At 40.6% G+C, this 288358-nt stretch overlaps 3 protein-coding genes and 2 pseudogenes across 6 annotated transcripts; 1 reads left to right on the plus strand and 4 right to left on the minus strand.

Moving 5' to 3' along the window:
• Positions 1-717: 717 nt before the first annotated feature.
• On the plus strand, positions 718-1223 carry LOC104678075 (annotated as a pseudogene).
• A 16073-nt stretch (positions 1224-17296) lies between these two features.
• LOC104678078 lies at positions 17297-18079 on the minus strand (annotated as a pseudogene).
• A 1572-nt stretch (positions 18080-19651) lies between these two features.
• Positions 19652-53853, minus strand: PRPS2 (phosphoribosyl pyrophosphate synthetase 2). Of its 2 annotated transcripts, none has more exons than XM_010383284.2 (7): positions 53595-53853; positions 45444-45627; positions 35144-35242; positions 34322-34446; positions 24466-24639; positions 23345-23504; positions 19652-21161 (listed from the first exon to the last, which is right to left on the minus strand). In XM_010383284.2, exons 1-7 carry the CDS (start codon positions 53714-53716, stop codon positions 21069-21071), a joined length of 957 nt encoding a protein of 318 aa, XP_010381586.1. In that variant the 5' UTR covers positions 53717-53853; the 3' UTR covers positions 19652-21068. The 2 variants fall into 2 exon arrangements, with proteins under 2 accessions (XP_010381586.1, XP_010381585.1); XM_010383283.2 differs by having other exon boundaries at positions 45435-45627.
• Positions 53854-73701: 19848 nt separating this feature from the next.
• LOC115898761 (cytochrome c oxidase subunit 7C, mitochondrial-like) lies at positions 73702-74093 on the minus strand. Its single transcript, XM_030934635.1, has one exon. It carries the CDS (start codon positions 74016-74018, stop codon positions 73716-73718), a length of 303 nt encoding a protein of 100 aa, XP_030790495.1. The 5' UTR covers positions 74019-74093; the 3' UTR covers positions 73702-73715.
• A 47152-nt stretch (positions 74094-121245) lies between these two features.
• On the minus strand, positions 121246-242032 carry LOC104678079 (FERM and PDZ domain-containing protein 4). 3 transcript variants are annotated; one of them, XM_030934116.1, is made up of 15 exons: positions 241875-242032; positions 236858-236960; positions 170860-170905; positions 162276-162380; positions 159732-159839; positions 155610-155741; positions 151527-151646; positions 143958-144094; positions 141470-141596; positions 139036-139125; positions 138298-138480; positions 135157-135295; positions 128548-129612; positions 126883-128172; positions 121246-125239 (listed from the first exon to the last, which is right to left on the minus strand). In XM_030934116.1, exons 1-15 carry the CDS (start codon positions 242029-242031, stop codon positions 123915-123917), a joined length of 5127 nt encoding a protein of 1708 aa, XP_030789976.1. In that variant the 5' UTR covers position 242032; the 3' UTR covers positions 121246-123914. The 3 variants fall into 3 exon arrangements, with proteins under 3 accessions (XP_030789976.1, XP_030789978.1, XP_030789977.1); XM_030934118.1 differs by having other exon boundaries at positions 121246-125244; XM_030934117.1 differs by having other exon boundaries at positions 121249-125239; positions 170854-170905; positions 241875-242029.
• Positions 242033-288358: the final 46326 nt, after the last annotated feature.

Here is a 288358-nt window from a genome sequence, read left to right on the forward strand (position 1 = left end):
CTGAAATTCAAATTTAATTGGGTGTTCTGTATTTTATCTGGCCACCTAGTTTAGTGCCATATTTTATTCTATTTTATTTATATATTTTTAGAAACAGGGTCTCACTATGTTTTCCACGTTGGCCTTGATCTCCTGGTCTCAAGCAATCCTCCCACTTCAGCCTCCCAATATTTTTAGAACTACCATATTTTAATCTAGAGATTTAAACATTGAAGGACTCCTGGGGTGAATGCTCTGAAATGAAAAGGAAGATCAGACTTGATCAGCATCCAGAGTGGTGATTAAACAAAGATATGGTCATAGACAGAAGCCCTAGGTTTGAGTCCCAGCTCTGCCATTTGACTCAGACATAGACATCAAAGTGGTTCAATAGAAACTTGGCATTGACCGGGCGTGGTGGCTCATGCCTGTAATCCCAGCACTTTGGGAGGTCAAGGCAGGTGGATCACCTAAGGTCAGGAGTTTGAGACCATCCTGGCTAACACGGTGAAACCCCATCTCTACTAAAAATACAAAAATTAGCTGGGCATGGTGGCGGGCACCTGTAATCACAGCTACTCGGGAGGCTGAGGCAGGAGAATCGCTTGAACCCGGGAGGCGGAGGTTGCGGTGAGCCGAGATTGTGCCATTGCACTCCAGCCTGGGGACAAGAGCGAGACTTCATCTCAAAGAAAAAAAAAAAAAGAGAGAAACTTGGCAACATAGCAGGATGGCAAGATGGCTGCCTCTGCTTTTGCTGGTGCGATGAGAGCAGCTTCAGGAATCTATGGCTCCTGAATATTTTTGCATCTCCAGCCCACCGAAACTGTGCCAGGAATGCCTCTCTCATTTCTGCATTGTCTACTGGACGTTTTAGTCATATTCAGACACTATTCATTTCCTCCACTCCCAGGCTTATCACATCTGTCAGAAACTTGACATGTGGGCATACTTCAGTAATCCCCAACAGAGTGGCCCCCTTGCTTCCAAGTGTCCTGAAGCTGCCAGTCAGAACTGTAATATACATCAGTACACAAAAAGACAAGAGAAAGACTGTGAAAACTGTCATCTATAGGTTTCTTCTACTTCATTCTGGCCTTTGGGTGAGGAGAAAAGCTGGTTATAAGAAAAAATTCTGGAAAAAGACACCTGCAAGAAAAAAGCGATTGAGGGAATTTGTGTTCTGCAATAAAACCCAGAGTAAACTCATAGAAAAAATGACAACGTCCTTCTGGAAGAGGTGAAACTGGAATGCTGAGGATCCTTATCAGAAATATCATTATGAAACAAACCTGAAAGTATAGATCAGAAGTTTCACTTGCTTCTCAGTTATTGAATATGTATCTTTGTGTACATGACATCTTTGCAAACATAGGTAAATATAAAACCTATGTAAACTGTACCAGTTACTATGTAAACATCCAACGCCAACATTAAACTTATAAAAGTTTTTAAACTAAAAAAAAAAAAAAAAAAACAAAAAAACTTGGCATCATACATCTTCTCCCAAAGCTGGAAAAACACCTCTTTACTGATAGGAACTTAAATAAACCCCTTAAACAAGTTGCCCGAGTCCAGTTAATGCTGTGTTGCCAGCATGTGGAAGTACAAAGTCTCAGGTTTCTTTATGCAAGTTGCTTGGTTTGGATGAGCGTGTGAGTGAGAGGTAGGTATGAATCCCATTTCCTTACAGTTCATGCTAGTTTTTTCCACTCTGAGATGTTGTAAGTCAGGGTCTGCTTGATGCAAAGGAGGGAGGACTTTCATGACAAATATCGTGGTATTTGTATAACAAGTCTAAAAGTTTTAACCCCTTCAGTTAGATACAACCATGGACATTTTTCAAGTAATAATATTTTTATTAGAAATTTGCAGATACCTTGAGCCTGTTCTTTGTAATGACATGGAAAAAGAACACAGCCTACATATCCCTTTGTATATAGGATATTTTTAGCATTGTAAAGCACCGGTGTCATAATTAACCTTGTCTTTTGTTTCTTATTCCCCTTTTAAACTAAAGTATGAAGCACTTCACTGCTTAGTTCTTCTGTAAGTTTCATTTTACTATGAAATGAAAGTGTTCTGAAGATATCCTTGACAGGATAGCAAACGAATGTAACAAAAACCTTCCTTTGTGTTGAAGGCTGGTCCTAAGCACATACTAGATTTCACCAGATGAGTCCAAAAGGTCAGATGCCTTGAAAAAAGGCCCCGATGCAAATAATCGAGTAGTTGACCTGGTGAAAAAGAGGAAAGACTATTTATGCATGCATTGGTCTTTGAACGGTTCCGCCTGCTGTCTTGTAAACTCAGAAGCAGTTTTCCTGAGGTGGGTGTTACTGACAATCTAGCTCACCATCTGAGACCCATAAGTAGATTCGTGAGTGGTGAGGTATAGTGAAGACCTTCACTTGTTTGGGATTCAACGTACATGGCCAGCCAATGAAAATGTTAATTCACACCTGCATATGCCTTCATCTTGTTCTGGAACTCGAGGCGCCATCATTCATAATGCTTAAAAATAAAACACCTGCAAGGCAGCTATTGTTAAAACCTAACTTGCCCACAAGAAAGCTGATGCTCAACGAAGTCAAATCTCTAGTAATAAAACTGTGTTACTATTCATATCTTGACTCTACTGCCCAAGTTCTTTCCGTAAGTCATCTAAACAGCCAGGACCTCAGCAATCTGACTAGATAAAAACAAAAAATTCTTCTTGAGTTTATGATCCTAAGGGTTTCTTTTTCATATTTAAAGCAGGTATTCCTATTAGATGCTGTCACATTTTGCTTATCTCTTGCTGTGTAACAAACCATCCCAAAACGTACCTGCTTAAAACAGCAACCATTTTATTTGTTCATGATTCTGTGGTTGACTGGGGCTCTGCTGGGCTGTTCTTTGGTTAGTTTCAGTTGGGGTCTCCTGTGAGGTTGCAATCAGATGGCTTTGTTCACATGTCTAGTTCCCCAGTGGGGAAGGTTGAGAGGGCATGATCTTTTCCTCTTTTCTTCCCCATGTGGCTAGCTTGGGTTTCTTTTCATGGTGGTTTGATCCTGAGAGTAAGCATTTCAAGAGAGACAAGCTCCAATGTGCCAGCACTTATCAAGTGTTTGCTTACATCATTCTTGCTAATGTCCTATTTATTGGCCGAGCCCGAACTTCATATGGAAGGATACTCCACAGGAGTGTGAATACCAGGAGTTATGGTTCATCGGGAACCACCAAAGTAACAATCCACCACTTGTAGTATATACAACAGAAATGTTAAAAATTTCATATTTAAGCCAAGATCTGTTGTTTCAGATTTTTTTGAAGAATATTGGATTTAAAATATATTACTTTAGAATACTATGCAGCCTCCAAAAGTCACATATTAGAATATTACATGACATGGAAAAAGGTACTATGCTAAGAGTAAACCAAAAAAAGTTTTGAAACAAGTATTTGTTTGTATGTATACTCCACTTTTAGCCATTGTTATTGCTGATTATTTTCATTACTTGTCTTTGCATTTATCAAAATTTTGTCAGTGCATATATACTATTTTTAATCAGTAATAAAGTATTTTTGCAATTGAAGAAAAAATCTAAAAATAATATTGCAATAATAGGTGATAGGTTAACGAAGTTTGAGTATGTTTATACAATATTATTTATATTGCTATATTGCTTTATAGATCCTGGAAAGTAAAATATTTGAAGTCAATAAAATAAAGTTCTTACAGAAATGCAAATAAAACAATACCCCAGTACTGTTAAATTATCAGATTGGAAAAAAGGAAAAAGATGATCAATTCACAGTGTTTGCCAGGATTTAGGGACTTTGGGTGAGAGTGTAAATGGATACAACCTTTCTAGCAAGCAATTGAAATAGATCAGGATTTTAAATGGGCATTACTTTGTAGGAATTCTTACTAAAGAGGAAAATGTTTTAAATTCTCCAAACTGTAGCTACTGACTTATACGGATTTGTGGAATTAATGGTGGTGCTTTGTTCCTTTATATACTTTCCGCCATTCTTCATACCATCTACACATAGTTTCCCAAAGCTGATACACATAAATGTTGAGAGCAGGCGGCAGAACTTGAAAGCTTCATGGTCCATGACCTTACACTGGAGCTTCTCAATCTCGGCTGCACATTGGAATGGAATCATTACAAAGTTCCTGACTACTGTATTGACACCAAAGGTTCTGATTTAACTACTCTTGGGTGTTGCCTGAGTATTTGGAATTTTCAAGGATGCCCATGTGATTCCAATTGATAACCAACTTTGAGACCAACAGGCATAGTCCAAACTCTCTTGACTGAACTGACCTGAAATTCTGACTGGTTAACCTGCATTCTCCTTACCTTCTGTTGAAAAAAAAAAAGTTGGTCGATTTCTTATTAATGTCTCAAGTTGATAGGCTATCAGTACCTATGTCTTATTGCTCTCAACAGTTGAGTTGTTTTCCTAGAGCCGGCTGTGTCTGTTTCTAAACTTTTTATTCTCTATTTGTTTTGTTTGTTTGTTTGAGACAAGGTCTCACTCTGTCACCCAGGCTGAAGTGCAGTGGTGTGATCATGGCTCACTGCAGCCTTGATCTTCCAGGCTCAAGCAATCCTCCAATCTCAGCCTCCCGAGGAGCTGGGACCACAGGCACGCACCACCATGCCCAGCTAATTTTTAAATTTTTTGTAGAGACAGGGTCTCGCCACGTTGCCTAGGCAGGTCTTGAACTCTTAGACTCAAGCGATCCTCCTGCCTCTGACTCCCAAAGTGCTGGAATTACAGGCGTGAGTCACTGCACTTGGCCCTAAAACATTACTTTTTAAAGGCAATTCTCATATTACTGAAATCATTGGAAATTGTTTAGATATTGGGTGTTTGTTGAATCCCTTATTACAAATGACTTAAGTACTTTCAATTTCAATGTTTTTTGATAATAACCGCATTTTTGCCAATGGAATATGAATAATATAGGAATATTACCTTATGCTTTGTGCTGCTAGAAGACCAGCATTGTCTTTGTCTTTCCATAAAACCAAAGCGTTAGTAACAACTGAAATATCCCAAGCAACCACAACAGTGCCCGGCAATTATAGTTGTTGGTTAAGTGAGTACAAATATCAGAAACTTTTGTTCTAGGTACATTCAAACCTTGAGGTAAGTCAGAAGCTTGTATTCTCTGCCAATGTCCACCAAGTTGGCATAACTTTTCAGCTGATTTACAAGATTTGCCATGAAATATAATTAAATTCGAGTATAACTTACCAGAACCAGAGCCATTTTTATCAGAGAAGAAAGTGATCTTTCCTTACGCAACAGACAGGGACCATTACATTAGCACCTAGCGTGGACTTACCTATTAGGGTGGTTTTCAACTTTCTCCTAAGGCTTTTGGTGATGCAGATGCTGCTAGTTCAGGGCCTCACTTTGAGAACCACTGCCTTACAGATCACCATTATTTAAAAAATCTCCAGTATACAGTGTTGTTATTTTGGTTCTCATGTTAGCGTAATGACCTGAAAAAGGACTAGGCAAATACAGTGAGTGAAATGAAGACCTTGTTTTTGGAGAAAGGCAAAGGACAACCAAATCAGTAGAAGCAAGTATTCAGGTTCTGATAGAAGTTACCATACCGTATTTTTGGCTTTTCCACACTACCCTGAGGTTTAATGATAAGCTCCTTCACTGTTATGCACTAGTGGTTAGAATCATTGAAGTTGCCTGGGTTAATGCAAACATCTCTGCTTAAAGAACAGAAAAGCTCCATTTTCTTTTTGTTGTTGTTGTTGTTGATTTGTTTGTTTGTTTTGAGGCAGGGTCTCTCTCTCTCTCTCTCTCTCTCACCCAGGCTAGAGTGCAGTGGCTCTATCTCAGCACACTGCAATCTCTACCTCTCCGGTTCAAGTGATTCTCCTGCCTCAGCCTCCTGAGTAGCTGGAATTACAGGTGTTTGCCACTGTGCCCAGCTAATTTCTGTATTTTTAGTAGAGACAGGGTTTTACCATGTTGACCAGGCTGGTCTCGAACTCCTGACCTCAAGTGATCTACCCACCTCAACTTCCCAAAGTGCCGGGATTACAGTCGGGAGCCACCACGCCTGGCTGAAAAGCCCCATTTTCTAACCCCAGCTTTTCCTCTAGGGAACTGTGTAACCTTACTAAGCCAGTTACTTAGTCTCTTTGAGCCTTAGTTTCCTCATCTGTAAAATAAGATGGGAATCATTCAGTCATGAATGTTCCATCTAACTCCAAAGTCTTATCAATTCCATGACCTTTGACAGATGTAATGGGCTCTGTGATTTGACCACAGATGACTTTTGCCGTTTTGGCCCATAAGAGTTAAATTACCAGGTGGCTGGGAAGATGGCCAAATAGGAACAGCTCTGGTCTGCAGCTCCCAGAAAGATCAACACAGAAGGTGGGGGATTTCTGCATTTCCAACTGAGGTACCCGTCTCATCTCACTGGGACTGGTTAGATAGTAGGTGCAGCCCACGTAGGGTGAGCAGAAGCAGGGTGGGGTGTCATCTCACCTGGGAAGATCAAGGGGTCGGAGAACCCCCTCCCCTAGCCAAGGGAGGCCTTGAGGGACTGTGCTGTGAGGAATGGTGCATTCCAGCCCAGATACTATGCTTTTCCCACAGTCTTTGCAACCCACAGACCAGGAGATTCCCTTGGGTGCCTACATGACCAGGGCCCTGGGTTTCAAGCACAAAACTGGTCGGCCATTTGGGCAGACACTGAGCTAACTGCAGTTTTTTTTTTTTTTTTTTCATACCCCAGTGGCACCTGGAACACCAGCGAGACGGAACCATTCACTCCTCTGGAAAGGGGGCTGAAGCCAGGGAGTCAAGTGGTCTAGCTCAGTAGATCCCAACCCCACAGAGCCCAGCAAGCTAAGATCCACTGGCTTGAAATTCTTGCTGCCAACATAGCAGTCTGAAGTCAACCTGGGATGCTCGGGCTTGGTAGGGGGAGAGGTGTCTGTCATTACTGAGGCTCGAGTAGGTGGTTTTCCCCTCACAGTGTAAACAAAGCTGCCAGGAGGTTTGAACTGGGCAGAGCCCACTGCAGCTTGGCAAAGCCACTGTAGCCAGAATGCCTCTCCAGATTCCTCTTCTCTGGAGGAGGAAGGGCACATCTAAAAGAAAAGCAGCAGCCCCAGTCAGGGGCTTATAGATCAAACTCCCATCTCCCTGGGATAGAGCACCTGGGGGAAGCGGTGGCTGTGGGCACAGCTTCAGCGGACTTTAATGTTCCTGCCTGCCAACTCGGAAGAGAGCAGTGTATCGTATCCCCCAGCACAGTGCTTGAGCTTTGCTAAGGGACAGACTGCCAACTCAACTGGGTCCCTGACCCTCGTGCCTCCTGACTAGGAGACACCTCCCAGCAGGGGTCAACAGACACCTCATATAGAAGAGCTCCAACTGGCATCTAGTGGGTGCCCCTCTGGGATGAAGCTTCCAGAAGAAGGAAAAGACAGTAATCTTTGCTATTCTGCAGCCTTCGCTGGTAATACCCAGGCAAACAGGGTCTAGAGTGGACCTCTAGCAAACTCCAGCAACCTGCTCCTGAATGACTAGTGGATAAATAATGAAATTAAGGCAGAAATAAGTAAGTTATTTGAAACCAATGAGAACAAAGACAGCATACCAGAATCTCTGGGATACAGCTAAAGTAGTGTTTAGAGGGAAAGTTATAGCACTAAATGTCTTTGTTCTCAAAAGAAAGTGGGGAAATACCTGAAATCGACACCCTAACATCACAATTAAAAGAACTAGAGAAGCAAGAGCAAACAAATTCAAAAGCTAGCAGAAGACAAGAAATAACTAAAAACAGAGCCGAACTAAAAAAGATAGAGGCACAAAAAACCCTTCAAAAATCGGTGAATCCAGGAGGTGGTTTTTTGAAAAGATTAACAAAATAGATAGACCACTAGCCAGATTAACAAAGAAGAAAAGAGAGAAGAATCAAATAGACACAATACAAAATGATAAAGGGGATATTACCACTGATCCCACAGAAATACAAACTACTATCAGAGAATACTAAAAACAGCTCTGTGCAAATAAACTAGAAAATCTACAAGAAATGGATAAATTCCTGGACACATACACCCTCCCAAGACTAAACCAGGAAGAAGTCAAATCCTTGAGTAGATCAATAGCAAGTTCTGAAATTGAGGCAGTAATTAATAGCCTACCAACCAAAAAAAGCACAGGACCAGACGTATTCACAGCTGAATTCTACCAGAGGTACAAAGAGGAACTGGTACCATTCCTTCTGAAAGTATTCCAAACAATAAAAAAAGAGGAACTTCTTCCTAACTCATTTTATGAGACCAGCATCGTCCTGATACAAAAACCTGGCAGAAACACAACAAAGAAAGAAAATTTCGGGCCAATATCCCTGATGAACATCAATGAGAAAATCCTTAATAAAATATTGGCAAACCAAATCCAGCAGCACATCAAAAAGCTTATCCACCACAATCAAGTCAGCTTCATCTCTGGGCTGCAAGGCTGGTTCAACAAGTGCAAATCAATAAACGTAATCTATCACATAAACAGAACCAATGACAAAAACCACATGATTATCTCAATACATGCAGAAAAGGCCTTCAGTAAAATTCAACACCCCTCATACTAAAAACTCTCAATAAACTAGGTACTGATGGAACGTATCTCAAAATAATAAGAGCTATTTATGACAAACCCATAGCCAATATCATACTGAATGGGCAAAAGCTGGAAGCACTCCCTTTGAAAACCAGCATAAGACAAGGATGCCCTCTCTCACCACTCCTGTTCAACATAGTATTGGATGTTCTGGCCAGGGCAATCAGGTAAGAGAAAGAAATAGAGTGTATTCAAATAGGAAGAGAGGAAGTCAAATTGTCTGTTTGCAGATGACGTGATTGTATTTTTAGAAAACCACATTGTCTCAGCCCACAATCTCCTTAAGCTGATAAGCAACTTCAGCAAAATCTCAGGATGCAAAATCAATGTGCAAAAATCACAAGCATTCCTATACACCAATAATAGACAAACAGAGAGCCAAATCATGAGTGAACTCCCATTCACAATTGCTACAAAGAGAATAAAATACCTAGGAATCCAACTTAAAGGGATGTGAAGAACCTTTTCAAGGAGAACTACGAACCACTGCTTAAGGAAATAGGACACAAACAAATGGAAAAAGATTCCATGCTCATGGATGGGAAAAAATAATATCCTGAAAATGGTCATATTTCCCAAAGTAATTTATAGATTCAATACATCCCCATCAAGCTACCATTTACTTTCTTCTCAGAATTAGAAAAAAAAACTACTTCAAATTTCATATGGAACCAAAAAATACACCATATAGCCAAGTAAATCCTAAGCAAAAAGAACAAAGCTGGAGGCATCACGCTACCTGACTTCAAACTATATTACAAGGCTATAGTAACCAAAACAGCATGGTACTGGTACCAAAACAGATATACAGACCAATGGAACAGAACAGAGGTCTCAGAAATAATGCCACACATCTACAACCATCTGATCTTTGATGAACCTGACAAAAACAAGCAATGCGGAAAGGATTCTCTATGTAATAAATGGTGTTGGGAACACTGGCTAGCTGCATGCAGAAAACTGAAACTGTAACCCTTCCTTACAACTTATACAAAAATGAACTCGAGATGGATGAAAGACTTAACTGTAAGACCTAAAACCACAAAAATCCTAGAAGAAAACCTAGGCAATACCATTCAGTGCCAAGACCAGCTTGGTCGGGGAGACCCTAACCCAGCGGCGCTAGAGGAATTAAAGACACACACACAGAAATACAGAGGTGTGAAGTGGGGAATCAGGGGTCTCACAGCCTTCAGAGCTTAGAGCCCCAAACAGAGATTTAACCACATATTTACTAACAGCAAACCAGTCATTAACATTGTTTCTATAGATATTAAATTAACTAAAAGTATCCCTTATGGGCAACGAAGAGATGGGCCAAATTAATTGCAGCAAGAACACGCCCTTAAGACACAGATCGCTCATGCTTTTGTTTGTGGCTTAAGAATGCCTTTAAGCAGTTTTCCGCCCTGAGCAGGCCAGATGTTCCTTGCCCTCATTCCCGTAAACCCACAACCTTGCAGCTTGGGCATTAGGGCCATTATGGACATGTTACAGTGCTGCAGAGATTTTATTTATGGCAAGTTTTGGGGCCAGTATATGGCCAGATTTTGGGGGGCTTGCTCCCAACAATTCAGGACACAGGCATGGGCAAAGACTTCATGACTACAACACCAAAAGCAATGGCAACAAAAGCCAAAATTGACAAATACCATTCGGGACATAGGCTTGGGCAAAGACTTCATGACTAAAACACCAAACAACAAAAGCCAAAATTGACAAATGATCTAATTAAACTAAAGAGCTTCTGCACAACAAAAGAAACTATCATCAGAGTGAACAGGCAACCTACAGAACGGGAGAAAATTTTTGCAATCTATCCATCTGACAAAGGGCTATTATCCAGAATCTACAACAAACTTAAACAAATTTACAAGAAAAAAAAAAAATCAAAAAGTGGGCAAAGAATATGAACAGAGACTTCTCAAAAGAAGACATTTATGCGGCCAACAAACATATGAAAAAAAGCTCATCATCACTGGTCATTAGAGAAATGCAAATTAAACCACAATGAGATACCATTTCACACCAGTTACAATGGCAATCATTAAAAAATCAGGAAACAACCGATGCTGGAGAGGATGCAGAGAAATAGGAATGCTTTTACACTGTTGGTGGGAGTGTAAATTAGTTCAACCATTGAGGAAGACAGCGTGGCGATTCCTCGAGGATCTAGAACCAGAAATACCATTTGACCCAGCAATCCCATTACTGGGTATATACCCAAAGGATTATAAATCAGTCTACTATAAAGACACACACACACATATGTTTATTGCAGCACTATTCACAATAGCAAAGACTTGGAACCAACCCAAATGACCATCAATGATAGACTGGATAAAGAAAATGTGGCATATATATACCATAGAATACTATGCAGCCATAAAAAAGGATGAGTTCATGTCCTTTGCAGGGACATGGATGAAGCTGAAAACCATCATTCTCAGCAAACTAACACAGGAACAGAAAGCCGAACACCGCATGTTCTCACTCATAAGTGGGAGCTGAGCAATGAGAACACATGGACACAGGGAGAGGAACATCACACACTGGGGCCTGTTGGGGTGTGAGGGGCTAGGGGAGGGATAGCATTAGGAGAAATACCTAATGTAGGTGACAGGGTGATGGGTGCAGCAAACCACCATGGCAGGTGTATACCTATGTAACAAACTTGCACGTTCTGCACATGTGTCCCAGAACTTAAAGTATATATATATATATGAGTTAAATGTTAAATTACCTTGGATATATTGATTCTTCTTCATTCTGGCTTCTCACAGCAGGATGAAAAATAATCGAAGGGCCAGGTAACCCAAAAACCTGCATGGCTCATCAAAAGATCTGCTCTCTTGACTGGGCAAGGTAGCTCACATCTGTAATCCCAGCACTTTGGGAGGCCAAGACAGCAGATTATCTGTGGTCAGGAGTTCGACACCAACCTCGACAATATGGTAAAACCCCATCTCTACAAAAGTACAAAAAAAAAATTAGCTGGGCATGGTGGTGGGCACCTGTAATCCCAGCTACTCTGGAGGCTGAGACAGGAGAATCACTTGAACCCGGGAAACAGAGGTTGCAGTGAGCCAGATTGTGCTACTGCACTCCAGCCTGGGTGACAAGAGCGAGACTGCATCTCAAAAAAAAAAAAAAAAAAAAAAAAAGTGCTCTCTTGAGGTCACTGTTAAAATTAGGCTACACTTCAATCACCTCCTTTAAGGTTACTGTTAGTATATTAATTTCTTCCTTTTTTTTTTTAATTGGAGACAGGGTCTCACTCTGTCATCCAGGCTGGAGCGCAGTGGCACGATCCTGGCTCACTGCAACATCCACCTCCTGGGCTCAAGCAATGCTACCCCCAAAAACCCCCAAGTAGCTGGGACCAGAGGCCTGCGCCACCATGCCTGGCTAATTTTTGTATTTTTTGTAGAGACAGGTTTCACCATGTTAGTCAGGCTGGTCTCAAACTTCTGAGCTCAAGCAATCCTCCTGTCTCGGCCTCCCAAAGTGCTGGGATTACAGGTATGAGCCATCATACCAGGCCTAGTATATTAATTTCTTGATTTAAAAAACCTAAAATCCTTGTGACTTATTCTAAGGCTGAATTGTTCTTAGAGGAAATTGAGGGAATAATTTAGTGAAGGATTCAAAACCTTGTGCCCAGGTCATGGCAGAAGTAGGAATCAGTGCTTGTAGCCCTGCATCAAAAGGATAATGTGGCTGGGTGCCATGCCTCACACCTGTAATCCCAAGTGCTTTGGGAGACTAAGGCAGGAGGATCACTTGAGGCCAGGAGTTCAAGACCAACCTAGTCAACATAGCGAGACTCTGTCTCTACAAAAATATTTAAAAATTAGCGAAGCATGGTGCTGCACACACCACTGCACTCAAGCCTGGGCAACAGAGCAAGACCTTGTCTCTGAAAAAAAAAAAAAAAAGAAAGAAATGAAACAAAACAAACAACAACAACAACAAAAACCCAAAAAAACAAAAAAGCAAGGATAATGGGATTATTTTGGTGTAAACCTCATTTTGTACCAAAATGCTAGCATTGAATTTTTTAAAGTGAGGTATGATTGCCGTTGTCTTATCCACTTTGTGCTAAAATGCTTTTTTAGTTGTGATTGGGCCAGGGGCCAGGATAAATCTCCTCTGTAACTCTGACCTGAGTCTTCAGGAAAGAAGATGGAGGAAGAAAGTCTTGGTTAAAATAAATCAGGTTGTCAAGCAGGGGTGATTCTGCCCCCAAGGAACATTGGCAAGGTCTGGACACATCTTTTGGTTGTCACAAATGTGGGATGGGGGCTGCTATTGGCATTTAGTGGGTGGAGGTCAGAGATGCTGCTCAGCATCCTACGATGCACAGGACAGCTTCCCCAGGAAAGAATGAGCCAGCCCCAAATGGCAAGAGGGCTGAGGCTGAACAACCTTGAAACATGCTGGGAGATGAAAGCAGGTAATCTGTCCCTGGGGAGTGTCTGGCCCCTGGGAAAGGCTGGTGCTTGGGCTAGTTTGTCCAACCTCCCTCCCATCTCTCCACCCCCAACACCCTCCTCCAGTTCTTCACATCTGTCTCACCTTCCCCCTCCCCTGTCCCCATTCTGAAATGCCTCCATCAAGGACTTTGGGAAGTTTATTGTGGATAAAATTGGCCCTCAGGAAAATACAAGAGAAACATGAGAAACTAATAAATGTAGGAAAAAAATCCTCAACAATAGAAGTATACCAGAATTGGCTTTGCAGACAATGGCGTATCTTGCAGGAAGTTTTTAATCTGGAAGAGATGGGGTCACATACTTTTTAAACAAGTGCACCTTTGTTCTTTTTGCATTTTAATGCTGAATATAGCTGTCTTTGTAGGCTCAAAATATAAATGATTCCGATTTCCAATTTTTTTAAATACCGAAAGAGTAGGAACACACCAACACAAATACTAAAAGAACAAAGCCTGATATACCAGAAAATCTGGGGAGGGGGAAAAAGTGTTGGAATCACTGCTGAGAATTGAACCCAGCAGGCCACATTCCTAGCCTTTTCCTGGTCACCCCACTGTTTCACACACTCCAAATAAATTATCCTGCCTACAGCATGGTGCCATCATACTTCTGTGTTGCTGACATCAAATGATTGTGCATAAAACTACCGGTGTCACCTGGCGTGGTGGCTCATGCCTGTAACCCCAGCACTTTGGGAGGCTGAGGCATGTGGATCACCTGAGGCTGGGAGTTCCAGACCAGCCTGACCAACATGGAGAAACCCCATTTCTACTAAAAATACAAAATTAGCCTCGCGTGGTGGCACATGCCTGTAATCCCAGCTACTCGGGAGGCTGAGGCAGGAGACTTGCTTGAACCTGGGAGGCAGAGGTTGCCGTGAGCCAAGATTGTGCCATTGCACTCCAGCCTGGGCAACAAGAGCGAAACTCCGTCTCAAAAAAAAAAAAAAAAAAAAAAAAGACCTGTGTCAACTCTGAAGGCTAGATTCACATAAGCCTTATTCATGTCTTTTATTTATCTTGTACTTATATGACAGCCACATCCGAACACTATGGTATACTAATAGAGGCTTCATAAGGAACTGTTGAGTGAATGAATGAATGAAAGAAACAAGATCAACTCCTTCATTTTGTTTGTGGAAGGACTAAAAATATGAATTTTCCGTTTGACATATGTCTAAGCCAGGATGTTCACATGAGTCAAAATACAGAGAAGCAAGTGGTATTTCTCCGATGTATTAAAGTTCCTAATTTATGTACATGTAATGAAACTTCTCCAAAATGCAAGGGTTGAAAGTGTGTTTATGGCTGCACCAATGCACATCAGTGTAGGATTATTGACTGTTCCAAAATCACTCTTGTGCCAACTGGTTTTCCCCAGAGTGCTTTTTAATTCAAGGACTTTTTCTATGAATTTTGTATTGTTAAAAAAGAAAGTTATTCATCACATTCATTGAAGACACTAAGGAAGACTTCATTCAAGGGGGTCTTTGTGATAGGTTTAGGGACCACGGACTGCAATGGGGTCTTACAGTGGGGGAGAGAGATTAATCTCAGCTCTGACTCCTACAAGGACAAGTGGGGATTTGTAAGCAACGAACAGGGTTGGGGGCAGTGGATGGAAAACCACTAAGGAAATGTCAGGGGTAGGAGGGATTCTTGCTAGATCAACTCAAACAGAATTCTTGCTAAAGGCAAGACTGGGTGATAAGATATCGAGGGTGGTCAGATACAAAGGGCAGGAGTTTGTTCGATAAACTGACTTCACAGGATTCTTGCTCAAACTAAATTCCACAATGACAGAGAGGGAAGCCCAAGATAGGCCTGGTCAAGGAGAGGATTCAGAGGAACCTGACTATTGTAGGACAAGGAATGAGCCTTGGTCAGTGCTCAAGAAAGAATTGCCCTTTGAATGCTATGAATGCATTCAGGTGCAGAAATTAATGCAAGGTCAGACCACCATTGCTGTGGAGAGGGATCTCTGCCTATCTTTCTTTTAAATCTTGAGAAGACTGTTCCATAGCCTTGGTCCTGAATACAGAGTTTTCTGAGGCTTAAAGGAATTTAGGGTTGCACCGAACATGGTGGTGCACACCTGTAGTTCCAGCTATTTGGAGGCTGAGGCAGGAGGATTGCTTGATGCTATGAGTTCAAGACCAGCCTGAGCAATATAGTGAGACCCTCTGTCTCAAAAAAAAAAAAAACAGAAAGAGAGAGAAAAAGAGAGAGAGAGAGGAAGGAAGGAAGGAAGGAAGGAAGGAAGGAAGGAAGGAAGGAAGGAAGGAAGGAAGGAAGGAAGGAAGGAAGGAAAGGAAAGAAGGGAAGAAAGGAAGAAAAAGAAAAGAAATTTAGGGTCACTCCTTGGTTCCTTTGGTGAGTAAACATCAATGGCACATACTGAGCTCATCCTATGGTAAATGTACATTAAAATCTGCCCAGAAATAATCATTAGGATGACTTTAAAGAGTGACATGTTCAGTTTTAGTTCTTAAAATGTGTCCGTAATTCATGGTCAGTCTTAGTTTCCATGCAAGAAAATACTAGATTTAGCACTCCTTGTGTAGGGAAAATCAGAGAATCATACGTCCTCAGACACAGATGGCCATGCCCTCACAAATGTTAGGAATCTCTTAATGTGTGGAAGGGCAACGTACATCAGGTACCCTTCAGAGCACTCTGCCTTCTGTCTGGACTGTTCTGTGGGGTGTCTGAAGACCACTTATGGTGTTAAAGGTAGCTGTGACAAAGGACTGGTGATCAAGCCAGGCTTGAAGGTATTTTCTAAAGGTGCCCCTGCTTTTTCTCTCTGATTTTGTGACTACAGCTCTTGAGCTTCTATAGTTAATTGAACAGATTTTAAAAGACCTGTGATGCCACAGGTCCCCTGTACATTGTTGGGCTCATCATATAGCCTGCTTTTTTGTTTTTGCAACCAGCACAAGATCAAAGCCATGCTCGTGGGATTCCTTACCAAGGTGGTGCTGGGGATGCAGAACTATCCACCTTAAAAGGGGGAACAGGAGACCAAATGTCCTGGTTTGCCCAGGACTGAGGGGTTTCCTAAGATATAGGTCTTTCAGGGCTAAATTGAGAAAAGTCCCAGGCAAACCAAAACAAGTTGGTTACCCGATGGAGAGCAACCATCTGTGCCTTCAGTTAGCACTATTCCAACTACATCTAGAATAAATGGCATCACCTATTAAAACTGCTGGGGACTTCTGCAATCATCTTTCCTCTAATTTTTGCAGAAAGATGCTCATACTCAGAGTGGCATACACATTTTTCCCAAGGTCACCCAGCTTGCTGGCAGCATATCAGGAACCAGAATCTAGATCGCCACACTCCCAATTTAGGGCATTTTCTACTGCATTATGTTTTTCACTTTCTTATTCTCTTTTTTTATCACTCTCTTAAAATGTAAAACTCATTTAGCCGGCTTTTCTTTTGGCCACAGAACTCATCTGTTAGGATACTGCAGACTGTTCTTCCCATTTATACTGGGCACCACTTTTGGTTGTATTTATGATGGGATGGATGGTGAATGAGGGCTACAATGAAATCAGATTGTTGTAAATGACCTCAATTGATTACTATCTCTATAACCACATGGTATTCATTCCTATCTGTTGTTGCTACTGCCCACTGGAAGTACTGCTGTTGTTTTTAAGAGATGGGGTTTCTCTATGTTGCCCAGGCCAGTCTCAAATTCCTGGGCTCAAGCAATTCTACTGCCTCAGCCTTCTGGGTAGCTGGGATTACAAGAATGCGCCACAGCACCCAGCTGAAAGTTGTTGTTGTTTGAGACAGTCTCGCTCTGTTGCCCAGGCTGGAGTGCAGTGGCATAATCATGGCTCACTGCAACCTCTGCCTCCCGAGTTGAAGTGATTCTCGTGCCTTAGCCTCCCAAGTGGCTGGGATTACAGGCATGCGCCACTATGCCTGGCTAATTTTTGGATTTTTAATAGACTGGGGTTTCACTATGTTGGCCAGGCTGGTCTCGAACTCCTGACCTCAGGTAATGCACCTGCCTTGGCCTCCCAAAATGCTGGGATTCCAAAAGCATTGTTTTTATTTATAGAGTCTTAACCACTTCAGTGGTAGGAGGAGTGGGAGAAGCTCCTTTTTCAGTCCAGGGACCTCCATAATGGTTTGATGTTACCAAACACACAGGTAAGTGGCATCATGGATTTGGTAAACTAACAACAATGTGAGCGCATCAATCTCTGCTTCTGTATGAATCGCGAATTTAGGATTTTCAACCGTCACTACTCCAACTTCTATTTCTGAAGGTTTGAAATCAATTGATAAAACAGTAGACAGGCATGTAATTGCAGTTTCCACTGCCTGTTCAAATATCAAATCAAATTTCTTTTTCACTTTTTTTTTCAAGGAAGCTGGTTGACTCAGTTTGTTTAACTCCTGCTGCAGTGGCTTTAAATCACAGCCGTAACCTGGAGGATCACACTTTCACACCTGAGGGCCTTGCTCTTCATCTATACCAATGAAAATCATACAACAACCAGGGGACCTCATTGTAGCATTCTGAGCAGTATCAGCAATTCTTCTCCACAGAATGTCCACAGGAATCTCAGCCATACTTGTATTTCCAGTTAGCTGCCCCATAGCGTGCCCTCTGTACCTGGGATCTGCTATTAGTTGTCATTCCGGTCATCACAGTGACAGCCAGTGTTTTCAGTTATTTTGAATAAGTGAGTCACTGGGCTGGAATCCGATAATTTGTCAGGTATTTCTTCTGTATGATAATTACAGCAGTCTTTTCCTCTGGCAGTTACTGATGTAAGGCCACCCTGGTTAACAGCCTTAAAAGCATATGCATATTCTACTTGGTAGTGCCGGCCCTGGGGCAAAAAAAATTTTAATGTGGTGGGCAAAACCAGCTGCCACGGGACATGCTGGTAGAACCACTACTTTAAGCATAATCAAGTTTTTTTGTTTTTAACATGCAACTATTTGTCATCTAAATGCTACCCTTCACTGAAGCAGTCACATGCCAAGACAATGTAGCCCTTCTAAAATGGCAGGAGGGCATTGTGTTCCCCTCTAGGCTTAACACCTAGAAAACGCGTGAAAATCTTGCCTCTTCATACCTTACATTCTTTCTAGGGGTGGTTCAGGAGACTCTCTAAAAACTGAAGTTAATGTACAAACCGAGCAATTCTAAACTTCACACTCATTTATTATCCCCATCTCACATGTAAGGACACTGAGGCATAGGGGTTAAGTAACCAACCCAAGGTCGTTGTTGCTGTTGGTTTTAAAACCCTGGTAAGTGGTGAAGTCTGTGTTCCTGGGCATTATGCTTTCAGAATAGGAAATAGAGCTCAAAGATTGCAATAAAGGAAACCACCCAGGATGTGATCTTGGAAATCAGGGTCAGAAAAAAGGTGGAGGGATGTGTTCCTGGGGCACAGGGAGATAAATCAGGAAGATAAATATTGGTAGTGAGAAGGAGGAACCTTGTTGATTTCACGCAATTTAGATACAGGATAGCTGAGTGTGTTTCAGCCTCTAACTCTCTTCTTCCCTGGGACATCTTTGCTCAAACACATCATGTACCAAACACCCTCTGCTGTCCTGCGTCAGTCCACATTGGAACACACCATAGGGTTCTGGAAAATTCTGACATAAACCATCTAATGGTGATCACCGAGCCCTTCCTGGTCTCCCCAGCGTGATTCCAACCTCTGCATGCCTTAGTACTCCATCTTTCCCTTTACCACTTCCCTGTCCCCTGTAGTTCAGCCAGCGGATTAGACAGGACTTGCCATAGGAAATGAAACATCTCTGAAGAGGTGTGACATCATTATTAAGTGCAATTGTAAAGCTGATGAAGTGTCTTTGGCTTTCACTTCTTCACTTCCTTCCTCCTTTCTAGTACATTCTATCATGTTCTCTCATACACACTGTGATCACCTTTTTTCTCAGATGGACCTGGCTGTAATTCTTCATATTTCACTGTGACTTTAAGACAACATGTTGCCATTCTTAGTGTTACACATACTTTACAGCTGAGCTTCACCAGGAGCACGTAATTATGGCTTTACTTTGCACTCACGAGAGTAGTTTGAACTATCACTGAACAGGCTGTTCTATGGGGACAGGAATCCTTCTCGGTGCTTCTAAATCAATGAATAAGAACAAGTTTTATGCAGCCTACATTTAAGCTTGGTTTGCTCCAATAGATGGATATTGAACATCACTACTCTGATGTGTGAACACACTGTACCATCTTTAATTTTATAGGAAACATGTGGAATTAACAACTTGGACACCTTATGTGGCACAGCTGTTATGCTTTGGGGGAAAGGAGATTGCTAGTAAGTTCTTCAGGAAGAAATACCTTCAAAATGGAAAACAGGTGACATCAATTAACTTCTGGCTTTTCTGTAATTTTGTATGCTGGACTATAATCGTAAAGTAGCAAACATTTTCAGGTACTGCAACACATCACTCCGTCAAAAAATATTACTCCACAATGATAATACAAACTATGAAAGCAGTCAGAATGATTTTATTGAAATTTTTTAGTACAATGTTAGAGGATCTTAAAATCTTATATTTTAAACCAATACAAGCACTGCAAATGACATATTCCTGAATCTAGTTGATGTAGTATCTAAAAAGAAAAGCGATCATATGAATATCTATAAGTTGACTAACGTAATTTAAGTTGGAGGCTAAACAACTTTGGTATATTCACATTTCTCTGGCTCCTGTTTTTGGCCAGGTAAGTGCCAAGTCCACCCCCATTCAACAGAATTGGACAGGGCCAATGTATTTGGTGGTCTCACTTAAGTTTCCACGCCAGGAGCAGCAAGAAATGTACAACTTCTGGGATTAAGTTGCTCCAAGACAGTCTTCATCACCTTTGTGAACTGGAAACACCAAATAGTCAAGGTCTGAATTTCCATTGTGTGTGGCTAAGTCCAGTCTCATTGGTTCATAAAAGTATTCGGAAGGACTTTAAAATACAAAGGTGGGGCTAAATAACGATAGAAACCATCAGTTCTTAATTCAGAGAATGACAATGCAGTTTCCTATATCCTTTTTAAAAATCTGAGATCATTATTTTAAAACTAGCTCTATACATTCTTAGGCTTTAAATTTAATGTTAGCTGAAATGATTACTTTTAAAGGTCAATTGGCTTTAGGCCTTGGTGATTGCTCAATATAATTTTGGAATTTTAGGATGCAGCATTTCAGGTAAGTGACAGTTATGTTTTAGAAGAGGTAATTTAAAAAATGATCCAGAACTACACTGCTCTGATATGTCTGATGTATACCCCCCAAAATGTGTCAGTGTCCATATTAAGCTAAATAAAATTTGGTCCAAATTAAGCACAATAACCAAGATGGTTTATATGAAACTGAGTTATCAAAAAAAAAAAGAAAAATTCAAAATCCATGGTATGATAATTATAAATTTTCCAAGGTTCACTCCAAAGTAAAAGGCTAATTAATTCTATACAGGGTTTTACCCAAATGTCCATAGGCATTATCATATATATTTACACAGAAGATTTTAGTCTGAAGTCACCTTTGGCAACCTCTAAATATATAAACTATGACTTCCACAATGAAATTATATACTTGAAAGTTGTCGCCTCAAAGTATTGAAAGAACAAAGGAAGAGATCACCTGTACCCGTTAAAAGTCAAAATGACAAAAACGTTTCTTATTTAAGACAGTTCACTTAAAGACGAAATAACCACCACCATTTCCCCAAAAACTGGAAAGAAATGATCTTGAGCTTTAGAAGGGGAAACAATAAATCTTAGCATATACAAAGATCTGATGCTTTTGCCAGTGATTAACTATCATTGCTGAGTACCTACAGCTAAACATCCAGAAAACAAAAACAAGTCAGAAGTCAGAGTAGGCTTGCTGGGCACTTCCCATTCTGGATTTATAGCGGGACATGGCTGAACAGGTAGGACACGGATTCCCCATTGTGTGTCCTTCGGATTGCTTCGGCCAAGATCATGGAAATGTCAATGACCTACATGCCAACGAGAAAAACAAAGGGAGAAGGGAAGCAGGACATCTTAGTTAGAGTTCTTTAAAAACTGAAAAGCTGGAAAGCTGAGAAACAATTTCTGTAGCATACATGATGTGTTGCTATCAAAACCTCCCACACTTTTGAGAGGACAGACAGCTTTGGGGTATATCTTCAAATTACAACCCATTGAACCAGACCCGTATGGGATCTTGGAAGGGAGATTTTCAGTGCAGAGACAGAAGGCTTTTCAGGGATACTGTTAACCAGAGACACCCTTTTCCAGGGGCATTTGTTATTTTAAATTAACTTTCATCATTATATGGAAGGTTTTTCTTTCTGTTTCTGAAAAGGCGCTGACTGCGTCATTTAAAATCACAACTGTGATCTTCTAACTCAGGGATCAGCAAACTATAGAGGACCAAATAGTTAACATTTTTGGCTTTGGAAGCTGGAGGGTCTCTGTCACAAATACTCAACTTCCCCATTGTAGTGTGAAAGCAGCCACGGGCAATACATATATGAATGGGCATGGTTGTGCTCTGATAAAAATTTGCAGAAACAGATGACAGGCTGGATTTCACTTGTGAGCCATAGTGTGCCAACTCCCATCCTAAACTACTGCTAATCAGGCATGAAAATATATGACATCGCTATTCTGACCATTTTCAGACTTACTGCTTTGTGTCAAGGAAACTGCTTTTCTCTCTGAGGACTCAGAAATCATGAAGCAGATCACTGTGATGCACCTTCATGCTCTGCTGATGGGAGATGAGGCTTTGGAGCAATGAAATGACTTGCCATGGCCGGGCGTGGTGGCTCAAGCCTGTAATCCCAGCACTTTGGGAGGCTGAGATGGGCGGATCACGAGGTCAGGAGATCGAGACCATCCTGGCTGACAAGGTGAAACCCCGTCTCTACTAAAAAATACAAAAAAATGCCGGGCGAGGTGGCGGGCGCCTGTAGTCCCAGCTACTCGGGAGGCTGAGGCAGAAGAATGGCGTAAACCCAGGAGGTGGAGCTTGCAGTGAGCTGAGATTCGGCCACTGCACTCCAGCCTGGGTGACAGAGCGAGACTCCCTCTCAAAAAAAAAAAAAAAATGACTTGCCAAGGTTCATAGAGGCAAAATGGGGCTCAAACCCTTTGACTTATTTCAGGCCAAATGCTATCTATATGATTATCAGCTCTCTGTTGGCCCATGGGCATCCAATCGGCAGGGAAAGGAAGGGGCAAAGCTCTGAAGATCCTCTGCTCAGCCTGCTGCTCCCACCCCCATTGTTTTTATTGTGTGAATGTGTACCTATCTATGTATCTATGTATCTATCTATCTAAGATCAAGTATAGTGTCTGTTCTTATCAGTTTAAAATTTACATATATAACATCAAATTTGCCATTTTAACCATTTTTAAGTATACAATTTATTGGCATTAATTACATTCCTAATGTGTGTAACTATCACCATTATTCATTTCCAAACTGTTTATATCGTTCCAAACAAAAACTATATAGTCATTAAACGATAGATAACTCCCCACCGCCCCCCTTACCCCCAGACCCTGGTAGCCACCATTCTACTTTGTCTCTATGAATTTTCCCATCTCAGGTACCTCCTAGAAGCAGAAATACAATATTCCTCCTTTTGCATCTGGCTTTTTTTCACTTAGCATGATGTTTTCAAGGTTCATCCATGCTGTAGCATGCGTCAGGATTTCTTTCCCTTTAAAGGCTGAATAATATTCCATGGTAGCGATAGACCACACTTTGGCCGTCTGTTTGTCTGTTGCTGGCCATTGGGTGGTTCTACCTTTTGGTTATTGTGAATAGTGCTGCTATGAACATGTCTGTACAAGTTTCTGTTTGAATATGTTTCCAAATTTGGGGGGCATATATCTAGGGGTGGAATTATTGGTCATATGTAAGTTTAGCTTTAGCACAGCCCATTTCTGACCGTTTTTCTATTGTGATTTTATTCACTCTCTATTTCTAAATAGTGAACGTTGACCTCTGCTGGTCCCGGTCTTTTTCAGGGATCTAATATGATTTATATTCTGCCATCATGAGAAGCTGCCGCCTTTGCCAAGCATGTGCCTTAGCAAGGAGCCACACACACAGAAGACATGATGCTATTTTTAGGGATCTAAAGTAGGTGCCTGGCTGCTTGGCTGCCTGCGGTGTAGACACTACCTGAATCTTGGTGCAGTGTTTCATTTTGTCCTCTTGCGGAATTGTGTTTGTGACGACAACAGCCTCAAAGGCGGCATTATTTATTCTGGAAATAGCTGGTCCAGAGAAGATCCCATGGGTAAGGATAGCATACACTTTGGTGGCTCCAGCTGACAGCAGCCTGTAGAACAGCAGAAGATAAAAATTAAGGGTATGCAAATATTCTTGGAATACTCTCCCCTAGTACGAATGGTAAAAGCAAAAAGTGTGCTCCGTAAAAGAAAAATGCAACAAATTTTACTCACATTTATTAACCTAAGATAGGATCATTCAAGCATGAGCAAAACACTTTGTATTCCATTAAATCGGGGACTATCAACCTTGGCACTTGAGCCAGGATAATTCTTTGTCATGGGGGCTGTCCTATGCATTATGAGAAAATTCAACAGCATCCCTGGCCTCTACCCACTAACAACACCCTACCCCTCAGCCGTGACAACAAAAAATGTCTCTAGACCTTGCCACATGTCTCCCAGGGGGCAAAATCACTCCTGCTTGAGAGCCACCAGTTTAAACCAACATAGCCAAAACATCATTGTTTTGATGTGTAATCAATATAAAAACATATATGTAAATGAGATATTTATACTCATTGATTCATATTAAGTCTCCAAACCTTGTGGCCTTTTTACACTCTCAGCACATCTCAAGTCAGACTGGCCATATTCCAAGAGCTCCACGGCCATGTGTGGCTGGGGGTTTCCATACTGGACAGCAGGTCTACAAATCCTTCAGACACCCATGTGGCCGAGAAGGCTGGCACGAAAGCCAAATGGAAGGAAACAAGGGACTGAAGAAGCCCGAAAAACCATCTTTCCTTTTGTGCTCAGGGCAAAGGGAAGCACCTTCTTTGACCCTTTTTCAAGTACACTGCAAGGTCACCCTGGAAAACGAAAAGGCCCATGCTTTCTTTTCTACCAGAGAAAGAAGTATAAAGATAAAAGGGCCTAGAATCTCCTTTGGTCTAAAACTCCACTGCCAAGACCAGCAATAATCAGGAGAATAGAGCCCAATTTCTAAAAGCTGATGTGTTGCCCTTTCCTAGTGAGAAGTCCTAACGCTTTCCCCACCGCCCTGCGTACTTATCCGCGGCATGGCAGATGGTGCCGCATGTGTCAGCCATGTCATCCACGAGGATGGCCACGCGGTCCTTCACGTCGCCCACCAGGACCATCCGGTCCACTTCATTCGCCTTCTTCCTCTCTTTGTGGATCAAAGCGAATTCCACATTCAATCTGTCTGCAATTGACGTGACCCTGGCAAACGCACAAATGAACATGTTCATACAGTCAACTAGAGATCTCTTCTTTAAAGTAGTATTTTAGGAATGTAGCAGGCAACTACACTCAAGGTGATGCAAGAATCAGGCCTCTCTTGATCAGCCCAGGCATGGTCTGGGGCAGGCACTTAGCAATCCACAGGGAGAAATGTGCTAATGGCAGACCTTGCAATTGGGGTGGCTGGGAATGACTGTCAGGGCACCCTGGCAACTGGATAAAACTACTGGATAAGAATTTGATATTCTATTTGTTAGTATTTGTGGGTAGCATTTTAACCATGACAGGCACAACTTAAAGCAAGTTATTTAGGAACTATTTGCCCAGTTTGTGGCACAGATAGTGGGGACAAAAGTCCTGGTTAATGCAGCCATCTAATATGTAGGCTAGTCAGGATGGGCTTCATTGCATTCAAGGTTTAAGGAGACTCTACACTGTGAGTCCAGCTCCTCTGCTCATCTAAGGCAAATGCTCAGACATCAATGGTGCCAGGCATGGCATTGTGCCTGTAGGCCCAGCTACTCAGGAATCTCAGGTGGAAGGATGGCTTGAGCCTGAGTTCAAATCCAGCCTGGACAACATAGCAAGATCCCATCTCTTTAAAAAAAATCACTGGCTCAGGAGGAGTTGAGCTGCCAACAGGAAGAGAAAGTGGGCAGGCCTCGCTTGTTGGTGAGCCTGAGGCATTTCAGATTTTCCTGTGAATAGTGGACTTAAATGGTGAAACTGATTTTAAGACAATGCCACAGGCATAATATAACATTAAGATTTTTCCTATTCCAGTTTTTAAAATAACAGTCATTATGCAATTTAGCTGAAAAAATGCTCTGGGGACCAATACACACATAGCCCAACTTAAGACGCAGTACATGGAGGATAAAACCTCTATACACTAGTTTTAAAGTCCTACTCCTACTCATTGTGTCATTCTCAGATGGCGACCAGGAATGGAGCTCCTCGCGTGCTCTGATGAAGTACAGAAGGGCAGTCTCTGGGGCTGAGAGGGCAGTGGGAGGGAGGGTAGGTGCTCCAGGCTCCCCTCCCCATTTCTGAGGATTTTCACAACACAACCAGTGTTTCTTTTCTTTTTTCTTCTTCTTTTTTTTTTTTTTTGAGACGGAGTTTCGCTCTGGTTGCCCAGGCTGGAGTGCAATGGCACAATCTCAGGTCACCGCAACCTCTGCCTCCTGGGTTCAAGCAATTCTCCTGCCTCAGCCTCCCGAGTAGCTGGGATTACAGGCATACACCACCACACCCGGCTAATTTTGTATTTTTAGTAGAGATGGGATTTCTCCATCTTGGTCAGGCTGGTCTTGAACTCCCGACCTCAGGTGATCCGCCCGCCTCAGCTTCCCAAAGTGCTGGGATTACAGGCGTGAGCCACTGCACCCAGCCAGTGTTTCTTTTCAACTGTGGTAAAATATACATAACACGGAATTTATCCTTGGAACCATTTTAAAGTGTATTAATTCAATGGCATCAAGTACATTCACAATATTGCACAACTATTACCTCTATCTAGTTTCAGAACATTTCATGACACCAAAAGGAAACCCCACATCCCTTAAGCAGGCACTCCCTATCCTCCCCTCCCCTGAGGCCCTGCCAAGCATGAATCTATTTTTTGTCTCTATGGATTTACCTATTCTGAACTTTTTGTATAAACGGAATCATAAAATACGTGCACTTTTGTGTCTGGCCTCTTTCAATTAGCATAAACTGTTCATAGTTCATCCACATTGCTGCATAGATCAGTACTTCATTCCTCTTTAAGTCTGAATAACATTCCATTGGGTGGATACAACGCACTGTGTTCATCCATTCATCTGTTGGTGGCCACTCAGGTTGGTTCCACCTTTTGGCTATACTGAATACTGCCGCTATGAACACTGGTGTATAAATATCTGTTTGAGTCCCTGTCTTCAAGTCTTTGGGGAATATACCTCAGAGTGGAATTGCTGGGTCATATGGTAACTCTGTATAACTTATTCGGCTAATATTTCCTCTTTTTTTTTTTTTCTTTTTTGAGTCAGAGTCTCGCTTAGTCGCCCAGGCTGGAGTGCAGTGGCGCGATCTCGGCTCACTGCAAGTTCCGCCTCCCGGGTTCACGCCATTCTCCTGCCTCAGCCTCCCAAGTAGCTGGGACTATGGGCGCCCGCTGCCACACCCGGCTAATTTTTTGCATTTTTAGTAGAGACGGGGTTTCACCGTGTTAGCCAGGATGGTCTCGATCTCCTGACCTCGTGATCTGCCCGTCTCGGCCTCCCAAAGTGCTGGGATTACAGGCGTGAGCCACCGTGCCCGGCCTTCCTTTTCTTTGTTTTAATGAGAAACATCTTTCATTTCATCTAAAGAGGTGAAAATATGATGTTTTTATATTTCTCACTCAAAAGATTTTTAAACTCTTAAAAATGCAATATCCTCTTTTCAAAGCACATGCCATCTTAAAAAAAATCTTAGCAATGTACATTTGCACTCAAAGAAAAACATGCAGCACCACTGTCTTCTGACAAAATTCTGCATAAAAAAACCCTACGCAACTTTTTGCAAATATGTTCCTTCTTTATCATTCAGGGACTCCAAACCACAAACATTCAGTGCAATATTTATTGTTTCTTATTTCTATAGGAAACACAGGACTAATGATGTCTTCTGACAACTGTTTCCTGATGATTTGTTGGGTTTATAGGATCCTCAGATCCTATAAACCCAACAAATGAATTCCCAAACAATCTTAACAAAACTATAGAAGACCAAGAAAGCTTAAAAGAGACAAAGAATAAAGACGAGTCACCTAGAAAGGATGGCCAAGTCCTCAACTTCCCCAATGGAAGCCAGAAATTATGGAGTCATATCTTCAATGTGATATGAGAAAACAGCTGTCAGACTAGGACTCTATACTCAGCAAAACTGCCTTTCCAGAAGGAGGGCAAAATAAAGATAGTTCCAGCCAAACTATACAACCTGAGAATTTATTTCTAACATATAACCACCTAAAGAATGAAACTTAAGCAAAAGGAAAATGACCACAGACACATTGAGATGTGGTGGGGGGCAGGGGCGGAGAAAGGTGAACAAAGATATTGATCAATCTGTTGACAAATCTAAACAAACGTTGATTGTACAAAACCAAAATAATAATAATGTCTACTTTGTGGAGAAGGAAAAACTAAAGCATGTAATAGCTAAGCATGGTGGCTCACACCTATAATCCCAGCACTTTGGAGGCTGAGGCAGGCAGATCGCTTGAGCCCAGGAGTTGGAGACCAGTCTGGGCAACATAGTAAAACCCCGCCTCTACAAAAAATACAAAAATTAGCCAGGCATGGTGGCACGTGCCTCTAGTTCCAGCTGTTTGGGAGGCTAAGGTGGGAGGATTACTTGAGCCTGGGAGATTGGGGCTGCAGCGAGCTGTGATGGCGCCACTGCACTCCAGCCTGGGTGACAGAGCAAGACCCTGTCTCCAAAACAAAAAAAGCACATAGTAAGGTGGTGGCCATAAATCCAAATATGTCAGTTATCATAAAAGAAAAGGGACCAAACTTTCCAGTTAAACACAGAGACTGTGAGATAAGAGAATAAGACATCAACGTCCTTGAAGCAAAGGGAAGCATTACTACGTTGAGGTCCATGCTTCTCCTACCCTTAAAACACTCATCCTACCCTTAAAACACTCATCCTTCAGGATGCAACCAAAACCACAGTAGCCTTAGCAGATACCCTTTGTTTGTAAACTTGTCTAGCTGTCAACAGTTTCCTTACTTAAAGATTTAATTTTTAAAAAATTAATTTAAAGGCTAACAAAAATTTTGCTCCATAATCACCTTAAAACACATACAGTTCAGCCGGGCACGGTTGCTCACAGCTGTAATCCCAGCACTTTGGGAGGCCGAGGTGGGCAGATCATCTGAGGTTAGGAGTTCAAGATGAGCCTGGCCAACATGGTGAAACTCCACCTCTACAAAAATACAAAAAGTAGCCAGGCATGATGGTGGGTGCCTGTAACCCCAGCTACTCGGGAGGCTGAGGCGGGAGAATCGCTTGATCCCAGGAGGTAGAGGTTGCAGTGAGCCAAGATCGCGCCACTGCACTCCAGCTTGGGCAACTGAGCGAGACTCTATCTCAAAAAACAAACAAACAAACAAACAAACAAACAAAAAACGCACAGTTCTACTATCTACATGCCAATGTCATAAAAACCACTTAAACTTCAGGTAAGGAAAGCTACTTTCTGGGAACATGAGACAGGTTTTCCCAAGACACATGAACACCTTGCACAAAATGTCCACATATATTACCGCCTGCTTATTTGGTAAAGATTAGGCAGATTTGGGCATGACAGGATACCAATCCACAGCCCAGCACTGGGAAGCACTGCCCTTTGTGGCAGAAGTTCTATACTGGAGGAGTTGAAGCAGAACCTGTTTTCATCCCTCTGCCAGGTGGTGCCTGTTCTCATGAGCCTGCTTACAAGCAAACAGCAGGGTAGGCATGGAAGTCGGACTGGGAAGGAAGGTGAGCTCTGTGGTTCTTGGCAGTGGGGGACACAGACATCTCACTTGACTGGGGAGCCCTAGCCACTTAAAGGTATCCAATGGTAATGTCAGAAGAAGAAGATAAGGGAAAATACATACCCCTGCAAATAGCTTCCTGGGTTGTTAGAACACTATGATTTCCTGAAAAAGCTATAGATAACTCTTCTTTTCCTTGTATATCTTGGAGACCTAATACATACTCCTAACAAATGATGCTGACACAACATACCACACTGAAATCTTAGGCAGAAAAAGGCAGAATGAAAATTATATTCATACAGTTTTGGATTTCTTCTGGGCACATATTTACAATCTTTTCTCTGTGGGTGCGTGTGCCATATCAGCTCCCCCAGGAGAGACAGATACATAGTACACCAAATTATTCATAGTGGTACTACTAGTCGAGATATAAAGTTGTTAAGATTTTCTTCTTTCTACTTTCCAAATTTCCTATAGAGCATCTCCAAAGATTATATAATCAGAAAAAAAAGTTAAACCTGAGTTATCCAGTTTTACCCTCTTCCCATACCACTTTTAGGTTGACACTTGCTATCTCAGCAGTGGTAGGTAGGTTTCTTAGGTTTAATTTGTTTTCCGTGGGTAACCCAACCAAGCTACAAAGCCTACCCAAGAGTGACCTCCTGTGGCAACATTCAGTTTTATCTGTAATGAGTCAACCTTCAAAGCTTTTTCTAAAGCAACAAACTCCAATTGGTCAGACAGAAATGTACAGTATTTTCCTTTGCTAAATGTGACTTTTTGCATCAAGCAAAGAAGCCACAGATAATGTCAACTGCATGTGTCATGTATTACCTGCAAGGCTGTTCTGAGGAGACTGTCAGTTGGGGGCTAGAACATGAGGATGACAATGATGTGTTGCGGAAACACTTGGAAAAGAGAAAGGAGGTGACAAAAAATCTGAAATGTATGTCCCTAAAAGCTTGATTTTCCTGGCAGAGGGAGCAGGGGTGGTTGAGTGCAGATTGCTTGAAAGGAGGTCTGAACAAAACAAAACAGCATCTCAACCCCAGCCATTTACGCTGTTTACTTTATTCTGCATTTTTTAAAAGTAGGAGTTGGCAAATAGCTATCTATTTGAAATGGGGAAGTCTGTATATGATGAAAGATGCCATTTCAAATCAACAGAGGTGGATTATTTAATAAATAGTTTTGGAAAAACTAGACAGTAGGGTGGGGGGGGGTGCTGGATTCTTATTTCATTCTTTATTCCAAAATAAATTTCAGATGGAAGTAAACTTGGGACATTAAAAAAGAAAAAAATATACAAACTCATGGGAGAAGACAAATTTTAAGAGAAGGATGACTCCTACATAAATTCAGAAGCCATAATGCGAAGAAAAAATAAACATGACTACATAAGAAGGGTTTTAAAGTCCTGCAGAGAATAAAAATACAGAAAAGGAGAAGAAATGAAAAAACTTGGAGAAATATTTGCAACACACATGAGAAACAGCTGTGATCTGTTGTCTATGCCAAACTATAGACAAGCCACAAGAAAGGTCCCAGCCAAGAGAACAATAGGCAAAAGATCTGAATAGAGACCCCTCTCATGGCAAATCAACATGCCCTGGTAAGGGTATTACCCTCACCCACAGCAACCTGAGCTCACAGGAAGAGGATGCCATAGATCACCTATCTGATCTGGAAGTGAACTGCCTGATAACCCACTGTGTGAGCAAGGTTGTGTAGAAAGTTATCGGCATCCATACCTGATGGAATGTCAACTGGGATATCTTTTGGAAAAAACCATATTTTGGCACTGCCCATCAAACCTAAAATGGCTCATGCCTTTTGACTCGGCAGTTCCACTTCTCGGAATGTATCCTACTTGCACATGTGTACAAAATGTCAAAGCAACGATATTGCTTCAGAACTGCATTTAAGAGTGCAAACAACGGCACCTACAAATGGGTAAGAGGGGGCCTGACTCATAGGAGCTGTGGTACAAGCACACAAGGGAATATTGCACAGCTCTACAACACAGCTATGGAATCATTGTTAAGATACAGCAAGTGAGTTTTTTAGAAAAGCACAATGAAGAACTGTGTACATCACATTGCCATTTGTGTGAAATAAATAGGCAGATATATGCTTAAATAACACAATTCTGACACTGGAAATAACAGTGGCATTTAAAGAACGGGGACGGGACATTTTTGTACTGTCTGAATTTCTGCTAAGAGCATGTATTATATTCTTAGACTATGTATATAAAAACAAGGTTGGGGGACGAAAGAAAGATGGTCAAACAAATTTGTGGAATCTACTATTCTTTGGGCTGAGTAGCTGCCAAAATAATATTTTCTGGTTTACAAAGATATCTGCCAGACAGAAAGGCCATGTCCTATACTACCAATTGATATACAAAGCATCCAAAAGATAACCCCAGAAAGATAGAAAGTAGATTCCTGGCTGCCAGGAATAAGGTTGGGGGAAGTAAATGAAGAGTGACTGCTAATGGGTACAGGGTTTCTTTTTGGGGTGATAAAAATGTTCTGGAATTAGACAGTGACTGTTGCACAAATCTCTGAATATGCAAAACACTGCTGAACTGGACACTTTAAATGGGTAAATTGTACATATTTGGAGTTTTTTAGTTTTTTCTTTTTCTTTTTTGAAATGAACTCTCGCCCTGTCACCCAGGCTGGAGTGCAATGGCATGATCTCAGCTCACTGCAACCTCCACCTCCCAGGTTCAAGTGATTCTCCTGCCTCAGCCTCCTGAATAGCTGGAATTACAGGCGTGCACCACCAAGCCCAGCTAATTTTTGCATTTTCAGCAGAGACAGGGTTTCACCTTGTTGGCCAGGATGGTCTTGAACTCCTGACCTCAAGTGATCCACCTGCCTTGGCCTCCCAAAGTGCTGGGGTTACAGGTGTGAGTCACCACGCCCGGCCAATTGTACGTAATTGAATTACACTGTAACAAAGCTGTTATAACCCAGTTACATCTGACGCTCGCTCCTGTACCCCTTTGGCTGGCTTCTTTGCCTCTAACCTTCCATCGGGCCAGTGCATTTGCCTCATTGAACTCAGATTCCATGTGACTTGCAGAACTTTCCAAGTCAACTGCAAGCATTTCTAGTAGATATGACTCCAAAATGTTGCTCACAATCTTTTGCAGAGGACACTCAGCGTAATTCAACCTTGATTCTTGGCCAAGGGCAATTTTGTGAACATCACACACCGTACAGTAATAGGCTAAGTGACACAGCGCTGCTCTTCACCCCATGACTGCCCCATCTAGGGTCTTTGCAAGCTAACTTTCTGCTCCCGTTTTTTTATATATTTGTGTCTCCTCCCTGGCCACAGCCACTTCCTGCTGCTGACAGAGGCTGATCTCCAGCTGCATGGTCTGTTCCTTCTCTTCTGTGCTGGGAACCCAAGCAGCCGTTGGAAGGCAGCTTTGAGCAGAATGAACAAGGCTCTTCTAAGAATCAGGGCCTGTGTTTCCCTGCAAGAGTGTTAAGACAACTTTCTGGGCTACTTCTAAGCTTTTGCGTTTGATCCTAGGTCCTCAGCTGGGTTGCAGGCAGATGAGGGTGCCAAATGAGGGACAGGCTTTTGATGTCAGACATTCCGAAGGCTGATCACTTGTCACTTTCATCACACCTCTATTAGTGCACATTTAGAGCTTCCTTGCTTCCTCACTGGACTGGGGGGTGGGTAGAAGTCTCTCCTACCTCTCCCTTATAGAGGTCTCTACCTACACAATAAAACTCCCCTCCCAGGCTTTTTTCTTCCCTAACAGCATCTGCAAAGCTCTACAAGGTCATTGGGTCACCAAGCGTCAGTTTGCAGCATTCTCTTATTGTGCTCATCCTTGATTGTGAACACCCTGTACCCTGATTGCTTGTTAACACCCGGAGTATCTCTGCCAAGCCCTTGAGATGTGCTACTCAGTACCATGTTCTCACACCACTAGGTGCGTCATCACTGCCATACTGTTACTACCAGGTTGTTAACTCTCCTTCACCTCAGTTTCCTTTTAAACTTACTTATTTGATAGTCCAGTAATTGTTCTCTTATCCCCAAGGATTGACTGCCTGCTGCCCTGTTGTCTGCACGTGCTGGGTCTGCGTGGACTGTGTTCTCTTGGTTTTCTAACTTTGGATCAAGCATCGGGTCAGGTTGAGCAGGGAGCACTCACCGAGCAGCTAGGATTGTGAAATTCTCCCTCTGCAGAGGCTCTGCAGCCTGGAGCACATTTCCGTGTGTATTCCACTCCACATCTGAATGTGGCACAGGCTCACAGGCTCGTGGTTTGACTTCTCATATGTGACTATTTCCTCCCCTAATCCAAAGGCCGAGGTAAAGATGGGCTTTCCCCTGGCTTTTGGCTAGAAATCTGGCTTTCAGCCCTCTTCTCTTCTTCTTCTTCTTTTATTTTTTTTTTAGAGTCAGGGTCTCACTCTGTTACCCAGGCTGGAGTGCAGTGGTGTGATCATAGCTCACTGCAGCCTGGAGCACCTGGGCTCAAGTGATTCTCCCGCCTCGGCCTTCCAAGGTGCTAGGACTACAGGCATACATCACCGTGCCTGGCTTTAGCTCCCTTCTTTATGGGGGTTTCCACGTGAGCATTAAAACCCAAGCCACCAGACTCTTCCTGGATCTGATGCCCATCCCCCAAGCCACCTGGCCATGGCTTTCAGCCTCTGCTTTATTTCTTGGTCTCAGATATTTCCCTTTCTTGGTATTCTATGTACAGAGATTTCTTTTAAAAAAATTTGTTCTATTTTGGCTACCATTTCCCAGTGCTGTTAATTAAAAGGCTTATTTTCCAATTAGGCTCATTACTTTTATAATCAGAAAACAATAACTTAAAAAAACCTCAAACACATCTACCCTTTGCTGAAAACAAAGAAACCAATATATACCTATTGTGTATGTGTGTCTCTGTGTATATTTTCTTCTTTCCTGAATGATGAAATATTAACAAAGATGATGGGTTTCTGCTTTGGAAGTGAAGCCTGTGGTCTACTTACTTGCTGATTAGCAAAACAAAGTTTTAAGTTATTTACAGCATGCTTCCTTATCTAATACATGGCAAAAGGAAAAACCAATCAGCAGATGGAGAAATCTGCAAGGTGTAGCCTGCATGATACCTTTTGGCTCCCCCTGCGTCAGGTGAAACAATGATACAGTTCTTCCACTCGGCAATGTTTTCCCGAATCCACTGCAGGACTGCGGGCTCCGCATACAAATTATCCACAGGAATATCAAAGAATCCCTAAAGGGAGAAGTGAGTGTCATGTTGCAGGGTTTTGTTTTGTTTTGTTTTTTCCTTTATTTTTTAAACAATAATTGCTTTCATTAAATAACATTTGCATTTTTTGTTCAAAAGAAGCTTTTATAACAGACTCCCTATTGTTAATTTTAAACGGAACTAAATCAAAAGACAGATATGTTATAGGGGCGTATTTCAGTCCAATCTGTCTTTTGGGACATATTCTATTGTCTTATGATGGCCTATATTCTGAGGAATAGAATGGCTATGCAGGACAGTGAGGGAAAAGGTTTGTTGTCTCTTAGGTATTTATTATAAATCAAATACTTCACGTTCATTATATAACACAAAGTGGCATAGTATAATTTGGCCTGTTTTAGAGACAAAGAACATAAGTTATGAAGAAGTTAAAAAATGTATATTATGACTCCACCGTTCTAATTATTTTCCATAAGCTGAGATGGAACTATATAGAGCTTACTACCAAAAAGCCATCCCCACTCCTCCAAAAGTGATTGGGGGGCAAGGTGGTGATAGAGACTGGAAGTACTAATATCAAATTATATTTCCAAGTTTAGTAAAGACAAAAATCCAAGAGAGTAGCCATATATAAACTCAAACACAAGTAATGTTACCTCTTCTAAGATTATTTAATTTAACAGACTTGATTTAACCATTTGCAAAAGGAAAACACGGATACCTGTATCTGAGAGGCATGCAGGTCCATGGTGATGATGTGATCCGCCCCGGCCACCGACAGCATATTGGCCACAAGTTTTGCAGAAATTGGGGCACGACTCTAAAAATAAGAACATTAATTTTATAACAGGAAAAGATGGATACTGTTAGATTCCTCCCACTAGGACGTACATGAGAAAGATAAATCATAGATGCAATCAACGAAGTATCAAAAAGAAAATTATACATGTTGTAATAGCAAAAGATATATTCGTTCCATCTTATTCAGCAAACATTTACTATTTACGTATACCACTGCAAAACTAAGTGCTTGACACTGGGTATAGAGAACAAGTATAAAAGAAGCAAACAGTTAAACACATGTACGTGTAATGTCACAATATGTATAACTGAAATCATGGTAAGTGTGTAGAAATAAAAGGTACCGAGAGAGTGAGATGATAGTAGTAGGAAGGACATAAAGTTTAAACAAGATCATTATTAGCGGTCCCTCTGAGGAAATCGTTTTTAAGGCAAGTTTAGCAAAGGCGAGGAGAATAGTGTTCTAGAAGGACCGAGTGGCACATGTGAGATCACTGAGGCCAAGAGACCCTCACACAGCCAGAGGCTAAAAGAAGTCCAGCTATTAAAGAGGAATTCATGTGCCAACAGTTAGATGCTAACACTATTACAATGGAAAAAAACAAGGTCAAAGAATGAATACTGTAAGGGGATTGATAATAGTTACTATTTAATTTCATACTTAGTGTCATTTACTGACATTACATTCTTTGTAAAATTACCTAACTTCTCTATAGCTTTGGTTTCCATATCACAAATTATGGACAATACAACTGCCCACATTGAAGAAATTCAAGAGATTATACAGACACATGATTAGACCTAGGTGGCGTTCAGCATTTTGTTGTAAACAACAGTATTTCTATATATGAGCCACAAAAAAGAAAAGCTTAAAAAAAGATTTCATTCAAATGATCTTTGTTACACACACACACACACACACACACACACACACACACAGTATATTCATGTAAAAACATGCAGGAAGGAATTACATAAAAAATGTTAACAGATTATTTGTGTTTTCCCGAATATAGCACTTTTTAAAAAGAAATATGTATTCTATCATTAAAAATAGGTATATATGGGGTACGGTGGCTCACGCCTGTAATCCCAGCACTTTGGGAGGCTGAGGCAGGTGGGTCACAAGGTCAGAAGATCTAGACCATCCTGGCTAACACAGTGAAACCCCGTCTCCACTAAAAACACAAAAAATTAGCCAGGTGTGGTGACGCATGCCTGTAGTCCCAGCTACTCGGGAGGCTGAGGCAGGAGAATCGCTTGAACCCGGGAAGCGGAGGTTGCAGTGAGCCGAGATTGCGCCATTGCACTCCAGGCTGGGCGACAAAGTGAGACTCCGTCTCAAAAATATATATATATATTTTTTTCTTGTTTTTTTTTTTTTTAATTTTTTCAATCTTCTCCACTAATTAGAGATCATAACTCATGTTTTCATCATTTAACTCCCCTGTACTACATTCCACGTTGCTTTTGGGATATAATCGAATTTTCTCAGCTTTATTCTCTCAAGTTCTCCGGCTAGTCTGGCTGCAGCCTCCTAGGAACAGCTCCTTTCCTACACCTCTGCTTCAGGAAGCCTCCCTGAAGTCGGCCTTGGGGTTGTTCTTCCTCCTCTAGAAAACACTTGAAGTCTGGCCATTATACCCACATGCCTGCCTTGTCCCTATTCCACTGCCTCCGCCGAGCCAATGTGTTTGATCCTCCAGGTCTGGTTCAAATCTCCTAATTTTAAGGCAGAACTCCAGGAATCATCTCTCCTTTCTAAGGGGGCACAGAATTGGTAAGCATTTGGCCCTACCATTTGGGACTGCCTTGTGATACCTGCTGAAAGATAGATGTTCGGATATATTATATGTACAAATGTCATAGTTCACAATTAGAATACATCCCTCAAGGGCAAACAATTGGTTTTGGAGATTTTCACATCATCCGCAGAACACAGTTCCACACTCTGCATTTGATAGTTCTTCAATAAATATTTACTAACAGATTAACACTAAATGTCCAAGGCTTACTCATTAGCCTCACTAATTGTGAGAATTATTTAGTGTAACAAAGTTCCAGGATAATAAAAAAAGCAAATCAGTTGTTACAACTGCTTTGTAATAGAGCCTGATTTGCAACGCTAATCAATTTTGTGCTTCTCCTACAATTGTCGAATCAGTTACTACGGGTTGAATGGTCCCCTCCAAAATTCAGGTGTTGCCAATGTGATAGGATTAAGAGGTGGGGCCTTTAAAAGGTGATTCGGCCCTGAGGGCTGCTCCCTTGAGAGCGGGATTAAGGTCCTTCTAAGGGAGGCTTCAAGCAGCATTTTGCAAACTTGCCCTTCCGTCTTCTGTCATGTAAGGACACAGCATTCTTCCCTCTGGAGGACACAGCCCATAACAGACACCAAATGCCGGTGCTTGGTCTTGGTCTTCCAGTCTCCAGGACTATGAGAAAATACGTTTTTGTCCTTTTTCCCCCCCTCCCAGGACACACGTTCGAAGAGTATTTCTTTTTTTTTTTTTTTTTTTGAGACGGAGTTTCACTCTTGTTGCCCAGGCTGGAGTGCAATGGCATGATCTCAGCTCACCGCAACCTCCACCTCCCAGGTTCAAGCAATTCTCCTGCCTCAGCCTCCCGAGTCTCTGGGATTACAGGCATGCGCCACCACGCCTGGCTAATTTTGTACTTTTAGTACAGATGGGATTTCTCCACGTTGGTCAGGCTGGTCTCCAACTCCCGACCTCAGGTGATCCGCCCGCCTCGGCCTCCCAAAGTGCTGAGATTACAGGCGTGAGCCACCACGCCCGGCACCAAAGAATATTTCTGTTCTTTATAAATTACCCAGTGTGTGGTATTTTGTTACAGCAGCACAGACTAAGGCGCCAGCAAAAAGAATCCTCCCTTCTCATCTCTCCTCAGTGGCATCCAGTGTTTCTTAACTTCTGGGATCCAAACCACAGGGTAATTTCTAAATTCACACTTTCTGATTTTCTTCTTCACACCTTGTTTACAAGTTTGGTTTTTGTTCTGTGTCTCAGAGTTCGGCTCATACCCAACTGAATCTTGCAGGAAAAATGATTTACTAGTTAACTGACTTGCTAGCCTATACAAGGAAAAGTACAGCATTGAAACAAAGGTAGAGTCAAGGTACAGTAGCCAAAAGTAAAACATTCAGCTCCCCTAGTGAAAAATGCATAAAAGTCAAATGTTTTGCAAGTCAGCCCAATCATGACAGAGTCCCAGGCTATTCCAGATGTTATTCAATGCATCAAATATTGCCTTTCAAAAAGTGTAAATTTGACGGGTTTTTAAAAAAATTACAAGACTGTAGAAATTCACATCAGGAAAAACTGTTCTCAATTTCTCTGGTACAAAAAAGGAAACAAAAGAAAATTTTATTGAAAAGAGAACATGATCTTGAAAATGATTTTGAAAAAAGAAAAAAGAAATCCCCAAACTACAAGTCATTTACCCGCCTCAGAAGTCATTATTCCCAGCCTTGCCCACAATCTACTTTTTTTTTCTTTTTTCTTTTTTTTCCTTTTGAGATGGAGTCTTGCTCTGTCACGCAGGCTGGAGTGCAGTGGTGAGATCTCAGCTCACTGCACTACAATCTCTGCCTCCTGGGTTCAAGCAATTCTCCTGCCCCAGCCTCCTGAGTAGCTGGGATTACAGGTACGTGCCACCATACCTGGCTAATTTTTGCATTTTTAGTAGAAATGGGGTTTCACCATGTTGACCAGGCTGTTCTCGAACTCCTGACCTCAGGTGATCTGCCCACCTCGGCCTCCCAAAGTGCTGGGATTACATGTGTGAGCCACCGTGCCCAGCCCAACCTACTGTTTTTACCAGGGAAGGGAACCAGCAGTTATTGAGTGTGTTCTATAGCAGGGACCGGCAAATTAGAATCCACGGGCCAAACTTAGCCCACGGCCTGTTTTTGCGTAACCTGTGAGTTAAGAATGGTTTTTACGTCTTTAAATGGTTGAAAAACAATCAAAAGCAGAACAATATTTTGTGACATCTGAAGATTATATGAGGTTCAGATTTCAGTGCACATAAAGTTTTATTGGAACACAGCCATACCCATTCATGTACGCATTGACTATGGCTGCTTTCACACTAAAATGGCAGAGTGGAGCTGCTGCAATAGACCCAGTGGCCCACTGACATTGACATCCAAAATGGCATCCAAAATGACATTCAGCTCTTTTCAGAAAAAGCTTGCCCACTCATGTATTATGATATGGTAGGTACTTCATAAATAGTAGCTAGTGCTGTACTTAATTTACAGATAAGGAAACTAAAGATACAGATAGTTTAAGTAACTTTTACAAAGGACAAACTGAGTAAATAATGGTGCTGGAATTCAAATCTGAGCCTACTTGATTCTCAATGCCAGAGCTCAGACCACTTGGCACCATGTCTTTTACAATTAATATTACATCATCATCATTTTTCTATATTAATATTATATTGTATGGATGTGTCCTAATTTATGAAACCATTCCTTCGCTGTCACAATCTGTCCCTGGTGTCTTGTACATACAAAGAAAACCCCAAATAAAATGTTACATATGTGCAGGGCTTGCTTAAAAAGCAGCAACAAGGTTTACAGAAAAAAACAAAACCAGCTTTGAATCTGGTTAAAAGCTTCTAGATTTTTTTTTTTTTCTGGGCTTCTTTGCAAGGAATTCCAAGTAGAGCAATTACACAGAATTTCATTGTCATTAGACGTCATAGGTAATACAGTCCTAAGGGAAAGGAAAAACACAACAGAAAGTCTCGGAGGGCTGCCCAGAGCTCCTCCTGTGGCTGTGCAGGAGAATTTTCTTTCTGGGGTGAGAGATCAAGTGTAGGCCACAGCTTCTCATCACAATCTAACACCACATGGCTTTATGCCTTCCTAAATAAAGCAAAAAGGTAGAAGTGCATTTCCCCTACCCCTCACCCCCACCCCAATCATGCTTGGTCTCCTCATCATTAACCTGTACTGGTAAACAGTAGCACTTGTCTAAGAGATTCTAAGAGATGAAGTATGCTAACAGGCTCCGGCCATCTCTCTTAGGTGCTTACTAAATACCTGTTCCCCTCACCGAAGTACAGTTTCTCAGTACAAAGCCAAGCCATGTGATCCAAGGTAAGGAAGGAATAGTTGGGAAAAGTATTATCAGCCATTTAAAAAATGCAAAGGTGGGCCAGGCGTGGTGGCTCACACCTGTAATACCAGCACTTTGGGAGGCCGAGGTGAGCAGATCATTTGAAGTCAGGAGTTCAAGACCAGCCTGGCCAACATAGCGAAACCCCATTTCTACTAAAAATACTAAAATTAGCCAGGTGTGGTGGTGCACACCTATGATCCTAGTTACTTGGGAGGCTGAGGCAGGAGAATTGCTTTAACCCTGGAGGCAGAGGTTGCAGTGAGCCAAGACTGTGCCACTGTACTCCAGCATGGGTGACAGAGCGAGATTCCATCTCAAAAAAAATAAAGCAAAGGCACACCTCAAATAATAGATAAAATTAAGAATTAAGAATTCTTCTTTCAGAAGTTTGGGGAAAGAACAAAATTGTCTCCTCACTATAATATGAGTCGCACTGACTACACAGACACGTCAGAAATAACGGTGTCAGGACAGCTTATGTGTCTTGGCTACCTCCAAGGTCAGTCCAGAGGCTATAGAGAGGGTGGCCCTATGTCACTTGCCCAGGACAGTCTAGGCAGACACCTGTTTCCTAGCACAGTTATCCATAGAGCTCCCTTTCAATCTTGAAAGCATCCTGGCCTAGATGATAAATGATATGTGCTAGCTCAAAGCCCAAAGTGTCCTTAAACTATTTGTCTCTTAACATATCAGTGACTTCCTTTAAGGCCTCCTGGAGTGAGCTGAATGGTGGCCCCAAAAATATCAGAGCCCAATCCCTGGAACCTGTAAATGTTACCTTTATTTGGAAAGAAGGTTTTTGCAGATGTGATGACATTGAGGATCCTGAGATGGCGAGATTATCCTGGATTATTCAGGTGAGCCCTAGATGCTACCTCATGTATCCTTTAAAGAGAGATGCCAGGTGTGGTGGTCATGCTTTTAATCCTAACACTTTGGAAGGCCAAGGCAGGAGGATCTCTTGAGCTCAGGAATTCGAGACCAGCCTGGGCAACATAGTGAGACACACCTCTACAAAAAGCAAAAAATATTAGCCAGGTGTGGTGGTGTGCACCTGTAGTCCCAGTTACTTGGGAGGCTGCGGTGGGAGGATCACTTGAGCCCAGAAGTTTGAGGCTGCAGTGAGCTAAGATTGTGCCACTGCACTTCAGCTTGGGTGACAAAGTGAGGCTCTGTCTCTAAAAAGAAAATTGAAAATGTGAGAGTGAGCGAGAGATCTGATGGAGACAAAAGACAAGGCCATGCACAGATTCCAGCAGAGATTAGAGTGATGTGGCCTCAAGGCTGGCAGTCACCAGGAGCTGGAAGAGGCAAGGAAGGAGGAGCCTCCCCTGAAGCCTCCAAAAGGAATATTCCTCTGCCAACACCTTGATGTTGGACTTCTGGCCTCTAGCACTTAAGAGAACATATTTCTGTTGTTTTAAGTCACCCAGTTTGTGGTAATTTGTTATAACAGTGCTAGGAAACTAATACACCCCACTGTGATTACTTCTTTCCTAGCTGTGTTCTCTAACGAGAAACCACACGACTTCCTAAGCCACTACACACGCTGTCTCTCAAATGTTATCAGCGGCCCTGCTTATGTGTGGTTGATGATGAAAGACCTCTCTTCCATCCGCAGTTAAGCTCAGAAAGTCATGGAATTGTCTGACTGGGATAAAAAATTAAAAGCAGCTACAATGTTATTACCAAGAAACACACTTGCAGCAAAGTGATTAAAGAAAGGGTAGAAGAAAGAAAATAAACATGTTTTCACAACGGGCCAAAATGGAAGACACACTTAACTGTCTAACATCAGGAAAACTGCTACTAGCTAGTTAGACAACACAGTTCCACAAAACGGTTAAAGCCGGCTAGGTGCGGTGCCTCATGCCTGTAATCCCAGCACTTTGAGAGGCTGAGGTGGGCAGATCACTTGAGGCCAGGAGTTCGAGACCAGCCTGGCCCACATGGTGAAACCCGTCTCTACCAAAAATACAAAAAATTAGCCAGGCGTCATGGCGCATACTTCCCAGCTACTTGAGAGGCTGAGGCAGGAGAATCCTTAAACCCGGGAGGCAGAGGTTGAAGTGAGCCGAGATGGCGCCATTGCACTCCAGCCTGGGCAACAAGAGCGAAACTCCATCTCAAACAAAACAAAAAACAACGGTTACAGCCACTGCAGTTCCAGAAATCCATAGGACTCTTCTTGTTAGCGGTGGTTGGGAGCACTACGTGCAACTAGGGGATGGAGGCTGGACTGCATCACACCTCCTACAATAGAAGGAGTGGCGAAAAAACAGTGCTAGTTTTTCCAACTCAAATAAGAAAACATTTTGAAAATACAACTTTGTAAAAAGAGGTCACCACAAATCAGATATGTGCTAACAAAAATGTAGAGCTTCCAATATTTTATCACTTAAAGAGGAACATGGGGTTACAAATCACCTAACAGTGGAGGAGGGCATGTATAATGATAAAAGGAGTAATTTTCTAAAGAAGTTACAATATATTCAATATCTTAGGGCCAAATACAAAATATAAAATCTATTGAGAGTGAAAGAGCTTGATTAAAAATACAGCTACAGGCTGGGTGCGGTGGCTCACGCCTGTAATCCCAGCACTTTGGGAGGCCAAGGCGGGCAGATCACTTGAGGTCAGGAGTTCGAGACTAGCCTGGCCAGCATGGTGAAACCCTATCTCTACCAAAAATACAAAAATTAGCCAGGCGTGGTGGTGCACACCTGTAGTCCCAGTTACTCAGGAGGTTGAGGCAGGAGGATCACTTGAGCCTGGGAGGCGGAGGTTGCAGTGAGCTGAGATTGTGCTACTGCACTTCAGCCTGGGCAACAGAGTGAGACTCTGTCTCAAAAACAAACAAACAAACAACAAAAAACCAGCTACAATGTGAGAATTTACTAAACCACAAGGAAGGAAGAAATAATGGCAGAAAACTAGCTCTTCTATGACATGGACAAGGAGAAAGATGCTAAACAATCCTGTGGAAACATACAGATGGGAAGAATAGCTAGGACAACAGATTATACCAATGGGACAAAATTAGAAAATTGAAACTTAACAGCTAAAAATACACATAAAACTCTAGAATCAAGTTTAAAATAAAAGGAGCTATACAAATAGCTAGTGGGAGGATACAGCTTCATAGCAGTGTATGTGACCTAAGGTTTTGGCTGCCCAAGGTCAAGTTTAGATCATAAACACACACACACACACACACACACACACACACACACACACACACAAAATCTATCAGTGGTCTAATACAGTGGTTGGCAAACTGTGGACTGTAGGCCAAATCCAGCTACTACCAGCCACCAGTCACTTGTTTTGGTACTGCTTGTGAGCTAATAATGGCTTTCACATGTTTAAATGGTTGAAAAAAATTCAAAATAATATTTCAAGGCATGTGAAAATAATATGAAATTCACATTTCAGTATCCATAAATAAAGTTTTATTGGAACACAACCATACCCATTCATTTACATATTGTCTATTGCTCTTTTTGAAGTACAACCAGAGTTGAGTAGTTGCAACAGAGACCATATAGCCATTTACAGGTAAAGGATGTGGACCCTTCTAATTAGATTTTAGGTGAGAAATTAACTCACTGGCCATCTTCAAGACAGGGAATGGAAACCATGACTTGAGGAGGCTGGGATTAAAATTCAGGGGGACTTTGGTATATGAATTCAAATTTATAAAGGGATTTTTTTCAAATATGAGGGGATCTTGTGTGCTGCTTCAGAAATCTGTGTTGTTTCAGAAATGAATTATGGAGATAAAAAGCAGCATATTGGGGAAAACTTTTCTTGCACTGAGTTACCAAATCAGAGAACAGCAGTGTGTCTTGCAAACTGGCAGGATTCTCTGAGCTCGGCTGAACATCTATCTATCCATAAATTATGGAACGGACAACAGCTGGGAATTGACCACTGTAGTAGGTCAAACAATATCCCCCCAAAACTCATGTCCACCCACAACTTCAGCATGTGCCCTCATTTTGGAAATAGGGTCTCTGCAAATATAACCAATGTAAAGATTAAGTTGAGTTCATTCTGGATTAGGTTAGGCCTGAAATCCAATGACAGTGTCCTTATAAGAAACAGAGAAGAGACACAGGGAAGAGGCCAGGTGAAGAGAGAGGCAGAGACCAGAGTGATGTAGCCACAGCCAAGGAATGCAAGGAGACACCAGAAGTTAGAAGAAGTGAGGAAGCATCCTCCCTTACAGGCTTCAGAGGGAGCGTGCCCCTGTCCATTCCTTGATTTCACACTTCTGGGACTCTGAAACTGTGAGGGAAAAATTTCTGCTCTTTTAAGCCATGCAGTTTGTGTAATTTCTTATGACAGCCCTAGAAAACTAATACAATCTCCTTCAAAGTTCTTCTCAACCTCTGATTTCTCTGTTGCTCTCAAAGGCAAAGACTAATCACATTTTCTTCCATTTTTTTCTAAAGACTCACAGAGCCTCCTCTGATGCTAATGTTGTGAAAAACATTATTCAATGATACTATTTCTATTCTTTTTAAAAGCTTAAAAAGAGATCATGGGTTTTTTTTTTTAATTAAACTTTTTATTTTGGGGGAATTGTAGATTGACATGCAGTTGTATAAAACAACGCAGAGATCCTGTGAACCTTTTACCTAGTTCCCTGTGGTAACCTCTTGTAAAACTGTAACACAGTATCATAGCCAGGACCCTGAAATTGATACAATCCAGTGATCTGATTCAGATATTCTCCAGTTTGACTTGTACTTTTATGCATGTGTGTGTATGTATTTAGTTCTATCCACCACCACAAAGACATACAATAATTTCATTATAACAAGGACAATAATGGTATTTTAATACCTGCAAAAATATGCATTACCTATTTATTTGAATATTAACGTCAGGGTAGGTTCAAAGCCAAACCTTCAACAAACGAAATGAGGAAGCATATTTACTTGATCATCAAAGGAAAAAGCCAACATTTTCCAGATAATTCTAATCAAATGGATAAATGAGGAAAAACAACATTGACAGTGGCCCAGAACAGGCTTCTAGGGCAGGACACACCTCTCCTACCTTGTCCTTTTTATCTTGTCGGGCATATGGGAAACACGGGATCACAGCAGTCACCCTGGATGATGACGCGATCTTGCAGGCATTGATCATGATGAGGAGCTCCATCAGATTGTCGTTAATTTCCCCGCAGCCACTCTGGATGATGTAGACATCTTCCCCTCTCACACTTTCACCAATCTCCACGCTAGGAAAAGAAAACTGCCATCGGTTAATATTGAAGCATATTTGCATCTCGGGCATCCCTGAGACCACCCCCAGGTTTGATGATCACCAGGATGACTTATCGGACTCAGCCTAATAGTTACACTCATGGCTGTGATTTATTGCAGGGAAAGGACACAGAGCAAACTCAGCAAAGGGAAAGGGTGCATGGGGTGAAGATGGGGGAAACAGGGTGCAAGCTTCCAAGACTCCTCCCCAAGGGGAGTCAGAGGTAGAGCTTAATGCCCCAGTAGTGAGCTGTGACAACACGTGTGAAGGGCTCTCTACCAGGGAAGCTGCTTAGAGACGCAAGTCGCAGGGTTTGTATTGTGGGCTGGTCATATAAGCACCCTCTGCCTAGCACATACCAAAATGTCAGACTCACAGGCATTCAGCATGAACCACATTGTTTATCAATTGTTTAAGAGTTTATGCAGTGAGCCATTCTTACCGGGAAATGGTGGGTACCCTTGCAAAATCTAAGCTCCTAGAAGCCAGCCAAGGGCCAACCTTGCAAACAGGCCTAAGTCTCGGGCTTGCTATGTTAACTCTTTTCTGCAAAATACTATATTTAGTTTTAGTTTTTTATTAAAGTTATACAGTCATATTGCTTAAAAAATTCAAACCATTCTGTAAGACTTATAACAGAGAAAGTGCCCAGAGGCCACCAATTTCAACTCTTGATAGGGTTTTTAGATATTTTCCTTCAATTCTAGCTAATATGTGTGTATTGCTGTGTCTTGATTTTTCATTTTAGGCGAAGTGTATTGACTTTTCACTATGGAAGATGAGGATTGAACTATTTCCATTCAGTTCCATCACTTGCAATGCAAACTTCCCATCTCGCCATCATCCCAATATAGATCAATATGCACATTAAAGATTGACTCTACGTTTTCAACTGCACAAATGCTGCTCAGAGCTCTGCCATGCAATAAACTTAAACAAATGTTTATATTTTCTTTTCATGCACATCTTTTCTTTTCATTTTCCCTGGAGGTCATTCTCTTACCTTTTTATCTGCTAAGTTTTCTGAATCCTGAATCCAGATTCCACCCTAAACCCTTCACTAACAATCAAAATCTCCCAAGGTCAGAGGCCTCAAGTCCCGTCTGCATTTCATCATCTTGCAGGCATCCCTCCCAGGGGTGGCAGGCCTGGGTTATCTCTCTGCCTGTGCACAGCTGCCATCCGGGGATTCCCTGCCCCCTCTCCTGCACTCCATTTGCCATTTTCTGTATCCTCTTTCTTGGTATACTTCCTTGTTTTGCTGGTTGGCATCCTCACATAGCTTCTGGAGAAAGAGTAAATAGCAGCTAAGTTTTTGAAAATTGCATGTCTGGAAGTTTCTGTATTTCCAGGTACAGAATTCTGGATGTCCAACATGAGAGGGAGAGCCAGCTCATCCCTGGTATATTCCTTTGGTGAGAAGAAACAGAAAATAGTGCTGTGTGCTCAGGCATGTCCTTCGCAGAGCTCTTTGTCCAAACCAAGACGATGGTCAGCTCTGCTATGTTTTGAAAAGGGAAATTTCTTTCAGTGATTGATATTATTTGGAACAATTTGAGCACAGCATGAATTTCGTGTTTTCTTATGCACAACCTCTTATCCCGAGGCTGCAGAAAACTGCACTGTACCCAGCTGAATGAAGCCACTTAGAAATACACAAACATACCCATGTACACACCTCGAGGACAACGAGCGACACTCATTCACATTTGGTGTCACAACTTTTCACGTCATTTCAGAGAACCCTAAACCTCAGGCATTTTTCAATGGAAAATCCCATCTCTGTCGTAGTGTTTATGTAATTTTTTTTTTCTCACTTTGTTGCCCAGGCTGGAGTGCAGTGGTGACATCTCAGCTCACTGTAACCTCTGCCTCCCAGATTTAAGTGATTCTCCTGCCTCAGCCTCCCGAGTAGCTGGGATTACAGGCACACACCACCACACCTGGCTAATTTTTGTATTTTTAGTAGAGACAGGTTTTGCCATGTTGGCCAGACTGGTTTCGAACTCCTGACCTCAAGTAATCCGCCCACCTCAGCCTCCCAAAGTGCTGGGATTACAGACCTGAGCCAATGCACCCAACCAATATTTTCTGAACATGTAATACATGTCAGTGTTTTATCATTTTGATAGGATCCCTAATCCAAAATTCTGAAATCTGAAACTTTGAGTGTCGACATCATGCTCAAAGGAAATGGTCATTGGAGCATTTTGTATTTTGGATTTTTGGAGATTTGGAATGCCCAACCACTGAGTACAATAGAAATATTCCAAAATGCAAAAAAATAAAAATAAAAATTTAAAAATCTGAAATACTTGTTGTCCCAGGCATTTCTGATAAGGGATACTCAACCTGTATAACATTCCTATGATTTTTTAATGGGTCACTGAGGAAGTTTTTGAACGTTATGTCCCTAACCCCATTTTTCTCATAAGCCCTATGATTTTGGATTGCCTGATTTTGCATAGCGTGGTAATTTTTAGGAATACATATGTCACGTTACAGCAGAATTGTCTGTAAATGTATTCATCCCAAAATGAAATATTTTAAAATTACAAATGAGGAACATGAATAATTATCCTTCTCCCTTCTCCTGCTATCAGATACTCAATACAATTGTTTTCTTAAAAGAGTCAAATAAGGTTGGGCGCAGTGGTTCACACCTGTAATCCCAGCACTTTGAGAGGCTGAGGTGGGCGGATTACCTGAGGTCTGGAGTTCTAGACCAGCCTGACTAACATGGAGAAACCCCATCTCTACTAAAAAATACAAAATTAGCCAGTGTGGTGGTGCATGCCTGTAATCCCAGCTACTCAGGAGGCTGAGGCAGGAGAATCACTTGAACCCGGGAGGCGGAGGTTGCAGTGAGCCGGGATAGCACCATTGCACTCCAGCCTGGGCAACAAAAGTGAAACTCCGTGTGAAAAAAAAAAAAAAAAAAAAGAGCCAATTACACCTAATGAAAATTTAAAAACAGGCTGGGCATGGTGGCTCACGCCCATAGTCCCAGCTACTTGAGAGACTGAGGCAAGGGGATTGTTTGAGCCCAGGAGTTCTAGTCCAGCCTGGGCAACGTAAGCAAGACCCCGTCTCTAAAAAAAAATTTAAAGGAAAATAAAAATAAAGTTTTTCAAGCTGACATGTTGTGAAAATTGTTTTGATAACATTCACACATCTTCTTGCATGCCTTCTACTACGAATGAAAATATGCCAACCTCACAGGATGAGAGGGACGGAAAGAGTTCTATGTGCTCCCTCCTATTTCAAGATCTAAGGAGCTAAATCTAACTGCTTTGTGAATATTACATCAACTATGAGATGAACTTAATTTGGAAATTGCTGTGGTTTAAATGTGTTCCCTAAAGTTCATGTGTTGAAAGCTTAATCCCCAGTATAGGAGTATTGACAGGTGAGACCTTTAAGAGGTGATCAGGTCATGAGGGCTCTGTCCTCACAAATGGATTAACGTCATCATTGCTACAGTGTGCTCATTATCATGAGAATGGGTTTATTATATTAGCAAGTTTGGCCCTCTCTTGCTGTCTCTCAAGTGTGCTCTCTTGCCCTTCCACCCTTCTGCCATGGGATGATGCAGCAAGAACGCCTTTGCCAGACGCCAGCCCCTCAATATTGGACTTCCCAGCCTCCAGACCTGTGAGAAATAAATTTCTTTTGTTTATAAATTAGCCAGTCTCCGGTATTCTGTTACAGCAGCACAAAATGAACTACAGCAGAAATCAAGTACAGTATTATATAGCTGGGAGGTAGACAAAACACAGCACACAGGCCGTTTTTCTATGGCCTGTGAGTTAAGAATGGCGTGGTAGGCAGAATAATGGCCCCCTAAAGATGTCTACATCCTAATCCTTTGAATATGTGAGTTTATATGGCAAAGGGGAAATAAGTTTGCAGATGGCATTCAGGTTGCTCACCAGCTGACCTTAACATGGGGAAATTATCCTGGATTATTTAAATTGGCCCATTGTAATCACAGGGCCCTTAAAAATGCAAGAGGGAGACAGCAGAAGCAGCGTCAGAGCAACATTTTGTTGCTGACATTGAAGGTGGAAGAGGCCAATAGTGAAGGAATGTGGGCTGCCTCTAGAAACTGGAAAAGGCATGGGAACAGATTCTCCCCTAGAGCTTCAGAAGAGAATGCAGCCCTGCTAACCTGTGACAGACGTTACTGAGGCAAGGGGATTTACAGAACTGTAAGATACAGCAGCAACAGAGACTACGCGTGCTAGCACTGCCTAAAATATTTACGATTTGGCCCTTTACAGAAAAACTTTGCCAACTCCTGGTCTTATGACGTTTATCCCACAAGATTAGATTCTTTGGCCTGTTTTTCCTCAGGAACCTCAATTCTCATATGACTAGCAGTCCAGGGGAGGACAGAGAATATCATCACCATGGCAACTTTTCCCCTAAAGCTAGTCCTGCTTCTACTCAAAAAGATGATCATTGACTACCTTTATTCTAGGTCTTTAAAAAACCGTGGCCAGAGGCCGGGCGCGGTGGCTCAAGCCTGTAATCCCAGCACTTTGGGAGGCCGAGACGGGTGGATCACGGGGTCAGGAGATCGAGACCATCCTGGCTAACAGGTGAAACCCCGTCTCTACTAAAAAAATACAAAAAACTAGCCGGGCGAGGTGGCAGGCGCCTGTAGTCCCAGCTACTCGGGAGGCTGAGCCAGGAGAATGGCGTGAACCCGGGAGGCGGAGCTTGCAGTGAGCTGAGATCCGGCCACTGCACTCCAGCCTGGGCGACAGAGCGAGACTCTGACTCAAAAAAAAAAAAACAAAAAAAAAAAAACAAAACAAAAAAACAAAAAAACAAAAAACTGTGGCCAGAAGGCAGCATCTATTTGCCGTTCCGCCAGAGGATCTTTATTGACCCCCAAATAAAAAGGCTGAAAAGCAAATAAACTAGCATGGTAACTAAAAGATAGCCACAGACTCTTAACACTTTTCCCATCAAGGAGCAGGGTCTAGTCTCCTGCCCTTGAATCTGGGAGGGCTCTGTACTTGCCCAACAGCATATGACAGAAGTTATGATACACCAACTTTCAAGCCCTGTCCTTAATGGACTGGTGGCTTCAATGTCCTGTCTTTCGGAACATGTGCTCTTAGAACCCAGCTTCCATGCTGTAAGGAAGCTCAAGCAGCCCCATGGAGAGGTCTACAGGAAGAGGAGCTGAGGTTCCTAACCAAGCTCCTGGGCAAAAACTAGTAACAACTTTTGCTACCAGTTTTTACCAGTCATGTGAGCCATCTTCAAGAACCCTCCAGCCCCAGTTAGCCACCTCAGCTGTGACCATATGGGGCAAAAACAAGTTTTCTTCACTGAGCCCTTCCCAAATTGCAGATTTGTAAGCCAAATCAACAATTACTGTTTTAAGCCATTAAACTCTTTATTTATTACATGGTAACCGATAACCTCATATAACTTTGTATAACCTTGTCTCACAGTATAGCTTAAGATTCTGCCAGCAGGTTAACTGACCAGGGTAAAATGTTACAACAGAGACATCTAGACACCTGCTGTCCTAAGATGTCACCATGGAATATCCATGGTCTATAGTGAAGCTGGAGCAGACCTCTCCCTGCATATCTGAAATGATATAGGGATGAGAAGGTAAAATTAGAAGGCTCTATGTTCAGTTAAGTAGCGTATAAAAAATGCAAAATGGGAGGATTGATGGCCAGGAGACAGCAAACCAGATTTCTGATCCTAGTTCAGTGACAGATTCAAGAAAGGGCCCTTAAATGAACTGAAAGAATTTTGTCTTCCTTTTGCCCTTCAGTTTCTCCTCTCTACAATCACACAGTTAAAAGCTGGATTCCTAGCACAGTACCCAGTCCAGAGAGGGCTGTTTATAAAAATTTATTTATTTATTTTTTGAGATGCAGTCTCGCTCTGTCTCAAATTAAGCTCTGTATTTGTACAGTTCATGGAAAAGAGAAAAATCAGGCAGTGAACCTTTTATATCCTATATATTAAAAACATAAAATGTAGCTATATAGGCAATTCCCAAACTTCATGCTGAGTGGTTTTTGAGGCCCCACGATTTCTAATTATCAAGTGATGGTTATAAAACACCAAAAACGAAATAAAAGTGAGTCTGCTTTATATTTGAACCAAATGTATAAACAATCATACCTCAATGTCTGAGTGAGTTTTGCCCAACAGCACATGCGGTATTCTTAGGAGAAACTCAACACTGACTTAGCAGTGAACTGATCTAGATTAACCATGCTCCTTAGCAAAAGATCGTGCTGCACTGAGTACATGGAAGGGCAACATACTTGCTTTCAAAATTTACTTCATCAAGAAATTTCTCCTTTACTTATATGACGACACCTTCTGAACAAAAACTATTCTTCTTGTGTTCCTAAAGCGACTGAAACTTGAACAAGACTGGCAAAATACTGCAACACTCAAACCTAGCTCTATCCTTCTCCAGAGCCCTAGACCATCCTCTCAGACTTCTGCATTAAACACTGCAGAGTGGAATTCTTTAGCCAAAGTCCACCTGCCACTCATTCGCAATGTTTCTTCACTTATATTATCATCGGAGCCATACTGGAATTTGCCACCTGGAAGAAGTCACATAAGATTCACATATCCTAAAAAGCCGACTTGCCAAAAAATAGTAGCTTTCCCATCAGTATTAACATAACTCCTCATTAAGAAATTTTTGCCTGACCCTAAGTCATCAAGATTTTCTCCTAGAAATTTTATAGTTCTAGATTTTACATTTAGGTCTATGATCCACTTCAAAGTTAATTTTTACAAATGGTGAAAAGTATGGATGGAATTTCCTATTTTTTGGGCATATGGGTGTCCAACTGTTCCAGCACCATTTCTAGAAAATGCTGGTTAAATTGGATCTTTGCCAAAGATATAAAAATTATCAGTAACTGTGGACAGTTAACGGTACTAGATATTGGAGGAAGAAGGGGGAAAAATGAGACCAATTTGAAATGAGTCAAGGAGCTGTGTGGACTCAGGCAGGTGGACAAAGGAGCCCTCCAGGTCAGCTTCCGAGGATGGCCACCACCTGACCCACAGGCAGAGGCGACCACTTCTCCTGGGCTTGAGAAATGGGTGTAAGTTACAGTCGAATCACAGCATTGTCGCTGTACACAGCAGAGTCCCAGAACAAGAAGGAAGCTGAAAGTCCATCGTCTTTGAAGCAGCAAGAGTAGTGGGAGCAGAGGGGAGCCCAGCACGTGCGCCCTGGGGTTCTCACAGTCTTTCAAACCTTGGCACAACTCCACGCTCTGGATAACGCAGTGGTCTGCGCCCTGGCTGCTCAGGAGAGTCAACTGGGAAGCTGTAAAATCGCTGATCCTCCGCCCGTTGGATCAAACCCTTGGGGGCAGGTCGGGGGAAGCAGCGTTCAGACCGTCCCCAGGTAAACCCACTGTGCAACCGGAGTTGGGGACGGGAGAAACCTTTAGTCGCACGCACTGGTCTGAGGTTCAGCTTTGCAAGGACGCGGAAACTGGAACCAGCCAACCCAGGACGTCCCTCCACCGCGCGCTGACTCGATGCGGTTCCCGCCCGCTTCGCCCACTCTCTCCCCGACGGTCTGTGACCGCCCAGACGTCTCCCTTCCGGGATGGGGACGCCAGGCCGGGCGGCGCCCCTGGGAGGCCGGGAGCGGCTCGGGACCGCGGGATCGCCGCGGTCCCAGGACCCGAGGCCCTGCCGCCGGGGGTACAGCCGGGACGCGCACCGGGACGCGCGGCGCCCCGCCTCGGCTTCTTCGCAGGCGATGGCGCGGGGGCGCGGAGGCCGCATTGCCACCGTCCCGCCCCGGAAGGGGGAGCGCGGCAGCCGCGGAGGTGGCCCGGGCAGGCGCCGGCCCCCAACCCGGCCTCGCAGCCGCGTGCCCAGCGCTCTCCCTAGCCCGGCCGCCGGCGTGGCCCCCACCTGGTCTCCTGGTTGCTGAACTTCTTGGTGACCACCTTGCCCAGCTCCAGGCCCAGACGGTCGGCCACGCGCTGGGACAGGTCCTGATGCGAGCTGCCGCTGAACAGCACGATGTTGGGCATGGTGGGGCGCGGGACTCCGAGGGGCGCGCGGCGGCGGAGGTGGTGGCGGAGGCGACAGCGACAGCGACGCGGGGGGCTGCTGCTGCGGGAGCGGGAAAGCGCGGCGGCTAGATGTAGGGAAGGGGAGGAGCGGAGGGGGAGGAGCCAGAGGAGGAGCTGGAGGGGGCCGAGAGGGAGGAAGAGCGGCCGTGGAGGGGGAGCTGGAAAGTGCCAGGGGGCGGGGGCACAGCCCTGGCAGCAGTTTTGGACGCCCTGGGTGGTCCTGAAGCCCGAAGGTGTCCTTGCTCCGCGAGAGAGCTCCGAGCCTCATTCTTGACCTTCCAGACCTGCCTCGCGGGGAGAGCCAATGAACCGCGGATAGCTGGGCTCAGAGGGAGAGTTCGGGACGGGGCGGGGGGCTGGGGGGATCCCTCGAGGTGCTTCGCAGCCCGGAGCGACTTCCCACCACGGAACACCGCAAATCCAGTGTGGACGACTGGTGTTCAACTATGGCAAGGGTCTGCAAACTACAGCCTATGGGCCAGATCGCGAGAGCTCCCTGTGTTTGTACCAGAGAGCTAAGCATCGTTTTCATACATGAACATTTGCACTTTATGTGATGATAGCAGACACCGCCTTTGAACTCCAATGAAGAGAAATATCCCCCCGGCAAAAGAATTCCTTTTCTCTCATTAATAGATGTGAGTTGCAAATAATTGTACTCAAATATTATTGTATTTTGGATTATATCAATAAAAACATTGTGACTTTTTTTTTCTCTCTTGTTATGTAAGTTCCTACGTAATATCTTCCCTTTTGTTGCTTGGTCTGCAAAACGTAAATGTTGGCCATGTGGTCCTTCATAGTTCAAACTTGATGACCCCTGAACTACAGAGTTGCCCCCGCACCATGTGTCCTTAAAAAATCCAGCCACTATGTGAGTCCTCATCACAGGCTGAGGGGAAGTGTTGCTCTTGATGGCTCACTGGATCAAACCAAGTCCCCCAGATTCACCATTTTTCGGTAGATGTGATGGTCCTTGGGCCACTTCACAACCTTCCGCCTGTCGAATGCTCAAGGGCCTGATCCCAGGAACGCAGATCTCTCTAGACAGTCCAGCTCAGTCCCTCCACATCCCTGGAGTCAGGGCCTCCTTCCCCTCTTTCCTGCTAGAAACCAGCAGAAAGGTTTTCTCAAGATGCCAATGCAGTACCAGAGCCAACTTCAGGGCGCAAACCAAGTGTAGGAGAAAGGAAACCAGTCCCTGCCTATAGAGGGCTGGTTGGTGATGCTGGTCACAGTTTCACACTCCTCAACAAAGGCTGATTCAACTGGGTAGATAAATGGCTTAGTTTTACTAATGTTTGCCAAGAACTGGCTCTACATCAACAGCAAAGCCCACTTGTAATTGGGTTGTAGCCTACACTAATCAGACTTCATAATGGGATTTGGGAGATTGCTGGGGTGATTCGTATCATTGGGATTTTTCATCTGGGTCCTTGTACTTTGCAAGGAGATTACTTTGCACATCAAGTGTTTCTTGTAAACTTTTGCATCTGCCAACCTATCAAAAAGTTATTTAAACTAACAATTTTATCAACATTTCTGGCCCTTTTTCATTCCGCCTAGAGATGCGTATGTGCCCTATTATATGAGAAAACAAACAAAAACCCCTATCTGCAATGGTTTATTATCTATGTATTTCACAGTTAATTACCATAGCAATGAGATTTATACTTGACCACTATGTTTAAAATTTTTATTGAGTGAGTCTGCTAATGTAGTTATATTTAAACTCTTCTAATAAAATTTACTATCAGCAAATTACTATAAGTTTTATATTCTTAAAATTTCTCTCATAGATAAAATTGACTAATAATGGATTCCTCTAAATATATACATGCTCTTCTCAAAGGGAAAGTGGCATCCTCTTAGCATGATGGGGCTGTGGTTCTTTGGTAACACAGAACCAAAGCAGATGGACTATAAAACAGTAAAAGTTAAAGCCCCTGGCCTTTGGGTGAGTAAATGGCTGCAGATTTGGAAGCTTGGATTGAATTGTGACAAACCATGGCCTTGATAGCACCAAGGAGAAACAATATCTCAGTTGGGGCATCTAATACAATGATTGTTGGTTCAATAGTTTGAGGAGTTACTCTGCTTAAATGCTGAATGTAAACAAGGTGAAATGTGCCATTGGGGTTGATGAGAATACTAATGGGAATCATTGAAAAATCATCATGAGTCACAGACTGTTCAGAAAGCTGTCACTTGTAAATGAGTAGCTACAGATGATTTTATTTAAGTGTGAACACTTTCTCTCCCAAGTGCCTTTATACTTGATCCATAGGAGCCAGGTTGTGGGAAACGTTGGTCTAGAGCAGGTTTCTGAACCTCAGCACAACTGATATTTAGGCTGCGTAATTCTTTGTTGTGGGACTGTCCTGTGCATTGTAGGATGTTTAGCAACCTCCCTTGCCTCTACCCACTGGATGCCAGTAGCACCTATCCACCACTGTGACAACCGAAAGTATCCCCAGACATTGTCAAATGTCCTACAAGGGGCAAAATCACCACAGGTTGAGAATCACTAGTCTGAGTGAATCCCTGGCCCTTCTCTCCTCCATGTGGGCCTTTCCTCGTGGTTGCTTGGGCTTCCTTACAGCATGGCTGCAAGGTTCCAAGGAGTGTTCCAAGAAGGTAAGTCTCAATGAGCAAGTGCTTATCAAGCCTCTGCTTTTATCTTGCTTGCTAATGTCTCATTGACCAAAGCAAGTTACATGGCCAAGACCAGCCGTCAACATGGTATAGGACAGCAAAAGGGCAAGAGTACTGTCCACCAACTGTCTACCACAGTGCACTTCCTGAACAACATTTGAAGTTGGGGAACCTCTGGAAAAGAGGAACACTTGTTCAAAGACCCAAGATTTAGAAGAGAAAAAGAACATATACTCTGTGCATATGTGATCCAGGTCTCAGATGTTTATAAAATATACGTTATTTTAAGATGAAATGTTAGTTTAAAAAATAAAAATGATGAGATATTTTCCATTGTTGATTTCTATCTTCATTGACTCATGGATAGAGATTAATGGTAAAACAATGATTTGAATTTATGAACAGTTTCACGTCTTCTATTTCCTACATCATCTAGCCAAGTTCTTTGTATATAGTAAGAAGTCTAAGTATTTGCTGAATGAATTTATCCCTGACTATTTTAGGGCTGAGAAATGGAAGAAATGGCCCAAACTCACATGGCTAGTTGAAAGCAGCAAAGAAATTAGAATGTGGATCTTCTAGCCCAGTCCTTTTCTCTCTAGAATGGTACTGTCCAAAAGAAATGTAATGATTGTTTCCTATATGTTGCTATGAAAAAATTTTAAACTTTTTTTAAAGAAATATAATGCAAGCCACATATGTAATTTATACTTTAGTAGCTGTATTTTAAAAGAATATAAAAAACAAGTGAAGGTAATTTTAATAATACCTTTAACCCAATATCCAAAATATTATCATTCCAACATGTAATCAACATAAAACATACTAATGAGCTATTTTGCATTTTTTGTATCAAGTCTTCAAAATCCAATACAGATTTTACACTTAGAGCACATCTTAATTTGGACTTGCCATATCTGAAGTGCTCATCAGTCACATGTGGCTGATAGTTGCTGCATTAGAACAAGAAGTTCTAGAACACTAGTTCCTAAGAGCAACGCCAAGACACTCTGGCATAACCTTTCTCTTGTATGTTTTTATTAGGGGTGTGGCAAATAATTTATAACTTATTATGAAACGCTAACATTTACAAACAATTTACTTTAAAAATAAGTTAAAATAGATTCAACTTTAATTCTGTATTAATAACATTTTCACTCATAATCAAGTATTTTTTCTGATTTTTATTTCTAAAACTTTACCTTTTACTTCTATTGTTTAAAGAGAAATTCAAAAACAGAGATGAAAATATAATGAACACCCATATACCCACCACCTAGATTTTGTAGCTGTCAAAATTTTCCCATGTTTGCTTTATCTATTTTTATCTAAAGTATTTTAAAGTAAATTACAGATGTTATATATTCACATCTAAATTATTTAGCCTGCATATATCTGTAAAAAGATAAAGACATATCACCATATGCAAACATTAATTTAAAATTGATCAAAGACCTAAATGCAAGAGCTAAAACTATAAAACTCTTTTTCTTCTTTTTTTTTTTTTTTTAGCAGAATCTCACTATTGCCCAGGCTGGAGTGCAGTGGTGTGATCACGGCTCACTGCAGTCTCGACCTCCGGGGCTCAAGTGATCCTCTTGCCTCAGCCTCCCGAGTAGCTGGGACTACAGGTGCATGCCATCACACCAAGTTAATTTTTATATTTTTTGTAGAAATGGCATCTTTATAAAAAATACAAAAATGTTGCCCAGGCTGGTCTCAAACTCTCATGCTCAAGTAATCCACCCTCCTTTGCCTCCCAAAGTGCTGAGATTATAGGCGTGAGCCACCGCACCCAGCCTAAAACTACGGAATCCTTAAAAGAAAACATAGGTATGAATTTTCATGACTTTGGATTAGGCAAATATTTCTTTAATATGACATCAAAAGCACAAGCACCACCAACAAAAATATATAAACTGGACATCAAAATGAAAAGCTTATGCTTCAAAGGATACCATCAAGAAAGTGAAAGAAGTCCAGGCATGGTGGCTCACGCCTGTAATCCCAGCACTTTGGGAAGCTGAGGTGGGCAGATCACGAGATCAGGAGTTCGAGACCAGCCTGACCAACATGGTGAAACCCCGTCTCTATTAAAAATACAAAAGAAATTAGCCGGGCGTGGTAGCACGCACCTGTAATCCCAGCTACTTAGGAGGCTGAAGCAGGGGAATCGCTTGAACCAAGGAGGCGGAGGTTGCAATGAGCCGAGATTGCACCACTGCACTCCAGCCTGGGTGACAGAGCAAGACTCCTTCTCAAACAAAAAAAAAAGAAAGAAAGTGAAAGACAACCCAAAGAATGGGAGAAAATGTTTGCAAATCATGTATCTGATGAGGGTCTTGTATCTAGGATATATAAAAAATGACCACAACTCAATAATAAAAAGACAACCGAATTTTAAAATGATCAAAGGAGACTGCACATGAATGTTTATAGCAGCTTTATTCATAATTGTTAAAACTTCAGAGCAACCAAGATGTCCTTTAGTAGGTGAATAGATAAACTGTGACACATCCAGACAATGGAAAGCTATTCAGCATTATAAATAAATGAGCTATTATGTCATAAAAAGACACGGAGGAAACCTAAATGCATATTACTAAGTGAAATAAACCAATCTGAAAAGGCTACAGACTGTAGTATTCCACCTGTATGACATTCTAATAAAAGCAAAACTGCAGAGATGGTGAAAAGATCAGTGGTTGTCAGTGGCAAGAGGGGAAGGATGGATGAACTGGTGGGGCACAGAGAATTTTTAGGGCAGTGAAACTACTCTATGATACTACTATGGTGGATGCATGTCATTACATATCTGTCAAAACTCATAGAGTGTACAACACCAAGAGTGGACCTTGATGTAAACTATGGACTTTAGGTGATAATGACGTGTCAATGTACGTACTTTGATTTTAGTTAGTAGGAGAGGCTGTGCGTGTGTGTGGGCCGAGAGTATATGGGAGTTCTCTGTACTTTTCACTTAATTTACTGTGAACTTAAAACTGCTCTAAAAAATTTAATCTCTTAAAAAATGAAAAATATGTGGGCAAAAGATCCGGTAGACATTTCTCCAAAAAAGATATCCAGATGGCTAATAGACACTTGAAAAGAGGCCAGTGCCGTGGCTCACGCCTGTAAATCCCAACACTTTGGGAGGCCAAGGTGAGTGGATCACCCAAGGTCAGGAGTTTGAGACAAGCCTGGTCAACATGGAGAAACCTTGTCTCTACTAAAAATACAAAAATTAGCCGGGCGTGGTGGCAGGCATATGTAATCTAAGCTACTTGGGAGGCTGAGGCAGGACAATTTCTTGAATCCATGAGGCGGAGTTTGCAGTGAGCCAGGATTGCGCCACTGCACTCCAGCCTGGAAGACAGAGTGAGACTCTGCCGCCAAAAAAAGAAGGAAAAAAAAAAAGATGGTGACCATAATTAGCCATCAGAGAAATGCCAGTGAAAACCACGAGGAGATGCCACTTCATACCCACTATGTTGGCTATGATAAAAAAGACAGATAATGATGACAAACGTTGGTGAAAATGTGGAGAAATTGGAATCCTCAGACACTGTTGATGGGAATTCCAAATGTTGCAGCTGCTTTGGAAAAGTCTGGCAGTTCCTCAAATGGTCAGAGTGACCATATGAGCTGGGAATTCCACTCTTAGGTATATACTCAAGAGAGTTGAAAACAGGCATTCAAATGAATAGTTTACATGAATGTTATCAACAGCACTATTTGCAATAGCCGGAAGATGAAATCAACCCAGATGTCCATCAGCTGATGAGTGGATAAACAAAATGTGGTCATCTGTACAATGAAATATTATTCAGCTTTTAAAAAGAATGAAATTCTGATATGTGCTACAGAAGCTTTGAAAACATTATGCTAAGTGAGGAATACAGACACAAAAGACCACATAGTGCATGATTCCATTTACATGAAATGTTCAGAATAGGAAAATCTATATACAGAAAGTAAATCAGGGTTTACCTAGGGTTAGTTAGGGGGATGGGAAGATGGAGGGATGGCAGGGCTAAAAGCAAAAGGGTGTGGGATTTCTTTGGGGTGGTAATAAAAATGTTTTAAAATTGTTATGATGAATGCACAACTCTGTGAACATACTAAAAGTCATTGAATTTTACACTTTAAGTGGGTGAATTGTATGGTATATAAATTGAATCTCAATAAAGCTCTTAAAAAGAGAGATAAAGACATTTTTCTTTATGATTCCAAGACCATGATCACATCTAACATACTAACATGTCAGGTTGTCTTGATATAATATTGAGATAGATCACTGGTTTAAGGTGCTGACAGCCTTGTAAGCCTCCATCATAAGCCTGCATTTTAGCCTTGTAAAATGCAAACTTTCTAATTCTATTAATCTTTGCTGTGTATAATATTAGCCGGAATTCTTCAGTACAGAAGAGCTTCCCTTCGTCTTCTGGGCTGCTTGAGTACCCTAAAATAAGGTTTGTACTAGAGAAGCAAGAGAAAAGTTAAATTTTCTTCCCTTTCATTACCACTTTCCAGAATCAGAAGTTTGGTTTTTGAACACTGTTTTCCATGGAAAGGAACCAAGTATTCTTGTGATTTGACCAATTCAAGGTCTGGATCAGGAACGGACGCAGTGAACCAGAACATCTCGTCTCAGATATAGCAAAAATGATGGGGAATACGTCAGAAGGATAAAGGTGCCAGTTTAAAATGATTACTATTGCCAGACATGGTAGCATATCTATAAACCTGGTGACTCGGAGGCTAACACAGAAGGATCACTTGAGCCCAGGAGTTTGAGGTCAGCCTGGGCAACATAGTGAGACCCCCATCTCTCAAAAGGAAAATTAATTAATTAAAAAGTGGCTACTATTGATTAAAGGTAGGACAGTGTGAACATCAAAAATTAATGCAACTTTAGTTGCTTGAAATGTACCAAATATGTAAAAATCAGTGAGTCCATAGTGATACTCAACAAAATGAAAACCTGAACAAAAACAAAACTCGCTTGAATTCAGTGAAGATGAATATTAAACTAGCTTCTTTCTGTGAAAATTGGTCATTAAAGCTTTCTTCAGAGGCAAGGTGAAGATGTAATTCCACTGATTTCTCTTGGTAATTCCATGTAATCTGATGCTGCCAAGGGGAATGTCCTTTTCATACAGGTTGTATCAGTCACTTCTAGAAATAAGATCAAAGATCTGGTGCCTTCAGTCAGCTTAAGATAGCTGGATACTGCATAGGTAATTCAAGCAGAGGAGGGGTCAAGGCCAGATAAGGAGCACAGGAATCCACACCCAGGATGCAGATGGAAGAGGAAGGAAGTTTTGTAATAATGGACATGGAAGATTCTTAAAGGGGGTAAAGGATTTGCATTGCGGGGGAGGAGGCGGGATAATATTCTGATGTACATGAAGTAATTGAAATTAGGCTGAGCTTAACTTCGGTGTGAGTGTCTAAATTAAGCAACGGTCAATAAAAGCGAGTTGTCTCAAATCCTTTCTGGAATAAGGTAGCAATTAAGAGAAGAAACAACAATATTGTGCATGTATATAGCACTTACTATGGCAGGGCTTTGCAGCAACCCTATGAGTTCAGTCTTATTACTCTCATCCCCATTTCACAGGTAGAGAAACTGAGAAACAGAGAAGTTAGATAACTTGCCCAAGGCCACACAGCTACATAGTGTGGAGCCAAGCAGCTCTTTACCACTACTCTCTCCTGCTCCCCACTTCACTCTCCCATGTAAGTGTGAGCAGTTGAAGAAGGCTTTCAATTAGAGATAAACGTAGTGTATAAAGAGTCCTTCTCCTTCCTTGTGATAATGTTTTCTACTTCTAAATAATCCCGGTAACACAGTCTTGATAAGGATTATCCCACCTCGCCAAGAAATGTTGGGATGCCTCCAAGCATGACCCTGGGCTTTCTTGTCTTTATTCTTTCTACGAACTCTCCTTGATGTCATCCAGGCCCATGACTTAATCTTGATGACTTTCTTGTTTGTATCTTCAGCTCAGACCTCACACTTGAGGTCCAACTTGAACATACAACTCTACAACAGGGGTTGGCAAGTTATGGCCCATGGGCCAAATCCTGTCTATAACCCATTCTTGTAAATTGAGTTTTACATATTTACACATTCATTCATCTACATATTGTCTGTGGCTGCTCTTGTGCGACTAGGACAGAGTTGAGGGGTTGTGGTAGAGACTCCATGGCCTTCAAAGTCTAAATATTGACTATTTGAACCTTTAGAGAAAACACTGCTCTTCTCCAATGGGAAGTCTTCATGCTCTTGGTCTAGCCTGCTCTTCCCTGAGTACGTGGCACCTCCAACCACTCAGTTAATCAGAGGCAAAATGTGTGAATCACCCTTGATTCTGTCTTTCCCGCCACCCTCCTATCCTAAGACTGTTGATTCTGTTTGCCAAATCTGCCCTTCTCTCCATCGCCATGGCCACCAGACAGCCCCTGCATCAACCTCCTTGAACCCTCAAGGAGGGCTCTCTTCTAAAGATCTTTGTCTCTCTCCAATCCCTTTCTACACCACAATCAGAATGATTTTTAAAAATTTTTATTATTTTATTTTATTTATTTATTTTCTTGGAGATGGAGTCTCACTCTGTCACCCAGGCTGGAGTGCAGTGGTGCGATCTCGGCTCACTGCAACCTCCGCCTCCTGGAATGAAGCCATTCTCCTGCCTCAGCCTCCCAAGTAGCTGGAATTACAGGTGCCTGCCACCATGTCCAGCTAATTTTTGTATTTTTAGTAGAGACGGGGTTTCACCATGTTATCCAGGCTTGTCTCAAACTCCTGACCTCAGGTGATCCACCCGCCTCAGCCTCCCAAAGTGCTGGGTGCTGGGATTACACGTATGAGCCACCGCGCCCAGTATGACTTTTTTTTTTTTTTTAAATCAAAGCTAATGAATTACTCTTCTCCTTAAAACCTGTAGATGGCCTCCCATAATACTCGTTAATTGGCCCTGCTTAACCCTCCGAGTTCATATCACCTTCCCCCACTGACCTTCAGCTTCTCTCCTCTCCTTTCTAAGATGCACAGAACCTGTCTGGCCATGGGAACTTTGCACATGCAACTTGCTCTCTCAGAAAGCTCAAGATGGCTTCTCTATCACAGGCTTGGTTCATTTAATCTTTTAGTCTCAGTTTACAAAGGTCACTTCTTTAACCTCCCTCTACACAACAATTCTCTGTCCTCCCCCAACCCCCAGCTCAGTTTTCTTGATCTCATTACTCTGTCTGTTGATTGCCCTCATAGTATTTATCTTCATCTGTAATGATCAATTTGCTGCCTTTAATTAAATGTTGAATATCTTTGCCACTGGTGACTAGAACATAAATAACGTTAGGTCAGGGATTGGATCAGTCCTGGTCATAGCTTTATCCTCAGACTCTAGCACAGGGCTAGCCAGACAACAAATACACGCAGCTTTATGGGTCAGCTATAGGATCTTTGTTACAACTACACAAGTCTTCAATGGTAGCCCAAGTAAATGATCGGGTGTGGTGTGTTCCAATAAAACTTTGTTTATAGACATGAAATTTAAATTTCATTTAATCTTAATGTGCCATGAAATATTCTTTTGGTTTTTTCCCCCAGCCATTCAAAAATGTAAAAACCATTATTCGCTTGAAAGTTGTATAGAAACAAAGCTGCTGGGATTTGGCCTTAAGTAGTTTGTCAATCCCTCATCTAGCATATTGCTTGGCAGAGTCCCATAATTTTTTAAATAAAGAAGGCATGCAAGCAAGAACTTCAAAATTAGAAATATTCTCCAACTGATTCTCCTTATATTAGAAATCAACATGATCCATGCAGATAGCAACCAAGAGTTCATTAATATCTGGCAGCTTCCTAAACACCCACTTCTCTTTATGTTGTGCAGACAAAGTCACTCTCATAAATAACCCAGATATGGAAAGGAATTAGTATTCAGTGACTCTCAGAAACTTTTTAGAGTAATAAGGAATAACTCTAGCAAAGCATGCCTTTCTGTTCATTGTATAATAAGGTACACACACACACATGCACACACACACACACACACAGAGCTAACTTTTTCAATTCTACCATTGGTTTTTTTGTTCTCTGGATTCTGAATTATCTCAACCTTTTTCTTCTCTTCCCTGAGAATACTGAGGCACTTTTCCTTCGAGAAACTGGTAGTAAACCAGAGAATAGTGTTTCCATGTATGTGTTCTTAGTTTTCTTATTCTTGACTTAGATCTTTACCACCATTCTCTGTTCGCACCATCATCACGTCTTTAGGACTGTCATGGTAACATTGTTTCTCTTTATTCTCCCACCTTCAGTATCTTTTGCTCCCCAGGGATCAGAGGTGTCAGCTAAAAAAATACAAATTGCTTATTCTACCTAATTAATTTAGCCAAGGTAGTAGAGAAACGTTGAAATCAATATTTTCTTGGTGTTTATTTTTTTAAAAAACTGTTTATTTCAAAAGCTAGTGTTTTTTTTTTTTTTTAAAAAAAGAGAAAATGAATAATTTTTGAAAACATTTTTTTTTCTTTGAAAACAGACCTCTAAAGGAGGTGAAAGAGTTTGGCACGTACTTTCTGATGGCTTATCATATATAAGAATCTGATTGATGACCATAGATTTTTAACCAAAAAAAGTTTTTTTCCATGAATGCCAACTTACCATAACAACTATCTACACATCAGTTCTCAAAAACATGACGTAATTTTCTTGATCTTTTAAAAGAAGAATTATGTGACCTTATTCAGGCTTGAAAAAGCCTCAGCTCAAGTGTCTTTGGGGAAAAAGCCACACTTAGTAAATGATTAACTTCCCTGGCATTCCTTCAAGGTCACTCCGTCATAGATAAGAGGACTGTGCCAACCACCATCAGGAATTTAAGTTCAAGCACACTTCTCTCTACTATTTAGACCCTCATTTCCAGATACCTTAAAGGAAGCCAATGAGATACATTTAATAAACATTCATATTGTGTGAAATACAAATAAATATAAATTGTATCCGTTTAATATAGAAAAAGGTTGCTTGTTTATTCAACAATTGATGGGATCCCAAGAAGGGAACATGAGTCCCTACTGTGTGCCAAGCTCCTTGTCATAGATTCACCTTTCATTCCCACAATAACCCTGTTGGATAGTGTTCCACTAGTACAGATAAGGAAACTGAGGCTCCTAGACAGTGATGCATCCAAGGTTACCTAGCAAGTAAGAGGTGCGCAAGGATCCAAACTCTCTGTTTTCTGTTTATAAGTTTGATTTCTCATATTGAAACACAGAAGATAATTGCTCACTCTTCTCTATTGGATAGAGCGAACTGTCCCTAGGGAACCAGTGGGTTTCTAGACATCTGATGATAGACCACGGGTGACAATAAATATATTTACAACTGGAATGGGAGTAAAATTAACATAAAAATCAATACACATATAAAATTATAAACATCCTCCCTCTTATTCTCTAAGCTGAGCTATACCAATCCAAAACTGCTTACCAAGTAATCTAAGTTGTAACATATTGCTCATCAAATATTCTAGTAATTTCTAAATCGTTTCTTGATTTTTAGAAATTGTTGCTGCTCTGTTTTGTTTGACACAGCTATGACCAGATGAATGATGCCTCTGTCTGAGCCCTGATTTGATGCAAGGTGCCAAATCCAACTCATTCAATGATGTCCCCCTTAAATGGAGTGTCATTAGGGCCCCAATGCCAGCTCTTGGATTTGTTGCTGCTCAGGGGCCAACAGGATGAGTACCCAGGTCTCAGCTGGCTGAGCCTTTGGATATGAGAGCTTTCTACATGGCATGGACTCCAGAACTATGGCTCTGCAAACCATGGGGCCACCAATGTCCCCTGATCCAGCCTGCTCCGTTGCCCCCTTCTGAACACTAGCGCTAGGCTCCCTACATTGGCACCACCCCCATGTCCCATGACCCACCTTTGAAGCTGTTAGAGGGCCATATCCCATGACCTGTGTCATGTCCCACGGCCCGCCTTTGATGCAGTCAGAGGTAACATCTTATCTAATCAGCAGAGAATATATGTTAAGAGTAACAATACTATTTTCAGTGCTGAATTTACTTTCAGTTTCTGATGAACCAACAACAAATTAATAAAAAACATTTTCCTGCCAATTTTCCTAGCTGGTATGTTAATATATTTAATATTTTTATAATTTTCTGAGTCACACAGCTACCAGAAGATCATATATCATCATTGGTCATCATGACATTCGGTGACATGGCAATTACCTTAAACTAACAAGTTCATATTATAATGCAAATTATAAGTTGTTTTTACCACTAGTAACAATTGCTATTTTACTATTTACTGATTCATATAGAAATATATACATTTCAGGTTGAAACTTATAAAATCACTGATGTTCAACCATTTTCAACCTACAAAAACAGTAGTTTCATATGGTCCCACCAGATAGTTCTAACAACTTGAGTGGCAGTACTGGGTTGTACCTGTGGAATATACTCTGATTTAGACAATTATACTTTTCTCTTCTTGGCCAGTGGTTCCCAGCCAAGGGGCAATTTTGCCTGCCAAGGGACATGTGACAATGTCTGGAGACATTTCTGTTTGTCACAGCTTGGGAATGTTACTGGCATTTAGTGGGAAGAGGTCAGGGTGCTGCTAAGACATCCTACAATGGATAGAACAGTTCCCACAACAAAGGATGATTCAGCCCCAGATGCCAATAGCACCAAGGTTGGGAAGCTCTGCTATAGGCAAATTGTACAGACTAAATGGCCACATGTGTATATGTGTCATTGTGGTTTAGAGTTCTCTCCCTTTCATTTTCATCTAGACCTTTATTTGTGCTTAACTTTTGCTTGTAAATACCTTGTATTTTGTTAACTGTGATCCTCAGCTGAAGGGAGGCTAATTTAAAATTAGCAGCTGGGAAAATAGTACACCATAGATGAGTAAAGAAACCTTACTGTGATTGATTTTACAACAACATTTAAGTAAAGAGAAAATAAATGAGCAATGTCATTGTCTACTCTCTCTACATGAAATTCAGGTTTGTAACAGTTTGCTCTCCTTTTCTTTCAGATTTTCACCTAAATCCTCCCCTCCCATACCCTCTGACTTGCTCACATTGGCTTACCAATTGCCTTAAGGTGTCTTATTCTTTATGGCATTTTTACTCCCTGCTGTTCTGTCCCCAATTCCATGCCTGAACCTAGTTGTGCATTCTTCTTTAGTTACTGTAAACTTACTATACTTACTATGGTGATGTTCACAGAGAACTTGCTTAATGTGTATTTTTTTTTTTTTTTTTTTTTTTTTTTTTTTTTTTGAGACGGGGTCTCGCTCTGTCGCCCAGGCTGGAGTGCAGTGGTGCGATCTCGGCTCACGGCAACCTCTGCCTCCCAGGTTCAAGCAATTCTCCTGCCTCAGCCTCCTGAGTAGCTAGGATTACAGGCATACACCACCACACCCGAACAATTTTTTTTTTTTTTTTTTGTATTTTTAGTAGAGACAGGATTTTACCACGTTGGCCAGGCTGGTTTCAAACTCTTGACCTCAAGTGATCCGCCCATCTCGGCCTTCCAAAGTGCAAGGATTACAGGCATGAGCCACTGTGCCTGGCCAGGTTACTAACTTTTAAAATATAGAAAACTCCATATAAACACCAAATCTTTGACATCTCTTGAAAAACCAGAAGATCTGGCAACATAGATCCTGCCTGCACATGTAGCCATAGTTGTCTGCCTCTGGGTAGAGGCTGCCCCCTTTTCCTGGGGCAACATTCTCCTCTCTGCCATCTGCCCCAGTGGTCTCTATTTTCTGCCCATGGAAGCCAAATGCCGATTGCCCTATCCTCAAGACTGTGCTTGTGTTTGCTGTTAGACCATGCCCTAAGCACACCTTTCCATTTGTTCTATTGGCTCTTCTAGGTGTCTGATTTTGCTTATATGCCTCTCAGCCTTAGGACTCATTTAAATTAGAGGGCAAATAGCTGCCTGTCTCCAATTAACCTGGGCCTACAATGAAGATCAGGACATGCATGGGGCTGGAGAAATTTAATTATCCTCCTGGAGAGGGAATGTGCTTTTACTGTTGAAGAGAAAAAACCAAAGAGCATATCAAGTAGGTCTGTATAAATGTTGCCTTAAGATGGAGGCTATTCTGAAGCTCTTGATCCTGAACTAGGCTCAACAGAGCATGGCCAGCAGCGTTGAGATCAGGGATAGAGACCCACGTAATCAAAGGACTTGTACTCTTCCACATGGCAAAGTATCTGCTTCTTGCCTTGTATTTTAGAGAATTAAAGAAATTTACAATTTTAAAATGAATAATGCAACCCTAAGAAAACAAGTAACAGTAGAATTGTCTAACTCTAGATTTATGTTTCAGATGCTGTTGGTTGGAAATTTTCTTTTTCATATAAATTGTAACCACATGTGGCTTGAGATTTGCTGGTTTAGCTTAACCTCCCAAATGCTACTTATTTTAGAAATATGTTTATATTTCCATTTTCTTCTGGAGAAAGGTTTTTATTGTATCATCATTGTTTTGGTATTATTCTAATTTTTATTGTGCATTTTTAAAAAATAACATCTTATTTTATTTTTTGAGACAGGGTCTCACTCTGTTACCCAGGCTAGAGTATGGTGGTATGACCTCAGCTCACTGCAGCCTCTGTCTCCCAGGTTCAAGTGATTCTCCAGCCTTAGACTCCCGAGTAGCTGGAACCACAGGCACACATCACCACACCTGGCTAATTTTAGTATTTTTTTTGTAGAGATGGGATTTCACCATGTTGCCCAGGCTGGTCTCAAACTCATGAGCTCAAAGCCATTCACCCACCTTGGCCTTCCAAAGTGCTGGGATTACAGGTGTGTGCCACAGCATCCAACCTATTGTGCATTTTTCCTATATTTTGGAAAAATTAAAGTATGGGAAGTGTATCGGTCCCATGGCAAAGCATCTAGAATGGAAAGAACTAGAACTTACTATTTTAACCTTTTGAAAAAGAGCAACTTCCAGAGAACTTGTCTTTCTAAAAGTGAAGGAAATTTAAGAACATATTTCTTCTTGATCAGTTTATTGAGTGTGTACTGAGAATCTGTATTGGTAATTTTTATTTTTGGAAAAAAAACTTCCAAAACAATATTGCAGTTTTGAATGAAAGATGACTGTATGCAAATCAAATGTTCAACTATTAATAAGTTAGTGTTTGAGGGCAATTACATTTCAAAGATATAAAAATCAAAAGAAAAAAATTGGGAAAAAGTTTGAAGAGAGAAATAAGGTGTTTTCTACAAGATTTTCTTTCCATAACCCCAAACCTTTTAATAAAAGAGGGCAATTTGAATTGTGCCTGTTATTTAGAAAGATGATAAAATAGCCAGTCTCATATATATGTGTATATATGTATATATATTATTTTATTTTATTTTATGTTCCAAGATACATGTGCAGAATGTGCAGGTTTGTTACATAAGTAAACGTGTGCCAAGGTGGTTTGCTGCACCTATCAACCCATCACCTAGGTATTAAGCCCCCTGTGCATTAGCTATTAATCCTGATGCTCTCCCTCCCACTGGCCAGTCATATATTATGATCCAGCTTTCTTCTGGGAAAAAAATTATAAAACTATACTTATCATATTTGGCTCTAACATGTTTTGCACCCATATTGTTCATTCCCCAAGCACTGTGCTAAGTATTCACATTTATTAATTCAATTAATCCTTACAAAAGCTGAAAAAGTATGAATTACTATCCCCATGTTACAGATGAATAAACTGAAGGGCAGAGAGAATAAGCAAGTTGATCGATAGCTGCTAAGTGGCAGGGATTTGAACTTAGGAGTGTATGATCTTTCAAGCGTGTCCACTGAACTATTGCACACACTGCCCCTGCTGATTGCTATGGCGTTATGTCCTGTGATTCCTATGTGATAAGAAATAGGAGAGCAAAACTGTCTCTCTGGCTTCAGCCACCCCTGCTGTTGCTGTGAGCAGGAAGCAGGATTCAGGGGTTTCCCGGCCTCTGGTTTCTCTAGCACCCATGGCCTGACCAGATTTCAAAGGCTTGGAGTTGCAACTACATATTTTCCAATTTGTGTGTTTTTTATTTCCCTTCCTAAAGGGATTTGGGCCAGCTTGAAGATAAAAAACACAGAAACAAGCAAACTGGACATACTAACACAAGGTTAAAAAGACCAGGTGGCTTTAAAATAATTACATTAGAAAGTCAAGTTAGGGCCAGACACGGTGGCTCACGCCTGTGATCTCAGCACTTTAGGAGGCTGAGGCGGGTGGATCACTTGAGGTCAGGAGTTTGCGATCAGCCTGACCAACACGGAGAAGCCCCATCTCTACTAAAAATACAAAATTAGCCGGGTGTGGCGGTGCACACCTGTAATCCCAGCTACTTGGGAGGTTGAGGCAGGAGTATCGCTTGAACCCAGGAGGCGGACGTTGCAGTGAATCGAGATCACGCCATTGCACTCCAGCGTGGGTAACAAGAGCGAAACTCCGTCTCAAAAAAGAAACAAACGCCAAGTTAGAAGTGAACATTTGAAACCCCAAAGAGTGCCGATGTTCTAAGCAGCCAAGAGAAGCAGAGAAGGAAAAAGTTATCTCAGTGATACCCGGTGGTGGTGGTGGTGTAGGGGGATACAGACAGACTCGGGATTTTTTTTTTTAATTTTTTTATTATTATTATTATTTGGTATTTTTAGCAGAGACAGGGTTTCACCATGTTGGTCAGGTTGGTTTTGAACTGCCGGTCTCAGCCTCCCAAAGTGCTCGGGTTACAGGTATGAGCCACTGCACCTGGCCAGACCTGGGATTTTGAAAGATGGCTTTTAGCATTTGCTGAAGAGCTAGTTGCAGTAGGAAATGTAAGGACTACCGGCCATGATGAGTTTAGCACCTCTCTTCCTCACGTATCCATTTTTATGAGTTCTCTATTCTATATGAAGGCAAGCAATCCAATTGGACCAAGACCCCCTTCTCTCCCAAGGAGCTGCGTGTGATCCCCAGCTGAGGAGAGGCTTGCACTCGCAAGTAAATACACTTTGAAGGCGATTTGAAACACAATACTGATCAGATATTTCAGAAGAGGTCAAACATGAATGTGAATACAAGCAGAATCAGCATTTGCTCAGAAGAATAAAGGCAAGTATGATACTGAAGGTTCATAAAGGGTCATGGAGTAAACACAAACATTACGTTCTTTCTGTTAGCTGAGTTTTTCAAGTTTAGGGTACAAGACATGAAGTTCTCTTGAGTACGGATGAGTTTTTAAAAAACAAATCTTTTTAAAAAATGTTCTCAGAGAAAGTATTTTTAAAAACCAAAGAAAGATATGAATTTTATATGACTTGAAAAATGACCTAGAACCAGCACAAAGCTATCCCAGGAGAAACAGCACTGGCTTTGAAGTGATAACCGTTAGGTTTGCCTGTGGGGTGTTTCACGACAGAGCTGATGGGTCACCAGCACTCATGTTAGAAACACAAGTGAAGGTAGGCATCTCTATTTCTTCTGCCACACCTAGCACCAGAGCAGTCCCACCTTGTTGCATAAATGAAGGGCTATGATTCACGTTACCGTCTACATGGTGTGTGCCTCCTGAAGTTGTACAGTGTACAACCTGTGTACCTGTACACAGCAGCCCTGAGAGAGGGGCATCTCTTTGGGTTTTGAAAAGTTTCTCTTTCTGTTTTATTGTCTGCTGGATGGGCAAGTATAAAAATGTAAAACCAATGGGTTGGATAAGTATTTCAGTGTGCTTAGCTTCGACCCAAAAACGATTGCTGAAGAAGATAAATATAGAATTGAATTTTTAAATGGAATAATGTAAAATATAGAAAATGGGTTGGTTATCTTCAGAAATTCTGTGGTGATTCTTTTCTTAGAGAAAGGAAGCCTTGCTGGACGCAGTGGCTCACGCCTGTAATCCCCACACTTTGGGAGGCCAAGGCAAGTGGATCGCCTGAGCCCAGGAGCTCGAGACCAGCCTGGGTAACATGGGACCTACAAAAATAGTAGATATGGGGTCTCTACAAAAAATCAATAAATGAAGCGGGAGGATCTCTTGAGCCTAGGGATAGAGGCTGCAATGAGCCGTAATTGCGCCACTGCACTTTCACCTGCGTGACAGAGTGAGCCTTTGCCTCAAAAAAAAAAAAGGCTTCCAAGAAGTAAATAATCGTTTTATATAGAAATATATTAGAAAAATTAGGATATGTCTACATTCAATTTGCATGAAGGGCATTGCAGTGCATGGATCCCAGCTCTGTGAGTGGAAAGCACACGCGGAGGGCACTGCTGTTGCCACTGCATACCCAAGAGCCCACTCAGACCCTCCAGCAGAGGGCGCAGTGCGGCCTCTGCTGTGCACAGCTGTGCCGCTTTAAGGAAATGAGAGCCTCTGTCTCTGCCTTTAGAAAGCAGAGGTAATTAATCAGTGGGGGCACTGTGTGGGGAATGGGGCTTTAGTCCCCCATACTCTTGGTCAGCTTCCCCACCCCAGTCACCTCAAGCAACCATATAATATAGGGAAGAGGGCAGGCTTGCTGTGCCAATGTAGCTCCCAGATGACTTCCCAACCTTTCTGGAAATTAAGGAGCCACTAGGGAAATTATTTTATTTATCGCACAGGGTTTATTCTTACTTATAATCCTAATGCACAAGGATTAGATGAGTTAATCTAGGCCAAAATGCTCTTGTAAACTGCTCATGTAAGATACCATTGCACGGATGTAAACGCTAGATACTCATAGTCCCATGACCCCCATACATGACTGTGTATTTGAATCTGGGAGCTTCAAAAATACTGATGCCTGGGCCACTCCCAGGGATTGTGATTTAACTGGCATGCAATGTGGTCTGGGCTTTGGAATCTAAATGATCTCCAGGTGATTATAAATATGCAGACAAATTTGGGAAACTCTGCTGTAGTCCATTTCTCCCCTTCTCTCAAGGTAAGCCTATTGTTGGCCCCTTTTGTCTGTGTAATGATAATGATGATGACCACGATGATGAAGATCATGAGTGTACATAGAATAATCCACCATACTTGGCCCTTCTGAGATTTCTCTTTGGAGAGATCCCTACTGGATTATAACACACTGACAATAGAGCTTAGCTATAAATATCGTAGGATGTCTGCTTTCTTTCATTTCTTTGTATGTCATATACCATATCTTGAAACTGTTGGTTGAACTACATTTCACTTTTGCATTAAATATTTCTGAGTATTGGCTCTACATTAGGCATTGTTCACTTTTTAATTTTTTTCTTCATGTCATAAGTTTATTGACAAACATATCTAGTATGCCATATGAGTTCGAGTTTGATCCATTTCCAGAGGCTGCACCTCTTAAAATGCTCTTCATATCTGTTAAATGGATGAACTGAAACATCCTTATGTTTTAAGCAGTTGTGTCTGGCTATAAGGAAGGGTGTAGCAAATGCAGATCCAAAGTACAAACACATCTTAGCTAGTAACCACCACTTGTTTTCCACTGAAAATGGCAAATTCTTCCCAAGGCCCTCCTCATAGTGGCTCCTACGGACCACAGAGGTTGTGAACCTCCGGATGCTCTGGCTCAACATAGCGCTGCTGGAAGCTCTGCGAAAGGCGCAGAGACCGAGGACGGATGAAATGGTAGCACCTCATCAAGACTTTGTTTTCACCTACATTAGGCATTGTTAAAAAAAAACATTTCAAGGATTCGATATTTGAGTCCTGGGCAAATATTGGCGTGTTCAGAGATGTGTTATTAATTTGGCCACTAGATGGCAGGACTTTGTAAATCATAATGAATATAAACCAAAGCCCGTAATAAAATTCTTAATACAAAAACAAATAAATGGCTCCTAGGTGAAGATGGAGCAGGCTTAGGTAGAATTCTAAGGGAAGTGCAGTTTATCTTTGATGACCTCGAAAGTCCCCTTTCTCCCGTCTGTTTGGGTAGCTCCAGGGCTATCAGGACCACCTGCCCCCACATTGGTGCATGTGCTCTCTGCTTCACTCCTGAGCTCTCGGTCTCTCCTGGTGATCAGGAAGGGCTGGACAGCAAACCAAATGGTAGACCATATGGATTATGCTAATTCCAGGCCAACTGATGCAAGACTGGGGAGAGTGAATTTTTACTTTTCCCCATCCATAGTTTCTTCCAGGCAACAGTGCAAATAGAAGAACCAGGAAGGAAAGGTGGGTAGGCTGCTGCAGGATTTAGAACTCATGCTGACCCCATCAGGGGAGGAAGCCACAGGCCTGTGGGACTCTAGATGATCAGGTGCACTGGCTTGGGTGTACAAACCGCACCAGCTGGGATTCAGGTTGTCTTCAGATTTAAACTATTACAGGTATGTAAGATAAAGGTATTTAGAGTCATCCCAGACTATTACCTGTTAGTGCTTGCAGGTGACTATGTCTTTTTCTACAACTATTTGTTAAAAAATGTTTAGCTTCAGGTCAGGTAAGCCCTCTTCCTAAGCCTGAGTCCTTGGGTACACTATGCCCAGTTTATGGCCACAACTAAAATGTCCACAACCCTAATTTTTAGCCCACTGTTATAGATCAAAACTGCTCTTCAATAGTAATGACTGAAAGTGTTTTCGATACAGTTAGGTGGATAAAAGACCTCTGTAGGACACCTGTTTGTCTCATTCCCACTTTCCAATGGAGAAAAGATCTCAGTGATAACAATGGAATGTTGCTTTGCAAGCATTTTTGGCTATAAACCTCAGTCTTTAGCAATAAAGATGGTGAAGATCACGAACATTCATCTACCCCTTCCCCAGGCCCATGGCCACACATGTGAACATGTGTTTGGAAGCTGAAGAAAACATACTGAGCTTGTTACTTGAAGATGTACAGAAAATATTGTTTTAAAATAGTTCATCAAGCCAGGCATGGTGGTTCGTGCCTGTAATCCCAGCTACACGGGAGGCTGGGGCAGGAGGATCACTTGAGCCCCGGAGTTCAAATCTAGCCTGGCCAATATAGTGAGACTTCCATTTTTAAAAAATAAAAGTAAACAAATATAAAGTTCATTATATGTTTCCTGATTTTTCAAATTGCTGTAAATTTTCCAGTTGCCTTCACAGTTAGGTGCCAGTGTGTGGCTGAGTTCTAGCCAGTAGAATTTGAACAGATGTGACATTAAACCTCACATACTCCTCCATGACTTTCCCCTCTTCCTGGTGGCTGGTAGGATAATGACTAGGGTATTCTGGGAAGCCAAATTTTGAACATGGCAGAGCCACCATCAGCCTGGGCCTCTGAATGACCATGTGAAACAGAGCCCTTCTCTTCCCTCCTCCCTACTTTATACACCAACTCCCTTCCCCAACTCCTATCCCTTCAAAGTGTTATGTGAATCAGAAACTTCTCTGTGTGTGAGCCATTACATTTTTGGTTCTACTTGTCACAGTGCTTTAGGTTGTAACAAAGGATGTGCATGATTCACACTGGAACTCTCCATCTTAGGCACCTTAAACCCTGCTTTAGGAAGATGATAGACCCCCCCCAATTGGCAAATACATACTTGGTTTGATGAAATAACTGACAACAAGCTAGCGTAACACTTTACAATTGAAAGCAATTGAAAATCACATTCAAGGCGTACTCCAGTGTTCTTGAAAAGTTTAGGAATTTCAGCTGCATGCAAGTTTTATGGTTCACAGATTTCATCGTAGAATGCTGAATTAGAACTCTCGGTGAACCCTAGTCACATGCCCGTTTTAAGTCATGAATACCTTACTTTACTAAACTAAGTAATGTTTTATAACCTGCCTGGATGGAAAGCCATTTAAATACAGTGATAGATTAGTGAGAGATAACCGTGTGGCAATGGGGGAAATCAGTGACCTGGATCATACTCCTAGATTTCCCACTACCTTCAGGCCATGGACAAGTTATTAGATTGGTATAAAAGTAACTGCGGTTTTTGCCATTACTTTCAATTCATACTTCACCTCCCTGAACCTGAGTCTTCTCTCCTAAAACAATGCAGTTGGAGGTGATTTCTTTCAGCTCTAACATTTTATCATTCTATAGTCATTATTTTTTTCCTTTTTGCTCTTTTAGAATTTAGTTTTTATTTCTAACAGTTAAACACTGATGGTTTAAAACAGGGATTAGCAAACCTTTTCTGTAAAAGGCCAGATAGTAAATATTGTAGGCTTTGCCGGTCACACAGACTCTGTGGCAACTATCCAACTCTGCCATTCTCATGGGAAAGCAGTCATAGACAACACCTAAATAAATGGACGTGGCTGTGTTCCAATAAAAGTTTATTTGCAAAGATAGGCAGCTCACTCCCTGGCCATAGTTTGCTGACCCCTGTTATACAGGGCCAGGTGTCTTCCTGCTAGGACCTACTGCAGCCATTAGCAATAATTTCCTGCACTGTACCTCCCCACCCCCACCCCCACGCTCTGTGGCCAGTTTTTCCTCCCTGGATATAACCACTTTTTTTCTAATTAACCTCCATATCTCTCAATAACATGTATACAGAACAATTTCTGCCCAGAAAGCTTGCTCGGGTTTAGCAGGCCCTCCAAATGATTCACATTAAAATTTTAAAGACATGCTCCAGAGAATTTTTTCACATTATTGTAAATCTATATATATATATATATATATAGATTTAAGTTTGCTTTTTTCTTAAGCCCAGTACTTCTGTTACTAGCCCTACCTTTATCACCAGTTCCAAAGTTTGGCTGGCACCATATCTTCCTCTTTATTTTGAACTCCTTAATTTGGAGGCGGGGGTTGCGGGGATGCCTGTCATCCAGTAGCCTCCTGAGGAATGGTAGTTGGGAAGTCCATTTTTGAGGTTCTGCAAGTCTGAAAATGTCTCGAGCATACTTTCACACTTAACTCAAAACCTGGCTGACAGTAGAGTTCTTGATTGGAGACAGTTTTGCTTCACAATGTTAAAGTCTTTATTCTATATACTTGTAGTTTCCATTGTTTCTGTTGAGAGATTCAAAGCATTTCAAATCCTGTAACAAGATTGTTTCTTCCTCAGTTTTCCTCTCCGGAAGCTTCTCTGAGCTTCTCTTTGACCCTAGCATGTGTCTCAGTGTGGTTCGATTTTCATCCATTGTATTAGTCACTCAGGGGACCCTTCCAATTATGCCTTCAATTCTGGGATAGTTTCTTGATTTACTTCTGTGACATTTTCCTTCCCTGCATTTTTTCCTGCCTTCTTTTTCTGGGACTTCTCCCACTTAGTTGTTGGCCCGCCCGCCTGGAGTGATACTTTTTTTTCTATTTTTCATTTCTTTATCTTTGTGCTCTAGTCTCTGAGAGAATCCTCAACTTTTTGTTCTATTGAGTTTTTCATTTCTGTGTTCATTAATGTGAAACCGTATGAAATTGCCAATATTTGATGATTTTTAATCTTAGAAATGGCAATCTCATAATTTCCAAAAGCATGCTCTTATTTACTGATTTTTCTTTTACAAGATTTTGATAGTATCCAGTTCTCATTTCATGGATGTAATATCTTCTCTTATCTCTCTGAGAATAAATTAATGGTAGATTTTTTGAATGATTTCATCTTCCTGTGTAGCCTTTTTTCCCCAGTTCCTTTTTTCTGTCTAATTGTTTTGTTCTGTGCCTCTCGCATTAGAAATTTTTCTCAGATGATGATAATATCAAATGGTAAAAGCAAAAGTTTCAATAGCACCTACTACCTGGCAGAAACACTTTTAAATGTTTCATGCATGTGAACTCATTTCATCTTAGCAACAATCCCAAGTGGGCTTTTAGAGATGAGAAAACTGAGCCTCAGATGTTGAAGCTGTCTGCCAATATTTTAAGATGTGGCACCAAAGAGGACCGAAAGCTCTGTGCCAGTGAATGGAGCTTGTCAACTGTGGGTTTCACTGAGAGTGATGGAGCCCCCTGTGGTGGGCAGAATAATGGCTCCAAAAGTGTCCACACCCTAATCTCTGGAACTGGTGAATATGTTACCTTACATGGCAAAAGGGGACTTTGCACATGTGATGAAGCTAAGGACTTTGAGATAGGGAGCGTACCTGGATTACCCAGGTGGGCCTTAAGTAATCACAAGGGTCCTTATAAATGAAAGAGATGGGCAGAAGAGTTCGAATCAGAGAAGGGGATGTGAGGATGAAAGCAGAGGTTAGGATGGGCCAAGAAATGCAGGCCACTTCTGGAAACCAGAAAAAGTGAGAAAATGTATTCTTCCCTGGAGCCTCCAGAATGAATATAGCCCTACTGACATCTTGATTTTATCTTTTTAAAAATTCCATTTTTAAAATTAAAAAATATATATTATTATTATACTTTAAGTTCTGGGGTACATATGCAGAAGGTGCAGATTTGTTACATACGTATACACATGCCATGGTGGTTTGCTGCACCCGTCAACCCATCGCCTACATTAGGTATTCCTCCTAATGCTATCCCTCCCCTAGCCTGCCACCCCCTGACAGGCCCTGGTGTGTAATGTTCCCCTCCCTGTGTCCATGTGTTCTTATTGATCAACTCCCACTTATGAGTGAGAACATGTGGTGTTTGGTTTTCTGTTTCTGTGTTAGTTTGCTGAGAGTGATGGTTTCCAGCATCATCCATGTCCCTGCAAAGGACATTAACTTATCCTTTTTTATGGCTGCATAGTATTCCATGATGTATATGTGCCACATTTTCTTTACCCAGTCTATCATTGATGGGCATTTGAGTTGGTTCCAAGTCTTTGCTATTGTGAGCTGTGCCACAATAAACATATGTGTGCATGTGTCTTTATAGTAGAACGATTTATAATCTTCTGGGTATATACCCATAATGGGATTGCTGGGTCAAATGGTATTTCTAGTTCTAGATCCTTGAGGAATCACCACACTGTCTTCCACAATGGTTGAACTAATTTACACTCCCATCAACAGTGTAAAAGCATTCCTATTTCTCCTTCCTCTCCAGCATGTGTTGTTTCCTGACTTTTTAATGATCACCATTCTTTTTTTTTTTTTTTTTTTTTTTGAGAAGGAGTCTCACTCTGTCACCCAGGCTGGAGTGCAGTGGCCAGATCTCAGCTCACTGCAAACTCCGCCTCCCGGGTTTACGCCATTCTCCTGCCTCAGCCTCCCGAGTAGCTGGGACTACAGGCGCCCGCCACCTCGCCCGGCTAGTTTTTTGTATTTTTTTAGTAGAGACGGGGTTTCACCGTGTTAGCCAGGATAGTCTCGATCTCCTGACCTCGTGATCCGCCCGCCTCGGCCTCCCAAAGTGCTGGGATTACAGGCTTGAGCCACCGCGCCCGGCCGAATGATCACCATTCTAACTGGCATGAGATATACCATCTCATTCTAACTGGCATGAGATATACCATCTCATTGTGGTTTTGATTTGCATTTCTCTAATGACCAGTGATGATTAGCTTTTTTTCATATGTTTGTTGGCCACATAAATGTCTTCTTTTGAGAAGCATTTGTCCATATCCTTTGCCCACTTTTTGATGGGGTTGTTTTTGTCTTGTAAATTTGTTTAAGGTCTTTGTAGATTCTGGGTATTAGCCCTTTGTCAGATGGATAGATTGCAAAAATTTTCTCCCATTCTGTAGGCTGCCTGTTCACTCTGATGATAGTTTCTTTTGCTGTGCAGAAGCTCTTTAATTTAATCAGATCCCATTTATCAAATTTGGCTTTTGTTGCCATTGCTTTTGGTGTTTTAGTCATGAAGTCTTTGCCCATGCCTATGTCCTGAATGGTATTGCCTAGGTTTTCTTCTAGGGTTTTTATGGTTTTAGGTCTTACGTTGAAGTCTTTAATCCATCTTGAGTTCATTTTTGTATAAGGTGTAAGGAAGGGATCCAGTTTGAGCTTTCCACATATGGCTAGCCAGTTTTCCCAACACCATTTATTAAATAGGGAATCCTTTCCCTATTGCTTGTTTTCGTCAGGTTTGTCAAAGATCAGATGGTGGTAGATGTGTGGTGTTATTTCTGAGGCCTCTGTTCTGTTCCATTGGTCTATGTATCTGTTTTGGTAACAGTACCATGCTGTTTTTGTTACTGTAGCCTTTTAGTATAGTTTGAAGTCAGGTAGCGTGATGCCTCCAGCTTTGTTCTTTTTGCTTAGCATCGTCTTGGCTCTGCGGGCTCTTTTTTGGTTCCATATGAACTTTAAAGGAGTTTTTTCCAATCCTGTGAAGAAAGTCATTGGTAGCTTGATGGGGATAGCATTGAATATATAAATTACTTTGGGCAATATGGCCATTTTCACAATATTGATTCTTCCCACCCTTGAGCATGGAATGTTTTCCCATTTGTTTGTGTCTTCTGTTATTTCCTTGAGCAGTGGTTTGTAGTTCTCCTTGAGGAGGTCCTTCACATCCCTTATAAGTTGTATTCCTAGGTATTTTATTCTCTTTGTAGCAATTGTGAATGGGAGTTCATTCATGATTTGGCTCTCTGTTTGTCTGTTATTGGTGTATAGGACTGCTTGTGATTTTTGCACATTGATTTTGTATCCTGGGACTTTGCTGAAGTTGCTTATCAGCCTAAGGAGATTATGGATTGAAACGATGGGGTTTTCTAAATATACAGTCATGTCATCTGCAAACAGAGATAATTTGACTTCTTCTTTTCGTATTTGAATACCTTTATTTCTTTTTCTTGCCTGATTGCCCTGGCCAGAACTTCTAATACTATGTTGAACAGGAGTGGTGAGAGAGGGCATCCTTGTCTTGTGCCAGTTTTCAAAGGGAATGCTTCCAGCTTTTGCCCATTCAGTATGATATTGGCTGTGGGTTTGTCATAAATAGCTCTTATTATTTTGAGATATGATCCATCAGTGCCTGGTTTATTGAGAGTTTATAGCACAAATGGCTGTTGAATTTTGTCGAAGGCCTTTTCTGCATCTATTGAGATAGTCACGTGGTTTTTGTCACTGGTTCAGTTTATGTGATGGATTACGTTTATTGATTTGTGTATGTTGAACCAGCCTTGCATCCCAGAAATGAAGCAAATTTGATCGTGGTGGATAAGCTTTTTGATGTGCTGCTGGATTCGGTTTGCCAATATTTTATTGAGGATTTTCACATTGATGTTCATCAGGGATATTGGCCTGAAATTTTTGTTTTGTTTTTTCAGAGACAGGGTCTCCCTTGGTTACCTAGGCTGTAGTGCAGTGGTGCTATCATAGCTCACTACAGCCTTGAACTCCTGGGCACAAGTCATCCTCCCACCTCAAGTCTCTCGAGTAGCTGGACTACAGGCATGCATTGCCATGCCTGGCTAATCTTTTTCTTTTTTCTTTTGTAGAGATGGGATCTCACTATGTTGCCCAGAAGGCTGGTCTCAAACTCCTGACCTCAAGTAATCTTCCCGTCTTGGCCTCCAAAGTGTTGGGATTACAGGCATGAACCACTGCGCCTGGCCGACATCTTGATTTTATTCCAGTGAGACCTGTTTTGAACCTTTGACCTCCTAAGCTGTAAGACAATAAATGTTTGTCATTTTGAACCACTCAGGTTGTGGTAATTTGTTACAGAAACAATCGGAAATGAACACACCACTTACTCTGTTGCAAAAACTCCAATGTCATTTCACTCAGGCAGGTGGAATTTGCTAGGAATTTTCTTATCTCCTGCCTGGAGGGTATGTGTGCATGTACTTGTAGATTTAACCTAATTCTCCTGTTGTCATTACAGTACCTGCTATGGTTTGAATGTGTCCTCCAAAGTTTAGGTGTTGAAAAATCAATCCTCAGTGCAACACTGTTGAGAAGTGGGACCTTTAAGAGGTGATTAGGTCAAGAGGGCTCTGCGCTCATGAATGGATTAATGTCCTTATTGTGCGGCCGGGCAGGGTGGCTGACACCTGTAATCCTAACACTTTGGGAGGATGAGATGGGTGGATCACCTGAGGTCAGCAGTTCAAGACCAGCCTGGGCAACATGGTGAAACCCCATCTCTACTAAAAATACAAAAATTAGCTGGGCACAGTGGCGCGTGCCTGTAGTCCCTGCTACTCGGGAGGCTGAAGCAGTAGAATCACTTGAACCTGGGAGGCGGAGGTTGCAGTGAACCGAGATTGCACTACTGCACTCCAGCCTGGGCAACAGAGCGAGTCTCCATCTCTGGGTTCGTTGTAGAATGAAAGGGTTTTTTATAAAAGTGAGCTTGGCGCTCTCTCTCACTCACTTTACCTCTGTTTCACCATATGACTCCTTCCACCATGTTATGATGCAACGAGAAGGCCCTCATCAGATTCGCCCCCTGAGGGCTCAACTGCTTCAACCAATTCTCCTATTTTTAAATCCCATCTTGTATTAATTTGCTAGGGCTGCTGTAATAAAGTACTACAGACTTGGTGGCATACACAACATAAATTTATTGTGTCACAGTTCTGGAGGCTAGAAGTTTGAGTTCAAGGTGTTGGCAGAGTTGAATCCTTCTGAAGGCCAAGAGGGGAGGCTCTGTTCCAGGCTTCTCTCTGTTCAGCTTGTAGATGGATATTTTCTCTCTGTATCTTTACATCATCTTCCCTCTGTCCACATGTGTCCAAATTTTCTCTTTGTGTAAGGACACCAGTTATACAGAATTAGGGCCCACCCTAATGTCCTCATCTTAAGTCAATTATCTCTTGAAAGACCCTGTCTCTAAATATGGTCACATTTTGAGATACTGGGAATGAGGTCTTCAACATATGAATTTTTTTTGCTGGGAGGGGTTGCAATTCAGCTGCAACGCATTTTATCTCCACTTCTAGTGGTAAATGGGGCCACCCATTCCTGAGCCTTCTGGGGGACCTACAGGATAATTCCCATTGCTTCTTGGTTTCTTCCCCTACAGGGTTAGGCTTTGGCTGTCTCCAGCTACCAAGTCAGTTACCACATGTCTTTTTGTTTTCTCACTTCCAAAACTGTGTTATTACTCTATATTCTCTTCTCTTATTTCCTTTTGCTAAATTTATGCCTTAAAAATGCATCCCAATACTTTGCTTGAGGGTGGTTTTACATGGAACAGAAATAAGTGCTTAATTTTAATGGGCAATTTTAACTGGAAGTCCTGGTAAAGTAAATTGCATAGTTTGACAGAGACCAAAATAAATTGAACATTTGAAAATATGATTTTTCATAATTTACATGGAGTCAGTTGAATATGAGTCAAATTAGTTATAGTATTCTGTTTTTTAAAATGTTTTAATAAATATGCTAGAAGGCTTTTGAATTATCACCAAATCTCTGTATTTGACTGACTTTGGTTGAAATCTACACAGTAAATGATGAAAGAAATTACTGATAATTATCTAGGGAATATGTGGCAAGAAAGCATTGAGATGTTTTAACCTTCATTGAAACAACAATCATTTAGTCTATGAGAAGCATAGTTTGCACTTAATTCTTTTTTTTTTTTTTTTTTTTTTTTTTTTTTTTTTGAGACAGAGTCTTGCTCTGTCACCCAGGCTGGAGTGCAGTGGCATGATCTCAGCTCACTGCAGCCTTCATTGCAAGGGTTCAAGTGATTCTCCTGCCTCAGCCTTCCCAGTAGCTACGATTATAGGCACGCACCCAGCTAATTTTTTTGTATTTTTAGTAGAGATGGGGTTTTGCTATGTTGATCAGGCTGGTCTCAAACTCCTGACCTCAAGTGATCCACCCACCTCGGCCTCCGAAAGTGCTGAGATTACAGGCGTGAGCCACCGCACCTGGCCTTCTTTGTCACAAGTCCACCAAGATAATGATCTTCATAAAGCTGGAATATTCTTAGAGGTAACACTAGGGTTCTTTTATGGGTTAAGCTATGAGAAGAAAACAGGTGTTTCACAATTCTCAGCCAAAATATCATCTCTTCTATGCCGATTGGCAATAACCTTGGGCCTTATACATTCTTCAAAAAAATCCAAAGTTCTTGGCTGAGAAAAAAAAATACTACTCTTTCTATAATGGGCCCCATTACCCCATTATTTCTCACACTTTTCATGAAGTGAATTGGTATTCCCTCTAGCTGGAAATAGACCTTATTATTATTATTATTATTATTATTATTATTATTATTATTTTTGGTCTTGCTCTGATGTCCAGACTGGAATGCAGTGCCATGATCATAGCTTCCTGCAGCTTTGAACTCCTGGGCTCAAGTGATCCCCTCACCTCAGTCTCCTGAGTAGCTGGGACTACAAGCATGCACCACCATGCCTGGCTAATTAAAAAAAATTTTTTTTTTTAGAGATGGGATCTCACTGTGTTGCCCAGTCTGGTCATGAACTCCTGGGCTCAAGCAATCCTCCTGCCTCAGCCCCTGCAGGTGACTTTTAGAGCAGTGGTTCTCAAAGTGTAGTGCCTGGACCAGCAGCATCAGCATCACTTGAGAACGTGTTAGAAACACAAATTCTCAAACTCTACCTCTAGTGAATCAGAAACTCCAGGGATGGGGCCCAGAGTTTTAACAAGCCCTCCAGGGGTTTGTATTGCACACTCAAGTCTGAGAGGTACTGTCTTAGAGGACTCAGGGATAAATTGACTGCTATTTTAGCACCTGGCATAGTGTCTGACATATTGAAGATACTCAATAAATTTTTCACAGAAAGTACGTAAGAAAGACTCACTTAAGACACACAGTATTGGAAGAGACAGCCTAATGGGCATAGTATATCTTTCATCTTTATAAAAGATCAATAGAAGAATCCATCATGCAGACAGCTGATGACTCTTGCATAACTGTAGTTAAAGGTGTTGTGTAGACTTTGTGACCAAGTGTCCTTTATTCAGTGCCCTGTTGTAATAAATGAGCTTACTTTGAGAGAAAGTTTCCCTCTGAAGAGAAATGAAAAAAATGTAAAACCCAAGATTTGCCTTTTTGGCTTCACTCTCAGGAAATTTAGAGCTGCACAATAAATTCTCTGCTCCCTTTGTCCTCTTCACATGGGTCTCTTCATTCTCTAATTACCCCACTGCGCCTTTTGCTTGATCATGAGTAGTCTCGATGCCTTTGGAAATAGACAAGGTAAGGGTTTTAGATAACGAGGTGCGTGAAAGCCCACGGGCAGCCTGGATGCCATGGACAGCTAGCAGAAGCTATGGCTGGAAATGTGACCGTTGATCATTCAGGTTTGCTGCATACACAGAGGAAGATGCAGTGCGCAGGGGTTATCAGTGGCTTGCTCCTGAGAGCAGATCTGCTTGGGCAGGACTCCAGAATATTTGGTGAGATAGGGACACTCACTAGAGGGTAGAAAAAACCCTAAGGGCGTGGCAAACATGAGCTTCTGGAAAGATCTGATGGGTTACTGTCTTTGATCAGCTGGGCAACCTGGGGGGGGGCTATAAAGCTTAGTGAAGCTTGTCTCTCCAGTTGGGGGTGCGACTGGGTGCTTTCTGTGAGTAGATCACACATGGATCATTTATACCCGATAGCTACATTAAAGAAATGTCTGTCCTTAACCTGGGGCTGTTAGCACCTTTCTAGCAATTATATCCCTGTCCTGTTGTGACAACCAAGCAGTAGGTTAAAATGAAAATTACGAAGATGTAGTGGTTTCAAAAAATGTCTGGAAATTTTTTGTCTTGGCTCCCATCAAGAGCCATTGAATATAGATGGGCTTTCATCACTCACTTTTAATGAGAATGTGGCAGGAGGTGATGCTTGGGGGCTTCGAAGCTAGGTCATCAAAAGCAACACATCTGTCCTGGTTCTCTCCTTGGATCACACACCTTTGGAAAGATAAGAGGTGGCTATCCTGAAGCAGTCATGGGGAAGAGATCATGTAGACAGACCACAGAGAGATAGAGAGTGATGCTTAAGGATGCTCAGCTGATCCAGGCTCCAGCTGTTTGATGCTTCCCAGCCCAAGCACCAGATGTGGAAATGAGGAAGCCTTTGAGCAGCCATCATCTGACTGCAGTCACATGAGGAACCCTGAGCAAGAACCAGCCATCTGAGTCAGTCAGTCTTCCAAACCTTGAGAGCATAACAATCAATGAATGTTGTTTTAAGGCACAATGTTGGGATTGGTTTGTTACACAGCAATAGGTAACTGCCACAGGAACTGAACATTTTTTGTCCCTTGGCTTCTGCGATATCACTCCCTGGGCTTTTTTTCTGATTGGTGGCTCCTTTTCCAGGCTCCTTCATGGGCTAGTCCCTCCAATAGCTTATTTCCTCAAGTTCCCATCCTCTTCTCTTTCCATTCTTTTCTCTTTCCTTGGATCACATAATTCCCATTATTTCCATGATCTCAATCCGGGCAAAGGATGGTGGCATATACTGATGAAAGCCAACCCAAAAGCCATCACCACTGCTGACAGAACACTGACTTGTTCCAGTGGCAACCCTTGATGCCAAGGAGGGTGGGCTCTTGCCCTGGCTCCAGGAACTGAATTGTGATGAGTTGAAATCACAGTCAACCAACCCTTTGGCCATTCATTGGTTTGGGGGTGGGCATTTCCTCCAGTTCTGGCTAACAAGATAAAAGGGGAAATTTGCTTGGGAGCTTCCCTTCCCTATAAAGAGTTTTTAAGAATGTAAAAGTCTTGGCAGGTAAGACCTCTTGGCTGTGGCCCTTTTTCATTTGTTCCTTTTGAAACATGGATGTTCTTCCTGGAGGTTGAGCAGCATGTAAACCCCTAGGCAAAAAGCCAACATGCTAAGGATGGAGGAGCTGCATCCATCTTTCGTTTCTTGATAGCATTATCATCCCTCTGATCCAACTCTTCCAACTGTTTCCCTCTGGTTTTTGATATGGGAAAAAAGTGAACCCCATATGGACACCACAGTGTCCTGCCCAAATTTTCTCAAATGTGCTTTATGGATTGTAAGGGCTATTTCTCTAGCTTTGGTGCACATTGTTTCTAACTGTTTATAGTTGTGATGTCATCTTGTGGTCTGCTGAAAGGCTACTGGAGCCACAGCAGCCAGACAAGATACATCAAAGCATCCACCTTCCCTGGGTGGCTGCAGCTACTGACTAATGGGGCCAGGAGGAGGAAATCCCGGCTCTTTTCCCTCAAAGTGGACCACACTCTATGGTGAAGTTAACACCCCAGAACTCCCCAAGATTACACAGCTACAGAACAACTAGAATGAGAACTGGAACCCAGGCAGTCTATCTGCAAGTCAGAACTATTCTTTTTGAACCCTTGATAACAGACATTATCTTGAAATAACAAATCTGAGAATAAAATCTGAGAATAAAATTGCTTGCAAATTTACCAAGATGAAATCCATGTTTTTGTATGTCCTATCACTTTCGAGTTCTTCAATTTTTACATATTTTCAACGAAATACAGCATTTTATGTTTGATATGTACTACAGACATTACACCATGCATTTTCTTCCATCTGCTGGGCTTCTTCCCCCAGCTCTCCTCCCCCTGCCTCTGTAAACCATCCATTTCCTGACCTATCTTCACTTCTCACCAAGACAACTAATTTTAGGAATAGTAGAATGGTGTGAGAATGTGAACACCAGAATTTGAAGTTTGGCTCTGCCACTTCTGAGCCACGTAATTACTTAATTTGTTAAGCAACTTAATTTCTCTGTGTCTCACTTTCCTCATCTGTAATACTGGGATCATAATAAAAGTATTCACCTCATGGGATTGTTGTGAGACTGAAATGAATATTACTTATACTGCCTATGGCAGAGTATCTGAAACAAGTGAGTGCTCAATAGGCTTACCGTGGGGATTGTATTTTACCCTGAAAGGTCAATGCCATCTTGGCTGAATACTGGGTTCTTCATCTGTAATTCTTTTATCTCAGTGGTTTATAGATGTTATCTCACTTCCGTCTACCCTTTAGTACCCTCTAGTGTGGTTTATGAGATGTCTGATGCTTGTCTGATTCTTCTGCCTTTGTAATTTATGTATTATTTCGGTCTGCATAATGTTTGTAAGATGTTCTCTGTACTTCTGGAGTTCAGGAATATTATCAAGGTGCTACTAGGCAAGTGCCTTTGATTTTTGTTAGTCCCATCTGGACCCCAGTGAGCCCTTTGAATCTGTGGACTTGTGTTTCTTCAGACCAGGAAAATCAGCCTTCTATTATTTCTTTAATTGTTCACCTTCTTTTAATGCTTTTCCTCCTTCCTCTAGAACTCGTTTTACTGACATGTTAGGTCTTCACAATCTCTTGTCTTTGTGTATCTTATCTTGTTCCTCATAAATTCTGTTTCGGCATCTTTTCTCCAGAACTTTTTCATCTTCCCAAACTGAAACTCTGTGCCCCTTCCCTCAACCTCTGGAAACCACCATTCTACTTTCTGTTTCTGTGAATTTTACTGCTCTAGGTAGGACTTATACAATTTTTGTCTTTTTGTGTCTGGCTTATTTCACTTTGAATAATGTCTTCCATGTTCATTCAGATAGTAGACATGTCAAATATTTATCTGTTGATGGATATTGCTTCCACCTTTTGATTATTATTATTTAAAAAAAATGGTGCTGTGAACATTGGTATACATGTATCTGTTCAACTCCCTGCCTTCAATTCTTTTGGGGATATACATAGCAGTGGAATTGCTGGATCATATGGTAGTCTATGTTTAATTTTTATTTTTTTAATTTTTTGAGATGGGGTTTCGCTCTTGTTGCCCAGGCTGGAGTGCAATGGTGCGATCTTGGCTCACCGCAACTTCTGTCCCCCAGGTTCAAGCAATTCTCCTGCCTCAGTCTCCTGAGTAGCTGGGATTACAGGCACCCACCACCACGCCCAGCTAATTTTTGTATTTTTAGTAGAGACGGGGTTTCACCACGTTGAGGAGGCTGGTCTCGAACTCCTGACCTCAGGTGATACACCCACCTCTGCCTCCCAAAGTGCTGGGATTACAGGTGTGAGCCACCATGCCCAGTCTCTATATTTAACTTTTTGAGGAGCTGCCATTCTGTTTTCCACAGTGGTTGTACCATTTTACATTCCCACCAACAAAGCACAAGGATTACAATTTCTCCACATCCTCACCAACACTTGTTCTTTTCTGGGATTTTTGTTGTTGTTGCTGTTGTTGTCTCCTTTTTTTGGGGGGGATAACAGTTATCCTAGTGGGTGTGAGGCGGTATCTCATTGTGGTTTTGATATGCACTTCCTTAATTGTTTGGCATCTTTAGTCCACTTACTTTGAGGCCACTAATTCCGTTCTCATTGGTTCCTTTTGCCTCTTCTGTTTTGTCTACTAAATTTTATTAATTTAGTCATTCAGTATTTGTGTACTTCCTATGTTTTAATGAACAGATATACAGAGCAGTGAACAAAATCCACAGATCCCCTCTTAAAACATAGAAATCAGCTGGACACAGTGGCTCACGCCTGTAATCCCAGTACTTTGGGAGGCTGAGCCAGGTGGATCATGAGGTCAGGAGTTGAAGACCAGCCTGGCTAAGATGGCAAAACCCCATCTCTATTAAAAAGACAAAAATTAGCTGAGCGCGGTGGCAGATGCCTGTAATCCCAGCTACTTGGGAGGCTGAGGCAGGAGAATTGCTTGAACCTGGGAGGCGGAGGTTGCAGTGAGCCGAGATCATGTCACTGCGCTCCAACCTGGGCGACAGAGAGAAGTCTCAAAAATAAAATAAAATAAAATAAAATAGAAGGAGAAATCATTTGTTTTGTTTCTAGTCCCATAAAGTCTTGTAATGCTAAAATGGAATTTCTTTAAGTCTTCCCTTTCATTTTCTGTTCTGGCTGTTGGTGGTATGTCTCCTCTATTTATTACTGTTCTGTTTGATCTCCCTCTCCCAGGTTACTGGGCTTCATTTGCTGAGAGTTCACCTTCCACAGTCAGGTGAGCTATTGCTGTCCCTCTAGGGGTGGCAAAACTCAGTCTCCATTCCTACGGGATAAGGTTGACCCTCAGGTAGGATGTTGGGAGAGAAAGTCTTTCTGCTCCTAGCTCTTCCTAGTTGCAGCTTTTAAGGTATTTTTGCATATTGTTTCTTTAGTTCTTTCATCTCAGGAATAGGAATAACAAGGCTCACCTGAGCAGGTAGGACTCATGAGTTCTTTGGGAGAAGAAAGAGCCAGTGGCCTTTCTAGGTTAAGACACATAGCCGGGCATGGAGGCTCATGCCTGAAATCTCAGCACTTTGGGAATCGGAGGCGAGTGGATCACCAGAGGTCAGGAGTTTGAGACCAGCCTGGCCAACATGGCGAAACCCCGTCTCTACTAAAAATACAACAAATTAGCCAGGCTTGGTGGCAGGTGCCTGTAATCCCAGCTACTCAGGAGGCTGAGGCAGGAGAATTGCTGGAACCTGGGAGGCGGAGGTTGCAGTGAGCTGAGATCACGGCACTACATTCCAGCCTGGGCAACAAGAGCAAAACTCCATCTCAAAAAAAGACACACAGAGGTAGATAACACACTTCCCAGGGGCGATTCGTTTATCAGGAACTCTAGATTTAGTTCCTTTTATTACTTCTATGGGTCTCTATTAGAATGTATTGTGTGCACTCTGCCCCTGATAAAGAAAATTTATGTGAAATGTTTGCAAAGCTTGCTGTAAAATGGAAATCTTTGGTGATTTGAAAACTTAACCCATTGTTTATATATCGTTCTCCCTAGTCTCACTTTTCAAGGAAAGGGGTAGGACTTAAACCATGACCATGTGTGGGAAAATTTAGTCATTAAAAGGAGTAGAACTAACAAAGGCAGGAAAAGGAGTAAAACTAACAATGGCAGTGGAAGTGTTAATTTGGTGCCTGGAATGGATGTGGTGTCACCATAAATGGCGCAGTTGAAAGAGACTCCACTGGAAGGGTTCAGTCCATACCTGCAACACCCTAGGATAGTTCATTTTATGTGTCAACTTGACTGGGCCACACAGTGCCCAGATATTCGAACATTACTTTGGGTGTGTCTGTGAGGGGATTTTTGATGAGATTAACTTTTAAATTGGTAGACTAAGTAAAGCAGATTACCCTCCATAGGGCCTCAGCCAATCAATTGAAGGCCTGAAAAGAACAAAAAGGCTGACTCCCAATAGAGAATTCTATTGTCTGTCAGTCTTTAAACTGCAACATCAGTTCTTCCTTGTTCTGCAGCACCCTGCTGGCCTTCAGACTCAAACTGGCGTATCGATTCTGCCGATTTTTGACTTGCCAGCCTCCATAATCATGTAAGCCACTTCCTTATAATAAACCTCTCTCTGTCTCTCTCTATATATACACACACATATGTATATATGTATGTGTGTATATATGTATATCTTTCTACATATGTATGTATGTGTGTGTATATATATGCATGCATATATGATGTATGTATGTATACACACACATATACACACACACATCCTGTTGGTTCTGTTTTTCTGGAAAACTCTGACAAATACATACCCTCCCCAGAGATACCTAAAGTCTGGTCTTCAGCCAGGTGGCTCCATCTTTGGTCTCTTGGTTCACTGGAGAAGAAAGTCCTATGTTCATTATTTTCTCTAGGATATCAGACTCCACTTCCCTTTGTAAAAAAAAGGTTGAACATCACCCCGAAATAAATAGATAAATGCATTTACTTATAAATTGTATACATGTACCACTCCATTACTAAATCAAATGTACTACATATATTTACCTATAAATTAAATAGGTACCACTTCATTAATACAGCAAATGCATTATAAAAAGATGAAAAAAATATAACTACAGTTTTCTTCTCCACTCCAGTGAATCATCTTGTATGACCCCTTGGATGCTTGCACTCCACTTTGCTGACCACTAGCTTAGAGCTCCCTGCCCGCTCTGAAGCTTTGGATGCTCTCCAGGCTCTGTCAGCATGCCAGCTGGCTCAAGAGAGGAAGTTAAATAGGAATTGGGAGAGAAAGGAATTCAGGGTCTCTGGATGACACTGCCATCTTATCTCTTCGTATTTGATTGACTAGATTAAACCAGTGGGTCCCAAACCTAGCTGAAGTGGAAAGCTTAGGCCTATGGATTTCTTTTTTTTTTTTGGGTTTTGTTTTTAGACATAATTTTCCAGGTGTTTATGATTTTAGCCACTTTGGAAAACAGCTGGCTGTTTTCTAGACTAGGCTGTTTTCTGTTGACTTTTTTGAATGGTGCTGGCTTAAAAGGAATAAAAATTAAAATGTTTTTTTTTTTTTTTTTTTTTTTTTTTTTTTCCCAGGGAGATTAAAAATAAAGCCAGGAACAAATGCTAGTCTGTGTCCAAAACAGGTCTGAGAAGAAATACTTTTATGATAGGTACAGGGTATGTTTTTCTTTTATTGATTTTGTTTTTTTCTTTCTTCTGATTCAATGCTACAAATTACTTAAATTTCACTGAATTGCACTTTTTATACTTTCCCAGCTGTTCAGGGAAGAGATGAACAAGGATTAAATTTCACTGTCACACTTGAGCATAACAGTGTATGACTGTGTATATGTATCTTTCAACTTCAAATATCCAAGCATTACCACAAAAAAGTAAGCAACATTTCTATCTATGATTTACAAGGTAGATGGAATTAATTTGTATATTTATTATGATAATTACCTAGCAGACAATAATGAATCATCTTGGTCTAAAAAATAATTCAGTATACTTCACCAATTTTCCAACACATGAAGTAAAGTATCTTTAGGCAGAGGCACCTTTTTCTAATTTGCCCAAAGACGTCATCTATCTGGACTAATGGCAACCTTAGTGGTGACAGGGTTAATGAAGTGGTTGTGTTCTAGCTACTTCTGCTATCAACTTCCATGCTCTTGCCTCTGAAACATTCCCCAGATACAATATTTCCTCAAATGAGTGTGGCAAGTCCCATTCATTTATTTGACAGCTATTATATTCACGTTCTCCCATGGGGAAGGCCCACTATTCCATTGGGTTGGTCTTGTGGTGATCTGGAAGGCAAAGCTGCATAGCTCCTGCAGGGCGCTATAGAATAGAAAGTGCACTGAGACCCACCTAGGAACGAGCTGAGAATCCCACTGGATGTCATCCTTTTCTTTCTTCTCTGCAGTCATTTGATTTCAAGGAAATAACCATGAGGCCAAATAACGGTGACACCAGGCATGATGAATGGCCCTCACCTATGATTCCTGCATTTTTGTCATGAAGATCCAGTCACATAGTCATTTTAATTTCCATTTTAAACAGAAGGAAGTTGAGACTCAGAGTGGTTAAGTGGCTTCTTGAAGATGGTGTAACTAGGATTTGATCCCAGGTCTCTCTGGCTCCCAAGATCACAATTCCAAAGTTCACTGGTCTCTGACAAGGAATGACTCTCTCTCTCTAATGCCTCTGCCAACTGAGGTGTTTGGCTTCTTCTCAGAGCTGATTAAAGGGCAGAACTGGTTTTAGGCCACTGAAGGGTTGTTTTATCTGTTAATTACTATTCATACACAGCCTATGAAAACATTTCAGAACTGGGAGAAAATTACTGGCTCCTAAATGCAAAATAAAACTTCCAAGTCAAACTTAATGTGTTCAATTAAATGGCTGCCAGATGTAGCATTCTAGCTCTATGCATTGTTAAATTTGGTAAACATAAATTTAGTGTTCAAAAATTCATAAATGTTATAGACATTTCTGTATATTTGAATACAATTTATAAATTGGGTTTTGTTCTTCATGAAAATCCTGAGTGTCCATGAGAAGAACCAAGAAATTATAGCCAAAGGCTAATTGAATGATTACTCATAACTTAACAGTTTCAAAAGCAAATTATAAAAAAACATTTTATTTTAAAATATAAATGTATGTTTAACGTGGGATATGGGTGTTTTAAAAACATTTTTACTTTCCAATTTTTGCTATGGAAATTTTCAAACTTGTAGAACAGCTAAAAAATAGTGCAGTAATTATACCCATATACCCATCAACTAGATTCAACAATTGACAGCATTTTGCCATATTTGCTTTACCTATTTATCAAGCTACCTATATATATTTCTTGCTGAATCTCTTGAAAGTTGCAGACATTATGACATATCACCCCTATATCTCCTAAAAAGGACATATTTTTACATAATCACGGTAACATCACACTTAAGGAAATTAATTCTAGCTTGGTATAATATAATATTGAGTCTATATTTGAATTACCATCATTGATCCCTGAATCAGCTACTTATTGTGGTATAACAAACACTCAAAATGATAGTACCTTAATACAACAATCATTTACTTAGCTTGAGATTCTCTGGGTCTTCAATATAGGCTGAGCATGGCTGGGCAGGTCTGGTTCTCAGTGGCTTCCATCATGCAGCTATGGCCAGCTGCAGGTCAGCTGGGCCATTCTGTTTCTGGGGATTGTCTGGCTATGAGCTGGGATATCAGGAACAACTGGGCCATAAGTATCTCCTCACCTAACAGGCTTGTCTGAGATTTCCCATGTCCTAGGGCTGTTTTACCTGTGGGCCAGCCTTCTTGATGGTCATAGTTCCCTGCTGGGCCTCCACTGCTGTTTTTCCGTTAACTCCATTTTTTTTTCTCCATTGCCTCGATTACCCACATGGCAACCCCCTGAATCTAGACAACAGACCTGACTTGCTGGATAAAGCATCTTCAGGTAATCCGTGCTTCTAGCTGGTTTTTCTTCCTTTGTCTGCCTTTGTACTTTTTGGCAACTGCTCCTGGCTTTAAGCCATGCAAACAGAAAGAGGCTGTGTCCACACAATACAAGCCATGTATGCATACAAGTGCATAGATATGTAGATTTTCATCTATGCATACAAGTGTAGCCAAAGCCCCAACCTGCTGGCTATCAAGGATACTTGTTCCCCCTTAATTCGGGGGAGGCAGGGGGAGGGCTCAGATTGACTAGGAGGTAATGGAAATCACCCCTGTTAGTCCTTCATTCTTATCTGCCCAGATGCCAAACCAGGCCTATTCTGTCCCCATGCAGTGAGCCAATCAATGGGACAATGGGTTTTGCAAAAGAGGAAGGGATTTTTCACGATGTAGCCAAGTGATGAAGTGGGAGAATAGGTCTCAAATCAGCATCCCTGAAGACAGGGTTTAGGGATATTTATGGGGTAAAAAAGCAGGGTGATCTAAGGCATGGGGAAGGGTGATTGGTAAGTGGGGAAAAATGACGCATTGATGGTCTGAGCAAGTGTAGTCAGGGTTCATGGCTCTTCATAGGATGCATGCTCAGAAAATGGCAGTGTTAGCATGATCTGAGCAAGACGTTTTTGGCCATGTGACATCAGAAGGTCACCTCTTGAGCATTTGCACAGGCCCAGTTGAAGGGCCAGTGGTCTCAACTGGTTCAAACGGCATAAAAGCTGCCCCCTAGTTCCTGAAAAACAACTTCAAACAACCATTACCATAGTGCCATATGTATCAGAGGTGCTCTTTATAAGCAAGCTAGTGGAAGTTTAGTTGTATATTGTTTGGCTATATGACTTTTAGTTATTTAGAATCTTTTTTTTTTTTTTTTTAAACGGAGTCTTGCTCTATCATCCAGGATGGAGCACAGTGGCACAATCAGAGTTTACTGCAGCCTCAACCTACTTGGCTCAATTAATCCTCCTGCCTCAGCCTCCCTAGTAGCTGGGACTACAGGCGCACTACTATGCATGGTAATTTTATTTTTTCTAGAGATGAGGTCTTGCTATGTTGTCCAGGTTGGTCTTGAACTCCTGGACTCAAGTAATCCTCCTGCCTCATCTTCCCAAAGTCTTGGGATTACAGGCATGAGCCGTTGCCCCTGGCCTATATAGTGCTTAAAATCAATGGGAAGTAAGTGATTAAAAGCAAGCAAGTCAGGGTAAGTTTGGCAAGCTTAAACAGGTTAGCCCTCAGTTTCACCTTCCCTACTTTGGAGATAGTCCCTGTGGCTGGTGGCCTCTACTATGGAGTGAACAAAGAGGAACACAGGAATTTTTGGTGGATTCAAATAAGAGACATTAGTGAATAGTTGAGTTTTTCAGTTCCGTTCTTCTCACGTTCATCTGTTATGACTTGCAACATGATATGGGATGGTTTCAGGGTGACAGCCCTGGGCTTCTAGTCAAAGACCAGAGCCACATTTCTGCCTCCAACATTTCTTTTTCAGAGGCCCCTGAGCAGGTCTGCCAACCTCTTTGATGCTTTAGAGGTCATTTCCTCAGGTGTGAAGTGGGGATAGCCACAGAATTGTTTGGAGGATTTAAGGAGGATAATTGTGAATGCCTTTTGTAAGTGAAAACACTGTAGAAGCCTTATGAATCATTATTAAGACAGGTAGAGTTAGGAGAAAAAACAAGACCTGGAGAAGCATTTTGTCCTCTCTTAAGCCATGAACAAAATGAGTGACCCACCCCCTGAATTAGGCAGGGGGAGCCTGTCTTTGTATGTGCTGGTGAGAACTACCCAAAGGCGGCCCTTGCCTGTCTCAAGCTCTGCCTGGGTACAAACGTCGCCTCTGGTTGTGGTCAAAAAGCCTGTACCTTCCTACAAATGTATTCATTTATGCTCGAGCTAAAAATAATAATTTACTTTTGTTTGTTAGGGCTTATTAGATGTCAAACACCCTTCTGAAGACATCTATTAACTCATGTAGGTCATACAAAATCTGTAAGGGAGAAACTGTTCTATCCCTATCTTACAGATAAAGAAATTGAGGCATTTAAGCATTAGGCATCTCATCCGAAGTCACAGCTGGGATGTTGTAGAGCTGGGGAAAACAGAAATATGGATTTATTATTCTATTAACCAGTAAAATGATTCTAACTAAAAAAGAGCTCTTAAAATCTAAAAAACAAACACCTAAGTACAAAAAAGTTTCTTTTATTAATGAAAACTTTTACAGTAATAAAAAACCCCATTCATTTACGAAAGCAAAGCCCTATAGGATCTCTTTCCTTCATAAAGCTGTGATAAAGAGCAGCAGTAAAAATCCTTACTTGCAAACATAATTCCATGTATCATTAAATCTGAAAATTAAAAAAAAATCATCCATAGCTCAGCAGTCTAACCATGTATTCTTCTCTTGAGAGTCGTATTAAGCATTGAATTATGTATCCTTCATTCCCAGCACTACTTGGTGGGACGTTGTATTCTAATGATACTTCAAAGCAGCTAAAATTAGCAAATTAGCATAAAGCCAGGTCCTGGAGGGCTATCTGGAGTCCTGGGTTTATTACTTTTATTCATTCAACAGTAAACATTTAATGAGTACCTGCTATTTGCCAGGCATATCACTGCTTGTTTGAGAACCAATATAATTAAAACTCATCTCTGCCCTCAGGGAATGCAGCGCCTAGTTGCCAAGCTACATTGAGTTGCTCATGAGGTCCAGTGAGGTGGGAGGTGAGAATTGGGGGGTTGGAGACCTGCTCTGGTGGGTCAGCTGAGCAGGGTCTGCTTCAGCTAAGTCTTGAAGTATAGATATATTGTAGATGGAGAAATTGAGGCTTGGGGAGGTTCAGTGATTGCCCAAGGGATGTAAATCACAGGTTCAAGATCCAGGATTGGAAGCCGGCTCTGTGCTTTTGATTCAGTGCTCTTTTCTGTATACCAATATGGAGAGGCATCTCTCAATATAATGGGCCACCAACTCACTCTCATGAGGCAGATGGTTCCCAGGTGCACCAATCTGTTTGTCTAGTATCACCTGTGTACATTGTTGGAGTCTGACAATCATGGATAAATTGTTCATTGATTACAGTGGTTTCAGGGTGACTATCAGAGAATTGGTTCCCAAGGTGTGGTCCCTGGGCCAGCAGCATCAGTCAGCTTGGAACTTGCTAGAAATGCAGATTCCCTGGTCCCACCTCAGGAATGCGGAGTCAGGAACACCTGGCATGGATCCCATGAACTGTGCTTCCACAAGTCCTCCAGGCAATTCTGTTGGAGCTAAAGTTTGAGAACCACTGTCTTAGAGAAGTTCCGAAAAGCTCACTTTCACATTTGTTTGCTTGTTGACCAGTTGTCCAAATATTGTAACTAGAATTCATGTTTTTGATTGGCAGGGGGAACAAGGCTCTTGCTATTCCATGTATATGGTTAGTCAACCAAAAGCACCACATTACCTGGGAGCTTATTAGAAGTGCAGAATCTCAGGCTTGTCTCAGACTTCCTGGATCAGAACTTGCATTTTAACAAATGCCCACATGATTTATATGCACGCTAAAGTTGGAGAGACGATGGGCTAGATAGCATTCAATTCTAAAGTCCAGGTTGTGTAATTCTGTGAGTTTTAATGTGGTCACATGTCAGAGTTTTTTTTTTTTTTTTTTTTTTTTTTTTTTTTTTTTTTTTTTTTTTGAGAGAGACAGAGTCTCACTCTGTCACCCAGGCTGGAGTGCAGTGGCATGAGCTCAGCTCGCTGCAACCTCCGCCTCCTGGGTTCAAGCAATTCTCCTGCATCAGCCTCCTGAGTAGCTGGTATTACAGGTGCATGCCACCATGCCCAGCTAATTTTTTGAATTTTTAGTAGAGATAAGGTTTTGCCACGTTGGCCAGGCTAGTCTTGAACCCCTGGCCTCAAGTGTTCTGCCCACCTTGGCCTCCCAAAATACTGGGATTACAGGTGTGAGCCACTGCGCCCAACCTCAAGGTGTTTTAAGTTTTACAAAACATAACCCCACCCTCAATGGGTGTTTCATCACTATGTGAATACATAAAGAAAGCCCTCGGCATTTCAGTACAATTTTTTACAAGACATTATTATTATTATTATTATTATTATTATTATTATACTTTAAGTTCTAGGGTACATGTGCATAACGTGCAGGTTTGTTACATATGTATACTTGTGCCATGTTGGTGTGCTGCACCCATCAACTTGTCAGCACCCATCAACTCGTCATTTACATCAGGTATAACTCCCAATGCAATCCCTCCCCCCTCCCCCCTCCTCATGATAGGCCCCGGTGTGTGATGTTCCCCTTCCCGAGTCCAAGTGATCTCATTGTTCAGTTCCCACCTATGAGTGAGAACATGCGGTGTTTGGTTTTCTGTTCTTGTGATAGTTTGCTAAGAATGATGGTTTCCAGCTGCATCCATGTCCCTACAAAGGACACAAACTCATCCTTTTTTATGGCTGCATAGTATTCCATGGTGTATATGTGCCACATTTTCTTAATCCAGTCTGTCACAGATGGACATTTGGGTTGATTCCAAGTCTTTGCTATTGTGAATAGTGCCGCAATAAACATACGTGTGCATGTGTCTTTATAGCAGCATGATTTATGATCCTTTGGGTATATACCCAGTAATGGGATGGCTGGGTCATATGGTACATCTAGTTCTAGACCCTTGAGGAATCGCCATACTGTTTTCCATAATGGTTGAACTAGTTTACAATCCCACCAACAGTGTAAAAGTGTTCCTATTTCTCCACATCCTCTCCAGCACCTGTTGTTTCCTGACTTTTTTAATGATTGCCATTCTAACTGGTGTGAGATGGTATCTCATTGTGGTTTTGATTTGCATTTCTCTGATGGCCAGTGATGATGAGCATTTTTTCATGTGTCTGTTGGCTGTATGAATGTCTTCTTTTGAGAAATGTCTGTTCATATCCTTTGCCCACTTTTTGATGGGGTTATTTGTTTTTTTCTTGCAAATTTGTTTGAGTTCTTGGTAGGTTCTGGATATTAGCCCTTTGTCAGATGAGTAGATTGCAAAAATGTTCTCCCATTGTGTAGGTTGCCTATTCACTCTGATGGTAGTTTCTTTTGCTGTGCAGAAGCTCTTTAGTTTAATTAGATCCCATTTGACAAGACATTATTTTGGCATTTGCTCTGTACTGGGTACTGTTCGAAGCACCAAGAATATAAATGTGAATAAAATGCAGGTACTCTACTAAGTAGAACAGATTTGAAAAAGAAAAGAAAACAAACAAAAATTAATACCGTAACAGAAATATTCAGTCAGGGTAGGAGTAGATATTGCTCTTGAGTGGGGTTGGAGGGACAATCACAAAGGACTGCCTGGAGAAGTGACCTCTGAGATACGATTTGAAAAATGAACAGGACTTCATTAGCAGAAAATGAAAGAAAGACATTCCAGACAGAGGGAGTCTTTTGACCAAAGGTACAGAGACACGAAACAGTTTGGGGTGTTCAGGGAAGCTGGATATGAGTTTTAAGCAGGGGAAATTTGCATTTCTGAAAGATCACTTTGATGCAGTGGCATCACCAGCAAAATCTGGGGCCCCTTGCAAAGGATAATTGAGTCCTTGCTGCCAACAGAAGGGGCACCTATCTTTGCAGGTGGGAGTTTTAGGCCTGGCAGGAGGTGTGGACCCTGAATATCTGAGACGCTCTCAGTTAATTTAGAGAGTTTATTTTGCCAATGTTGAGGACGCATGCGCCTGTGACACAGCCTCAGGAGATCCTGACAACATGTGCCCAAGGTGGTCAGAGTACAGTTTGGTTTTACACATTTTAGGGAGACATGAGACATCAATCAATATAAGTAAGATGTACATTGGTATTTTCCTTTCACAGAAGGAAGAAGGAAGAGAGGAGGGGACTGTTTTTGTCTTTGTATATTTGAAAACTTATGTTTCCACAAAAACCTGTAAGTGGATGGTTTTTTGTTTTAAAAAAAAAACAACTTTATTGAGATATAATTCACATGCCATATAATTCACCTAATTAAAGTGTATAGTTCAATGGTATATTCGTAAGAGTTGTGCAGCCACCACCTCAATCCATTTAAAAATATTTCATTACTCCAGAAAGAAACCCCAAACTACTTAGCTCTCACTCACCACTTCCCCCATTACCCCCAGCCCCGGGCAACCACTAATCTATTAATACTTTCTGTCTCCATGGATTTCCCTGTTCTGAACATTTCATATAAATGGAATCACACAATATGTGGCCTTTTGTGTCTGGCTTCTTTCACTTAGTATATTTTCTAGGTTCGTCCATGTTGTAGCACGTATCAGAATTTCACCCTGTTTTATGGTTGAATAATTGTCCATTGGATGACTAGACCACATTTTGCTTATCCATTCATCAGATGATAGACATTTGGGTTGTTTTCTTCTTCTTCTTATTTTTTTGGCTACTGTGAATAATGCTTCTATGAACACTTGTGTACAAGTTTTTGTGTTGATGTATATTTTTATGTCATATGGTAACTGTATGTTTAATCATTTGAGGAACTGCTAATTGAATATGATCTCTGTGTTTAAAGGTACATGAAACTATTGAGCGGATAAAATGTCAAATTCATTCCTGGCTTTTATAGCTGGTTTAGCCAAAGCATTTTTCTACCACCTCTTTGTCTGTCCCTTCTGCCATTTTCAACACTGGTTTCAGCCTTCTTAAACATCTGAGTATTGCTGACTCTGCCTGAATTTCTTCTTTCTTGAGGTGTGAGGACCAAGAGAGAACTTCCTCTTCACCCTCTAAAGGTTCATTGAAAAAGTGATTGAGAAAAAGCAGATTAATAGGGGAAAAAAGCATGTAAATTTATTAACGTGCACAGAGTCTTACAAACTACAAGATCACAGAGAAAAAGAAGATGGTTGACACTGACACCATCTTGAGGTTACAGAAAGAATAGGGGCTTGGATCCTGGTAAAACAGGTTATGGTACGGAGAGAAGGGGCCTGGCTAGTAAAGGTGTTCTTGTTATGCAGATAAAACCTCACAGGTAACAGCCCTCAGAGAGACTAGATGGTGAGTATTTCTTTCAGACCTTTAGGTGCCAGACTCCCAGTTAATCTTTCCTAAATTTGGACAAGAGAAGGCTTTAGAGAAAGCTTGGCTGTGTCAATGCATATTTTCTCTATAGATGCAAATCTCCCCCACAGAAGACAGCTTTTCAGCTATTCTTGTATTTCCAGCCCTTCTGAATAGCCATCTTGAAATATGTCAAAGTATATTTTGGGGAGAAACATTTTGGTTTCCTTCAGAGGGGTGACAAAAAAGATCTGTCCATAAGCTATAGGCAAGGTCATTGGACACAGTAAGGCAACTGGTTTTATTATCTTGCCCAGGTAAAAAATGATCAGCAATGGATATCCAGCCATAACTGTTACCTCACTTATAGCACATTCATGGGGGAAGTCTCCATCGAATTCTGAATTGCAGTATTAAAACAGTATGCAAGTGCAATTTCTAGAGAAATTTCTCACAGAATATGTGATACTTGCAAAATATGTATGAATAAATTACAAAATATCTGTAATATATATACATCGTCTTCTAGAAAAGATGTCTACAGATCTTGGCATGACTTAAGTTCATTAGAGAGTTTCAGTTTGCTAATCTCATTTGTTTGCATAAAAAAAGGAAATTAATTATATGTTGAGTGTTAAGTGGGGGGGGGTTCAGGCCTGTAAAGAAATCTGGCTAAGGGGCTTCTCAACCTCAGCATTACTGACATTTTGGGCTAGATAATTTTTTGTTGCAGGGGATCGGGGGGGTGTCCTATACGTTGGAAGATTTTTAGCAGCATCCCTAGCCTCTACCCACTAGATGACTTTTTGTTTGTTTGTTTGAGATGGAGTTTCGCTCTTGTCACCCAGGGTGGAGTGCAATGGCACAGACTCGGCTCACTGCAGCCTCTACCTCCTGGGTTCAAGCAATTCTCCTGCCTCAGTCTCCCAAGTAGCTGAGATTACAGGCACCCACCACCATGCCAGGCTAATTTTTTTTTGTATTTTTAGTAGAGACGGGGTTTCGCCATGTCAGCCAGGCTGATCTCGAACTCCTGACCTCAGGTGATCTACCTGCCTCGGCCTCCCAAAGTGCTGGGATTACAGGCATGAGCCACCACGCCTGGCCTAGATGACATTTTTTATTGTCACTGGCCCACTAGATGCCACTGACAATAAAAAAATGTCTCCAGATATTGCCAATGTTTTGGAACTGTCTTCACAGAATTGACCAGAATTGCATGCCGGGTTCTGGGCAGAAACACAGTTAAAATTAACCATTAATCAGGCTGCACTTTGGCCCACTTATTGTTAAAAGTCATGTAGCACTAGATACTGGCCATTTGCATCCCCATTGTTCCTATAGGTAGGATTTCTGATATTAGGATCATAAGACTGTTTAAGAATTGATTCGTATCCCCATTATTCCTATAGATAGAATCTCTGACATGAGAATCATTAGGCATTTAAGGATCGCTTAATATGTTTTTCGGATCCCCAATTTTAGTGAAACAGCTGATGCCAACCAGTTTGAAGACCTCCACAGGAACGGAATTGGCATGAGAACACAGCTTCATCTCCCTGTTCCATGACTTTGCTCTGCACTATTTATTTTTATTTTTATTTTTATTTTTGAGACGGAGTCTTGCTCTGTTGCCCAGGCTGGAGTGTAGTGGTGCAATCTTGGCTCACTGCAACCTGTGCCCCCCGGGTTCAAGCGATTCTCTTGCCTCAGCCTCCCAAGTACCTGGGATTACAGGTGCCTGCCACCATGCCCAGCTAATTCTTGTATTTTTAGTAGAGACGGAATTTCGCCAAGTTGGCCAGGCTGGTACGCTCTTTGAGCAATCAACAGTCTCCATACTTTGGTCCACTACAAAACCCTAAAATTCTAAGCCCTGCAAACTCCTTGAGGAGATGGATTTGAGGTTTCCTCCTGTCTCCTTTATCAGTAGCCCTATGATTAAACCTCTTGCTCTGCTGCAACCTGGTGTCCGAGCATATTGACTTGCTGTGTGCATCAGGCAATGGACCTATTATGGTTATAGTTTCTCCTGGTGGGCAAAATGGTTTCCAGTTGAGAACCACTGGGCTAAGGGTTTCCTAATCTGAAGTGACAATTTTTACAGTGTCTTTCTACCTAAGCCAGAGGGGAAGACTGCCTCTGGGATGACCAGAGTCTGAACGGGAATAATCTACAGGAGTGGATTGATGACAAGGGGAGAGCAGTAGACAGGCCCAGTGGCTGTGATAGAACCAAGTGAATCAGGGAGCCAAGTCAGTTTTCCTATTTGTCTAACTCTCTCAGCTTAATGTCAAATATGAGTCATATGCCAGAGGATTCAAGGATGACATAGTAAATAACACTGACATGTCCCATCTTTATTCTCCTTTCTCTTGGCGGGTTAATCATGTGTGTCTAAATCCTAGCCTTTTGTGGCTGAATCCTTGAGCAGAGTTCTTGGGCAGAATCCCTTCCTTAAGGCTGAAGTGGCTGGCTGTGTGCACTGTCACATGTGAGAAAGTACATGTAAGAGTGGGCGTTCAGGTGTGGGTATGGAACGAAGCTTGTATGGAAGCCTCTGGGACCAGAGGAACTTTTAATTGACTCACTGAAGTGAGCTGCAGAGAGGTTATGTGACACCCAAAGTTGTGCAGCTGGCATGCCTCAGAAACAGGATGCTGTTTTTAGAATACAAGTTCTTCACTGCCAGACTGTACTGCTTACCTGGATGCTCCCTCGCTGGTCTTCATGGAAATATACTAATAGGGTTATCATTTTGTGAAACAATGCAACCCTCTTTTCCCAGACTGCACCACTGGCACATTCTGGCTGTCATTCCTAAGCGTGGCTCTATCAGGCTGGTGACCTCCCATTGTGTGATTTTACCACTCTTTTCTTATTGATATACTCAGGTTTCCCAAAAGGAACCCTTGGCAGCCATTTTGAAACATTTCAAAAGCTACTCTCTTTCATCTGTCAGCTGCAGAAGATTCTTTCAGGGATCGAGAGCAGGAAGGTTCAACTTGGGAACTGCCTCATTCCCAATCCAGTTCTCCTATTGGCTAGCTCTTTCCCAACATATGTATTTTTAACTTTCAGATTTTAAATTGTGACATATAACACACATACATGAAGGTCCCTAAAACATAAATGTACAATTTGATGACTCTTTAAAAAGCAACGCCCTGTGTAATCACCAATCAGGTTAAGAAATAAGATGTTGTCATAGCCACAGAACCCCTTCCATCTACTTTCCAATCACATGACCTCCTTTCCTTTTAAAAGTAACCACTCACCTGGCCTTTGTGGTTACCATGTCTTTGCTTTGCTTTATAGTTTTACCATGAATACATGCATCACTACCCAACATTGTTTAGTTTTACTTGTTTTTGAATTTTATTTTAAAAAGGACTTATTTTATGGTCTTTTTTTTTTTTTTTTTGAGATGGAGTTTCACTCTTGCTGTCCAGGCTGGAGTGCAATGGTGCAATCTTGGCTCACTGCAACCTCCACCTCTTGGGTTCAAGCGATTCTCCTGCCTCAGCCTCCTGAGTAGCTGGGATTGCAGGCATGCGCCACCACTCCCGGTTAATTTTGTATTTTTGGTAGAGACGCGGTTTCACCATGTTGATCAGGCTGGTCTCGAACTCCTGACCTCAGGTAACCTGCCTGCCTCGGCCTCCCAAAGTGCTGGGATTACAGGCATGAGCCACAGCGCCTGGCCTTATTGTATGGTCTTTTGTGTTTTGCTTCTTGTTTATTGGACAATCTACCCTTAAGATAATTGGCTTCAGGAAAATTAACTTTGCATATGTCAATCTATGATAACAATAGCAAACAAAATAGCACTCAAAATTCCATGATGCACAGAGGTGAAGTAGCTAGTTTAAGATCACCCCATGTAGTACACAGCTTCCAAGATGGACCCTGATGATCCTTGCCTCCTAAAATTCATGCATCTGTATAGGTCCCTTTCACACTCTATCAGAGTTGGTTCTTGTAACCAATAGAATTTGGTGGGTGTGATGGAGTGTGCTTCCAAGATTAGTTCATGGATGTCACTGACTTTTCCTCTGTGAAGCTAAGGAGGCTTAAGCTTCAGAGGCCCTCACTTGCATGGATCTCTTCCAAAGCCTGCAGTAATGCATTCAAATGGTCATCAATTTTGTAAGAAAATCGCAGCAGGAAGATATTTTAACTGGAGTTGGTTAACATGATGGCTATTTCTTTTCACTCTAACTTCCCCTCTGTTACTTTTCCTCTCATTTTAGGTAGTGTTGTGGCAACTGTGGGCATTTTCGGGAAATGGTTAAGTGGAAGTTAAATCATGAATACATTTAGCCTGGGCATAGTGGGGTATATTTATGTGATTTAGAGTCACTTTTGTGTGCAGCTAAGTTATTTCTTGTCATTCTGGTGTAGGACTAGCTTCTGAGAATATTCCTATCATCCACTGAGTCAACCTACCTGGTGGTGTGACAAGAAATTGTGGTGGTAAAAGTTCTATCTCAATACAAACTTGTGTACCGTACCTGAAATCAAAAGTATGTGAGTAGCAAAGAGAAAATAAAGCATGGAATGTATGAAGCCCAAAGCTAGTGTGTAGCAAAATCCTTCCAATTACTTAAATGTGTCAAACTGTAAGCAGGAGGTTTGCTTTACATTTTCAACTACTCAAAACGGAAGCTCTCTCCCATCAGAAACAAATTATACACTTTACAATTTTATTTCTCAGTGATTTCATACCAATTATTGAATAAGAAACCATAAAATTCATAATATGCTACTACAGTGAAGACATTGACAACTAACTGGTTAATGAGCGCTGTCAATTCAAGAGCATTTGTGATTAGTCATTGCACAAGAACCCTTGAAATGCCCCCAAATATTATAGCATACATATCAAGAAACTTGATAGAAGTCTTTCCAAATTTGAAAATTGTGAAAAGCTTATATGACCCTACTGGTAATGAGTTGCACAACTGAGATTTTTCTAAGTCGTGGAGAGCCAATTAAAGAGTATAAAGCCAAAGGACTGTGGACAAACAAAAAGGTGTTAGAGCAATTCGTCAGGCAGTTAATTCATAAAAGCCATCTGTTATTTTATAGAGTTTTGTGATGCTTACACTACATATGAACTTCTTAACTGAGTCTCATTGCCATTTATTTCCTGTTCTACATAAATATACATGTTGGCCAGGTGTGGTGGCTCATGCCTGTAATCCCAGCACTTTGGGAGGCTGAGGCGGGCAGGTCACTTGAGGTCAGGAGTTCGAGACCAGCCTGGCCAATATGGTGAAACCCTGTCTCTACTAAAAATATAAAAATTAACCAGGCATGGTGGCAGCCGCCTGTAGTCCCAGCTACTCGGGAGGCTGAGGCAGGAGAATCGCCTGAACCCAGGAGGCAGAGGTTGCAGTGAGCTGAGATAGCACCACTGTACTCCAGCCTGGGTGACCAAGCAAGACTCCATCTAAAAAAAATTAAATAAATAAACAAACAAACATGTTTGCACTTACTTTTGTATTTTCAATTTGTTATCATTGTTTTTCATGATGAGGATCAATCACTTGTATAAGCTTCAGACCCCGCCAAACTGGATCTGCCACTGACCAGACCCCTGCAGTTTTTGCCAGCCCTGTCACTGAGGAAGAATATCAGACAATGAGTTTCCTTAGCTCTAGCCTGGTGAAGAGCACAGACTCAAACCTTTTGCAGAGTTACTATAGATGGAAGTTGCAGCTCTTCCATCATCCCTTGCTGCCCTTACCCTACCTCCTCTCTCTCCCAGCTCATCTGACCTTCCTGTCCTGTCAACTTTCAAGAAAATGGCTGAAACAGTTTATCAGTCTGATGGGGATGCCCCACTGGAAGTAGCAAGAAAGATATCTAGAGAGGTCACTTGGGCCATGTGCTGGAAAACATTGCAGACTTTGGCCTGCATCCTGAAATTAATAAGGAGCCACTGCAAGGTTTCGAGTAGAAATGATCACACAGAGATATGAAATGTTTCAGAAGTGTTTTGATCATGCTGAATTGTTAATAGCATTTACTACCTAGGGTAGTGGGATTATACATTAATTTCTCCAATAGTATAACTTTTTGAACTTTCTGGATCATTTATCATATATCTGTATTTAGTTCTATAAGATTAAAAAAAATTAAAAGATGTTTACTCCCTGAATCTCCTGTAGATTTATAAGATTTTAAATTAAGTAATTTTGACCCAGGGTAGTAGGGGAAATAGTTTTATTAACTGCACTGCTGATCTCTAATAGTTTTCATATTCGGTTGATCAGGTTAATAAAATGACCCAAAGGATTGTGAAATCATCCGAAATGTACACCTACATCAAATTAAATCTGAAAAATTAAGTTTCGTGAGACTGAACTCTGATGTACTTTGAGGGAAATGTGTGCTACACACAATGAGTGATGTAAAAAACTGTCTAAGGAATTTAGCAGTCTTACTGGAAAATGGTCACTTAAAACTGTAATTAGACTTTCTAGAAGTATTAAACTTATTAGTATTTCCAGAAGTATTAAACAATTAGTATGATACCTTTCATCCTTACTGATTCCTATGTTGCCTCAGGCACTTGTGAACTCCACTGTACCTTCTGCTCTGTACTCTCAAAGACAGACTAAAAATATCCTCTGGGATTTAGTTATTTTTTCCACCATGGTATTTTATTTAAGATACTTTCGTGTGGTTTAGTCATATTTTTACATGATTAAATGTTATAATTATAATGTCTTATTTCACATCCATTTGCCTTTAGCAATATAAATACTATATAATAGAAAAATAATTCTAAAACATAGAGCAATCCTTTATAACAACATGAATGGGTGACATATTTCAAAAATAAAAATTTGTTGTTTTCAAACTGCGATTTAGTCATAGAAATGTAATTCTTATTTAATGAATCTGAAAATAAAATGGTAGTTTCACTCTGTCGCACATTACAGAATGCAATTGACATATATTGTCCTATTTCCCTTGATCCTATTGGCTTTGTGGTTATCAAAGGAATCAACTTAATGGTAATTAACTATAGCTTAGCTGCCCTTGTGCCCAGCTAGTAATGTAGGAGTTTTTTTTTCTTTTCTCATTAATGTTTCCCTTAGTTTTCCCTGGGAGTTCCTTTTTTATTTTTATTTTTTAAATGTTTTTATCAGGGCCTTGCTCTGTTTCCCAGGCTGGTCTTGAACTCCTGGCTTCAAGCAATCCTCTTGGCTTGGCCTTCCAGAGTGCTGAGATTACAGGCGTCAACCACTGCACCCAGCCCTTCTCTGCGAGTTCTTGTTAGTGTCTCACATGAGTTCGTCAACAGTTTTGTGCAGAACATGTGACATCCTCCATGTTCTGCCTCAGTTCATCCTTGTGGCCTGCTCCCTGTAATAAGCTGGTGGAGAGCACCTCAGCCTTTCCCCAATAGCATCTGTATCATGACCAAGAGCACTCCTTCCAGAGAGTTCCGAGTGGACCAGAGGCAAAATGTGTAGAACTTAGAAATCACCATCTCCAGTATGTGCCACCATTTGTCATTGAAACCTCAATGTGTGCTGCTTGTCCTGCAGGATCTGACCAGAGTTGTGATGTGAAGAATTGTCTACAACTATGAAGAAAAATAAAAGTGAATTCTTAACTAACTTCATATAAAAAAGTATATTTCAGATAGATTAAAGACCTAAATATGAATGGTCAAACTATAAAGTAAATAGAAAAGAATATGAGGGAATCCTTTTGTCATAAAGAACTGAGGAAGGATTTTTTTTTTTTTGAGACAGAGTCTTGCTCTGTCGCCAGGCTGGAGTGCAGTGGCGCAATCTTGGCTCACTGCAACCTCTGACTCCCTGGCTCAAGTGATTCTCCTGCCTCCTGAGTAGCTGGGATTACAGGCACGTGCCACTACGCCCAGCTAATTTTTGTATTTTTAGTAGAGACAGGGTTTCACTGTGTTGGCCAGGATGGTCTCCATCTCTTGACCTGGTGATCCACCCACTTTGGCCTCCCAAAAGGCTGGGATTACAGGCGTGAGCCACCGTGCCCGGCCTGAGGAAGGACTTTTAAATAAAACCTTAGTATGAAAATAATCAGGCCAGGCATGGTGGCACATGCCTATAATCTCAGCACTTTGGGAGGCTGAGGTAGGTGGATCACTTGAAGTCAGGAGTTCAAGACCAGCCTGACCAATATGGTGAAACCCCCATCTGTACTAAAAATACAAAAATTAGCCGGGTGTGGTGGTAAATGCCTGTAATCCCAGCTACTTGGGAGGCTGAGGCATGAGAATCACTTGAACCCAGGAGGTGGAGGTTGCAGTGAGTCAAGATCGTGCCACTGCACTCCAGCCTGGGAGACAGTAAGACTGTCTCAAAAAAAAAAAAAAAAAAAAAAAAAAAATTCAAACCTACCAATCATTAACCTCATGATTTATTATTGCTATTGTTTCCATACTAAGGCTTTCTGTTTTACAAGGGAAACTGTGGACAAAGTTTACCAATGATGCACTGGGACACTTAGATCATGAGCAGAGCACTTGCACGTATTCCACCGGCCCCATAATAAATCATAAAAATGTCAAACCAGTGCTCCCTGTGCACTAAAGAGGATTTTATGAAAACAATGTAGCTAATATCTCTGAACAAATACCTGTGAATACCTGTGAATATGTGACTAGTGGTTTGCTCCATTCAGTGCACACTAGACAATGGGTATAGAGAAAACGGAGAGGAAAAAACAATAGAAGGAAAACAATCTAGATTGAAGAAAGACACAAGCTCTCAGAAGAAAAAGATCCACTAAATTCCAAGCAGAATGAATGAAAGAAAATTCCAGAGTTAGATACAACCTTGTGAAATTGAGACTGCAAGTAAGTGAAAGAAATATGTCTCCTAGGTAAAAGAAATAGCCCTTTAAAGGAACAAGAAAAACAGCAAATCAGCTGGGCGAGGTTGCTCATGCCTGTAATCCCAGCACTTTGGGAGGCCAAGGCAGGTGGATCACTTGAGGTCAGGAGTTCGAGACCAGCCGGACCAACATGGTGAAACCCCCTCTCTACTAAAAAATAAAAAAAATTAGTCAGGCATGGTGGCAGGCGCCTGTAATCCCAGCTACTCAGGAGGCTGAGGCAGGAGAATTGCTTGAATCCAGGAGACAGAGGTTGCAGTGAGCCAAGAACACGCCATTGAACTCCAGCCTGGGTGACAGAGAGAGATTCTGTCTCAAACAAACAAACAAACAAACTTAGCAAATTAATGCAAAAAGGTAAGGGAGCAATGACATCTTGGTTTTCAAGGCATACAGTTTTGAACCTGGAATCCCATATACAGCCAAATTATCAATTAAGCATATGGGCAAAGTAAAGGTATTTTCAGACATGCAAGAGTTTAACAAAGTTACATTCTACATAATCTTTATGAGAAAATTCCCCTAGGCGATATTGGATACAGGAAACTATGGGGTCTGTCCTAAGAAAGCTGGAGAGGGAAGTCCTAGGATGGACTTCTTATGCAGATAGAAACAGGTTCATGATGAAAAAGGAAGTCAAAGGCTCTGGCAGGGAGGGACTCCTCTAAGAAGAGCCGATTTCGTGAAATAGATAATACAATTGAGATGCTGGATCAAGTTGAGGCTTTGGTGGAAGCACCTGTGACCAGTTAAAGATGGTTGCAGCTTTTTAAAATCAGTCTTCCAATCAGGAGGTGGAATTAAGTTCTCCTGTTCTTGAGTCTGGTCTGGTGACTCAGCTGACTAATAGAAAGTCACTGAGTGACTTTCTAGTCTAGGTCATAAGAAGCCTTGCAGCTTCTGCCTGATTTTCTTTCTGTCTTAGAAGCCGGTCACCATATAAGAAGTGCTGCTTTTTTGAGAACACGGTGCGATGGAAAAGCCCAGGCCTCATCTTTAGGGTAAGAGCATCCATTTTTTTTTTCCTTTTTTCTTTTCTTTTTCTTCTTCTTCTTTTTTTTTTTTTGAGACGGAGTTTTGCTCTTGTTGCTTAGGCTGGAGTGCAGTGGAGCTATCTCGGCTCACTGCAACCTCTGCCTCCCGGGTTCAAACAATTCTCCTGCCTCAGCCTCCCGAGTAGCTGAAACTACAAGCATACGCCACCACGCCCGGCTAATTTTTTTGTATTTTTTAGTAGAGACAGGGTTTTTCTGTGTTGGTCAGGCTGGTCTTGAACTTCTGACCTCAGGTGATCCACTCGCCTCGGCCTCCCAAAGTGCTGGGATTACAGGAGTGAGCCACTGCGCCCGGCCAGAGCATCAATTTTATTTTGCTTTTGTGAACACTCTTTTAAGTGACATGGCGGCCAAGATATAAGGTGTATAGAAAAGGAATAATCTTAGCACAATAATAATTATAATACAAACGATGATTATTGGATTGACAATTGTGGATCCAATTAGCCGGGCGCGGTGGAGGGCGCCCGTAGTCCCAGCTACTGGGGGAGGCTGAGGCAGGAGAATGGCGTGAACCCGGGAGGCGGAGCTTGCAGTGAACCGAAATCGCGCCACTGCACTCCAGCTTGGGCGACAAAGCGAGACTCCGTCTCAAATTTAAAAAAAAGTTGATTGTAGATCCAACCGAAATCAACTCCTAAAAGACTTTATTTTGGCTAGAGAAATGGAAATGTACCTAACTTGACAGGGAAGAAACAGTAAAACAAACCTGCCCTTTACGGAGGAATCAACATTAAAGGGTCTCTGTGAGGCAATCACATTGAACTTTTGTTAGGCAAATATGGGGTAGAAAATTGCCTTGCTTTGGCATATAAAGAACTTCTCCAGGTTAAATGCAGTTCAAATTGCGCTCAGTCTACTTTTTTTTGTCTTATGAAACCTCTTTCCTTTATGTTTCATGATACTGAAAGTTCAGTCTGGTGAGATCTCTCTTAAAAATGAAAGCAACCTATAGTCATCTCTTTTGGAAATATCAATCACCATCTCAGTGCAGATTTCAATTTTTACAAAGTTTTAAATGCATGTGCATGTTTTAAGTAGTTTCCTTTACAAGGTAAGATTTAGTGCAGCAAAGAGTCATTGTTAAATTGTACCTTACATTTGTTAACAATAATTAACAAACAGTTGTTAATTATTTAACACAGTGATTCTCAAACTTGAGCATGCATTAGAATCACCTGGAAGACTTGTTAAATCACAGGTTGCTGTACTGCACCCCAGAGTGTCTGATTCAGTAGGTCGGGTGGAGCCCAGGAATTTGCATTTCTAGTAAGTTTCTAGGTGACGCTGATGCTGTTGGTTCAGGAGCTACACTTTATGGACCACTGACTTAAGATAGAATGAATTCCCAGTAAACTCTATCTTTCTTCTTTCCTTCCATGCGTAGGGTTTTTTGTTTCATGCTCTAGAACAGCTCTGGATAACTTTATGGTTTTGAGAAACCAGTTCACCATGCTGTTTCTCCAGTCTGCAGTGCTTTACAGAGGTTTAATCCCTAAACACCATGGAGAACATTATTTTAAATAGCAATGTAAATTATGTAAATGCAAAGGTACTGAAGGCCTAAGATAGAAGGTGGAAATGAAGAAGCTGGGGGGGTGTAGAGAGGAATCAAGACTGGGGGCGCAAAGAGCTTCGTTTCACATAGTTGGGGAGTCAAGGAGACTGTCTAAAGATTATTGAACAAGAAGCAGAGATGTAATTATAACATTTAAAGCTAAATAAGTAACCATGAATAGAACTTAATAATACCCCTGTCAAACATAGGTTAGGGGAGGAGAAGGTAAGGTGAGGGTGACATAAGTAAGTCAATTCTCTATCTTTCAAGGGGATAGTCCATAATATCATCCAAATTTAGTAAGTCAAGAATTTAGATTATCTAGAACTAAGGAGAAAACCAGTAGAAAATCTAAACCCAGAAACTGATGAAACAGGTTGTCCCTCGGAACTGGAACTGAGGGTGGAAGTTTGGGATAGAAGATGGTTGCTTTTTGTTGTACGTTCTTTGGTGGAAATTAATTAAAAAAAAATATGCTAGCATTTCTCTGACTAGAAACAGTCATACTAGCTACGTGGCTAAGGACTATTGAATAAAATTGCAATTCACGTGTTTGAATCTTGATTCTGACTAGCATCCATGATTTTGGGCAAGTTCTTTGGAGTCTTTAACCTCGGTTTCCTTTCTTAAAAATTGGGAAGATAGTAGTAATTTCGCATCAGTTGTTCTAAGAAATAGATGCAATAATTGTGCATGAAGATGATTTAGCACAATACCTGGCACATTATGCCTAAATAAACATTAGCTATTATTATTATTAGTGTCATTATAATCATACTGACAACAAACTGGAGACTGGATTCGTAGGAGTTGGAGGCAAAGGTAGCCTGGAGGCAGGAAAGCCACATCTGGTCCCTGTACGTATTTCTGGGTGATGTGATATGCTACATTTATTTACATCATATGCACCTGTGTGTGTGTGTGTTTGCCTTGTTGCACCTTTCTCAGAAATCGAGGGAGCACTAAAGGAGTATTTCAGTAAGTCTGATTCAACAAAATAGCTTTTAAAAATGTTTTTATTTTTTAACTTCTATGGATACATAGTAGGTGTATATATTCATGGGGTACATGAGATGTTATGATACAGGTATGCAAGGCAGAATAATCACATCATGGAGAATGGGGTATCCAGCCCCTCAAGCATTTATCCTTTGAGTTACAAACAATCCAATTATCTCTTTTAGTTATTTTTAAAAGTACAATAAAATTGTTATTGACTATAGTTGTCCTGTTGTGCTATAAAATAGTAGGTCTTGTTCATTCTTTCTATTCTTCTGTACCCATTTACCACCCCCACATCCCTCTCAGACCCCCCCACTACCCTTCCCAGCCTCTGGTAATCATCCTTCTACTCTCTATTTCCATGAGTTAAATCGTTTTGATTTTTAGATTCCACAAAAAAGTGAGAATATGTGATGTTTGTCTTTCTGTGCCTGACTTATTTCACTTAACATAACGATCTTCAGTTCTGTTCATGTTGTTGCAAATGATAGGATCTCATTCTTTTTTATGGCTGAATAGTACTCCATTGTATATAAGCATCACATTTTTTTTATCCATTCATCTGTTGATGAACACTTGGGTTACTTCCAAATCTTGGCTAATGTGAACAGAGCTGCAACAAACATGAGAGTGCGGATCTCTTGGGTATATAACCAGCAATAGGATTGCTGGATTATATGGTAGCTCTATTTTTAGTTTTTTGGAGAACCTCCAAACTGTTCTCCATAGCGGTTGTACTGATTTACATTCCCACCAACAATGTACAAGGGTTTGCTTTTCTCCACATCTTTGCCAGCACTTGTTCAACAATATAGCTTTATATAGCTTTGGAAAATGAAGAGAATAAAGGGTCATGGAATCTAGAAAGAAATGAGTCCTGTTCCATACTTATCTTTGCTGGAGCCCACATGGAGGGAATAGCATCCTTTCAGGGTACTCTGGCGAGGAGTTCCAAATGGGGCATGCTGGGGAGTTGAACTTGAATACATGGGCTCTGCTTCCAGATGAATAACTTAGGAGCAAGTGACTTGAGCCGACCTCATTCTCCTGCCCCATCAATACTTGAGAAAGGTGTGGTTATGCTGGTTAAAGTTCAGCATATTTAATAATTCATCTGCTAGTTGAATTATTCTATATAACCTGATCCTGAAGTCATAACTTGACTAAAATGAGTGCAATGAAAAATGTCCCATTGTCACAAGAAGCTCGCCTATGGACATAGCACTAATAAAATCCTGACCTGCACAGGTCAGTACATCATAATTATTGGAGTTTCCATCACCAGAGCAACTTGGCATGTTAATACATAAATATATCTAGAGAAGGGACCTGGGCCAGGACAGGGAAGGCTGAAGATTTCCCATATGGCCTTTAATAACTCACATTAGGGCTGTGGGTCCTGAAAACCTTTCAAGTCGGTATTTCAAATTATACTGTTTCATCTATCCAGAGGAATATGTGATATGTGATCTGTTGGGTCTGTAGCTCAGGTGAGAGCCTTGGCGGGCATGGAGGACAGACCCTAAGGTGGCCCCCACGATTCCTGCCGCTTGGTGTTCATGCCCTGTACAATCCTCTCCCCTGGTGTGTGGGCAGGAAGCTATTGCTTCTAGCCAATAGCATATGGCAAAGATGAAGTAATTTTGGAAATGGCACTTAAGGTCCCAATAGGTTAATTTTTAGGTAATCAAGAGGGAGATTATTCTAAGGGGACCTGACTTGATCAGGTGAAAATCCTTAAAGGAGGTACTGGGCCCTCCCTGAGGACATGGATTCTCCTTATAGGCTTGATAAAATAAGCAGCCATGTTAAAGGTGCCCCTGTGGCAAGGAATTGTCAGCAGCTTCCATGACCTGAGGGTAGCCTCTAGTCTCCAGCTGGTAAAACACCAGGACTTCAGTCATACACCCTTAAGAAAATGGGTTACTTCAACAATCTGAATGAGCTTGGAAGCAGACTTGCACCCAGTGAAGCCTTCAGTTGAGAATGCAGGCCAGCTGAAACCTTGACTGCAACCTTTCTGAGCCAGTTAGGCTGTGCCCAGACTTCTGACCCATGGAAACTATGAGATAATAAATGCTTGTTGTTGTAAGTCACTACATTTGTGTTAATTTGTCATGAAGCATTAGGAAACTAATACAGAGAGGTGGCGTCGGGGGAGTGTCAGGGAAGACAAGGAGGGGAAAGAAGACAGAGGGAAGAAATAATGAATAGTGCATACTAAATTTAAATTGGCTTTCCTAAAACTGTGAGCCTCACCTCTTCTTTTATTCCTTTCTACCCTATACAGTATTTATATTTTAGGCTGCAGAACATGTTGGGCCACATCTGAAAGGACTTGGGAATAGCCTTGAAACCCAACCAAGAAGGAAATTGGGACCAGGAATAGGTAGAAAGATGGGAGAAAAAGCAGAGGAAAGCTTAGGCTCTGAGCTGAGGGCTGGTGTGAGCTCAGACTGTGTTGGAAAGGACATGTTTTAGGAAACAACCGCTATGTTGGCTGTTAGGTCAGTATTTGCCACCACACTTCACACTCTCCAATATCTTTGTCAACAATTCACAAGCTAATGTGTAGCCAACATTTTACAGCAGATTTTCAAATCTTGGGGAAGAAATAATTATCCATGCAAATCACATATCATCATGTAAGACATCCAAAGGCTAAGAACAAGTGAGTGTATTTGAGTCTATGTATGTGTGTGTATGTTTTAATTTTTAAGGAGGTGCTCAGTTGTCTTTCCACCTAGGACTTGGGGCCAAAAAAATGGATTTGGCTAAGTCAAGCTTATGGTCTAATGAAGGAAGGTCTTTATCTGCAACTCTCTCTATTGCACGTATCATTTAAATTTCTTCAGCAGCGTCTATATGAAATGAGTGTCGTGTACTAACTGATCAGAGTTGGTTCCTTTCTCCAAATTCTAGGCAAATGCCTGACTTATATGTGATTTCTTCCTCAGAAGCCTATAATGTTCCCTCCGAGAACTTACTGCAATCTGTCATTATTCTGTTTATTTTTCACTCTTTTTTGTCTGCTTGCCCACTAGAACTGCACTGTACAATGTAGTAGGCAATAGCCACATGTGAATGTTTAAATTCAATTAATTAAATTACATAAAGTTTAAAATTTGGTTCCTTAGTCATACTGGCCACATTGGGAATACTCAGCAGCCACATATAACTATTTGCTATCATATTGAGTATCACAGATTTAGACACTTTCCGTTATTGCAGAGAGTTCTATTGAACAGTGCTGAATGCTATACATTTAGTCCTCATTATTCATGGTACTGATATGGATACATTTCAGTTACTATGATTTTGCTAATCTACCAGGCCCCAACAACATTGTTTAAATTTCAGTTACCATGATATGTTAACTGAATTGCATAAAGCATAAATTTTGCCATTAACTGTTCAATCCAAAAATCACTACACAAATAAAAGGTGTGCATCATGGTCAGCAATCAATTGCCTTACTTCTTTCCAAGTCTGCCACTGATTGGTCTGTTATTCAGCTCATGCACACACAGCAAAGCAAGTAGCTGTGCTGCCTCCTTTTGCTTTCCCTCATGTGATAAGGCCATGTAATGTTTAATAAAATTGGAGCATTGATAGAGAGAACTGGTCAACAAGGATGAAAGTGCAGCAAAGAAACAAAAGTGATAACACTGGAAGTGAAATTAAAATAAGATATCAATGGAGTCATCAAAGAAGTAGCTGACAGCAGGAATGACGTTGCCCTCATTTGAGACTGTAGATGTGCCACCAGAGAGATGCAGTGAAGGTACATGTATCAACATAAATAAGGGGAGAAGTTTTGAGGAAAAGGATGAAGCTGTCTCAGAGAAAGTGACACTGGAAAAAAAAAAAACCACTTCGCATGAAAGGAACTCTCTTGGAGATATTTCACAATAATAAAAACACAAATGATAAAATATTGGAAGCTTTGACAATTTGCCAAAGGCATAGAAGAAGATGCTTACCTATATCATTGAGCTATACGATGAATAAAAGAAGGCAAGCACTGTTCAGACTCCTCTTGATGAATTTTTACAAAAAGGATTCAGTTTAATTCTCAAGGTTTCTAATAGTTTAAATTATTGTATACTAAATAAATATCAATTGTACTGCACTTTTTCATGTCCCTATACATTAATAACTGACAATAAGAGAGTATTTAAGTTTTGACAAAAATTGTTGTAGGTCATGGAGCAGGTATAATTTTTCTCATTGATTATTGATTGCTTTGCAGAGTTTCACCTTGCATGGTCACTTTCCCAGTCCTGCACTACCATGCAAAGGAAGGCTGCTTGTAATGCTAACTCACTCTGAACTTCTACTTTCTTGAGGAATGAAAAAGGTTTGCCAATTCTAAATGGGCGCTCCATCTTTGGCAGGGACAATGTCAGTCATATTCACCATCGTACCCACCTGTAGCACTTAGGACGATGTCTGCCTAGATTAGGAAGTTAATAATAGCTGGTGAATGATGAGTGAAAAAATAGATCCATCTTCCTTTAAGTGGCAGGTGGGAAGAAATTATAAATCATTAATGAAAAAGCAAGATAGGAAATGGGAACTAATCAAAATGAAAACAGCAGAAATATTACATGGCTGGAGGTTACCAAGAAAGCTAAATTCCACCAATCCCACATACATCCACTACCAAAGTGAATTCTGCCTATAGTGATGAATGATGACACCACAAATGGCACAGAATTTTGGTCCAGACTTTAGAGTAGAAAATGTGAATTAACACGAAGAATGAAAAAATTAAAAACCCCAAACAAACGACCCCAAAACCCAGTGCTCTGAAATTAATGTGTAACAGAAAATTAAGATGCAATGATAAATATAGACAGTTTCACGGAAGGTAGCTGGTTAATTTGAAGTTGAATGGTGCAGTAAGTTACTTTGGATATTATCTATCTCTTTCAGTGATGCAGGATTTAAGCCATTCCATTATTTTGTGTCGCAACAAATATTTGATAGAGATACAGATTGTTCTTCTGTGGATTTTCTATGTATAGGCTTTGGAATTAAAAAGTGAGATGGGTAGGCCAGGGTATAGGTGGAATAAATAAAAAATATCCAATTTAATGATATTCAAATTGTTATGAATAAAAATTCAGTTCAAAAGGCGAGATTCTTAATCTTTGATCTATCAAAGCTGAAAAGCTATTGCTGCAACCTGACTTTAAAAGAAGATTTGGGATGTTACATACAAATTTATTTTTCATAGTTTTTGCATTGGTAGAGGGAGAGCTAGTATGGAAATCTATAAAACCAAACTGATAGCTAGTTTTACAGACCCATAGTCGCACACATACACACACACACATACACACACACACACACACACCACTATCTACACAAATCAAAATTGACCACTTTCAAAGCAAAGACAAAATCAGGTTAGAGACAATGTAATATTGATGCAACTTTTTCCTTCTTTTTTTAGTCTTTTTTTTTTCCTTTTTTTTTTTTTGAAACGAGGTCTCTCTATGTTGCCTCACAAGTAGCTGGGATTACAGGCAAACACCACTGTGCCTGGCAATATTAATGTATTTTGATCCCCATGAAGGTTTCTAAAGGTTTGGAAGAGATAATGAATTACCTGAACGTAGGTGATTTGTTTTCCATTTCAAAAATCACACAATTTTGCAGGGTGATAACCAGTCAAAAGGAAAACACAGCCCGCCCCCCACTGCCAAATCAAGGATAATCCAGGCAGGATAAATTAGAGCACTGTCCTGGGTCACTCAGAAGTAACATTCAGAGAATTAATAACTGGCATTTAGAACTATACGAAAGCAGAACATAAACAAATGAGGATTGTCTTTCCTAAGAGAAATCATAACGAAAGATAAAATTTATAGCAAAAGGAATTGAGCCATTGTGGTATTGCTATAGCTAGTGATTTCAGGCTTTCTTTGCTGGAAAATAATTTCGTTTGCGATTAGACTAATTTCTGCTGAGTTTAAGGTTAGTGGGATCTGTGTTAATTTTAATGTCTGAGCAATTGCAATCATTTTTTGATTTTTTTTTCTTGAAGCTAATGCTGTGTAGTTGTTGATCTGAGCACTCTGTCTTTCCACATCTATCATATCCCTTCTGATGAACCCACTTATGTGAAATATGCTGGGATGGACACTCAGGTACAAGGGCAACTCTGGTCAGAACAACTCTCTGAGCCAAAAGCAAAGCTCATAAACAAATAAAATACAAATAACTTTACTATGTAATACAGTAAGAGATGGAACGAAGAGGCCCTAAATTGTGGGCAATGGTTATCTTTGGAGGTTGGGTTTATAGGGGACTTTTACTTTCTCCATCATTTATTTCTGTAATGTTTATTTGATAATATTAAGGAATTTCCAATTTTTAAAATGCAAAAATGTCATTGTGGTTATGTTTAAAAGTTCTCACAGGATATTCTTACTGAAATATTCATGGGCTAAGCACTATGATATCTGGGACTTGCTTCTAAATCATACAGTGGGAGAGGAGGTGGGTAGAAATACGGAAAATAAGATTAGACATGAATCGGTACATAATGAGTCCACATGAATTCATATGATTGTGTCTACTTTTGTTTGAAAGATTTGTGCTAAAAGATTAATAAAAATGGTAGGAGATAAACTTAGCAAAGTAGACTGGGGACTAAATGTAAAGAACCGTGAGTATAAGGAAGGTTTATCCTCTAGTTCAGTGCTCTCCAGATTTCAGTGAATGCAACCCTACCTGCGACAATATTGTTACATGCATGCACCAGGCATATGCTTATTTATTCATTCATTTATTTATTTATTTAAAATTATATACATGTACCATTGTACTATTATGCCATTATAAAACATACACAAACATAAAAAAGCTAGATAAAAATAAGCACAAGTATTGTTCTAATATGTTCTTCCTACACTCTATGGACCTGGACCCCGGTTAGGAGCCCCATGCTTTGTGAATGTGGGGGCCCCTTGAAGTTTTCTGAATAGCAAAGAGTTTATTTATAAGAAACAGAAACTTACTGGCGCAGTTATGGGAGGTTGATTAGAAGGACCCAGAGCTACTTCCCTGAGGCTTCTCAAAGAACTTGAATGGACTGGGAAGTTGTTCTAACTAGATATGTGACTTGAACAAGGATGGTCACTTCCTTGTACCCTTCTTTTACATATATGCAATACACATAATGTGTTCTGCACACAGTCAGGATACAATATGCATATAAAACAAACAAACATTCCCCCACATATTATCTTGGGCAGTATATTTAACACAACGATTATGATGATAATAATAGCTAACATTAATTGAATACTTACTCTCTGCCAGGTATTGTGGTAAGAACTTTACATACACATTTTTACTCAAAAATCATGACAACCCTATGGAAATCAATCTTATAATTGACTTTATTTTATTATGAGGAAATTGAGTCTAGAAAAAGTAGCTTTCCCAACACGAAAGGGCTAGAAAATGGCAGAGTCAAAATTTAAATAAGATGTTTCTGACCCCAAACCCCATATCCGTAACAACTCATCCATATTGCCTCCAGAGAGAATAGTGTCCAAACCAGCAGATTGTTGTGATGATTAAATGAGATAATATAGTTAATATGCTTAGCACACTGTCTGACATAGGGCACACATCCTATTAATAGGTTAGGATTTTAGTACACAGAATGATATTTACTAAGATTTTCCACAGTAAACACCACTAATATCTCTCAATATCAAAACATCAATATTTATAATTATAATTGTAATGAAATAATGTTTTATTATTTAGTTAAACATTATTTATAATAACACACGCCTAAACTCCTTTTCTTCGCTGCCATCCATAACCACGTGTGGCTTTTGTTGTTGAGTCCCTGTGGAATGGCTGACTAGAGAGAGATTGCAATTGTGGACTGTGTTATGCCTCCTTCTCAGTAGGCTACAAAAGTAGAAATATTTGCACCTGGTGTACTCCCGTCGTATTCTTAAGGAGCCACCTGTCTAAGTAGGAGTGCATGTAACTTGAGCACTGAATGACCCAGGAAATATATATATATACATATCGATTTTATTTTATGACTGCAGGGTACTTTTAGAGGCGTGACAGTCCTGGAAAGTTCTTTGCATTCCATTGGTTTCACTTGAACTGGTCAAATATACCACTTCCATTTCTTTCTTTTTTTTTTTTTCAGATTTCATATTTTTATCAGCCAATCCAGATTAAGTATTTATTTAATAAATACTTAACTATTTACTCATGGTTCCCATGGTTACAGTAGCCATTTCTCCCCGATTTTCTGGAACATCGAAGATTTGAGATTTTGTCCCAGTACTACGCTGTAATTCCAAATTTGATTGGCAGCCTTAGCCTCTGTAGAGGCGGTGATGCATGAAGCCCTATGCTGAGAGCTGTAATCTGAGATGAGACTCACAGGTGCTGGTGTGTGGTCTGGTCTACATTACTGAATCAATACTTAATTTTGATGATCATTAAATGTTCCTTTTTGTAAGTTTGCAAATACTTTACTAAATGTCCCATCATTCTAAAGGGAATTTTAAGTTTCATCGTTGAGTTGGGGTGGGGGGAAGATAATGTCTTTGGTTTGTAGAGTTTTGACATTTAGTCAAAGCAGATCTTTCCATCAAATAATTAATTTTGGCATTATTCCATACATTTTATGTAATGAGATATTCTATAACTCTAGGTATTACCTAGGAAACTGCCCATCATCCCCTCTGTTCTTCTCCCTGGGAAGTTCTTTAAATGCTAGAAACACTGTGAAGAGCATTTGTGCTGACACAGTAGAATCCACCCCCACCAATTTGTAGCCCAAATAGCAAAAACCCAAATTAAATATGTGGGATTCTTGGAAGAAAGCATCCAGTAACCAAATACTATGAGCAAAAAATTAATTTATTACAGATATAGTCTCTAGTAATTCATAATAGCTTCTTGAATTTTAAATGTCTTTTTGCTATTTCCAATGCTTAAAAATCATAATTTTAAAACATAAGTACTGTTTTATATACATTGTAATTTCTTTTCTTTTCTCTCTCTTTTTTTGTTTTGTGTTTTACTTCTAAATATGAATGATATGATCTCCAAGTATCTACTTGGAAAGAAAGGGGATAGGATTCATTGTTTTGCTCTAACATGGTAGAATTTAAAATTTCACATCATATACCTGGAGTTTTAACTATATGAAAAATAGCCAAATGTCATCACTTTCTTGGATATTTCTTTTACGTGTATATATATGTATAATATAAACAGAATACATCTGATTAGTACATTTCAACATTTCATCAATGTGACTTTTATCTCCTATTTTATATAAAATAACAAAATATACAGAGAGAAGAAAGGAGACATCTGTTCATCATACACACAAAGTAAATAAAAGTTCATGTATGGCTTTGTAAAGGTAGATTATGACGTGACTTCCATATTTATTTGTTTAAAAGCCTCTTGAGAGAACGTGTCAGTGTGCTTACGAGAGCGGCCATGGTGGTTGAGTGTCGCGCCGAGAATCCAATATTAGGGTCCCCAGGGTTCTTTCCAGTGGCTGCTTCGGCAGCTTTCAGTAGACAAATGTAATTTATGACCACTTCATCGATCTTCCCTACAATTTCCTGCCGCTGTGTTTCTGAGTTCACGACTTTAACTAATCGCATGCAAGCTTCTGTTAGGCAACAGAGTACTTGAAAGCTGGAAGTCATAGCTAGGAGCATCTCCTCCGGGCTTTTCTCAGCCATCGCCATTTTCCTACAGGCACTTCCCAACTGTCTGGACTCAATGGATAACAGTTGCTTGTACTGAGAAAGTGTAAGGTCGTATGCTTCAGGGCGTGATTCCTCTCTCTTCTCCTTTGTTGCCCTGACGAGACAGAGCAGCTCATTGGCATCATTTTGGGCTGCAAGGAACCCATCAGGCATTGCATATGTGCTCTCCTTTAGGGCATTTATTCTTGCAATCCGGGCATCAAAAGCCAGGTTGCTGAAGTCCAAGTCATCTGGGCCTCGCAGGTCTTCTGCCCAGACCTTCAGCACTGACCCTCTGGATAGCTCCCCTCCTTGCTTCTGAATCGCCACAGCCAGACATGGGCTGCTTGGTTCTGGCATGGCTTGAGTCATCTGTGGTCTATAGAGGCAAGCGACCTGGACAGTGGCCTCTCCCCTCTCCTCCTCTTCCTCACCATCTTCATCCTGCCCTCGGTTCAGGAAGCAATAGCTGAAGGGTCCCCGGCATCTCCAATTGCTGCCCTCCAGCTTCCGCAAGGGTAATGTCCTATACAGCTTTGAGTCTTTATGAGCCACTGGGGACCTTTTGTGAAACCTCCCCTCAGAGCTCAAGTGCATCGAGCTTTGGGAAAAACTTTTGGTGAGCTTCCTCCCCAGGGGGAGTTCTGCTCGCCTTTCAGAACTGGCCTCCTGTGCTTCTGTGATGCCTGGACACTTTAAGCTGACTGCACCCTTGGTTCTTTCTCGGAAGGTCTCCAAATCGACAGATCCGGAGAGGACACTGCTGCTATGTCTCAGAGCCTTCTGGCTGGGGGGTGTCCTGAGGCTTCCCCCTCTCAGATCCGGTGGCCGCCAGCTCACAGCCTCTCCGTATGCCTGATTTGCTTGGGAGAAATCATTAGGGTCTTGATTTGGAATTGGCACCTTTGATTCCGAGTGAATGTTTGATGGTAGCAGGATGGGATCAGCTTCAGGATGTTGAGACCAAGCTGAAGGCATGCCTCCTCGTCTCTCCTTCCCAGGCTCTGTCAAAGCTACACTAGGGGTAGTAGAAAAACAGAGAGAATCATTAAGCATCTCCTGGGAGGCCATTTTTACTACATCTCTACATGATGTCTGTCATTTCTCAGGGATGTAGTCTGGAAGGGCTGCCGTATGCTAAGGTCACCCTGCTTTCCAAAGGCTGCCTCTTGATATCTCATAACAAATTTCCATTTTAATGAATATCAAGAAAATACTGGAACCTGTTATTTCTGGTACTGCTGATTCATTTGAAATTGTCTGGAAATCCCAAACATTTTCAGGGATTTCATGAATTGCCTTGCTACCAATATCTACCCATCAAAGCTTAGACACAGAAAACAACTATGTATAGATTATTCAAATATATTGAAGATATTAAGTTTCCTTTCAAGGGAATTAAGTTAAACCTGGCATCAGTTTCTTTCTTTATTTTCTTTTCCTTTCTTTCTTTCCTTTCTTTCTTTTAAAGAAGTGGCCTAATTTAATTAATGCAAATTAAATAAGTGAATCTTTTTAAGAGGATAGCATGAGGTTTGCCTGGTACAAAGTCTGAAGTTGAGACCTTGGGCCAGTTGCTCAACATTTTTGTTTTTTTTTGGTTTAAGAAAAGCTGTCATGTGAAGCAAATAATCCCCATCTCACAGAATATTTGTGAGAAGCAAGAGGTAACTCAGGTGAAAGTTCTTTATAATCATGAAGGATTAAACAGTGTGACTTAGTTTAGAAGTAAATATGCAGTTGGGTGATGAGTTAGGTAATATTCACAGATAACTTTTCCAAGGCAGGTAAAGCCAGTGGTGGGTTTTGAGAAAGTAGAAAATCTTAAAAGAACAGGAATGGAAAATGACCAATATAAGATCTCACTAACTTCTATTGACCTGTATGAAAAAGACACTATTGATGACATAATTTGAAACATGAAAATATGACAGAGTATCTGCTTTTGCCATATAATGACCAGCCAAGTGGATCAGTGAGGGGAATGCATACCATTGAGTGGTGGAGTAGTGAAGGTGGGATACAGAAGGTGGATGTGTTCTTGTTTCTATGTGTGTTTACACTTTATTATTTTGGGGAAAATAAAGCAGCTCATCAGGCATAACCTCAAAATCTTCCTGACACTGGGGTATGCCAGACACTTCAGAACATCTCTACAGGGCAGTCTTACAGAGTAGGGAGGAATCAGTAAGATTGCTGAAAGGCAAATAATCTCTCCAAACCCTTCCAATCTCCCTGATACCCTGCTCTTATTCTTCCTTGTCCCTCAATAATGAAATGGCAGAATTAGAAATCGGATGTCTTGGGAAGAAAATCAAACTGTTATGTGACTCTAAGCAATACTATCATATAACTAAAAGTCATACTGGGCATTGCTAAACATCTGCATTTAGAATTTAGGAAAAACATATTGCCCCATCAAATTCTGAAAGCAAACACAGAGCAAGATTATAAAGAGCAAATGCCATTTTCACCTTTGTAATCTTTAGTATTTATTAAATACTAGGGGATCAATGATTGGTACTTTACTGTTCTGTGGCCTTTTAAATTCTACCTTTTACTTTTCTTCCAGACTTTACGTTTGTAAGTTTGTTGTAAATATGGTTTACATGCTCCTGGCATGTCATACAAAGTGCTAAATCCATCATTGCTGTACCTGTGGTTTCCTTAATCTTGGGGAGCCGATGGCATCCATCTCTCAATGTGCCAAACAGGGGTTCGGTGTTAATGGCTGTGTGCAGAGCAGGCACTGTCATTCGTGGACACATCCCTTCTGTCTGTGGGTGCAGTTCCTTAAAGGTGGGTCCGTGGTTGGGAAGCCCAGGGGCTCTCTCCTCTGAAGGAATGTAATTCACGCCTTTCCCAGAAGCGTCAGGAATCAAGTGCTTCCCTAGGGAGGGGCAGAGCGGCGACTCCACGGGTGTGGCGCAGGCACTGCCGCTGCTGCCCGTGCCACAGCCTGCATCCACTGAAGAGCCTTGGGAGCTCTGCAGAGAAAAATGGCCCTCGCTTTGCAGCGATGACATCCGCTTGGCCAAGTGGTAGTCACAAAGGCGGGCCACACTCTCATCAGCCTCAGGAAGCTTGGAAGGATGGTCGCAGGTGGACGAGTCAGCGTCCTCTGGGTTATCTAAGTCTTTGGCTGAAGATGCACAGGTCACGTCAGTTAAGAAGTGGTCCCCTTGACCAAGTCCTGAGCCATCACTGGTTTCTCCATCAGGAGCTCCTTCTTCCTTCCCTTCGGCCTCCCTTGCCCCAAGACCAGAAGCTCTTGGAAAGGTTTTCCCTGTTGCTGCTTCTAATCCACTTTTTTCAGCCATCCCGCCTTCAGTGGCCACATACCATCTTTGGCTGTCCTTGCGAAAGGCAGTTCTCTCCAGGTTAAAAGTGCTCAGGTGTTGACTGTCCCGTGAAGACACAGTACCAAATTTACCACTGGCATCCTCCTCCATCTCTGCCGTTTTGGTCCCCTGCTGTTTTTTTCCTATTGTGTTCCCATTAGGGGGTGCCTTCCCCTCACCATCGGCCAGCTTGCTTTTCCTTTTGCTAGTGCAGGAGTATGCCACCGACCCCATGTGCAGTTTGCTGAAATAGTCAGTGACCGACTTAGTCTCCATGGTTTCAGGCTCCATCTCCATGTGGTCTGAGTGAAGTAACTGCTTGGAAGGCACAACTTTGGGCGGGAGGTCAGTTGCTGGCCTAGCAGCCAGGGTGTGCGAGGACTTTGGAGGCAAGCCCCCAGTGGGGGTCTTGGAGGCTGGGAACTCAGTCTGCTCTTCTGCAAGGGGGTGGTAGCCTTCGTGAGTGGCCAAGAACATGCGGGAGAGGTTTTCTGACTGTTTTTGTGCTGTGGCCAGTTCAGAACTCTCAGTCATTTCAGAAGAGTTAGTTTCATTGCCTGAGTCTGATGAAGACTCAGGACTATAAGCCCGCAAGATGGCTACACCTGCATGCCGTAAAAAACAATAACTGATTAATGGATGCATCAGAGGCACTTGGAGACATGTAAGAAAATGGGACCCGTTATTACTAAAACAAAATACTAAGTTTTTCCCTTTTCAGTAAGGACTCTGAGTTTATTGTACAGTTTTTCCAGAAACGGGGGTGGGGGTGGGGGAGATGTGCCTTATGTTTTTAAAAAAATAACAACAAAGGAAATCACATACACACAAAAAAACCTATGATGGCAGTTTCAGCACATTTATGAAATGGGACATTTGTGAAATGGAGAACACCACGTAACAGGACTCCAAGGGCAAATGGCTTGGAAGGATGGAATGATATGGTTATCAGTGAATGAATGTAACAATTGTGAAAGAACCTGAATTGTCACTGGTCTGCTGTTCTTCTGACACGGATAGAGTCTCTAGAGCTCCCAGCGTGGAGACAACGGCATTATCCAGTCCCTTCTCACACTTGCCTTCGGCGCTGGTGGGCACAGCGTCAATGAGGGACACGGGGATCTCATCATTTTGCAGGCTGCTGCCTTTCTCCTTGTCCTCGGGGAAGGAAGCTGCCTGGCTCTGAGAGTCCTCTTCATCTGAACTGTCTCTAAAGCCAGGTGGGGGTGCAGCAATGGCCATGTTCAAGGAACGCAACAGGAAGTCATCCTCATTGTCATCACCTTCTGGAGGGGGCAGGGATGTGAGGTCAATGATGTCATCGCTTGACCCAGACAGGTTGAGGATGGCTGGCTGGTTCATCTCCCCCACCACGAGGTCCTCCTCGCAGCTCACCTCGTCCTCATCCTCTGCGTCATCAGTGTTTTCTGCATAACAGATGTCATGCAAGAGGGGCTCCTCAATCCCCTCCGCAGCCTGGAAGCTCTTCACATCGCCTATGTTTGCATAAACAGAATTTTCCACAAACTGGATGCCCTCTGCCTCTGGAGTGAGATCCAGGCCCTTCATGTCACTGGCACTGCCGATGTAGAGATTTCTCTGCTTCTCCAGCATTTCAGGACTCTCATCTAGTAGTGTTTCATAGCCGAGGGTTGGGGGACTAATACCATCATCCAAGGCGAAGTCTCCAAAAATAAAGGACACTTTAGCTCCTCTGGGAGATTCCTGTGCTTTCTTCAGAGTTTCTGGTCCTGAGAGGGTCAATAGGGACCGCTGAGCGAGACTTCTGTAGTCTGCCTCACAGGGGGCCTCCCCGGGCTGGCTCAGCTGCTGGTTAAGTCCATCTGAACTATAGGCGTTGTCTATGTACAAGTGCCGGTGCTCTTTTGGACATAGGGTGCTGTCTGTGATCTCCACCGTCTTCTGCTTTGAATCTATGTATGTTATCTGGGCTTCTTGCTCCCCTTCGCCAATAAAGGTGGTCATTTGGGGTATACAGTTCCAATCTGGGCCAAGGAGGTTATGCTTCCCCTTGTTTTCAGTTCCTAAAGAGAAAGAATCATGCAAAGACACATTACTGTACTGTCTGGTTTTGGGTGGGGCGGGGGTGGGGTGGGGGGGCTTGTCTCTGTTTTTTAACTTAATGGCTTGTAGCATCACTTGTGCAAATACAGTTTTTCAACTACCCAAATATAGTACTTGTTGATTTAGGCTTCAGGTGTAAGAATTCCTTGGATTAGGAGAACCAACCTTAACAAAATTGATACTGCATAAATTGTAATTGCTATTTGATAAAACGTAATACCATCCAGGGGTAGGGAAGTATAGCTTAATTCCATCTGACCCTTGGTTCTATTATTAAAAGGCTTCATTCATATCTACAAATGTAAATATACAACATGCCTTTTACCCTTAAAGGTAAGATTTCAATAGGCCGTTATTCCAGAACATTAATTGTTCTTTTCTTTGTAAGGTGAGATCTAATATTCCCTACTTCGTGGAGGAAGATATTGAATGTTTTCCTCATTGAGTTCAGAGATGGTCAAGGATTGTCAGAGTTTTACCACATGGGAAATTAAAATAAATATTGTAATGATAGTACAAAACTTATATCTTCAGTCTTTTGATATCCTAGTAGATGTTAAAATATTCATGTATAAATGTCAGCATGCATGCCTGTGTGTATGTGGGTGTGTGTATAAAATGCATAAGGTGGAGTGGTCACAGGTAAGGTACTTTTCTCTGTAATTTCTAAGCATAATTAATATTTAGATTAATTTCAATTTTTGTTTGTATAACGGGAACTCCTGAAAATTTGTTTCATGTTCCTCATGGATTAAAATTACAAAACCCCAATTTAAATACTATTATTTTGTTTGCTCTTCAAGCATCTTTCAATCTGGAATTTTGATGTGGAGATTTGTTCTGATATTTAACAAGACAGAGAACTGGGTCATTCTGTTGATATTGCCTTATAGATTCCAGAGGCAACATTTTGAGAAAATTTTAGGGCCATACTATTCTCCCATCTGCTCCCTCGAATTGTCCCCAGCACAAGTTTGGATAACTGACATCAGATGTGCAAGACATATGGGAAAAAAGTGCAGTTTTACCGAAGAGGTTTTTGTTCCCGGCAAATCATGCAATGGACTTAATGCTGAACAGTGTTCATGGTCATTTTTAATAAATTCATGTATTTTCATGAACAATAAGAGATATAATTTTGTACACTAGCCATATTTGCATCTTACCTTACAATAAATAAACCTCATGGAGGTTCAGCATTATTTTATTAACAACAACAATTTAGATTATGACTGGGTGTGCATGTCGGGGGAAGTGTGTGTGTGTGTGAGTGTGGATTGTTGCAGGAGGAAGAGTAGTTCAGCAAAGTTGCATTGTAATGCAGGTTTAGGGCTTGGCAAATATTTTCTGTAAAGGGAGGCCCAGACAGTAAATATTTTGGTTTTGTGGGCCAACCATTCAATTGAGCAACTACTCAACTTAGCTGTTTTAATATGAAAGTAGCCATAGATGCTACATAAACAAATGGGTATATGAGTTGAATGGTGGCCCCCAAAAGATATGTCCACTCTGTGAATGTGACCTGATTTGGAAAAAAGTGTCTTGCAATGTTAAGGATCTTGAGATGAGATTATCCTTAACTATCTGCATGGGCCCTAAATTCAATGGCAGAGAGAGATTTGGGCCACACAGAGAAGAGGGGAAGGCCACGTGAAGATAGCGGCAGAGACTGTAGTTAAGCAGCCACAAAGAATGCTGGCGGCCACCAGAAGCAGGAGGAGGTAATGAGAAATCCTCCCCTAAAGCCTTTGAAGAGAGCATGGCCCTGTCAACATCCTGGTTTTGAACTTGTGGCCTCCGAAACTGGGAGAATAAATTTATGTTGTTTAAAGCTCCCAAGTTTGTAAGAATTTGTTCCAGCAGCCTTAGGAAAGTAAAACAATGTGTGTGGTTGAGTTCCAATAAAACCTTATTTGCAAGAACATGATTTGGCCCATTGACCATAGTTTTGCCAACTCTGGTTTAGATGAACAAGAAAACTGAATAGGTCAGCAGGCTCAAAGCAAGTTGATGGATACTTACTGAGATTCTCCTAAAGCCCAGAGATGCATACATATCTGGGGCCAGGGATTTTGAAAGTGCTTGAAGCCTAATTTTCAAGATAGAGAAGAAGAAATGGGGGCTGTTTCTTCCTAGAGATCTTGACTAAGATCTGGGATCAATTTCAGGTGAGAATAAGATATGTGCTCAATCTAGCTTCCTTCCAGAAGGGTCTACTGATTTGGCTTCCTGGAATAGTTTTGGAGACATGGAAGAATGTGGGTTGGGAGCTGGGATCTATTCTGTGGCCCAGTCTCCTACAGTGGAAGGAGAGATTGGACTACAGAAGAACTGGCCTGATGGAACTTCCGCTCTATATTTCTTGGCTGTCAGATCTTTTGGGAGTTTCTGAAGAGAAGAGAGTACTTTCAGCACTCGCTGGTGCGCTCTCGCGCTCTCGCTCGCTCTCTCTCTTTCTAATTTATTTATTTATTTATTTATTTTTGAGACAGGGTTTTGCTCTGTTACCTAGGCCAGAGTGTAGTGGTGTAGTCATAGCTCACAGCAGCGTTGACCTCCTAGGCTCAAGGTATCCTCCCACCTCAGCCTCCCATGTAGCTAGGACTACAGGCGCATGCCACCACACCTGGCTAATTTTTATATTTTTTGTAGAGATGAGGTCTCCCTGTGTTGCCCAGTCTGGTCTCAAACTCCTGTGCTCAAGTGATCCTCCTGCCTCAGCCTCCCAAAGTACTGGGATTACAGGCGTGAACTACTGCACCTGGCCTCTATCTCTGTCATTCTCGGTTCTTTCTGCCTCTGTTTTTTTTTTTTTTTCCCACTGCAAGTTATTAATAGAAATGCTGAGCATCATTTTACATGATGTACCTAGATTATTTTTCTAACCCTTGCAAGCTAGTTTTTTTTTTTTTTTTTTTTTTTTTTTTGAGACGGAGTCTTGCTCTGTCGCCCAGGCTGGAGTGCAGTGGCTGGATCTCAGCTCACTGCAAGTTCCGCCTCCCGGGTTCATGCCATTCTCCTGCCTCAGCCTCCCGAGTAGCTGGGACTGCAGGCGCCCGCAACCTCGCCCGGCTAGTTTTTTGTATTTTTTAGTGGAGACGGGGTTTCACCGTGTTAGCCATGATGGTCTCGATCTCCTGACCTCGTGATTCACCCGTCTCGGCCTCCCAAAGTGCTGGGATTACAGGCTTGAGCCACCGCGCCCGGCTGCAAGCTAGTTTTTTAACCCCATTTTACAAATGAAGAAACTCAAGCTCAGAGAAATTAAAAAAAATCAGACACCTTAAGATGGGACTGGATTAAATTTCAGATTTATTTGACTTGAAAGTCCAAGCGTTGCCTTCTATCATACTTTATCCATCGCTTCCTGTTTCTAACTTCCCTTTTTCTATGACTGAGCTGCTTCCACTCACCTGGCCATCATAGTAAACTGTGTGTGAGTCTGTATGTGTGTGTAAATGTGTCCACATATTGCAATATATTTATGGAATAAAGTTTGATGTTTCTGCTCAATTTAACAGTGAGAGAACTTCCTTCCCTTTTTTTCTCCCCTCATTTTCTCTGAGAAATGCCGGGGACCGGGGCCGGGGGGAGGGAGAAGAAAAGAGAAACAATAGTAAAATTTGTTTGTAAGAATTCCCCTTTCTTTTTTTTTTTTTTTTTTTTAATTTTTTTTTTAATTTTTATTTTATTTTATTTTATTTTATTATACTTTAAGTTCTAGGGTACATGTGCATAACGTGCAGGTTTGTTACATATGTATACTTATGCCATGTTGGTGTGCTGCAACCATCAACTCGTCAGCACCCATCAATTCATCATTTATATCATGTATAACTCCCTAGTGCAATCCCTCCCCCCTCCCCCCTCCCCCCTCCCCATGATAGGGACATGGATGCAGCTGGAAACCATCATTCTTAGCAAACTATCACAAGAACAGAAAACCAAACACCGCATGTTCTCACTCATAGGTGGGAACTGAACAATGAGATCACTTGGACTCGGGAAGGGGAACATCACGCACTGGGGCCTATCATGGGGAAGAATTCCCCTTTCTAGGCCCGGCGCGGTGGCTCAAGCCTGTAATCCCAGCACTTTGGGAGGCCGAGATGGGCGGATCATGAGGTCAGGAGATCGAGACCATCCTGGCTAATACGGTGAAACCCCGTCTCTACTAAAAAATACAAAAAACTAGCTGGGCGACGAGGCGGGCGCCTGTAGTCCCAGCTACTCGGGAGGCTGAGACAGGAGAATGGCGTGAACCCGGGAGGCGGAGCTTGTAGTGAGCTGAGATCCGGCCACTGCACTCCAGCCTGGGCGGCAGAGCAAGACTCCGTCTCAAAAAAAAAAAAAAAAGAATTCCCCTTTCTTTTAAAAGAATCATGGAACCTCTGATTATAATTTTTTTTAATGGGTCAGTGACTGTGCCTAGAATGGTGGCGTCTGTCCATCAGTGACATTTACTAAGCATCCACTGTAGATGGAGTAAAATGCTTAAGTAACTGAAGAAAAAATGTCCTAAAACCAATGAAAACCACCTACTGTCAAAGGATAATCAATTTAACATTTGCAGCCTTCCCTGTCCTCACTGTGGGTATCTTTTTTGCTGTCAAGTAGGTGAACTGAATTATTTGATGTCTTTGCCATCTCCGTGCTATTATGGATCCAAGATGGCTGCCATGGTGGAAAAATTTTCTTCTAGTGTCCCCAGGTCCAAGTGCTAGGCAATAACCACGTCTTCCTGTTTGTAAAATTCCCAGAATCCTGGGCATAACTCTGACTACAGGGAGGAGGCTCCCAGACACGTGGGCCTACGACACCTTCAGGAGAGACCAGCCCTAAAGCAGGGGCTCACAACTCATGTTCGGGCATTCCATCATTAGTCCTCTGGCCCTGACCTCTGTAAGAGTAAGGCCATGAAAACCCAACCATAGAGACTTTCATGATAATAAAATCAAGGTTGGAGCAAGCACCCTGACACTTCTGAGTGATGTGTCAAATGTGGTGAGAAATCAGCATTTTTCTTTTTAACAATTAGCCCACATCAGAGGTATCTGAAGGCTTTTTGCATTGAATTTGGACATTAGATTTTTTTGTGGGTACAATTTTAACTTTAATTTTAATTTTTATTTATTTGTTTATTTTGAGACGGAGTCTGGCTCTGTTGCCCAGACTGGAGTGCAGTGGTGCAATCTCAGCTCACTGCAACCTCCGCCTCCTGGGTTCAACCGATTCTCCTGCCTCAACCTCCCGAGTAGCTGGAATTACAGGCACATGCCACTATGCCCAGCTAATTTTTGTATTTTTAGTAGAGACGGTGTTTCACCATGTTGGTCAGGCTGGTCTTGAAAGCCTGACCTCGTGATCTGCCTTGGCCTCCCAAAGTGCTGGGATTACAGGCGTGAGCCACCGCGCCCGGTCTTTTCAGAAAACATCCTTTTTACTGTTGTTAGGTGGGGTGTTTGCAGGGAGGTCAGTGCTTCATGAGTTCAGGAAGAGAATACCTGTTTCCTGGGTCGCTGTGTTTTTCTTGTTGGCCATGTTAAATATCGACCTCCTGGAATCAACAAGCAGTCGGTAGTATCCAGCCGTTAAGCAGGCCAGGTTCATGGCATCTGAGGATTCCATCAGAAGCGTGATGGGCTACACAAAAGAACACTCTGGTTAAAGCCATCCATTCTTAATAACATCCCTGGAGTGTCAATGGCTGCATTTATGCTTATGGAAAAAGGAGTTATTGAACAAACATTTCATGGGAGAAACCCAAGGCAGGAGAAAAAGCCAAGGATAACACAAAGCGCCTCACTGAAAAACATTCAGGACACACCCTCTTAAAAGCCTGGACATTTTGAATCTTTTCCAAGTCATATATATGTCTATGTATCTATCTATCTGCCTGCCTATCTATCTATCTATCTATCCATCCATCCATCCATCCATCCATCCATCCATCCATCCATCCATCTATCTATCTATCTATCTATCTATCTATCTATCTATCTATCTATCTATCATCCATCCATCCATCCATCCATCCATCCATCCATCCATCCATCCATCCATCCATCTATCTATCTATCTATCTATCTATCTATCTATCCATCCATCCATCCATCCATCTATCTATCTATCTATCTGTCATCTATATTTGAGACAGGGTCTCACTCTGTCACTGAGGCTGGAGTGCAGTGGCGCAAACTCGGCTCACTTCAACCTCCACTGCCTGGGTTTAAGCAATTCTTAATGCCTCAGCCTCCTGAATAGCTGGGATCACAGGCGTACGCCACCGGGCCAAGTTAGTTTTTGTATTTTTAGTAGAGATGGGGCTTTACCATGTTGGCCAGGCTGGTCTCCAACTCCTGATCTTAAATGATCCGCCCACCTCAACCTCCCAAACTGCTGGGATTGCTGGTGTGAGCCACCGCACCTGGCCCCCAAGTCATATTGAAATGAAAGAAAAATGAGATTGTTTTCTTCCCAAATAGTTAACATTTTTAACATTTAAAAACAATTAAACATGTTAAACTGGTAAATAACATTAACTAGTTAAGTTACCCATTACCTCAGTTACCAGCAGTGAACTCACAATCTGAAAATTACAGGAAGATTAAGTTTTGGGTTCACGGTGTAAATTAGTGTTAAAGGGAGGTAAAATTTAAGTGGAAATTACTGCTAAGACTGAATGAAAACTGCCAGAGACCCAGTAAAAAGTTGCTTCTAGAAGAAATAGTAGATTTACAGGACCGTAAAACAGATGGGAGTTGAGAAAAGGCCTTACTAAAACTCTCTTGAAACAATGAGGTTATTATACAATTGGACATGGATTTGGGGCTTATAGGGGGAAAAAAGTGTTGGATGAAGCAATTTTTCTCATTGAGTTAGGAAGGGTGTGTTCTTATTGAAAGAGAAAAGGTGAGAGAGAAAGAAATAATGAAGCAAGAAAAAGCAGATACGAAGAGAGGCACAAAAACCTCAAGACAGCAGGTCTCTTGCTTTCACTCCTAGGTATAGGACACTGGGAGGATTTAGTGCCCCCAGCTGGTAGAATTTAACTTCCCTGCCAAAGCCCCTGTACTAGTTGTTGAACTGCCTTTCCTTCCACTTCAGTTGAGGTCTCCCCTCGGCCTCCAAGCCACTGCATCATTATTTTATATAGGCAGGACACCATTGGCCAGACACAGCACTCATTTCTGTTTAGGACAGATTATCTCTGTCATCGAATCTGTAATAATTGCATCCAGTTCAACCTTTCATCCACCTTTCTCCGTGATGGGGCTATTTCTCTCAGCCTTTTTGCTCATGGAGTAGGATGGGCATTCTGAGTCTATCCTCCCTCTTTCAGCTAGCCATGAAGTCATCTGGAACCCTCTGGATGCAGCCCATGAAATCCCACAGGCCACAGCCAGCATGTCTGAGTTCTACATTCTGTCTTTCGTGATCATCTGTTCCCACTGCAGAGCTCTCTGGTGTATTCTGATGTGCTTTGTAGAAACACTTTGCCACATTCTCAATGGCTGTCAATCCACTCCTCCCACACCAGCACCCTAGTGGGGATGCAGGTAGGGCTGGGTCCTCCATGGCTCTTCTCGGAGCACCTTCCAGGCTGGTGTTGTCTCCTTTGTGGAGTCACTATCTCCCTTTGTTCCAGTGCCTTTTCTTCATAGAAACAGTAGAAATATTGCCATTGCCAAAATCCAATAACTCATCTCTACTGGAAAAAGAAGGTAGAGACCAGGAACCTGGACTATTTCCTATTCTCTTTTGGGAGTAGAGTTTTGCCCTTTGTGGACCATCTCAGATTTTTTTTTTTTTTTTTTTTTTTTTTTGAGATGGAGTCTCACTCTGTTACCCAGGTTGGAGTGCAATGGCACAATCTCGGCTCACTGGAACCTCCATCTCTGGGTTCAAGTGATTCTCCTGCCTCAGCCTCCTGAGTAGCTGGGATTACAGGTGCATGCCACCACGCCTGGCTAATTTTGTATTTTTAGTAGAGATGGGGTTTCACCATGTTGGTCAGCTTGGTCTCGAACTCTTGACCTTGTGATCCGCCCGCTTTGGCCTCCCAAAGTGCTGAGATTACAAGCATGAACCACTGCGCCTGGCCAGATTTTTGTTTTAAATGGAGTGGCCACGACATTCATAGGAGCCAGATGTTCAGTCAGTACCAATTGTTACCATATAAGAAGACAGATGAACTAAAATATCAAGCTTTTCCAAAAGAATACACACATATGGACCCAACCTAAGCAAAGAGAGTGAGAATTCTAAAGAAAGTTGGGGAAAATCTCCCTCTTGATTTGAGTCATATATTCTAGAAAGTTAGTTCAGAAAAGTTTCCCCTACTCTATAACTGGAAACCACATTTTCTAAAGTCAGAAGGGACCTAGAAATTATGTAGCTTGCTTTCTCATGTAGGAATAAAAAAATTGAGCCCAGAGAAGTATAGCGACGTGTTCCCAATCACACAGCAATTTAGTGAGGACTGGAGCCCTCAGGTCTGAGTCGGGTGGATTATTTTCTGCACCACATTGCATCTATGATGCTCTGCACACATTGACTTTTGCCTGCCTTGTAAACATCTGCAGTGTTATCAGAAATTAGCTGTTTACAGCAAGGTCATGTGTATCAACATCTGAAACACTTGCCTTCACGTCTAGCACGTGGAGTTCCACCCGCACCAAGCTCTCCTCCTCGGAAAACATTTCAATCCTGTTGACGTGGCTAAAGTCGGCTAAAAGAGCCACCAGGTTGGTTTTGGTGTTGATGACATGGCTTATGCCATACCGGGGCCCAACCAGGAGAGTCACTTCCGAGCGCTTTTCCGCCTGCTGAGAAAGAGAAGTTGACAACATAAAAATACTGAACCTCTGAAATGCCATGCCAACTTGAACCAACGATCCTATTTTTATAAGATTACATTTTCTTTAGAAAGTGTTTCTGGGTCATACTGTACTAAATCATCCAATTAGAAGAATCAGATACATGACTGATTTGAGGCTCTGATAAATTACGAGTAATTAGAAAGTAAATGTTAAAAGCACAGTATGTTCATAATCATAAGATGCTTTTAGAAATGAGGTTTGTTTTTTCCTTTTGGTTTTCCTTTTTTTACTGTGAAAGCAACTTCTGGCTCAATGATTTAAAAGAAGGCCATTGTTAGAATCCTTTGATTCTCTTGGTTCTTCACATTTCTTTTTCTAGGGCATTCTGCAGTGGTGTTATCTAGTTTAACAGTTCTTCTGATATTTTCAGACTATTGTGAAGTTGGTTAGAAATGAAGCCTGGAGAAGATTCACAGCTGATTTGCTTTTGTCATCAGAGGTGGAATGAGCTGCTGTGGCTTCCAAGAGAAAGCAAAAAAAAAAAAAAAAAAAAGAAATTACCACTAATGTTGCCTTGAACACACGGCCCCCATACAATCGCAGGTCACTGAGGAACTTGAGATAATGGACCTTGGCTTGTAGTGCAGAGAGCTGAGGAGAGAAAAGAAACCTCAGGTGTTAACTCTATTGGGTATGACTCCATTTCAGCTGGAGACCAGCAGAAAACAAGCCTAAGATAGAAGGATGATTTTACTGCTGAAAAGTTGAGATGTGACAAAGACTCTGCATTAGGAATAAAATTGCTACATATTTGGTTTCCTGATGAAGGACTGGAACATAAAATCAAGATTCACATCTTAATCATTAGAGGGTCAATATATGGGGCACTCATGGGTATAGATATGCTGGGCCGGGCACTCAACAAGTGAGAACAAGACCTAAAATGTTCCATTGAACATCTGCTCACTGGGAGATTTCAAGAAGTGAGAGGAGCCTTCTACTTGCAATTAGGGACAAAGGTGAGGTGTCTACATATATTCCCATTGCACAAGAGACTCACCTGAATGTAGACTTTGTGGGAATCATTTTGAATATGCACCTGCAATCTAGGCAAAGCCTTCTAAACAGGCCCTTTACACTTCCCAAGTTTCTTCCAGTCCTTGCAAGTTTTCAGGGGAAATGAACTTTCTGAGATCCAATCATTGTGGACATGTTTGAACTTGCTATATAAGGCTCTGTTTTATTAATTCAACCTAGAAAATCTGTTGAGTTTCATGAATGATTTATAAATGAAATTTTATCCAGATGAAAGTTATCTTTACAAAGACTTAAAAATGTAGGTTCCCATATCACTAAAGAGAGTATTTGATTTAAAGAAAAAAAAAAAGGTCAATGTTTCATACTGAATGTGCCAGGGATTTTTATTAATGTTGAAATTTTCCAACAAGGTGTAGATCACCATTAAGTGGCAATGACCATAAAATTCTATTTTCAATTGCAGATGACTTGCCAGCTTATTTGTTAACTATACCTAAAGGTACTGCTCTTTATATAATTGTTACTTAGCACCATTCATCCATCCTACTTCTTTAAAAAATGCAAAGCATTTGCAAATTGTTTTGAAAGCAAACTATTCACTCTTGGCTAGAAAAACAACCTTTAAAGGACAGTGATGGATAAATGGATAGGTTGATTGATCTTATAGCAGTTATCCAAATTATTATGAGTAGGCCAGGCTTGGAAGAAAAATCACAAGTCAATTATAGAAATTAGCTTCCAGCAAATCAGAACTGAAGTTAAGAACTTGAACCGCATCGTCTTGCTATACATCTCTGTAAGCTGAATGCTCAACTGTGATCAAAGACATCCTTCCCATGAAATTGGGAAGTGAGTTAAAGGTGGCTGATAGTGTGTTGAACCTGATTATACTTAAAAAAAAACCCCAAAAAACAAAAAACCGTCATGGGGTATGGAGGGGATAGAAATAAATGTGCCTTACTCAGTAAAAATGACTTAAAAAAATCAGACACTAAGACAAAATAATTCTCCACGTAAACAGTGATTTGTATTAGAGTCACACAAATTTCTCCAGCTAATATCAGTTGGAAAGTGTTCTTCGGTTAGAAGACTGCTTCCAATTTTACAGATCCAGTGTTTTAAGGCTCCTTCTCTTTCTGGTTCCTGGAATCTTTTGCTTTTTATTACCTATAAACTATACCTCTCTTTTCTGACCAACAGTATATTTTAAAATTTTCCTTTGTGTTTCTTTTACTTAATGAAAACAAAAGCATAAAAAGATTTTAACGCTAATGATGGTGAATTACAGCAATAATTTTATCTTCACTCTAAAGGTAGGTTTGCATCCAATGTTTGTCAATAGGGGTGATTTTGTTCCCTGGAGCACATTTGGCAATGTCTGGAGACATTTTTGTTTGTCACGATCATGGGAGGGTGCTACCAGCATCTTGTGGGTAGAGACCAGGGATGCTGCTAAACATCCCACAGTACACAGGATGTTCCCTGTAACTCCCTAACCAAGAATGATCTGTTCCCAAATGTCAATTATGCCACAGTTGAGGATCCCTGGTTTAATGAATGTGATCTCTGGCCTGCAGGGCCTCTTGCTGGCTATTGTGCATTTAAGCTGGTCTGAGCAGTAAGCAATTGCATGATTGAAACATAGAATTCTTTCACAATTCTATCTTCTATTCACAAATTCTCAGAGGCTATGCAAACTTCTCCTGGAAGGGCACATGAACACATACCTCCCCGCTACAGTACGGAGTCCATAACTTGTGAGAAATAAATAGGTTTCTATATGAATACTTATTTTTCATTAGTGTTAGAAATATGTTAATAGAAAAAAGTTACACAGTGTTACTGCTTCTGAAAATATGGCACTAAGTATTTTATTCATGAGCTAATTTTAAACATTTAAAAAAATGCATTCAAGCCTCTCTCTTTATAATTTTCTATTAAGATGCAAATGTGATACCTTTTTACCCGGTGGTACCAAGTTTTGATTTGCTTTGACAAGGTGTGAAAGTGCTTTCTTTATGTTCTTCTCTTTCATGCTTTGCAGCACAGCAGAGGGAAGAAAAGTCTCTAATCCCCATTCTTTTCTGCAATAAAGAGCATATCTTTAATTTCACATTCTTGTGATGATGAGTTATCTAAGACAAAATGGTGCTCTGATGTTTGTTGGAACAAATGAACCCTTGGTAAGGCAGAGAATGGAGACAAGTCCCCAACTAAGGAAGTAACTTTTAGTTTACACCCAGGACACACACTACTTGATCATTAATACATATGTTTGCATTTAAAAAGAAATCTATTCCTCACTCTATAGAGACAATGCTAAGGAGGCATTTGGAGCCAATGTAAAGTGAAGAGACATTTTGTCCAACCAACTTCTGAATCTCTTCAAAGTTACTCACATATCCGAGTTTGTATTTCCAACAGCAATTTCTCTCCATCCCTTTGTTGATTTCTATTCTCCAGTCTCCCTGTCTGCTCACATTCTTTCTCTCTTCTCTTAGAAGAATGGATGCAAGTCCTTCATGTCCCCAAACCATTCTTTCCTGTCCCTCCCCTCCTCCATGGCTATTTCTCTAGGCACACACAGTTCTTTTGTCCTAGCCAGTTCATGTCTAACTCCTTCCATCAACATTTCTTGCTGGTGGTGTGGAATTGGGTGTGATTCATGACTCTTAAGTGTGCCCGGTATTGATGTGGAGATGCTGGCATCATTCATGGGTATGGATGTACAACAAAATGACAACAAATGGGACCGAGTTAATACATTTTTACAAAGAGCCAATTTTCCCAGAAACGACTACAACTCCTTTCTTAGAAGGTCCCATATTTTGAATTCTAGGAAATCTATCCTGGAATAGAAATCCTACCCTAGGTTATGTGTCTAACCAGTGTCTTCTAAATTATGTGAAGACCTTCAAGAGGATGCCAGTTACTTCTGTTTCAGGTCCTCTCCAAAGAAGGGTAGGAAGACAACCTACTTCCACCACTTGACCATTCATATTCTTCACTAGTTAAGAATGGTATATTTCATGATTATGTTTTCTTCCTTCTCAACTTGTACTTATTGTCTTTAGCCATCATTTGGCAGTACTTATGGGCTATCTTGTAATCCTACTTGTATCATTATTTTAAATAATTACTTTTTTTGTCTTTATATCTTGTTTTTACAATCAGAGCACAAGTTCCTCAATGGCCAGGAATAGAATTCATACATATTAGTATTTTCTACTGTCCTAATGTGAGTGCTATATAAAATGCTCAATGAATATTTGTTGGTCAAAGGAATTTATGAATGAGAACATTATTATAGACTTTTCAGGATTTTTACTCAAGCCGGATATCTCTGAGACGTTTTTGACTGCACAATGTTCAACCTGGTAAAGTGTGGGTACAGAAAGTAGGAAAATAAATGCATTTTAATTGTCTGAAAATCGTCTCAGGTTGTGCAGGCCACCTTTTCAAATGGCAGCCAGTTTCACCTGTCCCCAAGAACTTTAGAAAGGAGAGTGGAAGAGGGTGTGAATGTGTCCAGCTGAGCACAAGATCTCTTTGTGAGCTGAGTCTTTCTCAGGATACAGTCACGCTTATGTGTGGGGGAGAGAGAGAAAGCATTTGGAAGGAGTGAACTGAAGGCCTGAGGTTCTCAAATTGCACATGAGGATTTTTCCCTACATGTCAACAGGTGACTGAGAGTTGTCAGAACAGTGGTGTTAAAGTCAGCAAGTTAGAGATTTAATCCTTCCCAACACAGGCTCATGAATTTATTGAGAAAAGCCATTTTGCCCCCTGGTGGGTCAACCTGGAATTGTGGAATTTCGAAAGGCTTTCTAGGCAGCCCATGAGAAGCTTCTTTGGAAAGTGGGATTTTAATTAGTTTGTATATCTTTTGGAGGTGAGATTGCAAGCAGGGTGTGGGGTGAGGTCCAAAGCTTTAGCATTACATGTGTTTCCAAACACAGGTGCCTCAACCCATCACACAATCTATAGCACAATGGGGAGTCCCACAGCCTGGGTTTGAATCCTGTATCCCCCCTGTCCCCCGTTAATAGCCATTTGACTTGGGCAAGTTATTCTGTGCCCCGGTTTGCTCGTTTGTAAAATGAAGCTAAAATCCTACTAATCTCATAGGGATGTTGTGAGAATTAAACACGTTAATGTGTGAAAAGTGCTGAGACCAAAGCTTGGCTTGGAATCAAGGCCCTTTAGGAATTCAAAAATTTATGCTTCCTTTTAAATATGTCCCTCGTCTTAACCACAATGCTCTAAAGGTGGATTAGAAATGGATCTCTTCTACCAGAAATGAGCATGATATTCATACATTTTGCCACTGGCGAATAAATGCTTTGCCACAAACAAGATCAATTTTGGACAAATAACAAAAATACACCGGGGCTAAGGGAGGCGGCATGTCTGTCTCCGAAATGGCGCTGAGAGTCAACACTTACTCGATGTATTTGAGGGAGATTTTCTGCGTTTGCTTGGTGGTAACGGTTGCAATGTACATTTGTAACGCGGCCAGCCGCAGGGCTATGTCATATTTCAGCTCCGGCCCAAATCGCTCCTGAACCACATCGTTGCAACTCTGCGAAGAGACCAGCAGGGGGCACAGTTTGTCAAAGAATGGGCCGCAGCGCGTGGACTTAGAGAACAGGTGACATACATTTCCCCAGAGTGTTTCAACCTTCACTTCCCAGGCAGGGAGGCTAAATGTGGAAACATCTCCATCGTGCTGCTTGGAAACGAGTCAGTATTTAATTGCACGCACAAACACAGAGACCACACAAAACATTTAGCATTCATCGACGAGCTGCTATTTAAATATTTAGCTTTTTGTAAAAACAATTAGGAATTTAGGTATGAAATTTCCAAACACAGGTGCCGCAGCTGAATGCATAAAGCATCGATAGCATAATGTGGCTTCTGGAGTTAGGCTGCCTGAATTGGAATCTTAGGCTTGAAACTTGTTTCTCCACTTCACTGGGGGCACAAACTTGGGCACCTTCTTAATTGTCTGTGCCTCGGTTTTCTCTTCTGTAAATTGGGGATAATACTGCTCCCTGTCCACTGGGTTGTGGTGATGATTAAATGAGTGAACCATGAAAAGTCCTTAGAATCCCAGCACTTTAGGAGGCTGAGGCGGGTGGATTACGTGAGCCCTGGAGTTCAAGACCAGCCTGGGCAACGTGGCGAAATTCTGTCTCTACAAAAAGTACAAAAATTAGCTGGGCATGGTGATGTGTGTCTGTAGTCTCAGCTACTTGGGAGGCTGAAGCAGGAGGATCGCTTGAGTCCAAGAGTTTGCGGCTGCAGTGAGCCTTGATCACACCACTGCATTCCAGCCTTGGTGAAAGAGCAAGACCTTGTCAAAAAAAAAAAAAAAAAAAAAAAAAAAAAATCCCAAACAAAACCTCTAAAGCTCTTAGAACTGTACTTGGTAGGGTGTAAGCCCTCTTACATGTTTACTACTGTCACCACCAACATCATTCTCCTCCTCATCAGCCACAGCAGCCGCAGGGAGGCAGAATTAGCAAGGCGATTGAGCACAGTGACTTGGGACTGATACCCACCTGCTCTGGCATTCTGGCTTTCCCAATGGCTACCTGTGTAGGTAGTTTTAGACCATTCACTTTAACTCTTGCAGCCTCAATTTACTCATCTGTGCAAAGGGGATTCATATTAACTATCTCACTGGAGTGGCTGGAGGATTAGATGAGATACACATCAAGTGCCTTATCACAGCACATTGGTACACTGGATAAGGGGAGCTATTGAACTCCTCCGTTCACTTCAGGGGCAACTGCCCTGCTTTTCCAAGTGCCTGGCTTTCTGGGAGTCATTCCTCCTGTTTCAGTCTTAGTTTGTTCATCTGTAGAATAAGACCACCTATCTCACAGTGTTTGTTGTGGGGATCAAGCTGAAGAGTGGCTGAGAGTGTGTCATCAAGTGTAAAGTGCCACTTGGGAACAGAGGTTGGCTTTGGAGTAGTATCCTCACTTACTGCTTAGACACAAGGCGGTGAGCTAAGTGCTGCTGGGAAGTGCTGCATTGCTTAGGCGTATTCTATACATGTGTTCCCTTACTTTTGTTATGGGAAACTGGGTTCCTGGGCTAGAAAATATGGTATTTAGCTCCTTTCTTATTTCCTTCTTTCTTTATTCTTTGGCTTGCCTCAAGAAGATTTTGTTGGAGCTCAAAAAACAATACCCCAAAATGAAGGCCTCAGAAACAAAAGTTTTTCTTTGACCTTCTCCTGCCCTCCTGTTTTTTATTTCTATTCTCCCTAGAGGCTAGCCATAGAAACTAGAATCCCTCTTCTCCAAGGTGGGTCATAGAAACTAGAACTCCCTTTCCCCAAAGCCAGCCATAAAACCTAAAAATATGACTCTAATTTTCCCTCTGCCTTATCTGTATAAAAACTGGCCGTAAAGAAATTATCTGACCAACATGGTTTGATTGTAGGTCATGACTCCCATTCCAGAAAGGGTCCTGCCCACCCAGAAGGAAGGAACGCTGCTCAGAGGCCAAGAAGAATCTAGGCCTTGCTAGGTTTCTTCATTCAGTCCATTAGCATTAGGTCAGGCCCTTTTTGTCCAATCCTATTTCTACACAGCTGTCCATACTTTGTGAAACATTGGCATAAAAATGGAACAATTTCCCTTGTATCTTTGGGACTTCATTCTGAAGGCTCCCTTTTCTCTAATTCATTTGTCTTTTTCAACTTGATTTTTTAGTGAAACTTCAGGGGGCCCTTGGCCTCAAATGAAAAATGATATCAAGATTTACTTGCCTCCTTTTCAAGAGAAGCACGTTTATAACTGCTTCCTATATTGATTTTACTAAAATAGGAACATGTACCCCCAGATGGCTTCTGCATACAATATTTACACTGTGCACACTCACCCATGCTGCACTGGTGCTATGCCGTGCGTGCATGCTCTGTATCCACATGGGTGCATGTCTCTCAACCCATCACTTCACTGCTAAGAGTGAAGTCACATTCTCTTCCCTGTTCATCCCTAATATGACCTTCCACCTTTGCTTCTCCTTAAAATCTTAAACCTATTTGGATTGCACAGCACCCCTTGTCAGAAGTGGGTCTGTCCAGACACAGGAGATAGGGTGGTCTGATTTAAGACAGCCTCTGAGAGCAATTACAGGCTGCCATTTTGTTTTGCTAGTCTTGGGTTTACCAGGTATTTCCAAGTGCTCAGGGGTGTCCACATGGGCTCCAAGGGGTTGAGAGTGCAGATAGGGTCATTTTATAGAGTCCCATAAAGGATGGGGTGAGAAAACCATTGGCACAGTGAGGAATCAATTTTTTGGGAAATCATTTTCTTCAATGACTGCTACACCATGATGGATTGAAAGAGGATTTGGGCATATAATTTAGAGACAAAAGCCCCAGGTTTGATTCTAGGTTCTGTCAGCTTCTAATAAAATGACCTTGAACATGGCATTTCATCTCTCTTGAGCCTCAGTTTCCTTATTGGAAAAGTGGGTTAAATCTCAAAAACAACTAACTTGAGAGTTAGCAATGAACTCGCAAGGTTGCCATGATACCTGTAAATATGTTTCATGAAATGGAAGATACTTGATAAAGATGAGCCATCACTATTACTTCTCCTAAGAGTCATAGCTGGGACCCTATTTCTCATCACTGCTTTACCCTGTATTTAACTAGACTTCTAGATGAATTTTTTGACAAGGTGATTTGATTAGTCACTTAATTATATTATATAATTAGTTCAGACTGATCCTGGAGAATGAGTGTGAAATTTGGAATATATATATGTATATATTTGGTACTAATCTTGCTTTTATTACTCTCAACTATATTACTTAAAATACAGTTATATAAGCAAATGGGTAGTATCTGTTTTGCTAAATAGAGGTCCCAAAAGGCTCCACTTGAGGCTTCCAAAATGTTCATTTATAACTAACATGTTAGATCTTAAAAAGGAAACCAATAATACTATAGTATTTGAAAACATTTTGGAGCCTCTTAGGTCTTACTCATTTGCTAATTGACGTAACAGTCTTTTTCTTAACAGATAGTGGACAGGTAAATGTCAGTATAGCCCATTGTAATGATAAATTTGAACAATCTGTACTATTAGCATTTATTGTTAATATATACGCTAAAATCTGTAAAATATGTCATGGACCGTTAAGAACTAGGAGATTAATAGATACTAGTATTGCAACTTCTGTTTTCATCGTCATGATTCATCTAGTCAATGGCTGCTGTCCTCATTAGGAGCCCACTAAGTTACATTGATTTTATCTTTGTAAAGTGATACATGTTGCTCCTGCTTACTCTTTTGTTCTCTAGGCTTGTTTTATTGCATCTTTTTAGTATCTTGAAATCAACATGGGCACCCAGACACCATTTGCAGATCTGTTGACTTATATTAGATGTTATTTTAGACTTTCGTTAGCATGCATTCTGTGATACAAGGCATTTCAAAGAAGAGGGTCTGAGGCAAAGACATTCTCATTTCCTGTTTCAGTGGAGGATATATGACAGTTGCTTTATTTTGGTCTTTATTGCCTACGATACCTGTTTTTCCATTTCTCCCCCTCTGGCTATACCTTGAAGAGGTGGCTAATTCACTGCCTATTCTACACCCAAGGCAAGAAAGCAGAAACATCCTCAGTCTTTTTCTTTTAGTTCCTGGGCAAGATTTCCAGACACATTTTCCTGTTCTGAGGACAGTCTCACATGTATAAAAAACGTGTCTGTTGAATAAGAAAGATCTCCGTAAACTGCATTAGATCTGTGCAAACACACCTTAAACAGAACTGGGTTTAGCTGTACTCCTTGTCTACTTAAGAGGTCTCCTCTCCCCAAGACAAATGCAACCATATTGTTTTTTTATAAATGCAATGGACTTGTGATGTTTAAATGGAAGCAGAGTAAAATAGTTTTAAAGCACCCTTTTGTGAATGGGGTGAGTATGTAATTATAGAGAACAACCACTGAATGCATTCACTGTCTACAGCGACTACTGACCAGCACCTGTAACTATTTATTTGCAACTAACAATGTAGCACATGATCTGAGCTGCATTGGCAAAGCCCTGGGTTGGTTCTCAGCAGGGACATGGGGAAGACACAGTAACAGATCAGCTGAGAACCAGGCTCTGTTTCATGCTGTCATGCCTGCTGGGGACAAGGAGATATTGTTGACAAGTGAGGGGTCCAGGTGATCAAAGCTTAACATTAAAAAAACCCAAAACATGGCAGTTTTGTTGTTCGGGGTGGTAAACATTTTAAAGCACACTACACATTTCTTTACTTGGTCAACAGGTTTCACTGAACAGGACTTGACTTTTCCCAATGATGTAGGATTATCTTCATGAACATTAATCGTCCCACTGAGCTGTAAATACCACAGTCTTCCAAAGGCCACTGAGGTGGGGAAGGTTTGACTGGCCTCACCCTGAGTGCCGCATCTGCTAGAACATTCTTGTATGTTCTGTGTCTTTCCTGTCTGACTTAACCTGTGATCTTCAGGGCTTATTGCCATTTTAATTTATGTCACCATTCTTAACCTCTGGTACCTACCTTGTCTAGTCTCTCTTCCATCTTCCACCCACATTTTTTTCTACCCATATTTTGAAGATTACAAATGTTTTGAAATATACAAGAAAGTACTGAAAATAGTAAAGCAAACATCAGTGTTATTAACTACCTAGAGTTAACAAATGTTTCTTTTTATTGTATTTTTCTTACTTTTTTGCTTTATATATTTTATATATGGCTCCAGCAGTCTTTGCCTTATACAGATATTCTCAAAGACAGAATGTCTTCTTCTTCTTCTTCTTTTTTTTGCTTCACTTTTGTTTTGTCTCTTTCTGGCAGTGAGGAGGGGGAGGTTATGTTTAGGTTTGCAACCTCTTCGAGTAGTTAGTTCTATTGCTAGATGTCTAAGCTGTCTAAGGATTAGGCAAGTTGGTTTCATGTGATTATATTGGAAATTTAATATAAGTGAGAGTAATAGGAAGCAGTTATAGTAAAATATAGGAACACCTCATAAATATCAACTTGGATACATTCCCTTTGGGACAAACTACACCAGATACTCATTCCTGGAAACTTTCATTTTTGGGGAATTATAGCCCAGAATCAGATATTAGTCTGGAAAAGACTGTTCTCTTCAAGTTTTACCACCTTGAAATTAACAGTTCAATAAAATGAATATCACAATTTTCAGAATAATCTAAGCATCAAATGAATGAATAAATAAGTAATAAAGGAGAAGGGAAAACTCTCATACCAATTAATAAATGCAGAAGCAATAATGAAATTAGAAAAATCATCATTTTCAACTACAATAATAATGGATTCAGATAAGAACAATCAATTAGGGCCAAGCGTGGTGGTTCATGCCTGTAATCCCAGCACTTTGGGAGACCATGGTGGGCAGATCACCTGAGGTTGGGAGTTCGAGACCAACCTGACCAACATGGAGAAACCCTGTATCTACTAAAAATACAAAATTAGCCTGGTGTAGTGACGCATGCTTGTAATCCCAGCTACTCGGGAGGCTAAGGCAGTAGAATCTCTTGAATCCAGAAGACAGAGGTTGCGGTGAGCCAAGATCGTGCCATTGCACTCCAGCCTGGGCAACAAGAGCAAAACTCTGTCTCAAAAAAAAAAAAAAAAAAAAAAAAAAAAAAAAAAAAAAAAAAAAAAAAATCATCAATTAGTACTAAAACTAGTGGGTGAGACTTTGATGAAGAAGATAATAAGAGTTACAGGCCAGGCACAGTGGCTCACGCCTGTAATCCCAGCACTTTGGGAGGCCAAGGTGAGCAGATCATGAAGTCAGGAGTTTGAGACCAGCCTGGCCAACATGGCGAAACCCCGTCTCTACTAAAAATACAAAAATTAGCTGGGCGTGGTGGCAGGCGCCTATAATCCCAACTACGTGGGAGGCTGAGGCAGGAGAATCACTTGAACCTGGGAGGCAGAGGTTGCAGTGAGCCAAGATTGTGCCATTGCACTCCAGCCTGGGTGACAAGAGCAAGATTCCATCTCAAAATGAATAAATAAATAAATAAATAAAAAGAGCTACAAAGTGACTCTCCACAAATTACTTTTTAATTACAAAAGGAATAGTAGTAGCTTTTGGGTGAATTCAGAGAATATCACCTTAACCAAGAGTCGAAGTTCATTTTGCCATTAAAGAGATAAACTGACATCATGTGCCTCTTGATGTGTTACACTGAGGACGCAGTCAATCGTGTTGTTCTTCCCAAAATGTATGACATCAATCTAATCATAAGAAAATATCAGAGAAACCCAAATTGAGAGATTTCTATAAAATAGCTGACTAGTACTCCTCAAAACTACCAAGCTCGTGCAAGGCAAAAAAGGGCTGAGGAATGTTCCAGATTTAAGGAGACTAAAGAGACATGACAACTAAATGCAAAATGGGATCCTGCAGTGCATCTTGTTCTAGAAAAAAATGTATATGTAAAAGACATTTTGAGGATAATAGGCGTAATATGGATATAAACTGTAGGTGAGATAATGGAAATGTATCAATGTTTACTTTCCTGATTTTGTTACTTGTATAATAATTGTATAACGAAATGTCTTTGTTATTAGAAAACACACACTGAAGCATTTGGGAGCAAACCAGAATTATTTTGGTAATTGACCTTCATATGGTTTAGAAAAAAATTATATACATTTGTATGTGTATTTGTGTGGGGAGAGAGAACACGTGCACATACTAAAGAGAAAGTAAATGTGGTAAAATGTTAACAACTGGTGAATCTGGGTGAAGGGTATAGATGACTACTCTTGCAACTTTTTTGGAAGTGTGAAATTATTTCAAAATCAAACGTAAAAATCAAAAGAGCATCATACAATTATTGTACGATTCACTGAGCTTGAGGTGGGGGACAAAAAAGAAACATTTCAAGTTAAAGAATTCTGGGCAAAGTCCCAAAGTTAGTTTATGTCACAACATTGATATAAAACATGCCAAAATTTTAACATACCTGAACATAGAGATACTCGAAAGCAACTGGATCTCTCCTTAAAAGGTCAATTGGATCTTTTGGGACGAAGCTAATTCGGAAAAGACATCTCATCTTATGGGAGCTGGGCCTCTGTGTCACCTGGAAGAGTAGAAAAATCACACAAGAACCCTTCAGTGCTGAGAAATGGCTGAGGGACACTGAAGCAGTCAACTTTTTTTTTGGACACTAAGGAAAGAATCAGCGGATATTCTTTTATTATTTATAGATACTCATTCTCTGAAAACTACACATAACCTTGCCACTTAGGTTGGGTTCCCCAGAAGCAGACCCTGAGATGAGGGGTTGTGTGCAAGGGACTTATTAAGAAAGTGCTCCCAGGAGAGGCTAGTAAGGGAGTGGGGGAAGCAGGTCAGGAAAGAAGAGGAAGCCAAGCAAGGGTGCCTCCTCAGGGAACCCCAGCAGAGAGTAGCTATAGCCTGATCCTGCAGGAGACTCTGGAGTGGTAGCTATACCACAGAGCTGCTGAGACCTCAGCCAAAGGAGCATTGATGAGTCATTCATTTAGAGCTGTCCCAGGGGATGTGAGTTTCCAGGTTTGGACATGATGGTCTCCGGTAGTCTGAGGGCAGTCCTTGAAAGAAGATCTGCAGATGCTGGCTGTTAGTGATAGCACCCCAAATCTATGTTGGGGAGTACAAAAAGGGGATCCAAAGGGACAGCAGAGAGATTGTCCAGTATGGTTTATTATTGCATAACATTGCTGTGTTTTGTTTTTCCAAATTAGACTCCAGACTGACTCTTGCAATGAAAACATGATAGTGTCAACCTTAGATGACATCACATTGGAGAGTAGGAAGACAGAGGTTTTGGCCCATGCAGTACATCAGATTCTACAAGTTTCCAAACTACTCCAAACTTCTGATATCATGATGATATTGTTCCACTTGCTCAACGGAGCTTAAAATATACCACAGGTTCTTCAGGGTTAAGGACCATGGCTCGTTTCAGTTTGTTTTCCTTTCATACAGTGTATGTGTCACATACTAGAAGTTCATTTCTTAATTCCTTTTGCAACAAAAGGAAATCAATTAATAAATAATAATAGGTGTTTAATAAACACTTGAATGAATGAAAGACATTGGACTCTAAGAAAGAAGGCAAGAGCTCATCGATTTCCCTTCAAGGAGTCAACAAAACAAAATGAAAACCATGCAGCATGAACCAACACAGTCGTGTGTAATACTCTTCTGCAGGGGACAAATCTGGCAATATAAAAATGTTGGTGAGCTGCAATTGAAAATTTTTAAATAAAATAGCTTTATTGAGTCCCGTGGTGTGTGTATGCATGCATGTGTATGTATTTACAGTTCACTAACTTTGTTGAACAGAAGAATTCCAAAGGAAAAAGACACCCTACTTGTATAGATGTGGGCATCCTGAGTAGTCACACCAGCTTTCTGGCTTTGCGCAGGCCTGCAAAGCTGAGTGGATTCATGAGACTTGAGGACTATCGGCTACTCATCACTGGCTGATGGTAAAGCAAACAAGGAATAAAGAAATTCGGGACCCTAAGAGGCCACTAGTGCTGATCAGCCTTGCTGTAGTGTTTCACAGTGACTTCATGGGCTATTTTGCCAGAAGGTTTGTTCTGGTGTGTTAGAAAGTCAGGAATCACCATATCTCTGACTTCTTTAATTACTGGTTCAACTTTTTTTTCTTGAATTTTCCATAAGTCATCTTATCTTGAGTTTACTTTTAGTATCAAAAGGTTACACTAGTTTTGGGAAATGAATTAATATAATGCAAAAAGGTTGCTTCAAGTCATTAGAAATGGCAGTTCGTAACACTTTCTAAAATAAACAAACAAACAATTTCTTGGAAACTTTAAGTAGTATATAAATAATATTTTCTAGCAGAAGTTTAGTATCAAACCACCAGAGATTCAGGCAGAGTTGCTTAAAAATTCCATTGGGAGGTTTTCATAGAAACTAAATGTTTTAAAATGATTTTGTTATTGGAAAAAATATAATTTCTTACTCTCCACTTTTATGCCTATAAATATTTTAGCAATCAATTTTTCCATATGCATTGATTTCAAAGGCATATAGCTGGTTTGTTTCAGGATATTTAAATCCGTTTTCCTTTCTAGAGATAGTACTTGATTTTTAGCACTTCACTTTTAGTTCTGATTCTATAATGAAAAATAAAGAAAGAATGATTATTAGGAGTTTGTTTCCTTCCAACATTTTAAAAGAAATGTAGTATTTGGAGCAAGAAGTTTTGTTTACCTAGCATCAGAAGAGACTTTTAGAGAATCTTTGTCCAACTAAATCAGCATGAAGCTTTCCTATAAAGGCTACGTAGTAGATAAAAGTTTAGAGAGAAAATATAACCAGAAAGATCAGAACGTTGTGGGGAGTTTCATTAGACTCATAGTAACTAGATGTCTGCCCATATCCCCTTGGCATTTATTGCTATAAGCTGAAGGGTATTTACGGCAAACACCTGTGACCATTCGACAGCACAAGGCAAACCCGAATAACAAGAGAGCAGCCCACTATCAATAACAGACAGCATGTCGGTAGGCACATGTCCCAGTTCCCTCGCCTCTCAGTGGGATACCTCTGAGGTGTGTCCTACACTGTCTTTCAATGCTCTCCAGTAGGACTGAGCTCCAGTTACCCATAGTGGAAACTGGTTTGATAATACATTCTTTATTGGCCTCTCAATATTTCTCATCTCTCCTCCCCATTCCTCTGTGGGTATTTCCAGATATCTCTTCCCAAATAAATGACATGCATTCAAATCCCTAAGTTCTGCTTCCAGGGGAACTCAGATCCAGACACTGACCTTTCACATGACAGATTCTGTATATCAGGGGTTGTGCCCCTGTAATGAAGCATAAAATAAGTCCTTTATTTCCAAGAGTGTTTGGCACAGGTTAAATAATAACCATTAGAAGTGATTTAAAATATCTATAGGTAGATTTAGACTCGATAGAGGCCAGGTATAGGGGCTCATTCCTGTAATCCCAGCACTTTGGGAGGCTAAGGTAGAAGGATTGTTTGAGCCCAGGAGTTCAAGCCTGCAATAAGCTATGATTGCACCACTGCACTCCACCCTGGGCAGCAGAGTGAGACTCTGTCTCAAAAAAAAAAAAAAAAAAAAAAAAAAACTTGATGGAAATAATAGGCCAAGTTTAGGTAGAGAAATATAAATCAACACAGATGGCAACTTTAGAACTAATCTATTACAAAAAGTTGGACTGAATCAAGAGAATCAGGGATATTTGCAGGACCCAATGTGTGGGACACCAGCTTTTATACACAACAACCAAAAAGCACTTTAGTGTGACAACAGTTTTTGCCACTCCATCCAGCTGGCAGCATCTGATGCTTCTCCTCCTGGTGTCCTCTCCTACCCCTCTTCATAAAGTTCTGTTATCATTGATCTCTCCTATGGAAGAGGAATTTGTTGAAATCTTTTATACATTCAACAAAGACTTTGCTTGTGTCACAAGAAAAGTCAGGGTGCTGCGCTGAATTCAGCAGCCAAGCAGCCTGCTTGTCTCCCCAGGGAACAGATGGGGGTGGCATCTTGGTAATCAGGAACTGGGACACATTGGTAGATCATATATTTATAGCGGGCAGGACTGGGGCAGAGATTTCAGGCTTCCAAAAATAGTCTTAAGTATGCACCCAGAATTTCAAACAATTAAATATGATTTTGGATTAATTTAAATAATCCCAGAAACCATTTCTTTTTAATGGTTTCAAGAGATTGTTGACCAAAACAGGTGAACAGGTCACTGTAATCACATAAAATATAATTTTACAGAGCTGTATTCTCAATGTGCTGCTGGTGAGACTTTGAATGACAAATCTAGTTGGGAGACTAACTGACAGTCTGCAAAAGATGGGCAGAAAGGGAAACATGACCTTGAGGTGCAAAATGCATTAAGAATGCCAGCACTTCCTTTACAGAGGATACCCAGGGATACAATTAATACATTTACAGGATTAGAGTGGGGGAGAAATCTTGGACTGGGCAACCTCTGCTCTAACCAGCAGCCTCATCACTTGAGGGTGAGATTTCACAGACCTGAGTTAGAGTCTCCTGTTCATGAAGCAAGAGCAGCTTCGTTCCGGCCCCTTCTGTCCTCTGCTCCAGCATGAGAGAGAAGTGTTCAATGCCTTTGATGGAGAGCTTCTCTTGAAGGGTTAAGATGACATCCTTACAGAGGAAACACGAACATGATGAGACCAAAATCAAGGCTGCCATCTTGTGGAGTCTACCATGACTGAAAAGTGTTACACTTGTAGGCTGCCAATCTTGAAATTTTATACCTTTGGTTGATTCTGAAATTTAATGCTCCAAAAAGATACAGAAATGAAGTCTTCTTTCTCTTGCCCTTTTCCTGGCCTCCTCTATCATTCAAAATCTTTATGGAGTTCAAAACAGAGACTTAACAAGGTAAATAGCTGGAGGAGGAGCTTAATATCATGTAAGCTCTTGATATAGAAAGGTTGTCAATAGATTGTGCAGTATAGCCAGTTCAATTCTCCTTTCTTCTAAATGGGGTAGCAATTAAACCAGTTCTGAAAGTGGTCTGCCTCAAGGGTTGGAAAACATGGCCTGCACGCCAAAACTAGCTCACCATCAGCTTTTGTAAATAAAGTTTTATTGGGACATGGTCATACCCATTTGTTTATCTAAAATCTATAGCTGCTCTTGTGTGCTGCATCAGCAGAGTTGAGTAGTTGCAACAGAGACTGTGAAGACTGAAATATCTGCTTGCTGACCCTGGCTTACCCTTCTGAAAGAGCAGTGTAGTCGTTGTAAGGAATGCAGGCTAAGAAAACAGTTAGGCTTCTAATCCCAGCTCTACTACTTATTAGCTGTGCAGCTTTGGGGAAGTTATTTAGTCGCTAAGTATCTTAGTTTCCCTGTGTGTAAACTGAGGATAATAATAATGCTTATCTCAGAACGGATATAAGGATTAAATGAGTTCACACATACAAAGCATTTATTATAACATTGTTTGGCACAGAGTGAGGGCACCATAGTAATATACATATATTTATTTTACATCTCTGGGGAAGGTGGAATGAGCAAGCTTTGTCAGCAATCTTTTATAGGATTAAGCATTTATGATCAGAAAGGTCTTCCACATACAAACACACACATTTACTACAATGTAAAACTAATCTCTTCAACCTATACTTTTTTCATGTACTTGAAAACTGGTAAATGATCCCTCAAAGATAATTTATACTCAGATGCTCAAAATTCTATAGGGAAGTTTTGCCCCACTGCAACATTTGGAAATTTCTGGAGACATTTTTGGTTGTCACAATAGGGTTGGGAATACTACTGCCGTGGAGTGTGTAGAGGCCAGAAATGCTGCTCAACATCTTGCAATGCAGAGACAGCCCCACAGTAAAGAATGATTTGGCCTAATATCTCAACAGTGCCAAGATCAAGAAACCTTAGAGTGAAAACTTAGAGTTTCTTTTACTGACTTTTCTGATGTTTTGATCCTTCTCTGTGGTCCTTTTTCAATTTCTTCAGGCCCCGTTAAATCAAAGATCCCCATATCCACCCACGCCTGAAAAAAATCATTCAAGAGAAATACCTTGACTATGTTGAATTTCAAAAAAAAAAAAAAAAAAAAAAAGATTTCCCTGCTTTATAATTTTCTCTTAAAGCCCAGGAAAGAGAAAACAAAACCAGCCTTTGTGTGACAACACATACTTTATAAAGCATTTTCCTGAACCACCAGGGAGGACACTGGAAAATCAATAGCAATAGTTTTTCCCTATTGTAATTCTGCAGCAAGAATTTTGGCAATTTTTGTCACACAATGTCATATTCCTTTCATAACTATACTATTTCTACTTTATACCTACCAGCCAGTGTCTATTGTAATAATGAGGCTGTTAGGTACAAGATAAGATAACTTGAATTTGATGTGAACTCTTTGCATTGCTTCCTGTCTTCTCATTGTCATCTGCAATCCTCAGGGAAATCAAACTTAGTCTTGTTTATGTTCCGTAATAAAGAGGCTGGAGGGAATGAACAACGGGCTTTCTTACATTTAGATTTATTTCTGTTAAGAAATGCATTCAAGTCTTTACCTAGGTCTTCAGGTGGGGTAGGGAGTCCAATGGCAGGGAGTTGACCAGTTGGCAACACAAAACAAGGCCATGGTGTCAGAGAGAGCTGTAATAATGTAGCTCTGTGGGTTATTTCAGAGGTCTGCCAACTGTGACCTGTGGGTTACATCTGGCCATGCCCATTTGTTCACATATTGACTGTGAAGTAACAGATTAACCTTGCCTTGCCTAAAGAAAAATTTGCTCTTTTGCTCCCACTCTTAGGAAGTAACCTGTAAGCCCTTGGACTGTCCTGTCTGATAGAAGTGTTTTTGTTTACTGGGTGGTCTTGGGCCATACCAGATAGTCTATGCTAACAGTTGATTTATAGTGAGAACATTGGGCCATATAATATCAGCTCTAACTCTGGAGAGACTGAATACTAAGGTCAACCATGCAGGTAGTTAGCTGTGTCTATGTGGCAAACCCCCAATAAAACTCTGGATGCCAAGGCTTGGGTGAACGTCTGTGGTTGGCAGTACTTCATGCATACTGTCACGTATCATTTCTGGGAGAATTAAGCATTATCTCTATGAATCCACTGGAAGAGGACCTCTGGAGCCTTTCCACTCTCTCTCTCCTGTGCCCTGACTATGAGCCTTTCCCATTGCTAATTGTGTTCTGTATTCTTTTGCTATAATATACTGTAATTGTGAGTATAACAAATTACTGAGTTCTGTGAGTCCTTTGAGTGAATTATCAAAACTGAGCATTGTCTTAAGGACTAACCAAACCCACCTGTTCATGGCTGCTTTTCTGATACAATGACAGAGTTCAGTAGTTGAAACAGAGATCAAATGGCCCACGAAGCCTAACATATTTACTATCTAGCCCTTTCCAGAAAAAGTTTGCCTACTCTTGGGTTAGTTGATCAATAATTACATTAATATCTCACCACAAATTGATAATGAATGAGGAAAAAGGGAAGAAGTCCTTTCCAGACATCACCATTTAAAATTAGAAGTCTTGTGTGAAGGAAGTTAATATTTCATCTGGAATGATTTAAGTATGATTTAATGCTCCAACATCAATCTAATATTTTCCACTGCATGACCTGTTAAGCCACTATATACTTAGAGCAATTCAAAACAAGCTGCTTGCTGGTATAATGACAATAAGAATACACAGTGAGTGGGTCTTTGCAGAAATGCTTCTACGTGTGAGGTCTATGCTGATTAATTAAAAAAACCAACAAGAATTAGAGGTCGGATATTGATAGACATTTTTTAACAGAGAGTTGATATTCTCTTGATAGATTATTGTACAGATCATCACAAGGTACTCTTTTACCTTCATAAAATCTTTTTTACTGTGCCATGTGAAGAAAGCCTATTTTAGGCTGATGAAGCATTAGGGAGCAATCAATTTCTGAATATACTTTTGTCCAATAAAAGGAAGAGGCGCTGTACTTTTCTTTTCCAGGAAGAAAGCATGTGGGGAAAAAAACCCATATGCTTTGCTATAATACCTATTATCTAAAACTCACCTGTGGCTCTGAAAGAATAGGATTGCTTTGTGAGTCTTCCTTTCCAGCCCTTCTTCTAAGAAGCAGGCCTCATTTCTGCCTCTTTATGCATCATTACCATGAAATTGGTTACAGAAATTAAAAGTAAATGTTACTTTTACATTATTCTACCCCTTGTTTTTTGCTGGACACCAAAGTAGCAGATATTCAATTAATAGCTAACATCTTAATCTTCTGAGCAGCTGATATTGCTGAGAAATCATGCTGGCCTTGGGCAGGGTGCCAAGCCGCCTTGGTGATAGTCACACTATTTTAATTAATCTGTAGTTGCATTAAAATGACTAGCTCTAGTGTTTCTTCACTGACAGTATATTATATTGTTTTGCAACACCAAGAGAAATAAAAGAGCAGAACCTTCTTAGTTTAAGCTTTTGGTTTTGGTTTGGTTTGAAGTATTCACAGAGTACATTATATGGAGGCGATCAACAAAATTGCAGAAATAAAGGGATAGTTCTGAAAGAAGATACTGCTACGAATGGCTCACAGTGTCCTGCATGTTGTACCTGAAAGAGTACAGGGACAGAGTTTACCAGGTCATCTTACCTTAATGGAAGTACTGCAGTCAAAGCGAAATGATTTGGTCTGCCCATTTTCCAGATAGACTTTCAAAACATTTGGCATAAAAAGAAGTGAGTTGTCCTTAACAGTTTCCTGTTAAAAAAAAAAAGTGGGGGGTATAAGTTGATCAAATTATGACTCTTCTCTTTGCAGTAGCAGCACATCTATAGTTTATTCTAAGCATGGCATTAAAAAACAATCAAACTCTCTAAGGCCAACCAAGGCGTTCCTTTGGTGATATGTGAGTTAAGTTGCTCATAGCAAAATACATTTGCTCATCAGAAAGTCAATCAGATGAGTTTTTTTTTTTTTTTTTTTTTTAACTCAAGATTCTCCACTGGCACACATGATTGCAGACACGATTCTTTTGTAATTAGGCTTTGACATTTGGAACTACAAGCCCAGACCTAAGCAGGGCAGGACGTCTTGAGCAGAACAAAGACCAGCAATGATGCTGTTTGATGAGGTACTGTGGGTGCCTGGCAGTGTCATGACGGTGAGTCACCAGCATAAATAAGCTTCAAGTATAAAGTTATTTTGTGAAACTATTTTCACCCAGTTAGGAATGGTTCTTAAACTCCAAGGGAAAAGATAAGGAATGGCTTAGTGTGTTAAGAGAGTAAAACATTGTCTATAATGAACAAGATCATAACCTAGAAATAACTCAGAAAAAGATGCCAGCTTGAAACATGACAAAAAGCAAACAATAGAAATGTTATTTCTTTGCATTTTTTCTTTCATTGGAAGTAGTGAGAGATGAGAAGAAAGAGGGAGGAAGAGGGCACACTTAATGAGTTCTATAAGTCCCAGGAGTGAGCTGAGTTATTCACATGTAGTTGGTCATAAAGTCCCAGGAGTTGAGGAGAACTCAGAGTCATGAGTGCACACATCCTTTGTTTTGCAAATGAGGGAACTGAAGGCAAGATGTTCAGGGATTTGCCGGTGTCAGGGAGAATTCAGTCCCTAAGTATTTCCATAATGGGCCTCCTGCCTTTCACTTCCTATTTCTTTTCCTGAATTTCTTCCCCCTCCTTTCTGCTTCTGTGGACTTCCCGCATAGTCTTGCTCCCAAGTCACTGAATAAATCTTGATCCCAGTCCAGAAGAAATGGCACTCAGTGACTCAGAAGAGCAAGAGTAAACTGGAAATGAAGACAGTCATGAAGTCTGAGGAGCATCCACATGACTGAACATCCCTGCCATCCACAAACCTGTGGCAGGGCAGTGGAGGCTTCAGGAGATGATTATCCTCAGAGGTGTCCTCACACATCAGCTGACTTGCAGGAGTCCTGTTATATCCAGGGATGAACTGACACTGCTGTAGCAGCTTCTAGAATCATATTCTTTCTAAAGATGCGTAAACTACCTGGTTGCGCAATTACATGCTCGAAAGCTCTGGGCAGAAAAGTTTCAGATGACTTTCTGCTATATATTGATTCCTCTGTACCTTCCACCCTTCAGCTGGGACACTCTTGTTGCAAATTAATAATGTACAGTGACCATGCATCCAGAGTGATGGGACGCATTGAGGAGCACAGAACAGACCATGCTCACAGGGCAGTACAGCCACAGCCTCCAGCCTTCCCCACAAGCATCACAATAGCTGGACCCCAAGTGGGGCAGCCCTGGATCAGTAAGTTTTGATTCGAAGACACTTGGAGCATGAATGCCTTGCCCAGGATGTACAGGCCTACATCTTCAGATTCAGATCCAGAACCAACCTCAGAGAAGAGTTTGTGACCAATAATGAATATATTGTAGGCGAGATTTTATCCTCATGGATTTATTTAAACAATACCAACAGAACAGCAATGCTCTGGCATTTCAAAGGTCCAAAAAATATTAATTCCTTGGATGTTAGTTTTCTAAAAACTGAAAACACTTCAGTAAATTTTTGGGAGAAAAAGTCAAAAAGAAAACATCCTGTTGATATTTGCATTATTCATTTTGAAGATCAATTAAGTGCCTGAGTAATAATGATTTCTATCAGGATCTATTTATGGAGATGTGGGCAGTATTTCTTCAGTTCTGGTTGCCTACAGAAAATTTTTCCATCATTTTAACTTCTTTGCCTGATTAGTTGAAAGATTAGGCTTTTCTGGGGAAGTAAAAAGGAGAAACACAATACCTTTCTCAAAAATACATAAAGTACTATCATATGGAAGAATGCTTAGTTAGCAGAATGGGAAGAAATAGGTGGAAGTTTCAAGGAGGCATATTTTACTGAGTATGAATGAGGCAGTGTCACTGATCCCAAATCATATGAACTCCTTTGCAAGGCAGTGAGGTCTGTGACACTGGAAGCATTCTAGGAAACCCTGGACTACCACATATTCTGACCATGTTAGAGGAGATTCAGGCCCAACCTGATGATCTCTCAAGCCCTTTACAACCTTGAGATTTGACACCTCTGTAAAAACCAACGACCAATTTCAGATCAGTCATTCCAGTGGGACTACTGACTTTGTTTGAGTACAAAGCTTCTGCCTCATTGACTTTCCCTGAGTCACAAAGCAGACAGTAAACTCACCGACACTTGGCCGTTGATGATGACTTCCTCAGAGAAGCGTACTTTGACTGGATTGGACTTTAATCTTGCCTTTTTTGCAGCACTAATAAATGCTGATTTGGGAGACTGGAAGAAAAGAAAACATTTTATCTGATTACTGGTAACATAATGCAAACCTTGTAACAGTTGTTTTCCATCTTTATCCTCCCAGTTATACAATAATTTTGCTAAAAAATAAAATGCTTGCTACATGTCCGATTCAAGGACAAAATGCAAATTATAGATGCAGTCAAAACTCTGTCATGTCTGTAAGTTCATGTAAAGTAAGTTTGATTTAGTCACCAGATCAGAACTACCACCACCATGTTCCAGTTTTAACTGAGCACATTTCCAGGGATATTTTAAAACAATGGCTGCAAAAGCACACAAACTCTGCTTTTAATAGAGAGCTTTCAGCACAGTGTTCAAGGTGAGGTGGTAGTCAGATCTAATGTTGGGTTTATAATGAATTGATCATTAATCATCTATTTTAATGAGGTAGAGAAGAGTCATTGATAGTCGTAAAATGATTCATAATCCCATTGTTATTCACATTAAGGGCATATGGGCATGTGAGCAGACAAGTACTCTCTCTCTCTCTCTTTCTCAAGCACTCATGCTTTATGTACCTGCAACCTGAGTTTTAGCCTCTTCTTGATAACTTGTGATCTTGTGATCTTACTGGGCAGGGTAGAAACGAGACCTTTCCTTACAACTGAACTTTGACTTCATATTCTTCCTCATCTTATGGGCTCTTTGTGCCTTATGATCCTCTCCTTTCTTTTATTGGGAAGAGGGACCACGTGGCACAATTCTTCCTCAGAAATTGGAAGTACAATGGGAGAACTTGCCTACAAGGGCACTGTGATACTGGGGCATCCCTTGCTGCATGATCTTGGTAAAGTCACTTTATCTGAGAATCACTATTGTTGCATAATTTTAAAGAAGCCTAAGGGGAAGGGAACTCACACCTAGTAGATATCTACTATGTTGAAGGCATTGTTTGTTTATTTTTAAAAAGAATGACATTCTCTATGAAACCTAATACAGAGGGAAATAGTTTGAATCATACAATTGTTATTTTATAAACGAAAATGGTCAAATATTGGCAATTGCCTATGGTTCAAACTAATGTTTTCCATGCTATATAGTCTTAACACGTTGAGGCTGTTGTGTAGAGAATTCTAGTAATTGACTCTAGAAACAACACAGAGGCTTAACCCTCTATTTATTGTACTAATCTAGAGGCATGAAAGCCAACTAGGGTGACCTATACTTTGGTTTTCAAAGTAAAATGAATTTAAAAAAGGACTCTCATTCTTGTCAAATACAAGTATACTTAAGATCAATTAAATTTAAAAAGCAATACGATGAAATAGATAAATCAAATGTGGTCCATCTGTACAATGAAATATTATTCAACCATAAAAAGGAATGAAGTTCTGACACATGCTACAACATGGATGAACCTGGTAAATATTATGCTAAGTGAAAGACATCAGGCACAAAAGGCCACATATTGTACGATTCTACTTACAGGAAATGTCCAGAATAGGCTAATCTATAGGGACAGAAAGTAGATTAGTAGTTGCCACAGGCTGGGAGTGGAGGAGAATGAGGGAATGAGGAGTGATACTTAATGAATATGGGGTTTCCTTTCAGGGTGATGAAAAAATTGTGGAACTACGTAGTGGCAATGGTTGTAAAACATTTTGAATGTACTTAATGCCACTAAATTGTCCACTTTAAAATGTTTAAGATAGTACATTTTATGTTATGTGTATTTTACTGTAATAATAAAGCTGTTGAAAAAAGTATGATAAAAAGTGTGTGTGGGGTGCCTGTGTGTGCATGCGTGTGTGCCTGTGTGTGTGTGTGTGTGTGTGTGTGTATTCCTGGATGGAGTTTTTGCTTTAATACCAGGAGAATCCTGTTATTTCTGAAGTTCCCCTCCACACCTATCCCATCCTTTGCTATGAATAGTGTCTTAGAAGACTGGATAAATGGATGATTTGTCTCCCAGAGCTTGAATTCATCCATTTATGCAAGATGTTTTAAGAGAATGGCTGCCCTCTTTAAAAAACAAACAAACAAACAAACAAACAATAGCAAGAAACCAAAAGAATAGCTTTAAACATGCTCAACGTGACTTTTAAAAGTCCTGCTGCAGAGCTGAAGTGATGTGACAGGGTGTTCTCATCAGTATCTTTGTAATTATAGGCCAACTTTAGTAATGATTAATGAGCAAATCATACAGTGGTGAGTTCATTTGCTTTTGATATGTCATTTTTTAGCTGAAGGGAAAACATTATTCTCCTGTAATGATTTTAAGCAGGCAGTATTTACATTGGCACAATGAGTTGAGCACAAGTGAAGCAGCTGTAATAAAGCTACCCAGAACAGACACTACTAATTAGATGAGATGTTTTAATGCAGTCACACCCCGCTTCTCCAGCATTGTTTGGGAGCGAAATATTTCACATGTGTTCAGTGTGCCAGATACTGAGGTTTATTCCTCTGTGCATCTCAATGTTTAAATGTTATATTTTGCCATATTTTTCTAAAGTATTCTACCCAATTCCTTGATTCAATAAAAAGTATAGAGTTTTCGGATGCATATCATTTGATATAACCTTAGAGTGCCATGGTGTTCCCAGGGATCATGAAAATTTACTAGCCATGCTGAAGCCAATAAATATGGGGCTATTTACTTGAGGGGCAAATAACCTTATGTACTATCTCCTCTCTCTAACTATATGTAGCATGCCCATCTTATGTAACTTCATTCTTGTATTTATTTACCATGCCATACAGAGAAACATGCTAATTTAGGAAGACCAGAAAGGAAACTAAATAGCCAAGGTTGTTAAGTAAATATTATTTTATACACAATTTAAAGTCAACAGACTCGGGATAAACTTCTAACTAAGAATTCATAACAAGTACTGTTTTTGTTCTGGGTTTGTGACTATTTCATAAAAATGACAAACGTTTTGAAAATTACTTTTTGATAACAACTACATAGGCTCTCCAAGTCTGAAGGCTACTTAATGAGAATCAACAAAGTACTGGCTTATACCACTGGCTAGAGTTACTTGGGGTATATTGGGTAATGTAAACCAGTCATGACTATAGTTTTAACACAGATTTATCTTTGTTTCTCAAAAAGTATACAATGTATACCACTTGAAAGCCTGCTGAATTAATTCTGAGCAACCTGTAGGTGTTGATCACAAGCACTTCATATCCTGTGGTGGAAATAACAAGTAATTACCATTTTGAATAATCAGATTCTCCTACTATTAATTTTAAGATTATCAGGCCCCTAATCAACCCCTGTACTTTTTCCAAATTTGCTGTTGCTAAGATGGCCACAATAGTGTGTGGAATGCTCCTGATGCTTTTGAATGCTCTTAGAAGTTACTAGAACATAGTTTGAAAAAATTACACAAATAAGATTAATTTCTGAAATTGAAGGGCAAAGTCTTGAACTTGCAATTCCTAGAGCTCTACAGTACTACTTATATAGCAGGTATTGAGTGAACATTTGGTGAGGACTAGCCTACATTACTGGTTGGCTTAGTTTGGAGTCTCCAAAATGCAGACCTAAGACAAGGATTCACAAGCAGGTAGCTGATTTGGGAGGTGCTCACAGGAATCCCAGGTAGGTGAGTGGGAAAGGCAGGCAGGAAGGGAGAATAAACCAGTAAAGCATTTGCTATTACTAAGGCACCGCTATAGGCAACTGGAGCTTACTCCTGCTGGGAACCTCTGGGAAACAAGGCAGACCACATGCCTCAGAGTTATACTGTCTGAGGAGAGAGGGAGCTGGGGTATTTATCCACCAGTTCCTGTCAATCATTGATGGAGCATCTCCTTGTAAGTTTTCAAAATTCATATTTTCCTGCTGCCTCAACATCCCCACAGACAGGTTGTGAGCACCCTGCCCAGGCAACCAGGTGCACCAGTGTGATAAAGTTGGCTCCTGCCACAAGTACCCTTTCCCACCCTCCCCTGACTGTGACTTAGTAACATTTAAACAGATCAAAGAAATTCCCTTGCACTTTTCTTGTGTGTTCCACCCTGACCCCCTGATAAAGGCACTTGCCCACAGGCTCTACCCCACCTGGTTGGTTGAGTTGGCTCCCTTAGTGCTCCCTCTCATGTGACCCCTCCTCTTGGCGTGCAGTTTCTCTAGGACCTGTGAGTATAAAAAAACTTCTTTTTCCTGCGCCTCTCCTGTGTCCCCTCTTGTGGCTACACCTGACTGACCACCATGTAAGAGAACACAAAAAACAGCCTTTCTGGGAGTGATAATTCCTCAGCACTTGTGGCCTGCTCCATGAGCATGTTCCTAGGCCCAGGAAGAGCCTGCAGGCAAAGACTCACAGGTGTTCTCCATTGGAAATTAGGCTGGCATGCTCAGCATGACATATGGTCTGGGCTCTGATAGAATGTGCTACACTGGGGTTTCCATGAGGAGGTGTGTAGCTTCTCTCAGCTGTGTGGAACACAATAAAATGTGGTTAGGAAGTCGGAGGCAGGAAAGCAGGTCCCTCGGCTCTTTGGAAACCTAAAGCAATGTGAATTATGCCAGCTCACGGTATACCAGAACTGAGAGAATGACTTAGCTCAAGTCCCATTGAGTTGGGGTTGCATGAAGGGAAGTTGTAGAAACTCTTTTTTGTTTTTTGAGACAGAGTTTCGCTCTTGTTGCCCAGGCTGGAGTACAATGGTGCAATCTTGGCTCACCACAACCTCTGCCTCCCAGGTTCAAGTGATTCTCCTGCCTCAGCCTCCCGAGTAGCTAAGATTACAGACATGCACCACCACGCCCAGCTGATTTTGTAGTTTTAGTAGAGACAGGGTTTCTCCATGTTGATCAGGCTGGTCTCGAACTCCTGATCTCAGGTGATCTGCCCGCTTCGGCCTCCCAAAGTGCTGGGATTACAGGCGTGAGCCACCGCGTCCAGTCATAGAAACTGTAAATACTCTCTGTCTCAGGTAAGATTGGCTTTGAAATTCTAGACTTGGAAACTGTAGAAAGCAGAGTCAAAGGAAAAAAGGAAGGAGCTGGCCAGTGAAAGATCTATAATAAAAAAGGATAGCAGTACAAGGAAAGAAGATGGCATATCAGAGCCAAACAAATAAAACCCATGAGTAACCCAGAAATTCCCCTTCTAAAATTCCATCCTGGGGAAATACTAACTACAGATTAAGACTTATACACAAAGACTTTCTTTTCAGAATTATTTATAATAGCAAAACATTAAAGACGATGTGAAAGGCCCAATGATGTGGGTTGGTTAAGGAAATCTTGGTTCAGCGTAATGTTTTGCAGCCATTTAAATGATGCTTACGAAGAGTTTTTGATGACATAGGAAATAAAATTACATGTACAATGTGATCTCAACTAAGGCATAGAAAAAAGACTGGAAGGAAATAGGTCAAAATATTTACACTGGTTGTCTCTGCAGGAAAAGTTTGCCAACACGTTTTTCTGCATCTGTATTTCTTTCTGTACTTCCACTTAGTACTTTTTTTTCCCCAAGAAAAACAGTAAAAATCGTGGTGGCGGGGAAAGCCTACCATAAAACTTTTTTTTAAAAATGCAGCAACCTATTAAGAATTACTTCTTATCAAAGAATTTCAGGGATCCTAAAACTCTCACCCCATTGCTCCTTGACCTGGGTCTCATTGGAGATCAATTTCTGTGGTTGGGTCATGTTGGGGTACCTTGGGCACATGTGGAATGTGACCGGAAGGTATAAACATTGGCTGTCTATCTTTACTGGACCTTATGCAGAAGAAATACAACATAAAAAACGCTGTCCAGCAAGTTGCAAAAGAAATTAAAATGCTAATTTTTATTGTCTGTAATAAAAGTAGAACTTATGGACTTTCTTTTGGTCTGCTGGCTCATCTGTTTCTGTTTGTCAATCCTGATTGCTGAGAAGATGTTTAACAAATATGTGAAACTCAATAAGTTTTTTTTTTTTTTTTTTCAAATAAAAGATTGCAGTCTTGTCTTTTCCCATCTGCTGTCCAATCCATGTCTGATATCTATTTAAGAAACTTTGGGGTTTTAATTCTTTTATTTCAACTTCTACAACTCGGAGGAGAGAAGAGCCACTTGGGATTTGAACAGTAAAGGGAAGACTTTAGGTGGGACAGTGGTTCTCAGCTGGGAGTAATTTTGCTCCCAAGGAACATTTGGCAATGTTTGGAGACATTTTGGTTTGTCGCAACTTGGGGAGAGGGTGCTACTGGCATCTACTAAGTACAGGCCAGGGATGCTGCTAAACATCCTACGATGCACAGGACAAGCCCCCATAACAGAGAACTCTCCAGTTCAAATATCAACAATACCAAGGTTGAAAAACCTTGAGGTAGTGTTTAGAATTTGGCCTGAGACTTGAAAGGTGAGAAGGATTTATTTAGCAAGGCCGAGGAGATGGTGGGACTGGAGTCATTTTTCGAAGGAGAGAGGTCAAAGGAAAGTCAAAGATGAGAATTTTTCTGCAGTGATTGGGCAAAGGGAAAGTGACTCTGGAGCAGAGGTACAGCTGTTGGCTATAAGAACACGAGACGCTTCCTCCTAAATATTGTGGCTAAGTGTTGCCTTTCAATGTAGCACAATGGCAAGAGCCACTGGAACTCCTAGAAAATTCCAGATTATCTTTTAAAAGGAAGTGCCATGATTCACTGCTAGTAATCAACATTCAAACGAATAACAAGTCACATGGACTCCAATGGCAAACAGCAAGTAAAGCCACAAGACACAACCATAAACTTACGTGTAAAACTCTTCTTTCTTTTTCTAAGTTTACTGCATGAGGTAAAACAGTATCCCACATTGCAAAACAAACAAACAAAAAACAAAAAACAAAGGTCCTGCCTGATCTTGCATTTCTAGTAGATTATAAAATATAGAAAGAGAATTCAGGAACGACAGTGCAAATGCGAAGTTCCATCAGGAATTTAAAGTTGTTCAATGTCAATTGATAGTTGTTCAATCTCAATTTATAGTTGTTTAATGCTTATTATAGACATTTACATTGACTTTACCCAAATTGAATTTGTCCACTGCAAACAAATCAAGAAGTGTGGACAGATTTGAAGTAAGTGAAAATGACAATTTGGTTAACCAAAGCAATCTAAAAACAGCCCAGCTGTATTTTATATAGAAGCACAGGGAAGGAATCTCAGAATCAGACAGCTGAGGAGACCAAGGTTCTGAGCAGTTAAAGTAGTCACTGCTGACTCTTTTGTTATACTGCTGGGAACTAGAAGCTAGATCTCAAGTCATGGTTCTCTAACATCCTGGGGCCTCCTTAGTTTTCAAATCCCAATATGTGTGTATGTGTATAAGTTCTGTCAAAGAGATGGAGTTAACAGTAACAGTCAATATTAAACTGAGCTTTTAATATAAATATGCATAGTTACATCCTAGATGGCATAATTTGTTGTTTTGGTTAGTTCTATTTGTGGTCTTATCAGAATCTTGATCCTTATTATTTCCTGTCTAAAATGCCTAGCCCACAGAGCTTAGGGGAAAATTTCTGGGACAGGGGAAATGAAGAGTTTGGTCAGAAGATGGAGATCAGCAAATACCAGAGCCCTTTAATTGATGTAGAAATTAAATGCTCCAACTCTATGGGGAAGAAAACAGGAACTTAAGCAGGCTGGAATCGCTGCCACTCCATATGAAGGTCAGACTGACAGGAATCATTTTGGGAAAAATCTGAAGGAATTTGCCTCGGTAAGTTTTAGTTCAACTGACAATGTATGAAATTCACAAGCAGTGGCAAGTCTATACAAATAGAAAGGAAATTAGTGGTTGCCTAGGACTGAGTGTGGGAACAGGGATTAATTGTAAATGGGAACAGGGATCTTATTGGGGGGATGGAAATGTTCTCAAACTGGATGGGGTGATCGTTGCATACCTCAGTAGATTTTATGAAGACCATAGAACTGTACACTGAAAATGGATGAATTTTATGGTACGCAGATTATACCATGATAAAGTTTTTTTTTTTTTTTTTAAATCACAAGAACTGTCCAGTTTGTAAATCACTTTCCACCCTCCAAACCATGATGGCTGAAACCAAATTCTGACAGCATATATCATATAATATCTACTCTTAAAGCAGACTTTGCTAAAATATCCAGTTCTCTACAGAATTATTTAGCTGGGGATAAGAATAACAATTGTGCATTGACCTCCTACAATTAGATAGTCTCATGAGATTTGTGTTTCTTAAGCTGGAAACCATAAGAAGGTCTTGAGTTTAGTGTCATTTACAAATGTGACCATTGCATAGGACTGGAACAGCTGGTTGTCTTTCAAGAACTTTAGAAAATATATTACTCCCTTTCCTCTTCAATGAATGACTTTGCTAACATGGAGTATAAAGTACAAAAATAGTCAAGATTTTTGAACCCATATTGTGAGTGCATGTTATTTTTCTCTGCTGTTATTCATCATCATGGTTTTACTGGAGTGGGCAGAAGAAACAAGAAGCCTGAGAACATTAAGTGGCACTTTTATTCACAGAACACTTACAGGGTAAGGCTGAATGACAGTGAGGAGTATCGATTCTTTGCAGCTTCTGTAAGAGAGAAAAACAAACATATTTATGATACGCACTGAGCCCGGACTCTAACCAATAAGAGTTTTCTTTCAAAACATTAGTGAACGTTCCCTGGACTCCCAGGGTAGAGTAAATCAAATAGCTCAGATGTAGGCTTTCAGACCACACAAAAAGCCAAAATGAAGTGTTTCCTGAGTTTAACAAACTGCCCAGTTGACAGCTTCCTAGCAAGTTTACACTGGGCAATATTATCTGTGCTGCCAAACAGCAGGACCTTAAAATAAAACCCAGGAAGGGAAGAACAGTTTTAGAAGCATCAACTAAGTCTCTATATTTTTTGCTGCTCTCAGAATTGATTCTCCCCTTCTGATTTTCCTTTAGCCTATTTTTTCTTTGCTGCTTAAAATTTTCTCTGTAGTTTTCTGCCAGGGGAAGAGATTTTTAAAAATTCTATCAATTCATGGAGCGTCATTACCTCTCAGGATCAGCATCCTGAAAGTGAAATGTTATTGTTGGTATCTTATGAAAAAAATAGCATCCCAGCAAACATCGGTTCCCATACTGTGTGGTTTAGTAAGTCCCTGGTCACAATGCTAGGACCCTGGGCTGATAAATATTTCAGACAGGCACCGGTTGGGAAATAATACTCACAATAGGCTGCACTTCATGGCTAAAAGCAGAACAATGTAATATAATGGTTTATCTAACTCCCTCCAAGTAATTCAAACCCTTGAGGAAAATTCATATTATGGATTATAATAGTTTTTCTTTCTTCCCTTCTTTGTTCCTTTTTAAATCATGACTAGGAGAAAGGTCAGTTGCCATTTTGTTGAAGAAGAGCTGACTTTTTCTACTTTAGGTTGTAATTAATTACCTGCTTTTCTGATTTATTGCCCACATGAGTAAGGGGAAGGACATCTTTTGCAAGGCTGTTCCCCGGAAGAAGTCACTGCAAATCGCACTTCTAGCACTAACTGATTTGTGGCTGGGCCCACTCACTCTGACTGGGCTGGACCATGTAGTAGGGAGTGGGGTAGGGGGACAGAGGAATCAGGAGGGCAGGGAAAGGAGTAATAGAACTAAAACTCCAGGAAGACTCAGAACACTTAGGATGATGGTGCTGGTGGGGGCAGGAAGGTAGCACAGTGCTGATGGTGGCCTGTCTGCTGCCACAAGTTCCCAATCACCAAGGCTGGCAGGGAGCCCAATGACTGCAGTAGACAGAGCAACAGTGCAATCAAATGAGAATTCAGTGGATAAGATGAAGGATCTGCATTGCTGGTGGGAATATACACACGTGTAGCAGTTTGCGGAGGCAATCTAGCTTCAATAGGTCAACTTCAGTGTCATAAACGCCAAGACCCAGCCAGTCCACTCTGGTTTTATATCCCCCCAAAAATTCTGCTGCTAGTCTTTAAGGGGAGGTGGATGAGGGTGTTCCTTGCAGCAGAATGCATGGGGGTGAAGTGTCAGAGGCAAACTGGGTGTCCATTTCCAGGATAATAGATATGAGACAAATATGTGGAAAGCAACACAAACAGAAGCAAAGCATTGTTTCTTAGTTTTTGTTCAAATTTTCCTCAATCACAGGCAACAAGAAACGTTTATCAGATAAGAAATGCTCTATAACCCCATTGACCAAAGAATGTGTGAGTGTGGCAGCCACGTTAGTGGAACAATCTGCCCTGCCTGGCTTGTCCTGTCTGAGTCTGCTCCCAGAGTCCTCAGGAGCAAGCAATGGGTCCTGGGAACTCATTCTCTGCACCCAGCTCATTGGACCTGAATGTTGGAATGAGCCAATCAGATTTCCTCTCTCCAGAATCAGAACTAAGAGACACAGAGACTAAGAGAGTTGGGAGCCAAGTCACATTTATGACTGAGCACCAGAGTAAAGATTACAGATGCCAGTAATCCCCTAAACAGTCCTGGTTTCCACCATTCCTGAGGGCTGGTTGTTCACCATTTTGCTAGAAATAAAACCATTCACATAAATGATCTCAGTAGGATAATGATCATCATTCTGAGAAAGAGCTTTTACTTTTGTTTTCTCTCATCTTAAGTACATAATCATCATCTGCCAGACAGGAAGAATTAACTCCATAGCACTACAGATCCCTTAGGACTCCTAATCCAAACCTAGGTAGAAAAAAAGACAGAAGCCATATGTGTTCATATGTTACAGGATGCTAAGATGAACTGAGACAGAGTCAGCTGAGGCCCCATGCCAATACATGCCAATCATTCCCACATGCCAAAGAAGGGTGCTGCAAGATTTTCAAAGGTGTTGAAAACCAGAGTTTGTAACCCTTACCCCTTACTCATCTTGGGATTTGACTCATGTCTTCATTACAAACTGAAAAGAAGGCAACAGGAAGAGGCTGTCAGAAGCAGCACATGCTCAAAGAGCAGAGGCTACATTTGTGCAGTTACCACCCTTACACTGAGGCAGGCCCAAAGTATGAGACTCTTGGAAGATGCAGTAGAAACATTGGCCTGGGATCTCCTGATCAACTGAGCTACTTTGAGGGATGAGAGGGCCTTCGCAGAAATATACAGAATGCAAGGAGCATTGAGCATAGTCAGCCCTTGGTTTCTGCCTGACACAAGGGGGCTGCAATTGGAGTAACTCAACAAAGAAATCTTCCAGGAATCCATGAAAGCAACCACAAGGAAAGAGTCCACCAACATCACCTTCCACAGATAGATGAAGGTAATGCTGGATTACATTGGTGCCAATCAAGTGAGAACTTTCTTGCCTTTTACCTCACCGTCTTGGCCTCATTTCATTCTGGAAGGAGCTGAATGCTGGGGCAGTAGAGAAAACATTGACAGTGCCCCTTAATCCACTGCAGGCTTCCTAGGCCTGAACTAGGCACAAGGGAGGAATTTTGTGGAGTTGAAAGTTTTGACTATTACATGACAATCAAATGTTGCAATTACAGATTACAAATGGTGATTACAAGTGTACAAGTGACTGGATCACTTTCTGAACCTGTTCAATATGTTTATGGGAACCACCTGAGATTTTGTTGAGGGCTTAGAGGAACCGGCCCTGGGGAGCTGTTATAAGTGGGCAATGGGGGAAAGAACATAGTTGCCTTATGATTGCACCCTCCAAGACCTGCGTGCTCTACTTATTCCCAGTGTCTCTTTATTTATTTATTTTTTGTATTATACTTGAAGTTCTGGGAAACATGTGCAGAACATGCATGTTTGTTACATAGGTATACATGTGCCATGGTGGTTTGCTGCACCCATCAACCCATCACCTACATTAGGTATTTCTCCTAATGCTCTCCCTCCCCTAGTCCCCCACCACCCAACAGGTCCTGGTGTGTGATGTTCCCCTCCCTGTGTCCATGTGTTCTCATTTTTCAATTCCTACTTATGAGTGATAACATGCAGTGTTTGGTTTTCTGATCTTGTGTTAATTTGCTGAGAATGATAGTTTCCAGCTTCATCCATGTCCCTGCAAAGGATACGAACTCATCCCTTTCTGTGGCTGCATAGTATTCCATAGTGTATATTTGCCACATTTTCTTTATCCAGTCTATCACTGATGGGCATTTGGGTTGGTCCCAAGTCTTTGGTATTGTGAATAGTGTCACAATAAACATACATGTTTATGTGTCTTTATAGTAGAATGATTTATAATCCTTTGGGTATACACCCAGTAATGGGATTGCTGGGTCAAATGGTATTTCTAGTTCTGATCCTTGAGGAATCACCACACTGTCTTCCACGATGGTTGAACTAATTTACGCTCCCACCAGCAGTGTAAAAGCATTCCTATTTCTCTACATCCTCTCCAGCATTTGTTGTTTACTGACTTTTTAATGATCACCATTCTAACTGGTGTGAGATGGTACCTCATTGTGGTTTTGATTTGCATTTCTCTAATGACCAGTGATGAGGAGCTTTTTTCAAGTTTGTTGGCTGCATAAATACCTTCTTTTGAGAAGTGTTTGTTCATATCCTTTGCCCACTTTTTGATGGGGTTGTTTGGTTTTTTCTTGTAAATCTGTTTAAGTTCCTTGTATATTCTGGATATTAGCCCTTTGTCAGATGGATAGAATACAAGAATTTTCTCCCATTCTGTACGTTGTCTGTTCACTCTGATGATAGTTTCTTTGGCCACACAGAAGCTCTTTAGTTTAATCAGATCCCATTTATCAAATGTGGCTTTTGTTGCCATTGCTTTTGGTGTTTTAGTCATGAAGTCTTTCCCCATGCCTATCTCCTGAATGGTATCACCTAGGTTTTCTTCTAGGGTTTTTATGGTTTTAGGTCTTTAATCCATCTTGAGTTAATTTTTGTATAAGGTGTAAGGAAGGGATCCAGTTTCAGTTTTCTGCATATGGCTAGCCAGTTTTCCCAACACTATTTATTAAATAGGAAATCCTTTCACCATTGCTTGTTTTTGTCAGGTTTGTTAAAGATCAGATGGTTGTAGATGTGTGGAGCTATTTCTGAGGCGTCTGTTCTGTTCCATTGGTCTATATATCTGTTTTGGTACCAGTACCAGGCTGTTTTTATTACTCTAGCCTTGTAGTATAGTTTGAAGTCAGTTAGCATGATGAACTGGTTTGATTAGATCATATTCTTTGAGTCCAAACACACTTTGACTAAGACAGGGAGGCTTAGAATCTTGAGACCAAACAATAAAACAGTAAACAAGAGAATAACGGATAATTGTCAGACAAAAAACCGTAAGGTGGTAGGTTGGGTGGGAGAATGAATAGGCCCATAAAGCTGTGGGACAAATGCTAATTTTCTCTACAGCAATGCTCAGTGGCACTGAATTTATTTGTTCACTTCTGGAAAGGGAAGCTGATATGCACAGCTTCAGTGCAGTAGCTGTTAGGAGCAGGCAAGGCCCTGGAGAAGGACTCTTGTTAGTCATCCTTGATGCTAATAAGCATAGACCCTGTATTAGCTTCCGATTGCTGCTATAACAAATTACCACAAACTTAGTGGCTTAAACATGATGCAAATGTACCATCTTACATTTCTGGAAGTCAGAAGTCTCTAATGAGTTTTGCTGGGCTAAAATCAAGGTGTCAGCTGGGTTGCACTCATTCTGGAGCCTTTTCAACTTCTAGAGGCTGCCTGTATTCCTTGGCTCATGGTCCCTTCCTTCATCTTCAAAATCAGCAGTAGCATCTTCAAATCTCTCCCTGAGTTTCACTTCCTCTTTTTTATTTATTTATTTATTTATTTATTTATTTATTTATTTATATTATACTTCAAGTTCTAGGGTACATGTGCATAACGTGCAGGTTTGTTACATATGTATACTTGTGCCATGTTGGTGTGCTGCACCCATCAACTCGTCAGCACTCATCAATTCATCATTTATATCATGTAAAAGGACCTAGTGATTATATTGGGTCCAACTGGATAGTCAAAGATAATCAACTCATCTCTGACTTAATTATATCTGCAAAGAAAGTCACAGACTCTGGAAATTAGGATGAGGACATCTTTCAGGGGATCATTATTCTGCCGACTATAGACATTAGCTTTATCAGTTACCTAGTGTTGCATAACAAATTCCCAAAAAGCTAGTTGCTTAAAACAATACCCACTTATTATCTCACAGTTCATGTGAGTTAGAAATATGAGCATGGCTTAGCTTGGTCATCTTTTTCATGTTCTCTCTTGAGGCTGCAATGTTTTGGCCAGGGCTGGGGTCCCATATGGGAGCTCGATTGGGAAGGATTCACTTCCAAGTTCACTTCAGTGGTTTTTGGCATGATGAAAATCCTCTTTAGGCTGTTGGACCAAGGGCCTCAGTTCCTTGTGGGTAGTTGGCTTGAGGCCACTCTCAGTTCCTTGCCATGTGGATCTCCCCATCTCACCAACGTGGCAACTTGCTTCATCAGAGCCAGCAAGGGAGGGAGTCTGCTGGCATGATGAAAGCTACAATCTCATGTAACATAATCATGGATGGGACATCCCATCACCTTTACCATACTTTATTGGTTAGAAGCAAGTCACAGGCCCCACCCAAACTAAAAGAGAGGGAAATACACAAATCTATGAATAGAAGTGGCAGAGATCACTGGGGTCCATCTTATATTTTGCCTACCACATGAATAAAGAGACTTCTAGCCTAGTAATCCCTATGTATCTTAAAAGTAGTTTCAGGCTGGGCGTGGTGGTTTATGCCTGTAATCCCAGCTCTTTGGGAGGCAGAGGTGGGTGGATCACCTGAGGTCAGCAGTTTGAGACCAGCCTGGCCAACATAGTGAAACCCCATCTCTACTAATAATACAAAAATTAGCTGAGTGTGGTGGTGCATGCTTGTAATCACAGCTACTCTGGAGGCTGAAGCAAGAGAATTGCTTGAACCCAGGAGGTGGAGGTTGCAGTGAGCCGAGATCGCACCATTGCATTCCAGTCCTGGAGATAAGAGTGAAACTCCAGCTAAAAAAAAAAAAAAAAAAAAAAAAAAAAAAGTAGTTTCCATTCATCACTTAACCTTATGCAGAATTTCTTCTTTCAAGAAATTCTGGAAGAAGGACTGCTCAGTACACTTTATTAATTTGAAAATGGAAACTATTTTTCAAAGTATGTTGATTATATTTAAAGTCTTTACAGCTATAGTAATGCTTTGTAAATTACCTGAAACATAATCTAGATTGACTTCAATTTTACTATTTAATGAATAAATGAAGTTGTCTGAATTGAAATAAAATATTCCAATATGTTATTTATCACCAGGACTAGGGACATGCTTTTCTTCTTTTTTTTTCTTGTCTATAATTATGTAATTATAACCTGCCAAACAAGAAAAATTAACTCTATAATGTTTTGGATCCCTTAAAATTCCTAACCCAAAGATCCTAGGAGGACAAAACAAAACAAAACAAAACAATGACCTACACCATTTAAAAATAGCCTCGGAGGGTGGAGCAAGATGGCCGAATAGGAACAGCTCCAGTCTCCAACTCCCAGCGCGAGAGACACAGAAGACCGGTGATTTCTGCATTTTCAACTGAGGTACTGGGGTCATCTCACTAGGGAGTGCCGGACAATCGGTGCTGGTCAGCTGCTGCAGCCTGACCAGCGAGAGCTGAAGCAGGGCGAGGCATCGCCTCACCTGGAAGCGCAAGGGGGAAGGGGATCCGTTTTCCTAGCCAGGGGAACTGAGACACACAACACCCGGAAAATCGGGTAACTCCCACCCCAATACTGCGCTGTAAGCATACAGGCACACCAGGAGAATATATCCCAATCCTGGCCGGGAGGGTCCCACGCCCACGAAGCCTCCCTCACTGCTAACACAGCAGTCTGCCGCGATCTATCCGCAAGGCAGCAGCGAGGCTGGGGGAGGGGCGCCCGCCATTACTGAGGCTTAAGTAGGTAAACAAAGCCGCTGGGAAGCTCGAACTGGGTGGAGCTCACAGCAGCTCAAGGAAGCCTGCCTGTCTCTGTAGTCTCCACCTCTGGGGACAGCGCACAGCTGAAGACCAACAGGGGAAGTAGCAGGAGCCGGTGCAGACGCGAACGACTCTGTCTGACAGCTTTGGGGAGAGCCGTGGATCTCCCAACGCGGAGGTTGAGATCTGAGAACGGACAGACTGCCTGCTCAGGTGTGTCTCTGACCCCTGAGTAGCCTAGCTGGGAGAAATCCCCCACTAGGGGCAGTCTGACACCCCACACCTCACAGGGTGGAGTACACCCCTGAGAGGAAACTTCCAAAGGAAGAATCAGACAGGTACACTCGCTGTTCAGCAATATTCTATCTTCGGCAACCTCTGCTGCTGATACCCAGGCAAACAGGGTCTGAAGTGGACCTCAAGCAATCTCCAACAGACCAACAGACAGTCCTTCTGACTGTCAGAAGGAAAACTATCAAACAGGAAGGACACCTATACCAAAACCCCATCAGTACGTCACCACCATCAAAGACCAGAGACAGATAAAACCACAAAGATGGGGAAAAAGCAGGGCAGAAAAGCTGGAAATTCAAAAAATAAGAGCGCATCTCCCCCTGCGAAGGAGCGCAGCCCATTGCCAGCAACGGATCAAAGCTGGTCAGAGAATGACTTGGACGAGAGGAGAGAAGAAGGCTTCAGTCCATCAAACTTATCAGAGCTAAAGGAGGAATTACGTACCCAGCGCAAAGAAACTAAAAATCTTGAAAAAAGAGTGGAAGAATTGACAGCTAGACTAATTAATGCAGAGAAGATCATAAACGAAATGACAGAGATGAAAACCATGACACGAGAAATACGTGACAAATGCACAAGCTTCAGTAACCGACTCGATCAACTGGAAGAAAGAGTATCAGCGATTGAAGATCAAATGAATGAAATGAAGCGAGAAGAGAAACCAAAAGAAAAAAGAAGAAAAAGAAATGAGCAAAGCCTGCAAGAAGTATGGGATTACGTAAAAAGACCAAATCTACGTCTGATTGGGGTGCCTGAAAGTGAGGGGGAAAATGGAACCAAGTTGGAAAACACTCTTCAGGATATCATCCAGGAGAACTTCCCCAACCTAGTAGGGCAGGACAACATTCAAATTCAGGAAATACAGAGAACGCCACAAAGATACTCCTCCAGAAGAGCAACTCCAAGACACATCATTGCCAGATTCACCAAAGTTGAAATGAAGGAAAAAATCTTAAGGGCAGCCAGAGAGAAAGGTCGGGTAACCCACAAAGGGAAGCCCATCAGACTAACAGCAGATCTCTCGGCAGAAACTCTACAAGCCAGAAGAGAGTGGGGGCCAATATTCAACGTTCTTAAAGAAAAGAATTTTAAACCCAGAATTTCATATCCAGCCAAACTAAGTTTCATCAGTGAAGGAGAAATAAAATCCTTTACAGATAAGCAAATGCTTAGAGATTTTGTCACCACCAGGCCTGCCTTACAAGAGACCCTGAAGGAAGCCCTAAACATGGAAAGGAACAACCGGTACCAGCCATCGCAAAAACATGCCAAAATGTAAAGACCATCGAGGCTAGGAAGAAACTGCATCAACTAACGAGCAAAATAACCAGTTAATATCATAATGGCAGGATCAAGTTCACACATAACAATATTAACCTTAAATGTTAATGGACTAAATGCTCCAATTAAAAGACACAGACTGGCAAACTGGATAAAGAGTCAAGACCCATCAGTCTGCTGTATTCAGGAGACCCATCTCACATGCAGAGACATACATAGGCTCAAAATAAAGGGATGGAGAAAGATCTACCAAGCAAATGGAGAACAAAAAAAAGCAGGGGTTGCAATCCTTGTCTCTGATAAAACAGACTTTAAACCATCAAAGATCAAAAGAGACAAAGAAGGCCATTACATAATGGTAAAGGGATCAATTCAACAGGAAGAGCTAACTCTCCTAAATATATATGCACCAAATACAGGAGCACCCAGATTCATAAAGCAAGTCCTTAGAGACTTACAAAGAGACTTAGACTCCCATACAATAATAATGGGAGACTTCAACACTCCGCTGTCAACATTAGACAGATCAACGAGACAGAAAGTTAACAAGGATATCCAGGAATTGAACTCATCTCTGCACCAAGCGGACCTAATAGACATCTATAGAACTCTCCACCCCAAATCAACAGAATATACATTCTTCTCAGCACCACATCGCACTTATTCCAACATTGACCACATAGTTGGAAGTAAAGCACTCCTCAGCAAATGTAAAAGAACAGAAATTATAACAAACTGTCTGTCAGACCACAGTGCAATCAAACTAGAACTCAGGACTAAGAAACTCAATCAAAACCGCTCAACTACATGGAAACTGAACAACCTGCTCCTGAATGACTACTGGGTACATAACGAAATGAAAGCGGAAATAAAGATGTTCTTTGAAACCAATGAGAACAAAGATACAACATACCAGAATCTCTGGGACACATTTAAAGCAGTGTGTAGAGGGAAATTTATAGCACTAAATGCCCACAAGAGAAAGCAGGAAAGATCTAAAATTGACACTCTAACATCACAATTAAAAGAACTAGAGAGGCAAGAGCAAACACATTCAAAAGCTAGCAGAAGGCAAGAAATAACTAAGATCAGAGCAGAACTGAAGGAGATAGAGACACAAAAAACCCTCCAAAAAATCAATGAATCCAGGAGTTGGTTTTTTGAAAAGATCAACAAAATTGACAGACCGCTAGCAAGGCTAATAAAGAAGAAAAGAGAGAGGAATCAAATAGATGCAATAAAAAATGATAAAGGGGATATCACCACTGACCCCACAGAAATACAAACTACCATCAGAGAATACTATAAACGCCTCTACGCAAATCAACTAGAAAATCTAGAAGAAATGGATAAATTCCTGGACACTTACACTCTCCCAAGGCTAAACCAGGAAGAAGTTGAATCCCTGAATAGACCAATAGCAGGCTCTGAAATTGAGGCAACAATTAATAGCCTACCCACCAAAAAAAGTCCAGGACCAGATGGATTCACAGCTGAATTCTACCAGAGGTACAAGGAGGAGCTGGTACCATTCCTTCTGAAACTATTCCAATCAATAGAAAAAGAGGGAATCCTCCCTAACTCATTTTATGAGGCCAACATCATCTTGATACCAAAGCCTGGCAGAGACACATCAAAAAAAGAGAATTTTAGACCAATATCCCTGATGAACATTGATGCAAAAATTCTCAATAAAATACTGGCAAACCGGATTCAGCAGCACATCAAAAAGCTTATCCACCATGATCAAGTGGGCTTCATCCCTGGGATGCAAGGCTGGTTCAACATTCAAAAATCAATAAACGTAATCCAGCATATAAACAGAACCAAAGACAAGAACCACATGATTGTCTCAATAGATGCAGAAAAGGCTTTTGACAAAATTCAACAGCCCTTCATGCTAAAAACGCTCAATAAATTCGGTATTGATGGAACGTACCTCAAAATAATAAGAGCTATTTATGACAAACCCACAGCTAATATCATACTGAATGGGCAAAAACTGGAAAAATTCCCTTTGAAAACTGGCACAAGACAGGGATGCCCTCACTCACCACTCCTATTCAACATAGTGTTGGAAGTTCTGGCTAGGGCAATCAGGCAAGAGAAAGAAATCAAGGGTATTCAGTTAGGAAAGGAAGAAGTCAAATTGTCCCTGTTTGCAGATGACATGATTGTATATTTAGAAAACCCCATCGTCTCAGCCCAAAATCTCCTTAAGCTGATAGGCAACTTCAGCAAAGTCTCAGGATACAAAATTAATGTGCAAAAATCACAAGCATTCTTATACACCAGTAACAGACAAGCAGAGAGCCAAATCAGGAATGAACTTCCATTCACAATTGCTTCAAAGAGAATAAAATACCTAGGAATCCAGCTTACAAGGGATGTAAAGGACCTCTTCAAGGAGAACTACAAACCACTGCTCAGTGAAATCAAAGAGGACACAAACAAATGGAAGAACATACCATGCTCATGGATAGGAAGAATCAATATCGTGAAAATGGCCATACTCCCCAAGGTTATTTATAGATTCAATGCCATCCCCATCAAGCTACCAATGAGTTTCTTCACAGAATTGGAAAAAACTGCTTTAAAGTTCATATGGAACCAAAAAAGGGCCCGCATTGCCAAGACAATCCTAAGTCAAAAGGACAAAGCTGGAGGCGTCACGCTACCTGACTTCAAACTATACTACAAGGCTACAGTCACCAAAACAGCATGGTACTGGTACCAAAACAGAGATATAGATCAATGGAACAGAACAGAGTCCTCAGAAATAATACCACACATCTACAGCCATCTGATCTTTGACAAACCTGAGAGAAACAAGAAATGGGGAAAGGATTCCCTATTTAATAAATGGTGCTGGGAAAATTGGCTAGCCATAAGTAGAAAGCTGAAACTGGATCCTTTCCTTACCCCTTATACGAAGATTAATTCAAGATGGATTAGAGACTTAAATGTTAGACCTAATACCATAAAAACCCTAGAAGAAAATCTAGGTAGTACCATTCAGGACATAGGCATGGGCAAGGACTTCATGTCTAAAACACCAAAAGCAACGGCAGCAAAAGCAAAAATTGACAAATGGGATCTCATTAAACTAAAGAGCTTTTGCACAGCAAAAGAAACTACCATCAGAGTGAACAGGCAACCTACAGAATGGGAGAAAATTTTTGCAACCTACTCATCTGACAAAGGGCTAATATCCAGAATCTACAAAGAACTCAAACAAATATACGAGAAAAAAACAAACAGCCCCATCAAAAAGTGGGGAAAGGATATGAACAGACATTTCTCAAAAGAAGATATTCATACAGCCAACAGACACATGAAAAAATGCTCATCATCACTCGCCATCAGAGAAATGCAAATCAAAACCACAATGAGATACCATCTCACACCAGTTAGAATGGCAATCATTAAGAAGTCAGGAAACAACAGGTGTTGGATAGGATGTGGAGAAATAGGAACACTTTTACACTGTTGGTGGGATTGTAAACTAGTTCAACCATTATGGAAAACAGTATGGCAATTCCTCAAGGATCTAGAACTAGATGTACCTTATGACCCAGCCATCCCACTACTGGGTATATACCCAAAGGATTATAAATTATTCTACTACAAAGACACATGTACACGTATGTTTATTGCGGCACTATTCACAATAGCAAAGACTTGGAATCAACCCAAATGTCCATCTGTGACAGACTGGATTAAGAAAATGTGGCACATATACACCATGGAATACTATGCAGCCATAAAAAAGGATGAGTTTGCGTCCTTTGTAGGGACATGGATGCAGCTGGAAACCATCATTCTTAGCAAACTATCACAAGAACAGAAAACCAAACACCGCATGTTCTCACTCATAGGTGGGAACTGAACAATGAGATCACTTGGACTCGGGAAGGGGAACATCACGCACTGGGGCCTATCATGGGGAGGGGGGAGGGGGGAGGAGGGAGGGCTTGCATTGGGGAGTTATACAAGATATAAATGATGAATTGATGGGTGCTGACGAGTTGATGGGTGCAGCACACCAACATGGCATAAGTATACATATGTAACAAACCTGCACGTTATGCACATGTACCCTAGAACTTAAAGTATAATAAAAAAAAAAAAAAAAAAAAAAAAAAATAGCCTCGACAGAATGATTAGAATCAGGAATAGAAGACGACAGTTTTAAGCCATCAAATTAACTTCTTTCTGGGATGGCCTAAAAACAGCTAGAGACCATTAAGAATCCAATTATAACTACATTCAGATAATTATTATTTCATATTAAATTCCACATAAATTTTCTGCTTTTGAAGATTAATTTCAAATTGTTGTGACAATATTTTTTAAATGATTGAGTTTGTTAAAAACGTCATTTTCATCCCTGAATCACAGTGCTGATCTCTGCAGGGGAATATAGTCTATCCTACCCTAAACCACTCCTGTCAAACTTGCCTTCAATTACTCTTTCTTCGTTTCTTTGTCAAAGGTCTATTCTTATCCTTTTTTCATGGAGAGTCCCTTGAAACATGTTTGGGACACCCAGCATCAATGGTTTTAGACCATGCTTTGGCATTATATACCATTTTATGATTTCATTGGATGTCATTTGATGCAGAAAGCAAAGCTATGTGAGGAAGAAGCCCAGTTTCCAATGAGGTAGAGTTTCCAGTATTACAATCTCTCTAAACAATGAAGCTAAGGCTGGTGTTCTCTGTTTTTTAGAGCAGCATACTTTGACATCTTTCTTTAAATGCCTTTCTCATTTTATATTTATGCCATTAAAAATTAAAATATATAATCATATTGGCATGTGCTAGTGTATATTTTCTTTCTAGACCAACTTAAATAGATCTCTTGATGAACCCAGACACTGATACTAATTTAACAGTCATCATGGGAATCGAGATTTCCTCAGATATTGGGAAAACCAAACAAGATAAAAATCAAATAACATGGCCAGGCACGGTGGCTCACACCTGTAATCCCAGCACTTAGGGAGGCTGAGGCGGGCGGATCACAAGGTCAGGAGATCGAGACCACAGTGAAACCCTGTCTGTACTAAAAATACAAAAAATTAGTCAGGCGTGGTGGCGGGTGCCTGTAGTCCCAGCTATTCAGGAGGCTGAGGCAGGAGAATGGCGTGAACCCGGGAGGCGGAGCTTGCAGTGAGCCAAGATTGCGCCACTGCACTCTAGCCTGGGCGACAGAGTGAGCCTCTGTCTCAAAAATAAATAAATAAATAAATAAATAAATAAATATCAAATAACAAAGATATATAGGAAGATATTTCATGTCAGAATTCGAGAATCTTGCTTTAGAAACATTAAGTCCAAACAAATTAACTGTACAATTTTAAACTTCAAAACTGGAAGTAAATAATTAATCTGTGAAGGGTGAAATGATAGGCTTTTAAAAGACATACAGAGGTAATTTAGGATTATATATGAAAGATTTTATAAGCAGCGAAATAACATTCTAATGTAACTTCTTGAAAGATGGATGTGCAGTATTTTTATTTAGAGAGAAAGGCAATAAGGTGCAGTGAAACGGTGTTGAACTCTCACTTCAGAGGTATATACATGCACACATGGAATTCTTTATTCTTCCTGTACTTCAGGGTTCTTCAAAGAAATTAGAAAACAATTCTTAGCTATTTCTTGTCTTCTGCTAGCTTTTGAATTTGTTTGCTCTTGCTTCTCTAGTTCTTTTAATTGTGATGTTAGGATGTCGATTTTAGATCTTTCCTGCTTTCTCCTGTGGGCATTTAGTGCTATAAATTTCCCTCTAAACACTGCTTTAGCTGTGTCTCAGAGATTCTGGTAAGTTGTGTCTGTGTTCTCACTGGTTTTAAATAACTTGTTTCTGCCTTAATTTTGTTATTTACCCATTAGTCATTCAGGAGCAGGTTGTTCAGTTTCCACGTAGTTGTGTGGTTTTGAGTGAGTTTCTTAATCCTGAGTTCTAATTTGATTGCCCTGTGGTCTGAGAGACTGTAATGATTTCTGTTCTTCTGCATTTGCTGAGGAGTGTTTTACTTCCAATTATGTGGTCAATTTTAGAATAAGTGCTATGTGGTACGGGGAATGTATATTCTGTTGATTTGGGGTTGAGAGTTCTGTAGATGTCTATTAGGTCCACCTGGTCCAGAGCCGAATTCAAGTCCTGAATATCCTTGTTAATTTTCTGTCTCATTGATCTGTCTAATATTGGCAATGGGGTGTTAAAGTCTCCCACTATTATTGTGTGGGAGTCTAAATCTCTTTGTATGTCTCCAAGAACCTGCTTCATGAATCTGGGTGCTCCTGTACTGAGTGCATATATATTTAGGATAGTTAGCTCTTCTTGTTGAATTGATCCCTTTACCATTATGTAATACTCTTCTTTGTCTTTTTTTATCTCTATTGGTTTAAAGTCTATTTTTATCAGAGACTAGGATTGCAACCCCTGCTTTTCTTTCTTTCCATTTGCTTGGTAAATATTCCTCCATCTTTTTATTTTGAGCCTATGTGTGTCTTTGCACATGAGATGGGTCTCCTGAATACAGCACACCGATGGGTCTTGACTCTTTATACAATTTGCCAGTCTGTGTCTTTTAATTGGGGCATTTAGCCCATTTACATTTAAAGTTAATATTGTTGTGTGTGAATTTGATCCTGTCATTATGATGCTAGCTGGTTATTTTGCCCATTAGTTGATGCAGTTTCTTCATGGTATCAATGGCCTTTACAATTTGGTATGTTTTTGCAGTGGCTGGTACTGGTTTTTCCTTTCCATATTTAATGCTTCTTTCAGGAGCTCTTGTAAGGCAGGCCTGGTGGTGACAAAATCTCTCAGCGTTTGCTTTTCTGTAAAGGATTTTATTTCTCCTTTGCTTAGAAGCTTAGTGTGACTGGATATGAAATTCTGGGTTGAAAATTCTTTTGTTTAAGAATGTTGAATATTGGCCCCCGCTCTCTTCTGGCTTGTAGGGTTTCAGAGCAGAACTGAAGGAGACAGAGACATGACAAACCCTTCAGAAAACCAATGAATCCAGGAGCTGGCTTTTTTTTTTGACACAGTCTTGATCTGCTGCCCAGGCTGGAGTGCAGTGGTGCAATCTTGGCTCACGTTTTTTTTTTTTTTTTTTTTTTTAAAGATTAACAAAATAGATGGACTGCTGATAAGACTAATAAAGAAGAAAAGAGATAAGGATCAAATAACACAATAAAAAATGATAAAGGGGATATCACCACTGATTCCACAGAAATACAAACTACCATCAGGGAATACTATAAACACCTCTGTGCAAATAAACTAGAAAATCTAGAAGAAATGGATAAATTCCTGGACACATACACCCTCCCAAGACTAAACCAGGAAGATCTCGAATCTCTGAATAGACCAATAACAAGTTCTGAAATTGAGGCAGTAATTAGTAGCCTACCAACCAAAAAAGCCCAGGACCAGACGTATTCACAGCCAAATTCTACCAGAGTTACAAAGAAGAGCTGGTACCATTCCTTCTGAAACTATTCCAAACAATAGAAAAAGAGAGATTCCTCTGTAACTCATTTTATGAGGCCAGCATCATCCTGATACCAAAACCTGGAAGAGACACAACAAAAGAAGAAAATTTCAAGCTAATATCCCTGATGAACATCAATGCGAAAATCCTGAATAAAATACCGGCAAACCGAATTCAGCAGCACATCAAGAAGCTTATCCACCATGATCAAGTTGGCTTCATCCCTGGGATGCAAGGCTGGTTAAACATTTGCAAATCAATAAATGCAATCCATCACATAAACAGAACCAATGACAAAAACTACATGATTATCTCAATACATGCAGAAAAGGCCTTCAGTAAAATTCAACACCCCTTCATGCTAAAAACTCTCAATAAACTAAGTATTGATGGAACATATTTCAAAATAATAAGAGCTATTTATGAAAAAAACCACAGCCAGTATCATACTGAATGGGCAAAAGCTGAAGCATTCCCTTTGAAAACCGGCACAAGACAAAGATGCCTTTTCTCACCACTCCTATTCAACATAGTGTTGGAAGTTCTGGCAATCAGGCAAGAGAAAGAAATAGAGGGTATTCAAATGAAAAGAGAGGAAGTCAAATTGTCTCTGTTTGCAGATGACATGATTGTATATTTAGGAAACCCCATTGGCTCAGCCCAAAAGCTTCTTAAGCTGATAAGCCACTTCAGCAAAGTCTCAGAAAACAAAATCAATGTGCAAAAATCACAAGCATTCCTATACACCAATAATAGACAAACAGAGAGCGAAATCATGAGTGAACTCCCATTTGCAATTGCTACAAAGAGAATAAAATACCTAGGAATAAAACTTATAAGGGATGTGAAGGACCTCTTCAAGGAGAACTACAAACCACTGCTCAAGGAAATAAGACAGGACACAAACAAATGGAAAAACATTCCATGCTCATGGATAGGAAGAGTCAATGTCGTGAAAATGGCCATACTGTCAAAAGTAATTTATTGATTCAATGCTATCCCCATCAAGCTACCATTGACTTTCTTCACAGAATTAGAACAAACTGCTTTAAATTTCATATGGAACCAAAAAAGAGTCTGTATAGCCAAGACAATCCTAAGCAAAATGAACAAAGCTGGAGGCATCAAGCTACCTGACTTCAAACTATACTAAAAGGCTACAGTAACAAAAACAGCATGGTACTGGCACCAAAACAGATATATAGACCAATGGAACAGAACAGACACTTCAGAAATAGTGCCACACATCTACAACCATTTGACCTCTGACAAACTGGACAAAAATAAGCAATGGGGAAAGGATTCCCTATTTAATACATGGTGTTGGGAAAATTGGGTAGCCATATGCAGAAAACTGAAACTGCACTCCTTCCTTACACCTTATACAAAAATTAACTCAAGATGCATTAAAGACTTAAACGTAAGACGTAAAACCGTAAAAACTCTAGAGGCAAACCTAGGCACCATTCAGGACATAGGCATGGGGAAAGACTTCATGACTAAAACACCAAAAGCAATGGCAACAAAAGCCAAAATTGGCAAATGTGATCTAATTAGACTAAGGAGCTTCTGCACAGCAAAAGAAACTATCATCAGAGTGAACAGGCAACCTACAGAATGGGAGAAAATTCTTGCAATCTATCCATCTGACAAAGGGCTAGTATCCAGAATCTACAAGGAACTTAAACAGATTTACAAGCCAAAACCAAACAACCCCATCAAAAAGTGGGCAAAGGATATGAACAGACACTTCTCAAAAGAAGACATTTATGCCACCAACAAACATGTGAAAAAAAGTTTATCATAACTGGTCATTAGAGAAATGCAAATCAAAACCACAATGAGATACCATCTCACACCAGTTAAAATGGTGATCATTAAAAAGTCAGTAAACAACAGATGCTGGAGAGGACGTAGAGGAATAGGAATGCTTTTACACTGTTGGTGGGAGTGTAAATTAGTTCAACCATCGTGGAAGACAGTGTGGTGATTCCTCAAGGATCAGAACTAGAAATACCATTTGACCCAGCAATCCCATTACTGGGTATATACCCAAAGGATTATAAATCATTCTACTATAAAGACATATGCACACATATGTTTATTGCAGCACTGTTCACAATACCAAAGACTTGGAACCAACCCAAATGCCCATCAGTGATAGAATGGATAAAGAAAATGTGGCACACATACACCATGGAATACTATGCAGCCATAGAAAAGGGTGAGTTCATGTCCTTTGCAGGGACATGGATGAAGCTGGAAACCATCATTCTCAGCAAACTAACACAGGAACAGAAAACCAAACACCTCATGTTCTCATTCATAAGTGGGAGTTGAACAATGAGAACACATGGACACAGGGAGGGGAACATCACACACCGGACCTGTCGGGAGTGGGGGACTAGGGGAGGAATAGCATTAGGAGAAATACCTAATGTAGGTGATGGGTTGATGGGTGCAGCAAACCATCATGACACGTGTATACGTATGTAAGAAACCTGCACATTCTGCACATGTACCCCAGAACTTAAAGTATAATAATAATATTTAAAAAACTAAAAAAAAAAAAAAAAAAAAAAAAAAGGAAACAATTCTTTTCTGCAAGCTAGTGCATCTCAACCCTTAAACTCGCTGCTGGTGGACAGCCACTGTTCATGAAAATAAGAACTGATTAACAGTGTTTCTCCAGTGATCTTTGCTCAGAAGGGCTTTTCCTCAATCCTAGGGTATTTTGTGATGAAGCCACTTGCTTGCTTTTTATTTTCTCTTGCCACCTAAACCTGGAGATGTGAAAAGAACACGGAGATTTTTCAGATTTGATAACAAGCCATAACGTAGCATCAGCCTAGTCAATTGCTGGCAAAGATGAAGGAAGAAGTGTTGCCCTTCATTTTCAGAAAAGTCGCCACAGGACTGCACTTGAAATGGGGGTTTATTGCTTTATCTCGTTGACCTTTGCAACACTCTGAAGAGAGATTATAATTATCTACTGAATCAATTCCTAACAGGCACTGAAGCCATTAGCTGGAGAGAATGGAAATGTCCAGCAAATGACCAAGCATTCAGAAAAGGTCAACATATTACAGTTAAGTGTAATCTGTCATGGACTATATGAAGCATTTACACTGCTCATTGCTGCTGAAGCTTGCTTCTACCCTGATACTTGCAAAGAAGGGGAATGGGACTATTTGTCATTTCTAAGTCATGTTCAGGGAATGCTATGGAAGAAAATGGGCATAATGAAGCCACCATAGTCATTAGGGCAACAGAAACATAGAGGAGATGAATTAAAGAGTCCACTTGCCTAGTAGCATTGGACTTGGTTTCTACCAATTCTATAGACATTGTTTCTCCTATTACCATTTTCACCCTTGAGTGAGACATTAAACTGATGATCAAAAAGACCACCAGTTTGGTAGCCAAAGGGAAAGTAAAGAGAATTTAAGAAAATATCCTTGTTAAGCAATGTATTAAAGACTTCATCCTCAAAAACTGTATAATTGTATTGCTTATCTTTTTTTTGTCTGCGATACTAGGGATCTAAAGATGACCTTCAAGTAACCACGCCTTCTAATATTCATATTCTGTCTAGTCTCCTGCCCTTGAATCTGGACTAATCTTGTGACTCACTTTTAACAGAATATTGTAGAGATAGCTTTGCATGATTTCCGGGCCTTGGTCAGAAGAATCCTAGAAGCCTAATAATGTCCACACGGGTATCTTGGAATGCTCACTTCGAGGAAAGCCAGCTACCATGTTAGAAGTCCAACAACCCTGTGACCACCATGTCGTATAGAAGCCATCCATGTGGAGAAGTAGTGTGGAGAGAGGGAGAGATGCCTGGCCAGCCTTCACTATGTCAGCTGCCCAAGTTCAGGCAACAACATATGACAAAAGAAGCCATCTAGGATGTCTCCTCAATCAAGCCTTCAGATGGCTCCAGCTGTAGCTGCCATTTAAATGCAGCCACATGACAGACCCCGGTGAGAACCATCTGGATGAGTTCAGTCAACCCACAGAACCATGAGAGAAAACCAATTATTATATTAATTATTACATTAGCCCATTACATTTGTTAGGCTGCAATAGATAACTAGAACATCATCTTCCCAAAAAGAATTTGAAAACTATGTTTTTAAAGAAACAGGTATTTAAAACAAATGGTTTTGAAATTGAACATATCTCCCTTATCAAGGAAGACAAAATGTCCAAGCTGATGACTCCCTTAGTATACTGTATTTGTGACCTCCATTAAAACAAACCAAAAAAATTGTCTTATACAAACATATGTTGAAGTGTGGAAAAAGATTTTCTTACTGCTGAGAGTGGGATTTGCCAATTGTAACATTAATTATGGACTTGTGGAGAATGGAGTAGAGGGGATAAAAACAAACTTAGAGGAGGAGAAGACCCAATAAAGTGTCTTGGACTAAAAATGCTTCACTACAAGGAATAATTTGGAGGGCACAATTCGTACTGCATTGTCAAGTAAATATTTGAATTGCAGAGAAAGGATTAAAGTACACTGTAATTTTAGGCTTAGAATTAAATCGCTTACATATAACCAACGACTTGAATTTTAAACCTAGGGAGAAATCAGAATTCTTTGCAAAGTCTAATTCATGTTTTACTGAATGCATTTAAGGCTTAGGCTGTGATTTTCTTTGTAAGAATATTAGTATTAGACTATTATGGTTAAAATCTATATCATTGATACAGTGATGATCAGAATTAACATTTTGATGAAATTGCATCATTTCAAGCTCTTTATTGTATTTTGTAAACCTTTGCAATAAAATTTCAGGTTTGGCACTTCGAATTTGGAACTACTGCTAAGAGAGCTAATTTGCATATGTATCTGGTTTTGATTTGACCTAATTTTTTGTCCATTTAATTCATTTTTTTGCCGAATGAACGTTGTCTCTGACCTTTGAAATGCTTATTTGACTAATGGATGAAAATAGTGCTTCTATTTAAAATTTATAAAAGGCAGCAGCTTTTCATGAGCTAATAAATTATTTTACACACTTCTGTGATGCTATATAGCTCTCCCTGCATTCATTCCTTCAACAAATATTTATTGAGTATCTACCTGGGGCCAGGCATTTGGGATACATCAGTGATCTTCAGTGGAGAGTGATTTTACCCCATAGGGGACATTTGGCAATGTCTGAGGACATTTATGGGTGTCACAGGAGAAGTGCTAATGGGTAGAACCCATAGTTGCTGCAAGACATCCTACAACACACAGGACAGCCCCCACAACAAAGAATTACTCAGCACAAAATGTCAATAGTGCTGAGATTGAGGAATCCTGAGCTACATCAATAAATAAAACAGGCAATAAAACACCTAACCTGGCAGAGCTTACCATCTAAAGAGGGAAGACAGTCAATAAAAAATAAATAACAAATACCACCATATGTATAATGCAGCATGCTGAAGATGATATGGACATTTGTGAGTGTTGGGAGGTAGGCCACCATGCCATTTTGAATAGGGTAGACAAGTTAAATGTCATTAAGAGGTGACAAGTTAGCAACAATGAGTAGGAAGTAAGGTAGTTGGCTATGCAGCTGTCAAGGGGAAGAACCTCCTGGGCACAGGGGGCTACAGGCAAAGGACCTAAGGTGGAACCTGCCAGGGAAATTTGAGTTAGAGCCAGGAGCCCAGTGACCCTGCAACAGAGTAAGGAGGGATTCTAGGGGGAAAGATCAGAGAGAGGGCCAGGGCCCAGATCATTTGGGGCCTGATGGGCCATTGCAAAAGTCTGACTTTACCTGTGAGTTTGGAGCAGAGGAATGACAAAATACATGTTTTAAAAAGGTCACTCTGGCCACTAAGCTGAGAATGGATTGCAGGAGGGCAAAGTGGAAGTGCGGGCTCAGTTAAGGGCTAAGGCAGTAATGCAGGCAATAGGTGGCTGTTATCAATAATCATGAACTCATTGAGTAGCAGACTCTTTAATGGCTCTCTAAATGAACTTTGGTTCTTAAGAGTGCTTCTTATAAATACTGTTGGAAAAAACTGACATAGTAAACTGAAAGCACAAAAAGTACTAAAAAAAAAAAAAAAAATTGGGGTGGAAGTTTTTCTTAAACACTTTGCCATGGATGAACAAAACAGACATTGAGCAAAAGCAGGCCACCACGTTGTATGCTCTGTTGATGGGCAATCCAGCCATGGTTTAGAACAAATGACAGGGTGGTTATTGAGAAGAAGCCAAAGGCTTATTTTATAGTGAGAAATAATAGAGTGTGTTTTAACTGGCAGCTCCTTTACTAACATTTCTCAAGTCTCTTCAGGATCGCTATTTTATTCTCATCACCTAGGATAAGACTTTCTTCATTTATTCCCTTCTTTCCTGCCTCTATGCATGCCCACAGTCCTGGGGACATTTCCCTAAGAGTAAAAATAAGCAGTGACTAGAAACAGGCCAACCCTAAAATCAGAGACAGTGTATAGCATATTTATGAATTTTGGCTCATAGCAATTGTTCTGATGCTTGCCCAAGGAATCTTCATGATTTTTTCCTTTTTAAATGTGTGTCAGTACTAGAGGCTGACTTTAAATAATACAATTTCCATTCTTCACCACCTCAGAGGTTTTCCTGCACTGGCTGAATTTGACTGTGGCGTTTGCCACAGGAAGCCCAGAGTCTTGACCTCGTCATGACAGAACCACTTTCCCTTTCTATGACACAAGAAGCACCAGGCCCCATGCTTGTCCAACTGGAAAGAACTCCTCTGTCTTTCAGGGTTCATGGGTTTTCAGAGGCAGTGGTGACCACAGTTATGTGTACTGTGATAATGTACAGGATAGAGGAGCAAAGACCTAGTGATGTTGTTGTAAGTCCAGCTTGGCAGAAGTGGGTTGGAAATAAGACTTCTGTTTCTGGAGGCTAGACTTAAATTTAAGAACCTTCACTTTAGTAAAGTCTATCTGAAGGCCACAGGCCTCTTTTGTGAGATCCAGAGATTCTGTTAATTAATTATTCAATCACACTTTTTAAGTATAATGAATATACAGAAAAGTACATGCCTTGAGTGTACAGCTCAATGAAATTTACACACTGAAGACCCATGTAGTAGGCAGCCACTAAGATGATCCCCAGGGATCTGTACCTTCTGATGCTCAGACTGTGTATAATTCCCTTCCCTTGTGTGTGGGGTGGATTTACTGATTCATTTCTGATAAATGAAATATGGCAGAAGTGAGAGAATGTCATGTCCAAGATCAGGTTAAAGAAAACCCCAAAACCATGGCTTCCATATTGTGGGCTCACTATCTCTCACACTCTTGCTCGCTTGCTCCGAAGGGAACCAAATACCACATAAGCTGGCCTTTGGAGAGGCCCACACAGCAAAGAACCAAAGGAGGTCCTGGCCAAAAGTCATTAAGAAACTGAGGGCCTCAGTCCAACAGCCTGTGAGAAACTGAATCCTGTCAAGAAACACATGAGTGACCTTGGAAGCAGATTCCTTTTCAGTTGAGCCTCAGACAAGACCACAGCCCCAGACAACAACTTGATTGCACCCCTGTGGGACACCTTGAGCCAGAGGCACCCAGCTAAGCTGTCCACAGTTTCCTGATCCACAGGAAAGGTGAGATAATAAATGTTGTTGATTTAAGCTCCTAAGTTTTGAGATATATATATATGTTTTTTTTTTTTTTTTTTGAGGAGTTTCACTTTTGTTGCCTAGGATGGAGTGCAATGGCACAATCTTGGCTCACTGCAACATCCGCCTCCTGAGTTCAAGCGATTCTCCTGCCTCAGCCTCCCGAGTAGCTGGGATTACAGGCACATGCCACCACGCCCAGTTAATTTTGTATTTTTAGTAGAGATGGGGTTTCTCCATGTTGGTCAGGCTGGTCTCGCTCCCGACCTCAGGTGATCCGCCTGCCTCAGCCTCCCAAAGCGCTGGGATTACAGGTGTGAACCACCACACCTGGCCAAGGTAATTTGTTATGTACCAATAGATAGTTGTAATCAGGGTCCAAATAAGAAATCGAAACATTACCAATATTCCAGAACCCCCCATGCTCCTTTCCAAATATACTTTCCGAGGATAACCACAGTTCTGATTTTTAACACCATAGAACAGTATGACGTCATTTGCAACATTATATGAATATAATTGTAAAGTAACAATGATTTGTTTCTTTCTTCTTTCACTCAGAATTGTTTTTGAGATTTATCCCAGTTGTGATGTGCAGTTGTAGATCATTTATTCTCGTTGATGTGTAGTAGCCATTGTGTAGATGTACTACTATTCATTTATCAATTCTACCATTGATAGCCACTTGAGTAGTCCAATTTGGGGCTGTTAAATAATAGTGCTTCTATTTATTAACAGTCTTGCATATGTCTTTTGGTAAATATATTAAATGTGTATCTCTTTCTGTTTGGTGTATACTTAGGAGTGGAATTGGTAGGTCAAAGGGTATACATGTGTTCAACCAATGACTGTTTTATTTGGCTTTATCATTCATTGACAATCCTATTACATGTGCATTTCTAATTCTATGAACTCAATTAGTCTTTACCTTAATCTTTTACTCTTCTTAGTGTCTGACTGAGTTCCTTCTACTCTGTCAGCTACTGGAATAAGTTGCAGTTCACCAATACATGCTGTCATCTAAACACATATTCTTGAGTGGATGTGGAGATAAATGCTATTATGACTGAAAGACACCATGTTGAATAAGCAATCAATTTATGTTTCACAAAGAAGGAGTTGGAGAAGAATGTCTTAAAGTAACATAAAAAGTAGTTAAAGCTTTGTCAGTTGAGTGAGGGGTGCTAAGAAAGTGTAAGCATGCCACATTCAACTCACTCAAACTAAGTAGCACAAACTGTATGAAAATTATTGGGAGTCCCAAAGTCCTGGTGAGCAGTTAGTAATAGTCCTTAATCATCATGAAGATTTGGGAAAGGAAAGGGGTAATTCATTTCGCCTCATCCATTTTGGGCTGCTTTGACATGCTTCCAGTATGAAAGCTTTCTTTCCATTGTCTTTTTGTTTGTCTTTATCTTCAAGGACATATTCTTTGATGAGTTAAATATCAAAATTTCAAACAGCATTCTCATTGGCCCAGAACATGCAGAGAAGTCTCCAGGCCTGTGGCTATTTAAATTTAAATTCACTAAACATGATAAAATTAAATCCAGTCCCTCAGTTGCACTAGTCACATTTTAAGTGCTTAATAGCCATGTGTAGCTAGAGGCTACCATACTCTATCACGACAGCACGATGTGTTGGACAATGCTGCCCATCTAGAGATGCTCATCTGGTGGTACTTTTCCAAAAACCAACAAGATGATCCTCATCTAAAATGTTAGCATAATCTCTACCTTATTCTAAAGGGGGACAGTTCTGCCAGCTGAATTAAATTGTTGGAACACACACAGGGATAGAGATGGTGTTCAGGGACATGATACCACACTGAACAATCCTCACAGCAGCCATTCTCTAGGGGAAAAAAGATTTTAATAGTTTCCCCCTAAAATAAAGAAAATATTATAGTTTTTGAAAATAATCTGATTTCTAAAGATTCAAAGTGCTGCTATTCCAATATTTCCCCAAATGTATTTCCCTGTGCCTGAGTGGGTAGAAAATTAGGGGAAACTTTGAAGAACAGTAACAACCACAGTATAAGAACAAGATTAAGAGTTAATGTGTTCTGAATGCTTACCATGTGCCATACAGTGTACTACACAAATTACTTGTGTGATTCAAGCTTCCTGATATTCCAGTAAAGAAGGTAATATCATTCTTATTTGGAAATGAGAAAACCAAGTTCAAATAGATCAATTCAATGTTCTTAGTTCACATTTCAGTAACTGGCAGAATTCAGCACATGGATCTGTGCTTTTCTGACTCCAAAGCCTGTATCTTTAATCAGTAAGTTGTTCTGTAGAATTCAGAAATGGGTCTAGAAGCACAGAACTTAGAAAGTACCAGGGTGGTATTTTGGCAGTCCTGGTAACACTCCCAAGGTGGTAAACTTCTGTTTCTCATACATATTCATGCTTGTAACATCCCTGGGAAGCAGTAATTCTTAGCCTCATTTTACCTAGAGGATGCTGAACTCAGGGATGCTGAATAATTTGTCTAAAGCCCGACAGCTATTACATGGTAGAGCTTTGACTTCCATCTCATGACTCTATTATGTGTCAGATTCACAAAATGGTGTGTATGTATGAGTGTATGTATATATATATATAAAAATATATATGAGTACATTTATAGGAGAATGAATATACATATTCACATATTTCTTGTATCTACTCACATGTCTACTGTATATACTTTTTCATTTCCTTCTCCTTTTTTGCTGATGGAGATGGGCATTTCTTTCACCAGTAACACATTTGCACTCTTCAAATGGGCAGAATCATGGCTAATATATGAGCGCTACCTACCTATAAGTATGATATATCTGAACAAAGGACAAATTGAAAAAGAAGAGAGGAGACAAAATTAGGCTGAAGAGGTTGCTGTTACCAACAATGCCACTGAAAGTTCACAGAAGCCAGCATGGTATGGGCAAGGGAGTTAGAAAGAGAGGTTTTACTCTCCTTTTACCTCTGGCATCAATCAGCTATGTGATTCTGGGGGCAAATCACATTACACAAGTGGGCTTCATTTTTTTTTTCATCTGGAAGAAGAGGAAACTTGGATTAAATTAGTGGTTTTTGGCTGGGCACGGTGGCTCACGCCTGTAATCCCAGCACTTTGGGAGGCCGAGGTGGGTGGATCACCTGAGGCTGGGAGTTTGAGACCAGCCTGACCAACATGGAGAAACCCTGTCTCTACAAAAATACAAAATTAGCCGGGCGTGGTGGCACATGCCTGTAATCCCAGCTACTTGGGAGGCTGAGGCAGGGGAATCGCTTGAACCCGGGAGGCGGAGGTTGCGGTGAGCCGAGATCGCGCCATTGCACTCCAGCCTGGGCAACAAGAGCGAAACTCTGTCTCAAAAAAAAAAAAAAAATTAGTGGTTTTCAAATTGTGTTCCATGCAACCCTTCTGAGACAGGGACTCTTGCCAATGGGCAGAGCCCTGAATACCCCTGTGTCTTTTCAACCAGAACCCCTCTACTGCTTTATGCGCTGAGATCATGGGCTAGGTTTACGTAAAAAAAAAAAAAAAAAAAAAAAAAAAAAAAAAAAGTGATATTACTAAAAGAAAATATAAAAACAAATAGCCAAAATGATTGCTACTGGTTCTTCAAGTACCAGTAGGTCTTAGTCTGTAATTCTAATTCCGTTTCTGAACTTCCATGGTTTTCAGCATCCTCTTCTAACCTAAAACTTCCTTTCTTCAGTGAAAAGCAAAGATAAAAAAGTTTTATTGGCTTTGGTTGCTTTTTCTATTCTTTATGTTTTAAGAATGACAGTAATATTGCTTGCAATTTTTTTTTACTGCAAATTTAGAGCATTTCAATAATAATCACAGCAGCCTGTGAGATAGGTAATATTATTATCCCCATTTTACTGATAAGGAAACAAGGCTCAGAAAGATTAAGTCCCTTTTCATAAAACTGCATGGCTGAAAAGTGGTAGAGTAGGGTCCATTCAACTCCAGAACTTACATTTTAACCATGTAGGATATGGCCCCAGCTCTCTAACCTTCCCTGTATCCATGCACTTTTATGTAGCTTTGCATTCTCTCGTTAGAGCTGAAGTTAACTTGCCTGACTTTAGACTTTGGGCTTGGCCAATTACTTGCTTTGGCCAATGGAAAAGCTGTGGAAGTGACAGTGTACCAGTTCAGAGCCTAATCTTATAGAGGCCTTGCCACCTGTTCCTGCTTGCTCTCTCCTGCTCTGTATTGCCTTGTGCAGCCCTCTGGTCCAAGGAGGAGGAGAGACATACCAAATAGATTTGAAACGAATCTGTAGTTTCCAGGCAAGCCCAGTCAAGATCACCAGAGCTACCCCATCCAGTTTGCAGATGCATGAGAAAGAAACCCTTATTTCCAGACACAGAAGAAGAAATATCAAAATATTAAATCTATTTGTATGAAATATCTAGGACTGGCAGATTCACAGAGTCAGAAAGTAGATTAGGTTATGGGGGGTTGGAGAAGGGGAAATGGGGAGTTATTGCTTAATGAGTACACAGTTTCTCTTTGGAGGACTGAAAAAGTTTTGAAAATAGACAATGGTGATGGTTACACAATATTGTGAATATAATTAGTGGCACTGAATTACACATTTAAAATTGTTAAAATTGAAAATTGTATGTTGTATATATTTTACCACAATGCAAAAAAGAAAGTATTCAGTAAGCTACTGAGGTCTGGATTATTTGTTATGAAGCAACAACTGACTGATATAGCCCTATCTAATAGCAGGGCAGCTATTATATATAGAGAAGAATGGAACTTACATGTAACACAGTAAATGAGTAAGAGAAGAAGACGGGGAAGATTCAACATCTGGTCTGCTGAATGAAACCTGTTTATATTAAAAATAAATTAGGTAGTGGGCCATGGAAGAAAATGATTGCTGGGGCAATTAAAAGAGACCATTGGCAAATGGCTCATGCCTTTTCAGGGTCATTTCCATGGGAGACCCTGTTGATATGGGAAATGTGAGATAACTAAAGGAATTCAGTGAGCTGGAAACATTTTTGAGATGTCAAAAATTTTGAACCCAATACAAACTTGGAATTTGAAAGACTGCAAGAGATTAGGAAGAGACAGGTAGTGTCATCTGCCAAGTTGAAGCTGTTAGAAAGAATAGTTCATATTCTGAGTCAATTTAAAAAAAAATCACATTCTTATGCAATTCAAATCAATTTGCCTTGACAGTTACTTTCCATTTCCCTTTTAGTTTGGAAGATATTTATGTTTGATTCTGTTCTCTTTCAACGCTCACTTCACCTTCTGTTCAGCAGTCCTGCAGTGCTCTCGCAATAAAGGAATTTAATGTATTTTTAAACGAAAATTAAACAGAGGGTCAGAGACTGTAATGGAATACGTGGCACAATCACAAATGGGAGGTGGCACTTGAAGTCTTTTTTATAGATATGCTGAGGGGCTAAAATTGTTCAAGAAATGAGGTGTTAGCTAAAATTCTCAGCAGCAAGCAATGTGACTGCAAAATTGAAATAATAATAATAATGTTAATAATAATAATAATAACAGGCCTGTTCAGAGGATTGTTGTAAGGACAAATTATAGATGGGTGAACTGCTTTTAGTATCTTGGAAGGAAGGTATTATGTAAATTCCAGTTCTTTTTATTATTTTTCCTTGAAGATTGCCAAAAAAAAAAAAAAAAAAATCCTAGTGGGTGGATGAGAGCAGGGATTGAGGGAGGAAAGGGAGAGAAAATAATTCAAGGATGCAAGAAATAGCTCATTTAAAGTACTTCTTGGCCATTACATTTGCTTCAATAAACTTCTGCCTAGACATGCAGTTACGTAGGATGTGGAGCATTTGCGAGGATGTTTTCTGCTTGTGCCCTTGTCCGTGAAGTATCTAGATTTTATATGCATTTTGCTAAGAGAATCATGTCCATCTTGTTGGCATACTTATTGGTATCATTTCCATCATTGTGTTCTGTGTTTTTAGCACACACAGAGATTACTTTCCCCAGGCAACTGTAAATGTCTGGTCCCAAGGGCAAGCACTGATGTTGCATGCTCTAAGGGAGTTAGCCTGCAAAGGCCGATACCGGCAACTGTTATTTTAAACTGAGCATTTCAGAAGGCCAGGCTGAATGTCAACTTGTTGCAATTTATAGTGAGAGAAGTTAAATTCCTATCTTCCACTTCATGGATATGTTCGACTTTGTCAGGTGAGATGAGATAAGAAGCTTATGGCTTTCAACAGATATATAAATTGTTTTTCAAATTTATCCATTCAATAACCATATTTGGGGAAAATAACTTTTTAACAAGAAGTGGAGTGCCTCCTGTCTCCTTTCTTCTGGTCTATTTGGAAGAAAGCTGACCCACCTTACTGAGGTATTAATGTTCATCACATCGCTTCCCTTCTCCAAATACTATGATGATTTCCAAATGCAGCTCAGATTCAAGTAAGATTTCCTAATCATTTTCCCCCAGTAGGAAACACCTCCAGTAGCTCTCCACTCACCGCCTCTTATCTTCACCTACACTTCAACTTTAAAGACCACTGGAATTCATTAAACAGATATTTGACAAGTGCCTACTATGCATCGAAAACTGTTCTAGACTCTGTGGATAGACTGGTGAATAAAACAGAAAACAATCCCTGCCTGTCTGGAGCCACCATTCTATGGAATGATCTGAGACTCGGGTAGCAGAGCAGAAGATGCCTCAGGTGGCTAGAAGTAAGTGTGGGGAGCCCCTCACACTCTCCTGCTGTCTTTTTGCATCCAGAAGATGTAGAAACCGAACTGGACCTAAAATTACATGGGTTTCCTCTAGAGACCCAAGGCGCTTACCCTTCAAGTTGATGAGTCCCATATACCACCTCCTGTGTTTTGTGCAATGTCATTCATTTAGAACTTCCTGCTACCTTTTCTTCAACAAATGGCACCTCAACCTCTTTCCTCAGAACACTGTCCAGAGATCACCCCTTGGAAGTCTTCCCAGATTCACCCATGTGCCTCCAGGCCTACTGGTGTCCATGGCAACCCTTCAACATACACAAATAGCTCTGCAGGGGCAGATGGGTGAAAAGATGGCTTCTCTTTAAAGAAGAGAAAGAACAAATTGGGCGAAGAGATAAACAGGTTGCTTGGGTACCTGGGGTCACATGGCTTGGGCCATTTTCATCAGAAGACTGCTCTGCACAAGGTTTCAATACAGAGAGGAACAAGGGATGGTCAGGATCTATGGGTGCCAACTAGGACATTATCAGAGGAATCACCAGTATAAGCAATCATTTACTTCACGTCTACTGTATGCTGAGCACTGTGTAGAGTACTTCACATCCAATATTTCTCAAGAACTCTTCTGAGTATATTAGGACTTAGGTATTATTATTCCCACTTAGAGATGAAGATACAGAAGCTCCAGAAATTAAAATACTTTGAATCCAGGTCCCAGAAGAATCTTCATATCTTCCCATTTACCAAATTTATCTACTCCTAGGAGAGCCCTTGCTGCAGACCAAGTTGTAGGTTCAACCCTGGCGTAGAATGTGGGTCAGGAGGGGAAGGATAAAGTAGGCGGATAGCATATGAGAGATGTGACATACACAGCCCTGAATCATGTCTTCATAAATGGTGGTGTCTGCTGTTGTTATTAAATCATTAAAAATTATTAGTAATCAGTAATCATTATTACTAATTCTTGTCCCCAGAGCCATGAGGGAGAGCATTCTAGAAGACACAGAGGAGAGGCTAGCCCAGACATGGAGTTGGCTCACTTCAAGAGCGCATAAAGAACTACTCCTCTCTCTGTCCCCACACATGCTGCATGTACTCAGAGCTTCTGTCTGAGCCTATCATTCCTAAAGCAGGACCTTCACACTTGTCCAAGTCAGCAGTGCAGCCTCCCAGGATGGAATCCCGTCTTATGGGGCTGACAGTCACTCTCTCTCTCAGACCTTGTTAGGTCACGTAATACTGCCTCTTGCCTGAGGTGTGTGCCCCAACCTTACTGGCCTGGGTGAGAGATGATAAGGGAATATTGGGAGCCATTTCAGTTCAAGTTATCAGAGCTATGTCCGCTTCCATTCATTAGTCATCAATAACTCTTCAAGGTAGGTTTCATTATTTCCACTTTTTACATGAGGAAATGGGCTTTCTTCAATGTGAGCAAGCATCTTGTTCAAGGCCATGCAGCTAATTTGAAGTGGAGCCAGGAATACAACCCAGGCTATGGGCACCAATGTCTTTCCTTCTATCTATGGTAAAGTCATTATCAGCATTCAGAGCTCCCATAAAAAGGTTTTGCTTTTCTCTGTTGGTTCCTTACAGCTGCCCAATAAAGATACATGTTGTATACATCTTTGGGTTTGGAAGCATGTCACATATTGTTTCTTTTAATCTCCACAATAACATTGACAGGTAACTATCACTTTCTCTATTTGGTAGTTGATTACACTGAGGCATAGAAAGGCTAAGTAATTTATCCACTTCACCCAGCAGGGCAGAATTTGACAATTGCAAAGTAGAGCTACCACAGATAGATATCTTGGAAATACAGAACAAGAGGAGAGTGACTTCAACGTGTGAGATATAGGAGGGAAAGTGGTGGAGAACCACTGAAAAAGCTGTGTTTGAGCTGGATCTTGATGAACGGGTAAGCACTTGAAAGGAATGCAGTTTCCTTTCATTTATAAATGTAATGGCCTTAACAATTAACAAGGGGCAGTGTAGGTGAAAAGAGGACTACAGGCAGGGATGCATGGGGTCTGCTTAGAGAAAAGTATACCAGCAAGTATAATTAGGACACAAGACGAGTGGTGAGTGGCTTTTGGGAGAGAGAAGTCTATGAAGGAAGACTGGAAAGAGTTGGGAAAGACAGCATTGATGAGAATAATTCTAGTGAGAACCACTCTTTAGTAATAGAATAGTTAGAAAGTTGGAATATTGGGAATTTATGGTGTCAGAGGAGGTTCAGTTATGGGTGTCAAAAGGTTGGGGATGTGGAGATTGGGAGTGCTTGGCTGAAAGGGAATGGTCCGGAAGGCACTTGGAGTTGAGGAGATAGAAAAACTAAGAAGGTAAGTTCATCCATGTGGATGTTTGAATGATGATTTTTATCTAGAGTGTGGTAGGATTCTTAGAAGGTGTCAAAGCCTTCAATACATGTAAGGAATGGCATGAAATTCAGAGAAAGTCTGAAGTCATATTGTTGGAGGGCATAAGAAAAAAGGAGCAAGTTTTGCACTAGGGTGAGAGAATAATGACCTATAAATTAATCATGAGAAGCCAGGGGAATGCCAATACTACCTCTTTACCCTGTGATTTAAGTGGCACGAGAAGGACCGAGCCTCCTTTCAATGTGGTCACAAGAGAAGGGCAAGGACTCAGAAAATGGTAGAGGTTAATTGTTAAGGCCATTACATTTGCAATAGAGTGTTCAAGGGGGTGCAGTAGAAATGGTTAGGAGTTACAGCAGACAATTGAGGAGTCTTCCTCATTTCCACCTGCCTGGGGGCTCTCTCTGGCTGCTAAAGTCCACCCTGACCACACACAGTCAGCTGGAAGTTCTGGGGAATGACCCCACAGAGAAGCCCTCATTCAATACCTGACAAGAATTAGAGTATAAATACCTCACCTCCCTCACTACTCAACTGAATAACTCCAAGGCATGTTTTCTACACTGATCCTGGAGCTCCCAAAGAGGATGAAGCTCCAGTTGCCCACAGTGGCAATTGGTTTGATAACTTACATTTTATTGATTGTCTTCCTTTTTGGTCTCATATCTCTAGTCTCTGGCTGGTGTTTCCTGGGATCACCCCCTAGATTATCTATACACACACAAATCCTTGTCTCAGAGTTGGCTTGTGAAGGAACCAAAACTAAGATCAATTAGTCATAGGGAACGTGTTAAGTCATGGAGAAGGAAGAACCAGGTATCACAGAGAAGCAGGTACCGGAGGAAACCTGTGTCCTGAGGCCTCACAGTTTGAGCTGTTCAAGAATAAAAAGGTGAGAGATTCAGGTGAAATTAACTAAGGGGAGCCTATGTATAATGTTATCCTGGAGCCAGAAGGAGCTGGGGCTCCCAGGTGTTCCTAGGGGTTAATTTCCTAGGGGTTAATGGTCATAGCCACTAGCTCCCAATTTACATGTATCAGAATTGGAACAATGTGGAGCTCTACCAGGATTGAACATGTATTTGAATATTAACAATAAGGCAATGGTAAAGACCATAAACTATTTTTCCAGTTGGTAACTTTCGTATACATAGAAGGGAAGAGGAGACAAATGTAAACAGAGAAATACTATTTTTAATGTTGGCAAGGAATAGAGATAATGTCCCCGAAGAAGCTTCAATTCAAAGATGATGTTTGCAGAGACTGTTTATAAACAGTTACAGGATCGAATATACCTTCTTACCGCAGTTAAAAATTAGGTTAAGGAAGGATAGGTACATAGTTAAAACATAGCTATTTTGAAATGGCCCCTCAAATCTCAGAAAACCTAGCAATGTTCCAATCCTCTCTGAAAGCTGACAGATTTTCAGTGAACCACGATAAAATTTTCACTGAGGGAAAGAGGTTAGGGGATTTATACTAAATTTCTGAAATATGCCTCCCATGTTTGAATTTAGCCTCAACCTAGAGAAATTATTTATAAATTGATCAATAGTGATACTTTATCCATAGCAAAGCAGAGAGAAATCTCATTTTCCTGTCTATTGGGAAATACTGCTTTGAAGATGAACTTGGGGCACACTAACCCTGCAACTGAATTTTGAGACCTTTCTGTTTTATGTTAATAGGACTTACACTCTGCATTTGGGCTGGCTGTATAAAAAAGAAAAATGTTTCACTCACAAAAGCTATTCAATTACTACATGAAAGATTATATAAAGATTACTTTTCAAAAGTACATATTCATTGGGGTTAAAAACAAAGGAAAAGCAAGAAAAACAGAAGTAGTGGAAAAGCTTCCTTCCTACAGAAGCCGAGAGCATAGCTTAGACTAACTCCTTATCTATCCTCTAAAATAATAACAGATTGGAGTTTAACACTACCTTTGCCTTTTACTCTTTCTACTTTCAAGGATATGAAGAACAGGGATGGTGGAGATCGTGATTTCCATTTTTAATGTTCCTGTATTTTTCACTCCTGCCATCAAATGGAAGCTTAATCTCATGTCCAAAACTAGAGTTCAGAGTTTCAGAATTAAAAAGGGTGCAAACCAAAATGCACGTGAAAATCTATTTAAAAATATGAGCAAATTTTTGTTTCTTAAACTAAGTATATTTTTTCTTGAGTTTCTTTAATGTCTAAGGAAGATTAATCTTCAACTAGGTAAGACAGGAAAAATGTCCTATAGGGAGGTAAGGGGATAAGAAAAGGCAAATAAAAATTGAATTAAAGAGTGAGAGTTTTGGCCAGGCGCGGTGGCTCACGCCTGTAATCCCAGCACTTTGGGAGGCCGAGGTGGGCGGATCACCTGAGGTCGGGAGTTCGAGACCAGCCTGACCAACATGGAGAAATCCCATCTCTACTAAAAATACAAAATTAGCTGGGCGTGGTGGCGCATGCCTGTAATCCCAGCTACTCGGGAGGCTGAGGCAGGAGAATTGCTTGAACCCGGGAGGTGGAGGTTGCAGTGAGCTGAAATTGCGCCATTGCACTCCAGCCCAGGCAACAAGAGTGAGACTGTCTCAAAAAAAAAAAAAAAAAAAAAAAAAAGAGTGAGAGTTTTAAAAACTACTTGATGCATAGTATGGGATACTATGCATGAAAAAAACAGTACAAAATAAAATATAACAAGATCTGAATGACTCATAATATGTTAGGAACAATGGTAAGGGATTAGCAGATAATATCTAATGGGTATGAGACTACTACTGTATGAATATTATTTTGATAACATTGTAAAGTCTTACTTTTCATATTTGATAAATGGTAGCAATATTAAAAATACAATAAGACACAATTATAAAAATACACATTCATGATTCCTTTAAAAATTCATTTTTATCTGCCCAAATGAGACCTTAATGGTCTCTTTGAAACTCACGCAATGTATCATCTAAATATGTTTTTAAGCATATCCTCAAAAAAACTGTTAGGGAAAGTCTGAAAAGAACAGGTTAAGTAGTCAGTTTGCATAGTTAATAACTCACTCTCGACAGGCTTTGCTGTTATTCACATGCAGTTTCTCCGTGTAAATGAATTGCTGTTCATTTAAAGAAGGGGAAATAAAAGCCTTTCATATAGACCTCCAGAAACTGATTAAATGTGAGTGGTACTTTCAGCTTGAATTTGAAATGTGGCTAGTTGGGTCATCTTTCAGCTTCCAAGTTATGCCAGATTTCAACCTGGGCTGGGTCTGCTGCTTAAGGAGACTTGTGTTGGAGTGGCCTAGAGCTTGACATTACATTCAGCCTGGCCAGAGTAGTGGGGCCATTCAGACAAGACTTTTTCTGCCCTCTTAGCTACCTAGATGGGAAGGTGGACCACAGACATGTGAGGTCTTGCTTCAGAGACACTCCCTTCCAAGTCTAGGGTTAAGGACAGTTCTAGAATCTCCCCATTTTCAATTAGGACCTCAGAAATGTTGGTGAGTTGGTGCCTCACAGCTGCCAGAGACAAAATGAATACTATGGTGACAAGAGCCCAACTATTTTAAGCCCTATATTGTATGCCCCTAAAGATGCTCCCTGCATAGCCAGTGCAGATACATATTTAATTTACATGTGAAAGATTTAAATAAATGGTCTGAAATATTTTTTATTTTAAAGATGAGCTCCCAGCCTGGGCAATATGGTGAAACCCTGTCTCCATTAAAAGTAAAAAAAATTAGCCAGGTGTGGTGGCACATGCCTGTAGTCCCAGCTACTCGGGAGGCTGAGGTGAGAGGATCGCTTCAGCCCAGGAGTTGGAGGTTGCAGTGAGCTGAGATCATGCCACTGCACTCCAGCCTGGGTGTCGGAGCGAGACCCTGTCTCAAAGGAAAAAAAAAAAAAAGATTAGCTCAAAATTAGCTTATGCTTATGCATATTACAAATTATATATAAAGTCTGTAAAAAGTAAAGACAAGGCTACAAAATTACAAGCACATTTACCTAAAACAGATCACTTTGACCATTTCTTTGTGGCCTTATTACAGAACTGCTCCAAGTATTGGCAGTGAAAAAATTTAGTGTTGGTGGTTTTGTGTCAATTAACAGTAAACTCATGTGATGATTCCAATGGGAGACCATTCTGTTTACTGGAAGAGCATGAAGACTTGGTCTCCAATGCAGGACCTAAGATTTAATAATGGAGAACTCTGAGGAACTTAAACTTATTTATTCACCTACGTTATTTCTGCTACTTCTAGTTGACTCATCTCATTGACTGGCACCGTCATCCACCCAGGGCTCAAGCTACAAATTTGGGAGTTATACTTCATTTCTCCCTGTTTCAATCTCTACATCAAATACAATGCTAAATCCTACTGATCCTTCCTCTACACATAGCTTTTCTCTAACACCAGAACAACTGCTCTGTCCAGTCCTCTAGCTATTATTTCCTATCTGGACTCTTTCAAAAACTTCTAATGGCTTCTTACTGCCACTCTTGTCTCCTAGATTCCATTTTCCATGCAGCACAGCCAGGGTGATATTTTTAAAATATAAATTGAATTATTTGCCAGGCACGGTGCCTCATGCCTGTAATCGCAGCACTTTGGGAGGGAGAGGCAGGTGGCTCACTTGAGGTCAGGAGTTCGAGACCAGCCTGGCCAATATAGTAAAACCCAGTTTCTACCAAAAATACAAAAAAATTTAGCCAGGTATGATCTCAACTACTCAGGAGGCTGAGGCAGGAGGATCCGTGGAACCCAGGAGGCAGAGTTTACAGTGAGCCGAGATCATGCCACTGCACTCCAGCCTGGGCAACAAAGCAAGATTCCATCTCAAAAAAAATTGAATTATTTGAATCTACTTCCTAAAACCCTCCAATGGCTCCTTCTCTTTCTTAGAGTAAAATCCAGACTTCTTTTCATGGTGGAGACCGGGGTCAGCACACTTTTTCTGTAAAGAGCTACATAGTAAATAGGCTTTGTGGACCAGACAGTTGGCTGCAACTGCTCTACTCTATAGTCAGAGAGCAAAAGTAGCCACAGATAATGTGTGTTTCTTTTTTTTGCTCCCCCCCCCTTTTTTTTTTTGAGACAGAGTCTCACTCTGTTGCTCAGGCCAGAGTTAAATGGCTCCACCACAGCCCACTGCAGTCTAGACTTCTGGAGCTCAGGTGAATCTCCTACTTCTGCCTACCAAGTAGCTGGGACTAAAGGCACATATCACCACACCCGGCTAATTTTTTGTGTTTTTTGTAGAGATGTGGTTTCCCCATCTTGCCCAGACTGGTCTCAAACTCCTGGGCTCAAGTAATCCACCCATGTTGGCCTTCCAAAGTTTTGGGATTACAGGTATGATCCACCATGCCCAGTGGTGGCTATGTTTCAATAAAACTTGATTTACACAAACAGGTAGTAGGCCAGATTTGGCCTGTGGGTCAAAATTTGCCAACTGCTACTCTAGAAGACCCTCAATCACCTCGCTCCTGCTTCTTTCTTGAGTCTTTTCACACCTGTTTCCCCTTGGCTGGCCAGGAACTGCAATATCACTCTTGTTTCACTACCCAAAGCACTCTAAGCTCTTTCTCTCCTCCCACTCTTTGCCTGGTTAGCTTTTCCCATCGTACGGGTCTCAATTTAAATGTCACTTTCTCATTGAGGATTTCCCTGAATCTTCTACTCCTATGCCATCACTATGCTTTACGGTGTCCTGTTCTTTTCCTTTCCTTTCTTACCACCATTTATAACCTATGTATTTGCTTGTTTCGCCTCTTGCTCACTAGGCTGTGTACTTAAGGAGGGAAGGGACCAGGTCCATTTTGTTTGCCATCCCATAACCAGCGCCTTGCATCATGCCTAACACACAGTGGATGCCTACTAATTACTTATTAAATGTATACATTTTTTTTTCTCTATAAGCTTTAGTTTCTTCACCTCTAAAACAGGAAAAATAATGCTTACTTGCCTTAGAGGATTCATGTAATGATTAAATATGCCAAGCACTCAAGGAAGTGCCTGGGACTCAAACATTTCCATTGTACTTGGTTCTCCTCTGCATAGATACAGTCTTAATGAATAGGATAATTTCTTTAAAACACCATCCATTCTTTCAAATGACATTTCAGTGGCTGGTGATCCATCACCCCAGTCAGAACATTCTGGCTACTTTGGTTGCATATTTATAATCCAAGTTAAATATTAGAAAAGCATAGTTTTCTTTTACAGCAATGATCTTTTTCTAGTTAAATTAATTCATTGCCTAGTCCTTTCTCTAGAGATAATCGTTAATAAATGTGGAATGTTGGGCTAGAAAAAAACACTGGACTTAGGTATAGGTGGTCTCCAATTTTGGATTTGGAAAGTTTCTAGAAAACACAACAGAACTTGAACTTCTTACACACCTTTGTCTGCTTAAGATGTCCTTGGGAACTCTAGGATGTGCTGATGTAAGCAGGAGAAATAAAGCACCAGAGGCAGTCAGCAGTTGATGCTGGGTGCTTTCATTCTCAGCATCCAGCACCTAAACTTCGCTCTTTGAAATACCCTCAGCCTACTGAGTCTAAACTGCCTGAGAGCATGGAGGGGAGGGGGCACATGAGCCCAGGAGGCAGTTCTTAACTAGTGACTATAAACACTCTCCCTCTGCCTCTGATAGGACAACTTAAGGTGTGGTCTTAAAAAGTATCTGGAACTTTCCTGTGCACTGAGCCAAAGTCACCCTCCTGGGGCTTTCTTTGCCTGATACCGCATCTATGTTTGCCCTCCTTTTCTTCCAGGTCCCACTTCCCACCCCTCTATTTATCTTTCCTGAGAACTCTCCTTATTAAGCACTTACACATGGATCCTCACTTCAGGGTCAGTTTCTGGGAGCCCAACCTAAGATAATGAACAAGTGCCTAATCATGAAAAATTGGTTTTCTTTCTACAAATTGTCATTTCAATCCCACCTCTTAAAAAAAAAAATTAGAGATAGGGTCCTGCTATGTTGCCCCGGCCTTGAATTGCTGGGCTCAAGTGATCCTCCCACCTCATTCTCCCCAAGCAGCTAGGATTACAGGTGCATGCCACCATGCCTGGCTCAATCCCACCTTTTAATGGTCGTACTTTGGGTAAACTTTTTGTGGAAGGTATACATAGACTTATTGGTAAACAAACCTGGCTTACTTGAAAAGCTTAAATAAAAGCCATTCAACAATTTCGGAACTAGAAAGGGTAGGGGAAGAAGACTCTAAGAAGTACTGGAGCTTGTAAGTAAATACGAAACAGACCAGATTAAAAGTGTAATCTCTATGTCAAGGCCATACTGGGAACATTTTCCCCCTACCAAAACATATTGAAATAACCATCATAATAAGGATCATTCTATTAAAAGAATGACTGGAAATGTTCTTTTAAACCGAAGAAATGCCAATCTACATTAGTCTTACATAAAGGTTTCTCTGAGCAAAGAGGTAATTACAGCTTGACAGATGCCTAAAATAGCCTTGATTCCTCGTTTCTTTTTCAATCTAGAGGTGGGCAGATACCACCCTGGTGCCTCTCTGAATTATAGCTTATAAAACTTGGAAGAAAAAATTTAAAATATATTAAATTGCAATGCTTAGAGTGTATTAGCCTTTCAACTACCTTCTCCTTCCCCCTTCTCTCCTTACTACCTTTTTTATTTTTTATTTTTTGAGACAGAGTCTCACTCTGTCGTCCAGGCTGGAGTGCAGTGCTGTGATCTCGACTCACTGTAACCTCCACCTCCTGGGTTCAAGCAATTCTTGCGCCTCAGCCTCCTGAGTAGCTGGGATTACAGGCGTGAGCCACAATGCCTGGCTAATTTTTCTATTTTTAGTAGAGACGGGGTTTTGCCACGTTGCCCGGGCTGGTCTTGAACTCCTGAGTTCAGGATATCCACCCACCTCGGCCTCCCAAAGTGCTAGGATTACAGGTGTGAGCCACCGTGCCCGGCCACCTTACTACCTTTTAAACAAATGAAAAGTCTAAGTGTTCCTCTCCAATGGTAATGGTTAGAATCCCTTCTTCTGTTGAAAATATTGTGTTACGGTTTTCATGTAGTCTAGTACAATGGTTCCCAGTCCATTGTCCCACTTGGCTTCCATATTTGACTCTGGGCTCTGCTATTTACTGGCTGTGTAACTCTGGGAAAATACTACACCTCTTTGAGCCTCTTCACCCTAGAAAGAAGATCTTTTCTGTGAGTCTACTATTTTCTGAAGTATTTGTGAGTCTACTATTTGTGAAGTATTATATACTCACATATATTAATCATGGAAGAACACATAGTGTGAAAATTATACTGGCAAAACAACACCTTCAATAGATCAAATATATCCAGACTACTTTATAAATAGGTACTTTATAAAAATTAGGCTTTCTTTGATGTCCATAAGTATAAAATTTTCAGCGTTTACAATGTACATAGCAAATTACATATGTATCATAAAAACTGACCTGCTATTCACTTTCAAGGGAAAAAAAGTTTTGCTTTCAGCAGGACAACAAAGTTTTATATTTCCATAATAGATGATTGATTCTTCTTTATTAAAAAATAGAATTTTACCTAAGCTTGTGAAAATTACCATTTGTTTGTATTTGTCTGCCAGGACTTCAGGATTAATTCAGGTTTAATTAGTCAAATTAAAGTGCTGCGTGACCACAAGAGATATTGAATATTTATAAATAATTCTTCAGTCAAAACTTTTTGATAAATTCTGCAGCCACTGGAGGATTATGGAAAGTTGGCAAAATCATTTTTTAATCTCCTTGAGTTCTCTCATAAAAAAGAGAGAAAGCAACTCAGATAAAAAAGCCAAAACCCCACAGACAACATCACCAGCAAAAATAAGTGGTGAGCTAGTCCCATGAATGCCAGAATATGATTCATACAAACAGTATCCATGTGGAAGGAAATGGAGGCAAATAAAAGGGGCTTCTGATGACCTGGAGACCAGAAGAACCCTGGAATTGCCTATAGGTCCTCACAAGAAGTGGGAGATTCCTCATCCTGGAGTCTACAAGAAAACAAGCTGCAGACAGCCATAATGGCCAGCGTGGGAGCCACTGAAGTAGAGTGGTGAGGATCAGGCACATTTTTACCTATATTAACTATGACTGATGCTATCTGGGAGACAGGTAGCACCTGTACTGGCTCTAGGAAGAACAGAGTTAGGTAGCTGCTTGCCTTATAGGTATTAATACTAACTGGAAGTAGAAAGAAACTAGTTCAAGTCAAGTGTTCAAGGAGAGAGCAAAGAGAGCTAAGAAGAGGTTATTACTTAGCTAATTTCAACAATGTTCATAGAAGGAGACCAATAGACAATAGCCAGGGAACAAAAGGTAGGCAGGTGTGGTGGGTGGACTAAGCTATTATATAAGCCCAGTACTTTGGGAGGCTAAGGTGGGGGGATTGCCTGAGTCCAGGAGTTTGAGCCCAGCCTGGGCAACATGGCAAGACCCCATCTGTAAAAAAGAAGAAAAATTGGCTGGGCATGATGGGTCATGCCTATAGTACCAGCTACTCAGGAGGCTGAGGTGGGAGGATCTATTGAGCCCAGGTGCAGCACTGTACTCTAGCCTGGGTGACAGAGTGGAGATCTTGTCTCAAAAAATAAAAACAAAAACAAACCAAAAATATACATCTAATTTCTAAATGTTACACACATATACCTACTCACCTTTTTTTCACTTGTGTGTTTGAGAAAACATGTTGCAATGAATAAGATATACAGCTACGTGAAAAAAGCAAAATGAATAAAAGTGTGTCTAGTATAATACTGTTTCTAAGAATGGAGAGGGATCAGAGTATGTGCTCACATTAAACAATAGAAGAATGGACCATAAAATAAAATATAAAAATAAGTGTTATCTATGGGGAAGGAAATAGTATAGCGAAAACAAAGCATATATACTTCTTTGAATATACATTTTATAGATTTGACTTAGGTATCATGTAAATAGTATTCATAATTATAAAACTCTAAATTCTAAAAAGCAATTTCTACCTTATTGCATGTAAAACGAAATGCAGAACCTGTGTATCCAGTTGATGGCATGGTTACAGTTGAACTTAATTTTAAAACATAATTAAATAAAAAAGCCATCTCTAAGAATTATACATAAAATGAAATAATTGCATCTGACCATCCAGTTAGTGGCAGAGTGTCACATAGGGGAACTATATCAAGTGATTTTTTTTTTTTTAAGAGATAGAGTCTCACTCTGTTACCCAGGCTGGAGAGCAGTGGTACAATCAGAACTCACTGTGGCCTCCAACTCCTGGGCTCAAGCAATCCTCCTGCCTCAGCCTCCCAAGTAGCTAGGACTACAGGTATAGTCCTAATTTTTTAAAAAAATTAAGAAATGTTTTGTGGAGGCAGGCTCTCACTTTGTTGCCCAGGCTGGTCTTGAACTCCTGGCCTCAAGTGATCATTCCACCTCAGCCTCCCAAAGTGTTGAGATTATAGGCATGAGCCACCACACCCGGCCTCAAGTGATTTTAACACAGTCATTTGAATATATTGGTTGGATATTCCATAAAGACAAATTGAACTGCAATAAAAATATCTCCAAATGTTATTTGTGGTAGTGTTGTTGTTCTGAGGCTGTTGCATGTGCAGTGTCGGATAGAGTTGAGGGATTATGGTGATGTCACCTAGCATTGGGATTTACAGCTTGAGAAAGAAGAGATAAAAATTTAAGATAGATGAAGTTATATAGAAACCTTTTATCCTGCATTTGAATTGGACATATCAGTATGAGCTCATGATGTATTTTATCATTTAAAAATGTACACATATTTCTTAGCTCTGTCCTTATCAATGAGCACACTAGCATCCAGATTACCACATATCATTTCCCACTAAAAGGAATCATGGCTCCTTGGAGAAATTACTCATCCCAGATTTGGAGCAACCAACATACGAGTTAAGCCTTGAGCATCTTGTCATATCAGAAAGCCGAGAAACTAACAAAGACTATTAGGTTTATGTTGAGAGGACTTGATATCTCACTTGAATAGGCTCCCATTACCAAAGATAGGATGAGTTGAGCTTCAATGAGAATAATAACATCAATGGATATAAATATACCCAATATACTTAAATCCATGAGTTTATGATAGTGATACTTAAAAAAAATACTATTTGTTTCCCCAGTGGGAATGCCAGTGAAACAACTCATTAGTTTGAAAAGTGGTAAATAAAGAGACAGGATCAAGTTATTTGTTGTCTTTCATATAAACTGTTTCTTCAGGTACCCATATTGTTTTTCTTTATAATGTTATTCAGCTAATAATTGAAGAGGAAATTATGGAATTAGAGCATCACCCTTTTGCAATCATTAATGAATTAATAAATCTTGGCAAAGATTATCAATAGCTGCTTACATCAGAGAAAGAAAAACAACCAGATACTGTACACCTCTAGAGGATGAAAGTGCACAGCTTCCTCCACTCTGGGAGTGAAACAAACTCTCATAGGAAATACAGAAGGACAGAAGATCATGTTAAATGACACCCAGAGATGCAATCAGCAAAATCCAGGCTGTGGAAATCTCTACAGGACAAAAACCTTAAAAAAAACTCTAAATAATTTTTTTTTCAAAGACAATAAAAAAGAGATGAAAGGAAAAATATATATTAAAAGAGTCTTTTAATATCCACATATCCACAAATCATGTATCCACAAATCACAATACATGGACTCCATTTGGATCTTGATTCAAATATGCTATAATGAGAAATTATTTTATGAGACCATGGAAGAGATTTGACTACTGACTGGATATTTGATACTATTAAGAAAATATTGTTAATTTGTAAGGTATGATAATGGCATTGTGGGTTTTTATTTTTTGTAAAGAATGCTTATCCTTTACAGATACATATTGAATTATGGATGAAATAATATGATGTCTGGGATGTGCTTCAGTGTCATCTAAGGGTGAGAAAGTATCTTGGCATGTGGAGTATGGTGTGTGGTCATGAGCTGATGACTACTGAAGTTGCGTGATGGGAACATGGGTTGACCATTTATATACTATTCTTTAACTTATGATTCTGTTCACAACTTTCCATAATGAAATTTCTCTAAAACAACCTGTAGCCAAGAACGACCAGCTGTAGTGGCAGTTGTTTCCTCTGTCTGATTAGGCTTCAGTCTATTCATTTATTAATGGCTATCCAATTTCTTTTGCAGAACCAACCTTTCCCACTCTCAGCTGCTGAAAATCCACATGGGGCTCACCCTATCTCCTTTTCTCAGGGGCAGGAATATGATCCAGATCTGGCCCCTCCTAGCACTAGCCCGGGCAGCAGTGATTTGCTTAGAGGTAGACAGTCACCATACTGGGCCAGTGTAAGCTCTGTTTGGGAAGTCCAGTTGGACTCATTGGGAAATGATGGCCTTTCACCCCCTTGGGTTGTTAGGCTGGTAGCATGCAAACCTAAAGCTTCTGTAAATTCTTTGTTTTTTTTTTTTTGTTGTTGTTTTTTTTTTTTGAGACGGAGTCTCGCTCTGCCGCCCAGGCTGGAGTGCTGTGGCCAGATCTCAGCTCACTGCAAGCTCCGCCTCCTGGGTTCACGCCATTCTCCTGCCTCAGCCTCCCGAGTAGCTGGGACTACAGGCGCCCGCCACCTCGCCCGGCTAATTTTTTTGTATTTTTTAGTAGAGACGGGGTTTCACCGTGTTAGCCAGGATGGTCTCGATCTCCTGACCTCATGATCCGCCCGTCTCGGCCTCCCAAAGTGCTGGGATTACAGGCTTGAGCCAGAGCTTCTGTAAATTCTTAATGCTACTTGGAGAAAGCTCTCTTGAGAAAGAAGCCAACACAGGAAAGTGGGCAGAGACGGAGAACAAAGGATTCCTGATACTATCAGGCCTCAACACCTCACTTCCCTTGTGCCTCACCAGCTCCACCCAACACTCTTTTGAGTTCTGCCAGCCACGAAATTCACTTTTTTCCTTAAGTCATTTTGCATTGTGTTTCTTTCACTTTCATCTGAAAGGTTCTTACTAGTTACAGCTATGCTATTTTAAGACATACTGTATATCTGAGAGCCCAAGGAGATGGACTCTGGCCAGGTGCAGTGGCTCACGCCTGTAATCCCAGAACTTTGGGAGACTGAGGCGGGAGGACTGCCTAAGGTCGGGAGTTCGAGACCAGCTTGGCCAACATGGTGAAACCCTGTCTCCACTAAAAATACAAAAATTAGCCGGGCGTGGTGGCGTGTGCCTGTAATCCCAGCTACTCGGGAGGCCGAGGCAGAAGAATCGCTTGAGCCCTGGAGGCGGAGGTTGCAGTGAGCTGAGATCATGCCACTGCACTCCAGCCTGGGCGACAGAGCAAGACTCTGTCACAAAAAAAAAAAAAAAAAAAAAAAAAAAAAAAAAAAAAAAAAAAAAAAAAAAAAAAGAACTTCATAGAGAAAAGAAAACAAATTATAGGGGAAGGCTACCCTTAAGGGCCTCTTGCATATTGTATTACTTTGTCAAATAATGGAAAACAGTAGCTCACTGTGCTTAAGAAAAATAATACATGTGGGTTCAAGGGGCAAGAAATGTGTGCCTTTAAAAATTTTTTTCACACTTTTAGAAGCTTTCTCCAAATTTGGTACTTTTTATTATAAATCCCAAGAGTGGTTTCCTTTGTTATTGTGTTTGGTTATTCAGTTTTGAAATTATCAAGCTCCATGTTACCCAGATACCCTGAAGTGCTCTACCAAAAAGAACATTCCAAATGGCATTTACAGAATTCAGAGTGACCTGACACTGCTGATTGCATTCAATGACAAACAGTCTGTTCCACCTCTAATATCCTTGATTTAGCATTAAACATAAATGAAAACGCCCTGGGGGAGAGTTTCAGAGCATGTGCTTAATTCAGCTCTGACATGCTTCTTATAAAAATCCAAGAATGCTCAGTCCACAAAGCTATCCCATTTATTAGACACAGACATGTAGACTATTTTATTCATAAAAATGTGAATAGAACAACAGCAAGGAGCTAAAAGAGAAATAAGAACGTTTAACAGTGATAATTTCTTACATGGGGGAAAAATAACAAATCTTTTGTTTTCCAGGTCCTCTTCATTATTTGACCCAGAATTGGTAAGACATTTTGCCTTAGTTGTTTAAGTGTGAAATACTCAGAATTTTTTTTAAAGAGCAAAGATGTTGATACAAAAGTGAAATCTTATTTGGAATAATAATATATTACAATCATTTCTGTCTAATGACAAGATTTATAAATTTTTTGTACCTTTCTGTCTAACATATGTACCACATAGAAGAAATGAATCTATATTTTATCTTTTAAGTTGTTATCAAGTGGTTTTTTAACTGCTTTTTAATGATACTATATGGTGGTAAATAACTTGGTGCACATAATAAAGACTGATTTAAACTACACCAAATGTGAATAAGCAAAGATGTTGAAATAAAAATGAAGTCTTATTGGAATAAGTCCGATCTAACAGACATGAACTCCTATGTTTGTATGTGGAATCAAAACAAATTTCAGAGTGAAAAAGGGCACTACTTTCCAGGCTTCTGTATTTTGTCTAACATTAAAAAACAAAACAAAACTATTTCGTGTGTACAAAATGTTTATCCATTAACACTAGTTGTAAGAAATATCTCATTTCTTAATTTTTCTAAATAATGTATCTCTACTCTGAGCCCCTGCCCAACAGGCTGATGGGAAACATATTCTTAGTTATGTCTTGGGACATTTTCCCCCTCGCCCAGGTCATACAAGGTTTTAGGGGATGCTACTCAGCTCTCACCATTCAGAAGGGTCCTGTAGTGGTTAATCCACACCAGCCACTGCAGACTGGCCCACACATTGTCTAAGGATTCCTGGAAAGGGGTTTAAGGGTTCCTGAAAGTCAACTTGGACCTTTAACATCATAGCTAGGGCCTTTCTTTCCCTGAGCTGCATCTGGGAAAAGAGATGAGACTAGTTTCTTTCCTAAAACTCACCTTGTTATCCCTCTATTCACTTCCTCTCACCCAGAGTGGCGGCATGGTGTAAGAGAAAGTACATATACAGATAGACACTGGGTTTACCTCCTGGTTTCATCAAGTATTGCTCAACTGACCTTCAGCAAATTACAGAGCTCACTAGTATAGAATCTTGTACACAGTCAGCACTTGTCTAATCCTGTTTCCTCAACTACAAATCAGTCCAATTACGCCCCTTACAGAGATGTGTGAGGATTTGGTGTATGCTGCCCAGAGGAGGGCTTAATAAATGGTGGCTGCTTCCTTTTTTCTTTTTAGAAAAAAATCGGTTCAAGTGTCTCTTTCAGCAGCTTCTGACTGCATGAAAAAACACGCTAGCAAAAGGGTGGCAAGGGAGTACAAAATCCTTTTTTGTGTCTTTCTTGTTCAAGGAATCCTTTTCTGCCTCATCCTGCCAAGACCCTTTTGAAGATCCCATTTATAACTAAACTCTACTGCCTTAGTGTTTCATTTATGAACATGGTGGTCTCTGCTAGTACATTATCTGGATTCCTGGTAGGGAGAGAGTAGATCTTGATCATTGCTACCTCCCTGCTCCCTGTTCCGTTGCTTGGGAACAGGGATAAGGACTTGCCTCATTACCACCTCCTCTCGTCTCAACAATCACATAAATGCGCTGCCATTTTGGAACATTCCCACCATTGGGGAACCATTCATCTATAGGAATTTGAAAATTGTATCCTCTTGAGAAAACAGTGAGGTGCATCTTCTACTGTTCATAGTATATTTAAGCTGTAAAGCTTTTATAATGATCATCTCTGATGGTTCTCAATGGAGTGGAGACATCCCCCAATGATTGGGGATCACTACCAGGATTAGCGGATGGGGTCACAGATGTTAAATGTCCTTACATTGAAGGACAGACCTGTACAATGAAGAATGGTCTCTCATAGAATGCCTATAGTCTTCCCTCCCAACCTTTTGGGGGATGAGGACCCTGAAGGTGTCACAGGTTCAGGTTGGGAAATCCCTGGTGTAAAGCCATGATCTTGTCTCTCCCAGATGCATGTCTCTTTCAAGCTACTACATCTCTGCATCTTAAGGACAGGAAGGGGATGCAGGGAGACTACATAGCTTGGATGCTGATTCAGTCAGGAGACAGGAGGCTGTTAATCTACAAGTTTACATGTAAATCATGCACATAATGCATAAATATGACTCCACACAAAAGGGCAATAAACACTGCATTTTCCAAGGGAAAATACAGGTTATTGAGTTTAATGTGAAATTAGAGGTTAGTGGGCATAAATGTGGTTCTGATTATGCTGGGTATATGATCTGACACTGGATTAGGCAGCATGGGGGAAGGTTAAATGCAGGTTAATTCCAGAATAGTAATTTGAACAATTTAGCAAATACTTCATTTCATGAATGAAGCCTAAGGTGACATGAAGAGGTTGAGAACCCAGAGGTTAGTAAAAGTGAGGCAGATGGAGATAATATAGTTAACAACACTGATGAAGTGATGGAGATGTTTGAAAAATACGAGGTCAAGGCTAAAATCAATGCATATGGAAAAGCATGAAATGAGCAATGAACCTGCTTCAGGTACAGTACTGAACAGAAAACCAAATACCACATGTTCTCACTCATAAGTGGGAGTTGAACAATGAGAACACATGGACACAGGGAGGGGAACATCACACACTGGGGCCTGTTGTGGGGTGGGGGCTAGGGGAGGGATAGCATTAGGAGAAATACCTAATATAGGTGATGGGTTGATGGGTGCAGCAAGCCACCATGGCACGTGTATACCTATGTAACAAAGCTGCACGTTCTGCACATGTATCCCAGAAGTTAAAGTATAAAGAAGTCTATCAACTAATTTAGATTTGATTACAAGAATAATAAATTATAGTAATCTTTTTAAAGGTGGGTAGTATTAAATTCACTTTTATGGCTCTTTTGGCAAACAATTCTTTCTTTCCAATTCCATTATGAGTACAGTGGTAGGCCTGAAGGCTAACATAATTAATAAAACAGAATCTGTGCAGAGACTGGTGATATGCTCAGCCAAACTGCTCCCTGCACTGCCTGGGTGCACAACTACACCATGCTTAGCTTCCTGGGCAGGCAGATCCATCCATATGGCTGGCTTCTTGCCAAAGGAAGGGGAGGAAAAGTGCTGTACACCTCTTTTGTAAAACCCTTTCATGCACCCTTGTATCATCTTCCCCTTCTGCCAGTTTGACAAGGACAAACTGGGAGCTCTGTGTTGAAGATTTAGGAGCCACAAAATGAAGGAGGTCTGGGCTGTTTCTCCGGATTACCCTCTGAAGGAGAGCTGTCTACCAATCAGGAGGACCCATTATGGACTTTATGTGATTGACAAACTCCTCTTGTGACGGAAACTCTGTATACTTTTGGGTTTGTTACAAGATAGTTAGAGCTACCCTAATATTGGCCATTATCATTAGGAAACACACAGAATTGTGACAAAGAAAGGCAAGTTTGCAAGTAGTGATAACATTGTGTTGTATAGATTATTATAAGGGTGTAAATCCCTTTCAGTGGGTAAAAATATGAGTGCAAGCCACCCTGGTGGGTGGATTACAAAGGGTCATGTAAGCCATCACGAAAGTCTGTAATGTTTATCATTTGTTTGTTTGCTTATTATTTTTCCTATGTGTCCACTTTCCGAAAAGGATTTTAGGTGGCTAAAGTGTTCATAATATTTGCTTTATTGTCATTATTATTTCTAGCTAAAAGCCTCTGCTTCATTTCTCTGCCTCTATACACTCTTATCTTCAGGTTGGTCTCTTTAAGCTTCATTGGTTCAGGTCAAAGGGCAACAAACAAGGCCTGTGGGCTAAATTTGCCCTCTCCCCATCCCCATTTCTGTAAATAACATTTTATTGGAATAGAGCCACAATCATTTGTTTATGTATTAATATCATCAATGGCTGCTTTTGTACTACAATGGAAGAATTAAGTTGTGACAGAGACCTTATGGCCTGCAAAGCATAAAATATTTACCATTTGGGCCTCTTTAGAGAAAAGTTGGTTCATCCCTGATTTGGGTCATTCCTAACCTAATCTCAACCCAAGCAGGGTACATGCCAATGGTCCCTGAATTTCTACACATCCCCTTCACTCATATATGACAGAACATTGAAGTCACTCTGGTTCCTGTCACCATGTTGTCACATTGCTGCACACCTATGTGTCCCCAAAGTCAAGTTCACTGCCAAACTCTCAGTTTCAGTGCTCCAAGGCTGAGTCTAGGTACGTTTACAAACCCTGAGTCTTAGCGCTTTTTAACCGCTTTTCAAGTTATCTTCATCCTTGAAAGTCTTGAATTTCTACCCAGATTCCTCTCTTTGGTTTTGATTGGCTTGTGCTCCAATCCCCTACCCTGCAATTTCCAGAGCAGTAATGACAGCATCTGACACAATGACCTAACTTACTACAGGCCACAAAGTGCTTCATGTACATAATCTCATTCAATCCTGAGACAAAGGCTTAGAAGTCCAAATTCTTAGCCACATTTATAGACTAGGAGACTAAGACCCTGAGACTTAAGCAATTTGCTCATGATCATTCAGCTATAGTGATGCCGCTGGTAATAACCTTGAGGACAATGATAATTCAAATTTATTAAGAGCTGACTATGTGCTCTGCCCTTAATATCTGCTAAGAGCTTTACTTACTGTGTTTTATCTAATTCTTCCAACAATTGTATAAGATAGGTCTTCATGTTACAAGTGAGGAAACTGAGGATTATATAAATTAACTTCCTTGTGCAAGTCACAAACAGCTAATACATTACAGAGGTAGAACTTGAACTCAGATTTTTCTGACTTCTATCCCCCGTGTCTTTTCACTGGGTAGCAGGACAATATTTTGAAATACTCACCAAAGTTTCCCTCCCACCCCCATACCCTTCATTCCTTTACTCTGCTCCAGCAGCTCTATTTCTTTGCTCATTTGGTCAGCCAGATCATATAACACTCATTACTTCAGGAAAGGATTGTTACAGAAGAAAGTAAAGAAATATCTAGGTTTAAGAAACTAAGGGTAAAAGCTGTAAGCTAGGATGCTGACATGGCTTGGCTATGTCCCCACCCAAATCTCATCTTGAATTGTAGCTCCCATAATTCCCATGTGTTGTGGGAGGGACCTGCTGGAAAATAATTGAATCATGAGGGCAGTTTCCCCCATACTGTTCTTGTGGTACTAAATACGTCTCATGAGATCTAGTGGTTTTATAAGAGGTTTTCCCTTTTGCTTCGCTCTCATTGTCCCTTGTGCTGCTATGTAAGACGTACCTTTCGCCTTCCGCCTTCTGCCATGATTGTGAGGCCTCCCCAGCCACGTGGAACCGTGAGTCCATTAAACCTCTTTTTCTTTATAAACTGCCCAGTCTCAGGTATGTCTTTATTATCAGCATGAAGACAGACTAATACAGATGGGTATTACATAAACCAGAGTAAAGCTTACTCCTCCCCAGAATGGGGATTAGTCTGAGGATGGGGAAAACGGGGTGAACCACAGCACAAGCAAAGGTCCCAGACTTATAGTTGTCTGTGAAAGGGCAGGCATGCTCCCTGTCTTTTCAGAAGCCGATTCTCCAGGAAGAACCAACTGGGAACCCCAAGACAGTCTTGAAGAATTAAAGAGCACAGCAACCTGTGCCTTCTTTTCTAGTCAGAATCCTGGGCAGGTGAAAAGATTCTGGAGGAAATTAGCCCCAGAGACTATTCTATGTCCCATAATGGCTCAGGAGTGGCAAGTGCATGCAAGATGACAGAGAAGTGGCTAAGGGAGGGTTGACAATGGTGAACAAGGGGTGACATGTTGGCTTCCTTTCTAGGTGAGTAGTCAAAGACAGACCAGATGGGTACAAATATATCTCAGCAAGTTCTGGTAAGATGGATGATGTGACCGAGGAGTGGATAAACTTCACATCTCCCAATGCCGCCTCTCATTAAAACAACCCTCTATAGGTCGACTCAGCTCTACGGAAAACAGGATGAACTGATCATACACTGGAATAGGGATTTGAAATAAATATTAGATTATTATAGATAATATATAGATAATGTTACACTTCTCTCACATCTGAGTGTGTGGCCTGAGATTCTTGCCCACCACACCCACCCACTGTGTTACCTATAAAAATAGATTTCGCTGTAAGCTCCTACAGCTCTCCATTCTTTCTGGGGGATAAGGTTTATACTTTGATTCTGGGCATGTTCTCACCACAGGGAAAATACACAGCCTCACCAAGATGATTTTTTTGGTCTTTTCATCTACTTATAGAAAAGGCAGTCACTTGCAAATTTGTAGTTCCAAAGGATGAACAGAACATGGCACTGGTTCCATAATTATCTCCTTCCATTTTTTTCTTAATAGAAGTAAGATGTTAAGACATTCAGTAGTGTCAACCATATGAGATCATTGAACCCATGCCCTAATTTAAAATTTATTCTGATTCTTCAATCTTTAACATTCATTTTCCATACATGAGTTGCATAAAAGCATCTAGAGTAGTGAAGAGACTTAATAAGTGAGTGGGACATGGTCATTAACAAAATCTAAGGACATTAAGATAATCTGGGTGAAGTCATTTTTCTTATTAATTTCCATCATTATATAGCATTATAGCTTTTATGAACTATGCTCCCAAATCCCTTTTTCTACTTTAGCCTTGTTATAATGTTTTCCCACACTTTCCATTGTCTAGAATCACCAACCTCTTTCTCCTCAGGCTCTGTAATTTGCAATTATCAGAAAACGTGCACGCTGCAAGTATGTATGAGGTGAGATTGCAATTTGTAGTGTCAGCATACCATAGGGCTGTTTCTTTTGTGTTTTCACTGGAGTTGCTTGCTGGTCTTAATATAATAAGGCCTTATTATATTATACATCACTGTGCATATTTTATGTGTCAGATGCTTGGTAGATGTTCTTTGCTTTGTTGTTATTATTGTTTTTATTATTTTTTGAGATGAAGTCTTACTCTGTCACCCAAGCTGGAATGCAATGGCTTGATCTCAGCTCACTAAAACCTCCACGTCCTGGGTTCGAGTGATTCTCCTGCCTCAGCCTCCCGAGTAGCTGGGACTACAGACATGCGCCACCATGCCCAGCTAATTTTTGTATTTTTAGTACAGATGAGGTTTCACTATGTTGGCCAGGCTGGTCTGGAACTCCTGACCTCAGATGATCCACCCACCTTGGCCTCCCAAAGTGCTGGGATTACAGGCATGAGCCACTGTGCCTGGCTCTGCTTTGTTATTTTACTAAGCAGCATCACGGTGCACCTAAGTCCAGCTAACATTAAGCAGGAAGGTTACCTTTCTAATGCACTCTTCTGCAGACAGAATGCCCCTGGAACATGATCTGTTTTGACTTTCCATTTTAATTCTGATGAGGAGGGACTGATGAAAAGACAGGTGTGCTAGGATCTAATTTTTGGATGGATCCCTTCTAAATAGCCTATTTTGCTCTGAATCATCTTGCCAATCTCCCATCGACTGCAATAAGCAGGTACTCCTGAGAACTCCTACTAAAATCAAGGCAACTGCTTAGCAGTCCTGGGATAGGAGACAGACTACTTATGTATAATCCAAAAATGGAGTGTGTCTATGGGGCATACAAGATAAGACTCAGGTTCTAAAGCCCAGTTACAGCTCTGTCATTTGCTGGGCCCACCAAATAAGAAAAACTTAATGTGCCACATGGTTAGACTTGGCCTGCTTTGGACCACTAGGTCCTGGTTTGTAGGGTTTCTGCTGAGAAATCTGCTGATAGTTGCATTGGCTCTCCTTTTAATATGACATGTTTCTAGTTTCTTGCTGCTTTCAGAATTTTTTCTTTGTCTTTGATTTTTGGTAGTTTGATTAATATATGTCTTGGTGTACTCCTCTTTGGATTGATTTTTTTTTTTTTTTTTGGAGACAGGATCTCACTCTGTCACCCAGGCTATGCAGTAGTGCTACCATAGCTCACTGCAGCCTCAACTCCTGGGCTCAAGTGATTCTCCTGCCTCAGCTTCTCAAGTAGCTGGAACTACAGGCATGCACCACCATGCCTAGCTAAGTTTTAAATTCTTTTTGTAGAGACCAGGTCCCACTATGTTGACCAGGCTGGTCTTAAATTCTTGGCCTCAAGTGATCTTCCTACTTTGGCCTCCCAAAATGCTGGGATTACAGGTGTGAGTCACCATGCCCAGCATTTGGATTAACTTTGATTTGGAAATCCATATGCTCCCTGTATCTAAGTGTTGCTATCTACCCCCAGATTAGAAAAGTTTTCCACTATTATTATTTTTTAATAAACTTTTTTTGTTGATACATAAGAGATGTATGTATTTTGGGGGTGCATGTAATATTTTGATATATTCATATAATGTATAATGATCAAATCAGGGTAATTGGGATATCTATCATCTTAAACATTTAACTTTTCTTTATACTAGGAACACTTGAATAATTCTCTTTTATCTATTTTGAAATATACAATAGATTACTGTTAACCGTAGTCATTCTACTGATCTATAAAACACTAGGTCTTATTTATTCATCTAACTGTATTTTTGTATCCATTAATCAACTTCTGTTTATCCCTCCCTCCCCTGCACCCTTCTTAGCCACTGGTAACTATCAATGTACTCTCTATCTTCCTGAGATCCAGTTTTTTAGCTCCCACATATGAATAAAAACATGCAATACTTGTTTTCTGTGTCTGGCTTATTTCACTTAACATAATGACCTGAAGTTTCATCCATGTTGCTGCAAATAAAGGATTTATTTTTTATTGCCGAATAATATTCCACTGTGTATATATACTACATTCATTTTCTTCATCCATTCATCCATTGATGAACACTTAGGTTGATTCCACATTTTGGCTACTGTGAATAGTGCTGCAATAAACATGAGAGTGCAGATATCTCTTTGATATATTGATTTCCTTTATTTTGAATATATATCTAGTAGTGATATTGCTGGATAATATGGTAGTTCTATTTTTAGTTTTTGAGGAACCTCCATATTGTGTTCCCTAGTAGCTGTACTAATTTACATTCCCACCAACAGTGATGGTATGAGAGTTCCTCTTTCTCAACATCCTCTCCAGCATTTGTTATTGCCTGTTTTTTGTTTTTTTTTTTTTGAGACGGAGTCTCCCTCTGTCGCCCAGGCTGGAGTGCAATGGCCGGATCTCAGCTCACTACAAGCTCCGCCTCCCGGGTTTACGCCATTCTCCTGCCTCAGCCTCCCGAGTAGCTGGGACTACAGGCGCCTGCCACCTCGCCCGGCTAGTTTTTTTTTTTTTTTTTTTTTGTATTTTTTTTAGTAGAGACGGGGTTTCACTGTGTTAGCCAGGATGGTCTCGATCTCCTGACCTCGTGATCCACCCGTCTCAGCCTCCCAAAGTGCTGGGATTACAGGCTTGAGCCACCGCGCCCGGCCTATTGCCTGTTTTAATAAAAGTCATTTTAACTGCGGTGAGATGATATCTCATTGTAGTTCTGATTTGTATTTCTCTGGTGATTAGTGATGTCGAATATTTTTTATATACCTGTTGGTCATTTCTATGTCTTCTTTTGATAAATGTCTATTCAGATCTTTTGCCCACTTTTAATTGGATTATTCTTTTTTTCCTATTGAGCTGTTTGTGTTCCTTATATATTATTATTATTAATCCCTTGTCAGATGAATAGTTTGCAAATATTTTCTCCCATCTTATGAGTTGTCTTTTTACCTTGTTGATTGTTTCCTTTGCTGTGCAGAAGCTGTTAGCTTGATATAATCTCATTTGTCAGCCATTATTTTTAAAGATATACTATCTGGCCCCTTTTCTCTTTCTTCTCCTTCTGCAATTCCTATTATACAAAGGTTTGAGTATTGTCAAACTAACTATTGAACAAACTAACTATTGTTTGACTATTATTATTTTGTTAATTGTTTTCAGGCTGTTTTGTAGTGCCTTTGTCACTTCCTTCCTCTCTTGCTGTATTCTCCTATGATTTGTTAATATTTTGTAATGATATATTTTGATTCCTTTCTCTTTATCTTTGGTGTATCTACTAATAGTTTTTTGATTCCTTTCTCTTTATCTTTTGTGTATCTACTAATAGTTTTTCCTTTGTGGTTACCACGAGGCTTACATAAAACACCTTATAGTTATAATAATTTTAAGCTGATAACAACCTAATTTCAATTGTATACAAAATTCTACACTTTTAATTCTCCCTCCCTCCAAATTATACATTATTGATGTAACACTTTACATATTGCATTTTCATTAACAAGTTGTAGCTGTAGTTATTTTTTAATACTTTTGTCTTTTAACTTTCATACTATAGTTAAAAGTGATTTATACACTACCATTACAGTATTAGAGTACTCTGAATTTAACTATGTAGTTCCTTTACCAGTGAGATTTATACTTTCATGTTTTCAGGTAGTTACTTAGCATCCTTTCACGTCAACTCGAAGAACTCCCTGTAGCATTTCTTCTAAGGTAGATATACTGGCAATGAACTCCCTCAGCTTTTGTTTGTCTAGGAGTATCTTTCCCTCTCATTTCTGAAGGACAGCTTTGCTGGGTATAGTATGCTTTTTTTGAGATGGGATCTCACTGTGTTGCCCAGGCTGGTCTTAAACTCCTGGGTTCAAGTGATCCTGTAGCCGCAGCCTCCCAAATAGTTGAGACTACAGATGGGTGCCACTGCCCCTGGCTACGTATTCTTGGTTGGCAGTTCTTCCTAGCATTTTGAACATATCATCCACTCCTGGCCTGCAAGGTTTCTGATGAGCAATCCACTGATTGTTTTATAAGGCTTTTCTTGTGACAAGTTGCTTTTCGCTTGCTGCCTTCAATATTCTATGTCTGTGTTTGGTTTTTGACAATTTGGTTATAATATGTCTTAGAGTAGTCTTTGGATTGATTCTGCTTGAGATTCTTTGATTTGTATAAATCCGGATGTCCATATCCCTTCCAAGATTTAGGACATTTCAGCCATTATTTCTTTAAATAAGCTTTCTTCCCTTTTTTCCTTTTCTCCTTCTAATATCCCCATAATGCATATATTCATTCAATTGATGGTATCTCATAGGTCCTGTATGCTTCCTTTACTCTTTTTTATTCTTTTACTCTCTGTTCCTCTAACTGGGTAATTTCAAATAGTCTATCTTCGCATTCATTGATTCTTCTGCATAATTGAGTCTGCCGTTGAAGTTATTAAAATGTTCAGTTTTGTCATTGTATTCTTTAGCTCTAGGATTTCTGTTTGGTTCTTTTTATGGTTCTCCTCTCCTCTCCTTTCCTTTCCTTTCCTGTCCTGTCCTGTCCTGTCCTCTCCTCTCCTCCCCTGCCCTCCCCTCCTCTCCCCTCCCCTCCCATCTCCTCTCCTCCCCTCCCCTCCCCCTCCTCTCCTCTCCTCTCCTCTCCTCTCTCTCTCTCTCTCTCTCTCTCTTCTTTCTTCTTCTTCTTTCTTTTTTTCTTTCTTTCTTTCTTTTTCTTTTTTCTTTCTTTTCTTTCTTCTTTCTTTCTTCCTCTTTCTTTCTTTCTTCTTTCTTTTCTTTCCTTCCTTCTTCTTTCTTTCCTTCTTTCTTTCTTTCTTCTTTCTTTCTTCTTTTTCCCTTCCCTTCCCTTCCCTTCCTTTCCCTTCCCTTCCCTTCCCTTCCTTTCCCTTCCCTTCCTTTCCCTTCCCTTCCTTTCCCTTCCCTTCCTTTCCCTTCCCTTCCTTTCCCTTCCCTTCCTTTCCCTTTCCTTCCTTTCCCTTCCCTTTTCCTTTCTTTTCTTTTATTCTCTTTTTTCTTTTCTTTTTTTGAAATGGGGTCTGGCTATGTTGCCCAGGCTACAGTGCAGTGGTGTGATCTTGGCTTACTGCAACCTCTGCCTCCTGGGCTCAAGTCATCCTCCCACCTCAGCCTCCCAAGTTGCTGGGACTACAGGTGCAGGCCACCACATCTGGCTAATTTTTGTAGAGACAGGGTTTTGCCATGTTGGCCAGGCTGGTCTTGAACTCTTGGGCTCAAGCCATCTGCCCGCCTTGGCCTCCCAAAGTGCTGGAATTACAAGTGTGAATCACCACACCTGACCTTTATTTCTTTATTAAACTTTTTATTTTGTTTATGTATTACGTTTTGTTTTTGCTTAGTGGTCTGTGTTCTCTTGTATCCCACTGAGCTTCATTAAGGTGATTATTTTGTATTATTTTTCATGTAATTTATATATCTCAAATGATATATCTTAGGGGCTGCTTATTGAAGCCTTAATAGTTTCCTTTTCTGGTGTCATGTTTGCTTGATTCTTCATAATTCATGTAGCCTTGAGTTGGTATCTGTGCATTTGAGGGGGCAAACATCTCTTTCAGTCATTTTTTGTTGTTGTTGTTTTGCTTTGTTTTCTTTTCTTTTTTTGAGATGGAGTCTTGCTCTGTTGCCTAGGCTGGTGTCCAGTGATCTCGGCTCATTACAACCTCTGCCTCCTGGGTTCAAGTGATTCTACCACCTCAGCCTCCAGCGTAGCTGGGACTACAGGCACACACCACCCCAGCAGGCTATTTTCTTTTTTATTTATTTTTTATTTTTTTGTATTTTTAGTAGAGACTGGGTGTCACCATGTTGACCAGCTAATCTCAAACTCCTAACCTCAAGTGATCCACCCACCTTGGCCTCCCAAAGTACTGGGATTACAAATGTGAGTCACTGCACCAGGCCCTCTTCCAGTCTTTATAGGCTGGTCTTTATAGACTGGTTTCAGCAGGTAAAGACCTTCTCTTGTTGATTGATGAGATTGCCTCTGCAATTGCAGTGGAGCTAGATCATGTGACTACTGCTATATTTGCAATGGGGTCTGCTAGATTTCCGGTTTTTACAGACTGGTCTTTATGGACTCGTTTCAGCAGGTAAAAACCTTCTCTTGTTGACTGATGAGATTGCCTCTGCAATTACAGCAGGGCTAGATCATGTGACTACTGGTAGCTCTGCAATGGGGTCTTGCAATGGGGGGTAGGCCTGTTTCCAGAGCCTTGGGAGAGCATGGATCCTATCTCATCTCTGAGCAGACTGGAATGCTTCTAGGATCTTCATTAATTGGGCTGATGCTGGGACAAGGTTCTACAGCTCATGGGCCTGTTACTAGGTGCACAGATCATTGTGGCCTCCACCAGATCCCTGGGAGGGTTATTGCTGGACCATCGGGTAGGTTTCTGAGTAAGCATAACTGGTCCTGGACTGTGATTGTGAGAGGCTGGAAATGAGTCACAGGGCTACTTCAGGGTCCACAGTCAAGATCAAGATCCACAGGCCTGCTTCTGGGGACACAGATGGACATGCCTCCTCATGGTTTCCTGGGTGGGAAGGACTGTGGCTGTGCAGGGCTGGAGCTGGATCACAGTGTTGCTTTAAGATCTGTAGTTGGATCAAGGCTGGCAGGCCTGCCTGTGGTGGCACAAATGGGCATGCCACTCAGCAGGTCCCTAGGTGGAGTCGGGGAGGCAGGACTGCTCCTGAATACCAGATGAGAGTGGCTGGAATTGAGTTTCAGGGCTGTTTCAGGATCTGCAGTTGGATCAAGGTTGGCAAGTCTGCCTCTAGGGCACAGAGGAGCCTGTATCCTGGGTCTCTGGGCAGGCAGGACCACTCCCTGACCATGGCTGAGAGGAGCTAGAGCCAGGTTATGGGGCCACTTCAGGATCCACATTCAGACGGAGGTCAGTAGGCCTGCCTGAGGGGACACAAATAAATATATGTCCCAGAGGGTCCCTGCGTGGGCATGACTGCTCCTGGATTATGGCTGAGAGAGGCTGGAGCTGAATTATGGGGCTGTTTCAAAATCTGTGGAACTAAGTTCATTAGGCCTACCTCTGGGGGTATGAACCGGCCTGTTTCCCAGCAGGTCCCAGGACAGGTGGGACTGCTCACAGACAATGGCTGAGAGAGGCTGGAGCTTGGTCACAAGCTACTTCAGGGTCCACAACTGGGGCCAAGGTCAGCAGATCTGTTACCCAAGGCCCAGGTAGGTATGACTCTTCCCGGGTCCCTTGATGGATAATGCCAGTAGTAGGACCAAGGCCAAACTGGGTTGTAGCCAACTCCACAGGCGGATGTGGTTGTTTCTGGGTCTGTATTTGGGATCATAGTCAGTGAGTCTGCCACCAAGGCCTGGGTGTGTCTGCCTTCTCAAAATGGCCCTCCTCAGTCTTGGGCTCCACCAGGGTTTAGTGACCTATTTGGATTCCAAAGCTCCTACAAAGCCACTTTTGTCCATAGGTGGCTGCCAAATTATAGTTGCTGTGGGGGATACCAGTGGGGGACCTCATTTTGTTACCTTGTTAATGCCACTCCCCTATCATTTATTCTTATTTCTTATTACAGTTACTTTCTTATTGAAAGAACACTACTGCTACCCAGGAAAGCTCTCCAATTCCCAGGGTATTAGTATAGAAGGGGTGACATGTCTGACAGATGTGAGCAACCCTCTGTAGATAAATAGCCATAGCTATAACACTGCTCATCAATTAGATCAGCAGGAATAATCAACATAAGTAGTGGGAGAAGGCAGATGGAGGGATAGTTAGCTGCCCTATTACAGATGTTGGGAGAAAGGGGAATTAGTCTTTAGTTTGACCATTGTACCTTCTTATTATAGGATGGGCAATTTTCCACTTCAACTGCTGTGATAGAAAAGGATAAGATCAAGTTGTTTACATGCTTGACTCTTCAATGTTAGCATCTGGTACTGAGGAAGTGGAAGAAGGGGAGGAAGGGACTCAGCATTCTCAGAGTATGCTGCCCCGGCGCTAAAACTGGGACTAACTTTAGGGAGTCAAAAACCGTTCTAATATTGTACGCAGAACTTTGTATACACGTGGGTTTTTCTGGATGGGGGAAAAGTCTATGGCATTTATCAGGTTCCCAATTGCATCTCTAATCCAAAAAGTCTAGTGCACCCATTCTAACAGGAGCCAGTAGATTTATGTTGCTGCCTTGAAGGACCAAATTTTGAGGTGGTGATTCAGGACAGCCACCTAGGCAATGGATTTTTTAAATATCTGCAGGTTGGAAAGTGAGTGTCCATCAAGAAGGTCTGGGGTTTCTAGAGTCAAAGGAAAGATCTATTTTACAACTCCCTTCTCATGCATAAACCTGCCCTTCCACTTCGCATTGATGGCTACTCTTTACCACCATCAATAATATCCCTTAACACAACATCCATCTCCACCAAACATTCCTACCAAATACTACCCTCGCCAACAGCCTTGTCCAGTCATAAATATAGGAAAATCAATTAGAATTCTTCTCCTTGAGGGCAAGAATCATGCCTATGTATCTATACATGCTCGTTGCCTTATATGATGTCTGTTAATCCTCAATAATTCCTTGTTGGAGTCAAATGAATTTAATTGTGCTGGCTAGCCATGGGAGTGGGAAGGCAAGGCATAATTCATAATGTTTCTATGGGCAATAATACTCCTTGCTTTTTAAAAATAAAATTTTGGAGACTGCTTTCAGTTAATTAGTCTAATTGTGAAAAGAAAATTATCCTTAGATACTTTCAAAGAAGAAAGATATGGTAATTTGTAAAGGGCATGGATTCTTCAAAGTTTCATCCTCAAACACCATTATACAGTTTGAGTTAGAGTTAACAACTTAGAAGACCATGAAGTGAACAGAACTCATCTAATTTCGGTGCAGCAATTATAGCTTTTTGAGACTACATGAAAAAACCAAAATGTTGTTAGTATATCAGTAAATTGGTCTCTGCAAAACTCTTTCATTTTCTCAAGAAAAAATAATTTTCTATAATAGAGTAACCAAATGATAAGAAAAATAATCGACCAAGAAACACAAATGGATCTGGGAACAAAAAATGATCCATGAACAGATGCTGCAATGGGGGAAAAGAAACAAAACAAGACTACACCACTAAAGCAAGCAAATGGATGCCGATTTTTAAAGAGAGAATTTTATAGTGTTATCAAAATGATGAGTGTTTTTCCAAATTTCCTTAGTGGCTAAGAAAATGGTATGTTTTTTATTATATAGAAAGGGAATTTATCTTGTGTAAGATATAGACCTTAAAACATATATCAGCTGAGGAGCCCAGTAAAAAGGGGATTATTTTACAAGAGTTAAATGTTTAGGTTAGTACACATTATGGCAGACAGATGACTAAACTTATGGGAAGGCACAGGAATATTTTGTAATGTGTGATCATTTTCATTAGTAAGACATATATTATTTTAACATTGTGGTTTAGTGAGAGTGAAAAGGTTGTGAGCCAGATAGTTTCTGTTGCAACTACTGAATGCTGTTGTTGTAGCAGGAAAGCAGACATAGATAAAATGCAAATGAGCAAACATGGCTAAACCCACTAAAATACTTATGGATACTAAAATCTGAATTTTATATGATTTCCATGTGTCACAAAATACATTTTTCAACTTTTAAAAAATGGTTTAAAAAACCTACCTTTCTTAGCTGATGAACTTTGCAAAGACACATGGCAGGCTGGATTTGAACTTGGAGCTGTTTGCCATCCTCTCTTTTAACTGGCTTATTTTATTACATGTAAAGTTCTATAGAGAGTGCTTTGTTTACAGATATGCCATTTTCTTCTATAAGTGTTAAACCAGAAAGAAAATATCTTTCTTGGAAATAATCTTTCTAAATATCCCTGGAACAATTGCTAGGAAATGATCACACTTTCAGATAGGTTTTTCTCTGTCACTGTCCTGCAGCAGGCAATTAAGTCACAGCCAACCTAAACACAGATATTTTATTTCTTCTATCATCCTCCAGGCACAAAAATCAATAGGACTAATCACAGAGGTGCGCACCTAGGGGAAAACAAAATGTCGATGCAACTTCTGCCATCAAGCCCAAACATGGCATTCCAGGATGCAAGCCGATAGAAGGCTCAGAGCCTGTCTAGATGAGGTATGCCCCCGCTGACACCCACATGCATCTCAAGAGAGAAGTTATTCCAAATGAACACTGCAGCTCCTTACCAAGGGCTCTTACATACAGATTCTTTCCATATTCTGGCTCCCCTTGGCCATAGAAAGATTGGAGACGTTCCCAGGTCTTGTTCCTGATGCATAGTGAATATGTCACAAGTCTCAGTGTCTGCTCCTGTGTAAGACCATTCTTTGGAGATCTGGATGACCCAGGAGTACAAGTATGACTTTTCTAGCCATCTGGGAAGACTCCATTAAGCCCAGACTGAAGTAGAGTGACTGTCTTAGTCTGTTTGAGCTGCTACAACAAAATACCTTAGACTGAATAATTTATAAATAATTGAAATGCATTTCTCACAGTTCTGGAGGCAGTGAAGTCCAAGATCTTCCAGAAGATTTGGTGTTTGGTAAAGGCCCCATTTCTCAAAGACAGTACTTTGTCACTGTGTCTTTACATGGGAGAAGGAGCAAGGCAATTCTCTTCAACTTTTTATAAGGATACTAATCCCATTCATGATGCAGAGACCTCGTGACTTAATCACTTCCCTAAAGGCCCCACCTATTAATACAATCACATTAGGTATTAGGTTGCAACATATAAATTTTGAGGGGACACTAACATTCAGACCATAGCAGTGATGAACCATTCCAGAGTTTCCCTGGGACATGGGCCTTTTAAATGCTAAAACTGGGATGGTTGCTTACACTAAAAGTAAGTGCCTTCTCCTTCTATTTCTCTTTTTGCTTCTCTCCCAGTTCTTTCAAGACCGCTTGACCCTCCAGAACCTCTTTGTGAAGCAAAAGCTGAAGTAGGCTTGAGAAAGAAACTTTCTCTGAAAGACCCCAGAAATACTCCACTTAATGCCTTTTCCAAAGTACAGATTTATTAGGTTGGTGCGAAAGTAATTGAAATTTTTGCATTACTTTCAATGGCAAAAACAGCAATTACTTTCGCACCAACCTAACACTTTCTGTAATGAGTAAGCATAAATGTTAGGAAATCCCCTCTTGAGTGAAAAGTGTTCTGGTAACCTTAGCTTTGGCTTCAATCTTGGTTGAAAATACGAGTTTACAAAAGACAAATGTCATGTCTCCTTATTCGTCAACACTCCTATAGCATGAATGGATCCATTCACACGATAGGTCCAGCTTCTTCATTTGAAAAACTTCTAAAGATCTCTTTTCCCCTAAATTCACTAAGGAAGTATAACTCCAGTGGGCTTCTAAGGGGATTCTTGACCAATATTTTTAACACAACATAAAATACATTTTCTGGTGCCCCATTAAGAATATCACATAACAAACTACTTACATCTACAATAAAACTAAACCAATAAACCACGTGTATTTTGTAAACTCTTAGCTTTGACCTAATTATCCTATTGCCATAGTTGATAATCTCAAAATTCAGTAATGAAGAACTTAGTCAAATATGAAGTATCAGTGAACTGTGTTTGTATATCCATGGGATTATGTATATAAGATTACTCATCACTTATGCTGAATTAAGGTATTGTGTTTTGATCTCCCTGATTATGAAAAATCAATGTGTTAGTAATTCCAGAAGGAAAAAATGAACCTTTGGATATAGGAGTCATAAAAATGTTAAACTGAGGCATTTGCGCCTTCAATGTTAACAGAGAGTGGACAATTAGGAGTTTTGTGTTTATGGAGCATGTGTTTTGATATTACAGGTCAGTGTCAGCAGCATTTTCAATCGTGTGGATGTGTTGGCTTGTGTTTCTGTCCTAAATTGTCCCACAGGAGGCTCTTCCTCTGCTAGTTGAGACCTCAGAGCTGTGTAGCAGCCTTCAAGGCAGAACAGGACACAGGTGAATGAGTCACCCACCTGACCAGATCAATGACCCGCTCTCTGGGTGCAGCGCTGACCGGTTCATCATTAATCATTACAATCTGATCTCCCGGGATCAGCTTGCCTTCAGAGGGGCCACCTGGAGATAAATGAGAATGAAGCACAGGTGAGAAGACCATTGGCAACCTATCCCAAGCCCCCTCTCTTGATCATGATTCACTGTGAGCAAATGGTGCTATCAGCAAAACCGAAACCCAACCACACTTGGGTATTCTTTGGACAATTCTGAGGCCCAGGCTGTACCCTGACCAATTAAATCAGAATCTTTCGGGATGGGACCCAGGCATCCACATTTTTCTAAAACTTTACAAGCAAGGTCGAGACTCAGTCTAGCAGCGCTTCTCACACTTTATGGTGGATCACCTGGGGATCTTGTTACCATGCAGGGGTGCAGGGTGAGATAATGCATTTCTCACAAGCTCCCAGGTGCTGCTGATGCTGCTGGTCAACAGGCCATTTTGTGTGTGTGTGTGTGTGTGTGTGTGTGTGTGTGTGGTGAGGCCCCTAGAAGGAGCTATTCTCTCAACAGGGAGCCAATCAGTTGTGTTGATACCCTGTGGCCAAAGCTGCAACAATTCCGCACAGCGGGATTCAAACAAAGGTGCATTTATGTACTTATTACAAGTAGGGAGACAGCATACTGTGGAGAATTGTAAGATATCTCAGTAAGAGGGTGTTCAGATGTGAGGGTGATCTGGCTGTGACATCTGTCACCCCATTGATTGCCAGGGTTGATTCAGCTGATCTGGTTGGCTAGGTGGGTGTCCCCTGCCTCCCTCACAGCTCCATGTGCATCCCTCCAGCAACCCTCCCACCCCATCCTGCTGAGCAGCTGGGACTGTGGGCACACACCACCACACCTGGCTAATTTTGTTTGTCTGTTTATTTATTTATTTAGAGATGGAGTCTTGCTCTGTCGCCCAGGCTGGAGTGCAGTGGCATGATTTTGGCTCACTGCAACCTCCGCCTCCCGGATTCATGCCATTCTCCTGCCTCAGCCTCCCAAGTAGCTGGGACTACAGGCGCCTGCCACCAAGCCCAGCTAATTTTTTGTATTTTTAGTAGAGATGGGGTTTCACCGTGTTAGCCAGGATGTTCTCGATCTCCTGACCTCGTGATCTGCCCGCCTCGGCCTCCCAAAGTGCTGGGATTACAGGCGTCAGCCACGGCGCCTGGCCTTGTTTACTTTGTGTAGAGACAATATCTCACTGTATTGCCCAGGCTGGTATCAAAATCCTGGGCTCAAGCAATCCTCCCACCTCAGCCTCTCAAAGTGCTGAGATTACAGGGATGAGCCACTGTGCCTGGCCCTTTTCTCTTTCCATTGTTTCCAAGAAGGGAGAAGGAAACTAATATTTGTTGAGCATTTATTATGCACCAGGCAATGGGTTAAATTCTTGGCCTAGTAATTTCACTGAATACTATCATCCCTTCCATATAATGAGATAATTGAGGCTTGCACAGGTTAAATAATTGACTTGAAGGAAGGACTAGATCTTAGCTTGGACTCTTCCAAATTCGGAATGGTGAATGTCCCTTTTGAACTTTTTTCTACAATTCAGAACCTAGTCACTGCCAGGTTTCTTAACACAAAAACTTAAAACCACATCTATGTGAAGCATACATTTGTATTTAAGTAAGACCTAAAATAAATTACCTGAATTATGCTCTAGACACGTGCAATTACCTCCCAAATATTGATATGGTAGCATATGGTACTATAATTTTAACTATATTTCCACAGGTCTGACGCTGGGTGATAGCTGCAGCTGAAACGCTATCTTTCAAATATTATTGCTATTACTTCATTTAGTAATTGAAATGAACACTTCATACCCAGAACATGGAACTGAAAGTAATTCAGTGTTTCTCTCCCCACCCAGACACTAGGCATATGTGTCATTCAAGCTGTAGCATAAATTCGTCTTCCTTCTGGGAAGTAAGAGAATAGGGGAACCTTAACATGTCCTTATATTACTGATAGAAAATATTCATTTTACAGATGTAGGATTCAGTGTTTGCACACATAAGGAATTCAGAAAAACCACTTGGGAAACATAGTAAGTATTAAATTATGGGCAATAATCACTCAAATTCAGTCAAACAAATGGTTAGCAATCAAATGCTGATCAAATACAGAAAAATTTTCAAAGTAACTGAAGGGCGAATGTTAACTATTCTAATAAGAAAACCATTCTCAGATTAACATACTCTTACATTTGACCTATGCTTTCTGATTAAATGAAACTACTCTTGTCTAATCAAGCAACTTGAATCAAGAATTCTGGAGAAGCAACACACTGTCCCATCCAAAATACGAAACAGTGGCACACTTCAAGAGAACTGTCTCATAGCCTTTACTTTGAAGTCTGGATCGCCTATTACAGAAAATCTAGTCACACACTGAAATCACTTGGGACTTCTGTAGAGTCATTTTTATGATAGACACAGCTTGTTTGACCAGCATTTTCACTCATAAAAATAACTGGAAATAGTACTCTTTGACCTTTGTTTTTACTTTTTTTCTACTCATCTCAAAATTGTGTAACAGTAGGTATTAGTGTCTTTGAAGCTAAGGAGAATTGAGGGCAAGGAAGGACAGAGGTTGTAGAAACAATGAGATGATACCAAAAAATAAAAAATAAGACTTGAATCTTCATTCAGCTCCTGGGAAGACACATACTTTGGAGAATCTCATAATCAGAGATGTTAGATTGTCCCAGTATTATAAAACAGCATGCCAAATACTATTCCATTTAGGAAAAAATGTGTGTACACATACATCTATGTATATGTATTATGTATGTATAAAATACATTATCTGATATGTAATACATATGTGTGTTTGTGTATGCATGGAATTATATCTACTACACATATTATCTCCGTCTACATCAATAATGGCTATCTCTTGGTACTAGGAATTCAGGTGATTTTTTTTACTTTCTCCTCTATACTATCTACATTGTTTCTTTTTTTTTTTTTTTTTTAACAAAGCATGTTATCATAAGAAGCAACAAATCTGTTTTGAGAATTCTCAGTTGTATCAAGCTCAACAATCCTATACAGAGAACTAAAATATGATCTATATTTAGTGAAATAAAAAAGTTTAGCAGATAGCACAAGTCTAAAGTGGTTAATTATTTGTGATGCTTGCCCTGGGGCATATTATGTCAAAATAATGAAAAATGAAACATTAAATCAAATTTTAAAATCTATACCAGGACACTACTTGACTTTTGTTTCCCTTAATTGAGACACTCAACTGGCCAAACATTTTAGAGTTAAATAACAATAACAATAAAAATAAACATCTACAGAATGACCAGGATGTGCCTGGCACTCTTCTAATTTATTGCATTCTCTCCATAGCCCTACAACGTAGATACTACACTGATCCCCATTATACAGAAGATGTAGAGAAGTTATATCAAACTGAAATGCAGGGAATTTAACATGGAAAGTAAAAAGTCTAAAAAGGGGCAGAGGTAGGAGTCAGATTCAGGCAGTCTGATGCCAGAGTCTGTGCTCCTAAGTGTAGTACTTTACTGCTGAATCCTGTTACTGATTTGCAAAATCCTGGGAAGAAAGGGCATGGAAGATAATTTCCCTTTTTACTGAAAATAAATCCAATATGAGTCCATTACAGTAAGCATATAAATACATATATAATAAATAATAAAAACACATTGTTTCTGGAAAGGCAAAGGCAGCCCACTTCAGGAGATTGCATCATAGTCCATTGTATTCAGCTGTGTTGACAGTGGAACATCTGTATACTCTAATATGAATGATTGCGGGAAAGTACGTTAATTATCTAATCATATTGTAGAATTTTAAAGATTTGACACATACTGTATTAGTCAGCATTTGCTGGATAACAAATCACCCCCAAGCTCAATAGGTGTCCAATGATCATTTCTTCTCACGCTTATGGGTCTTTAGGGTAACCACAGGCTGGCTGATTTCAGCCAGGCTTAGATGGACAGTTCTGTACCAAACTGCAGATGAGGCTGTACTTGGCTCCCCCACTGCAGGCTTGCTGCCTCATGTGTTCATTATGGGGCTCAGATGGAAGAGGTCACAGCTACCTGGGGAAAACTCTCTCTCTTTCTTTTTTTGTTTTTGTTTTGAGATAGGGTTTCACTCTGTTGCTCAGGCTGGAGTGCAGTAGCACAATCTCAGCTCACTGCAACCTCCCCCTCCTGGGTTCAAGCGATTCTTATGCCTCAGCCTCCCGAGTAGCTGGGACTGCAGGCATGCACCACCACGCCTGGCTAATTTTTTGTCTTTTTAGTAGAGATGGGATTTTGCCATGTTGGCCAGGCTGGTCTCGAACTCCTGGCTTCAAGTGACCCGCCAGCCTTGGCCTCTCAAAGTGCTGGGATTACAGGCGTAAGCCACTGCACCCAGCCAAAAACTCTTTTCTTATAGCCATGGCAGAAGCTCAGGAAACAGGCTCAATTGCACAAGCATGTCTCAAGCTTATGTCATCTTTGTTAATATGCCATTGGCCAATGTCAATCACCTGGTCCAGCCCAATAGCAATGGAGTATGGATTTCCCTTTATTCTGCCTCTAATGAGAAGGGAGGGAAGTGCATACTTGTGAGATAATCCAACTACTCCAATGACTAAATCCTACTGTAACCACTTCCTCCTTTTTTTCACTAAGGAATTCATCATGGGCTTACCGTAATACAGTACAGTGCCTGCCTCTTATTGTCTGCATTCATAAGTTAAGAAGTGGATCATTTCCATGGTTATAGATGATGGCTTAGTATTTTCCTGAGTCAGGTTATAATGATGGATTTGGCAGTTTAAAACCTAGTTTGAGGAGGCATTTCTGTTCCTCTGGTGAAGTGACTCTATCCAGGTTTTGGAAAAACATACCCAGCTTTCACAGTCTGGACACTTATGAAACTGAACAGTAGTTATTCTGGCAGGGTGTGACAGACAGTCCCAGGAAACCAAGAACTGGGATTGGGTGCTTACCTGGTGTTACTGAGCGAACGACCACTGGCTTTTCACTCCCTGCCACAAAACCAAATCCCAGCACTGGGTCCCTTCTCATCTCCACCTTCCGAGGAGCCGGAGGGATGATTTGGCAGCTCTCTAACCGAGGGTCATCAAAAGGGATTGCCTGTGTCATGTGACTGTGGAGAAAGCACATACAAGAGAAACAAGGCATCAATGTATGTCTTAGGCATTGGCCTGGCAATCATATTCTCTTTAATTTCAAAACCTATTTTTTGTTAGAGAGTGAGAAAGATCTGGGGAGACCCATAGTCATGCTTCTTTCATGGCCTACTTGGGCCACTTTTGCTTCAGGATTTTGCATTGGCTGTTCCTCCAACCTGGAAAGCCTGTCCTGCAGATATGCGTATGGCCCAGCCTCACCTCACTCAAGCTTGTACTCACATATGACCTTGAAGAGGACTGTCCTGGCCATACATTTTAAAAATGCAACCCCGCTCCCCAACATGCCTGATCCCCTTTACGCCCTTCTACTTCTTTTTTCCCCACAGCACTAATCACGTGCTAACGTGCCGTAGAATGCAGTTGGCTCTTGAACAACACAGGTTTGAACTGCACAGGTCCACTTATACATAGATTTTCTTCCTCCTCTGCCACCCCTGAGACAGCAAGACCATCCCCTGTTCTTCCTTCCCCTTCTTAACTTACTCAATGTGAAGACAATGAGGATGGAGACCTTTATGATGATCTACTTCTACTTAATGATTAATACATATATTTTCTCTTCCTTATGACTTTCTTAATAACATTTTGTTTTCTCTAACTTTATTGTAAGAATACAGTATATGAGTATAATGCATATAACATACAAAATATGTGTTAATCAACTGTTATGTTATCGGTAAGACTTCTGGTCAACAGTATGCTATCAGTAATTGAGTTTTGAGGGCATCCAAAGTGATATGTGGATTTTTGACTGCATGTGGGGTTGGCGCCCCAAGCCCCATGTTGTTCAAGGGTCAACTGTATACTTAATTTTATGGTTATTTTTGTTGTTTTGCTCTATACACTAGAAGAAACACTCTATGAGGGCAAGGAACTTGATTTTATTCACTGATTTATTTCAGTTTCCTAGAACAGTATCTGGCACATAGTATATTCTCATTAATTCTTGAATTAATAAGTAGAGAAAAAGATTTCTTTGTGAAAAGCTATTTAGTTATAACTGATATGCTGAGAAATAACCTCAGAGGGTTTTAGACATTTAGAAGGTAATACCTATGGCTTCTAGCCCCAGCAAAATTGAAGTGGATTATTTTGGTGGTGACACATCATCCTGTTTCCAAATACATCTCCATTTCCAAAGAAGCTGAGAACTTAGCTCTTGGCATTTGTTCTCCGGAATGATTTTCAAGTGGTTCAAATGAATCTTTTCATTAACACCTAAACTTCAGAAGTCTTATCAATAATCCCAACTTGAAATTTGTATAGCATTCAAAAATTTTCAAAATACTTCCACAAATATCTAATTTGATACACAAATTGAGAATGAGAGGGCAGAACTGGTATTATTTTGTGGATTTTACCAATAAGAAAACTGAGATCAAAATACTAGTTTATTGTCACTAAGGGCCCATGGCTGGTATGCCAGAGGGTTGGGTCAAAGATTTACTCCCATGACTCTTAATGAAGTCTTCACTTATGCACATTGTTCAAGGCAGCCTTCTTTTGGGGAAAAGTTATTAGTCTGAATAATAGAAATCTCCTTAATGTAATGTAAGCTAAGATTATTTCAATGACACGGGTTTAATTCAAATTTCTCTCTATATAATCTTCTTCAATAAGTAAAAGAAGATCATTTAAAAATATCTTGAAAGATGCTACTCTATATGCCATCTGGACAACATATTGTTCAATGTAATAAAGATAGCAAAGAAGGAATCCTGTTGTCTTTCTGCATAATTAATAAGAATGAGGTAAGATCAATGAAAACCTCCTAAGATCTGTCCTTTAGGTATATATCACTATCTAGGAAAACAAACATTTAAAATCCATTTTAAATAGAAAGGAAGTGTCTTTTTGACTTAGCTTCTCGGGAGGTGGAATGGTAGGAAAAAGAGAAGTGTTAGTTGAGAACTAACATGTTGTGCACCATGTGCTAACACTCGTCTGTTACCTTATTTCATTCTTAAAATTCCTCTGTGATGGAGGCAGTTTTACCCCACTCATTCCTTCTTTGCAAATGCCAAGATAGGAAAAATAACTTGGCCAAGGTCACACTCGTCTCAGGTGTAAGCCAGGTGCAATCCGTTACCAGGTCTTCTGATTTGAAGTGTGGGGCACATTAGATAATTTGCAGAAACAGTGCAAAATGAAAATGTGGAGCCTTTCATTCAAACATGACTAATTTCAAGACAGCAGAACATTAAACCCAGTCCAGGGTCCTGTGTCACTGCTTGGGTCACACATCCATGATGCTGGCCCCGGTAGTGTGCTATCCCCAGTGTCCTACCACCATTCTATTAATAGAAAAGTCCAGGCTGAGATTGGTGGCATTATAGGGTAGGTTCAGGTGTTTTTCTGGACCCATAGATTAGACACGGCTACCATGATATGGTATATGCTTGGGATGGATGAAGAGAGGTGGGCAGAACTCAGGTGGGCAGGAGATCAGATGGAGAGGCCTGGATGTCAGAGGACAGAATTCTAGACCCTGAGTGAGCCAGCAAAACCAATGCAGAGTGAGCCCCAGTGACCAGGGTAGAAGCCTCAGACAAGGCCCCAGGCTGGGAGGCACTAAGACACAGGGAAGAAGTGGGGAGGCCAGGGCTAGAACCCAGGACACTAGTAGGACCTCTGATACTCCCACAGTGGGCCCCAAAGGGTGGGAACTTGACCTTCAGACATTGATCCCTCCTGGACCTGAAACAGGCATGGCTGGGTATGCCTGTGGGAGAATGGGGCCACCTAGGCATGGTGGACACTTTGGTTCTCTGGTCTCCTCTGTAAGAAAGCACCATCTTAGAGCAAGACATTTTTGAGCCACATCTGAAAACAATTCTGTCCTTTAATCTCCAGATGAAAGAAGGGACGGAAAGAAGAAAGGAAGGGAGGGAGGAAGGAAGAATGAAAGGGAGAGAGGGAAGAAGGAAAATTCACATTTTTGGAACCTGGCCTTGAATTCTGTGTCTTCACCATTTTCCACAGCAGACATAAAATTGAGGAAGGTAAAGCTTGCTGAAGCTGGGTGACTTGCTAATGGTCACATGTGTTTTAGAAACGAGGTTGGTGCAACTCTCGATTCCAAGCATAGAGAGGGACTGAGGAAGGCTTTTCCTTCTGCTGTTGCTAGCTCTGTGAAAAGCTTAAGGCAGTGATTCCCAAACTTTGCTGCACATTAGAATCACTCAGGGAGCATTTCAAAACTCCTAATGCCCGGATTACACTCCAGACCAACCGTATCAGAACATCTGGGATGCAAACCAGAATCAATTTTAAAAACATCTGCAGGTGATTCCCAAGTCCAGCAAAGTTTGAGAACCACTCTCCTGCCTAGAGAAGGGTGGGTTTTAGTACGCCCTCCAGACAATAGGAAACGAGGACACAAATGATGTCCCTGATTATCTCCTCTAGCAACCATTGTGAATGTATATTAAAATATTTAAAACTTCTGGAGCTTGATTACCCTCTTCCCACCACAGGAACAAGTAATAGTATCTAATGTATCATTCATTCAATAACTATTATGTTATTCTTTTATTGATACCTGACATTTATTAGACATTAATTTCATGCTAAGCATTGTTTGTTCTAAATGCTTTCCATATGTTAGTTCATTTAATTCTCCAAAACAACTCCACAGTGCACTCATTTGTTCATGTAGTCAATTTGTAAAACACCCACTGGATTCTCAGTTCTGGTATTGCACTGGGAAAGAAAGCAGACAAAAAAGAAAGTGTTCACGCTAGTGTTCAGAGACAAAGAAGAAACTAATACATTAGTAAAATAGATGGAAGAGCAAGTCATTATAAACACTAGGGAGAAAAATAAGGCAGGGAGGAAGGATAGAGAGCTGAGTGGGTGGAGTGGGTGGGTGAAGGTGCTGCAATGATCAGCAGGGGTCAGGAAACATTTCGGGGGGGGGCACTTTCAACAGAGGGACCATGAAGCATAAAGGTTCTGAGGCATAACGTGCCTGATGTGAGCCTGCCCAGGAACAATCCGAAGGCTAATGGTGCAGATAAGGATGTGGGGTTGGAGGCAGGGTGGTGAGGAGTAAAGAAGTGGTGGGAAGGAGGGGCACAGATCACACAGGCTCTTGGAAAGACTTTGTCTTTTGTTCTGAGTGGAACAAGTAGACATGTGATCCAGCTGCCCTGCTGATGACAGGAGAGGGTACTGGTAGAAGCATTTCAGGGGCTGTTACATCAACCCCTGATGGTGGTGCCTTGGACCAGGGTAAGAGTGGCAGAAGCCGCAAAAATTGTTGTGCTTTTAATATATTTGGAGGCCACCCTGATAGACCAGGGGTGGGACTTCTACTCTAGAACCATTTTCCTGCACATGCCAGACGTTCCCAGTGAGGATGGACCTATGAGCATGTTGCCTAATGCAAATCTCGTGTCCTGATGTATCCATATTATGGGAGACATTTTTGTCTTCGAGTAGGTGACACTTTCTAGTTTGTACAAGAAACAAATACATGCCCAGGTGCAGTGTGAACATGAGAACTGATATGATCGTTTGGTGAGAGACTTTGGAGCCAGACTGCCTGAATTCAAGTCCTGGCTCCCCTACTTCCTACTGATGTGACCTGCACGAATTATTCCATCACTCTATATTTCAGTTTTCTCATCTGTAAAATGGTGACAATGATAGTAATAAGTTCATAAGATAGTTGTGAAAGCTGAATGAATAAACATAAAGCACTCAGCAAAATGTAAGCACATAGTAAACACTCAAAAAGCATTGGCTGGAATGTTCTCACTTATAAGTGGGAGCTAAATGATGAGAACACATGGACACATAGAGGGGAACAACACATACTGGGGCCTACTTGAGGGTGGCAGGTGGGAGGAGGGAGAGGATCAGGAAAAATAACTAATGGGTACTAGGCTTAATACCTGGGTGATGAAATAGTGTGTGCAACAAACTCTCATGACATAAGTTTTCCTATGTAACAAACCTACACATGTGCCCTTGAACTTAAAATAAAAGTTAAAAACAAAGTATTGATTGTTATTTTCATCTCTGGAGATGAATGAATAGAAGGCAGTCCGTTTCAGACATTATGAACTCAGTCAGTCTTAAAATATGAAAATAAACTCAATAACATTTAAAATACTTGCAGCCCAACTTTCTTAGTAAAATGCCTCACAAATCCTACATAAGCTTGGAGGCTTTCAATTTGAAAAATCCTATCAAATGCAATAACACAAATACAAATATACATTGATATACACAAGGCAATACTGTACCAGAACACAAAAGAATAAAAGAAGGTAGAAGAAAATCCAGGTGCTCTGGTGACTGGATCACTGTTAATATGTTTTTCTCAACCGTGTTTCTAAACCATTAAGTGACCATTGAACATAGTGCCGAGTCTTGAGGGAAATAAGAAGCACTGATGATGTTCTATAATTAGGGATGATACAGGCATACACCCTTTCAACCTCAGATGCTGCCATTCTCTGTGTCAACAGAGTCTTACATTGGCCTGTATTTCTACATTGTTTTTTTCCCCCTACCCAATTAAGGCTGGAAACACAACCAAATGTGTGCTGTGTGGTCACTGCTTGGTCTAGTGTTGTCATCTTTGCTAATGACATTTTGATTATTTTTGTTTTGCTTGCATGTTGAGGATAACCTTCCACTGGCATTCTCCTTTTCTTTTGCAACAGGTTGTGTTTTCAGAATAAATTACCTAAAAATAATCAACCCCTGTCTCTTTTCCAGTAAGAATGCATCCCTACTAGCATGTTCCCCATGAAACATCATTTGACCCTCTGTAACAAGGCAAGCAGTTTTTGGCCCTGTACTTGCAACATTCTTTTTTTGAATAAAGATGCTTGAGTCCTTGTTTAATGAGCTGAAAAAGCAACATTTTTTTTTTTTTTAACCTGTTTAACATGTGTCAGTGAGTTCTGATGCTGAGACTAGAAGTATACAATTGATGAGCTATTCAAACCTCCATTCTCTGTCCCCAACCTTCTCTAAAATCACACACAGATAGGCCAGGAGTCTATGACCCGAAAAATACAGAGTATATTAATTGAAATGGAAAATGTGTCCATCAAGATAAAGTGAGCAATCTTCCTGCTTCTGACAGATTTCATTTCAAAAGGAATGACAGAAATCCTGCTGCCTAACACCCCATAACAAAAGGAAAGGGCTTTCCTTGAACTCTTGGAGCCCTTCTTTCTCAGCAGAAATAAAACAGTGATACACCCACTGTGTCACAAATAATTTCTTTGACTAGTGGAAAGCACCCTGTGTGAAAACCTAAAGTCATTCCAGTTTTTGATGCACTCATTAAAGACTGCAAAATCGTTTTCAAAATATGTGCTGAGTGGAAGGATTCCGGAAGGAAAATCCAAATTTAGAAGCCATTACCTTTGTTGTGGAGGTTAAAGAATCTGGGAAGATAATGGCAGGTAGGCTATCTGGGTAGTTAAGACTGGATCACAGATAGGTGTAACTACTTATGGAGTATAAACACTTTTGTGCCCAAGTTACACTTGAGGTCATTGTTGGTGTTAGCTTTCAGGGGTGACCAACTATGATTGCAGGAGAGGACCAAGCATAAATATATGCTCTTATCTTGGTAGCACTGGTCTGTGTCGTACACTGATTTAGTCTTGATTTGCTTCCTAGGTCATGATTTGCCACTAGATGCCACATTCCTTTCCAGTACCTTCCCACTATACACAGTACATGTTTCTCTGCCCCTTGAGTCTGCTAACATCCTATTGCCCTAAGCATGTCCCATGATGGAGCCCAGATGTGACAAGTAAAAAATGTTAGTTTGTTTGGGCATCTGTTCTTACTGCCCACCATCGTCACAAGAAGGCCTTCTCAAGGTAACGGCTGCCCTTTCAGCCTGTTCTCTATAATGACCAGAGCCTGCACCTCAGTGAGAAGCTAAGTGTAGCAGAGCTGCCCAGCCCCCAAGCCTAGATCAGCTACCTGAATAAGGGATAAGACATGATGATGGTTTTATGACACCGAATTTGGGGGATGTTTGTTATGTACCAAAAGCTCATGCATCTAGTCTGTAAATAGTGCTTAAAATAATATTTGTTAATAAATACCCTGAAGTTCCACATGTCAAAAGGATTTTCTCCAACAACTTCATTCCCCATGTCATTCATGACTAAGTATGTTACACTGGACAAACACCACAGACACTTCCAAAGGAAACTTCTCCCCTTATTATCCTTGGTGACATGGCAGCCACAGGAACCCCATAGTCTATTCTCCACCATCTTCCCACATCCCTGACTGGATTTGGGCTTGGGCACAGTAGGGCTGCAAAATTCATAAGCCCTGCTGTGGCCTTGGAGGGGGCCTAACATGGAAAGCTTTGACCAAAAGTGCTCATCTATGTAAACCAGAGTTCCTCAGAGCAAGAATTTAAGTAGGAAGAATAAAAGAAATCAAAGTATGGATTGTTAAAGTTCATAGGTTACAACTGAGAGAGGTCACGAGGCATTTTAGAACCCCATGATAGGTTTTGAGTGAGTCAAAATGATGATAATGTGTGTGGTAAAATAATATATTGAAAATATATTTTTTGCTTTGCTCTCATTGGGTTTTTTCCACTCCCAGGTCTAATAAAGTAGATAGGTCTTTTGCAGACTCTTGCCTTAGGGGTGATGCATTTATCAGGGCTCAAAGCAAAAGTTGACTGCTTATAACTCTTTCCTACTTTTGTTTCCTCAAAGTCTGAGCAGCTTGGTTCAGGAAGCAAGAGTAGAAGACCCCTGTGAGGCAGCAGCAACTTCAGGAGAAACAGCTTGGTGGGATGCCTGGCAAGGCACCACGACTTAGGTCTGAGCCTAAGAAACAGCAGTCAGTGAACTTCAGGGACTCGCACAGATTTGAATCAGGGTATCTTAGGAGCACGTAATGTGGGTTGAAACCATAAAGCCCTGGTCAAATTTCTTCTCTGTGTAAGATTCCCAGAATTCCCAGAAATTGTGAATATTCAACATGATTACATTTGAATTGCCAACCAGCAGGAATGTAATACGATCACACAAGTGAGTTTAGGAATAAGATTTATATGTGCTACACGAGAAAAAAGAAACCATCTTTGTCGGAACGAAGACGGGAGTTGGAAGAGAAGTTACTAAACTTGGAGAGAGACCACTCTGTGGAGCAATGTCAGGATAGAAGATCCAGGAACCCTCTCTAATCATGACCCTAAACCTTCTCTGCATCTGGAACTACTGCCTCCTGCTGCCGCTTCCCCTAAGGCTAGGCAGCTTAGCCACTCTACATTTTCATTCTCATATGTCCATGGGATTCCATCTCTCTTATGATATACATATTTTTGCACTCAACTCTCATTTTTGAGCAAGCCTCTGTCCTTTGGGATCAAAAGAGCCAAACCAAATCCCTTCACTAGAAATAAGTTAAATTTTCTATGAACACACATAACTGCACATTATATATTTTCAGCTCACATAATATGGTGAATTGCACGCGTTTTGCCTTCATGAATATGCATACTGGGGTTCAGAAGAATTTAACCTTCACTAATCAATTCCACAGGCCACTGTCAGTCAATTCCCACAACATTGTCAGGAGGATTTAAAGATTTAGAACTGTTTAGTCAAGCTTGGAAACTTACATAGTACTTGAAAAGCCAAGAGAATCCAGAACAATTAAATTTAAAATCACAAAATGTTTAGAAGAATCTTGTTGGATAATTTTAGGAGGCTTTGAAATAAATGAGGCTTCTTTTTAATGGGTAGACTAAATGTGATAATTTTAGTTTTCTCCAAATTAATTTACAAATTTAATGCCATCCAATAAAGATATTTCAATAGTCCTTTTTAAAAAAATTCAACAATGAGAATTCTAAATTTTACATAATGCTATAAAAGAACACTCTAAACAAGAAAAATGCTATGGTTGTCTAGCCCTACAAGATACCAGAACTTATTATGAAATGACAATTCTTAGAATCCTATGATACTGGCACCAAATATAGCAAAATATACAACAATGGAGTAGCAGCTTTGACTAGAACAAAACGAGGCTTCCAGGGTAATTGAAGTACTTTAGCATATCAGCAGTGTGGTTGTTTTTGAAACAAAATGATTAAAATAAAGTAGAGCGGCTATGAAAATCTTTTGTCTGACAAAGGGGTTGTTGGTTAGCTGGTGACAATGAACTAAAAGATTTGTCTTTTCAGGGTAAAGGAGACACAGCAAAGAGTGAAAGCAACTTAGTTTGTCAAAATAAACTTGGATTGTGGTCTGAATGTAGGGAAACAGATGTTTAGACATAACAACAGTTATGAGATTGTTTTATTGAAAATTATGCAAATATGCATAGATAAAAACCGCAGTCTTTGAAAACTTGAAAATGGATTTGTCTAACCTGTTTAAAAATCTTCCAAATGAAGCATTTCAGTGGATTGTGAACTCACTTGTTAAGTATGATAAAAAGGCAGTATCTTCCATTTGGTTTGTAAGAACAGCTGACAGACATCAAAGAAGATGGAAACTTTCCAGACGAATGTCAACAAAATCTCTTGCATAGATGGGATTGAAAAATGGTATTTCATGATCTAGTAAGCAAGTTGGTGCCATACTTTGTCCATTTGCCTCTTCATATGTTTCTGCAGTTCTTTTTTTCCTCCAATAACAATGATTAAAACCAAATAAAGAAATAAGCTGAACATGCAACCAGACCTTCACATTTTTACTCAACGAAATGTTAAACCAAGATGTTCAAAAATAAATCAGCATCCTTGATCACTTTATCATTTAAAATACTGATTTTCAATGCAGCAGTGATAGCAAAATATTTAAGAGTGATTAAAATGTATATTTTACCTTCAACACCTCATTTTAACAACTTCTTAACATATATTTTATATTCTCCATAATATGTTATTTATAGTGTAGCAGGACGAGCGGCAGACAAAACTCCTCAGACACCGAGTTAAAGAAGGAAGGGGTTTATTCGGCCGGGGTTGGGGGCATCGGCAAGACTCTTGTCTCAAGAGCCGAGCTCTCTGAGTAAGCAATTCCTGTCCCTTTTAAAGGCTCATAACTCTAAGGTGGCACGGGTGAGAGGGTCGTGATTGATTGAGCAAGCAGGGGGTACGTGACTGGGGGCTGCATGCACTGGTAATTAGATGGGAACAAAACAAGATGGGGTTTTCACAGTGCATTTCTATACAATGTCTGTAATCTATAGATAACATAACCGATTAGGTCAGGGGTCGATCTTTAACTACCAGGCCCAGGGTGCAGCGCCGGGCTGTCTACCTGTGGATTTCATTTATGCCTTTTGGTTTTTACTTCTTTCTTTGGAGGCAGAAATTGGGCATAAGATGATATGAGGGGTGGTCTCCTCCCTTAATAGTAGTACATATATATAAATTATGAATACATTAATACACATTTTGGGCAGTACATGTTCAAAACTTATTTTAGTGACAGGACTACAAAAGTAAAAAAATGTAAGGATTTCTGTTCTGCATGATCCAGAGAGTTCCTAACTTCCGGTGTGAGCCCAAAAGGTGTTTTACATATTCAAACGTGATGGACAGAATCATTGATATCACAAAGCTCACCACAGCCCTTGAAAAGTCCCACTCTCAGATTCAGAAATATTCAGTGGCATTTTTAGAAACCTAAAAATGAAGTTAGAGTGCTGATGGGGAATGGCATATTTCCATCCTGCTGGTTTAATCCTACCACAGCAACTGGGATGAAGCAGAGTAGCCCCAGGTTTGGGTGATGAAGAGACAGACTGGTTGATAGTTCTTACATGTGCTCTTGTTTGGGCTCCGATAGATTGAACACTTTGGGGATTGGAAATGTAACCACCCCAAACCTTTCTAAGGTGTCAACATCCATTGCTTACAGAGAACATAATTATTGCATGGCTGGGCAGACTTTTTCTTCTTAATTGATTACTTATATGTTTTCTTACCTGGAGAAAAATGCATTTTTGAACAAAAGGCTTGATAACAATGAGCAAAGTCTTTATCGATCATGTTAAAATCATCATTTTAGGTCTGAGAGTTTGTCTCTATCAAATTGAATTCTATCCATATTTTAGGGCAGTAGTTGAGGAGGAGGATCGAAGACATAGTAGGTCTCCTCCCCATCCTAAGGGGCTGTTGTATGTCCTCCCAGTCCGTGTGTATTCTTTGAAAATTTACATTATAGTTTTATACTTGGAAAGTGAAAAGAACCCCATGGTTTTGGTAAGTACAAACTACAAGAATATGTGTTACAGAAATTGTGATCTAAGACATGAGTCAAACACGAATTAATTTTGACAAAAGAGATATTTTTGGAGAGTTGATTGGCCACACTTTGTAAATTTCATAATTCTATAATCTTTACATAAAGAATTTTTAAGAAGTGATTACATAATAAAGGCTCACTTTGATAACTAAAAACTTCTGATGGAAGTTAAAAGGGGCTGGTAAGGAAATCACAGAATCAAAGGTTTGAGTTAACAGTTGTTTTAATTAAGAACTTGCAATCTCTTGATCTTTTCTGCATTGAAATTGTTATTTCTAGCCCTTACCTAAAGAATTCAGGTTCCTTAGACTGTCCAACTTTACACATCTTTTCTATTTTGGGTTTTGCTTGTGTTTCTCTTGTTCTGAGCCTTGTACATGTGAACTGAATCTCACCTCCCTGCCCTCAACCCCACCAGCAGCATTGCTGCCCTGAGAGCTTCATCCTTATGATTGTATCACATGGGATCCTTGTGTTCTGAGTTCCTGCTTGGGTAAAACAATGGGAGGTGGTGGCAGGAGAGAATGTGGATAGGAAGAGAGAGAGAGAGAGATGGGTTATTTATTCTTCTTGCTCCTTCCTTTTGAGACCTGGGTGCTAACAGGTCACAGCTGCTGCTAGTCCCTGGTGCCTCAGTGTGACTTATTGGTTTCCTTATCTGTGCCCACATCCACGTGTTTCCTGACAGGACTCTGAGTCACTCACACACCATACCTCACTCTTTCATGAAGCAATCTAGTAGGTGCCATGAAACAAACCTGCCCCTTGGATGGCACTGATGGGGAATCTCCTCTTCTTGGCTTCCAGTGAAAAATGTCATTTCAGCTTCTTTTCTGATTCTTCTCCAAGAACAATAAATACTTTTGCATTAAAAACAGCACTGAGATCAGTTATTCAACTAAGATTTATTTATAATGTATCAACTATACATATATATACACCAACATTCTCAAAAAATTAAAAACAAAACCTGAAAAACACATAACTATTAAATAAGCATTCCCTTCTGGATAAAATACATTTTCCACATATGGACCTTGAAATACAATGAGGATGTTGCCTAATTTAAATGAAATGAGATCTCTTTTTATCTCAACTGAAACATTCTCTTTGTTTGTCTCTCTGTCAAAGTTTTCACAGTAAACTTTTTTCTTTGGTCAACATTACTATATAGCAAAACCAACAGACCTATAGTAAAATTTATGAGAGAGAACAACACCAAATTTGAGAGCTAGATGGGACTTTGGCACATGCCTTCAGGTTTTAGAAGAGAATTTCTAAACAGAGATTATCAATGGAAAAAGTGGAATATCTTAGAAACTAAGGTTAATAGAGTTCTTAAACGTTAAATTGAATGCACATATGCTATTAATGTTTTTCATGAATCAGAATATTATTCATTTTGAGGATTACAGTTCAAAGGACCATGAGGTTTATATGTCTAGACTAATACATTTTTCCAGTCATGCTTTCCACTTCAGAAAACGAGATGCAATAAATCAAAGATCTATTAGGGCTTGTACAAATTGACGTCCAAGATAGGTTCCATTAATTCATGGTCAAATTTATCCTTCAAGGACTCAGTTCTATTTGTCAATACCACTACTGAAAACCATTTCCACAATTAGTCTTTTATCAACAGCCAGTTCATCCACCCAGAGAGATTTTTGTCATCGTTAAAGACGATAAATTTAGAGCCGGCAAAATGTTTACTGACTGTGCTTTGTTAATGTAATTGTAGGATCTGAAAGGGCAAGATGTTTGCCAGTTTCCCTAAAGCTCCTAAATCCCTAGAGTTAGGCTGGTAATCAATTATGTTAATTGAGTTCAGTTTAATGTGTTTAAGAGATGACTTTTATGTTAATGATGCTCTAATGTGTCAGAGACAATAATAATCAAGTCACACCCATGGGTTGATAGAGATACTGAACAGAGCTGGTAGCTCTCAACCTTCCCTCCTACCATCAACCCCAGATAGGCATTGCTCCCAAGGAACACTGAAGCTTAGATTGAGACTTACCAGTGATTATAAATTAAAAAGACAAGTAATAGAGACAATAAATACCCTGAATTATATGCTCTGTTTGGTATTATAATAATCAGTGTAAACAGTATGCTATCCACATGAGTGTAAGTTACTGTGAATTCAATTCTAGAGATGCTACAGGACACTTTGAATACCCTTATCAAAATCTGTTCCTGGAGAATAAATGGTATAACCACATTGGAAAACTATGTAGCAGTAAGCTAAAGTTTGTATTCTCAACCCCGACTTCTGAGCTACTGGGTAGGATCCAGGGGTAGGGATCTTCAGATCATGTCAAGGGTCTTTCCTGGACACTTGGAGGTAGTCTTGTGATTTCAAGAGTGCACTCCTGCTAGAAGCTAAAGGTGTTTATAAGCAAGGTCAACCTCAAGAGAAAGTGGGCTGGGAGGAAACCAGAGGACTTAGTTGTTCAGACCCATTCAAGCAGGGAAGGTTTTCTATTTCAGCAGGGAGAAGAGAATAGTCACTGAGAGTAGAATGATCACTATCTTCCAAGATTATGAATTTCCCATTACCTGTATTCATTTCAAAATAAAAATATGAAAATAATTAAAGAAAGCACAATGATTTTGATGCTATTTGCTTAATGGCATCCCTGATATCAATTTTGATGCTGTTTGCTTAAAAGTATTTCATTTTCCAAGCTCAATTTATCTAAATTGAGTTTGCCTTTTGTCATACTAAGAGAACTCAAAGAAAATTTTTACTTCATTTTATGTTGTTAGATTCATTTGGATAAGCTCACAATAGCTCAAATTTTCAGAGGCCATACATGCTTAATAGCATAGTAAAATTTTTAAAGAGCTCAATTATTTTCCAGAATAATTAACATGTGTAAGCAGTATCCATTTTACTAGATGCAGGTTTCTTATGATCATAATTGATGTTTAACAAAATTTGGAGCATGGGCATTTTTAATGACATATGTTTAGCAGTTTTATAGGTATCTAATTAACTTGTCATAGTAGTATTCATTTAATTCCATTTAAAGGCTGAAAACTACTTTCGACCTTTATTAGTCTGACTTATTTTCTGGGCCACACAGGCCATGGGGGAAACAAATCAATGACCCAGGATAAAACTCTGGGAGATTTTGCCCCATCCATCTTCACTTTTGAAAAAAGGGCATTAAGCTCTTTATGCCCTTCTGTCTTCCTCACAAGGAAGACATTCAATTCTCTTCAATAATTGACGTTCATGTTATCTAGCCTTTCAGTTGGATTTGTTTAATCAGGCACTGTGCTAGGCCCTGGAGAAAAGAACCATTACCTTAACAGCAGCAGCTGCTGCTAACATTTACTGAGTTTGCCAAGAGCTACTCTCAATTATTTATATGTATTACCACATTCATTTTCACAACGAACCTATGAGATGGGTGTTATTCTCACAATCATTTACAGTTGAGGAACAGATTAGTAAAGTAACTGGACTTTGGACAGTTAGTAAGAATCAGTGAAGGGAGTCCTCACTGAACCATTACATTATGGAACACACATTCTCTAAAATAAACTAATAAATAGTGCAATGGAATAGAAATGGTCACAAATTAAAGCATGAGGGCAATTCAAATCCCAGGGAAAGAATAAACTATTGTTTAAAATGGGGTTAACTAAATACAGTATCTATATGGAAAGTCAATAAGCTAGATTTGCACACATACCATACACAAAGTTTCCTATATGTATTAGGTGTAAAACATTTAACTTATGAAAGCACTAGAAGAAAATACTACTAAATAATACCTTTAGAGTCTAGGAGTAGGAAGGACATTTCTAAGCATGATGTGAAACCCAGAAGCTACAAAGGAAAAGACGAACAGGTTCAACCACACAGTAATTTAAAATATCAAAAGCATAAGCAAAGTTATAAGGCAAATGACACATTGGAAGGGAATATTTGCAACATATGAAACAAATACATAATATACACAATAAAGAACTTGTAGAATTCAAAAAGAAAAGGCAACTCAATTAAAAAAAAATGAAGTGCATGACCAGGCACATAGATAAAAATAATACAAATGGCCAATAAAGTTCTGAATGACACTCATTCTCATTAATAAATGCAAAGTAAAAATTCTGATATATCATTTCCCTTCCCTAGAATTGGAAGTATAAGTTTGTGCAACCTGTTTCTGAAGGGCTATCATAAGTTTTTGAAATTAAAATGCATATATTATGTGTCTTAGCAAACTCATTTCTAGGCCTAAATTGTGTAAGATAACTGGATAGAGCCATGTGCCTTAGATTGTGTACTGCAGCACTTCACTGGAAAAAAATAGAAACATGAGACTGAGGGAATATTCTTAGAAATTAAACAATTTCATACTCAATTCAATAAAAAGCCTGAATGATAAAATTTTTAAAAATCTTCCAGAAAGTTGAATAAAAAGACAAAGTCTCAGAAATATGAGAGAAAAGAAAACATTTATAGATGATCAATTCAAAAGATCCAATACACAATTGATAGGAATTTCTAAAATAGAAAACAGAGAACAATAAGGAGAAAGGAATTATTTTTAAAAAAGAATCTGAAAAGTCCCTGATCTGAATGGTCTGAAAACTCAGCCTGAGAGCTTGACAATAAAAATGTCTTCACACCTGTAAGCATCACAATGGAAGTTTAATATACCAAAGATAAATAAATTATCCTTAAAACAGTAGAGAGAAAAGATACATTCAGGATAAATGAATGAGAATAGATCATTATTTGACTGTGGGACCTGGAGACCCAAAGGCAATGTAGCTTGCCCTGAAGCTACTGTGGAAAAATCATTTTCAATCTAGATTTCTAGGTTGAGTGAGGGGTCAGAATAAAGACATTTCCAGACACACAAAAATTTAGAACGCTTACTTCCCACACATCTTTTTGAAGCAAGTGATCTGAAGATGTGCTCTAACAAAATCAAGAGATAGAAAGGCATGGGATTAAGGAAACAATGGATCCAACACAGGAGGAGAAGGAAGCAAAGTCAAGGATGCCAGTCTTGAACGAGGCCTAGGAAGTCATCAACCCAGGTTAGAGTGGGAGGAAGAATTGAGGAGAAAGGTGCCTGGGAAAGAAGGTGGTTCCAGAGATTTGACTCTATTTTTGAGAAGGACAAAGCATTTTTAACATAGGACATGCAAGGGAGAAAATGAAAAACTGTCAGAGACTGCTAGAAAAACAACAAAAAACCCTTTTCAATAGTGGCAATATAACCAGCAATAATTAGCTATATGGTGAATAATATTTCCTTAGTACTAAAAATAAAAACCCTCCAGTGAGTTTAAAAATTTTAAATAAACCTATAAATAAGGCACAAAAGACACCGTAATGGTTATGGAACAATTGTGAATGTTTTCAACCGTTGTATTATTAAAGACAAACTATGGAAGACAAAGGTGGAAAAAGAAAGGATAAGAAGTAACCAAGAAGGGTGTGAGAATTATATTTTCATCTCACTAAGTGGAATTACTAATATCAGGACATGCTGTTTATAGTAGAAAGAAAAAGAGAGAAATGTATAATTTATCATTTAAAATTACGAAGTTAACTGGCAGTTACAGAATTACACTGGAGAAAGAGAAGTGTGTAGGGGCAGAAAGGTAATGATACCTTTCCTCACCTATCATAAGGGTAATGGCTGACATTCCTATAACCAAAGATAGATTAATAAGAGAAAAACATAGTTTGAAGTCAGGTAGCGTGACGCCTCCAGCTTTGTCCTTTTGACTTAGGATTGTCTTGGCAATGCGGGCTCTTTTTTGATTCCATATGAACTTTAAAGCCGTTTTTTCCAATTCTGTGAAGAAACTCATTGGTAGCTTGATGGGGATGGCATTGAATCTATAAATAACCTTGGGGAGTATAGCCATTTTCACGATATTGATTCTTCCTATCCATGAGCATGGTATGTTCTTCCATTTGTTTGTGTCCTCTTTTATTTCACTGAGCAGTGGTTTGTAGTTCTCCTTGAAGAGGTCCTTTACATCCCTTGTAAGCTGGATTCCTAGGTATTTTATTCTCTTTGAAGCAATTGTGAATGGAAGTTCATTCCTGATTTGGCTCTCTGCTTGTCTGTTGCTGGTGTATAAGAATGCTTGTGATTTTTGCACATTAATTTTGTATCCTGAGACTTTGCTGAAGTTGCTTATCAGCTTAAGGAGATTTTGGGCTGAGACGATGGGGTTTTCTAAATATACAATCATGTCATCTGCAAACAGGGACAATTTGACTTCTTCTTTTCCTAACTGGATACCCTTGATTTCTTTCTCTTGCCTGATTGCCCTAGCCAGAACTTCCAACACTATGTTGAATAGGAGTGGTGAGAGAGGGCATCCCTGTCTTGTGCCAGTTTTCAAAGGGAATTTTTCCAGTTTTTGCCCATTCAGTATGATATTAGCTGTGGGTTTGTCATAAATACTACAAGGCTACAGTAACCAAAACAGCATGGTACTGGTACCAAAACAGAGATATAGACCAATGGAACAGAACAGAGTCCTCAGAAATAATACCGCACATCTACAGCCATCTGATCTTTGACAAACTTGAGAGAAACAAGAAATGGGGAAAGGATTCCCTATTTAATAAATGGTGCTGGGAAAATTGGCTAGCCATAAGTAGAAAGCTGAAACTGGATCCTTTCCTTACCCCTTATACGAAGATTAATTCAAGATGGATTAGAGACTTAAATGTTAGACCTAATACCATAAAAACCCTAGAAGAAAATCTAGGTAGTACCATTCAGGACATAGGCATGGGCAAGGACTTCATGTCTAAAACACCAAAAGCAACGGCAGCAAAAGCCAAAATTGACAAATGGGATCTAATTAAACTTAAGAGCTTTTGCACAGCAAAAGAAACTACCATCAGAGTGAACAGGCAACCTACAGAATGGGAGAAAATTTTTGCAACCTACTCATCTGACAAAGGGCTAATATCCAGAATCTACAAAGAACTCAAACAAATATACGAGAAAAAAACAAACAACCCCATCAAAAAGTGGGGAAAGGATATGAACAGACATTTCTCAAAAGAAGATATTCATACAGCCAACAGACACATGAAAAAATGCTCATCATCACTGGCCATCAGAGAAATGCAAATCAAAACCACAATGAGATACCATCTCACACCAGTTAGAATGGCAATCATTAAGAAGTCAGGAAACAACAGGTGTTGGAGAGGATGTGGAGAAATAGGAACACTTTTACACTGTTGGTGGGATTGTAAACTAGTTCAACCATTATGGAAAACAGTATGGCAATTCCTCAAGGATCTAGAACTAGATGTACCATATGACCCAGCCATCCCACTACTGGGTATATACCCAAAGGATTATAAATTAGTCTACTACAAAGACACATGTACACGTATGTTTATTGCGGCACTATTCACAATAGCAAAGACTTGGAATCAACCCAAATGTCCATCTGTGACAGACTGGATTAAGAAAATGTGGCACATATACACCTTGGAATACTATGCAGCCATAAAAAAGGATGAGTTTGCGTCCTTTGTAGGGACATGGATGCAGCTGGAAACCATCATTCTTAGCAAACTATCACAAGAAGAGAAAACCAAACACCGCATGTTCTCACTCATAGGTGGGAACTGAACAATGAGATCACTTGGACTCGGGAAGGGGAATGTCACACACTGGGGTCTATCATGGGGAGGGGGGAGGGGGGAGGAGGGAGGGATTGCATTGGGGAGTTATACATGATATAAATGATGAATTGATGGGTGCTGACGAGTTGATGGGTGCAGCACACCAACATGGCATAAGTATACATATGTAACAAACCTGCACGTTATGCACATGTACCCTAGAACTTAAAGTATAATAAAAAAAAAAAAAAAAAAAAAAAAAAAAAAAAAAAAAAAAAAAAAAAAAAATAAGAGAAAAACATAAATGTATTTAATCAACATTTTACATTACATGGGAACCTTCATTAATGAAGACCCAAAGACCCAGGGAATACTGTCTATTTTTATGCTTAGGTTCGATGAAGAATAGAGAGTCATGTAGCAATGTGATTAGACAAAAGGGTATGATCTAATGGTAACAGACTAAGGGAAAAACCCAGCAAGGCCTGTCTGTCCAGATACTTCTTGACCTCTCTCTGTAGCTTTCCTTCCTTTGGGGTATGGGGCAGGAATCCTCCAAAATGAAGGTCTTCAAGGGAGAAAAGAGACAGTAACCTTTCTAGGTTTTATGGTTTGCATTGTGGGAGATGGGTTCTGGTTCCTATGACCTGTCTTGGAGAAGAGGAAATCTGGTTTATATGACTCTCTTTGGGGCAGAAAGAGAGGCAGGACACAGAAGGGCAGGAGAAAGTCAGAAAGACCTTGCTTCTGAGGTCCTTCCAATCTTCTTTAGTTCAAAGTACTTAGCATGCCAAGGCACCATACTTTGGAGTATCAAGTCCTGAGCCTCAACAAGTGCAAGAAAGAGGTAGGGTACGGTGCAGCTGAGCTAGCCCTTATTTTGCAGAGTTAAGTAATCAGTAGATAAGGCCTAAAATTGGTAAGCCTAGAAATACAAAATTAAGCACGTTATTTAGATCAAGGGTTGGCAGACTTCTTCTGTAAAGGGCCCAGATAGACTTTGCAGTTCATCTGGTCTTGATCACAATGACTTAACTCTGCCATTGTAGCACAAAAGCAGACACAGATAATGTCTAAATAATGAGCATGGCGGATGTTCTCATAAAACTTTATTTATAAAAACAGGCAGAGGGCCAGATTTGGCCTGTGAGCCATAGTTTGCTTACCCCAGATGTATATATACAGTTGACTCTTGAATAGCATGAGTTTGAACTGCATAGGTCCACATATACATGGATTTTCTTCCACCTCTGCCACTCCTGAAAAGCAAAGCCAACCCCTCCTCTTCTTCCTCCTCCTCCTCAGCCTGCTCAGCATGAAGATTATGAGGATGAAGAACTCTATGGTGACTCATTTCCATTTAATTAAGAGTAAATATATTTTCTCTTCCTTACAATGTTCTTAATAACATTTTCTCTTCTCTAGCTAACTTTATTGTAAGAACACAGTATATAATACATATCATAAACAAAATTTGTGCTAATCAACTGTTTCTGTTATTGCTAAGGCTTCTGGTCAACAGTAGGTTATTAGTATTTAAGTTTTGGAGGAAGTCAAAAGTTATATACAAATATTTGACTGTTTTGGGGGTCAGCCCTCCAAACCCCTGCACTGTTCAAGGGTCAACTGTATATGTGAAATCATCACATTTATAAAAATGATAGAGCATGATTTTCCAAAGTATCATTAGGGAAATATTACAGGTTAATACTGAAACTTCCTTCTTCATTTGACTTTTGGGAGAAAACTTCTCTCTTTTCAGAGTCATGTCAAGAGCACAAGTGCTTCATGTTGGTGGTCTTTTCCCAACATTTAGGGTGGAAAAGGCCAGTGGATGAAATGCACCTACATTGGAGCTTTACTCCAGTATTTGTCCTGGTAAATCACTCATAGAGGCAGCCTTGGCACTTTTAGAATGGAATACTCGTAGATTCTGAACTCCTTGAAGGTTGTTTAATATTCATCTCTTTATTTTCAGTCTCTGACAGTGTATGACATATAATTGTGCAAAGAATACTTAGTAAATAAGGATATAATTTAGACAAGCTTGCTTATTTAATTTTTAAGGTTCAATTCAACAATACTTCATGGGATTTCACAAAGAATCTCAGAGACGCTATTCCCCGCCTTGAATAAATTTTAGAATCATTGTTTTCATATTAAACTTGGTATAGTCAACTTTACTTTGTCTAGTTAGAAGAAATGGAAAGGCAATCAATCAAGACTATGAATGAAGGTGAGAAACTTTTGAAAGGCTTTTTTTCAAGCGTTAAATTTGCATGATGAATAAGAAGCGTTTTTGTACAGGTATTTAAAAAGCTATCCTAAAATCTTTTGAAAATATTTTAAGGCAAAACTCAAAATGCAATGTTGATAATTAGCATTTTTTAAAGCTTGTGAGCAATATTTATTGACACTGAGGAGGAAATCATATTAAAGTCTCCAGTTATTCTTCAATTCAAGAAATCACCTTCTCTCTTGAAATTTTAAAAAAGAAGGTGTCCACTGGGGACCTAAACTCCTTTGGAAATAAATCGCTTGTTTTTGTTTTTCTTCCACAAACACCAGATGAAAGTTAAAGCAGAGAAACAAACCTTTGCAGTTTCAGTTCATATAAAGCCTCGTCTACACACTGGAGCATAACCACATTTCATCATTTAATTATAGATAGTCTCATATGATAATTATGCAAAGTAGACTTTCATTATGTCTCAAATTGAGACCTGAAAATGTGGATTTGGTAGGTGGAAGGAATCAGTTGATGAATTTCTGCTATGGAGCTTTGCACTGTTAATCACAACAATGAAGTGGGAATGGAGGGTGAGGGAAAGAAAAAAGAAAATGTTCGGTAGAAACATCTGGAAATAAATCAAACTCTCCTTTTCTGAAAAAGGCTGACTTGGAGTGTTATGCCTATAAGTATTATTTTATGGGCATTATAAAATCATGCACAATTAAGGAGCAAATTAAGCATGGAAAGGCCACAATTCACTTTTCATAGGCATGTCTCAGAATGTGTTTAATATGTTGAAAGTGGATGAAAATGGAGGTTGGATAGACAGAGTTTAAGCACTTGTCCTCTGTAGATATCAAATTCAGGTGTTTATAGATAATAATATAATTGCTAATATTTTTAATCTTACCTATGCCACATGAAAAGATAAACCTTTTCTGTTTGTGACTATTATTGCCAAATAGAATGCAACGCTGTCTGTATTCAGTTTTGGATATATAAAAATCTGAGATTGTTCCCACTTGTGAGCAGTTTCTCTCTCCATAGCATTTTCCTTGAATTATGAGAATTTATTAGTAAGTGATTGAATGAACAGTAGCTTGATCCTCAGATAATGGTATTTCCACTTTCTTGAATATTATCATTAGACAATAGAAGCCACAAGTGAGCCACCTGGTTTTGGCCTAAAGGAAAAAAATCAAGCTCAATATTAGCCTAATTTAAAACAAATTGAATAAAATTGTTTTCAAAGGTTCTAAGACTCAAACCTATCAAACATTAGTGACACTAAAATGCCTGTGTTTATATTATTAATCTGACAATATTCAGAAAGTCATCTGAATTATTTCAATGTGTCTTCAGCCAGATATTTGCATAATATCGACTTAGGAAACCCTTTATTCTATAAAAACTGAAGATAGTGATTCCCAAATATTCTTACAGAATTCATAAGAGAATTGGTGTCAGGATGTTTTAAAAGTGTCATATGATTCTCCTTTAAAATGTATGTATGTGTTCGGTTTTCTATTTATTTCACTGGAAAAAAAAGAAAATGTATGTGTGTGCATGTGTCTATATACATACACATTTGAAACAGGCAGAAAAAGAATTTTAAATTAAGAGGCATTTGGAATACACTGATAAGCAACTGATGTTTTAAGCAAATTGACATTCCTTGTGGGGTGGGAGATTTCATCACAAAAGGGATACAGTGAATTGGAAATATATTGGCTTGTCTATATCATGCAAAATCATTTGGATTATTTCTAGATGGAAAAGAAAGCAAATTGAAATGTGAAATATAGTTGGAAAGGCTCATTGTCTCTCAAACCTATGATACAGTTGTAAAATACTCCAAAACATTTTATATATCCCACTCTTAAGATTCTTGTCATAGTGTCACCTTTATCGATTTACATAGTGAACATAAAAAACTTTCATTTTCAATTCAGATCTTCACAGACATGGACCAGCCATCCTGATCAGTAACAGCATCATGATGTGTATTATGTGGTATTTGCTAGATTCTTACCTTATACCCAAAGGGAGGAAATCCTGGACCCTGCCATTTTGCACTTCATGAAGATTCCTTCATTATTTACAAATTCTCAGGCCGGGCATGGTGGCTCATGCCTGTAATCCCAGCACTTTGGGAGGCCAAGGCGGGTAGATCACTGGAGGTCAGGGTTCGAAACCAGCCTGGCCAACATGGTGAAACCCCGTCTCTACTAAAAATACAAAAAACATTAGTCGGGCATGGTGACACACCCCTGTAATCCCAGCTACTCAGGAGGCTGAGGCAGGAGAATCGTTTGAACCCAGGAGTGGAAGTTGCAGTGAGCTAAGATCGTGTCACTGCATTTCAGCCTGGGAGACAGAGCAAGATTCCGTCTCAAAAACAAATAAACAAACATACAAAAAACCAATTATCTTAATTACTATCTTTTATGCACCATTGAACTCAAATTATAGACATAAGAAGAATTCTACAGACCAGGCCAGAATGGTTTTTTTTTTTTTTTTTTTTTTATTATACTTTAAGTTCTAGGGTACATGTGCATAACGTGCAGGTTTGTTACATATGTATACTTATGCCATGTTGGTGTGCTGCACCCATCAACTCGTCAGCACCCATCAATTCATCATTTATATCATGTATAACTCCCCAATGCAATCCCTCCCTCCTCCCCCCTCCCCCCTCCCCATGATAGGCCCCAGTGCGTGATGTTCCCCTTCCCGAGTCCAAGTGATCTCATTGTTCAGTTCCCACCTATGAGTGAGAACATGCGGTGTTTGGTTTTCTGTTCTTGTGATAGTTTGCTAAGAATGATGGTTTCCAGCTGCATCCATGTCCCTACAAAGGACGCAAACTCATCCTTTTTTATGGCTGCATAGTATTCCATGGTGTATATGTGCCACATTTTCTTAATCCAGTCTGTCACAGATGGACATTTGGGTTGATTCCAAGTCTTTGCTATTGTGAATAGTGCCGCAATAAACATACGTGTACATGTGTCTTTGTAGTAGACTAATTTATAATCCTTTGGGTATATACCCAGTAGTGGGATGGCTGGGTCATATGGTACATCTAGTTCTAGATCCTTGAGGAATTGCCATACTGTTTTCCATAATGGTTGAACTAGTTTACAATCCCACCAACAGTGTAAAAGTGTTCCTATTTCTCCACATCCTCTCCAACACCTGTTGTTTCCTGACTTCTTAATGATTGCCATTCTAACTGGTGTGAGATGGTATCTCATTGTGGTTTTGATTTGCATTTCTCTGATGGCCAGTGATGATGAGCATTTTTTCATGTGTCTGTTGGCTGTATGAATATCTTCTTTTGAGAAATGTCTGTTCATATCCTTTCCCCACTTTTTGATGGGGTTGTTTGTTTTTTTCTCGTATATTTGTTTGAGTTCTTTGTAGATTCTGGAAATTAGCCCTTTGTCAGATGAGTAGGTTGCAAAAATTTTCTCCCATTCTGTAGGTTGCCTGTTCACTCTGATGGTAGTTTCTTTTGCTGTGCAAAAGCTCTTTAGTTTAATTAGATCCCATTTGTCAATTATGGCTTTTGCTGCCGTTGCTTTTGGTGTTTTAGACATGAAGTCCTTGCCCATGCCTATGTCCTGAATGGTACTACCTAGATTTTCTTCTAGGGTTTTTATGGTATTAGGTCTAACATTTAAGTCTCTAATCCATCTTGAATTAATCTTCGTATAAGGGGTAAGGAAAGGATCCAGTTTCAGCTTTCTACTTATGGCTAGCCAATTTTCCCAGCACCATTTATTAAATAGGGAATCCTTTCCCCATTTCTTGTTTCTCTCAGGTTTGTCAAAGATCAGATGGCTGTAGATGTGCGGTATTATTTCTGAGGACTCTGTTCTGTTCCATTGGTCTATATCTCTGTTTTGGTACCAGTACCATGCTGTTTTGGTTACTGTAGCCTTGTAGTATAGTTTGAAGTCAGGTAGCGTGACGCCTCCAGCTTTGTCCTTTTGACTTAGGATTGTCTTGGCAATGCGGGCCCTTTTTTGGTTCCATATGAACTTTAAAGCAGTTTTTTCCAATTCTGTGAAGAAAGTCATTGGTAGCTTGATGGGGATGGCATTGAATCTATAAATAACCTTGGGGAGTATGGCCATTTTCACGATATTGATTCTTCCTATCCATGAGCATGGTATGTTCTTCCATTTGTTTGTGTCCTCTTTGATTTCACTGAGCAGTGGTTTGTAGTTCTCCTTGAAGAGGTCCTTTACATCCCTTGTAAGCTGGATTCCTAGGTATTTTATTCTCTTTGAAGCAATTGTGAATGGAAGTTCATTCCTGATTTGGCTCTCTGCTTGTCTGTTGCTGGTGTATAAGAATGCTTGTGATTTTTGCACATTAATTTTGTATCCTGAGACTTTGCTGAAGTTGCTTATCAGCTTAAGGAGATTTTGGGCTGAGACGATGGGGTTTTCTAAATATACAATCATGTCATCTGCAAACAGGGACAATTTGACTTCTTCTTTTCCTAACTGGATACCCTTGATTTCTTTCTCTTGCCTGATTGCCCTAGCCAGAACTTCCAACACTATGTTGAATAGGAGTGGTGAGAGAGGGCATCCCTGTCTTGTGCCAGTTTTCAAAGGGAATTTTTCCAGTTTTTGCCCATTCAGTATGATATTAGCTGTGGGTTTGTCATAAATAGCTCTTATTATTTTGAGGTACGTTCCATCAATACCGAATTTATTGAGCGTTTTTAGCATGAAGGGCTGTTGAATTTTGTCAAAAGCCTTTTCTGCATCTATTGAGACAATCATGTGGTTCTTGTCTTTGGTTCTGTTTATATGCTGGATTACGTTTATTGATTTGCGAATGTTGAACCAGCCTTGCATCCCAGGGATGAAGCCCACTTGATCATGGTGGATAAGCTTTTTGATGTGCTGCTGAATCCGGTCTGCCAGTATTTTATTGAGGATTTTTGCATCAATGTTCATCAGGGATATTGGTCTAAAATTCTCTTTTTTTGATGTGTCTCTGCCAGGCTTTGGTATCAGGATGATGTTGGCCTCATAAAATGAGTTAGGGAGGATTCCCTCTTTTTCTATTGATTGGAATAGTTTCAGAAGGAATGGTACCAGCTCCTCCTTGTACCTCTGGTAGAATTCAGCTGTGAATCCATCTGGTCCTGGACTTTTTTTGGTGGGTAGGCTATTAATTGTTGCCTCAATTTCAGAGCCTGCTATTGGTCTATTCAGGGATTCAACTTCTTCCTGGTTTAGCCTTGGGAGAGTGTAAGTGTCCAGGAAATTATCCATTTCTTCTAGATTTTCTAGTTGATTTGCGTAGAGGTGTTTATAGTATTCTCTGATGGTAGTTTGTATTTCTGTGGGGTCAGTGGTGATATCCCCTTTATCATTTTTTATTGCATCTATTTGATTCCTCTCTCTTTTTTCTTTATTAGCCTTGCTAGCGGTCTGTCAATTTTGTTGATCTTTTCAAAAAACCAACTCCTGGATTCATTGATTTTTTGGAGGGTTTTTTGTGTCTCTATCTCCTTCAGTTCTGCTCTGATCTTAGTTATTTCTTGCCTTCTGCTAGCTTTTGAATGTGATTGCTCTTGCCTCTCTAGTTCTTTTAATTGTGATGTTAGAGTGTCAATTTTAGATCTTTCCTGCTTTCTCTTGTGGGCATTTAGTGCTATAAATTTCCCTCTACACACTGCTTTAAATGTGTCCCAGAGATTCTGGTATGTTGTATCTTTGTTCTCATTGGTATCAAAGAACATCTTTATTTCCGCTTTCATTTCGTTATGTACCCAATAGTCATTCAGGAGCAGGTTGTTCAGTTTCCATGTAGTTGAGCGGTTTTGATTGAGTTTCTTAGTCCTGAGTTCTAGTTTGATTGCACTGTGGTCTGAGAGACAGTTTGTTATAATTTCTGTTCTTTTACATTTGCTGAGGAGTGCTTTACTTCCAATTATGTGGTCAATTTTGGAATAAGTGCGATGTGGTGCTGAGAAGAATGTATATTCTGTTGATTTGGGGTGGAGAGTTCTATAGATGTCTATTAGGTCCGCTTGGTACAGAGATGAGTTCAATTCCTGGATATCCTTGTTAACTTTCTGTCTCGTTGATCTGTCTAATGTTGACAGCGGAGTGTTGAAGTCTCCCATTATTATTGTATGGGAGTCTAAGTCTCTTTGTAAGTCTCTAAGGACTTGCTTTATGCATCTGGGTGCTCCTGTATTGGGTGCATATATATTTAGGAGAGTTAGCTCTTCCTGTTGAATTGATCCCTTTACCATTATGTAATGGCCTTGTCTCTTTTGATCTTTGATGGTTTAAAGTCTGTTTTATCAGAGACAAGGATTGCAACCCCTGCTTTTTTTTGTTCTCCGTTTGCTTGGTAGATCTTCCTCCATCCCTTTATTTTGAGCCTATGTATGTCTCTGCATGTGAGATGGGTCTCCTGAATACAGCAGACTGATGGGTCTTGACTCTTTATCCAGTTTGCCAGTCTGTGTCTTTTAATTGGAGCATTTAGTCCATTAACATTTAAGGTTAATATTGTTATGTGTGAACTTGATCCTGCCATTATGATATTAACTGGTTATTTTGCTCGTTAGTTGATGCAGTTTCTTCCTAGCCTCGATGGTCTTTACATTTTGGCATGTTTTTGCGATGGCTGGTACCGGTTGTTCCTTTCCATGTTTAGGGCTTCCTTCAGGGTCTCTTGTAAGGCAGGCCTGGTGGTGACAAAATCTCTAAGCATTTGCTTATCTGTAAAGGATTTTATTTCTCCTTCACTTATGAAACTTAGTTTGGCTGGATATGAAATTCTGGGTTTAAAATTCTTTTCTTTAAGAACGTTGAATATTGGCCCCCACTCTCTTCTGGCTTGGAGAGTTTCTGCCGAGAGATCTGCTGTTAGTCTGATGGGCTTCCCTTTGTGGGTAACCCGACCTTTCTCTCTGGCTGCCCTTAAGATTTTTTCCTTCATTTCAACTTTGGTGAATCTGGCAATTATGTGTCTTGGAGTTGCTCTTCTGGAGGAGTATCTTTGTGGCGTTCTCTGTATTTCCTGAATTTGAATGTTGGCCTGCCCTACTAGGTTGGGGAAGTTCTCCTGGATGATATCCTGAAGAGTGTTTTCCAACTTGGTTCCATTTTCCCCCTCACTTTCAGGCACCCCAATCAGACGTAGATTTGGTCTTTTTACATAATCCCATACTTCTTGCAGGCTTTGCTCATTTCTTTTTCTTCTTTTTTCTTTTGGTTTCTCTTCTCGCTTCATTTCATTCATTTGATCTTCAATCGCTGATACTCTTTCTTCCAGTTGATCGAGTCGGTTACTGAAGCTTGTGCATTTGTCATGTATTTCTCGTGTCATGGTTTTCATCTCTGTCATTTCGTTTATGATCTTCTCTGCATTAATTAGTCTAGCTGTCAATTCTTCCACTCTTTTTTCAAGATTTTTAGTTTCTTTGCGCTGGGTACGTAATTCCTCCTTTAGCTCTGATAAGTTTGATGGACTGAAGCCTTCTTCTCTCCTCTCGTCCAAGTCATTCTCTGACCAGCTTTGATCCGTTGCTGGCGATGGGCTGCGCTCCTTTGCAGGGGGAGATGCGCTCTTATTTTTTGAATTTCCAGCTTTTCTGCCCTGCTTCTTCCCCATCTTTGTGGTTTTATCTGTCTCTGGTCTTTGATGGTGGTGACGTACTGATGGGGTTTTGGTATAGGTGTCCTTCCTGTTTGATAGTTTTCCTTCTGACAGTCAGAAGGACTGTCTGTTGGTCTGTTGGAGATTGCTTGAGGTCTACTCCAGACCCTGTTTGCCTGGGTATCAGCAGCAGAGGTTGCCGAAGATAGAATATTGCTGAACAGCGAGTGTACCTGTCTGATTCTTCCTTTGGAAGTTTCCTCTCAGGGGTGTACTCCACCCTGTGAGGTGTGGGGTGTCAGACTGCCCCTAGTGGGGGATTTCTCCCAGCTAGGCTACTCAGGGGTCAGGGACCCACCTGAGCAGGCAGTCTGTCTGTTCTCAGATCTCAACCTCCGCGTTGGGAGATCCACGGCTCTCCCCAAAGCTGTCAGACAGAGTCGTTCGCGTCTGCACCGGCTCCCGCTACTTCCCCTGTTGGTCTTCAGCTGTGCGCTGTCCCCAGAGGTGGAGACTACAGAGACAGGCAGGCTTCCTTGAGCTGCTGTGAGCTCCACCCAGTTCGAGCTTCCCAGCGGCTTTGTTTACCTACTTAAGCCTCAGCAATGGCGGGCGCCCCTCCCCCAGCCTCGCTGCTGCCTTGCGGATAGATCGCGGCAGACTGCTGTGTTAGCAGTGAGGGAGGCTTCGTGGGCGTGGGACCCTCCCGGCCAGGAGTGGGATATGTTCTCCTGGTGTGCCTGTATGCTTACAGCGCAGTATTGGGGTGGGAGTTACCCGATTTTCCAGGTGTTGTGTGTCTCAGTTCCCCTGGCTAGGAAAACGGATCCCCTTCCCCCTTGCGCTTCCAGGTGAGGCGATGCCTCGCCCTGCTTCAGCTCTCGCTGGTCAGGCTGCAGCAGCTGACCAGCACCGATTGTCCGGCACTCCCTAGTGAGATGACCCCAGTACCTCAGTTGAAAATGCAGAAATCACCGGTCTTCTGTGTCTCTCGCGCTGGGAGTTGGAGACTCCAGAATGGTTTTTAAAAATGTGTTAAGTTTGGCAATTCCTCAATAAGTTAAACATAGAGTTACTATATGACCCAGCAATTCCACTCCTAGGTACTGTATGTACCCAAAATAATTTAAAACAGGTGTTTAAACAAAAAAATTGTACATGAGTGTTTACAGCAACACTATTCATGAGAACTAAGAGGTAGAAACAACCCGAATATCTATTAATGGATAAATGGATGAACAAATAGTGACACACACACACACACACACACACACAGACACACACACTCATAATGGAATATTATTCAGCCATAAAAAGGAATGAAGTACTGATAACATACTACAACATGAATGACCCCTGAAAATATGTTATTAAGTGAAAGAAGCCAGATACAAAAGGCCACATATTATAGGATTCCATTTATATGAAACACCCAGAAGAGGCAAATCCATGGAGACAGCAGATTAGTGGTTGGCAGGGGTGGGAAGAGGGGGGATGGGAAATAAATGCTTAATGATTATAAAGTTTCATTTTGGGGTAATGAAAATGTTTTGAAACTAGATAGTGATGATGGTTGCAAAACATTATGAATGTATTAAATGTAACTAGCAGTAAATTTTAGGTTATGTATATTTTACCACAATAAAAAATGCATTAAAGGTCAGGTGCAGTGGCTCACGCCTGTAATCCCAGCACTTTGGGAGGCCTAGGTGGGTGGATCACGAGGTCAAGAGTTCGAGACCAGCCTGGCCAATATGGTGAAACCCTGTCTCTACTAAAAATACAAAAATTAGAGAGGTGTGGTGGTGCACACTTGTAGTCCCAACCTCTTGGGAGGCTGAGGCAGGATAATCGCTTGAACCCACGAGGCAGAGGTTGCAGTGAGCCGAGATTGCGCCACTGCACTCCAGCCTGGGCGACAGAGCGAGATTCTGTATCAAAAAAAAAAAAAAAAAAAAAAAAAAGCATTAAAATATTTCCCTTTGAGGGGCTAATTTTCTCCCTGAATCTCCCTCATTTTCTTCTATGCCTCTTTGGAGCATTGCCTGGGAGTAAGGATAATCCTTAAAAGAAACGAAAGCTCCCTTGCAAAGTACAATTATCAAATTTCCTGTACCATTATTCACATGATCTTTTCCAAGGAAAGGAGTGGGAAAAGGAAAGAGAAGGAAGAGTATCTATAAAGGAAGAGCCTGAGAGAAAGGAAGATCTAATTAATCCCACCTGCTTGAGGAAGCTTTTATAATAACGTTTTGGGCAGGTTCTGGGTATAATAAATTGTGTTTGTGATTCTGAGCAGGAGAATCATTGCTGTAGAATTAACTTCTGGTCTCCACACTTTTGTGTATCAATGAGCAAACAAGTGACAGCTAAAGCTTATGTCTGCATGGTCCGCTTAATAATTTCAATAGCTAAATTAAGAATGATCAGTCACTGATCCAGATCAAACCTTGCAGTGGGCAACCAACCATGATGAATGTTAAACTCTGCAATAAATAATAACAGCAAGATGCAAACATCAGATATTAAAGCTGCCACTTTTTTTGAGGACCACTGGGTACTATCTCCTTGGCATTAGATCCATACTTCATGTATTTAATGACAGCAAAGAACAAGCTTTAGGAGTGGCTGAGACTAAAAGTTGACTGTCTTGGAACCAGGTAGTTGGTGGAGGTCCTAAGTGATTGGACGTAACTTCCATGTGCATTTTAGCTCTTTTAGTATTTGGCCAAATCCAGCAGTCCACTATTTAGTCAACTCTTGGTTCTGGCAACATGGAGGAGTAGAAAGGTCACAGCATGCAGTGTGAAGAGGCTTGGCTTTGCTACTAACTAGAATCTGGCCTTTAGTTTCTATTTCCACAATGCATATTCCTTGAACGCTTCTAATGTACAAGGCCAAATAGGCTTTTCCACAATGCATATTCCTTGAACGCTTCTAATGTACAAGGCCAAATAGGCTCTGAATAGGCTCTTCCTGAAGTACAAAGATATGCCAATATTTCGATCTATTTCGAGAGTCTTCTATGTATCAGACACTATACATATATTATTCCTTATTTCATGAAATAGATTTAGGGATATTATTCCCAATTTTCAGCAGACATAGCTGTAGTTCAGAGAACAAAATACTATTATTTTTTAAAATATATAATCAATCTAAAATTGTTAATAATATTTAATTTTGTGGTACTAATGTCATCAAAATCTTACATGCAGTTTACACTTATAGCACATCTCAAATCAGAATAGACACATTTCCAGTCCTCATGTGACTAGTGACTTCTGTATTGGACAGAGCAAGTCCACAGTGACTTTTGTTGAAATGCAAAGGAAGGTACCATGGAATGATGTGTTTAGGAATAAGTAAGGTATACAGAAGTAGAAGCGAGGGTTATTTTTCATAAGAGTCTGGGTGACAGGAAAAATGGAGCTTGGGCTGCAGGTGGAATGGGAGATGGGAAATTGAAAATTGATTATAGTCGGGCACGGTGGCTCATGCCTGTAATCCCAGCACTTTGGGAGGCCGAGGCAGGCGGATCAGGAGGTCAGGAGTTCGAGACCAGCCTGGCCAACATGGTGAAACACCATCTCTACTAAAAATACAAAAATTAGCCGGGTGTGGTGGCAGGGGCCTGTAATCCCAGCTACTCAGGAGGCTGAGGCAGGAGAATTGCTTGAACCTGGGAGGCGGAGGTTGCAGTGACCTGAGATCATGCCCTGCACTCTAGCCTGGATGACAAAGCAAGACTCCGCCTCAAAAAAAAAATAATAAATAAAAATAAAAAAATTGATTATTTGGCCAGGTGCGGTGCTGACGCCTGTAATCCCAGCACTTTGGGAGGCCGAGATGGGCAGATCACTTGAGGTCAGGAGTTCAAGATCAGCCTGGTCAACATGGTGAAACCCCGTGTCTACTAAAATTAGCTGGATATGATGGCTGGCACCGTAATCCCAGCTACTGGGGAAGCTGAAGCAGAACCACTTAACTCGGCAGGCAGAAGTTGCAGTGAACAGAGACAGTGCCACTGCACTCCAACCTGAGCAACAGAGCGAGACTCTGTCTCAAAAAGAATTAAATTAAAAATAAAAATGAAAACAAAGAAACCCAATTCACTCTACATACTTTAGAATGTTTCTCCTGAGAATAATGACCTTATCTTACATAATAGTAGTACACTTATCCCACTCTAGAAGTTTCTAATACTACTTTGCAATATAGGGCATACTAAAATTTCCTTCATTTTCCTGAAATGAAACCCCTCACCTTTGATTCAGAATTATTTGAACCATACACACAGCATTTAGTGTCTCTTTAGTCAATTAATTAAACAGTCCTCTGACTTTTTGTTTTCAGATATTGACAAAACAGAAGTCCATTTGTCCCATTATTGGTGGGACCTAAATTGGGTTAAGGTGGCTTCTTCCAAGTCTCTATTGTAAAGGGACTTTTTTTTCCCCTCCTTTGTAATTCATAATCTGTGGGCTAGGGCTTCTAAACCTTGTGTCTATCTAGTTCCTCAACAGTCTTCATCTGATAGTTTTAGCTATTGATGATCGTTTTCTAAATTAACTACACTGGTGGTTGCAATAGAACCCATAGTTGTTTTGTATGTGTGAGGTCTGCCTTAAGAAGCCCTCAATAATGGACAGCTGAGGAGATATTAGATGTTACCAGGACTGAAAATGCCAGCTTCATCACCATCTGTAAAGCCATAAAACAGTGAAATCACACTCTCATCTAGTGAATCCAGTGCATCGCTTCAAACACTATGTTTAAAAAACGAGTAAACCAAATTTATTTAGAGACGAGCCAGAAGGCTGGACCGGTTTTGGCCCGAGTGCCCAGGCAGGGCACAGGTGAGCTTTAAAACCCGGGTAGGTTCAAGGGGCTTCGAGGAACGCTAATCCCTTCATATAAGATAATCAATTTCCGAATTTCGGTTTCCTCTTTGTTCAATGGCAGGAATTCTCCAGAGTTCCCAGGACGTTGCCCGGGTCGCCAGCAAAGTGGAGCCGCGGGTCCTGCTCCTTAGGGCCGAGGGGATACGGACCCTCCTTTGGAACGTGTGAGGCAGGAACTCGATTTGGCAGCTTCTGGGTGGTCCTCGCACCCTCAAGCCTGGACGCCTACTTTCTGAGGTTCAGGCCCCACTGGTTGTTCCCTAGGGGAAGAGTCAACAGCGCCCTGCCCCCAGCCATTCCCAAGCCCAGGGGATTCTGGTGCGAAAGACAGGTAAATGCAGGTGGAAACCCTAGTTAACTTGGAGACACCTGGGCCCGGGTGAAGCTCTCACGAGATGGCGGGAAGCGGGGAAGCCGCCGCCAGGGCATCGGGGAGCGGCTCACGGTCCTGGCCAGGGCTGGGGGCGGGGCCTGGCCGGGGGCGGGGCCGCCAGGTGCGAGGCTTTACCAACGCTGAGGCTCGGCCGGAGCGGTTAGGCCTGGCTTGCGCTGGAGCCTGGTTTTGATTATGAGGGTCATAAAATGGGAACGCTCCCGGCACGTAGAAATATCCCGCAGTGGGTGAAAGTTCCCGAAGACCTGAAAGATCCAGAAGTGTTCCAGGTCCAGATACGGCTGCTGGAAGTCATGTTTGGTGAGTGTGCCCAGTACTGGCGAGGCTGCCCCGGCCCGGGCGTCTCAGCCGGCCCGGGGCTTTCATCCCTTTCCCCCAACAGGCAAAATATTCTTATCCTTGAGAAGTTTACAATTTGGTGAGAGTTGATCAATGTATTCATGATTTTAATACACTTTAGAATATTGTAAGTCATGGAATTGGAGAATTCTTGCCCTGGAAGGGATTTGAGTAGTCAGAATGCAAACTCTTGACAGATGAGCATATAGAACATAGTGACAAATAGCAGATTAGTAATAGAGGTGGTGGCAGATCCCAGGGTCAAAGACATAATGAAGATTCAGAGAAATGAGGGTGCCACAGGGTTCTGGAATCCAAGAAAAGCTTGATTGAGGAGGGAGCATAGGAAGTCAATCTTAAAGGATTAGTTGGATGGTGGGAGAGGAAAGGCAGGCGAGTTGCAAGCAAAGGCATAGAAGGAAGAGCACGGAGTTACTTTTGCAACCGGAAAGTAGTAAGAATCCAGTTAAAACGGCAGCAGATGCTGTCAGTGTTTTGTGCACGCCCGTATTCCCAGAATCCCTTTACTGTTTCACTACATGCTGCCTTCTGGGGCTTTCACTCCCAACAGCCAGCACCTGTATCTTTTGGTTGGCTGACAGCACTGGGCTGCTTTGCCTGTGTGCACAGAGAGCTGGAAAAAATTTACAATGAAAAGAAAGGAGCCTGTAGGAGTATAAGGGGGTGAAATGACTCCAGTTTCTTGTCCTTAGAGATGGAGACCTTCATTGTGAAGTGTGACCTTCATTGTCCATAGTGCTTCCCTTCAGGGCTGAGCAGAAGTCCTCTTCATGGGATTTTCTGGATGTTGCACCCTTGCTCAGTCTCCTTCCCTTCCCTGTCCTACCTCCCTCCTCCAATAGGGGAGTTTGCCTGCAAAATTTCCTAATAAATCACTCTGCCAGAAATCCTCATCTCAGGTTCTGCCTCTGGAGATGCAACCTGAGACAAGGGTGATATCATGGAGCTTTGGAAGATAGGATGTGAAGCACATTCTGAATTTAATAGGGGAAGCCGTGAAAGTTTTTGAGCCTTGGAAAATGAATTTGCTGGTGACATGGATGGACTGAAGAAAACTGGACTATTTTCATCAGGCAGTTGTTATTATTTACATTTTCTGTCTCAGAACGGAAAGAATGCAAGGAGAAAGCAACCATCTTCAGGGATCTACTTTAATATCTGCATGTCTGAGTGAAGGGCATATAGTGAAATCATTGCAATTCATGATTATAGCATTGTATAATTAGATGTAAGAAGATAATTCATTAATTCTTGCATGCATGCATTTAATATTTTTGATAACCTATTATGTGCCAGGCATTGTTCTAAGCACGGCAGAGACAGCAGACAAGCATACACACATCCCTGTGCTCATGGGAACTTACATTCTAGTGAGACATAAAATATGGAGATCAAATATACACCAAGTCAGAGGCTAATAAGAAGTATGGAGGAAAATAACATAGGAAATTAATAAAGAAGTGTCAGATGGCAGGGTGGGAGGTGGAGGCAGGAAAGGCCTCATGAGAAAATCCATTTGAGCAAGAATCTGAAGGAGGAGAGGGAATGAATCATGGATACCTGAGAGAAGTGCATTCTTGGCAGAGGGAACTGCAAATGCAAAGGCCTCAGGCTGCAGGGTGCCTGGCATGTTCAAGGAATCACAAGCAGGCAGTGGGCGGGAGGAGGACGAGCCCACGGAGAGTAGCAGGATATGAGGACAGAGAGACAGGCTTCACGGGGCCTGGTAAGACATTTTATTTATTCAAACACTCTTCAAGTACCTACTGGATACCACTCTGGTAGAATTTATTTGCTTAAAATTAATAAACAGATTATAAATGATTCTTGGTCATTAGTTTAAGCAAAATTTCTTCTTGACTATTTTTCAAGCACTAGTATATATTGTTATATGAATCTTAAAGTAATCATGTTATACTTTGCAGATATATTTTTCAGTTCTAAAATCTCAATTTGAGAAATAATTTCTAGCTCTCTACTGAGATTGCCTATCTTTTCATTTATTACACATATATTTTCTTTTAGGTCATTGAGGATGGTTATGCTCATCTGCACCTGGTCTCTATTGATTATCTTCTCTTGAGAATGGTTAGTGTCATTTTTCTGTTTCTTTATATGCCAAGTGATTTTGGATTATATCCTGGATGTCATGATGTTATATTGTGGAGACTGTTTCAGAGAAACCTAACAATTTCAATCATCTAACTTGGTTGGACTCAAACTGCATACTGTCTTTTAGGCATTAGCTAAAATTTCAGTTTGGTTTTCTTATCTTTAGCTAGACTGCTTCTAGCTTGCTTGCACATGTGTGGTTCAGGAATTAGCTGGAGATTTGAGCAGAGTTGATACAGTAGTCCACGCTTACTTGCAGTTTTGCTTTCCACAGTTTCAGTTATCTGTGGTGAACTGCAGCCCAAAAATATTAAATGTAAAATTCCAGAAATGAACTATGCATAGGTTTTAACCTGTACACCATTCTAAGTAGCCTAATGAAATCCTGTGTCATCCCACTCTGTCCCTCCCAATAAGTGAATCATCCCTTTTTCCAGTGTATTCACACTATATATACTACACACCCATTAGTCATTGACATTGTCTGCTCCTGACATCCTATGGTCAACGGTGTCATGGCTCAATAATCCAGGAGCATCAGAGGCAGGTGATCCTACTTTTGATGTAGCATAAGGAGATCCATAGTAGCCTAAAGCTATGTCACAATGTCTATATCACTCACCTCAATTCATCTCACCACGTAGGCATTTTATCATCTCATATCATCACAGGAAGGGTGAGTCATTTTGAGAGCGAAAAAGACACCACATTCACATAATTTTATTATAGTATGTGGTTGTAAATGGTCTATTCATTATTAGTTATTGTTAATCTTCCTGTGCCTAATTTATAAATTAAACTTTATCATGGGTACAGGAAAAACATTGAATATATAGGGTTTCAGTACTATCTGTGGTTTCAGGCATCAACTGGGAGATGTTGGCGTGTTGCAGATAAGGGGAGACTACTGTACAGAGAATGAAGGGTACATCTTCTTTGGCTTTCTCATTACTGGGATTTCTCTATTTTCCAGCAGGACTGGTTGCCCCAAACTCTGCCCCTTGTTCTTTGGGCCAGAAAAACTATAGGTTTTCTATTAGAGTTTTAGCCACTGGACATGGGGCCAACTGTGACATGCCTTAGACTAAAAGCCATAAAAACTTACCTCTTGTCATTCCTTTCTTCCAAGTGTCAACTCCCCTCTTGAATCTAACTGCTTTTGTTCATTTTTCAATGCCTTGTGGTTTTTAAATATTTTTTTATTTTGTCCAGAGTTTATGGTTGCTTTATGCAAGATCAGTCTGGTAGGAGCTTCTTTGGCCATACTGGAAGTGGAAATTCATTTTTATTTTTAAACAAATCTGTAACCTGAACTTTTAACCTATTCCAATAGCTGTCCTTCTAATAAAGTTTTATTTTCCAAAGACATTTTATCCCTTAGTTTTAACATCATCTTTCCTTTCAACCTCATCATTTTCTGAAGCTGTGACAAAGTCTTTTCAGTTTTCTTTTGTTTATTGGCAATATCTTTGGACTGTAATAAAGCAGTCATGAAGCAAACTGGATTCAACTTTCTGTCCAGGAAGAATTCAGAAAAGGTAGTAACTCAATAATCAGCTTCTGATGAATCAAGAAATTGATTTTTGTCTAAAAAAACTATGGATTAAAAAAAAGTATTATTACATTACAATGGAGATAGAAAGCTAAACATCTGCTAGCAAGCTGAACAGAGCATGCCCAGTCCAGTCCCTGACTCATGATCCCTGCACATGGGCTCCACTGGGGGACCACAAGGATTTAGAGACAAGGTCAGAAAGAGATTGTCCCGGAAGCTGAAATTACTCAAAACAATACATAATGGATCTACTGAAGTAACTCTCCTTAGTAGATGGCTTTGAAATGTGTCCCTGATGATGAGGCTAGAGTCTGCAGTCTAATCCAATTAAGAAAACTAAGATGTTCTCAAGGACTATAAGCTAATCAGTTGAATTGTAAGAAGTCTTAGACAATAGTTGTATTATAAAATTGGAAGAGTAGTCTGAAGGGTGTCTAGAAAAAGTAGAACAGAAAAAACAGATTTTGAGAATTCATTTAGCACTATCAAACAGCAACATTTTATCTATTACAGAGCTAGATATATTTTTTCACTAAAGTCAGGTTTTAGTGTTAGGGTGGTAGTTATTCCAGGCATTTCTATACCTTGGATGAAATGTTCTCCATGACTATCCAATTTATTTTCTTTTGACTCAATGTTCTTTAAAGTTTCTTTTTTTCCCCCCATCTACTACTTCAACTTTCCTGATACCTGGATAGAAGACAGGAATATTCATTCCTTCGGAAAGTTACATTTTCCATTGTGAATGTATAAAATCTAATTTGGCATCCTAAACTCTTTTGTGCAGTAAGGTGACACACACATGCATACATAGACACAGATATACATATATATCATGCATTCTCAATAGGGACAGTATTGCTTCAGTAAGGATGAAAATTGTATTTTGGAGGGGCAAAAATTTTATTTCTATATGTAAAGCACAGACATACCTACAGTACATAAACTTATATGCAGTATATTTGTGATATTAAAATGTTAGAGAGTGCAATTAGTAGAAAATACTTAAAAAGGCTTCTTTTGCTGGTGGTATAGATAATAAAAAAAGGTTCAAAAACTAACAAACACAAACACACTATACAGTATGTATGTATATCTCAGAATACAAGCTAGGTGTGGACATTTATAATTATACAATAGACACAGATTTTCTATATATTTACATCCATTTAGGGTTTTGTGTGAGTCTGTCAGTTCAATATCATGATCACCTCAAAAAGCTGTGCCCCAACTTAGAGCTGATAATCACCCACTGTAGACAGTGGATAAAAAACATAAAACTAGTCACCAAGGCACATCCTGGAAAGATCTCACTGCAATCTGATCTTACTGGCAACACCAAAGGGTGAGCAGTCCTACTCTCTGCTGCCACTGCAGCTAGATTGGGACCTCCCAGGCATAATCCTCTGACCCAGTTCTGTGGACTGAATTGTGACCCCTACAATTCCTATGTTGAAGCCCTAACCCCAAATATGATATTTGGAGATGGGGCCTTTGGGCCATAATAAGGTTTAGATGAGGTCAAGAGGGTAAGGCCCTCATGATGAGATTAGTGCCCTTATAAGAGGAGACACCAGAGAGCTTGCTGTCTCTGTCTACCAAGAGGACAGAGCAAGAAGGCAGCTATCTGCAAGCCCAAAAGCGGGCCTTCACCTAGAACTGACCGTGCTGGCACACTAATCACGGACTGCAAGCCTCCAGAACTGTGAGAAAATGTCTATTGTTTAAGCCACCCAATCGATGGTATTTTGTTATGGCAGCCCAAGTTGACTAAGACCCCAATAATACTCCAACAGGTAGGCATGTGAGTGTTGCATGCAGCCTCTAAAGTGGACAGATGTAGAACTTTCTTTTCAATGACCCTGAAACTCTTGCATCTACTCCAGCTTGCCAGCCATCCCAGGTCTAACTTATGTTCAGGCACATTTCTTTTGGTTCCCCAGCTTTCAAGCCCTGCCTTCTTGGGTGCCTTCCTCCATTGCTTATCAGCTATGGCTTCTTGTCCTAAGCCCTTGCTCCCCTCCTAGTTACTCTCTTAGGTTGCACTGGGTTTACATGACTAATAAACCACTCTTCCTCACCCTTCCTATCACCTTAGATTTAGCTAAGCTTGCTGGCTTCAGCCTCCCTACACACACTCATCTCCTTGCCCACACTGCCCTCTTCTTGAGGCATATCTCTTCCATCATCTTTATCTCAAAAAATCCTACAGACTACCCACACCCAATTCAAATGAAGCCTCTGCCCAAAAGTCTTCCTAAGCCTCACTCTAGAAATAGCATCTCCCCACCCCATAATCCCCCCTCACTTTCTTCCTACTTCTTCCATTGCATGTATCATATTTTGATCAATTATCATTGCCTGCATAAGGATCTTCTCTTGTCTACTGGACTGTAGCCTTCTCCAGGAGGGAAGGTTCTTTTGGTGATTTATTTTAGAAATCCAGAGCACTTAACGCAATGGTTGGAATTAATAAACAGCTGTGGATTAAAACTAAAGTATCATCTCTCCTCAGCACCTAATAAACATTTACTGAGCCCCCACTATATATGAGGCTTTTGCTTCTGTGGAATGATGTAAAAGACATAATTCTTTTTCTCAAGGGCCTTAGAATTCAGGTCCATGAATTTGCAATGTAACAGCAATCAGAGCCTTAATTTGACAACTATCATGGAATTCAGGCATTCCTGATCCCTCCAAGACCTCTGGCCAGTCCAGGTGACCGGCGCAGTTCATTAAACTGTCCTCAGAGTGAATATCTACTCCTACACCTTTCCCTACTGCAGACAGAAAATGGCTAAAAAATGGTGAATACTCTACCCTCAATGATCTCTGTTTCCTTTTTTGTTTATAAACAATGTGCTAAAGATAATTTCTAAGCCTTTAATGACACTCATAGCAGTGGATTACCATGGGGTATGGAAAGAGCCCCATCCGAGTACCTCAGGATCCCATCAGGAAGGTGCCCTCTGAGCAATAACATCCACTTTATCTTGCCATTACTATTAGCCTGCCTTCTGCAACCCTGAGAAAAGATTTGTTTTTCTTGCTTGAATTCTCACAGAAGAGTGCCTGAGGGTACTGTCTTGAAAGAAAAGACTGGCAGGTTTCTTGTTTCACAAATGGAGCCTGCAAGCCTTAAGCAGCTGAGGATGTGGTACGGTATAAACATAAATTTCCCTGGATAGATGACTGCCTCCTGTGTCCTCACAGACCCAGACATATCTCAGAGATCTGCATTCATGTGGGCTCTGTTCAGAATTTTTTAAGTGTTTCGTCTCCAACTTCAGCATGATCAATTACAAGTCTGGATTAAACCTCTTTTTCTTATTTTAGTTTCATTAAAAATGTTTTGGGTCCAACTTGAAGTCAAAGTCTTTATTTTTATTAGAGAAGAGCATCTAACGATAGCCCATTTTAACTCTGAACTTGGCTGTAAGAAGGTGAATGTTTTTTCTTTTATATACAAAGAGCTTTGGTGATCAGAAGTCAAGGGGTTTGGGTTCTACTGACATCCATCAGATGAGATTTTGGAACACATCATGAAGCCCTTACCCTGGGGTCAATCCTCCCTGGAATTGTATACAAAGTTGGATATGTAGACATGGTTATGCATTGTGTTAGTTTCCCATTGCTGCCATGACAAATTACCATGAGCTTAGTGACTTAACACAGATTTATCAGAAGTCTGAAATGGGTCTCACTAGGCTAAAATCAGGGTGTTGGCAAGGGCTGGTTCCTTTCTGAAGGCCCTAGGGGGAGTCTGTTTCTTTGTGTTCTCCAGCTTCTAGAGGCTGCCCACATTCCTTGACTCATGGGCCCCTTTCATCTTCAAAGCCAGCAATGGCCCATCAAGTCTTTCTCACCTCATATCACTCTGACTCTTCTGCTTCCCTTTTGCACATTTAAGGACCCTTGTGATTACATTGAATCTATGTAGATGATCCAAGATGATCTTCCTATTTTAAGGTCAGTTGATAAGAAACCTCAATTTTGTCTGCAATCTGAACTACTCTTTGCTATGTAATATAACATTTCACAGATTTGGGGCATTAGGGTGTAGACATCTTTGGAGGGCAATCATTCTGCCTACAATATGCATCTTCCTGGGGGAATGGGCAACTAGCTGTCAACAGATTCTCAAAGGGGAATTCAAGAACCACTGAATTCAATGCTAAAACGTTCCTTGAAGCTCTAACATGGCTTGATTCTAAGAATGTTAGTGACCTGTTATGTACTCCAAGGCAAAGGATTTGGGCTCATCCACCTGGGCCTCAATTTTATTAGGACGGAGCAACAGCAAAGGTCATAGGAGAAATAAGATGTGGTTCTGAAAAACAAAAAGTAGGTCTTTACTTATCAATGTGAATTTACTACTTATTTTTTTTATGATCTACTTAACAGATGAGGAAAACAAGAGGATAGTTGACTTCATAGATTTATGAAAAGACTGATAATTGTGATGTTCAGGATAAAGTACACTTTTTATTTCTTTTATTAATAACATTCAAATAATCATGTACATCAAAGAGGTTCTCTATGAATGGCATCACTTAAGGGACCTCCTTGATCTGTCATTTCCAGCAGATGGCCAAGGGACTGGCAGTCCCTCTCCTGAAATAAGGGCTTCCTTTAACGAGTTAATGGAAGGGGAAGACTGATACAAAAGCTGTCAGGAAGGGAGACTAGTCTTCATAGATGTTCTTATTTAATGAGCAACATCAGGAGATAGAGTGTCAGAGGAGAAGCCTAATTTTCAATGTGGTATTTTATTGGGTTGAAGATGTTTATAAATCCCAGCCCTGAAATTTACATCTACCTTTAAATGTGTATTTAAAATACTCTGGGCTGGGAAAAGTGCTCATGCCTATGATCCCAGCACTTTGGGAGGCTGAGGTGGGATGATCACTTGAGTCTAGAAATTCAAGACCAGCCTGGGCAGCATGGAGAAATTCTGTCTCTACAAAAAATACAAAAATTAATCAGGCGTGGTGGCATGTGTCTGTGGTCCCAGCTGCTGGGGAGGCTGAAGTGGGAGGATCGCTTGAGTCTGGGAGGTAGAGGTTGCAGTGTGCCGAGATCATGCCACTGCACTCCAGCCTGGGCGACAAAGTGAGACCTTGTTTCAAAAAATAGAAAATAAAAAAAAAAGGCCCCACCATGCTAAAGTTTCCGTTGAGTTTGGTCTGATCCTTCCCTCTCCACACATGTCTAACACAATATTCTCATTCTCTAGCATAGCACTTATAAATGGGTTATATCCATTGATATTTACCATGTTGGGAATTAAAACTGAGAAAAAATTTTAAATACTTACTAATTCATTAAAATAACAAGAATAGGCCGAGTGTGGTGGCTCACGCCTGTAATCCCAGCACTTTAGGAGGCTGAGGTGGGTGAATCACTTGAGGTCAGGAGTTCAAGACCAGCCTGGCCAACATGGTGAAACCCATCTCTACTAAAAATACAAAAATTAGGTGGGTATGGCGGCACATGCCTGTAATCCCAGCTACTCAGGAGGCTGAGGCAGGAGAATTGCTTGAAGCTGGGAGGCAAAAGTTGAAGTGAGCTGAGACCATGCCACTGCACTCCAGCCTGGGTGACAGCATGAGATTGTCTCCAAAAAATAAAAACTCATTATATTTTAGCACAAACAACATATTTATAAAATATATGTTCCAAAACAAAATTTAGAAGAGTGGCACTGCTTTACATTAAAAAAAAATCTTCAATGTCTGGCTCAATAGAAGATAGCTGGATTTTCATATCTGCTTCTGCATTCAGTCTTTTGTGAGATCACACAGCCAGAAAACACCATTGTGTACTTGTGACAGAATGTGAGTGAAAAGGACAACTAACATCTTTGTATTGTGAAAATAGTTTTGACATTCTGGATCTCCTGAATGGATCTTCAGTACTCCCAGAGGTCCCTAGATCACACTTTGAGAATCACTGCTCTAGTATGTTTCTCAACCAGAGTTAGTACTATATGGACCCCTGTTAAATGACAAACTTATAAACTCCAGAGAATATGTATTGGGACTGGAGTCAGGGAAAAAGTGTCTTGAAAAGTGAAATTTTCCTCCATGGCTCCATATCACCACTGTAAATGAATTTAGTCTTTAAGAAGCAATCACAGTTTTGGGGACTTGTTCTCTGAGGCAGTCTCTGGCATGCTGGTCTACCCTCTTCGCTCTAAGATTCCTTCTACATAGGTCTGGTCTACTTTTTTATCCTTCATTTTGTTCTGAGAGTTTTCAAACTAGAAGAGTTTTTGAGCAGCTATTAACCAGTGAACTAAGAATAAAAGTCAAATTTCCTTTTTAAGTCCTTTTTAATAAGTAAGACAGGCAGAGCTCTGTTATGCTTTAAAGGTACAAAGTCAAAGCACTTGATCAGTGTTCCCTTTGAAAATTTCTTGGACTTGCCCCTCAATTACATTAAGAACTATTGGGGCTCAGGATACATCAACTCAAAAAATGACTATAGGAGATCAGAATACGTCACACTTAAATATACTTCTTTAGCATATTTAGAGCTGGCTATTCTGAAAAACTGCAGACATAGGAGTCGCTATGATGAAACTGTCCTTTGGTAAAAAGAAATTTACATCTATAAAGGAAATCTACATTAGTCAAAGTATCTGTATCAGAAAGAGGGCTGCTCAGAGACAAGTTTTATTACCTGAGAGACTTTTTATTTGTATAACAAGACAACCTTCATTCACCACACATTTCTTCCTCTCACCTGCCCATGACTTGATGCCACCTCCCCAGAGAAGCCCCAAGCCACTATTCCTTTCTGTAGCTCAGGATGCTATATAAGCTTCAATTACCTGGGTCTTCTTAGACTCTCATATTTTGTGGGACTCCTGTGCATATGTACATAATTACCTGTTTTTTTCTCCTATTAATCTGTCTTACGTCAATTTAGTTCATAGTATAGTCAAAGAATGTAGAAGGGTGGAGGGAAGTCATTTTTCCCTCCCCTACTGCATGTAATGGGTAGAAGCCAGAAATGCTGCTTAGCATCCTACAGTGCATAAGCTAGACACCCCCATAACAAAAAGCATCTGGCTTCAAATGTCAATAGAGCCATGGTTGAGAAACTCTGCTGTTAAAAAATGATTTTATTTTTAATTTTAATCTTACAACTTTAGCATGTCTTTTTCTAAAGGCAGCATTTATTTTGCTTTTTTAAAAAGATACTTAATCATTTCCCCTTTAATTATGCATTTTCAGGAATTTTTAGAACCCTAACATGATTACCTTAATACATTTATACAGCATAAACTCTGGACTTAAAAATGATTGAGTGAATTATAAGGATAGTTCAGTGTAAGTCACAGGAAAGCAGCATCTTACAGTTATCTGGGAAGCAATGGGTTAATTTAAGCTTTGAAAAGTTAAAAGTAAACCAAATAGAGTTTGTTATTGCAGGCATAATCAGAGGCCTTAAATGTCTAGAACATACTGCAAACCTCCAAAAGGGGTATATAATGCAGGGCATTTTAAAAACAGGGACTCCTTTCTTTAGGGAAACCTTTGGGTAGGAGTATTTTGAATAATAACACACTTGGAGAAACTGTCTTTTTAAGGGAAGGCAAATCGCTTGAGAAATACGCTAAGTGAAAACCCAATTAATCTTATGTTTTCCTTTTCTGTTTAATTTAGAAAAAAATCTTTGTTTAAAAGAAATAGAAATAAAATTACTATTATTTTATACTGATGTTCACTGCTGACCACATAAAATGACCTGTTTTGAAGCAAATGAAAGCTTCAGTGACCCCATGTTTAACAGAATGTAGCTTTAGAGCTGGGAAATTTTCAGTCAAGTGAACAATAGTAATTAGGATACTCCTTTTCAAAGTCTTCCAAATCCAAGAATATTTATCATATCATTTAACTGCAGACACAATCATTCAGAGGGGGATGAGTCAAGAATAGATGCTTTGCTGGAAGGGGAAGAAAGAGGAGGCCACAGGCTTCTAATTGAGCACTCCAGAAAAGCCAGAACATGGCCTGATTATTGCCAATTACAGAGTAGAATTAAAATTTATCATCTACAATTATGGGACAGAATTACTGTTCTGAGCTGTAAGCTCCAATTACTAAGACACAGTTAATCAAGATAGAAAGCCTGAAATGGCTCCTAGGAGAAAGC

The sequence above is a fragment of the Rhinopithecus roxellana genome, chromosome 7, assembly GCF_007565055.1.
Source record: "Rhinopithecus roxellana isolate Shanxi Qingling chromosome 7, ASM756505v1, whole genome shotgun sequence".
NCBI classification, from domain to species: Eukaryota; Metazoa; Chordata; class Mammalia; order Primates; family Cercopithecidae; genus Rhinopithecus; species Rhinopithecus roxellana.

Excerpts from the sequence above, each read along its gene's own strand:
- LOC115898761 (XM_030934635.1), bottom strand. The coding sequence starts at position 74,018 with ATGTTGAGCCAGAGCATCCGGAGGTTCACAACCTCTGTGGTCCGTAGG.
- PRPS2 (XM_010383283.2), bottom strand. The coding sequence starts at position 53,716 with ATGCCCAACATCGTGCTGTTCAGCGGCAGCTCGCATCAGGACCTGTCC. Across the intron at positions 23,505-24,465 it reads ATCTGCCATGCCGCGGATAA|GCTGCTGTCAGCTGGAGCCA; the intron begins GTACGCAGGGCG and ends GCTGTTCTACAG. Across the intron at positions 21,162-23,344 it reads AACACTGCACCAAGATTCAG|GTCATTGACATTTCCATGAT; the intron begins GTAGTGTCTACA and ends GTTGGCATGTAG.
- LOC104678079 (XM_030934116.1), bottom strand. The coding sequence starts at position 242,031 with ATGACACAGGCAATCCCTTTTGATGACCCTCGGTTAGAGAGCTGCCAA. Across the intron at positions 144,095-151,526 it reads TCGAGTATCTCTATGTTCAG|AGTTGCAACGATGTGGTTCA; the intron begins GTATGTTAAAAT and ends GTCTCTTCGCAG. Across the intron at positions 141,597-143,957 it reads ATCTCCCTCAAATACATCGA|AAAAGAATGGGGATTAGAGA; the intron begins GTAAGTGTTGAC and ends TCTTTATTGCAG.